Source organism: Argopecten irradians, chromosome 15, assembly GCF_041381155.1.
Source record: "Argopecten irradians isolate NY chromosome 15, Ai_NY, whole genome shotgun sequence".
In the NCBI taxonomy this organism is placed as follows: domain Eukaryota; kingdom Metazoa; phylum Mollusca; class Bivalvia; order Pectinida; family Pectinidae; genus Argopecten; species Argopecten irradians.
In genome coordinates, this window is record NC_091148.1 from 34,160,026 (window position 1) to 34,448,383 (window position 288,358).

General features: G+C 37.6%; 7 protein-coding genes and 1 pseudogene across 13 annotated transcripts; 4 read left to right on the forward strand and 4 right to left on the reverse strand.

The window, feature by feature from the left end:
- Positions 1-4,847: 4,847 nt before the first annotated feature.
- Positions 4,848-158,572, forward strand: LOC138309507 (potassium voltage-gated channel protein Shaw-like). 7 transcript variants are annotated; one of them, XM_069250722.1, is made up of 9 exons: positions 4,848-5,209; positions 56,996-57,089; positions 106,630-107,515; positions 133,928-134,840; positions 136,345-136,383; positions 140,798-140,824; positions 144,580-144,756; positions 148,019-148,171; positions 150,707-158,572. In XM_069250722.1, the coding sequence occupies exons 3-9, from the start codon at positions 106,994-106,996 to the stop codon at positions 150,862-150,864; spliced, it is 1,989 nt and encodes a 662-aa protein (XP_069106823.1). In that variant the 5' UTR covers positions 4,848-5,209; positions 56,996-57,089; positions 106,630-106,993; the 3' UTR covers positions 150,865-158,572. The 7 variants fall into 7 exon arrangements, with proteins under 7 accessions (XP_069106823.1, XP_069106828.1, XP_069106826.1 ...); XM_069250723.1 differs by lacking the exon at positions 4,848-5,209 and adding an exon at positions 47,302-47,734; XM_069250725.1 differs by lacking the exon at positions 140,798-140,824 and having other exon boundaries at positions 4,849-5,209.
- On the forward strand, positions 19,041-20,920 carry LOC138308803 (proline-rich protein 36-like). The gene is made up of 2 exons (XM_069249811.1): positions 19,041-19,196; positions 19,604-20,920. The coding sequence occupies exons 1-2, from the start codon at positions 19,041-19,043 to the stop codon at positions 20,918-20,920; spliced, it is 1,473 nt and encodes a 490-aa protein (XP_069105912.1).
- On the reverse strand, positions 60,930-61,355 carry LOC138308804 (uncharacterized). Its single transcript, XM_069249812.1, has one exon. It carries the CDS (start codon positions 61,353-61,355, stop codon positions 60,930-60,932), a length of 426 nt encoding a protein of 141 aa, XP_069105913.1.
- Positions 99,954-101,240, reverse strand: LOC138308805 (serine-rich adhesin for platelets-like). Its single transcript, XM_069249813.1, has one exon. It carries the CDS (start codon positions 101,238-101,240, stop codon positions 99,954-99,956), a length of 1,287 nt encoding a protein of 428 aa, XP_069105914.1.
- On the reverse strand, positions 101,284-102,539 carry LOC138308806 (serine-rich adhesin for platelets-like). The gene is made up of 2 exons (XM_069249814.1): positions 101,673-102,539; positions 101,284-101,544 (listed from the first exon to the last, which is right to left on the reverse strand). Exons 1-2 carry the CDS (start codon positions 102,537-102,539, stop codon positions 101,284-101,286), a joined length of 1,128 nt encoding a protein of 375 aa, XP_069105915.1.
- An 8,056-nt stretch (positions 158,573-166,628) lies between the features above and the next one.
- On the forward strand, positions 166,629-204,887 carry LOC138308840 (peroxisomal acyl-coenzyme A oxidase 1-like; annotated as a pseudogene).
- A 2,818-nt stretch (positions 204,888-207,705) lies between these two features.
- On the reverse strand, positions 207,706-232,505 carry LOC138308807 (mRNA turnover protein 4 homolog). The gene is made up of 7 exons (XM_069249815.1): positions 232,216-232,505; positions 230,034-230,092; positions 220,158-220,261; positions 219,817-219,966; positions 210,533-210,917; positions 208,845-208,968; positions 207,706-207,852 (listed from the first exon to the last, which is right to left on the reverse strand). Exons 1-7 carry the CDS (start codon positions 232,241-232,243, stop codon positions 207,767-207,769), a joined length of 936 nt encoding a protein of 311 aa, XP_069105916.1. The 5' UTR covers positions 232,244-232,505; the 3' UTR covers positions 207,706-207,766.
- A 221-nt stretch (positions 232,506-232,726) lies between these two features.
- Positions 232,727-242,801, forward strand: LOC138308818 (14-3-3 protein zeta/delta-like). The gene is made up of 5 exons (XM_069249828.1): positions 232,727-233,128; positions 235,156-235,306; positions 236,285-236,451; positions 237,189-237,284; positions 239,892-242,801. The coding sequence occupies exons 1-5, from the start codon at positions 232,796-232,798 to the stop codon at positions 239,940-239,942; spliced, it is 798 nt and encodes a 265-aa protein (XP_069105929.1). The 5' UTR covers positions 232,727-232,795; the 3' UTR covers positions 239,943-242,801.
- The last annotated feature ends 45,557 nt before the right edge of the window (positions 242,802-288,358 follow it).

Here is a 288,358-nt window from a genome sequence, read left to right on the forward strand (position 1 = left end):
TTACAGAGAGTTAATTAAAGGGATATAATATTGTTAGTTCGAGCATGAAATTAGTCATCAGGGCAATCGATCCCCCAAGTGGACATGCGTTAGGGCCTGTAAAGTACTATTTATTGATGGCGGAGGACGACAGCTGGCGAGTGTGATCTGTCAATGAGTATGAATACACGGTTAACAATACCACCGGATATGGATCTGTTTGTACAGAATACCAGCGGTTACTAAGAATTGATGACACTTTTTTGTTGACTTTGATAATATTTAGGCCATGATATAAAATAAACAATGACTGCGACATTGATTTGGAAATTGTAAACAAAGCAATGATTAATCATGTCACGGTAAATACCCCCAGTCGCAAGCAGTCACTGTATCGGCATATCGATATCTATTGAGAAGAAAAAAACCCTGAAAAAACAACATCAAAGCAACGGATGAGGCCAATTTACGAATGGCGTCTACGCTTTTTATTGACATAACTACAACACACGTGTCGCGTCTAATGTGACGTCATAGTTTTGATTTTTAAATCAAATTGAATGATGATCTGGACTTAAGGAATAATGAGTAGAATATCAATTAGTTTTGTTCTCATTTAATGCGATTTACGTCCTGTTTACAGCTACAGACGTCACGGGAAAGCGTTAGGAAGCGCGATAAAGCGTGATAAAGCGTGAAAGCGTGAGTTCCCGGAGAATACCAAAACCCTATGGTCCATGCTGGTCATTCAATTTTTGCGAACATGACGCTATTGATGACAAACACATTCCCAGAACATAAATGTATAATCGAATTCTTGATATTTTGAATCATATGGATATTATTCTTTAATTGATTTATATATAGTTGACTCATTGTTTGGCATTATCTTTTTTTCTTATGCCATGTTTAAATTGCCGACTTAATGGACACGCCCCGTTAAAGAGCTATAAAAAGCTCGTTTACCCGCTACGCGCGGACAGTTTACGTCAATAATTTATGAACGGGTAGCTATATAGTAGCCTCACAGTGGTAGCTTAATGTGATGTAATTGTACACGATACTCTGTGTCTAACGACATGTACACAATCCTAACTACACTCCAGTATTCATAGCGCCGATATTCACCGTAAGTGTGCGTTATAATGCATAATACCCATTTGGCGCGTTATGAAAAATGCATCCATTTTTTTTTAATTTCTATCTTCTATAATCGACAAAGCATATTCATTTTCATCGTTTCGGAAAGCAACTCGAAAATACATGTAGACCAAAAAAAGTAATTGTAATCCCCTACAGACAAATGTATTGAATCCAGTGGAGGATTTTGAACATACAAATAAGCTTTGGAGAGTCGTGAATGGGAAATTCCTCTGTCTTAATGGAAAATGTAGTCATTTTAGTTGTGTCTGTCCTAGATACCACTACACTGACCACAGTCCCCTATCACGTGTTGTCCACAGTAGAACACATACACGATACCAAACAACGTTTATAAAACTGATTTTATATATTTATAAGATATTCAAATGTTTCATCAGGACTTTCACGCTAATTAATATCGGACAAGGAAATATTAAATAAAAACAGCTGATAAAACTATTGTCTTTATTACACATTAAATTGTCTTTATCATAAAACACATTAGACAAGTTTCAGAGTCATACAACATCACATAAATTGTATAAACTTTATTTATCTAACATAGGTTGCAAAACGAGTTGTATAACTTATATAAATCGTTCGATGGACCGGATGAAATTGCGCTTGGAGTCTTAGAGTGGGTGGAAACCGGAGTATCCGGACAAAACCCACGTGATTGAGCAGGTGAACCCTTACCTTTTCTCGTCTGTGCAAGGGATCGAACCCCGGTCGGCTAGGGGAAAAGCGAGTGGCTTAACCACTAAACCCCACGATCACTCCATAGAGCTGTACATTTTTTCACTATAATTCTTCAACAATAAAATAACTCATCTATTTTTTGTAAATGAAAATGAATAAACACAAACATTCTATTTCTATCCCAATGTAGCTTCAACGCTTTAATATACATGTTACTATGAATAGTTGTAATGACGTCATCGGCGCGCGCTTTGTCATCGCTGAACTCCCGCCAACCTAAGTCAGCTGGCCGCTCATCTGTCGGGTGTGTATTAATAGACAAATCACTGCTAATCAAAATGAGTGAGATGTGAGATGAGGTCGAAGGTGAATAAGGAGGAAGTATATAGATGTGTAAGGTGGGGGTTTTCACGAAATACGTCTGAAGGGAGAAGTATTCAGTGGAGCAATCGATGATAAGTTAGGGGAGGGGCAATTCGTAATCAATTATAAAGATACGGGTTTATATTTTAAAGGGTAAAAAACGAGAACTAGTGAACAAAGTAGCGGCCTTTATCAATATCAAAGAGATTTCTTCTCGCTAAAGATAAAACTTTCTCCTACATCAAGACAAGCTAATTCGGACATTTGTATTGGATAAGATACGGTTCGCCGTGAATAATGAAGTATATAAAAAGTATCATCGATAAGTAGTATACTGTATGTGTCACGGGTATCACCGCTATGACGTCATCGGTATGGCGGGTTTGACCTATTGTCAAAAGCTCGCGGCAATTCTATGCTTTAGTACGCTCACCCACAAGTAACCTTGAACTCATTGTCTATAAATAAATTGGACAATTCTGCTTCATGAATAGGGAAGCGAATTAAAAAAAGGTTTTCTTTGATATGACAAATATGGTACGTGGTATAAGCCTAACTAAACCAGATTATGCTAACAAGGTACAATGCGTGCGTGAAGTCACATGTATGACTTGTAATTAAAACATTTGTTTTCTCCATAAAGTATGTTTAAATTAACCGTTTTAAGCAAAATATTTACATAGAATTTGACAACTTCTTATTTCAATCTAGAGCAGAATATAATCCTTATTCTATATTACAAATCATACTTTTTACTTATGTAACAGTTGTGATTCGCACGACCTCACGGAACGTCTGGTAGTGTTCTACTTATTTCAGCTGTCTCTAAACAGATCTAAAAAATCGTTAATATTTCCCTTTAGTTAAAGAATAACTTATATATGTTATAAGTTATATGTGTCATATTTTTCATACTCCCGACTCAAGATAAGCTTATCTCCATTAGTGTATTTCATCCTGACTTCCATTGGTGTATTCTGTCCTGACGTCCATTAGGATATTCCGTTCTCCTGACGTCCATAAAGGTGTATTCTGTCCTGACGTCCATTAGGATATTCCGTTCTCCTGACGTCCATAAGTGTATTCTGTCCTGACGTCCATTAGTGTATCCCGTCTTAACGTCCATTAGTGTATTCTGTCCTGACGTCCATTAGTGTATTCCTTCCTGACGTCCATTAATGTATTCCGTCCTGACGTCCACTTGTGTATTCCGTCCTGACGTCCATTAGTGTATTCACTCCTGACGTCCATTGGTGTATTCCGTCCTGGCGTCCATTAGTGTATTCCGTCCTCCTGACGTCCATTAGTGTTTTCCGTCCTGACGTCCATTAGTGTATTCCGTCCTCCTGACGTCCATTAGTGTATTCCGTCCTGACGTCCATTAGTGTATTCCGTCCTGACGTCCACTAGTGTATTCCGTCCTGACGTCCATTAGTGTATTCACTCATGACGTCCATTAGTATATTCTGTCCTGACGTCAACTAGTGTATTCTGTCCTGACGTCCATTAGTGTATTCTGTCCTGACGTCCATTAGTGTTTTCCGTCCTCCTGACGTCCATTAGTGTTTTCCGTCCTCCTGACGTCCATTAGTGACTTCACTCCTGACGTCCATTAGTGTATTCCGTCCTGACGTCCATTAGTGACTTCACTCCTGACGTCCATTAGTGTATTCTGTCCTGACGTCCATCAGTGTATTCCGTCCTCCTGACATCCATTAGTGTATTCCGTGCTGACGTCCATTAGTATATTCCGTCCTGACGTCCACTAGTGTATTCCGTCCTGACGTCCATTAGTGTATTCTGTCCTGACGTCCATTAGTGTTTTCCGTCCTCCTGACGTCCATTAGTGACTTCACTCCTGACGTCCATTAGTGTATTCCGTCCGGACGTCCATTAGTGACTTCACTCCTGACGTCCATTAGTGACTTCACTCCTGACGTCCATTAGTGTATTCTGTCCTGACGTCCATCAGTGTATGCCGTCCTCCTGACGTCCATTAGTGTATTCTTCCTGACGTCCATTAGTGTATTCCGTGCTGACGTCCATTAGTATATTCTGTCCTGACGTCCACTAGTGTATTCCGTCCTGACGTCCATTAGTGTATTCACTCATGACGTCCATTAGTGTATTCTGTCCTGACGTCCATCAGTGTATTCACTCATGACGTCCATTAGTGTATTCCGTCCTAACGTCCATTAGTGTATTCAGTCCTGACGTCCATCAGTGTATTCCGTCCTGACGTCCATCAGTGTCGTCCGTCCTGACGTCCATTAGTGTATTCCGTCCTCATGACGTCCACTAGTGTATTTCCTTCTGACGTCCATTAGTGTAGTTCGTACCTCCTTCAGTCCCACCGTTAGTAGTGCCTATATCTTGTCTAATCTGTACCAACAACATTCTCCTAGATTCTTCAGATAGATTACAAGATAGCTAGTCGTGTCCGTCCATCCATCACCGTCCGTCCGTCACGAACAGTGCACTCTCTCTCCACTCTACCCGGTCTGTTTAACAACGCGTTCGTCTGGTTTTCCAACACAGACTGAAGCTGCTCCGAGGTTTTGATCAATTGCTCTGTAACGCGTGTGATGAATTGTATATTAAATATATACTGTGTACAAACAATACAACGATGTCTAAAACTGTATACAGTGTTAGGAAGCACACAAATAGCACACTTCACACACGCACACCACAGCACTATACCAATCACTCGCTCATATTTCGGCCCCAGCACAGGCCACGCGCATCGAACAGATCGATCGACCGCTTCAACCATTCCTGAATCCCGCCGCTGCCACCAAACTGCGTGACGATGGACCCGTCCGTATGGCTGGTGATCACCCCTCTCTCAGCTTCAGCAGTAGACCGCCCCCGGATCGATATGCTGAGACTAACGTTGTAGGATTGGAGCTCCATATCTTCAGGGTAATGTCGAAAGTAGAGTTAAATGTACAGATGTGTGGAAAACTAGGACTATCTCGGCCATGGATTTAATACCAGATACACTGTCTTGTTTCCGATACAGGTAAGCATCATGCATTTTTACATACATTCTTATTTGTTCGTTTTTCATATCGTCTTTGGAATACCAAATATCTTTCGAGCATCAACCACTTTCCGCTCACTGAAAATGTGGATATATGCAAATAGAACGCCTCAAAGATGTGCCGTTGGCCGGTGTCGCCGGTGGTCGGTACTGTACTGACGGGGTAGTCTGTGGTACTGTGTGGTGGGTACCAGGGTAGGCCAGCTGGAGATGGTTCCCAGGGTGTGTCCGTAATGTCGGGAGTCGGGTACATACCGTAGAACAGAAGGCGGGCTCTCCCTGTCACCAAACGTGATAGCATTATCATACTGTCTATCGATCGGGCTACCACAGTCCAACACTACTCACAACGACGATAGCGACAACACAAGTCTCCCTCACTCGTACACTCCCCTGTCCCCGGGACACCCTACCCCACCCCTACCCGTCCTCCACAACCCCGGTACAACAATTCCCCGTCCGTAATGTGCTTTATTACAAAATGCCGTAAATGCAGGATGCGGCCATTCCAAAATGGTACCACCGTGTCCCTTTTTCGAGGACATATATTTAGGGGTATACGATATATACAGACTTTGTCGTTGTAATGGATGGTATAAGGATTATCTGCATATTTGATGTCTGTATCATCATGTTGCCTCAATCAAAAAGACATCGTATCCATGCATTTCATGTTTGTTACTATGACGTCTGGTTCAGAGACATGACGGTACTAATTAAAAGGACGGCGCGAACAGAAAAAAATATCTCCCGGCTAACAACTATATTTAGATATATATATAGTGGGTCACTTAAAGGGGTATATGTTTACTGGTCAGTGACCTCCTGCTGTCTCCCACGGGGTTCAAGCTGTGACGCACGACGGCTATGTTCAATATTCGGGTGTCGCCTTGCAGATCTGTAGCTCTCGATCCTAACGTTAGCGTTTGCATTACGTGCTTTCTGCTTGTTACGAAATGTCGTTACGTATAATAAAATAATATAATCTTGTTTTTTTCTCGGACCGGATATCAAATTCTAACTTCCGGCTTCTCACTGAATGAAACCTGAGACATGCCCTGCCAGATGTAGTCCCCGTTTAGATTAATATAAATTAACTAATTTTAAGCCTAAAAGATCTTCCTTATAATCCCATTGATGTTTTTTTGTGTTCGGAGGTGTGTTATCATGGAATATGATTGTCAACTTCAGTGTATATGGTCTAAGTAGCCATTTCTTTATGTAATCTTGGTAAAACAAGGCATAGTATGCCTGTATATCTCGATCGGTTTGAGCTTCAGCATTGTAAGTCAGATTACCCTGGTTCGATTTCCAGTATAGGTGGTCACTTGAACTTATATTAAACCCCCTTCCTGCTACAGTTTTAGAAGTTCCTTCCTACGTAGACACGGTCGTCATTGTCGACACAGTCATCGCTACATGGATAAACTAACTTCATTTGTCTCTAATAGTGCCTATCCACTTTGGAATCCTATTCCGTGGAAGAATCTCTGACTCTATGGTAGTACCATATTCTTGTTTCCCATAATGCAATAGTGTTTGCATGAACTGTGAAAAATGACGGCTTCCTGCGAATGTCGTTGCATTCTCCAAGATCGACATAATTTGTTTGTCACAGGAAAACCTAGAACTACCAGCGTGGTTCAAAAACAAACTGTTACAAACCTGTCATTTATCTGCCATTAATATTTATTTAATTATTCGTACTTTATTTAGAGGATATGTGACGGGTTTTCTTAGGAATTAACAGCTGACATGGCATGGTAAGGGATCTGTCTTGAGCAGTTTTGATTTTGCTTGATATATATTACATATTGCATATCGATGTTTTGCAAAATAGAATTGCCTGGTTATATCGGGATAAAACATCTTTAATAATAAGACTGGTCATGATACGGTGTGATTATAATTGATAATCAAATTAATCATTTTACGGTGTCATCTGACATGAGTTTAGTGTACACTGTCTGTTGTTACCTGGTGCTCTATAGCGTTATATGTGGAGCCACTTATTATTCTCTTTATTCCTCCATTTCAAAGATATAACCTACATGCAGTCGGTAATATACTACAACTGTTTAAAGAGTGTTTATTGTAGATTCGGTATTGTCAAACCTTGTCAATTAGGGCAATGGCTTTTATATACTGATATGATCTGAAGAAGTCTTACAGCCTCGTTATCAACAATGTTTGTGATCAACATCAATTGAAAACGCTTGGGAGACCCAGAGTTTATTTGCTTAACGCCATATCCTGCGTTCTATAAGTAGACATGGTTGTAATGTAAGAACGTGTCAAGTTTAGGATGTGGATGGAGACCGGAGTATCCGGAGGAATCACGCCGACCTACAGCCAGTACGTAGCAACTATACCGCGTACATCAGTTTTCGAGCATTCGACCCAGATGTGGAGTGGTAGTGGAAGTTTGATGGCACACATTAACCTGTCGGACACCGCTGTTTTCTCAATGGAAAATAATCTCTTCGTGATAAGTTTATACTAACCCTGTTGTATATTCAGACTACGAAATAGCCGCATAAGTAGTTCTCAAAATATGGACTTGTGTCTCACTTACTAATGCAAAACACACAGACTTCTGTCGCGCACTAAATGGTCTCGTGCACCGGAAGACTTTTTTCTTTTAAAATATGGACAAACAGAAGAATGAACTACTTTGTCAAGACAGTTTGTACAGATTTCACCCTGCGATAACACACACAGATGTAGAAAATGTATCAATGGGATATTCTTCATCAGTATTCCAATTCCATGGGAACTGTTTCCTCGAGGAGATTTTAGGAGATATTACTCTCCGCTGGATTCCGTCCTTATCAGATACAGACGTCAGTTAGGTCGCCATGTTTGTTTGTCTGCTAAAAGCCTTGCTTCCAGTATTTGTTGTTCTTTCAAATTCGCTTTCGGTCGGTATCTTTAAAACCTGATTTTAGTTACACGTATTTCTTACAGCTTCTTTTGGCCCAAGGAAATGGATTATACAGCTTGTTCTGTTATTTTCAGTCGTGAATATCAAATCCTATTTTTCGGTAATATTTTCTTATCTAGGATCCCTATATTTTAAAATTGGCATGCATGTACACATGTAGTAGATTGTATGAACATGGCGCATTAACAGGTTGCTGTCATTTTACTTTAGGTAATAATCAAACATTAACACAATACGTTACTGATCCTGGTTGTTTTGTTTTGATAATGTTAATTGTATCTGGTAAGAATATTCTCATACAATGCAAATGGTTATGTCCTTAGCACTCTGTTCTGGGTTGTCTGCCTGTGTTACCATGGTAACGTTTAAAATGGTAATAAGTTATTTCCTCAGATCGAAGCCGCCATGAAACTAACTTTCGGTCAAGGACTCGGGGCCGCCATTGTTGATGAAACACAAGAGAAGGTACTCTCAAGGCACTGGCTCGTCAATATCAGTTAACTATTTTTACAGACTCCAGTTTCAAGGATCATGGTCGTTGAAATGCTTTACAGATCGGTCAAGTCTACTTAACGATGTTCGTGTCAGTCAGGGTCTGTTTAATGTTTGACAGACTAGCGAGAGTACATTACAAACGGCAGAGGTATTGTATATCACTGTGAATACATTGAACATGACCAGACATAACATACTACACAACTCCAGGAATCCTATTCATATAAATATTGAACAGCCTCATAAACACACGCTTATTTCTAGAAATCCTCACTGCTGAAAAAATGGTTTCGAGGCTAATATACCGATAAAGATTGGGCTAGAGGCTTTTCTTCAGATTGGGAATGATCCGAGGTATTCATTTGATGAAGATAACATTAAGACTGGTGCAAGGCTGTTCTAAATTTGGTTCTCTATTCCGGTTTATTGTTCGATGTACTACTCTGTCGATCACGTTGCGTGTTTATTCTTTGTGCCTTCCCTATATTCTATCGATCATTATTTGTTCGTTTCGCCGTTCTGTTGATCAGGCGTCTTGGTTTTCCTGGCCGTGTTTACTCGCTTCGCTCCTAGCGTTGATTAATTTGGAGATTTGGGCCGAGGCTTGTGTAGGCTGTATTGATCAGACTAATTTCATCAATATGGTGCTCGTCGCTAGGTTCTGTGTTACAACGGTAAACTATGGAAGCCCAAACGTACACATCAAATCACGTCAACGTGATCACCTCCATGTTTAAACTGACCAGATACAAACATGAATGGTTTTATAGAAAATGTGATAGAAGGCTCTTTAAGGGAGAGGGACTGTCATTATTATATACTTAACGTTATTGTTAGGTACGTTTTGTCTATAGGAACTATGCGAGGAATAACGCCAGATTAGGTCCAGATTGTCAACAGGGACAGCGTGTGAAAGAACTCTGTATTAGATACAGATTGTCTATGGAAGTAATGTGTGAAAAACCACCGGGTTACTCTGTATTTGATACAGATTGTCTATGGAAGTAATGTGTGAAAAACCGCCGGATTAATTATGTATTGCCCATAAAACAATGTGTCAAAAATTAAAGACGGCTGTGTTAGGATTGCTAATCAGAACAAAATAAAAAATAATGTGGGTTTAGTTAGAGTCATAGTGTACACAGGAACAATGTAGGGACACCAGATAAAGCACATGTTAACTAATCCAACCCCCCAATGATTAAGGAATCGTTGAACGTCCGAGTAAACAATGACACGGATCACACTTCGTGTGTTTTAAGTCCGTGACAAGAATGACACGGATCACACTTCGTGTGTTTTAAGTCCGTCGTCGTAAGGCATGTGTGTTTTAGTCCGTGACAAGAATGACACGGATCACACTTCGTGTGTTTTAAGTCCGTGACAAGAATGACACGGATCACACTTCGTGTGTTTTACCAAGAATGACACGATCACACTTCGTGTGTTTTAAGTCCGTGACAAGAATGACACGGATCACACTTCGTGTGTTTTTTAAAGTCCGTGACAAGAATGACACGGATCACACTTCGTGTGTTTTAAGTCCGTGACAAGAATGACACGGATCACACTTCGTGTGTTTTAAGTCCGTGACAAGAATGACACGGATCACACTTCGTGTGTTTTAAGTCCGTGACAAGAATGACACGGATCACACTTCGTGTGTTTTAAGTCCGTGACAAGAATGACACGGATCACACTTCGTGTGTTTTAAGTCCGTGACAAGAATGACACGGATCCACACTTCGTTTTTATCGTGACAAGAGTCCGTGACAAGAATGACAGGATCACACTTCGTGTGTTTTAAGTCCGTGACAAGAATGACATTGATCACACTTCGTGTGTTTTAAGTCCGTGACAAGAATGACTCACACTTCGTGTGTTTTAAGTCGTACGTATGCAGATCACACTTCGTGTGTTTTAAGTCCGTGACAAGAATGACACGGATCACACTTCGTGTGTTTTAAGTCCGTGACAAGAATGACACGGATCACACTTCGTGTGTTTTAAGTCCGTGACAAGAATGACACGGATCACACTTCGTGTGTTTTAAGTCCGTGACAAGAATGACACGGATCACACTTCGTGTGTTTTAAGTCCGTGACAAGAATGACAGGGGACAACACACTTCATGTGACGCTTTAAACAAAACCATTTTCCATTAGTTGAGAGTGATTTGTCTCGTCCGACCGTTCCTTCCGACATTCCATGTACACGTGTCTATGATAAGACCAGTCTATACCACGTGGATGTGAAGTTTCCGTACAGGCCATTATCAGAGTTCCACCCAGAGAACCACTGCCTCCGTGGTTGTAATGGCGAGGAAATGGAACAGTTGATGTTATACCACTGGTTGGAAGGCGAGCTGATTTTTCGACATTTGAATGTATCGTGCTGTGACGGTTGTAAAGCTGGTCTTACTTTCGTATCTTGTTGAGGAGCGTTCCGTAAGATATGACGGGCTCAAACAGTTTACGTAGTATTACATGATATCAAAGCAGTTACAAGATAAATTGTTGTTAATACGTGGCTATACCGCTAATACAACTTCTAGGATGCGTCAATGTTCGACTCGAAGGCGGGCGTTCGATCCGAACTGTCGCCGCAGTTGGTGTTCAGCTAAGAAGGTGTGATGGGTCAAATCGAGGCTGATGAGATAACTGTATGTGTAATTTGGGATGCACGTGCTATATTCTTTACTGTGCTAATAGGTTAATGTTATAGGTTAACAATGACGTCAAATGACGATTATCATTGTTCAGCAAGCACGTACTTTGCCAGCTTAAACAATAGGAGGTATCCGATCGGATATGGACAGAAACGCTATTTATAGTAACACGTGTCCTTCTCATATAGTATTATTATAAGAACTTGTTTCATATTCGTAATGAATGCTGGGATTGCGATGTAAGACTTCTAGTTTTGCCCGTGTTTTGGAAGTCAAATGAAAAGCATCTTTAAGTATTTGATTAACTAAAGTTGTAAAGAAATTATATTTCAAGCTGTTTCAATTACCTAATTGTCTAAGGCGAGTGTATTGAGAGAAAACGTTTGCCGACTATTGACTTGGACAGTGTTATGGATACTGCTGTGATTCTAACCAGATTCTCGTCTTTACGATCGACCGTAAAATCAAAAAGGTCTGCCAGTTAATAGGATATTGGTGATGGATAGCAACACTAACAGGTCGGCAATACAGGCCAAGTAGGCCTCTTGTTAACGAACACCGCGGCGGCTCACTGAGAAATGAAAATGGTCTGTAGTTAAATGATGGTTTGGTGTTTAACGTAGATAATATCAGAGCCATGTTAGTCAGTCGTAAAGATCAGGGACCAGCGGACATGAATAGTAAAATGTTGTGGAAATGTGCAATCATGTGTGGTCGAGTTGCTTACCTTGGTGATGGATTATGTCCCTTTTAGTAATTCTATTTATAGAAATATGACTTCTGTGGTTCTACATGTAAGTAATGTGTCTAATAACGATTATGATGATAAATCATCGATATCTAATATTAAGTATATGTGCACGTAAAGTATGTTTATTGCAATAACTTGTCCTTCAATTCTGTATATCAAAAGTATATGTGTTATAAAAATAATCGTTTTAATATTTTTGGATGCAATTGGCATAATGAACCTCATTCACCTACTAAACAAAGTGATATGGATGGCTTACCTCCCCTGCCTTGGCTTACATTGAGAGTTACTTCCCTTCATATCGCCCCGGATGTGATTGTGATAGGTCACAATGGACAAGCGAAGCAGGGTTGTAACATATCAGCTTCTGTGGACGGTTATACTTAAGGAGTCAAACAGGTATTGCTTACTTCAGAAGACACGGATGGCTCCAGAAAAAAGCCGAAAGTTTCTGACAAATAACAGAAAATATCAGTGACATATTTGAGTAAGATATTCCATAGTTGAAATGTTGATATGAGTGTATATGATATGAGTTGGCATTATCTTGACAAGTCTTGACAGCTTTTGCTGGTATCTGGTGCATTTAATAGGAACGACGGCATCAGAAGTAACTAACGAACACCAAATCTGACAAACAGCGGTTACTTCCCCTGATAAGATGGTGCGTTTTTTTGTCCGGTAGGTGTTATAACAAGAATAGGAAATACCGGTATCATTGGAGCTTTTCTTGTATATTATATTTATATAGAAATGGATATTATTTGATTTGCATATTAAAATGTATTATATAACTGGATACAGGCCAGGTAATAAGGGAAAGTACAAGCTGGTAAAATTGTGTTCACTCGTATTTCCTGGAATTTCATGGTCATATTATCTGTATAATGTGGTAGTTATAGGTTTCGTTAAACATTCCTTAAAGACAAGAGAACCTGTGTAAGTGGGATATAAAGTACAATCACTGGCCACCATCTGGGACCATCTCACGTGGGTAGAGCTATTGGACTACTGACATCTGTTCGGCCCATAAACCCGGCTTACCAGATCAATGTGATGGCCCTTTAGTGAGTAACAGTCAGTAATACATCGACTTATGGATTTAAGGATCGTTACGCTCTTACTCTGGGTTTTTATGACGCTTTATTCTGCGTTTTTATGACGCTTTATTCCCTTGTTTTATGTATCTCATTGACCCTGATCCTTGTGTAAGTCTTGCTTCTTGACGTTCGTTTCCATATCGGTTCTGGCTGTTAGTGTCTCCCCGATCTCCTACAATATTTTTTTTACTTTAATCCTTTGAGGTTGCTGTAGCCTTGTACCCTGAGGTTTGTGTGCCATTGGCCCATATTATCATGTGACCGTGGATGTGTATCCTTGACCCATATTATCCTGTGACCTTGGATGTGTGCCCTTGACCCATATCCTCCTGTGACCTTGGATGTGTATTTGCCCCTATCCTCCTGTGATACCAGGGTGCCTTCATAATGTTGGAAAGAAAATGGATGCTGCTATTGTTTATAAAGTTTATCCTTGTAACCTTGGCTGTTACTAGGATGTTAAGCCTAGCCTACTTTAGATGTAGCAGACTTGACTCACTTTATCAATGATTAAATGGTGTCGACTGATGTCAGTAGAAAAAAATCACGAGTCAGAATAGAAATTTAATCCAATGCATAGTCAGGAATTTCCATATGTACATATTTTTGAATCTTGATTGAAGTTCTAGATGAAGATAAATATGTGTGTATAAGGAAGCTGTCTACGATGACTTAACGGATATTAAACGTGTGGCCAAACTGTTTCCGTGGCAAATACGTTGTCAATAAAAGGAGTGAAAATAACCGATAATTACGCGAGTAAGCTACTTTAATAGTCGTCCCGGGCGACAAAGATGAGACATAAACATGTTAGGTAACTATCGACTACATTGTACTTACAATGCTTCCTATATTTTATGGATTATCTTTGCATTCCACCGAGTGTGACCCCAAAGCTAATTTTCAATCATGTTATGTCCGCTCACATAGAGCAGTTATCGATTACTTGGCGCTCATGCGCGTGAACACATATCCATAGCCCCAGGAATAACTACTCGATAACGCAAATCCAATAATAATCGAAGTGATATTGTGGAGTAGGTATCGGTTATCTGCCAGTGATTATCGGGAGTGATGGCCGCGAGGCCGTGTGTGCTGCCAGAACAGGCTCAGAAGGCGTGTGCCAGACACACGTATTTCAATATCAGCACATGCTACTGCTCCAAACGCCCACAACTAGAACTGTAAATTCTGATCCGTGGAACTATTTAGCATCGAAATGTTGTCAATCAGCATTTAAATCCATGATTAGGCATATTTCTTATCCTGTAAGGAACGACATTGCATGGACCAAGCCACTATTTGAATCCAAGGTTTTCATATATATTAATGACATTTGGCTTATAGAACGTTAAGACCCATCTCATTTATATAGCCACAATCGCCATACTTGGTATTATTGTGATGTCATTATGATGTTGATTGTGTTCTAACTAGATTCTATATTCATTAAAAAGAACAACTCTTATTTTTAACTCCAGACCTTAAAGGTAGGTTTCGCCCAACCAAATAAATATTTTTTTTGTGAAATGCGATAAGCGGAAGAAAAGATGAAAAAACATATTAAAATATCTCAATTTAATTTCTTTATGTGTTTGAGATTGAACAAATGTGTCTTGAATACAAAATTGAAGGAAATCCTTGATTTATTACGGTGTCCGTCAGACAAAATAATATGCAAATGAAGCTGCGATGGATTGTGTTGTCGAAGTTTGGCGCATGCGCATTGTCACGCACTAAAAGTAAACAAAATGGCTGAACGAAAGTGTGTGCGATGAAAAAAATATATCTGAATCGGCAACAAAGTGGAGGAAATTATAATGGATTCGGTAGCACCCTAGGATATCTATAGGGAATTAAATTCAGAAATGGCATGTAGCAATAAAAGAAACAGAAGCCACATTTCAAGCGGAACTTGCCGGGATCTGTTGGGACTCGTGTAACGGCATTGCACGTGGTGAGTTAAATTTCAACACATATGCCAGCGCACAAACAGCCGCAGACTAACTACATGTATATTTGGTGTACAAAGTTAGCGAGCGTATGTAAGTAACATGGAGTGTTTTAGATTATATGATATGTATAAACAGTCCCTCGCACTTCGATTTGTTGTTGTTGTTTTTTTAACTAAACATGCCGTGGCAAGACTGTCACTTCTATCTGACATTTTGTTGCACGCTTCCGTATGTTGCTGCGGCCTCGTTTTGGAAAAAATACGTCATGTTCTATGTAAAGCTTGACTTCGCTCTATTTTTAGAGGAGTATTTTCCTGGTCAAGCTAGGCAACTGACCACCCATATTGTTCGCTGTATGCATTGAAAATGATCTGAAGATTATATCTATGTATAGGATAAATTTCAATTTCGTAGTCTTTATATTTCATTGGGCGAAACCTACCTTTAACTGTTAGGTGGCGGAATGCCCAGAACAGAATAGTACTGTACTTATAGAACTGAAAATGTTCGTTTTAGGAACAAAGCTCGATGCAATGAAAGTGTAGTCTTTTTATCCAAACACCAGAAATGTTCCCGAAATAGCGAATCTATCCGCCTGATATCGGCACCATACCCTTTGTACAAGAAATACTCTGTATAATGTATCAGTATGTTATACCAGAAATACTCTCCTTTTATCGGCATTAAACACCTAAGATCGAGACACTTGGCTGTTTAGTTGATTATACTAGATGTCCTTTTCAATATTAGTGTCCATGCTATGTTTGCGAGTGGAATCAATGTGATATCTATGTTTTAGGAGACTATGGTATGCTCGTCTTTTCTATTCTGGTAATGTTGAATCTATTTCCCCGTTGTTTACTATTGCCCCATCATTATCTCTGAAGGATGCTACCAAAGCCATCAAGCAGCACACCTACCCGCCACATCAAGCAGCACACCTACCCGCCACATCAAGCAGCACACCTACCCGCCACATCAAGCAGCACACCTACCCGCCACATCAATCTGGCAACCTCCTTACACTCCATTCATGTCAAGCACTAGGCAGAGGCAGAAACTCTCGGTAACGGTCCTCGGGCAAACACTCAGGTCAAATATATGATACAAGTAGGAAGAAGTGAAATGATAACATCCCAAAATGTGAACTCTTACGTACCATAAACGTGTACACTTACCATAAACGTGTACACTTAATACCAGAAAATTGAAATGCAATACCTCTGTCGAAAATATAACCCAATACCGAAACTAAATCCTTTATACGGAACCAGATCATACGTATCCATAGCTATATACTAGTTTAGATGTATGCTGCATTTCAAAGTTCAAATACATTTACCTGGACAGAAACTGCACAGATCGCTTAGTGCTGACATTATAGTCGATAAATAAATGTTGTAATAGGTCGCCTTGGGGTGGATGATGTTCATTGAGAAATCACTGAAAAATCTACAAACAACCCAGTCGTTATCGGGATCAGAAATTACATGTTGAATTATCGGTTATATAATTACGAGGAGCTCGTTATAACACTTTGATTTAACAGCAGGAGATCGATCTGACGGTGCATTAGTTAATAATACGGCCCGGGGTAGGGATCGACATCGAGTGTGACGCCGGGACGTATTGATTGGTGTTAGGTACACATGTATTGATTACGTTGGAGGGTACACACATATTGATTACGTTTGAAGGAAAAACTGATTCCGCCACACGAATGTACAGTTATGATTACGATGTATTTACAGTGATAATTACAGTGTATGTACGTGTGTTAGGTACACACATATTGATTACGTAGGAGGGTCACACATATTGACTATGTTGGGTGGTACAATATTGATTACATGCACGTTGGACGGTACACATATTGATTATGTTGGAGGGTACACATATTGATTACGTTGAAGGGTGCACACATATTGATTACGTTGAAGGGTGCACACATATTGATTTCGTTGGAGGGTACACATGTATTGATACGTTAGAGGGTACACATGTAATGATTACGTTGAAGGATACACATGTATTGATTGCGTTGGTGGATACACATGTATTGATTACGTTGAAGGATACACATGTATTGATTGCGTTGGTGGGTACACACGTATTGATTGCGTTGGTGGGTACACATGTATTGATTACGTTGAAGGATACACATGTATTGATTGCGTTGGTGGGTACACACGTATTGATTGCGTTGGTGGGTACACATGTATTGATTACGTTGAAGGATACACATGTATTGATTGCGTTGGTGGGTACACACGTATTGATTGCGTTGGTGGGTACACATGTATTGATTGCGTTGAAGGATACACATGTATTGATTGCGTTGGTGGGTACACACGTATTGATTGCGTTGGTGGGTACACATGTATTGATTGCGTTTGAGGATAAACATGATTCCGTGACATAAGTACACAGTAATGATTATATTTAATTATGACGCGTGAACTTGTCGATGGTGTTAGTTAGGTCAGGTCAACCCGAACTGTGATGGGTACAAATGCTTATACACAGAATGCACAAAGACCAATTTGCCATTACATATGATACAGAAATACATGGTTTTGTAACCTGATATCGATTATGTGGCTTCTAAGGTTTATTCACTGGTCGTTCCAGTTGAAGGATACAGTCATCAGTCATCGATAATTAATTACCTGTAATCGACAGGTACTCCGGATCTGACCTACTACCTACAGCAATTGTCAGCATGTCTTGCTCCGGTATCATGGTCAGAGGAAACTCAGACCACTAAGACATAGACATCTATATAACTTATCTGTCAGAAGGTCTTGTTCTGGTGTCAAGGTCAGAAGAAACTCAGACCACTAAGATATATAACTTATCTGTCAGAATGTCTTGTTCCGGTGTCAGGGTCAGAGGAAAGTCAGACCACTAAGACATAGACATCTATATCTGTCATAAAGCCTAGTGTCAGAGTAGGTGGGAAATCAGGCCATTTATACCAGACATCTATTTGTTTGGCATATTGTTGTCAAAGTTACAAGACGTCAGTAGACACCAATATGTCAAAAGTCTGGTGTCACGTCTGGAAAAAACGCTTAATTAATCCATCAGAAAGTCTTACGCTGGTACCAGGACCGAAGGAAAGTCGTGTGTACATTAATCCATCAGAAAGTCTTACGCTGGTACCAGGACCGAAGGAAAGTCGGACTACCTTCACCAGATATTCACCTGTTTCTTAAAGTGGGTCCACCTTAACCAGACATCTGTCTGTCAGAATGTAATTTCATATTGACTCTAAATGTAAACAAATTATAATGTAATTGGTAATTGAGCAGCGCTACCAATGACACGATCCGTGTAACAGAATTGGACTGGGTCGATAGATCAATCCAACTTCTAACTAATGTTCGGAGGTCCCGTGTTCGAACCCGGTCTGGCCACTTCTGTTACATCCATTCCATATTAAATGTCTCCCTGATATCGTTAGCTCACGTACTAATCACGGCACAGCTGGCCCTAAATTAGACTCTGTTAAAGACTATAAATTCTGAAGAGGTAAATGAGATTGGTAATTCCGTGAAGCTGATTTACTTATTTTGACTGGTCCTACTACCTTTCAGTTTCCCTCTCGAGACTGGCTTTCTGTTTTAGTGATGATCCTACGATTCTTGATACCTCAAATATCCCTGCCTTGCAGTGTATACAGGCTAAACTTATAAATCTTTTAAGATACCACAGTATCCCTGTAACATGTAAACCGATGCGCCTCAAAGCAATAAATGGAGTTTTCAATGTCCATCATACCTGTCGAGTCTGAACCCCATATAGACGTTTTTTAGCCGTGCATGTATACATTTATATTGCCTTGTTTTAAAGGCAGAAGACAAATGGTTTTAAGAAAGATCGAAATCAGATGAGATGGTCGGTGATAACGAAGATGAACAAGATAAGATGTTTTATCAGTCGGCCCTATCGGACCACACACCGATGTTAGACGGCGGTCTGACGTTGTTGGTACGCGTGCTCACCAGTATCGACCAGCCTCAGCACCTCACAGCACCACATTCAGGGCATGTAACGTTCCTTTTCATCGGAATTCTTTCTTTTAAAACCTGGGCATAACGCACCTAGCTATTTGAAAAGCATGTATCGCGGACTCTTATAACATATTTACGGTAGTACTAAAATCTGGACCGTAAAGGATAATTATATCCGGAAATCTGTAAAGTGAATTTCTTCTGAAAACAGAATATTCCAACAAAAAGTATGTACATGATATGGATATGTTTCTTTATTGTCTGTAATAAATTAAATCGGTAGATCCCCGTACATGTATGTAAACTGTACTTAATATTAAAGTGTCGGAAATGGACCAATGGTGCGTGTGGTTACAAGCTGACAGGTGATCAGGGGTCTGGGTTCGAACCCCGGTTAGGTTGAGTGTCTTGTCATTCTTTATACTGTAACTGACTTTTTGTTAGTATAAGCGGGCAGCCAAGCTCCATAACAGCGTCTGTATAATATACCTCTCAGTGGACCTTCATCCGTCCCCTCCGCCTCTCAGTGGACCTTCATCCGTCCCCTCCGCCTCTCAGTGGACCTTCATCCGTCCCCTCCGCCTCTCAGTGGACCTTCATCCGTCCCCTCCGCCTCTCAGTGGACCTTCATCCGTCCCCTCCGCCTCTCAGTGGACCTTCATCCGTCCCCTCCGCCTCTCAGTGGACATTCATCCGTCCCCTCCGCCTCTCAGTGGACCTTCATCCGTCCCCTCCGCCTCTCAGTGGGCCTTCATCCGTCCCCTCCGCCTCTCAGTGGACATTCATCCGTCCCCTACGCCTCTCAGTGGACCTTCATCCGTCCCCTCCGCCTCTCAGTGGACCTTCATCCGTCCCCTCCGCCTCTCAGTGGACCTTCATCCGTCCCCTCCGCCTCTCAGTGGACCTTCATCCGTCCCCTCCGCCTCTCAGTGGACCTTCATCCGTCCCCTCCGCCTCTCAGTGGACCTTCATCCGTCCCCTCCGCCTCTCAGTGGACCTTCATCCGTCCCCTACGCCTCTCAGTGGACCTTCATCCGTCCCCTCCGCCTCTCAGTGGACCTTCATCCGTCCCCTCCGCCTCTCAGTGGACCTTCATCCGTCCCCTCCGCCTCTCAGTGGACCTTCATCCGTCCCCTCCGCCTCTCAGCGGACCTTCATCCGTCCCCTCCGCCTCTCAGTGGACCTTCATCCGTCCCCTCCGCCTCTCAGTGGACCTTCATCCGTCCCCTCCGCCTCTCAGTGGACCTTCATCAGTCCCCTCCGCCTCTCAGTGGACCTTCATCCGTCCCCTCCGCCTCTCAGTGGACCTTCATCCGTCCCCTCCGCCTCTCAGTGGACCTTCATCCGTCCCCTCCGCCTCTCAGTGGACCTTCATCCGTCCCCTCTCAGTGGACGCCGTCCCGCCTCTCAGTGGACTTCATCCGTCCCCTACGCCTCTCAGTGGACCTTCATCCGTCCCCTCCGCCTCTCAGTGGACCTTCATCCGTCCCCTACGCCTCTCAGTGGACCTTCATCCGTCCCCTACGCCTCTCAGTGGACCTTCATCCGTCCCCTCCGCCTCTCAGTGGACCTTCATCCGTCCCCTCCGCCTCTCAGTGGACCTTCATCCGTCCCCTCCGCCTCTCAGTGGACCTTCATCCGTCCCCTCCGCCTCTCAGTGGACCTTCATCCGTCCCCTCCGCCTCTCAGTGGACATTCATCCGTCCCCTCCGCCTCTCAGTGGACATTCATCCGTCCCCTACGCCTCTCGGTGGACCTTAATTACTCCAACCAGCGGCCGCACTTTCTACCAATGGTATGATTAACCATTTCGCTCGACCACCACACGATGTGAGCTTTCATTCAAGCCTCTTCCTTCGATAACATTCACCAATGAGGCCTCATGCTTGACCCTCTGAAGTCACTTCCGCCCTATTGGATTATCCTAGGGGGGACCACGGAGGGATATTATTATCTAATTATCTTGATGTTTAGCTAGCGTTCAAAAACGTCTCCCACTTTTCCAACAGTTATATATGTTCCCTACCATTCAATTGTAATGCCCTCTTCCAAACGATTGTTCTTCCTTTAAAATGATTCTAGCGCTACCTTTCAAAAATTCGATTGGAACGCCTTCATTAGACCCAAACCCTGGCTTTTTCAACAACCAGAAAATCGAGAATGGCTCGACCATCTTTAAGCCGCTTGCACCCTATTGGATAGCCTACGGATGGAAACGTTCTGGAGCACTCCCACTTGTAAACGATTTGAGCGCCCCCTTCCGACCGATTGGAGCCCTCCGTCCAAGGGACTCAATCTTAAGGACTAACTCCCTCGTTTTTACTTACTTTGATACTCCCTTTCACTTTGATTACCCACCCACCCTGCTTCTCGCCTTCCCACCCGATATACACATAGCTGCATTATAAACAACACGTCATGAAAAATAGATATACGCTTAAGTGGCTATTGTAGTCTCGTGAGTCTGAGCGAGAACACGACAATCAATACAGGTACCCGTCAACAGCCTGTCTCCAGGGGACTCGGGGTAAACACGTGCTCCTAATTGAGGTACAGGTAAACACGTGGTTTTAATTGATTTATCCAACATTATCGATCCGTGTGCTGTCCGGCTACCGGCGTTGTTGGTACGGTGGCTGGAAACTCCTCCCAGGCTTTATAGATATAGGTAATCATCGCGGTACCGTGTAACTGCTTTTGTAGTTTTATTTGCTGTGGATGAAGGACGTGTTAATGATAAGCTAACATCAACATATGTCTATATACCTCTAGATTCTGACACTTTTGAGATGTATTCCGAGTTATGATTCCAACCTGACAATGACATCGTGTTTCGAGTTTTAAATAAACATTAGCTTGACAACTTAAATACAGAAAGAACAATAATGAAATATTTTCTAGGTGTCAGTCTGTTTACTTGCTACGGGGTTTCAAAATCACAATTGCTATACACTATTCAAAGAAATGGTCGACATTGACTTACTTTTGTCGGCGTACTAAGTGAGCTATATGCTGTCTCTATTCGAAGTTTCTTGTGAGAATCATCAGCAATCCCATCATCCTTTGTTTACATATCCCAGCAGTCAGTGCGTCGTAGTCACAATAACATCACTGTGTACATATTTGTGTAAAGTTTTATCACAATTAGGACTGGCTAACGATGTGGAATTCTCGTTTTAATTGATAACAAGCATAATATGACGAGCATGTGTACGCAGACAACTGCGTATTCCAATATTTTCTTACACTTCAATCATTTAAGAATTCTAAAAGGTTAATTCGGTGATTTGGTCTAACAATGACATTTTCGCCAATGCAATATAAATTGAAAATCTAGGCAAACTCAGCTAATTTGTATAAAGACAACATGAAAACTTCTTACACACTCTATGCTTCTTCTGATTAGAAAATGTGTATAAAATACAACATCACGGGCACATGCATTTGAGAATATATTCTTGCAGGTGTCTGTGTAATTATATGGGAACTAAGAAATACAATAACCTCTATTGTACTATCATAACCTTGTGTGGGTAACATGGGTCTCGTTGTCGAAGATGCCTCTTTCCGAGGACTATATTGGTATGTTTTACCTGTTTGTACACGCGTGATCATTTAGATTCTATAAGATGAGTCAACTAATGCATCAATTGCGTAACAAGATCATTCAAATAAAAATATTCCTCAAAAGACCAATTAGAATGCTTAAATGAAATATTTACTAACAATCTCAATACTGGAATACCAAACCAATATCTATTTTTGGTATTGTGTATTTTAGACCCGTTTCTTTATTCAGAACACTATAGATTACACTGTAGCTGTATTTTAAAACTGATGAGATTTAACAGTTCCACTGGAAAGCGCCGAAACATTATAACCACCACCCTAACCGTTTTATTGTTATAACACGTGTCCGAATAGATCATGTGGTCCTTACATCCGGTGAAAGGTGGAAGTCAGAATTACACTTCCAGCACGCGCCGTGAGTGTTATGTTGAACTAGCACTTCCCGAAACAGTCGATTCTAGCACCACCGAACACATTCCACACAATTACGACGACTTTTAATTGTAAACAGATTAGCCCGAGCATTGCTAAACTGGAGCAGATGTCGAGTGACTTTAATCATACGAGTTTTAAATATGTTCTAAATTTAGAATGAATGTGCATTAAATCGGAACAGACTATAATTACCGAGGGATTTCTCTACTGCCAGCTGTTGTCTGTAACGATGGACAGCTAACTATTAACACAAGATTTTACAGAACAATTTACTAGCATTAAACAAAGTTAACGGACCATGGACAGGGTTATCGAAGCATAGCCAAAGTTTAACAATTTGTTGGTAAAGCTTAACAAATCAAAGTCAAAGCTTGATGACCAGACGTAATCTCTGAATTGCTCGTTGATAGTCGATATTTAACAAACCATTGTCAAATTATCAAAGCTTTATAAACCTTTGTCAAATTTTAAAGTTTATTTTATCAGAGTCAAAATTAACTACATTTTAACTACTGTCAATGTTTAACTCACTATCAAGTCAAAGTTAATGTACCACTGTGAAAGATAACTAACAACTATCAAAATTTAATTCATCACTGTCAAATTTAACTAACGATTAAATGTCAAAAGTTCACACACATTACTCGATCTTAACTTCACCACTATCCTCAACTTGAGATGATACTCAATTTGATCGATAACATTGGGGTATGTGTATTGATGAGTGCAGTAATCACGAGTTTAAGCCTTTCTGTGTTTTACTTAGTAAAACATCTTCATTCATGTCTGTCTTCTGTGGTTTCGACACCTTAGCTATTTATAGTCTAACAAATTATTCTCCTCTATCGAGAGTGATATGTGTAACTTGTGCTAGCGGTATACGGTAGCAGGCTTTGGTAAAAACTAGGCGAGTTATATATAACATGATAGCCATTTATCTCTGTGTGTTCGTCCCTCCACCCGCCCGCTGATCGAAAGGAAGAGTTGGGACACAGTATGTCTAGGTTCACGGAGTAGAAAGATTTTATCGGGGCTGAAGAGGTTGTAGGAGAATATTGTCGAAAAGTCGTAAAGATAACGCCGGTGTAGACACTAAAAGCTATATGTGTGTTTAGGTACACTGTCTATAAAAGTTCTCCTCTACGGATTGTGTCATTTTCGTGGACGACCTATTTATCGTTGTTAACTTGGCAGGTTATGTTTTAAGGAAGTGCTGTCTAATACAGATATACAGCCGATAGGTGCTGCTTTCCTTGTATATTCTATTTCTATCATCTACCGCTGGGTCGCGTGTTTAAGTAATTCTTACTAATTTTAAATCTAGAATTTCTTTACATACACTACTCAATCGCAACATCTCCGAGAAATTTCCGACAATCTTCGGAAATATACTATACATTGTATTTCCGAAGATTTCCGGAAATTCTCCGATTGATACTCCATGGTGATCAGTATAATTCAGGATATTTGATCCAAGTTGGCGATCATGATGCAGGCCCTCTAGGCCTGTTGTTCGGTATTTTGTACCATCGTTACTTGCATTTGGCATCAATTTATTCACAAAATATTAAAAACTCAAATTTCAACCTCTATTACAAATACTGTGACTAGAAAGATAAGCATTGCTAGAATCTTCTAGCTGATTCATCAAAATCGATCTTAAATGACGTATGCATGTACTTTTGTAGAGTTTAAATCATATCGAACTATTTTTTCATTCCTAGAAGAATCCGTAGTTTTCCCGACAAGACATCCATATTTCTGTTGAATCTATATCTTGACCAAATTCGATGAATTAGGGTAAATTATAAACGGATGTTTTTAATGTATAACGTATAACCTAAGTAGGTTAAAGATAACACGATCATCATATTCAGTGTGTTTTACTGGCGAAACGAGCGTGCCTTATCTCTTCCTCTGTTTCTTACCTCCATCATTAGAGAGTTGATTGGGCGATCTGAAGGAAAAAGTTGCCTCACTTAACGATCAAAGTCGTAAAACAAGACGTGTTCTTACGAAATCGGCACGGGATTGGCCAGGAAGACGATTTTTACCTCGATCTCTCATATCACCAATCATTGTCGCTTGTTTGTTTTATTACTGTAATTGAGGTATCTGTGTCCTAGTTTTTCTTAACTTTCACCGATGTCTGCTGCGTACATTTTACGGACAGAGCAAACTTACTTCTTCAGTGACACATACTTACATTCGTGTTATATACATAACAGAGACTTTGGAGTCACCCAATAAATATTCTTCAAAACTCTCATGGGCAAATATTTCAACGACATCTCTGAAACAATTAAGAAGCTTATCAAAGCGTTTCATAGCTTCTAATACAAAGATATTCGGAATTGAAGGGATCTGTTTTGGGAAGTTTTAATTACTATTAATAACGAGGAATACATTCCGTACATCACATCAGTGTTCGGTTGAAGGAGGGGATCGGTTTGGGAAGTGACACTGTACACATGATGTGGTTTAGTCTCCCGGGTATCAAATAAATCATCGCCACTTGTCTGCAATATAAGCTCTAAATACACGTTTTGGTTGGCAAATTGACTGACTTTCGATCGGTACTATACTGGATCACGTGGTATATTTAACTAGTCTAGTGTTATAGTGCTATCTTGATGCACAATGCAGTGATGAAACAAACTGACGGAGACCGTCATGGCAGTGATTCCTGAAACAAACTGTCGGAGACCGTCATGGCAGTGATTCCTGAAACAAACTGTCGGAGACCGTCATGGCAGTGATTCCTGAAACAAACTGTCGGAGACCGTCATGGCAGTGATTCCTGAAACAAACTGTCGGAGACCGTCATGGCAGTGATTCCTGAAACAAACTGTCGGAGACCGTCATGGCAGTGATTCCTGAAACAAACTGTCGGAGACCGTCATTGCAGTAATTCCTGAAAAAAATTGTCGGAGACCGTCATTGCAGTGATGATGAAACAAACTGTCGGAGACCGTCATGGCAGTAATTCCTGAAACAAATTGTCGGAGACCGTCATTGCAGTGATGAAACAAATGTCGGAGACCGTCATTGCAGTGATTCCTGAAACAAACTTTCGGAGACCGTCATTGCAGTATTCCTGAAACAAATTGTCGGAGACCGTCATGAAACAAACTGTCGGAGACCGTCATGGCAGTATTTCCTGAAACAAATTGTCGGAGACCGTCATTGCAGTGATTCCTGAAACAAACTGTCGGAGACCGTCATTGCAGTGATTCCTGAAACAAACTGTCGGAGACCGTCATTGCAGTGATTCCTGAAACAAACTGTCGGAGACCGTCATTGCAGTGATTCCTGAAACAAACTGTCGGAGACCGTCATTGCAGTGATTCCTGAAACAAACTGTCGGAGACCGTCATTGCAGTGATTCCTGAAACAAACTGTCGGAGACCGTCATTGTAGTGTTTCCTGAAACAAATTGTCGGAGACCGTCATTGCAGTGATTCCTGAAACAAACTGTCGGAGACCGTCATTGCAGTATTTCCTGAAACAAATTGTCGGAGACCGTCATTGCAGTGATTCCTGAAACAAACTGTCGGAGACCGTCATTGCAGTGATTCCTGAAACAAACTGTCGGAGACCGTCATGGCAGTGATTCCTGAAACAAACTGTCGGAGACCGTCATTGCAGTGATTCCTGAAACAAACTGTCGGAGACCGTCATTGCAGTGTTTCCTGAAACAAATTGTCGAAGACCGACATTGCAGGCAGTGATTCCTGAAACAAACTGTCGGAGACCGTCATTGCAGTGATTCCTGAAACAAACTGTCGGAGACCGTCATTGCAGTGATTCCTGAAACAAACTGTCGGAGACCGTCATTGCAGTATTTCCTGAAACAAATTGTCGGAGACCGTCATTGCAGTGATTCCTGAAACAAACTGTCGGAGACCGTCATTGCAGTGATTCCTGAAACAAACTGTCGGAGACCGTCATTGCAGTATTTCAAGAAACAAACTGTCGGAGACCGTCATTGCAGTGATTCCTGAAACAAATTGTCTGAGACCGTCATGGCAGTGATTCCTGAAACAAACTGTCGGAGACCGTCATTGCAGTGATTCCTGAAACATATTGTCGGAGACCGTCATTGCAGTGTTTCCTGAAACAAACTGTCGGAGACCGTTATTGCAGTATTTCAAGAAACAAACTGTCGGAGACCGACATGGCAGTATTTCAAGAACAAACTGTCGGAGACCGTCATGGCAGTATTTCAAGAACAAACTGTCGGAGACCGCCACGGCAGTATTTCAAGAAACAAATTGTCGGAGACCGTCAAACTGTGCAGTGTTTCAAGAAACAAACTGTCGAAGACCGTCATTGCAGTGATTCCTGAAACAAAACCAAACTGTCGGAGACCGTCATTGCAGTGATTCCTGAAACAAACTGTCGGAGACCGTTATTGCAGTATTTCAAGAAACAAATTGTCGGAGACCGTCATTGCAGTGATTCCTGAAACAAACTGTCGGAGACCGTCATTGCAGTGTTTCCTGAAACAAACTGTCGGAGACCGTTATTGCAGTATTTCAAGAAACAAATTGTCGGAGACCGTCATTGCAGTGATTCCTGAAACAAACTGTCGGAGACCGTCATTACAGATTTTCAAGAAACAAATTGTCGGAGACCGTCATCGCAGTATTTTAAGAAACAAATTGTTGGAGACCGTCTTTGCTGTGTTTCAAGAAACAAACTGTCGAAAACCGATATTGCATTGTTTCCTAAAACAGACTGACAAAGACCGTCATGGCAGTTTTTCCTGAAACAAACTGTCGGAGACTGTTATTGCAGTGTTTCAAGAAACAAATTGTCGAAGACCGACATTGCAGTGTTACCTGAAACAAACTGTCGGAGACCGTCATTGCAGTGATTCCTGAAACAAACTGTCGGAGACCGTTATTGCAGTATTTCAAGAAACAAATTGTCGAGACCGTCATTGCAGTGATTCCTAAAACAGACTGACAAAGACCGACAGCAGTATTTCAAGAAACAAATGTCGAAGACCGACATTGCAGTGTTTCCTGAAACAAACTGTCGGAGACCGTCATGGCAGTATTTCAAGAAACAAATTGTCGAAGACCGACATTGCAGTGTTTCCTGAAACAGACTGACGAAGACCTACATTGCAGTATTTCCTTAAACAAACTGTCGAAGACCAACATTGCAGTGTTTTTACAGTATATTTAATTAACATTAATTCCGTCTCACCCTAATGTCACGTTGTTCCGCGTTGTCATGGCATTGCCCTCTGGTCAGTCTATATTGCACTATATGTAACATTCGAACCACGTGACTTTGTGGCTACTGATTTGATTGGAATCCTCACGGGTCCCTCGATCATAATATTTATGGTCAATTTTATGGCGAGTATCCGTCAACATAGAAAGGAAGAAATTTATTTTGATTTTTATTATTTTTTATTGCTTCTTTTTACAACATCAATCTAAAAAATTGATAACATTCTTGATAGTTTTCTCGAAATAGCCCCAAATCTGATTATCTCAAAATAATACACGATTTTAATCCGTTTTTCTCTAAAAACATTTCATGTCATGTCAGATTTGTGCATGTAGATGCATTAGAGTTGTATTGCATTATTCCTCTTACTTCCCGAATTTCGTTAAAGATCCAGGCGTCGGATTTAGTCTTAACAGTTCCTGTAACGACGAAACCGCATGGTTCCAAGGAAAATACATCTCATCAACAAATTATTTGATGTATTACAAAATCTGAAAAAAACCAGTCATAAATCCTACGTGTGTCGTGTACACATAATATGTTGACGTCATACATAAGTTTTACCAACTAATGTATAATACAAGTGAACTCACTGATGTAATCTGCCTCAAATGATGCTTTTGTGCTCCCAAAACCTCGTACAGAACTAATGAAAAAGTCATTTAGCTACTCTGGAGTGATTAACTGGAATTTATTACCCAGGCAAATTAAAGAATGTGCGCCACTTGCAAATTTTAAATACCGATTAAAAATGCATTTATTGCAAATGTATATTGAAATTGTTTAATTGTTGTAAACAACGCAATCGAGATCCTGTCCATGAATAGTATGTGGTGATGAATCTATTTTTACTTTGATTCATTTAACTTGATTTGTAGTCGTAGTTGATATACATATAAATGTAAATGTTTTCGTATGTTATTTTTTTTATTAATTACCTTAGTTTAGTTGATTTATTTCTATATATACATATATAATTTGTCATATTATTGTCTGTTGTATTGCATGCTTCTGTGTCGACCCCATGGGAGATGAGCCATTGGCTCAATGGGTCATCGACGTTTAAATAAAGTTATTATTATTAGGGATTTCCATTGAGGATGGAAATCCCTATTGTTATTGTTCTGTTTTTTCTTCTTATTATTATTATTCTTTATTTTTCTTTTTTATTCTTATTTCCACAAATCTTGTTCGCAGGATATCTCAGGAACGAAATAAGGTACGACGCTCAACTTTGGACACGTTATGAATGTACATAAGATCTTGAAATGTACGTTCGATTTTTTACAAAAATGTTCAAGGTCAAGGTCATAGACGTAAAAAACAATTTTTTGGAACGAAGTTTAAGCGCTCATAACTTCATTACCGTACGGTGTACATCGTTCACGTTTTGTTATTCAGATAGATCGTGACATTGCGCGTGCTTTTCCCATGCCATGTTATCAGAGATTATGTCAAGGTCAAGAGTTCGCTACGGGGTCAAACAAAGGTCAAAAACGAAATTCAACACAGAAAAGTTTTGAAAGTTGGATATGAAAGGGCATGCCCTCAGAAATATATAATGACAAGTTTTAAGGTCATGTGATCCAAAATGGCGGAGATATAGGCCTTTGAAAAAAGGCTATTTTGGCGTTTTCCCGCCAAAATTTTTTAAGGTTTCAGCGCCTTTAATACTTAACACACATGCTTGATTTTTTGTATAGACATAGCATGGACGAATGTCTACAGAACTTATGCTGTTTTATTGACCTTGACATTCATTCAAGGTCACAGGGTTCAAAAAGCTTTAAATCTTTAAACGACATCTTCGTAATAAATAAGAGGTGTAGAGCGCTGAAATTTGGAGACGTTATGTACGTACATGAGTTCTTAAAATGTACTCTCGATTTTGGAGGATAACGTTCAAGGTCAAGGTCACAGACGTAAAACACTGCTTTTTTCGAACGAACTTTAAACGCTCATAATCTCATAACCGTACGCTACACAACATGTACGTTTCATTCTCCATGTAGATCACGATAATTCACGTTTTTTTTTCATTACATGTTATCAGAAATTATGTCAAGGTCACGAGTTCACTAGGGGATTAAAAGAGGTCAAACAAAGGTCAAAAATGAACTTTACCATAGAAATGTTTCGAAGGGCGCATATGAAAGAGCATGTTCTCAGGCACATAAAATGACCAAATTCAAGGTCATATGATCCAAAATGGCGGAGATATAGGACATCAAAAATCGAAATTTTAGTTTATATTTGCCCCTGCCCGAGACGTTTCAGCGCCTTAATACCTGTATGTACGGTGTTGATTTTTCATACCGCTATTGTATGAACTTTTGTTTTGAAAACAAATGAGTTGCAAGGGGTTATATAGAAAAATGGCGGAAATATAGCTCTCCAAATATGGCAATTTGTGTCATTTCCTTATTTTTGTCCCGTAATTTCTGAGCTCGTAGCACCTTTATCATTTATTGTAAGGTGTTGATTGTTTGTAAATATAGACATTGGCACATTCTCTGTACAGAGTTTTAATTTCAAAGTCATGAATTTGAAAATGGCGGAAATATAGCCCTCTGAATATGGCATTTCGTTCACTTTTTAACGTAAATTTTACCGTAATTTTTGAAATTTCAAAGAGAAATGTTTTGAATAGGATGTGAAAGGGCATGCTCTAAGACACATAAAATGACCAATTTCAAGGTCATAAGATTCAAAATGGCGGAGATATTGGACATCAAAAATCGAAATTTTAGTTTATATTTGTCCCTGCGCGAGAAGTATCAGCGCCTTTAAACCTGTATGTATGTAGTAGGGTCATATTTTATGATTTATAATTTATGTAATAAATAAAAGTGGTATAAAAGTGTATTTGAAAGATGTTGCAAATATATAATTTGCAGTGAATAATAATATTAGTATGTATCTATGCCGTGCCGTGTTTTACTCGCGTGCGTAATATATCGTATATTTTCGCGAGCGCTGCGTTTGTCTATATGTGTATGTACGTATATGTTTGTGTACCCGTTAGTAGTGTTCACTGACGGACTTTTATGACGGACAGGACATGTGACTTTGACTACGGACATTGACGAAGTTGTTTGATTGGTCAGTGTGGTCAGTTTAACGTATTTGATATATATCTTTTTGTATTTCGGGATATTTGAATTTCGTCCCTGTGCTTGGTTGGACGTTTCGTTTGCCCGGTCGAGAAATTCATTAATTTTTTCGGTTGTTCTAGTATTTGTTCTTTATCTTGGTTAATACATTATTCTATTCTCCCAGTATGAAAATGGTTTGAATGTGATTATTATAATTTAGATATTTTTAAAATATGAAATATATACGGATAAACATGTATTGTATACATGTGATCCGATTATTGTAATTGTAAAGTGAGTAAAATGTCTAAGTTATATATTTCTGAAATGAAGTAAGAATTGTGTGTTCTTTTATATTGTAGTTCAATCTGTTGTGATTGCATGGTCGTACTCATGACGTACGGAGCTAGTATACTTTGTAGTGAATACATCAATTACATTGATACACCATACGTGTTGTAAGTGTGTGTTTTTACTTTCATATATCATATCTATTTTTGCAATAATACGTTATCGGTATTGTGTGAAATGTAAAGTTTGTCTTTGAAAGTTATTCGCGTGATTCGGTGATCAATGAATGATATATGATTTGAGAGTTGAATATTCTAATTGTGTTTTATTATATTTACAGAATGTTTTTAAAATGGAATAAACGTACATCATAAAGGAATCTGAACCCAGCGGGTTTGTCATTTATTGAACAAATTCCACCCGCTACATGTACAATGTTGATTTTTCATACCTATGTTGTATAAACTTTTGTCTTCAAAAGTTATGGATTTTAAAGGGGTTTTATAGAGAAATGGCGGAAATATAGCTCTTCAAATATGTCAATTTGTTCCATTTCCTTATTTTTTTCCGTAATTTGTGAGATCGTAGAGCCTTTATCATTTAATTTAGGATGTTGATTTTATGTGAATGTAGACATTGGTATATTGCCTGTTCAGGGTTATAATTTCAAAATTACGAATTAGAAAATGGCCAAAATATAGCCCTATGAATATGGCGTTTCGTTCACTTTTTTAACGTAAATTTTACCGTAATTTAAGAAATTTCAAGGGAAAGGTTTTGAATCGAATGTGAAAGGGCACGCTCTCAGACACATATATTGACCAATTTCAATGTCATATGATTCAAAATGGCGGAGGTATAGAACATCAATTGTCCTTTCAGCGATTTTGTACATTAGTTGAGATTACATGATGTCACCAAAGGGAGATAATCCTCTAATACTAAAACTCGTACGAGTTATTCCGCATTGGTCCAGGATCTTTATAAGAAATGGAGAATTTTTGCACTTTAAAAAAACCTGAAATTCTAATGTGTTTACCTATTCATTATCAAAATTGATATTTTGAACCTAAATCTCAATCGGAATTTCCAAATTCATATCACGGTTATCAAGGAATAATTACCTGTCAGAATACATTTTTGATTTTGAAATTCAGAATCAAACAATCCAATCAGCGGCCGGGTTAAAATTTTGTCCTGGGCTTAACCTTCTATACACACGGGCCGTTTCGAAGGTCTTTTTTCATTTAGTTTTGAATACTTTTCGAGATGTTTAAGTTCTACATGTACACGTATATATGAACAATGTACACGTGTTTGCGTAAATGCACGTACATGTGTAGCTACACCGCATACATGGGAGGCCGTCCTTACGTGACCCTAGCTGTTAATAGGACGTACATTTGAACAAACAAACAACAAAAGTAATGCACAAACCCAATAACTGAGAAGTTTAAAAACCTTTTATGTGTGTGGCAGAGCTGTCACCTGTGACACCGGATGTTCAAACACAACCGGTTCAATTTTGAGAAACTACCCGGCCGTTTTGAGATCACAGAACCTATAGAGGACCGTGTTAACGTTTGCTACTATTCAGGTTAAATGAAGTTATCAAAATTCTTTACAAATGTTACATCTACATGTATTGCCGACCCACACATTAACCATTAACTGATGTACCTTGAGTATATCCAATCAGCAGGCTCCTATATATTCACCTCTCTGTAATAGGAGCGAGACGGGCCCAGTTTGTTAATAACTACAAACTACACCCGGCTCACTACCTGTGTGTTTCAACCCAGGTTCGTAGGGTTTTGCTTGATTTTTGCCGGTGAAGGAAAAACGAGACAAATACTTTTAACACGTAACAATATTTATTTATAATGACATATTACACGATATTTTACGCAAGACGTAGGGCCCAACAACGACGAGACTAACACATATATTTTACAATATATCCCCGTCAACCCCTCCATGCCCCACTTACAACCCTACCACCCTATACCTTCCTTCTTCCTATTACCCACCTCTATTTAAATCCTATTAGGTTCAGGAACTCAATCCTTCAGTACACCGCAATGAAATGGATAGAACACCCATATATATACCCGACTATAACAATACATGCAACGATCGACCAATACGAAGACGGAACACAACACAGGCGCTCGATACAATGACATATTGTGCACAACAGCTCTACGTGTACAAGATACACCAAGTGGCCAAAGGGAGATAATCCATATCTAATACTAAAACTCTAATCGTACGTGTTATTCCGCATTGGTCCAAGATCTTCATAAGAAAAGGAGAATTTTTGCACTTTTAAAAAACCTGAAATTCTATATGTTTTTTACTATTCATTATCAAAATTGATATTTTGAACCTAAAATCTCAATCTGAATTTCCAAATTCATATCATGGTTATCTAGGAATAACTTACCTGTCGAAAACATTTTTAATTTTGAAATTCATAATTAGCCAGCCAATCACGACGGCCGGGGTTAAATTCTGTCCCTGGGCTTCATTCTTCGTTACACACGGGGCCGTTTCGGAGGTCTTTTTTTTCATTTTGGCTGGGTTATTACCTATACCCAACTTGAATACTTTAATTTCGAGCATGTTTTAAGTTCTGCGATGAAACAATGTACCACAATCGCCATGTTGCGTTAATACACGTACATGTACCCATGGTGTAGCTACACCGCGTTTGTTTGTTTGATATTGATTCGTTTTCTGATTGTTTTGTATGCAATTTACCAAATGCATTTGTCCATTATGGGTTGAGGACTGGGAGGAGGGGGAGACCGTCCTTACGTGAACCTAACTATTAATAGGATGTCATTTAATCAAGAAAGAAAGATATGCACAAACCCTATAACCTGACAGTTTAAAAAACCTTTATGTTGTGTGGCAGAGCTGTCACATGTGACACCGGCTTGTTTAAGCAAACCGGTGCTATGTTGGGGAAATACACGGCAGTTTTGACAACCACAGAACCAAACAAATTCACATCAAAACTCTTTACAAATTTTACATCTACATCTATTGCCTACCCACACATTAAACCATGTAACTAATAACCCTAAATATATCCAATCAGCAGGCTCCGATATATTCACCTCTCTATGAATTCTTGTGCCCACCAAAGGGGATTCCCCTAAATCTGGTTTTCGGTTTGGACCAGACTACTTTCGTAAAGAAACGCTTTCTTGATTAATATTGAGTTGAGATCGTCCGTTCGTTCAACCAATCGTCTGTTCGCTACATTACTTTACATCATGACATAGGTGGAAATCCGTGTTTTTGATCGCGAGTCCAAATCTAGTGTATAATACAAGTGAACTCACTGATGTAATACCTGGCCATTATCTACAGGTACAGATCAACATCTGAGCCAAATGTTCCATTGACGCATGCAAAATTACCTCATATTTCGATTTCAATGATTTTATATGTAACATTAATATTTCTAAATCTTATCTGGTAAAGTATGGCCTATTGCTTGTAAAACGAATTGAGGTTATCGGTTAGACTGGCCTTGTTCTTTGGAGTTTATCGGGAGGAGATAGTCCTTACAAGATGCGCGTGTGTTGGCGGGGAGATGCATGCTGGGCCGGTCTGTGTAGTGTCTGGTGGGTAAATATTATCTACACTAGGACCAGATAGGCAACGCTTGGTCAACTTACATCCCCAATAATGACACCAGTAATGAAGGACTTTATACCTCATCAGACCCTAAGTGACATCGCATTACATCCGTGAAAACTGTGAATAAAACGACACCAAAACGCTAATCAGTCACAATGTTCTGTGGAATGAACTATTTGAAATCTATTTTTGAACATCAGCTGACCAATCGTAGTATGATACGCTAAAACCAGTCGTGTTTTTCAGCTCAACTGGTAAATTGATGCTATAATTAGACTAGGTATTACTCCGCGGGTGATTTACAACCGCTTTTGAAGCCAGTGTGTGTTGTAATCGCAGGTTGTTCCTACTTGTCAACGGATAGCATCTGGCTTCTTAGGGTTATAACGATCATCGAAAGGGGTCAAACCCTGGGAAGACCCCCGTGTCAGCACTGAGCACATTAGACACTGCTTTGTTTACATGTGTATCGTGTATGCCTAAGCGAGGTAAAGAGGAAGATTAAGGAATAAAACATCGTGCCCACCAATTGGCGGGAAATAAAATTGCAGAAAATAAATGGACGTCGTGAATTGGCTGAGAGTAGCCAGAACGCAGAGGGTTACCTAAACTGGCCACCAGCCTCTAGAATATTGAAAACAAATCACTCAAATTTGGCTTGATAATTTTGTCTCTACTACATTTGTACATGACTGTTAAGTTTCAAATTAGGGGTAGATAATCTAGTAAAGAACTCTGCTGAGAAAGTCTTATCAACAACTTAGGGTCTGGTGGCCAGTCTAGGGGGAGATAATCTAGTAAAGAACTCTGCTGAGGAAGTCTTATCAACAACTTAGGGTCTGGTGACCAGTCTAGGGGGAGATAATCTAGTAAAGAACTCTGGTGAGAAAGTCTTATCAACAACTTAGGGTCTGATGACAAGTCTAGGGGGAGATAATCTAGTAAAGAACTCTGGTGAGAAAGTCTTATCAACAACTTAGGGTCTAGTGGCCAGTCTAGGGGGAGATAATCTAGTAAAGAACTCTGCTGAGAAAGTCTTATCAACAACTTAGGGTCTAGTGGCCAGTCTAGGGGAGATAATCTAGTAAAGAACTCTACTGAGAAAGTCTTATCAACAACTTTGGGTTTGGTGGCCAGTCTAGGGGGAGATAATCTAGTAAAGAACTCTGCTGAGAAAGTCTTATCAACAACTTAGGGTCTAGTGGCCAGTCTAGGGGAGATAATCTAGTAAAGAACTCTGCTGAGAAAAGTCTTATCAACAACTTAGGGTCTGGTTGCCAGTCTAGGGGGAGATAATCTAGTAAAGAACTCTGCTGAGAAAGTCTTATCAACAACTTAGGGTCTGGTGGCCAGTCTAGGGGGAGATAATCTAGTAAAGAACTCTGCTGAGAAAGTCTTATCAACAACTTAGGGTCTAGTGGCCAGTCTAGGGGAGATAATCTAGTAAAGAACTCTACTGAGAAAGTCTTATCAACAACTTTGGGTTTGGTGGCCAGTCTAGGGGGAGATAATCTAGTAAAGAACTCTGCTGAGAAAGTCTTATCAACAACTTAGGGTCTAGTGGCCAGTCTAGGGGAGATAATCTAGTAAAGAACTCTGCTGAGAAAGTCTTATCAACAACTTAGGGTCTGGTGGCCAGTCTAGGGGGAGATAATCTAATAAAGAACTCTGCTGAGAAAGTCTTATCAACAACTTAGGGTCTAGTGGCCAGTCTAGGGGAGATAATCTAGTAAAGAACTCTGCTGAGAAAGTCTTATCAACAACTTAGGGTCTGGTGGCCAGTCTAGGGGGAGATAATCTAGTAAAGAACTCTGCTGAGAAAGTCTTATCAACAACTTAGGGTCTGGTGGCCAGTCTAGGGGGAGATAATCTAGTAAAGAACTCTGCTGAGAAAGTCTTATCAACAACTTAGGGTCTAGTGGCCAGTCTAGGGGAGATAATCTAGTAAAGAACTCTGCTGAGAAAGTCTTATCAACAACTTTGGGTTTGGTGGCCAGTCTAGGGGGAGATAATCTAGTAAAGAACTCTGCTGAGAAAGTCTTATCAACAACTTAGGGTCTGATGACAAGTCTAGGGGGAGATAATCTAGTAAAGAACTCTGCTGAGAAAGTCTTATCAACAACTTAGGGTCTGATGACAAGTCTAGGGGGAGATAATCTAGTAAAGAACTCTGCTGAGAAAGTCTTATCAACAACTTAGGGTCTAGTGGCCAGTCTAGGGGGAGATAATCTAGTAAAGAACTCTGCTGAGAAAGTCTTATCAACAACTTTGGGTTTGGTGGCCAGTCTAGGGGGAGATAATCTAGTAAAGAACTCTGCTGAGAAAGTCTTATCAACAACTTAGGGTCTGGTGGCCAAGAGTATAGAATAGGGTGGGCACTAAATAAATAAAAATACAAGAGTATAGAATGGACAGGCGCCAATTGGCTGAAACGACAGAGCATCGAATAGATGGGCGCGGATTGGCTGAAAATACAAGAGAATGGAAAATAGGATGGGCGCTGGTTGGCTGAAATTGCTTCTCTCTTAGTGTGACGGCGTGACAAAATGTTTTCCGGGGAAATAAAGTGTACTTCAGAATGACCTTTATACTCTCGCGCATTAATATCTTCGGAGTAAAATGTCGTTATATCAACCCTATGTAGAGTATGTACCTGCCGTTGCAGTGTTTACGGAAGCCGCCCTAGTTTTCTTTCTTTTTGTTCCATTGAAAGTTGATTAGTTATGCTTGCTAACATAGTTTCCGTCTCAGTCCGATGTACTTATTCTATAAGAAGTCCGTTATTTTATGGTCCAATCTTACTGTTATGTTCGTCAAGGACACGTGTACCCAGCCGTTATATAACGCTCCATTCATTATTGTAAAACTTACAAACATCGACATTAAATCTTTGATTAGTTCAGGTTTATTTATCAGCCATACAAAAGCGGTATAAACGTAGAACTGGACGGTAAGGTGTTACGTAAAGGCTAGACAACACTACTAAACACTGTCCAATATTATTATATATATATATATCTGTGTAGACCCGTTCTATCGATAAATTTACGAATCATAGACAGAAGAGGAAGCAATTTATTTTGACGAACCTAAAACCCAGATAAAGATTGTTACTACCATACACAGTATGCTTCAGTGGGCTAGCACTACAAAATATCAATATCTCGGTATCACAAATTATCACACAGACACACACTGTACACGGGACCCTTTAATCTTTAATCTCTCGCTATATTTTGTCCTCTTTCCAACCTGTACGATCTAATCTGTTCTCCAATGATGTTGTTCCACCCATTAATATTTAAATATAAGCTTCTGACAAAAATATCGGCATTGTCTGAGATGATAATTTGGCAGTGGGGTAAAAACTGCGGATTTCCTTTATCGGATAAAGCTGTTCAAAAAAAAAATCCGATCCTTATTTTACAGTTTGTTGCTATATTCTGGAGCCAGGCCTTTTGATGAGTATATGTGTCATGACGTATTCCATTGGCAACGCTTACCCTAAATCTTTAGAACTACACTGGAATACAATACTCGGAGAATCTTCTCAAATCCCCAGCTGTTCTGACGGTATATATCTATGGGTTTCATCAGACTTTCGTGTTAGGGGAGTCATGCTAGTGGGCCCTGTATAATTGTGTAATCAACTTAATTATTCTATGGAAAACTTATCTCTACTTTATTAGAAATTAAATCTTGTAATTGCACTGTTGCTATTACGAGAGTGCGGAACCATGTACTTGTAATATACTTAGATTTTACCCTCGAGCGTGTTAAGTTTTTTATGTTTAAAAAACACCTATGACGCAATTAACGGATAAGGTTAATTAGCGGAAACTGGTTACATTTGTAATTCGTCCAGAACTGGCCCTATAAATAACCCGTTACGGTAGTGTTGGCGCGCGTCAGAGACAGGTTTAGTTAATAATACAGGAATAAAAAAATAGTGTTAGATATAGGGAAGAGCAACATGACATAGTTTAACAAAATAACAGAGTTTAACAACACGACAGAGTTTAACAACACGACAGAGTTTAGCAACATGACAGAGTTTAACAACACGACAGAGTTTAGCAACATGACAGAGTTTAACAACATGACAGAGTTTAACAATATGACAGAGTTTAACAACATGACAGAGTTTAACGCCATGACAGAGTTTAACACCATGACAGAGTTTAACACCATGACAGAGTTTAACACCATGACAGAGTTTAACACCATGACAGAGTTTAACACCATGACAGAGTTTAACACCATGACAGAGTTTAACAACATGACAGAGTTTAACAACATGACAGAGTTTAACACCATGACAGAGTTTAACACCATGACAGAGTTTAACAACATGACAGAGTTTAACAACATGACAGAGTTTAACAACATGACAGAGTTTAACAACATGACAGAGTTTAACAACACGACAGAGTTTAACAACAACATGACAGAGTTTAACAACATGACAGAGTTTAACAACATGACAGAGTTTAACAACATGACAGAGTTTAACAACATGACAGAGTTTAACAACATGACAGAGTTTAACAACATGACAGAGTTTAACAACATGACAGAGTTTAACAACATGACAGAGTTTAACAACATGACAGAGTTTAACAACAACATGACAGAGTTTAACAACATGACAGAGTTTAACAACATGACAGAGTTTAACAACATGACAGAGTTTAACAACATGACAGAGTTTAACACCATGACAGAGTTTAACAACATGACAGAGTTTAACAACATGACAGAGTTTAACAACATGACAGAGTTTAACACCATGACAGAGTTTAACAACATGACAGAGTTTAACACCATGACAGAGTTTAACAACATGACAGAGTTTAACAACATGACAGAGTTTAACACCATGACAGAGTTTAACACATGACAGAGTTTAACACCATGACAGAGTTTAACAACATGACAGAGTTTAACAACATGACAGAGTTTAACAACAACATGACAGAGTTTAACAACATGACAGAGTTTAACAACATGACAGAGTTTAACACCATGACAGAGTTTAACAACATGACAGAGTTTAACATACACCATGACAGAGTTTAACAACATGACAGAGTTTAACAACATGACAGAGTTTAACAACATGACAGAGTTTAACAACATGACAGAGTTTAACACCATGACAGAGTTTAACAACATACAGAGTTTAACACAATGACAGAGTTTAACAACATGACAGAGTTTAACAACATGACAGAGTTTTAACAACATGACAGAGTTTAACACATGACAGAGTTTAACACATGACAGAGTTTAACAACATGACAGAGTTTTAACACCATGACAGAGTTTAACAACATGACAGAGTTTTAACAACATGACAGAGTTTAACACATGACAGAGTTTAACAACATGACAGAGTTTAACACCATGACAGAGTTTAACAACATGACAGAGTTTAACAACACAGAGTTTAACAACATGACAGAGTTTAACAACATGACAGAGTTTAAACAACATGACAGAGTTTAACAACATGACAGAGTTTAAACAACATGACAGAGTTTAACACCATGACAGAGTTTAACACATGACAGAGACACATGACAGAGTTTAACAACATGACAGAGTTTAACAACATGACAGAGTTTAACAACATGACAGAGTTTTAACAACATGACAGAGTTTAACAACATGACAGAGTTTAACAACATGACAGAGTTTAACACATGACAGAGTTTAACACCATGACAGAGTTTAAACAACATGACAGAGTTTAACAACATGACAGAGTTTAACAACATGACAGAGTTTAACAACCATGACAGAGTTTAACAACATGACAGAGTTTAACAACATGACAGAGTTTAACAACATGACAGAGTTTAACACCATGACAGAGTTTAACACCATGACAGAGTTTAACAACATGACAGAGTTTAACAACATGACAGAGTTTAACAACATGACAGAGTTTAACAACATGACAGAGTTTAACAACATGACAGAGTTTAACAACATGACAGAGTTTAAACAACATGACAGAGTTTAAACAACATGACAGAGTTTAACAACATGACAGAGTTTAACAACATGACAGAGTTTAACAACATGACAGAGTTTAACAACATGACAGAGTTTAACAACATGACAGAGTTTAACAACATGACAGAGTTTAACAACATGACAGAGTTTAACACCATGACAGAGTTTAACACCATGACAGAGTTTAACACCATGACAGAGTTTAACAACATGACAGAGTTTAACAACATGACAGAGTTTTAACAACATGACAGAGTTTAACAACATGACAGAGTTTAACAACATGACAGAGTTTAACACCATGACAGAGTTTAACAACATGACAGAGTTTAAACAACATGACAGAGTTTAACAACATGACAGAGTTTAACAACATGACAGAGTTTAACAACATGACAGAGTTTAACACATGACAGAGTTTAACAACATGACAGAGTTTAACAACATGACAGAGTTTAACACCATGACAGAGTTTAACAACATGACAGAGTTTAACAACATGACAGAGTTTAACAACATGACAGAGTTTAACAACATGACAGAGTTTAACACCATGACAGAGTTTAACAACATGACAGAGTTTAACACCATGACAGAGTTTAACAACATGACAGAGTTTAACAACATGACAGAGTTTAACAACATGACAGAGTTTAACAACAACATGACAGAGTTTAACAACATGACAGAGTTTAACAACATGACAGAGTTTAACAACATGACAGAGTTTAACAACATGACAGAGTTTAACAACATGACAGAGTTTAACACCATGACAGAGTTTAACACCATGACAGAGTTTAACAACATGACAGAGTTTAACAACATGACAGAGTTTAACAACATGACAGAGTTTAACACCATGACAGAGTTTAACAACATGACAGAGTTTAACAACATGACAGAGTTTAACAACATGACAGAGTTTAACAACATGACAGAGTTTAACAACATGACAGAGTTTAACACCATGACAGAGTTTAACAACATGACAGAGTTTAACAACATGACAGAGTTTAACAACATGACAGAGTTTAAACAACATGACAGAGTTTAACACCATGACAGAGTTTAACACCATGACAGAGTTTAACAACATGACAGAGTTTAAACAACATGACAGAGTTTAACAACATGACAGAGTTTAACACCATGACAGAGTTTAACAACATGACAGAGTTTAACAACATGACAGAGTTTAAACATGACAGAGTTTAACAACATGACAGAGTTTAACACCATGACAGAGTTTAAACACATGACAGAGTTTAACACCATGACAGAGTTTAACAACATGACAGAGTTTAACAACATGACAGAGTTTAACACCATGACAGAGTTTAACAACATGACAGAGTTTAACAACATGACAGAGTTTAACAACATGACAGAGTTTAACAACATGACAGAGTTTAACAACATGACAGAGTTAACACATGACAGAGTTTAACACCAGATGACAGAGTTTAAACATGACAGAGTTTAACATGACAGAGTTTAACAACATGACAGAGTTTAACAACATGACAGAGTTTAACAACATACAGAGTTTAAAACAGACAGAGTTTTAAAAACACAACATGACAGAGTTTAACACCATGACAGAGTTAACAACATACAGAGTTTAACACATGAGACATGACAGAGTTTAACACCATGACAGAGTTTAACAACAACAGAGTTTAACACAATAGACAGAGACATGACAGAGTTTAACAACATGACAGAGTTTAACACCATGACAGAGTTTAACAACATGACAGAGTTTAACAATGACAGAGTTTAACAACATACAGAGACATGACAGAGTTTAACAACATGACAGAGTTAACAACATGACAGAGTTTAACCATATGACAGAGTTTAACACATGACAGAGTTTAACAGAGTTTAACCATACAGAGTTAACACCATGACAGAGTTTAACACATGACAGAGTTTAACACCATGACAGAGTTTAAAACATGACAGAGTTTAACACCATGACAGAGTTTAACAACATGACAGAGTTTAACAACATGACAGAGTTTAACAATGAATCCAGGATCATCAACCTCAAAAAGACCATCAAATGTTTTCTATGTACTATATTCAAATATTATTGTACATCGATGTTTCGTTAATAATAAAATTTGTAATCAAATACCAGCAATGCTTCTGATCAAAAGCCAGGCGATCTAGCTGAAGCCGTCTGGAAAGTAAACCGAAAACTTTGGCTTTCTTTGAGTTTCCTATTTTAACGTGTTTGATATAGTTGTTTTATTGCCCGTACCACCAAGTAAAAATTAATGGCGGTCCACAGACATCCTAGTGCACGTGTAGCATTGTAATCGAATCACGTGCCTGTGTAAAATGCGCCGTATGTAATGAAATCTCACTGTTTACACGATGCGCCAAAATTAATCTAGATTTGCTTCGTCTCGCTGTAGGTGATAAATTGCAACTTTCGACAAAATGAATTCAGCATAGAATAGTCTAGCCTTAATTTGCTGCATTCGTATGAAGCTGGTTTCTACTATACCTTCCTGAAACACATACAAATGTATATCATGGTAGACAATAAGGACAGTTTTAATTCTGAACACAATTATTTCGATCGTTCGCCCGCGAGGAAGCCGTTGGGTTCATGTACTCTGGTTGAACAGACTATAGAAGTCTATAAAGTATATTTATGACTGTCTGTCGTTGCAGTCGACTTGTTCACCCGTAGGCAATGTCCCAGTCATTGGATACAGTAGACTGGCCACCAGTCTCTAGAACATTTAAATATTGTCTACTACATGTCTCATTCGAGAGATTCGAACTACGAGGGGAGATAATCTAGAAAAGAATTCTACCGAGGAAGTCTTATCAACAACTTCGGGTCTGATTGACAGTCTATGGACATAGCAGTGCGCTCTACTAAGGTAGACTAGCTAAATGATATCATTATCACGTGAGAGGATTGAGATTCCTTTTGTGTATCCATGACAACATGTTTCAGTGATATAACACTATGATGTCATTATCACGTGAGAGGATTACTTTTCCTGTTGTGTATCCATAACAATATGTTTCAGTGATATAAAACTATAATGTCAATATCACGTGAGAGGATTGAGATTCCTGTTGTGTATCCATGACAAAATGTTTCAGTGATATAACACTATAATGTCATCACGTGACAGGATTACTTTTCCTGTTGTGTATCCATGACAATATGTTTCAGTGAGATAGCACTATAATGTCATTATCACGTGAGAGGACTACTTTTCCTGTTGTGTATCCATGACAATATGGACAGATAGTCCTGTTATCTTAGTATTGCGTCACGAAGAAACTAGATGGAGTTGGTTCTCAGCTAGTTTTACTCAAAAGAAAGGACTAAGTTTATCATATCTTTGTTGATGTTCGTCTCGTTGTCTATAAATGTGGTAGTATTTTAATATAAACGATATAGTTCTGTTGATTTTTATGCCCTCTTTACTTAGACAAAATACTATAAGATCAGTTTATTATGCTCACTTTCCTCTTTCTTTTACGAACGCGTATTGTAGTCTGCAACATAGATTTGTTTGCTCCAACATCTAAATACACAAACATACGGTGATGTCTATTTTGATTTGTTGTTGAAACTAATACCATATTTATATAAACGTTCCGGTGAGTGTTGACATTGGATGAGAAAACATGACGGGCTGTGTGTACCAACATATGGTTATCACGGTATAAACAAATTTGTTGTATAGTTCTTAGGCATATCAGGGGTCACTTGATACAACCAATCAATCGTATCACCCAATCAGGGGTCACTTAATACAACCAACCAATCGTATCACCCAATCAGGGGTCACTTAATACAACCAATCAATCGTATCACCCAATCAGGGGTCACTTAATACAACCAACCAATCGTATCACCCAATCAGGGGTCACTTAATACAACCAATCAATCGTATCACCCAATCAGGGGTCACTTAATACAACCAATCAATCGTATCACCCAATCAGGGGTCACTTAATACAACCAATCAATCGTATCACCCAATCAGGGGTCAATTAATACAACCAATCAATCGTATCACCCAATCAGCAGCAGTGTTTAACATTCTGTGCCACTGACGTAATATTTAAGCCAATGCAAATGCAGGTTACAAATGATGTTTAATTAAAGAGCTGCTGTGCTGATTTGTGGTCTGGATAAACTCCTCTCGCCTCTCAGCACAAAGTGATTACACTTATAAGACAAATTTCTTAAAACACCGGAAAGCAAATTCCAATAATAAAGTCTACAAATTTTCCAGATTGGTTTTACTAAATGTGAAGTTGAGCTTTTTTTCTTTATTTTCTGGATATAGCTACCATCCGACTAAGTACTTGTAAGTCATGCGGCTGAAAATTGCGTGTAATTGGTATATAACGATATACAGTTATGCTTGTTCTAGAACATGCAAAACACGTGTAAGGGACTTTATTACAATTTAACTACCCCGAAATTGTAGCGCACGTGCTGCATGTGTAAGTGATAAGGTTTATCGTATAGCACTATCTGGGCTGGCGGTGGTTGGGATCGCAACAGGTGCTTGCTGTTCTGCTCGTTCCAATCGTAAGATTGATGTACATGCCTGAACATGCATGTACGTGCATTGGTAGCGTACATGGATTGACGTGCACATGCGCTGACAACACAGGCTTATCAGCGTGCACCAGAGCGACAGAAATCATTTTTAACCAACACTTGAGGAGTATAATGGAAAATGTTGGCTTTGTCTGTGAGATACCGTCTCATGGCAATGCTCGCCAAGTGATCGCGCATCCCTCAAACGGGGAAGTGTGAAGGGGGAGATGAACTGAGAATGGGAAATGGGTTTGGTATTAGGGGTGGAGTTGGGGTGAGATAATATTCCTTATTGTTGGTATCATTTAAAGACATTGCAAACTCTTAGCATGATATTTTGCCCCTTTAAGATGTTTTAATTTTAACCCACGCCCTACAAACGGAACGATGGATATAGAAAGAGCATTTAGTATTTCGTCAAGACTAAGATGCTTGATTTAGATTATATAACGTATCTGCAAATTCTTGTCTGAGAGACTAGCCTTGTCGTTTGTATACTGCATATGGCCCATCAACCATTACAATTTACTAATGTTGAAGGCGTAAATGTACTATTGTCAATATGAAGGAATAGGAAACACTCGTATGCTGTAGATTTTACAACGTGTTGTAATATATCATTGGGTAGTTCACCGACAGATATATACCCATTGAGCAGTGCATGCGCGTGCTGTATTTCACTACGCCCTGAAACATACTACACGTGCTGTAGGTTTCATATTGTACTATTGAAACATGCTTGTGTTGTAGGTTTCATAATGTACTATTGAGCAGTTCACCAACAGAACTAATGAAACATGCGTGTGCTGTATTTCACTACGCACTGAAACATACTACACGTGCTGTAGGTTTCATATTGTACTATTGAAACATGCTTGTGTTGTAGGTTTCATAATGTACTATTGAGCAGTTCACCAACAGAACTAATGAAACATGCGTGTGCTGTATTTCACTACGCACTGAAACATACTACACGTGCTGTAGATTTCACTTTGAACCATTGAAACATGCGTGTGTTGTAGTTTCCATAATGTACTATAGAGCAGTTCACCAACAGAACTAGTGAAACATGCGCGTGCTGTATTTCACTACGCACTGAAACATACTACACGTGCTGTAGATTTCACTTTGTACCTTTGAAAAATGCTTGTGTTATAGTTTTCATAATGTACTATTGAGCATTTCACCAACAGAACTATTGAAACAAGCGCGTGCCGTATTTCACTACGCACTGAAACATACTACACGTGCTGTAGATTTCATTTTGTACCATTGAAACATGCGTGTGTTGTAGGTTTCATAATGTACTATTGAGCAGTCCACGAACAGAACTAGTGAAACAAACAGTCTGTACAGTGCTCAAAGGACTGGATTGATTATAGACTTTCAAAGTATATCACGTAATAGGTTGGACCTTGGCATGTGTAAACAAAACAACCCGGAGGAGATTTCCCGCCGAAGTACTATAATGCTTCAGCTGCCGAAAATACAGTTTTGTGACGTCATTTAATTGATCGAGTTATGGTTAACAATGACGTCGGTTAACTATTCGTCACGTTTGCAGTACTTCATCTGTTGCTTATGTTTAGATGTCGATTTTTGGGATGTTGTGGATTTTAATTTAACGTAACTATTGGGACTTTGAATCTTCTACATAACTCTACGGTAAGACATTACTGATTGTTTTCTGTATACATTAGATATATACTAGTAGATATATTCGTATTGATTGTTGATATTGTACAGATATACCAGTGGATGGTCGAGTATTGATTGGAGTAGGATTACTGGGATCTGCTGTAAACACGTCTCATGTACCCGATATAGCACCAGTGTTAAGTATAGCTAGATACATCGGTATTACTGTTTGTTTGTTTGATTAATTAACGTCCTGTTAACAGCTATGGTATTAGAACATTAGGAGGTCGGTTACATTATAAACGACAATTAGTGCACGTATTTGTCAAAGTTTGTGGTGTCTGATCTCAAACGGGAACATTGAAATGAAATATTATATACAGAGACGCATGACAGGTGGTCAAATCCAAGTTTTAAATTTCATAGAAGCTGAACATGACAGCCATATATACGTGGGCGGTGGTATATCTCTTCAATGTGGACGGACCATCAGTTAGAACGGACGGACTGTTTTCAAATCTCAAGTTTTCTGTGTTTACGGTTTCAAATGTGCATTATTTTAAAACGTGAGATGTAACTTGACAGCTTGTATCATATCATTTTGCATTAATCAAATGGAAGGGTATCCAGTAAGAACAGGCGTGTTTTGATGAGCTTCACTTTCCGTCTTTTGACACCATAACTCAATAATATACATAGATACATATTTTATCTAATAGAAGATGATAACGAATTTAAATGTTCATGACTGTAAATATATGCCATGTTTGAACGTCATTAGGGTATAAAACTCACATCTGTTTCCAATTTTTACATATTTTATAAATGTCAGCCATGTACGTCTAGGTATATGTAGATAACATTAACTGATATTACACTTTGTTATGTTCCTTTCATCTCGCCGAGCCAAACCCCAGTCAACATCTAATGAGTGTTGGTACGAAATGCTTCCAGTGATATTTGTTGAGAAAATACATCGTCAAGGCTGCTCATGTGTTTATTGATTTCTGTCGCTAATGAGAACTCGGATGTATATAGATGTTGTATAGCATATTAGTGTTCACACATGTGTTGTCACACACATGTGTTGTTACACACATGTGTTGTTACACACATATGTTGTTACACACATATGTTGTTACACATACATATGTTGTTACACACATATGTACACATATGTTGTTACACATACATATGTTTTTACACACATATGTTGTTACACACATACATTTGTAGGTTTTTAAACTTGTGTTTCACGCTGTTAAAAACTTTTATGTTCTTTGATATTGATATGTTCCTAAAAAAATACGCAGAAGACATTATTAGGCCTACATGCACGTCTTCAATACGGAATGAAAGTACACTATATATACCGGAAGTGACGTACTATGGCATAATGCATATTTAAATGCCGATGAGAGAAAAAAAACTATCACATATCTTCTATACTATAGCACACGAATTGTGATTACCTATGTAAACCAATGAGTTGGTTTGTTTAGTTTCACAACCTATTAGCTGTCAGGTTTTATGGCGGAGGAAGACCGAAGTACCTGGATGAAAAACTACCGACCATACATATAGGTCAGTACATGACAACTGCCCCACGTTTGATTCGAAGTCACTACTCAGAGTTGGGGGAGGGGGAGGGGGGTAATATGTCAGGACATCTTAACCAGTCGCCCACCACGGGCTCCAATGAATCAATGAAATTATACTTTTTGAAGATTGTAGTTAATCTATGAGTCAAAGAGACATTCTCTAGTTTGTATAAACAACATATTTATGCAGTTATGCTCTCGACTTTATGTGTTGTGGACTTTCAGTGTGTATCCATCCACATGAACATTCCGAGTATAATTTCTCATTTACCAGAGAGATGTCTTATCAGCGTAAACAAAACAATGCTGGCATTCTAAAAACAGAGTCGGTACGTTTCCGGAACATGAATATTTGCCTGCAGTGTTCGGTTACTACTAAAGTGAGAGAGAGATTGTTCCAAGGTCTTGACTAAACAGACCAGCCGGATTGATGTTCACCGGCAATGGTTATTCCGTTTCTAAAATTAGATTTCAAAGAGAGGAAGGAGTCCGTGATCTCTATCTTATTCTGTGTGTTGTCTTGGTTTTATATTTAGTTTGAATTCTCGTAGCAACACGAATGTTTAAATTTGATGTTATTAGTACAACAATTATCGTGTCTTAATAAATCATCAATGAAAGTTTTTTTTTGAAAGAAAATACCAGACTTGCCATAGTTTTTTATTTATGGTTAAAATAGTTAATTAAACGTCAACTATTCCCTGATTCCGGACAAAAACAAATGGGAAGGTGTTGCTTTTTGTCTATCTTTAGTCAAATGCCATTTTTGAAGAAACATGATTGACCTACATACCCAGTATGATACATTTTATTATATTTTTAGCGCATTCTACAAAGGAGATGTCCAAATGTACATTTAATGTAGACTGTTACCATAGTAGTCGATAACATGACTGTTGTCGCATAGTACTTGTTTTGGTCAATGTAACGCATTATACATGTACATACACGAGGCATTTCTCTGTTAAATATGTAAATGATGTGTGTCGTCACTTCCGGCTGGGAAGGCCAACACTTTCTATATATGGTATTTACATATCGTAGATACATGTTCCTATGACGGCTGTTGATAAAACAGATTGCCATGTATTGCTTCTTGGGCCAATTTCCCTAATTAGATCAGATGATACGTCACATTGTTTCTGTAACTATACTGGTATGAATTCTGTTTGTATTAGGCCGTCAAATCACTACACATATTAGTATCATTGCATGGTGTTTATTTTTTGTCCTTGTGTGATACGGACAGGTGTAGGGCGAAGTGACGGATGTTCTAATTTCAGTTTTTATGAGAAAGCCTTGTGAAGCCCCTGCCAACTAGACGTACATGTACTTGTCCAGAAGCCAAGAGAACAAGTATAGGTGTTCGTACAAGGTTTATTAGTACATGAAAGACACGATATATACGTGTTATTATCGGTGTCCAGTATAATTTTATATCCCATCACACAGTTACCGGGTTCAGAGGTATGTTTGATGTTCTATAGCATCCTTAATTAAGCCGCACTTTCGAACACACCTCTACTCACGGGAGGTAATTGGAGGAGCATGTAAGAACCATATTCATGTCTTGTAAAATGGCCGACTTCCCAAGAACTGTCAGTTTAGGTGTTAAATCAACAGTTATCAATGCACTTCTCGTCAACGGACTACAGGACCTGAACGTTTCACGTGCATTGATAATTGATAAGAAGATAAGTATATCATTAACATGTGGGAGATTTATTTTGATTTGCATCACACGTAATTATGAGGGATTTAGTCTGGCGAAACATGGATTGCATGCATTAAATGAAGTGACAACGATGAACTTTAAAGTGTTAAAATATGGCGGTATAAAAAGTATGTGAACAGTTCCACTTGTCACTCACATGGAAATATCGTCACAATTGCCATTTTAGAAGGTTGCTTTCCCATGGATTACGAAGAATATGAACATAATTCAATGGAACAAATAACCTTAACATTATATGAACTTGATGCGATTGCCTTTAACGGCAAAAGAATGAAGATGTATTCTTAAAAATGTATATTGTCTTATAGCAAAACTATTCACTTAGAAAAATTGAGGGAGGAGCAACTCGAGATTAATCAGTGACGCCTTCTATGTACTCGAGATTAATCTGTGGCGCCCTCTGTGTATTCGGGATTAATCAGTGGCGCCCTTTATGTACTCGAGATAAATAAGTGGTGTCCTCTTTACACTTGAGATTAATCCGTGGCGTCCTTTATGTACTCGAAATTAATCTGTGGCGCCCTCTTTACACTTGAGATTAATAAGTGACGCCCTCTATGTACTCGATATTAATAAGTGGCGCCCTCTATGTATTCGAGATTAATAAGTGGCGCCCTCTTTGTACACGAGATTAATCTGTGGCGCCCTCTATGTAGTATAATAATGTACACAAGATTAATCAGTGTCGCCCTCTATGTACACAAGATTAATCAGTGGCGCCCTCTGTGTACTTGAAATTAATCTGTGGCGCCTTCTCTGTACTCTAGGTTTATCTATGTACTTGAGATAAAGCAGTGGCTCCCTCTATGTACTCGAGATAAATCAGTGGAGCCCTCTATGTACTCAAGAATAATATGTGACGCCCTCAATATGCGAGAAATTTATCTGTGGCGCCTTCTTTGTACTTCAGATTAATCAGTGACATCCTCCATGTACTCGAGCTTAATCAGTGGCGTCCTCTATGTACACGATATTAATCAGTGGCGCCCTCTATGTACCCGAGATTAATCTGTGGCGCCCTCTATGTACTTGAGATTAATCTGTGGCGTCCTCTATGTACTCCAGATTAATCTGTGGCGCCCTCAATGTACTTGAGATTAATCTGTGGCGCAACTATGTACTTGAGATTGATCTGTGGCGCCCTCTATGTAATCGAGATTAATCAGTGGAGCCCTCTATGTACTTGAGATTAATCTGTGGCGCCCTCTATGTACTTGAGATTAATCTGTGGTGCCCTCTTTGAACTCGAGATTAATCAGTGGCGCCCTCTATGTACTTGAGATTAATCTGTGGCGCCCACTATGTACTTGAGATTTATCTGTGGCGCCCTCTATGTACTCGATAATAATCTGTGGCGCCCTCTGTGTACTCGAGAATAATTAGTGGCGCCCTCTATGTACTCGAGATTAATCAGTGGCGCCCTCTATGTACTCGAGATTAATCAGTGGCGCCCTCTATGTACTCGAGATTAATCTGTGGCGCCCTCTATGTACTCGAGATTAATCAGTGGCGCCCTCTATGTACTCGAGATTAATCTGTGGCGCCCTCTATGTACTCGAGATTAATCAGTTGCGCCCTCGAGGGGGCAATGGTTCCTTACACGGGAAATGAGGTATGCTATTGAACACGGATATAATCGGGAAAATGGTTATGTAATCAACACGTCACCCACTCTAAGCGCCATTTATCTGTAATTTCGTGAAGTAATGATATCGTTTAACTCTGTGTTGTAGAGGAGAAAAAGGAGACACAAGCTTGTCATAAATACACTAACGCCCAATAATTTTACCGCCTTCTGAAATATACCTCAAGTACGCATACATTCGACATGCGTATAGTTTGTTAACACCTATCTATGGGATTGTCAGGTTTCACGCTAATTTGCTTCTTGTGTAATCGGAAACTTTCTAATCACTGCCATACAAAACATTATTTTTTTGTTGTATAATTGTACCTCCGCGTGCGGTATTTAGTCCAACGCACGTGTTAACATAAATAAAAGGCAGTTACAGACAAAGGTTCAACAAGGATTATATAAACTTTCTTTATATTTTATATACAAACCGTTTAGTAACAAACGCAGGGTCAAGAGAAAGACATCCTCGCTACTCAAGGGGTTACTATCACTATCGTTAAATACATCGGCAGTGATAGTAACCCCTGGGGTATCGTGGATGATAGAATGATGATATTGTGGTTAGCCGGAAGTGAGTATTGTGAGATTATTAACATGGTAGCTATATAGGTAATAGGTACGACGTAGCTATTACTCTGAACTTGAACTCACGACCCGGAAGTACATGAACCTTTACCAATAACCATCCAGGTATCGTAAGGAGCTGGAGAATTGTAGAAGAATGTCCATAACTGACCACATCGGGCCATAGACCGTGAGGATGATTGGATAAAATCGTTTATATCTGCTGACTGACTAGATGGCAGTTTCAACATTATAGTTTTTTAATCTAAAATAATGTCTCAGAATTTGTTACGCAATGTAAGAGACTCACATAAATAAGATTGTTCCTTGGTTTAATAATTTTCGTTAAAATAAGTAAATTAATTTCCTTTCCTTAACATTCTGAGGCAGGTGATGGTGTGGTATACAGGTGAGGGGGACGTCTTAGCTGTTAAATAGTAACCGTCTAACAACCAAAGCCTTGTTTGTATTGTGTATATGAAACCTTCTAATGACATTAATTCGTCACGGACATCCTAGTTACCATAAATGTAGATATAATTTGATCCCTGACACTTGTTTCTTGTGACGCATGATCTTAGATCAGGTTTGGCTGCTCGCGCGCGCCGCGTATGATTTCTTCCTAAGTAGCAAATAAAACAAAAGTAAGTGTTTGGCCGTTCCCACGGAAACAAGTTAAGCAGATGGCACGTGCGACGATAAACCCGACCATAAACAGACCAGGTAGGAGCACGTGCGAGCACGTGGTGATAAAATGGTCACTTTTGATTCCTACGCATTGTTTAATGAGTTATAAACACACTGTTTACATATGCTTTACACGACCCTGTTATTGCTTGTGTCGAGGTAGGACACTAAACAGAAAAGGGCATGTGGTGTTTTATGACCAATGATAACAACATCACGTTCATATTGTATTTATTCTCATTATTTTGTAGCAAGGACATTGTGTACAGCGACTTTTTTTTGTCTTTTTTGCTTAAAAAATCTTTCAAATATAAGTGTCATTGAAAATTCTAGTGCTATTCACCAGTATTGGGTGTTATTAAAATGATACTGAAAACCACTTAATTACTAATATTCTACATTATACAAATTAAACGTACTCGTATCTAAGAACGCTTTAACTAAAATGGCTACTAGTTCCCTAGAGATGGTAACCGATATGACTCGACATGGATGTTTTATTTCGTGGATTGTCCGATTTAACAATAGAAGACATGACTTGAGCATCCCTAACATGTGAACAAAGATAACTTGGCCTTATCGACTGTTTGAGATGATGATACTAGACGCTGGACGTTCCGAGCTCCCAGTAACTCAGTAAATTGTACCTTACAGTAGTGACGTGGTAGAGAAAGTTCCCCATACCTTGTAAACTAAACCAACATTCGATGCCGGTATATATTGAATGTTGTATACGTCTTGGCTTCACGTACTCTAAGAATAGGACATGTTACAGATATACGTTTCTCTAGCGTTAGTCATTACTGTTAATAATGTGTACTGAGAAACCACGAGGGGTAACTACAGTGGGGAGGGGAAGGGGTACCTACAGTGGGGGAGGGGAAAGGGTACCTACAGTGGGGGAGGGGAGGGCGTGGGGTACATTGGGGGAGGGGAAAGGGTACCAATAGTGGGGGAGGGGGGCATATATACCAACAGTTTGGAGGGGTACATCTAGAAAGCGGGAATTGTAAATGTCATTTTGTTACAGGAATGTGAAAGTAAGTTTATAATATGTAAATGATGTATCTTTACACTGTTGGTAAACATGTAATGATAATATGAATTTACGATGACTAAAACGATGTGTATGCTGTCACCTCCATGACACACATTTGTAACAAGTGTACGAGATGTCTTCGAAATGAAAGTCGAAAATCGATGTCAATTTCGGTACCGCTGTTATACAATATTATTGTATAGCACTGGCATTGGGCCCCCCCCCCCCCCCCCCATCGTCTCGATTTGATACCGGCCCACTGCGGCGTACTCGGATGACCATTTGTCTGATGTATGTGACAGTGTACACATCTCACTAGTTACCGGTTTTGTAACAATATTAACTTCCCAACATGGAGAAAATGCTTGGAAACTGGAAAACATAGCTTACATATCATATTGTCTGAATCATCTTTCATCAGCATTGACCAAATACAGGTTTTTTTTTTAAAAGGAAAACTTTACAAATGGTTTCGAAATTGAATCCAGAATGGATTTCTCAGAGTTTATTATCCCTTAATCCACACTTAGTCCACAAGTCCACACCTTAATCATAATGCACGCGATGAGTACATGTTTCCCAACACGATGACGTCACACTGCCTTATGTAACGCGCCGGAGTGTAGTCTGTTTATACTAGCAGCCTTCCAGCCGGGGAGTGTTTAGTAAAACTGAACGAAACACTCTCTGTAGTCCAAGGCCCACATATCAAGCGGTCGGTAAATATTTGAGAAAGTTTGACACTCATTCTTAGAATTGTGAAATCGACAAATTAAAAGTGTGTAAGCCACCTGGGTATGTTTGGACGATAGATGAACGTGCAGACGCATTATCTGATCACATGTCAATCATCAGTGACGTTTTCAGAAAATCCTAAGTTAGCGGAAACGTTGAGCTGTATGTATATTGACACGTGAGCCCTAACAATGGGTACATTGTGATGGCAATCGACTGAGGAATGTAAAAAATAGAAATGGTTGTTGGTGCACTCGGTTTGTGTTTTGTGTTTGAAGTACAAAGTAATGTTACCGAAAGTCATTATTGTTTTTAGTACATCGTAGTTTTGATACACGTGTTGAACTCAAGGCAATAATGGGCGGAGTTACAACGATGATAAATCTCTACTATACTTTAATGTAGTAAAACAGCCCTGATTTCCTCGTTAATTACATTTACGCGGGCAACAACTTACATTTCGACGTTTCCTCATAGAATGAATGACAATAGTACTATTCTTGTATCAATTAAATAAAACAAGGGATGACCTTTTGCATCTTTATGTGAAATCGTTGCCTTGGTAACGGAATACATAAACTTTGACCCTTGACCTCAAGAAATGTCATGGGGATAACGTCGTGTTTTGGAAGACAACAACAATGCACTACTTATCCTTTATATGTCCGAAATCATCAGTATCCTTACGCCTGACCCATCACAGCCTATAATGTATGTAACATTACGCTATCCGGCTGAATCACAAACACATCAATCAAAAATAATTTGTGGATTACAGTTAGCAATTGGAGTTCGCGCATGTGCACCAGAAATGAAATGGGTAATTCTTGATAATTACGGCACCCCGTATATAAAATGCATTGTACCAATTCTGTAACATACCGCTACTAAGGCGACGTCAGATAGTATTGCCTTGTCTCTATGTATTGGTCCAGTGGTTCTAAAGAGGATTAGCTTTATCACTTGATTAGTGAAATTTCATTTCTAATTTGCTGTAAAATCCGTGATTATATCTTCACAAATAATAAGTAAGTAGGTAAAGAGTAGAGTTCTGAATCATCTGGTGAAATTTTGTAAATTTCTTGTTGTCTAATTTACATATTTCTATAGATTCATGTAAATTACTGATATTTTAGTGTTTATTGACATGTAAATTACTGATATTTTAGTGTTTACTGACATGTAAATTACTGATATTTTAGTGTTTACTGACGTTCTTCTTGTCTTATTGACATATTTCTATAGATTCATGTAAATTACATATATTTAATTATTGTTTTGTTATTTACAGATTCCCATTCGTGTGTGATCCAGTATTACGACGGTGACGTTAACAGAACAGAATGACGCTAAACGATTCTCAACGCTACCACCCACATATTTCGGTAAGTTTGATTTCTCAATAATATCACACGATTGACACACATCAATGTATTTTCTATCATCTCAAGAAAAATATAGAATTACAGACTTCGTAAGCATTAATCAGAGTGCTGTTTTTTTACTTTTTTTTATGGTCGTAACAGCGTTAATGCATTGTATGTACTTGCAGTCCCCATTGTACAATTGAAAGGGGTAACTTATTTTAACTAGTATTTCTGTCATATCTCTCATAATGTCATTTGTATTGTCATTGGTCGGCTGTTGTCACGTGTTAGGAAAGTCAATGGTTTCTTCTCCCAACCAAGCACTGTCGGGTCTCTACAATTGTTCTTTGGTCTACCAGGGTGGTACTAGTTGTAATGTTATGTATGGCTGTTATCTGCTTTATAACCGTAAACAGCTGTCATTTCCACTCTCGGTCTCCATAATCTGTCACTACTGAAGCCTTCTGTAGTCACTCTCGGTCTCCATAATCTGTCACTACTGAAGCCTTCTGTAGTCACTCTCGGTCTCCATAATCTGTCACTACTGAAGCCTTCTGTAGTCACTCTCGGTCTCCATAATCTGTCACTACTGAAGCCTTCTGTAGTCACTCTCGGTCTCCATAATCTGTCACTACTGAAGCCTTCTGTAGTCACTCTCGGTCTCCATAATCTGTCACTACTGAAGCCTTCTGTACTCACTCTCGGTCTCCATAATCTGTCACTACTGAAGCCTTCTGTATAGTCACTCTCGGTCTCCATAATCTGTCACTACTGAAGCCTTCTGTATAGTCACTCTCGGTCTCCATAATCTGTCACTACTGAAGCCTTCTGTAGTCACTCTCGGACTCCATAATCTGTCACTACTGAAGCCGTCTGTACTCACTCTCGGTCTCCATAATCTGTCACTACTGAAGCCTTCTGTAGTCACTCTCGGTCTCCATAATCTGTCACTACTGAAGCCTTCTGTAGTCACTCTCGGTCTCCATAATCTGTCACTACTGAAGCCTTCTGTAGTCACTCTCGGTCTCCATAATCTGTCACTACTGAAGCCTTCTGTAGTCACTCTCGGTCTCCATAATCTGTCACTACTGAAGCCTTCTGTAGTCACTCTCGGTCTCCATAATCTGTCACTACTGAAGCCTTCTGTAGTCACTCTCGGTCTCCATAATCTGTCACTACTGAAGCCTTCTGTAGTCACTCTCGGTCTCCATAATCTGTCACTACTGAAGCCTTCTGTATAGTCACTCTCGGTCTCCATAATCTGTCACTACTGAAGCCTTCTGTAGTCACTCTCGGACTCCATAATCTGTCACTACTGAAGCCTTCTGTAGTCACTCTCGGTCTCCATAATCTGTCACTACTGAAGCCTTCTGTAGTCACTCTCGGTCTCCATAATCTGTCACTACTGAAGCCTTCTGTAGTCACTCTCGGTCTCCATAATCTGTCACTACTGAAGCCTTCTGTATAGTCACTCTCGGTCTCCATAATCTGTCACTACTGAAGCCTTCTGTAGTCACTCTCGGTCTCCATAATCTGTCACTACTGAAGCCTTCTGTAGTCACTCTCGGACTCCATAATCTGTCACTACTGAAGCCTTCTGTAGTCACTCTCGGTCTCCATAATCTGTCAGTACTGAAGCCTTCTGTAGTCACTCTCGGTCTCCATAATCTGTCACTACTGAAGCCTTCTGTAGTCACTCTCGGTCTCCATAATCTGTCACTACTGAAGCCTTCTGTAGTCACTCTCGGTCTCCATAATCTGTCACTACTGAAGCCTCTTGTCACTCTCGTCTCCATAATCTGTCACTACTGAAGCCTTCTGTAGTCACTCTCGGTCTCCATAATCTGTCACTACTGAAGCCTTCTGTAGTCACTCTCGGTCTCCATAATCTGTCACTACTGAAGCCTTCTGTAGTCACTCTCGGTCTCCATAATCTGTCACTACTGAAGCCTTCTGTAGTCACTCTCGGTCTCCATAATCTGTCACTTGAGCTTCTGTATCTGTCCATACTGTCACTACTGAAGCCTTCTGTAGTCACTCTCGGTCTCCATAATCTGTCACTACTGAACCTCTGTAGTCACTCTCGGTCTCCATAATCTGTCACTACTGAAGCCTTCTGTAGTCACTCTCGGTCTCCATAATCTGTCACTACTGAAGCCTTCTGTAGTCACTCTCGGTCTCCATAATCTGTCACTACTGAAGCCTTCTGTAGTCACTCTCGGTCTCCATAATCTGTCACTACTGAAGCCTTCTGTAGTCACTCTCGGTCTCCATAATCTGTCACTACTGAAGCCTTCTGTAGTCACTCTCGGTCTCCATAATCTGTCACTACTGAAGCCTTCTGTAGTCACTCTCGGTCTCCATAATCTGTCACTACTGAAGCCTTCTGTAGTCACTCTCGGTCTCCATAATCTGTCACTACTGAAGCCTTCTGTAGTCACTCTCGGTCTCCATAATCTGTCACTACTGAAGCCTTCTGTAGTCACTCTCGGTCTCCATAATCTGTCACTACTGAAGCCTTCTGTAGTCACTCTCGGTCTCCATAATCTGTCACTACTGAAGCCTTCTGTAGTCACTCTCGGTCTCCATAATCTGTCACTACTGAAGCCTTCTGTAGTCACTCTCGGTCTCCATAATCTGTCACTACTGAAGCCTTCTGTAGTCACTCTCGGACTCCATAATCTGTCACTACTGAAGCCTTCTGTAGTCACTCTCGGTCTCCATAATCTGTCACTACTGAAGCCTTCTGTAGTCACTCTCGGTCTCCATAATCTGTCACTACTGAAGCCTTCTGTAGTCACTCTCGGTCTCCATAATCTGTCACTACTGAAGCCTTCTGTAGTCACTCTCGGTCTCCATAATCTGTCACTACTGCAACCCTCTGTAGTCACTCTCGGTCTCCATAATCTGTCACTACTGAAGCCCTCTGTAGTCACTCTCGGTCTCCATAATCTGTCACTACTGAAGCCCTCTGTAGTCACTCTCGGTCTCCATAATCTGTCACTACTGAAGCCTTCTGTAGTCACTCTCGGTCTCCATAATCTGTCACTACTGAAGCCTTCTGTAGTCACTCTCGGTCTCCATAATCTGTCACTACTGAAGCCTTCTGTAGTCACTCTCGGTCTCCATAATCTGTCACTACTGAAGCCTTCTGTAGTCACTCTCGGTCTCCATAATCTGTCAGTACTGAAGCCTTCTGTAGTCACTCTCGGTCTCCATAATCTGTCAGTACTGAAGCCTTCTGTAGTCACTCTCGGTCTCCATAATCTGTCACTACTGAAGCCTTCTGTAGTCACTCTCGGTCTCCATAATCTGTCACTACTGAAGCCTTCTGTAGTCACTCTCGGTCTCCATAATCTGTCACTACTGCAACCCTCTGTATAGTCACCTCCATAGTCTAGTTTGTTGTTAACGACAGACCTCTGTTGTCCCATGTCCCCTCCCGGCCTCCGTCGACCGTTGTTAACGACAGACCTCTGTTGTCCCATGTCCCCTCCCGGCCTCCGTCGACCGTTGTTTACGACAGACCTCTGTTCCCCACTGTCCTCTCCCGGCCTCCGTCGACCGTTGTTTACGACAGACCTCTGTTCCCCACTGTCCTCTCCCGGCCTCCGTCGACCGTTGTTTACGACAGACCTCTGTTCCCCACTGTCCCCTCCCGGCCTCTGTCGACCGTTGTTTACGACAGACCTCTCTTCCCCACTGTCCCCTCCCGGCCTCCGCCGACCGTTGCTGTTCCCCACTGTCCCCTCCCGGCCTCCGTCGACCGTTGTTTACGACAGACCTCTGTTCCCCACTGTCCTCTCCCGGCCTCCGTCGACCGTTGTTTACGACAGACCTCTGTTCCCCACTGTCCCCTCACGGCCTCCGTCGACCGTTGTTAACGACAGACCTCTGTTCCCCACTGTCCCCTTCCGGCCTCCGTCGACCGTTGTTTGCGACAGACCTCTGTTCCCCACTGTCCCCTCCCGGCCTCCGTCGACCGTTGTTTACGACAGACCTCTGTTCCCCACTGTCCCCTCCCGGCCTCCGTCGACCGTTGTTTACGACAGACCTCTGTTCCCCACTGTCCCCTCCCGGCCTCCGTCGACCGTTGTTTACGACAGACCTCTGTTCCCCACTGTCCCCTCCCGGCCTCCGTCGACCGTTGTTTACAACAGACCTCTGTTCCCCACTGTCCCTTCCCGGCCTCCGTCGACCGTTGTTTACGACAGACCTCTGTTCCCCACTGTCCTCTCCCGGCCTCCGTCGACCGTTGTTAACGACAGACCTCTGTTGTCCCATGTCCCCTCCCGGCCTTCTTCGACCGTTGTTAACGACAGACCTCTGTTGTCCCATGTCCCCTCCCGGCCTCCGTCGACCGTTGTTTACGACAGACTTCTGTTCCCCACTGTCCCCTCCCGGCCTCCGTCAACTGTTGTTTAAGACAGACCTCTGTTGTCCCATGTCCCCTCCCGGCCTCCGTCGACCGTTGTTTACGACAGACCCCTGTTGTCCCATGACCCCTCCCGGCCTCCGTCGCCCGTTGTTTACGACAGACCTCTGTTCCCCACTGTCCCTTCCCGGCCTCCGTCGACCGTTGTTTACGACAGACCTCTGTTCCCCACTGTCCTCTCCCGGCCTCCGTCAACTGTTGTTTAAGACAGACCTCTGTTGTCCCATGCCCCCTCTCGGCCTCCGTAGTCCGTTGTTTACGACAGACCTCTATATCTCCACAGTGTCTTGTTTGCCGTAGAAGACGTCCGTATGTACTGCTTGTTGTCTCCGAGGCGATAGTCCTGCAGTATTGATCTATTCTCCACTGTCTGATTTCTCTAACCGTTTTCAGCTTAGAATATGACGCCATTGTATCGGTGCCCATAGCAACAGCAGAAAATATAATTTGTTTGCTTATAGGTCACCGACGCCGGTATTAAATACCTTCTTATTTGTACACAATTCTATATTAAGGTTGTTTCCTCACAAGCTCGTCCTTTGACTATTCTATATTTACTAGGCATCATTTTACTATTGATTGATCGTGTCTGTATTGTTTCGTCTGTTCGATTCGAGTCTTTGGAATCGAGGTATAATTCCGTTTTTCTATCCATTGGTATTCTATATGTGAAATGTTCGAGTTGCACGGTAAAACATATTTCAAACGGATTTTTTTTATGAAAAACAATAATGTTCTCGATCGCAATGTCACAAATAATTCCTGATCATTGTCAACATCAACTGTGTCCTAGCAACCGTTATATTGGTGACGTTTGTTTTGGTCGTCCTAGATCTGGATTACTGGACATCATCCTGCCGAGCACTGACGTCCATCTCGTCACATATATATGGCTATATTTAGAGCTAAACTTATAAATAGTGTTACTGAAAATAGCAACACTAAGCTAAAAGGTATAAATAGACACGGACAAGTAATACTGTCACAACCAATCAGCATTCATTGGAACGAATGATTCGATATGAACGTGATGGGAACAGATATTAAAGCTATGGTCCAAACCGTTACGCAGATCCAAACCATTCTGGGGCAGAGAAGAGCTGGCAAATTCTGATTCATATTGATGCACTTTAAATTCCCATTTACTGATAGTGTATTGGCGAGTGAATCAGTGAAAACAAACGCACCCATGTAAGTGTATATAGTACCTATGTACACAAAGCGAGTCTGATAGTCCGTTTGCAAAGGATCGGTCGAACTAATGGGAGGTATGCCTGCCTGACTTCCGTCCTCGCTAACCATCAATAGAATAATCTATGTTTAAACTCCGAACTCTCCCTACTTCCGCACTTTCCTAGAGCTCAATTGGTTTACATGTATGATGATCAATGTTAAATTATCCTACTGGCATAGCTCGTGTCTGACAAGTCCGCTAACAACAAACTCTTTGGACCATGCACAGCATGGCAATTCGTTATACGGATTTCTTTGGGAAATTCAGGCGATTACATCCTGTCTAATCCAACAAAATGTCGACATAAAGAAATAATTTAGGACTTCGGTGAGAGGGCTTCTAAACAAGCTGAAAGAAAGTCGTAATAGCCGAAAGAATATTAAATACATAACCTGCGGAATCTGAATATCTTAAATAATACGAAGCAGAGCTACCGTTTAAATGACATCGTTTCCATATACTGTTCGAACATACACTGAATACGTTGGCAAACTTTGTATACAAGGCTTAACGAGGTGGGTTTCTGTGGAGAGGAGGCCTCGCTACTGTCGGTAACGAGTCCGCATTTTATACTGAGACGGGGCACGCGACTAGCTCAAGCGTCTGCAAGATCCGGATAATTAATGACCAACCGAACGTTTGATTGATGAAGCAGACGTCACAATCGTTATCACCGGGGGTTTTCACGCGCGTACGCGCATGTCCAGAGTTAATTGACACTGTTTGATAGGTAGATTTCTGTAAGACGAGAATGGGGAGTTGTAGCAGACAGGGACTGATAGATGGTCCCGCGGAAACTGGAGCGCGTGCAAACAAATTAGGCGGGAATTATCGCCAATCGTAAGACCGCAGTTACGGGTTAAATCGTAATGGATAGGTAGCAGTTTAACTGCTGGTGACGCAATAGGAGAGATTGAATGTTGGGAGACGTACACATATAATGGTTTGTGGTAAATGTTTGGGGACATACACATGTAATGGTTTGTGGTAAATGTTGGGAAACGCACACATGTAATGGTTTGTGGTAAATGTTGGGGGACATACACATGTAATGGTTTGTGGTAAATGTTGGGGGACATACATGTAATGGTTTGTGGTAAATGTTGGGGGACATACACGTGTAATGGTTTGTGGTAAATGTTGGGAAACGCACACATGTAATGGTTTGTGGTAAATGTTGGGGGACATGCACATGTAATGGTTTGTGGTAAATGTTGGGGGACATTCACGTGTAATGGTTTGTGGTAAATGTTGGGAGACATACACGTAATGGTTTGTGGTAAATGTTGGGAGGCATACACGTGTAATGGTTTGTGGTAAATGTTGGGAGACGTACACATGTAATGGTTTGTGGTAAATGTTGGGAGGCCTACACGTGATGGTTTGTGGTAAATGTTGGGAGACATACACGTGTAATGGTTTGTGGTAAACAGTAAGATGGCTTATTGTTCTAGAAAAGAGCTCATTGTGTTATAAGATTTTTTCACTGAATAAACGTTTTCCAGTTAAAAATATAATGACATTGGTGATTATGCATTATTCTGAAGTCGCATCACTTACCTAAAGGACACCGTACGCGTGCTTGGGTATTCTATTTTGTGTCAGTCATTTTGATTGGTGGTTCTATTTATCGAATATTGTGATTGGCTGGATACTCTAATTTAATTGTTTTATGACAATCATTTTGATTGGTGGTTCTATTTACAGTGATATATAACGGTCATTTTGATTGGTAATTCTATTTACAGTGATATATAACAGTCATTGTGATTAGTAAACGTTTGTTCGTCATGGTGTTTTTTTTCTCTGTGCTTTATCCCTCAATGATGTATGGTTATATTACAAATTTGTTACATGGGGCTTTTGCTAGTTTTTTTTCTCTCGGTACTCCGACTTCCAAAACCTGTCACGCACGAAGTAACCCAATCTATTTATAGTACATGAAACATAAACTTAAAGATACTCCACCGCCGAATGGGCTTAAACGATAAACATTATTCGATCAATAACCTAAGTTTAATCGTGTATATCTATGTCTAATTTAACACAAAAATACATATTGAATAATTTCTTTTGCTTTTTGTACATGCGCAATCAGTACTCAAGTCCATATAGGACGTAGTGCCATGGATTTTTCTCGGGACACAATTAATTACTTTTAATATATTTATCTTGAATTAAAATAAGAAGTTAAAACTTTCCAATGGTGTGAATGGTGTATAGTAAGTAAATTTTGTAAGTGAAGAAAAATATTAATTCTTCAGCTTTTTTTTAAAGAAAATCAATCAAAATTCGGTGATTGTTAGTGCCAATATCATATATCGGCTATCAAGCCTTTATTTTCCCCGTATCTACACTGTACCTATACTAGCTTCATCCCATCACTAAATCACATCATATGGTTAGGACAGCAGCTTGAGTTTCAAATACCACCCCGGGGGTAATGGGTCCTATTTTTAGCTCCTTTTGTTTACCTCCTCGTGCGATGCCGCCTCGGGTCACATGTCATACTAACTTCCGATATTAACGCGCGTGCGAGTCACGCGCCAACTCTACGACTTGTGGAGCTATCTATAGTAACCATCGTCGAACCATATGATACGAATTAGAGAATGGACATTTTAAGTACTTAGGAATGTGGGACCCAACATTGCTCTAGAGTGAGTTTGAGATGTTTTTTTTTCTTGCAATGGAGAAGTTTCCGGGTGCAACTTTGTTTCGGAGGAAGAACGGTAGGTTTTGATAACATCACAATATGTAATTCACATCTTTTTCTTTTTTTTTTTTTAATTCTGATCTGTTTCTTATGCTATTGGACAAATGTTTTAAAACTGTAGCTTTTATAAGTGAATACGTAAAACTTGATCACAGAAATCGAAAGACCAGTTAACCGAATTCAACCGAATTTGATGGATAGCGTTTCAAACTTATAAAGGGGTGAATGGTTTTATAAAACTATGGAAATGTTCGGTGAATAGGAGAGAGGATTATTAGTTATGAATGAAGAATAAGTATTTTAAAGTCACTTCCTCTCTAGAGATAAACGGATTTTGACTATTTGATTTCGTATACTCTTATTTGTGAAATAAATCATATATGTGTGAAGTATAGACAGAAGGTATTGAGCCACGAGCTGACGGAGGAGGATGCCAGAAGGGCTCTTGACAATTTATTTACAAAGGCCCAATTTACGACGAAATGTAAGATATAAAAAACTGAAACATCCCTCTGTAGGATTATAGTAAAATTTTAGAATTTGAACCAGATTTCGTTTTCACTATTTAATAGTGAAACCAAAGATGCAGATGAGACTCATCGACCTTGGTGAAGCATAGCCCCGTTAGAGCCAGTGGTAAACAGTACTATCACTATCACGACATCCAATCAAGTGGTTACTATCACTATCGTGATATCCATTCTAGGGGTTACTATCACTGTCGTTATATCAACCCCTAGACTATGTTATTGCAAAACTGATAGAAGAGTTTCATTGGCAATGGATGACATTTAACAAATGCTGAACGAGTATATATTGTAGAATGGTTTGTTTTTGGTTATTCACATGTGGCAGTACAGACCTTCTGTGCCTTTCGTACCTACGAAAAGTACTGAACGACCCCAGACTATTTAAACAAAACGTTGCCAGGTCTCCCGTCATTCCATCCGTAACAATCTTGCCATTTGGCCGCCACAGACAGATCGAGTTTTCTAAGAACGCCTCAGACGTCAGTAACTTAACTTTAAAAATCATATAAAAACGTTTACATATTGAACTTTCTCCACATGTTCGTAAACTTTTATTACGAAAATAAACACATAATGAGATCTTATTCTAATAGCAGGCAGTGTTTCGGTAGGAGATGAAAGGTATTGACGATGGAGTCGTTGGAGAAGCTGTGATTCACCACCTTGAGTAAGACACTGTGTATAAGATAGGGGTAATGGAGGTGTATTTTTTCTCCTTCACTTTCTAAAATGATTACAATCTTCATTGGGATATGGATGACGTAGATCAGAGGCGAACATTTTGATAAAGATGAAAGTAACGCAATCATTTTACCTATCTGCACTCTATAGACGCATATCTTTTATTTCACTTTAGCAACGTCATCCATTACCACTACCTCTGGTTCCCGAGTTCGAATCCCATGTGGGGCATTTGCCAGGTACTGACGGCTTGTCGTTGGTTTTCTCCGGGTACTCTGGCTTTCCTCCACCAACAAACCTGGCACGTCGTTACATGACACTGGCTGTTAATAGGACGTTAAACTAATAAAACCCATTGCAGGATATCTTGAATCTAACTTTGAGTGAACTACTTCTATAACATTCGTACACATTTTGTTTAGATTTTTGTGTGAGTTTTCACCTGGATTTAGGTCGGTTTGTTATTTACTGCCCTTCTTCGGAATGATGATTAACGAACGAGATGTTCCGAATGTGTGACGCATCAAGTGTCTTTAAATAAACTTTTGAGGGGGGCGGGTCAACCCTGCGTTAGCTTTTACTTGTACGTGTCTATAAATAAGTGGTGGAGGGGGTGTTTATGGGGGATGGTGTCGTGCTTTACAAACTTTACAAGAACATTGATGATTACAGCGTGTAATGCCATCGAACGCGCGTACAAATATCTTCAGGTAATGGTTAGCGATAATGAGGAATTAAGGGTATTGGGAAGGAGTCCAAAATGAATAGGAGAGAGGATGGACGCAAGAATAAAAGTAGTAGGATGGTTTGTATCCATTGGGGACGGTATGGGTATGGATATGTTTTACGAATGATTAACTTTGGACGGGTGGGTGTAAGCAGTGCCTAATGGAGGTGTATGTATGTGTTTGTGGTATAAGGTAATGGAATGTAAGTATTGAGGAGGGGAGGGGGGGGGGGGCTGCTCAAAGACTTCGTTATAGCGATCAGGGTTGTTTATGGGTAGACAGTCCGACAATAGCAAAGTCATAAAGTCAAGAAAAAACAGCATAAAAATCATAATTACTTTCGAGTTGATAGGAATTATCGGCCTCTCGTTTAATCACGCGAGATCTGAGGAAAGCTCTGTATCATTGTTTATGTTCAGTGAATCACGTCACTTGAAAACTTCTGGAGTCTGCCTCTGATCTCCCAAGTATGAACACTTACCCTACTGACTCCCCAGTAACCAGACAATAACTCACGGCTGATTTCGTGTGGTAAGTAAGATATATACCTACGTGATCCGCTCGGACGTTTAGACCTCGTCTGATGTTTTGATGATATTCTATATAATAATGTCAGTAGTATATATATTTATATACATATGTAGACGCTCTAATTGGGGTCACTATATCATCACGGTATCTTTGAATTAACCAGTGACATTGCCCGCTGGGGCAGTTTCAAAAGATGTTCCTACATACATGTATTACCACAAACCCACACCTCTGAGTCGCAAGTTCGAATCACATGCGGGTCAGTTTTCAGTTTCTTATCGCTGGTCGATCCTTTTCTCCTTGAACTCCGGTTTTCCTAAATCATCATAGTCTGACATGTGCTTAAATAACCCTGGCTGTTTATAGGGCGTTGAGCCAATCAAACCATACTATTTCTGTCTGATTTAGATTATGTCTTTATCGGCACAAATTTTCCACGCTGCAAGCAGTCGTCGACATTTTTAGGCTTCATGCAAGGGGTCACCCTATTCTTACAGTTTCTGATGATTTCAAGCTATCACGTCATGATTATAGAACATTGTGTAACAGTCATATACAGGCCTCAAACTCGCGACCAAGAGGTGTCAGACACGTGAACCACTTTGCCATCGCGGCCGTTGTCCATGAAGGAAATCGATATACACGATTAGGATTCAATGATTTTAGATTTCGTCGGAAATAATTGAGAAGTGTATATATTATGGAGGGCTGAAGTTGGTTGCGAGTTCCTAGTTCCTAGTTCCGTTTAATAAACGGAACTAGGAACCAGACCCGAGTTCCGTTTAACTTAAACGGAACTAGGAACCAGACCCGAGTTCCGTTTAACTTAAACGGAACTAGGAACCAGACCCGAGTTCCGTTTAACTTAAACGGAACTAGGAACCAGACCCGAGTTCCGTTTAACTTAAACGGAACTAGGAACCAGACCCGAGTTCCGTTTAAGCTTATACGGAACTAGGAACCAGACCCGAGTTCCGTTTAACAAACATACTGGCCAACGAGCGGAGTTCCGTTTATTAGGATTCCTATCTCTAACTGCATGTTCAATTACCTATTATATACAGGAATCGAACTTAGAGCTTCCATGAATAATATAGAACAGAATTAATATCTATAACACAGATTTCCTTAAACGGATCTGATACCTAGACCTCAGTTCCGTTTAACTTAAACGGAACTAGGAACCAGACCCGAGTTCCGTTTAAGCTTATACGGAACTAGGAACCAGACCCGAGTTCCGTTTAACAAACATACTGGCCAACGAGCGGAGTTCCGTTTATTAGGATTCCTATCTCTAACTGCATGTTCAATTACCTATTATATACAGGAATCGAACTTAGAGCTTCCATGAATAATATAGAACAGAATTAATATCTATAACACAGATTTCCTTAAACGGATCTGATACCTAGACCTCAGTTCCGTTTAACTTAAACGGAACTAGGAACCAGACCCGAGTTCCGTTTAAGCTTATACGGAACTAGGAACCAGACCCGAGTTCCGTTTAACAAACATACTGGCCAACGAGCGGAGTTCCGTTTATTAGGATTTCTACCTCTTATAAGATAATAAATTACATATGTTATAAAGGAATCTAGCTCTGAGCTTCAGGAACGAGATACAACTTATATAATTTATCTCTATAACACAGATTTTCTTAAACGGATCTGATACCTAGACCTCAGTTCCGTTTAACTTAAACGGAACTAGGAACCAGACCCGAGTTCCGTTTAACAAACATACTGGCCAACGAGCGGAGTTCCGTTTATTAGGATTCCTATCTCTAACTGCATGTTCAATTACATATTATATACAGGAATCGAACTTAGAGCTTCCATGGATAATACAGCACAGAATTAATTTCATTAACACAAATTCCCTTAAACGGATCTGACACCTAGACTCCAGAACTAGGAACCAGACCCGAGTTCCGTTTAAGCTTATACGGAACTAGGAACCAGACCCGAGTTCCGTTTAACAAACATACTGGCCAACGAGCCGAGTTCCGTTTATTAGGATTTCTACCTCTAATTGCATGTTCAATTACATATCATATACGGGAATCGCACTTAAAGCTTACATTCATAATACAGAACAGAATTAATATCTATAACACAGATTTCCTTAAACGGATCTGACACCTAGACTCCAGTTCCGTTTAACATAAACGGAACTAGGAACCAGACCCGAGTTCCGTTTAAGCTTATACGGAACTAGGAACCAGACCCGAGTTCCGTTTAACAAAAATACTGGTCAACGAGCCGAGTTCCGTTTATTAGGATTTCTACCTCTTATAAGATAATAAATTACATATGTTATAAAGGAATCTAGCTCTGAGCTTCAGGAACGATACAACTTATATAATTTATCTCTATAACACAGATTTTCTTAAACGGATCTGATACCTAGACCTCAGTTCCGTTTAACTTAAACGGAACTAGGAACCAGACGTTGGTTCTTTTTAAGCTCAAACAGAACTAGGAACCATATTCGACTTCCGTTTATTTGATCGAATCTAGGAACCAGACCCGAGGTCAGTTTAGAGCTGACGCTCGAAACCTGTTCTGTTCTGTTTAATAGTATACGGATCTAGGAACAAGATCCTAGTTCTGTTTAAGCCGATGTTGGCCTATACATTGCCTTTAAAGACTTTAATGAATATCTTGATGCTTAATAGGGCCCCGTATCGCAATACGGGTGCCTTATAGTAATCAGGTTGTCGATCTATCTGTCCGTCCGTCCGTCCGTCCGCCTGTCCTTTTTTAGTTTTTTTTTTTTTTTTTGTTACCAAGAAGTCTTAAATTGCAGATGTAGGTTACCTTAGTGCCCCTGTTCTGCATATTACATTTTAGGGCCAATCGACATGATGGCTGATAGAGAAACAACTTTGATTTTGGAAGTTGAAGATGTTTATCTCTATTTCTCAGAAAGCACCAAAGGGATCTGTCTGAAATTTCAGAGGTTGGTTTCCCCTAGGTTCCTAGTTGCGTATAATGCATTTTTGAACCGATCTATCAACAAGATAGCCCCAAATGGGCCATACAACTCAATGAAACAAAATCAACAAGATGGCCAAGAGGCAGCCATCTTGGATTTTAATATTTATAGTTTAAAAAGCAGAGAAAAATATTCCTCTTTCGTCAGACATACATCATTCTTTCGTAGGCGCCAAGGATCCTCTAAGATCTCTTGTACTATACTGTCATCAAACATTTCGAAATCAGAGCTTCAATTGTACATTTCATTGTCAAGATATTACTTTTCCTAATCGCAAAGCACCTTGAGCGGTTCCTTTTTTGACGTGTCAGTGTTCTAGCATTTTACTGTAATCGTCTTCGGAACCTTTAGGAACATATAATCACAGTAAAACTCATTATAGCGTAGAAACGGAGTCGACAAACCATGTCAGAGTCCCGTTTAAGATCATACAAATCTAGGGATTAGACCCGAGTTCCTTTTAGCCCAACGCATTCAAATTCCATATTCAGTTCACGTGCTTTTACTGACCAATGCGTTGAGTTTGTTTATTATGATTCCCACGTGTAATAAGATGTTTACTAGATATTTTCATTGGACAATTTGACGGGTGTTTATCTAACAAGGAAAAGTGGTCAATGACATTCATATCTTAACTTGAGTTATGAAGAAGAATTTTTCCTCATCTCGCACGCTTAGGTTAGCCCTGTTGCACCTCAGTTTTGGTCAAAGGTTCAAGCCCCTGGTTATGCAATACATGATAGACTGCCGTCCTCTTTGCCAGCTAAGCTTGAGTGTTGAACTCGGGAAACTTGGTCAGGGAACCAGGTAGTGTTCGGCTCCAAGGAGCACCACAAGATGGAGAGGCTGTTGCGTCTCTCCATCCAGAATGTCATATATAAACTTGAATACTTCTGCCCTGAACAGGACATTGAGATCATTGGCTTCTTTGAAGGTGCCATTGCTCGTCAATGTCTTGTTGGCTAGGAGTTTTTTTCTCTGTTTTGAAAACAGAGATTGGAGGCCATTACCTCACAGAGGTCAGCACCACCAAAGAAGAAGGCTAGAAATTCTGCTCCCACTGTTATATGCGACCGAAGTCAAAGCCTTATTTCAAGAGTAACATTGGGAAGGGTAGGAAGAGTACAAACCCTCATTGGGACAAGACGAAAAGTTCCTGATTCGTTTCTCCGTCCTTGATCGTTCCATACGAAAGGTCTGTTCTTGAGAATTCAGCCAGTCTGAGATTCAAGTCCTCCTCTCGTAAATTAGGGTTTGGGTAAAGCAACAATTCTCCATCTGTGGAGGTCTCGATATTCCTCGTTTTCATCTTCCTGTAGGAGATCGTCAGTCCACCTTCTTTCTAGAGTCAATGGAAGAATATCACACAGGACTCTTGAGCCTTTTCTGTAGTGAAGGAGCGGTTTGGCATTCCATACTTGCGGCATCCACACTTTGTGTAAAGGATGTATTTTTCCCACCTTCGGGGGATCCGGAGAAGGCAGTTTCCATCCGGGAGGAAGTAAGGACCATGCTTTTAAAGGGCGTGGTCGAGGGGTGCCTATTATGGACTACACACTCGGCTTCTATTCCAGAATATTTCTGATCCGCAAGAGGTTGGGAGCTTGGTGTCCCATCAACTGCTGTTGGTTGTAGTGTGATTTCTGCACTCTAGGGAAGATATGTTCACAACTATGTCGAAGAATTGCTAACGATACATCTAGTTCGGGAATCTGCGGATCGGAACACCCGATCCACAGGGTCTCTGCAGACTTTTTAGAGGATTCTGCATTCCAATGCGGTTTGAATGGCTACGGACAACTCTACAGTGGTCGCTTATCTGGAGAGACAGGGACATCAGCTTACCTCCTTTGTGCCCTCGCTGTCCGTATTTCCGTATTATTCCTATCTATAAGGAAATGCAGTTAACAATTTTAGTCAAGCATTTTCCAGGAAGGGCGGATAATCTCCAGGCAGCGCCAGCTGGTTATGACAGAACGGCATCTATATCCCTCGACCTTTTTGCCTCTTTTCTCAATAGTCAGTTGTCAACCTTTGTGTCTCCGTGCCAAACCAAATGGCTTGGGCCGTGGACGCAGGGTTCTACAGAAGTTTCCGGGGTATTTTTGCTCCCTCTTTCCGATAGCGCCACTGTTGCCGCGACAACCCTGGTTTTCGGAGCTCTTGTCGTTTCTGGTGGCTCGTCCTCTGGTTCTCCCACCAAAAGCAAATGTCTTTCGTTAGAATCGGCCCCAGACGTTACCTTCACGCATGGACATGATTTCAGGAGTCCTAGCTCAGACAGGCTTTTCTTCGGATATGTCAGCTCTCATCGCCCGATCAATTAGGTCTTTCTCCTCTGCCGTCTACCAGTGACGCTGGAAGATCTTCTTTGATTGGTGTATCGTCAGGAGGATTGATCCGGTCATGGCCTCTGCCCAGCTGATTGCGAGTTTCATTCTCCTTGTTGTTTAGGGAGCGCAATAATGTACTATTGCAGGCTATCGCACAGCTATTGCCAGTGGGTATGATCTTCATTTCTTTGTCTGTCTTGATTCGGGGGTTCAATCTGGACAGGCCTAACGTCAGTTCCACAGTGGAACCTAGAACTCGTGTTTAAGTCACAAATGGGGGCTTCGGCTTCTAATGTGCCTTTAGGATCGGTCTCCATAAAGTTTTTAACTTTAAAGACTGTCTTCCTGCTTGCTGTTGCCTCAGGCCACAGGAGAAGTGATATTCATGCATTGTCTTTTCGCTCTTCGCGTATTTCTAGCGACTTCTTTGGCTCTCCGCAATAGGTCCTTGTACCAGGACATGATGTCTTCTGCCGTTTGGCGTGGTCAGTCTACTTTCACCTCCGGTCTCTGTCCTTCCACTCTGATGGACTGTTTTCCTTGGGCCCAGTTGTGATGATTCAGTCTGTGACTGTTCTTCCTCAGTAGACATTATATACATATATGGTCTTTTAACATTATGCAAGCAGGTTTCACAATGGTGCACCTCTTTCCACGGGGAGGTATTTTCGTTTTTTCCTTTGTTCATTCAACCCTGTTTTATATTCTCTGCCTGGGGCCTGTCCCCTACATTTGCCATTTGACTGGGCTGCCTGGCTTCGGACTCTCCATTACGGTAAGACAAATTTGCGTACTAAAGTTATGGTAGCGTATTACTGAAAAGAAATTGAGGTTTTTCAATGTAAAACCAATTTACATGATGTAAAACTAACAATAACTTTATGGGGTTCCACCCTTCTGTCCTCATTCCCTTTCCTCCTCAGTCATTTGTCCTCGTGGCTACATAGAGGTTTTTAGAAAGGGACACCATTCTATATACTCTCGTCGAGTACGAAATAAAGTACGGTAGGGGGACGGGATTCTCAAATATAATGTTTTCAGGGCTATAAAAATTGGTGTATGTAGTGTATTTGAATTCTAAAGTTATGGTAAATATTAAATCATGAAAAGTGGCTTAACATTGAAAAACTCTAATTTCCGTATATAAGACTTCTTCTCTAAAACTTAGCACGATATATAACAAAAAATATTGCAAAGGTAGTATCTGTATGGGATGAGGATACAAAATTATACAAAGGGTGTGGCTTATCCCCTTGGGCCTGAGGGGCGGGGCCAAAAGGGGTCAATGTGTTTATTTCCATATAAACGACTTTTCTCTGAAATTAAGTATGGGATAGTGCTCATATTGCGACGGTAGCATCCTTAGTGGGAATTCAAAATTGTAAAAATACTGGGACTGACTCTCTACCGTACGGCGGCGTATTAGGGCCACTGCAAAATTTGATTTATCTTGTACGTACAAGTTATAATCTTGTACGTACAAGTTAATATCTTGTACGTACAACTTAGTATCTTGTACGTACAAGATACTGCAAGTTAGTATCTTGTACGTACAAGTTAATATCTTGTACGTTCACGTTAGTATCTTGTACGTACAACTTAGTATCTTGTACGTACAAGATAGTACAATGTTGAAACTCTCGGTATTAAAGAATGTGACTGGTTTACTGTCACAATCGCATCGCATGAAGCTATACGTATATTACGTACCCTTTGTTTAAGCCAAATGGAAAAAAAGAATACCTTGCGACATTTTGTGGAGTTGTGATGCTTTGATAAGTTTCCGAACATATACAGGGTGTCCCAAAAAACATGTCCCGACTTTGACGGATAATAAATTTTGCAATACTAAACTTATTTTGAAAATTCAAAATGATTTGGAAAGCAGGAGTATCCAAATTTAACTTAATTGGGTACAAATTTACAGATTACATCGCCATTATGTGTGATGACGTCATAATAGAAATGATGATATCATCGATTATGTCATATTTTGATGACTTTCTAGCACCATGAAGATTCATGCTGAAGTTATTAAAATCTACAATGCGATCGGAAAATCCCATACTTACATTAATGAAATTTTATGAAAATGTCACCCAGGTATGCTGTCCATCTGCAGGAAGCAGATTTACAGAATTGTGAGGTGGTGAGGAATTTCTGGGTCAGAAGTCATCTTGTCATCGAAAAGAAGGGCGGACACCTCGTGCCCATTCTTTAACTGAAAGTTATTGATTTTCTGAACAAAACGCAAAATTAGCGAAATATGACTTTCTCTCGATTTTCAATATAAGTCTTCACAAGAAGATATTCGTCCGGATTATTATATAGCGTTGTACAAGAGCAGATTACTACCTTTCTAATGGTAAATAGATCAAATTCCTCTGTCTACCAAAACCATTTTTATAAAGCGTCAAACTCGGGATATGTTTTTGGGACACCCTGTACATGTAAATGTTTATAACGGAGTAATAAATATGATCATCATTTGGACAATAGTTGATGTGTGTATATATGTCTAATAAACACAAAAAAAAACATATGAAATAATTTGTTTTGCCTTTGTTGTCTTTGCAATCAGTGCAATCAGTAACTCGTTCGAATTAGGGCATAATGCTTAGGATTTTTTTCGGAGGCAGTTAATTATTTTCAATACTAATATTCTGATGTAAAATAAATGCTCCAACATTTCCAATAATGGCACCAGTATGAAGTATTTAACTTTAATTACTGAAGAAAATTACGAATTTGTTTTTCTCCTCTTTTTAATAGATAAAACTTATCATTTATCGGAGATGTATCATATACATTTTATCACTAAAATATCTTATCTATAAAACAAGCGACTATACAGTTTCCTCGAAAGGAACTATACAGTGTCAGTTTCAAAATAATGCAAGTGAATATACAGTTTCAACTCATAATCCGGCAATTTCAAATTATGATTGTGAAAAAGATATTGTCCTCATTAATATATATTTATATTTTGAATATTGTCAAATAAGTTAATAAACCTGTGATCGTGCTTGAAGCAATGAAAAGTAGACAGACTATCTTTAATTACGAAAAATATCAGGCAGAGGACTCAATTCTGCGGTGATGAACAGCAGTTCAACTCAACTTGTATGTACAAGTACTAAGTTATACGTACAAGATACTATCTTGTACGTACAAGATACTAACTTGTAAGTACAAGATACTAAGTTGTACGTACAAGATACTAAGTTGTACGTACAAGAAAATAACTTGTACGTACAAGATAAATTAAATTATATAGTGGCCCTAATACGCCGCCGTACTACCGCTATTGCAAATCGTGGAGCCTGTTTTACTATTTCCAATTGTTTTTGTGACAATTACTTCATAAAACAGGTGCTTCCTTGTGATCTATTTTGTTGACTCATGGAAGGATATTCTTAACCAAGATCAATAGGTACAATATACATGTATATTTCAAAGGCAGTTTTGGTTTATGCTTGAAGTTCGATAAAATGCACATCAATTTAACAGAATATTAAAATATCAGAAAAATATAAATTTGAAATACTCTTTCACATAAAAATAAAAATAAAAATAAATGAAGAAACATAATCTGGAAATCTGAATATTTCGAGAAAACATTGTTAGATTTAAATTTTAAAATAAAATCCTTTTACCATGGGGATTAGATAAAGATATCTGTAAAAATCGTATGTACTGGGCTTAAACGGTCTGTTGCCTAGAATTTCCATTTAATTTCAACGGAATTCCGGTCTCATTCATTAACGCCGCACGTCGCGCTATTGCATAACTTAACTCGGTCCTTTGGACCAGTTGAGCTAAAATGAGTAAATGCTATGGCAAGCCAATTTAAAATTTATTGAAGGAGGAAGGTCCATCCAGAATTTAATCGCATTATATAAGATATCTCATATTATTATATTCGATATCGGGCCCTTCGGGTCAGGTGAGCTTTACAAATGTCTATGCAAGCGATGGGTTATACGGAACTCGGGTCTGGTTCCTAGTTCCGTATAAGCTTAAACGGAACTCGGGTCTGGTTCCTAGTTCCGTTTAAGTTAAACGGAACTGGAGTCTAGGTGTCAGATCCGTTTAAGGAAATCTGTGTTATAGATATTAATTCTGTTCTGTATTATGAATGTAAGCTTTAAGTGCGATTCCCGTATATGATATGTAATTGAACATGCAATTAGAGGTAGAAATCCTAATAAACGGAACTCGGCTCGTTGGCCAGTATGTTTGTTAAACGGAACTCGGGTCTGGTTCCTAGTTCCGTATAAGCTTAAACGGAACTCGGGTCTGGTTCCTAGTTCTGGAGTCTAGGTGTCAGATTCGTTTAAGGGAATTTGTGTTAATGAAATTAATTCTGTGCTGTATTGTTCATGGAAGCTCTAAGTTCGATTCCTGTATATAATATGTAATTGAACATGCAGTTAGAGATAGGAATCCTAATAAACGGAACTCCGCTCGTTGGCCAGTATGTTTGTTAAACGGAACTCGGGTCTGGTTCCTAGTTCCGTATAAGCTTAAACGGAACTCGGGTCTGGTTCCTAGTTCCGTTTAAGTTAAACGGAACTGAGGTCTAGGTATCAGATCCGTTTAAGGAAATCTGTGTTATAGATATTAATTCTGTTCTATATTATTCATGGAAGCTCTAAGTTCGATTCCTGTATATAATAGGTAATTGAACATGCAGTTAGAGATAGGAATCCTAATAAACGGAACTCCGCTCGTTGGCCAGTATGTTTGTTAAACGGAACTCGGGTCTGGTTCCTAGTTCCGTATAAGCTTAAACGGAACTCGGGTCTGGTTCCTAGTTCCGTTTAAGTTAAACGGAACTGGAGTCTAGGTATCAGATCCGTTTAAGGAAATCTGTGTTATAGATATTAATTCTGTTCTATATTATTCATGGAAGCTCTAAGTTCGATTCCTGTATATATTAGGTAATTGAACATGCAGTTAGAGATAGGAATCCTAATAAACGGAACTCCACTCGTTGGCCAGTATGTTTGTTAAACGGAACTCGGGTCTGGTTCCTAGTTCCGTATAAGCTTAAACGGAACTCGGGTCTGGTTCCTAGTTCCGTTTAAGTTAAACGGAACTGAGGTCTAGGTATCAGATCCGTTTAAGGAAATCTGTGTTATAGATATTAATTCTGTTCTATATTATTCATGGAAGCTCTAAGTTCGATTCCTGTATATAATAGGTAATTGAACATGCAGTTAGAGATAGGAATCCTAATAAACGGAACTCCGCTCGTTGGCCAGTATGTTTGTTAAACGGAACTCGGGTCTGGTTCCTAGTTCCGTATAAGCTTAAACGGAACTCGGGTCTGGTTCCTAGTTCCGTTTAAGTTAAACGGAACTCGGGTCTGGTTCCTAGTTCCGTTTAAGTTAAACGGAACTCGGGTCTGGTTCCTAGTTCCGTTTATTAAACGGAACTAGGAACTAGGAACTCGCAACCAACTTCAGCCCTCCATATATTATTAGCACGAAATTGGTAATCGCACGCAACATATTGTGAAACGTTGAAGCTAACGATAGACGTCAACTACTGCAAACAGCTCTATATTCAAGTGTAATTAGTGTTCGTGTATTTAGTTTAAATTTATATATGCATATATTGTACAACGAATATAAAATCAATTGGAAATAGGAAAATATATCACCATGTATTTTGCGGCCTATGAAAATTGCAAAATTGTTTCCGCACAGTTACATGATAGGTATGCGACTCCCAATATCCCAATAGTGAAATTAAATCGTTTAAATCGTCGCGACTGAAGGTAATCGGTGTGACAACGCAAACTAAACTACTGTAGGCTACAGTGTAGCTGCGAAAATACGTTTGTTTACATACACGAAGTGTGTCCGTGATCATCCTGTCACCTGTGTGTCACGTCCGATATATCTAATAAACTACTGTAGGCTACAGTGTAGCTGCGAAAATACGTTTGATCATCTTGTCACCTGTGTGTCACTTCCGATATTTAATAAACTACTGTAGGCTACAGTGTAGCTGTGAAAATACGTTTGTTTACATACATGGAGTGTGTCCATGATCATCTTGTCACCTGTGTGTCACGTCCGATATTTAATAAACTACTGTAGGCTACAGTGTAGCTGTGAAAATACGTTTGTTTACATACATGGAGTGTGTCCATGATCATCTTGTCACCTGTTTGTCACGTCCGATATCTAATAAACTACTGTAGGCTACAGTGTAGCTGTGAAAATACGTTTGTTTACATACATGGAGTGTGTCCATGATCATCTTGTCACCTGTTTGTCACGTCCGATATTTAATAAACTACTGTAGGCTACAGTGTAGCTGTGAAAATACGTTTGTTTACATACATGGAGTGTGTCCATGGTCATCTTGTCACCTGTGTGTCACGTCCGATATTTAATAAACTACTGTAGGCTACAGTGTAGCTGTGAAAATACGTTTGTTTACATACATGGAGTGTGTCCATGGTCATCTTGTCACCTGTGTGTCACGTCCGATATTTAATAAACTACTGTAGGCTACAGTGTAGCTGTGAAAATACGTTTGTTTACATACATGGAGTGTGTCCATGGTCATCTTGTCACCTGTGTGTCACGTCCGATATTTAATAAACTACTGTAGGCTACAGTGTAGCTGTGAAAATACGTTTGTTTACATACATGGAGTGTATCCATGATCATCTTGTCACCTGTTTGTCACGTCCGATATTTAATAAACTACTGTAGGCTACAGTGTAGCTGTGAAAATACGTTTGTTTACATACATGGAGTGTGTCCATGATCATCTTGTCACCTGTTTGTCACGTCCGATATCTAATAAACTACTGTAGGCTACAGTGTAGCTGTGAAAATACGTTTGTTTACATACATGGAGTGTGTCCATGATCATCTTGTCACCTGTTTGTCACACGTTCGATATTTAATAAACTACTGTAGGCTACAGTGTAGCTGTGAAAATACGTTTGATCATCTTGTCACCTGTGTGTCACTTCCGATATCTAATCCTGGCTCCATGCAGTCATATTTAACACTCCACTTCCTTTTACTGTCTGTATCTCTCTATTATTGTCTCTAATCTGATCCCAGACATATTACAAAGTTACATTACCGGAAAACTGAGGTTATTAACCTTCATTGTGACGTCACTGCGACTAAGTTCCCTTGATATCAGCCTTGAGGTATTATTGTATGTTGTCCCTTCGACAAATCTGTTGCCTTTAAGAATGCATTTTAAAGTTCTTACTGCGCGTTAATGTCTGATATATGTTATCGTGATAATCCGTGTTAATGTCTGATATATGTTACCGTGATAATCCGTGTTAATGTCTGATATATGTTACCGTGATAATCCGTGTTAATGTCTGATATATGTTACCGTGATAATCCGTGTTAATGTCTGATATATGTTACCGTGATAATCCGTGTTAATGTCTGATATATGTTACCGTGATAATCCGTGTTAATGTCTGATATATGTTACCGTGATAATCCGTGTTAATGTCTGATATATGTTACCGTGATAATCCGTGTTAATGTCTGATATATGTTACCGTGATAATCCGTGTTAATGTCTGATATATGTTATCGTGATAATCCGTGTTAATGTCTGATATATGTTACCGTGATAATCCGCGTTAATGTCTGATATATGTTACCGTGATAATCCGTGTTAATGTCTGATATATGTTACCGTGATAATCCGTGTTAATGTCTGATATATGTTACCGTGATAATCCGCGTTAATGTCTGATATATGTAACCGTGATAATCCGTGTTAATGTCTGATATATGTTACCGTGATAATCCGTGTTAATGTCTGATATATGTTACCGTGATAATCCGTGTTAATGTCTGATATATGTTACCGTGATAATCCGTGTTAATGTCTGATATATGTTACCGTGATAATCCGCGTTAATGTCTGATATATGTTACCGTGATAATCCGTGTTAATGTCTGATATATGTTACCGTGATAATCCGTGTTAATGTCTGATATATGTTACCGTGATAATCCGTGTTAATGTCTGATATATGTTACCGTGATAATCCGCGTTAATGTCTGATATATGTTACCGTGATAATCCGTGTTAATGTCTGATATATGTTACCGTGATAATCCGCGTTAATGTCTGATATATGTTACCGTGATAATCCGCGTTAATGTCTGATATATGTTACCGTGATAATCCGTGTTAATGTCTGATATATGTTACCGTGATAATCCGTGTTAATGTCTGATATATGTTACCGTGATAATCCGTGTTAATGTCTGATATATGTTACCGTGATAATCCGTGTTAATGTCTGATATATGTTACCGTGATAATCCGCGTTAATGTCTGATATATGTTACCGTGATAATCCGTGTTAATGTTTGATATATGTTACCGTGATAATCCGTGTTAATGTCTGATATATGTTACCGTGATAATCCGTGTTAATGTCTGATATATGTTACCGTGATAATCCGTGTTAATCCAATATCGTTCTAAACTACTTTTAATGTTTCTCAAATCATGAATTCATGAGCGCAGCCTATCCAGTAAATGTTCCTTTTAAAAAGTTTTCAAGAATAACTAGCAGAAGTAAACTGATAAAGTTTCCTTCATACTTAAAGATTCCGTGAGTAACGACTTGATAAAGAATTAAGTTCCCATTGTCTTGTAGCTAAAACTGACTTTTACTCTGAGTAATACCACAGGCGTTTGATAAAAATATAATAACCTACCACTACTATATTAACAAGGTGAGACACTCCGATACTTCAACTGTGGAACGGAATTGGAACTCTTCAAACGAGCATTTGCAAGAAGCAATCTGATTGGTCAATTAATTTGATTAACCAATCAGATTGCAACTTGCAAAACTGCTTGCTTGAAAGATCAACTTCCGTTCCATAGTTGATGCATCGTCCGCTACTTGGATACTTCGTGGCCTGTTTCATATTAAAAAAACCGCAACTTCGCGACAAAAACCTGGCATATATTGCAAAAAGAGGATTCTTAAGTAAGGTACGTTGATTGAACGAGCGGACACCCAATATTTTCGTCAAATTTGGTCTAATTTCAAAGTGAATTGGAGAGTACCCTCAACTTCCGGTTTATGGAGTGTCTTACCTTGTTCATATAGTAGGGGTAGGGCATTGTATTTTCCAAAAGCACATGCAGACGCCTGTGGTAAATGAATATGCAGACGCCTGTGGTAAATGAATACTGCTTACTTTTTAGTGGTCGATGCTATCTGAACCTTTGATCATATTTGGTCACTGTACAACAATGAATACTGTTTACTTTTTAGTGGCCGATGCTATTTGAACCTTTGATCATATTTGGTCACTGTACAACAAATACTGCTTACTTTTTAGTGATCGAGGCTATTTGAACTTTTAATCATATTTGGTCACTGTACAACAACAAATATTGCTTACTTTTTTAGTGATCGATGCTATTTGAACCTTTAATCATATTTGGTCACTGTACAACAACAAATATTGCTTACTTTTTTAGTGATCGATGCTATTTGAACCTTTAATCATATTTGGTCACTGTACAATAATGAATGTTGCTTACTTTTTAGTGACCGATGCTATTTGAACCTTTGATCATGTTTGGTCCACTGTACTGTAACACGATGTGTATGTACTACATATGTGTAGTTATGAACACAAAGTGTGCCAGTGTAGACTAACCCGTCCCGATCGATACCGCCTTCTACCAGATCACAAAACGACACGAGCTTCTACATGGTACCTTTGGCGACGGTAAAAATTAGCAGTGCTATCTCTACGGCAGTACGCTCTTTATATCTATTCAGTTTCTATTTGGTATTTCGAGATATACACAAGAAAACAACAGTAAATATGAGTACTGTATAATGCAAAAAATCCTTTGTGTAATGCCATTGCACGAGCGCCATGTGTGTATGCCAATTATATCTTGTATGATATTATTATATTTATGCAAATAAGTTGAAAACAAAAATACAATAAAATATTTTGAAAAATTTGAAGTTACATCAATATGTATATATGCAATTTGTTGAATCTGCTGATACCCACTCCTTATATATACATGTATTCAAATTAAAGTACATTATTATGTTATTTAAAAAAAAAGCACTTTTAACTTTTAAACAGATAAGTTATCTGTATAAATATCTTTTTGATGAAATACCACACATGTGTTGACAACTACACATGTGTTTGGCAACTACACATATGTTTGACCGCTACACATGTGTTTGACAACTACACACGTGTTTGACAAGTCCACATATGTTTGACAACTACACGTGTGTTTGACAACTACACACGTGTTTGACAACTACACATATGTTTGACAACTACACACGTGTTTGACAACTACACATGTGTTTGACAACTACACACATGTTTGACAACTACACACCTGTTTGACAACTACACATGCGTTTGACAACTACACTTATGTTTGACAACTACACATGTGTTTGGCAACCACACATATATTTGACAACTACATTCCTTGTCGTTCGGGTCTACGTGCAATGTGTGATGAATCAAGGTTTGTTCGACCTTGTAGAATCCATTATCCTTTTAGACAGGCATTCCAAATGTCTATATTTAGAATGAGGACGATTTGAGTTATATTGAGAATCTGACATTTAGCTTCCACTACGACGGTTGGCATTGAACTTTGAGTGTTCGTTCCACGCTTAATTGACCTGAATTGAGTTTTTTTGAACCAACCTCAGCCCTCATTATAGATATGTGAGGAGACTCGTAGCCCTACCCTCGTGGGTGTTACAACTCCTTACCTACCCTCGTGAGTGTTACAAATCCTTACCTACCTCGTGAGTGTTACAACTCCTTACTTACCCTCGTGGGTGTTATAACTCCTTACCTACCCTCGTGAGTGTTACAGCTCCTTATCTACCCTCTTGAGTGTTACAACTTCTTACCTACCCTCGTGGGTGTTATAAATCCTTACCTACCCTCGTGAGTGTTACCATTTCTTACCACCCTCGTGGGTGTTACAACTCCTACTTACCCTCGTGGGTGTTATAACTCCTTACCTACCCTCGTGAGTGTTACAGCTCCTTACCTACCCTTGTGAGTGTTACAACTCCTACTTACCCTCGTGGGTGTTATAACTCCTTACCTACCCTCGCGAGTGTTAAAACTCCTTACCTACCTCGTGAGTGTTACAACTCCTTACCTACCCTCGTGAGTGTTACAACTCCTTACCTACCTCGTGAGTGTTACAAATCCTTACCTACCTCGTGAGTGTTACAACTCCTTACCTACCCTCGTGGGTGCTATAACTCCTTACCTACCCTCGTGAGTGTTACAACTCCTTACCTACCCTCGTGAGTGTTACAAATCCTTACCTGCCTCGTGAGTGTTACAACTCCTTACCTACCTCGTGAGTGTTACAACTCCTTACCTCACCCCGTGAGTGTTACAATTCCTTACCTAGCCTCGTGAGTGTACATCTACCGTGAGTGTTACAACTTCTTACCTACCCTCGTGAGTGTTACAACTCCTTACCTACCTCGTGAGTGTTACAACTCCTTACCTACCCATGTGAGTGTTATTACTCCTTACCTACCTCTTGAGTGTTACAACTCCTTACCTACCCCTGTGAGTGTTACAAATCCTTACCTGCCTCGTGAGTGTTACAACTCCTTACCTACCTCGTGAGTGTTACAACTCCGTACCTACCCCCGTGAGTGTTACAACTTCTTACCTTCCCTCGTGAGTGTTACAACTCCTTAGCTACCCTCTTGAGTGTTACAACTTCTTACCTTCCCTCGTGAGTGTTACAACTCCTTAGCTACCCTCGTGGGTGTTACAACTCCTTACCTACCCTCGTGAGTGTTACAACTCCTTACCTACCCTCGTGAGTGTTACAACTCCTTACCTACCTCGTGAGTGTTACAACTCCTTACCTACCCTCGTGAGTGTTACAACTCCTTACCTACCCTCGTGAGTGTTACAACTCCTTACCTACCCTCGTGAGTGTTACAACTCCTTACCTACCCTCGTGAGTGTTACAACTCCTTACCTACCCTCTTGAGTGTTACAACTCCTTACATACCCTCGTGAGTGTTACAACTCCTTACCTACCCTCGTGAGTGTTACAACTCCTTACCTACCCTCTTGAGTGTTACAACTCCTTACATACCCTCGTGAGTGTTACAACTTCTTACATACCCTCGTGAGTGTTAAAAATCCTTACCTACCCTGGTGGGTGTTACAACTCCTTACCCTTCTGTTTGCTCACAAATAGCACGTGTATCACCATACTGACGACTCCATATTGTAAATGGTATTGGTCTCTAGTGACTGTGTTACAACGGGCCACTTATGTCATTATTCGTCTGCCGCTTATGGCATTGCTTATAATAACATCAAAAAGAACGCGAGCTTTCCCCACATAACCTGTCGACTGTTAGAATAGATTATCAATAACAGTTTCTAGTTGTAATATTTACATACGTAAAGTGCCGTGGGTTCCCGAGGGTGAATGTTTAGGATTCCCACGGGTAGCCATGTTGCGAGTTCCGAGGCAAATGCCATATTAGAGAGTTAAAAAGCACTAAACGAGCTGTTTCATTTTACAACCCATGGCTTAGACGGCCCTAAACGAGCTGTTACATTTTACACCCCGTGGCATGAATAGATCATGATATTTTACAATGTGTTTGATGCATAATAAAACGACCTTATTAAGTTATAAACTGTCGGTTTCCATTGGTAATCTGCCGTCGATAGTTTGTATCACTTACAACTGACATGGGTAAAATATCAACACCGCCATTATAACAAGACTGTAATATACACCGAAATATAAAAAGGGATTATAGATTTATGTCGAGAGACCTGGTGAAGGTCAAGGACAAAATAAATTATAGATTTATGTCGAGAGTCCTGGTGAAGGTCAAGGACAAAATAAATTATAGATTTATGTCGAGAGTCCTGGTGAAGGTCAAGGACAAAATAAATTATAGATTTATGTCGAGAGTCCTGGTGAAGGTCAAGGACAAATAATTATAGATTTATGTCGAGAGTCCTGGTGAAGGTAAGGACAAAATAATTATAGATTTATGTCGAGAGTCCTGGTGAAGGTCGGACAAAATAATTATAGATTTATGTCGAGAGCTGTGAGTCAGACAGATTTATGTCGAGAGTCCTGGTGAAGGTCAAGGACAAAATAGATTATAGATTTATGTCGAGAGTCCTGGTGAAGGTCAAGGACAAATTTATGTCGCGAGTCCTGGTGAAGGTCAAGGACAACAAAATGTATGAAAGATTTATGTCGAGAATCCGAACAAAGGTCAAGGACAATGGAAGCAGGAAGCTCGGAGAAGTAAGCACTCTCTGCCTCTTCGACAACATCTACAATTTAAATCTATTATATGTAATTGTAGGTCAGGCTCAAGAGATAATTTTACTTTTCAGCCCCACGAATATGAGGCCAACGACGGCTAGTAACCGATGTTGGTTTGTGGACTTCCTTTAGGCATTACTTTGGCATGTCTATTTCTCATTAACGTGGCACGTCTTTAAAATACTATAGCCGTCATATAATTTGAACAAAAAAAGGAAAGCAAATAATGGGAAATGATCATATAGTTAGCCATTACACGCTTGTGTAAACGAACAAGCTTCGAACTTTCCTGAAGGCAAATCATCTCTATAGCAATACGCTGTGGTTGAACCCTTAATCGACTGTTCAGTGGTTAACCCGCAAATCCACGAAGATCAATGAGAGTACCAAGAAAGACTAAGCTGGCCTATATAAATATCATATTTAATTGGATGGACATGTATATGCCTCTAGCCAGAAGGAGGTGATGTCTGGCGAGGCGAGATTGCCGCAGGTTTGCACAGTAAACAACATCGTGTCACCGCTAGAATTTATCGATTACTTTTGCAGAACAACAACAATCAAAACGAGGCGCGGATTATCAGATTTTTTGTGGCGTAGTGAAGAATTGCAAGGTCGCAGTTTCTGGGTTCTGCTCTAGTTGATGTCTCAGCACTACTGTATATGCTACCTATGTAAATGGTGTAAAGGACTATGTGATAGCCTAAGCATAACAATTCTCCCCATTCCCTCTGTTTCTAACGTACATGTTATATATTATGCATTTGCAATTAGAAATGCAAAAAAAGGAAAATAAAACTTATAAGTTAATTATGCAAGCGTTTGTAGGACACAGATTTCTCACAAGAGAAATTGACGATAATAATCACGATAATAATTATGTTTTAGGAAGTGTCCTTCCGCCCCCTCTGCTTTAATTTCTATCTGCCGTACATTGCCTTTCGCTTTCCCAAATGTGATTGGTGAGAGTCCTGCGGCCTATATAAAGACGACCTCGAAGACAGGTAACAGGGTTTCAGCTACAACGCTTGCTACTGCAGGAAGCCTCTTATTGACCACTGAGTTGTACTTAGTAAAATAATATCATGTTCAATAGTAGGCAATACTGACTAACATTTAACGATTGACTGCCCCGTGTAAGTGTAATGATGTATTGTGGGTAAAAATTGAATAGCCATTAATCTGAAAAATGCCAGAATCTCGGGGATATCCAACGACAGATTTGCTACTGTTCCTGGAAGGTCAAGGCAAGACTACAGAATTTTTCATCATTAATTCCTGACTGGTATTCTACCTTGATTATTGTATGCTATTTTAGTCTTATTTATATGTACCGATGTAATCACTTATTGACGGGCCAGTTTTCGCGGACTCCTTAGTGACCAATCGACCTCGAACCTGCAACCCGGAGGTGAAGGGCGAATGGAAGTAGAATGTCAGACGCTCCACCACGTGAACACCGTGGCCCTGATGTAGAATAGGCTAAAACATGTGCTAAGGTCCTCTATTCTTAGAGAGCCTCATTGTGGAGTACACCGAGTAATGATGTCAACCTTCGCCGAAATTACCCTCCATTGCTGTGAATTATTGATGCTCTAGTTCTGGCGATCGATCCGTTGGGTCCAGGGGACTTCTAGCCTTCTTCTGGCTCGCTCGTCACTTTGTTAGTCCGAACAGTCACTGGTTCCAGGCTTACCAAACTACATGTAATCAAACGCTAGTAACATGACAGGACCCGGTGTGACGGTAACATGACAGGAGTTGTCCCGAAAGTATTGAGCTACACTGTACCTTAACTCTGACAATACAAGTTAAAAAGTATGCATTTGAGATTGAAGAAAAATAATGAAGTATATTTTTTTTTTCAAAATTCGTTTCTAAGACAACTCCTTGCGTTTCTAAGGAAGCGCCATTTTTGTTTAATTCTGTTAGGATACGACACGGCATTAATATGTTACAGCGAGATAGCACTATACTGTATGTATAATATCCGGAATAGGGGTATGTATAATATCCGGATCAGGGGTAACACTGGTCACATTAGATGATGTCAAACGGGTGTGATGATGTGTTTAATATTGGGTTTTAGTATGGCATGTTGCACGATGTCTGTGTAGTATTACCGGGAAGGCTATGTTGTTGAATGTCTTTTTTTCAGTCTGCTTATTGAATTTTATGTTGTCGCTTATATCTGGTGTATTACTTGGCGAGGTATGTAAAATGTATTTGGAAGTACTGTAATGCCAGTATTAAGTCGGTATGTAGTCGACTAGGACGACCAGCTTGATGTCTGGATAAAAATGAATAGTTCAGTAGACATTAGCTATAATATCAGCGTGGGGCCGCGGTGGCCGAGTGGTTAAGATGTGTCCACATATTACCACAAGCCCTCCACCTCTGGGTCGCGAGTTCGAATCCCATGTGTGCCAGTTGCTAGGTACTGACCGCTGGTCGTTGTTTTTTTCCGGGTACTCCGGCTTTCCTCCACCAACAAACCTGACAGTCCCTACATGACTTAGGCTGTTAATAGGACGTTAAACTAATATACCCAAACCCTAATACCCATTTGATTTGGGATACCTTGGTCAGTGTCTTTAGCAAGTGAGTGAGGTTGTAACAAAACCACTGATGTTCTCAGCAGTATGGTACAGTGAAATATGTCAATATGCGTACAAGGATAGAATAGCCAGTCTTATAGTGAGTTATGTCAAGTCGATATTGAAAAGTTCTGTAAGTGGATGATTACAATACCACTGATGTTCTCAGCAGTATGGTACAGTGAAATATGTCGAATGTCGTACAAGGATAGAATAGCCATAGTGAGTTATGACAAGTCATATTGAAAAGTTCTGTAAGTGGATGATTACATACCACAGCAGTATGGTACAGTGAGATAACACTATAATCATGCCGTTCAAAGATAGAATAGCCAGCCTTATAGTGAGTTATGTCAAGTCGATATTGAAAAGTTCTGTAAGTGGATGGTTACAGTACACATCAAACTGAAATGCTCCTTCGTCACTTCAGACAGACATTTTTAATTATCCATCAGTTGACATTACTTTTGTCCTTTTGTATGAGATAAAACACTGAAACACAAGATCCGACTAAATACTATCAATCGATTTACGTCCAGTCGAGAGAAATCATTAGGACTGAGAATTGATTTATTTATGAATAGTTAATTCGACAACTACGAGATATAATTAATTTCAATGTAATTAAGCTTAACACTCGTAAACAAAAGTTTACGAATTTCAACGTAATTCAATTAATATGAAAATAATAGATTACAGTGTATTTCATTACATGTAACTGCAGTGAATGCAATTTTGCTTTCAGTAAATACACATTGTAAATATCTACACACAAAACGTTAGCAAAGTTTCTTTGGTGTGTGTACTAGTTAGACCAGAGTCGAGCTTCCTGATTTCTGTGTTCTGTTTCACGTGTTTATAGGTAATTCCTGATTTCTGTGCTCCAGCATTCCTCGGTGAATTAGGGAGTGGTTGAATTCAGTTTTAACACAGTGCTTTACTTTTTGTCGGTAACGCACTGAAATACTCAATGAATATCCGTACAGAAAGGCCATTAAACATCACGGAGGATGTTTCTTTTGCTTCATTATAACTTTCTTTTTGACCTTCTTTCATTGTCCTGTAGTATCATAACTCACTGTAATATATATGACAAAATTATTGATTTGTTAAGACATTTATTAAAAAAAAGCAAAACTATTATAGAACTAAGTCTTGGAGATATTCCAGAGATCAATGGCGTCATTCACCCATTGATTATGTCTTTGTAAAACTGAAATCATTTCAGGAGAAAATAACAGACATACGGATACTTTATTTGAAAATTTATTATGTATATTAAACTTCCAAACTACCTGTTATATTTGTTGTCGCACATAGAGCCTTCAGTTTTACTATGTCACCGACCTGAGGTGGACATGACAACAGTGATAGTAACCCATGGAATATCGAGAATGGTATTCCCAGACTACTTAACATTCTCTATTCATTGACATCCATCCGGCATACAAATGTAGGCTAAGCAATTCATGGAGTAGGTTGGTAACCCCGTGTTCTCGTTGGGTATTTGTAAATATGTATTGTTGAGACTTGCTACTTCAGCATAATTAGTAAGTATCTAACTCTATGTGTTATTATTTGGCTGAGATGATTATTTTGAAGTGTGACAGCGGTAACATATTGTACTAGATATTTTTTGTAATCTGTTCAGTTTATCTTAATGGTTACCCATCCTAATACCATTCGTACATAAGGTTAATGAAAACGCCGTCGCTGTTGTCTTTTGCGCTTCCTCTGATGCTCAAATGTATTGGTACTTAAGACACCAATACCCAGTCTAAGTGGACTGTCTGTAGGGTTAAGCTTATAGATTTATTACATCTATTGTAGCCTACGTTTTTACGGTTTGGCTGGTGGCCTTTTTCTGTGACAATTGTTTTGAAATGAATTCTATGTGGTTGTTGTGTCTTTTTGCAAGTTACCAATGCCATTGTTAAGGAATGTGCTACATGTACTCAGGCGACTTAGGTGTATTAATAACAAACTAGTTCTCGTATGCGATTTCTTAGGCGAATTTTCGCGATCCAAGTAAATTCGCGAAAGTTTATCTCTGCGAATTCATATCTACATCATTTATATTGATAGGAATTTTCAATTTTACAAATTATTTTTTCCAAACTTGTTTTGAAATGGAAACCGCGAATTGTAATAATCGCAAATGAAAGTAGGTTTGCTGTACTGACACACTAAAGCCCTTCATCTCTCGGATAGAGAGTTTCAACCCGCTTTCCATTGAGCCCTTAGGCCCATGTGCTTTCTCCGGTTACGTCTATTCTCCATCTCCTTCAATATCCCTGACCTTGAATATGACGTAAAAACACAGAGAGCATTACATGTTGCTGCAGCAGCCAATGTTTCAATGTCCCAGTATTAATGCAGTGTTGCGTGATTCCGTGTAGATGTTAATGACATTAAAACAACAAACACGCTGAATTAGCTCGGTTATTTCTTGGATGCAGTTTCTTTTGTTTGGCACTACAATGTAAAACAATAGTCTTTTGTGTTGTGTAAGACTGTGCACTATTTGGGAGACGGCCATGCTCTGTCTAAGGAGTCGAGTCACGCTGGTAATGAAACGTTCACTACATCACTATGGTGACTATGGCGACTCAAAAAGTTCGAATAAATGCTCAGTTAATATCTGAAGCTGATAAACGGACTGGTCTGTTCTGTGATTAATGAAGAAGACGCTTCATCCTAATTGTAACGGATCTCACGCGTCGGTCCTACCAAGGTTTGTTTCGACTGTAAACTGCAATGTAATTGCACCAGCCTGTAAAAGGTCATTCTACATAGAGATGGCCTAAGATAAAAAAAATACGTGTAACCTACATGTACAGTAATTATTATGGTGGCTGATTTGTGCCATTTTCGCTATTTCGCGTAACATACATGTACAGTAATTATTATGGTGGCTGATTTGTGCCATTTTCGCTATTTCGCGTAACCTACATGTACAGTAATTATTATGGTGGCTGATTTGTGCCATTTTCGCTATTTCGCGTTGGAAAAAACGGATATAGTGAAAATCCAACGTTACACGAATTAACTGCCATAAATTACAGTTTACAACAACAATACCACCAATATATACAGATTATTGAGTCAATATTGTTAAGTACCAGTTGTTATATAATTATCTATTTACAGTGTGTTAGACGTAAATATTGTTAAACGCCAGTCGTTATAGAATTATCTATTTACAGTGTGTTAGACGTAAATATTGTTAAACGCCAGTCGTTATAGAATTATCTGTGTACAGTGTGTTAGACGTAAATATTGTTAAACGCCAGTCGTTATAGAATTATCTATTTACAGTGTGTTAGACGTAAATATTGTTAAACGCCAGTCGTTATAGAATTATCTGTTTACAGTGTGTTAGACGTAAATATTGTTAAACGCCAGTCGTTATAGAATTATCTATTTACAGTGTGTTAGACGTAAATATTGTTAAACGCCAGTCGTTATAGAATTATCTGTGTACAGTGTGTTAGACGTAAATATTGTTAAACGCCAGTCGTTATAGAATTATCTATTTACAGTGTGTTAGACGTAAATATTGTTAAACGCCAGTCGTTATAGAATTATCTGTTTACAGTGTGTTAGACGTAAATATTGTTAAACGCCAGTCGTTATAGAATTATCTATTTACAGTGTGTTAGACGTAAATATTGTTAAACGCCAATCGTTATAGAATTATCTATTTACAGTGTGTTAGACGTAAATATTGTTAAGTACTAGTTGTTATAGAATTATCTGTTTACAGTGTGTTAGACGTAAATATTGTTAAACGCCAGTCGTTATAGAATTATCTATTTACAGTGTGTTAGACGTAAATATTGTTAAACGCCAGTCGTTATAGAATTATCTATTTACAGTGTGTTAGACGTAAATATTGTTAAACGCCAGTCGTTATAGAATTATCTGTTTACAGTGTGTTAGACGTAAATATTGTTAAACGCCAGTCGTCGTTATAGAATTATCTATTTACAGTGTGTTAGACGTAAATATTGTTAAAAGCCAGTCGTTATAGAATTATCTATTTACAGTGTGTTAGACGTAAATATTGTTAAACGCCAGTCGTTATAGAATTATCTGTTTACAGTGTGTTAGACGTAAATATGTATGTTAAGTACAGTTGTTATAGAATTATCTGTTTACAGTGTGTTAGACGTAAATATTGTTAAACGCCAGTCGTTATAAAATTATCTATTTACAGTGTGTTAGTAGACGTAAATATTGTTAAACGCCAGTCGTTATAGAATTATCTATTTACAGTGTGTTAGACGTAAATATTGTTAAGTACTAGTCGTTATAGAATTATCTGTTTACAGTGTGTTAGACGTAAATATTGTTAAACGCCAGTCGTTATAGAATTATCTATTTACAGTGTGTTAGACGTAAATATTGTAAAAGTCGCCAGTCGTAAATATTGTTAGTTTATAGAATTATCTATTTACAGTGTGTTAGACGTAAATATTGTTAAACGCCAGTCGTTATAGAATTATCTATTTACAGTGTGTTAGACGTAAATATTGTTAAACGCCAGTCGTTATAGAATTATCTATTTACAGTGTGTTAGACGTAAATATTGTTAAGTACGCCAGTCGTTATAGAATTATCTATTTACAGTGTGTTAGACGTAAATATTGTTAAACGCCAGTCGTTATAGAATTATCTATTTACAGTGTGTTAGACGTAAATATTGTTAAACGCCAGTCGTTATAGAATTATCTATTTACAGTGTGTTAGACGTAAATATTGTTAAGCCAGTGTTATAGAATTATCTGTTTACAGTGTGTTAGACGTAAATATTGTTAAACGCCAGTCGTTATAGAATTATCTATTTACAGTGTGTTAGACGTAAATATTGTTAAACGCCAGTCGTTATAAATTATCTATTTACAGTGTGTTAGACGTAAATATTGTTAAGTACGCCAGTCGTTATAGAATTATCTATTTACAGTGTGTTAGACGTAAATATTGTTAAACGCCAGTCGTTATAGAATTATCTGTTTACAGTGTGTTAGACGTAAATATTGTTAAACGCCAGTCGTTATAGAATTATCTATTTACAGTGTGTTAGACGTAAATATTGTTAAACGCCAGTCGTTATAGAATTATCTATTTACAGTGTGTTAGACGTAAATATTGTTAAACGCCAGTCGTTATAGAATTATCTATTTACAGTGTGTTAGACGTAAATATTGTTAAACGCCAGTCGTTATAGAATTATCTATTTACAGTGTGTTAGACGTAAATATTGTTAAACGCCAGTCGTTATAGAATTATCTATTTACAGTGTGTTAGACGTAAATATTGTTAAACGCCAGTCGTTATAGAATTATCTATTTACAGTGTGTTAGACGTAAATATTGTTAAACGCCAGTCGTTATAGAATTATCTGTTTACAGTGTGTTAGACGTAAATATTGTTAAACGCCAGTCGTTATAGAATTATCTATTTACAGTGTGTTAGACGTAAATATTGTTAAACGCCAGTCGTTATAGAATTATCTGTTTACAGTGTGTTAGACGTAAATATTGTTAAACGCCAGTCGTTATAGAATTATCTGTTTACAGTGTGTTAGACGTAAATATTGTTAAACGCCAGTCGTTATAAATTATCTTTACAGTGTGTTAGACGTAAATATTGTTAAACCAGTCGTTATAGAATTATCTTTTACAGTGTGTTAGACGTAAATATTGTTAAACGCCAGTCGTTATAAAATTATCTATTTACAGTGTGTAAGACGTAAATATTGTTAAACGCCAGTCGTTATAGAATTATCTATTTACAGTGTGTTAGACGTAAATATTGTTAAACGCCAGTCGTTATAGAATTATCTATTTACAGTGTGTTAGACGTAAATATTGTTAAACGCCAGTCGTTATAGAATTATCTATTTACAGTGTGTTAGACGTAAATATTGTTAAACGCCAGTCGTTATAGAATTATCTGTTTACAGTGTGTTAGACGTAAATATTGTTAAACGCCAGTCGTTATAGAATTATCTATTTACAGTGTGTTAGACGTAAATATTGTTAAACGCCAGTCGTTATAGAATTATCTGTTTACAGTGTGTTAGACGTAAATATTGTTAAACGCCAGTCGTTATAGAATTATCTGTTTACAGTGTGTTAGACGTAAATATTGTTAAACGCCAGTCGTTATAGAATTATCTATTTACAGTGTGTTAGACGTAAATATTGTTAAGTACTAGTTGTTATAGAATTATCTGTTTACAGTGTGTTAGACGTAAATATTGTTAAGTACTAGTTGTTATAGAATTATCTGTTTACAGTGTGTTAGACGTAAATATTGTTAAACGCCAGTCGTTATAGAATTATCTATTTACAGTGTGTTAGACGTAAATATTGTTAAGTACTAGTTGTTATAGAATTATCTATTTACAGTGTGTTAGACGTAAATATTGTTAAGTACTAGTTGTTATAGAATTATCTATTTACAGTGTGTTAGACGTAAATATTGTTAAACGCCAGTCGTTATAAAATTATCTATTTACAGTGTGTTAGACGTAAATATTGTTAAGTACCAGTCGTTATAGAATTATCTATTTACAGTGTGTTAGACGTAAATATTGTTAAACGCCAGTCGTTATAGAATTATCTATTTACAGTGTGTTAGACGTAAATATTGTTAAGTACTAGTTGTTATAGAATTATCTGTTTACAGTGTGTTAGACGTAAATATTGTTAAACGCCAGTCGTTATAGAATTATCTATTTACAGTGTGTTAGACGTAAATATTGTTAAACGCCAGTCGTTATAGAATTATCTATTTACAGTGTGTTAGACGTAAATATTGTTAAACGCCAGTCGTTATAGAATTATCTATTTACAGTGTGTGTTAGACGTAAAATATTGTTAAACGCCAGTCGTTATAGAATTATCTGTGTACAGTGTGTTAGACGTAAATATTGTTAAACGCCAGTCGTTATAGAATTATCTGTGTACAGTGTGTTAGACGTAAATATTGTTAAACGCCAGTCGTTATAGAATTATCTGTTTACAGTGTGTTAGACGTAAATATTGTTAAACGCCAGTCGTTATAGAATTATCTATTTACAGTGTGTTAGACGTAAATATTGTTAAGTACTAGTTGTTATAGAATTATCTGTTTACAGTGTGTTAGACGTAAATATTGTTAAACGCCAGTCGTTATAGAATTATCTATTTACAGTGTGTTAGACGTAAATATTGTTAAACGCCAGTCGTTATAGAATTATCTATTTACAGTGTGTTAGACGTAAATATTGTTAAACGCCAGTCGTTATAAAATTATCTATTTACAGTGTGTTAGACGTAAATATTGTTAAACGCCAGTCGTTATAGAATTATCTATTTACAGTGTGTTAGACGTAAATATTGTTAAACGCCAGTCGTTATAAAATTATCTATTTACAGTGTGTTAGACGTAAATATTGTTAAACGCCAGTCGTTATAGAATTATCTATTTACAGTGTGTTAGACGTAAATATTGTTAAGTACCAGTCGTTATAGAATTATCTGTGTACAGTGTGTTAGACGTAAATATTGTTAAACGCCAGTCGTTATAGAATTATCTATTTACAGTGTGTTAGACGTAAATATTGTTAAACGCCAGTCGTTATAGAATTATCTATTTACAGTGTGTTAGACGTAAATATTGTTAAACGCCAGTCGTTATAGAATTATCTATTTACAGTGTGTTAGACGTAAATATTGTTAAACGCCAGTCGTTATAGAATTATCTATTTACAGTGTGTTAGACGTAAATATTGTTAAACGCCAGTCGTTTATAAAATTATCTGTTTACAGTGTGATGGACGTAAATATCAAAAGTGCAGAGTAACGGGGTCATATTATATTGATGTCATCCGACAATTATCATCCCGTGTCTATCGTCAGATACATGGTGTCTGTCTAAAGGTCTTGATATCATCCGTATGATAAACATTCTTCATGTGGCAACACGGAGTTTGTGTCACTGGGACTAAGCTATAATAGAAATAGGTGTAATTTGTACTAACACAACACTGAAATCTGATCCGAGCTCCTCTTATAGTTCATCGAATTATGAACGAAAGAGATTAATGGTAAAATGACTGTTAGGATGTTAAACTAACGTCGACAGAAAACTATGACAGTAAAGACCGGTCTGTTTCTCAGCTGCGTTCTTTGTTAGTTTCGAACAACACATCTTTGAACACTTCTCAAGATTGTTGTTTGGAGACATTTCAGTCTGCATTATCTATTACGTATAATTAGGGTGATTGTTATAAAGCTGTATATACATGTATGGTATATATACATTGATAAATAAATAGTTCAATATATGAAAAAAAAATGTGCATCGATTAATATCTAAACACAAAAAGATCAGCTGTCATATTTTAGTCATATTATATGTATATTTTCCAAATATCTATACACTGTGTTCCATTTAAACTTATCCTCTCGGAAGTAAAAGTTGCCGAAGTAAACTTATCAAATGTTGAGAACAGAATGCTTTGTCGTTATGACACTAGACTGTTACAGACAAATAATGAATACTGACGTACTACTCGTAGTGATGTTCAGTAGTAGCTAGGCAACTCGTAACTCAACGTCATAAGTATTCTGTGGTCAGGTAAATCTTCACGGGCAAAATAGACAGATGTTCTCAACTTACCCCATGGAGATGATATTTCATGGAAATTTATTGAACGTATTATTTACCTGATGTTTATTGCAGTGTATCTATATATGAAGTGACAGTAACTATTCTCTGTACATTCGGAAGTTTGAAAACAAATGGGTAGTGTCGGACGGGACGCTTGTACAGCAGTGTGTTATCAGATAGAATAGAGTTTGTAGACTATTACATTATATTGTCTTCATCTCTTTCCCAGACACCGGTTAGATATTGCTTCTCGTCACTGCTGTTCGTGTATTGAAGATGATATGTTGTTTTCATTTGTTTGATGAAAAGATTAGTTGCTTAGCGACACAATTAATAAGAATACAATGTACAATGTCTTTCCATTTCCAAAGTTTGAGTAAATATTCCATAACAAATAATATATACAAGGAAGAGTCAACACTTTGATATCCTATAAGACACATGTAATATTTATATGACTAGTCATGCTCATAACCAAATAGTTTTGTTGGTCCTCATAAGGTCCGTTATGTAACTGTCTTTTAATATAAATGTATGACAGGCAACTTATGTAGTCAGTGATGGAATGCAAAACAATCTCATACTACTGGCGAATTGCACCAGTCCGGAGTTTTCATGGGTATCCGACTCTGTCGATTAGATACTATACGTGTAAAGTGCCCCTGCTGAGATTGTTATGACTGTCGTTAGTGTATCTACACAATTGCATGCCAACATGTATTTATTTTGATGGAGCTTACCCAAATATTTTCGCCCGTATCCTAATTGTTTGCCCAGCGTTGTTGACCGTCTATACATTATTGTACACGACAAACCAATGTGGAATTCCTGTGTGTCAATTAAGCCAGCTAGGTTCATTATAGTTCATTAGTCGCAGGTTTGCGCGTGCTTCACGCGCGTGATTTATATCATACACATGTATTTCATGTCTTTAACGTTTTTGGGGGAACCATGTAATTTATTAATAATGGTAAAACATGGTGAACGTAACATGTACAGTATAGGTTAGTACCACGTTACGGGACTAATGCATCGATAGAAGGCCGGGAACTGTTCATTAGGACGAAATGATTGGCTAACTGTTAAACACGTGGTCCGGGTTAGGTGATGACGGCGCTTGTCCAAACTCTCCAGAAGTCCGCTTTGTAATCTGGACATAGTCTAGTTTGGCAAGTGTCCTCTCGGCTAGTCTGTATCGCTCTTGACCAGTGTCCTCTCGGCCAGTTTGTATCGCTTGTTTGCTCTGTGCGGACATATACATACACAGGATTTACCTTTCTATTGTTTATTAAGTTCAAGGTAGGTTTCTGAATTGTATTTATACATATGGTCCTTTTCTTTGCTGGAAGGTATTGATTGTGACGTCATGTATTTACGAGCGTAACGTCATACTTTTTCTGAGAAAACGACGTTAATTGCACACACAAAATTATGACGTCACAATGGATACATGTACCCACCCACAGCGGAGCAACTCTGTAATATGCAAAGACGGAATAGGAAATCATGATAGAAGTTAAGGTTTATAAACTTAGAATGTTCTTTAACATGCGTAATTCTTTCCTATAACGAATTTTACGTTAAGTTCCATAAGTTAAGGAGACGTTATAGCCGGGACTAGGGCCTCGCGTGTGTTTTATGTCTTACCAGTATATGATTTTATATCTTGTTTAACTTCCTATTAACAGCAAAGATCATTGATGAACATGGACTTAGAAATGACAGAATGTCATTGTATGTTGAGATAAAACAAAAAATAAAAACAAAAAAAAACAACGTCCACCATCAGTGACTACCTCGCAATTGTCACATTGGAACTTTGACCTCGCAATCCAGAGGTGTAATTCTATTGTTAGCATATATTGACACGTTGACCAAGACACATTACGAATATACCACAGCCTCCCAAAACATAGATAATCCACAAACACACACACACCACTTTGTTTACATTTGAGACCATCCTAAATGGACATGCATATTAGAAGACGTACTCTGCCAACGTTAACGAATCAGCCATAGTGCCCCGTTACGTGTAATCAGCCATAGCGGCCCTTTACGTGTAATCAGCCATAGTGGTCCGTGACGTGTAATCAGCCATAGTGGTCCGTGACGTGTAATCAGCCATAGTGACCCGTGACGTGTAATCAGCCACTGTGACCCGTGACGTGTAATCAGCCATAGTGGTCCGTGACGTGTAATCAGCCATAGTGACCCGTGACGTGTAATCAGCCATAGTGACCCGTGACGTGTAATCAGCCATAGTGGTCCGTGACGTGTAATCAGCCATAGTGGTCCGTGACGTGTAATCAGCCATAGTGGTCCGTGACGTGTAATCAGCCACTGTGACCCGTGACGTGTAATCAGCCATAGTGGTCCGTGACGTGTAATCAGCCATAGTGACCCGTGACGTGTAATCAGCCATAGTGGTCCGTGACGTGTAATCAGCCATAGTGGCCCGTGACGTGTAATCAGCCATAGTGACCCGTGACGTGTAATCAGCCACTGTGACCCGTGACGTGTAATCAGCCACTGTGACCCGTGACGTGTAATCAGCCATAGTGGTCCGTGACGTGTAATCAGCCATAGTGGTCCGTGACGTGTAATCAGCCATAGTGGTCCGTGACGTGTAATCAGCCATAGTGGTCCGTGACGTGTAATCAGCCATAGTGACCCGTGACGTGTAATCAGCCATAGTGACCCGTGACGTGTAATCAGCCATAGTGGTCCGTGACGTGTAATCAGCCATAGTGACCCGTGACGTGTAATCAGCCATAGTGGTCCGTGACGTGTAATCAGCCACTGTGACCCGTGACGTGTAATCAGCCATAGTGACCCGTGACGTGTAATCAGCCATAGTGACCCGTGACGTGTAATCAGCCATAGTGGTCCGTGACGTGTAATCAGCCATAGTGGTCCGTGACGTGTAATCAGCCATAGTGGTCCGTGACGTGTAATCAGCCACTGTGACCCGTGACGTGTAATCAGCCATAGTGACCCGTGACGTGTAATCAGCCATAGTGGTCCGTGACGTGTAATCAGCCATAGTGGTCCGTGACGTGTAATCAGCCATAGTGGTCCGTGACGTGTAATCAGCCATAGTGGCCCGTGACGTGTAATCAGCCATAGTGGCCCGTGACGTGTAATCAGCCACTGTGACCCGTGACGTGTAATCAGCCATAGTGACCCGTGACGTGTAATCAGCCATAGTGGCCCGTGACGTGTAATCAGCCACTGTGACCTGTGACGTGTAATCAGCCATAGTGACCCGTGACGTGTAATCAGCCATAGTGGCCCGTGACGTGTAATCAGCCATAGTGACCCGTGACGTGTAATCAGCCATAGTGGCCCGTGACGTGTAATCAGCCACTGTGACCTGTGACGTGTTAATCAGCCATAGTGGTCCGTGACGTGTAATCAGCCATAGTGACCCGTGACGTGTAATCAGCCATAGTGGTCCGTGACGTGTAATCAGCCATAGTGGTCCGTGACGTGTAATCAGCCATAGTGGTCCGTGACGTGTAATCAGCCATAGTGACCCGTGACGTGTAATCAGCCATAGTGGCCCGTGACGTGTAATCAGCCATAGTGACCCGTGACGTGTAATCAGCCATAGTGGCCCGTGACGTGTAATCAGCCACTGTGACCTGTGACGTGTAATCAGCCATAGTGGTCCGTGACGTGTAATCAGCCATAGTGACCCGTGACGTGTAATCAGCCATAGTGGTCCGTGACGTGTAATCAGCCATAGTGGTCCGTGACGTGTAATCAGCACCGTGACCCGTGACGTGTAATCAGCCATAGTGGCCCGTGACGTGTAATCAGCCACTGTGACCTGTGACGTGTAATCAGCCATAGTGGTCCGTGACGTGTAATCAGCCATAGTGACCCGTGACGTGTAATCAGCCATAGTGGCCCGTGACGTGTAATCAGCCATAGTGACCCGTGACGTGTAATCAGCCATTGTGGTCCGTGACGTGTAATCAGCCATAGTGACCCGTGACGTGTAATCAGCCATAGTGGTCCGTGACGTGTAATCAGCCATAGTGGCCCGTGACGTGTAATCAGCCATAGTGGCCCGTGACGTGTAATCAGCCACTGTGACCTGTGACGTGTAATCAGCCATAGTGACCCGTGACGTGTAATCAGCCATAGTGGTCCGTGACGTGTAATCAGCCATAGTGGTCCGTGACGTGTAATCAGCCATAGTGGTCCGTGACGTGTAATCAGCCACCACTGTGACCCGTGACGTGTAATCAGCCATTGTGGTCCGTGACGTGTAATCAGCCATAGTGGCCCGTGACGTGTAATCAGCCAAAGTGGCCCGTGACGTGTAATCAGCCAAAGTGGTCCGTGACGTGTAATCAGCCATAGTGGCCCGTGACGTGTAATCAGCCATAGTGGCCCGTGACGTGTAATCAGCCATAGTGGTCCGTGACGTGTAATCAGCCATAGTGACCCGTGACGTGTAATCAGCCACTGTGACCCGTGACGTGTAATCAGCCACTGTGACCCGTGACGTGTAATCAGCCATAGTGACCCGTGACGTGTAATCAGCCATAGTGGTCCGTGACGTGTAATCAGCCACTGTGACCCGTGACGTGTAATCAGCCATAGTGGTCCGTGACGTGTAATCAGCCATAGTGGTCCATGACGTGTATTATTATGTGAACTGAGACATATAAACATGGTCTTACACTGTGCGTTTAGCGCCATTTTGACGTTGTTTGGTTTGTGTATTTATGCCATTGTCTGCCTGTGTGTTGGATATCGATTTATAAACAGCTTCTGAGTTCTGGTCGTTTGTCATCGAACGCTGATTTCTCGGGGAGTATTTTAAATGGAAACTCGTATAACGTTATTGATGTAAAAATGCAAAAACACAAATATTTCCAAGCTTGAAAGTCTTGCGTCTTAGAATATCAATTAATGATTAAATCTATTGGAATTCTGGTATAAATTACATAACATTCCTGTTATGACGATGTTATATACAGTATCTCTATAGAATGTCTGTGTATTATAGATTATCAAGGATTTCCCCGAGGTTTCTCTACGTGTCCTAACTTTCCAATTCAATCTAATAAAGTCCTCTCCGTGGTCTACTTTAAGGCTATGATCGTATGTACTACTGGTATTTTACTTCATGGGAACATGTTCTCCATCGATCCACTGTCTTCCAATTTTGTCTGTAGATATTCCATCCTATAGCGACGATACCGCATGGTGTTGGACCGTCAGTGCACACAGGTCACTCGGGAAGCTACACTGATTTCTGTTTTCATAGATAAAACTGCATGTTTATACATTAACAATGCAGACACTTCCGATGTTTCGCCATTGATAAAGGTTTGGCAGACTAAAACGCACGTGTTAATCACGCCCATGTAGATCACTACACTCCATATAGCGCATGTCCCACGGGCTTAGAGGAGGACCACAAAAACAAAACAATAATTTATTGTCTTATTAAGTTTTTATTTCTATTTAAAGATTTAAATTTATTTATTCAATCCAGTTTTCAGCAAATTATCGATTTTTGTTTATACAATGTTGGCATTGTTACCCCAAAAGTCCTGCCAGTAGATGTAAAATATCAAAAGCATTTGAAAAGGAAGGCACGCAGTCTGTCTGTAAACTGGCCACCTGACACAGCGTTAAAACGACATCTGAGGAGCATGCGAAACGTTAACGCACATCAATGTACGAAAACAGACGATCCGACAGACAAAACTGACATTCAACACAAAATGAACACGTGCTTATGGAAAATTTAAACATTACAACATGTGCAACGTAAAAAAACGAGGCCGTCTGCGAAATTGAAATAAAACGTTCTTACGTCAAATATACCTACTCATTGGCATATCAGTTAGCGCAAGGCTACACGTCAGACAGTCAAACTAAAGAGCTTTTGTTCTAATTTCAAGTTTTTAATCGAAACTATGGCTTAATGACCTCCGTCTCTAAGTCGCGCACGGAGAACGGCACGTACCTAGTCAAAATCAAACGCTCGAGCCACCATGGAGATTGCCAATGTCGTCTACGTGTTTGTTGAAGTGTGTATACTCCGGTGGCCTGCTCATGACGTCATCAGAAAGAAGAAACTGTTGAAATGAATTAGAATGACGGGTAAAAACTGTGAGATTTCCTCTACAGGATCAGATCTGGGGAACCCACAAATCTTGTTAGGACGAATCGGATTCGCTAGAGGATAACGCTGATTCGTACGAAACTATGCCTATATCAGATAAAACCAGCTCCTTCCAAGTCGCGAGACTCATTGAATTAAACTAACCTGGTAACATTAAGACAGCGTTAGTTTCAAGCATTATACCGACCTTGCTCATATCACTTTTAATCATGGACATAAAATCGTTACATTTCCCCATGAATTCTTTAATAAAATAATATTAGATTTGTATTTAAGTCCGCGTGATGAACAGCGTAGTTGTTATTTTGTTACAAACCGGTACATTAATTTGAGGAGAGTTATCAATAAATGTTTTGTGAAGGGAGAAGGCGAATCTCACATCTGTTTTTGTTCATTGATCTGTATCGTATTTCCCACGTTACCAAATGATTTCTGCTGTAAAACAATAATGGCCGGCCCTCTCTAAGGAACGCATAACAACCAGGGGAGCATTTTCACGGAAGCACGTAATTTTCGTTCGAGAGTACACAGTTAACTGGAAAATATGGATGAATCTGATGACAGTATGTGGTTACTAGAAGTCCAGTTACCAAATTAGTTTGTTTTTGTTTGGGTTTATGTCCATGCAATATTGTGGAATAAAAGGACAGTTTTTGATAATTGCAGCATATTGGAGCTCTCATCGAAAACGTATCTTGGAATCTCCGATACGTTAACCATATGGCCATAGCGAATTCGTCCCATCCTTATGCCAAATTTTCAAAATATACAAGGAGAGTAAAATATTTTATGTACCCATTCACTTTTTGTAAGACTGAATAAATTTGAACAAGTTTAGAGAACGAAGTTGTAAAGTCGTACGGGCTTGAAGATCTTAGCCCCACAGTGTAAACGTTAAAGCCGAGGGCTTTAGAGAACTTCAAGCTGGCAATACAATACATATCATGTAGTTTAGACGGACAGAAATGAACACAGGCCTACATGTACTTAATGCTGTCTGTGACCAACCTTAAGGGATTATCCTGCTTTAAGTAAAACAAATCTTGAACTAAACGCCGAACCCAGGGACACCTCGTGCACTACATTAGACATTATGCAGTTTACATATATTTATATCAATGGCGATAACTTCTCATTTGAGGTTTGTAACAGTTTATAAGTCTTCATTCACTCCACGCCCAGCCTACGTAGCACTCTACATAATATAGTGTCATCCAATGTAGATACCATTAGATCGGTACACTTAGAACAAAGCCGTTGAAGGTCAAATTTCACCGGATGATCAATTCGTGGAAAGACCAAGTTTGGCGCATTTTTTTACTAAATCTGTACGCGGAGTTGGCCACGTTGTCCTGGGCTTGACGGCGTGGGAACGCTTACATTTAACGCTAAATAAAGGTCGTCTTGTTAAACATGGCGGATGGTGATCACGGTCGGTGATTTTGGCTTTGATTGTCTGTCTGCTGTCAGTGATTCTATATATTTCACACAATTACGTAATCCATTCGCGTGTATGAATACATTTCAGGGGTTCACGACAGGGTTATCATTGCATCGCGATTCATTCATGTGTTTATAAAAAAAGCAATAGAGTGATGAGATGACTTTTAAACAAGATCATATATATCTTCCAGGGTTGCAATTCTGCACATACTTCACAAAATCAGACGAATAAATACGATATTCTATGTCGGTGCGCATCCACATTAATACTCCAACCATTCAGTTTACAGTGAGTGGCAAATCAATTGATTAAATGCAATAATTCATAAACCTACTGACGCAATGTGTTTCCCATTATAATGTTCGAATTTAGTAGATTATAATCGAGTTATTTAATATCAATGGAAATAAATCTCCCGTGGGGAGCCCCTGATGTGCGTGACGGAGCGGAACCCGTACCAGTACGATGCGACATGTGCAAGTCAAAAACAAGAGGAATTAAGTAATTACCCAATACATAATGAAATGGGAGTGAAACCCATGCTAAATTGGCATAGCAATGCATACACCTTTATAGATATTTGTATGTATATTTATTTCTGTCGACAAGTACCGCTACACGCAACACAGCTATTGATAATGTATATATTGTCGATGTGCAAAAGCGCCATGGAAAATGTCATACCATACAGCGGCACATTGAACACGTAATTGCAATATGAATTTATGTAGATAATAAGTCTGTGTGGCTGAGACGCTTGTAGAGTCGGAACAGTTTGTCGCTGTTTCGGGGCCTGATGGGACCTCGCTACACATCAGCGCTTACGGTACGCTTGTATCCAATGTGTGTGTTTCTGGGAGTGTCAAAACATTCCGGTGATTGTGTATCCGTATTGATTTTTATTTACTGTGTGAAATAACTGGGAAATGTGTTGGCTTCATTCGTGCTTAGCTTTCAATTGTTTTAAGTCATGCGTGTCCTTCCAACGATGGTACGAATTCGCCAATTTCTTTGTTGCCTTTTGATATGCATAATTTTTGTTGTCTTGCAATGCTTGAATAAAATCAGCGGCATTCGTAAAATATATTTATAATGTTTCCATAATGTATTGAATATTTGTTTCTTTTATTCCAGATCATGATATAATTCAAGAAGTCGTATGGATTTACAAAACCAAAATGGGAAAGCGGAAGAAAGCCGGATTTCCATGATTCGTTCTTTGTTTACACCGAACACACCCCAACTTTGTGATAACAGACTATATCATTATGATGTCAAGACTTCCAAACTGCGGCCATCAGTTCCGGTTTCCAAACACTTAAAACGCTTGTGACGTTTCTGTTAAATGCATTACACTGTGATATAGATTCAAACGCCAGTATGAACATGATTATTCCTTTCGGTTATACAAAAGGATAATTATTTGTGTTTTGATCATTTTGTGTGAGAAAATATTTGAGGAAATTTATTCGGAGGTTTTAACTGTAAAAGAATCAAAATGACTATGAACAATCTTGATGCCGATAACCGCGTCATTTTAAATGTGGGCGGTATTCGACACGAGACCTACAAAGCCACCCTTAAGAAAATTCCTGCCACCCGTTTGTCCAGGCTGACCGAAGCGCTGGCTAACTACGACCCCGTGTTGAACGAGTACTTCTTCGACCGACACCCGGGCGTGTTTGCTCAAATCCTGAACTACTACCGCTCGGGGAAACTGCACTATCCAACCGACGTGTGCGGTCCTCTATTTGAGGAGGAACTAGAATTCTGGGGCCTGGATTCTAACCAGGTGGAGCCCTGTTGTTGGATGACGTATACGTCACATCGAGACACTCAGGATGTGTTAGGGATCCTGGACAGGTTAGATCTGGACACAGATAAACCTACAGAAGAGGATATAATGAAGAAGTTTGGATGGGAGGAGGAATATCGAGCAGGGGAACTCAACTGTTGGCAGAGGATTCAGCCGAAAATCTGGGCACTCTTCGACGAACCTTACTCGTCTTCTTCAGCAAAGGTACTATTGTTATTAGATTTCAGCTCCAATATCTATATCTACAATTGTACATACCCCATATAAATAAGCTTCCCCGGGCTTCAGGTACAATCTGCCATCACTGACCATAGGCTTAGTGGTATAAGCACAAATGATGTATCATTCTCGAAGGGCTTTGCGGTAGTACCTGAACTAGGTATTAAAAAACATTTTGAAATTTCTTTTTTTTGTTTTGATGAATTGGGTTGTTTTGCTACAGATATCCCACTCGCTATGTTAAAGTTAAATGCACTTGTTAAATATAAACATTCGCTGAAGTAGTTGTAGCTTGGTAATTATTTCAATAAAAAAAATAAAATATCTTAAGCAACAATCTTAAGATCTCTCGTATATATATTCTCTATGCAATAAGACTCAACTGTCATCCTAACTGTCTAAACGGTCGCCTGGCCAAAAAGGTTATAGTATACTTTGTATCGTTGATTTGTTTGCTGATTCTAACAGAATAATCTAGGGTTGTTTTAGGGTTGATGACTATTTCGAGTGTTACTTATTTGTTCAACTAAATTTTATCGAGGCTTAATCGCAATTTTGAATTTTATTAAGTTTTTTGGTATCCAAAACTTCGATCCCTCTCGACGATTCTGATCATAGCAAGTTGCATATACTCAATGGACACAATGAGGTGATAATCGTAGTTTGAATTTTATCTCAACCAAGTATATGACTGTCTTCTAATCACTTACGGTCCGAGATAGATTAGGATAACGAGGTAAGATAACATTCGTGGTTCTATGAATCTTTTACGAAGTCACAAGTATTTCTTAATAGGAAGATTAAGTCTCTTTGTTAAGAAGTGAGCTCTATAAGCAGTAATACGAACTCGTTCATTTGTTTTCAGTGTAACAATTACCTCTATTCATTTACTTCTATTAGCATTATTAGCTGTATTACAAAAATGTTCTGAAAACTCAAGTGTGGACACAAGGTCTCCTTATTAGCAATCTTGATTTCTTTCCATGTAAAATAATATCTAGATCAGAGTCAGTCGTGTAAAGTGTACATTTCCCCCTTCTTCCTTTACGTCCAGTTTTCTTTTCACGACACCTTTCGATCATAACAGAATAATTTCTTTCTGTCAGTAACATTTTATGAAGTTAGAACATGTTTATAATATAAAAGTAAATGAATATTCCTAGCCGATTGTGATATTTGTAAGCTATTTATAAACCATATCTGATAAATATCTGCGAATAACACTTAAGAATTTCAGATTTAGATTATAGAAATAGGAACATAGATGAGAGAAGCATGTTTACTACATTGTCAGGGATACAATCAGTTTATACGTCAGACAATTTATAGTGATAAGGTTGCTACGGTTTCTGGCATTACAATGGTGAGGCGGATATCGTAGCATTAACAAAGTTTTCTTTCAGGTCTTGTCGCCAGCTTTGATGAATGTTACAATTATATGTACTATATAGACTTACATTTCCTTAATTTTCGGACCTCATGTTACTGTGTCTTATGACACGTGTCACTAGTTTATGTTAATTAATAATTAATTTTCACTCAGGAGTTTAATGTCATGTAAATTATCGGAATATATGTGATTACGTGTAATTCCCAGATTACTAGTTAACGAAACGTTCCAGAAGTTTTTAAAGAGTTGTAATATGTTATATCGTTCGTAAAATAACAGTCGTTTATGATTGATAGGATACTTGGATAGCCCTGTAGGAAGATGTGCTGAAATACGTTAGTTAAATTGTATTTTACATTTTGATAAAAGATTATACCATTTCTTCATTAATATTTTTATCAATATTGGGAAAGTAAAAAAAAACGTTTTTACACAATAATGGAATCAATTAAGTATTTTCTGTTTATTTTGTTCGTTGATTTGTTTTATTTTTATTTTCCCTTTTATTTTGATAAATTGTTCTTTATTATATCGCCTACATGTTAAATCTAAGTTAATTAACATATAATGTAATGATCGGCATAATAACAGCCATACATACGTAACATAACAGTGGACATTACACAAACATAAATATTACATAAAACCAACTCTTCTAGAACGGCACAATAATACATATATCTGTGCTAGATATAACTCACACCTCACAAAATATAAACAAAATCTTCCTTAACAGACCATCCCTGACTTCAAATCCACCAAGCTTCTGCCATTTTGGCTTCCTTATCCAATTCACGACATATCTGAAACACGCAGAGGGTATTCCGAACGTCCGTTGGGACTGGCTACCTCGCGTGTAATTGAATTTGATCCAGATCTAACTTAGATCACGAGTAGTAGTCACGGCTAGGGACTACCTAGGGCTGTATCCTCATTGTCCTCACCATCTCCTTTTATGGAAGTCTCTTCTGCCAACTCAATGTCAAGGTCACTAAAATGTTGTTTTTTACTTGTGGTTATTCCAAACTCTATTAAATCACACACGTTATCCTGGGTCTGACAGCATTATATGTTTCTATTCTTCGCATTCTGATAAATGTCATTTTTAACGACAGACTAGCTTTTTGTAACAGACAAACTAACAGTTACTGTACCCAAATTATTTCAATAATATACTCCTTTTATAAGGTAATTTTAGTAACAAGCAAGAAAATAACAATTCAATGTATGAAGCGTCTCATGACGTCATCATTTCGGTGGTAAACTTTTGATGACGTTGTAAGTTTTGTCAGAAAAATGTCTGAAGTGCATGTTAAACCATCCATTTTTGTATGTTTATCAAGCTCCCGATTTTGTTGTGAGTTGAATATCGTAAAGTTACTGGCCATACCCCACTGTCTCTATTCGTAACACCTCTAGGTATTACGTTTTCATCCGTTCGGGTTACAGTAAACCTAGTTGCCATCTTTATGACGTCACTTGTGGTAGAGTTTTATAAGATGAGAGGCATTATATTTTCAGTTTTATCTCATTCACCTTTTAGTGACGTCACATATCTAAAGCTTACACATGTTATATGTGTAAATACTTCACCCCAGAACCAATTCTGAAGTAGAGTTACCTCACCCTTAGTTCTATAGGAGACTTAGTAACATGGATTCGCATTGGTTGGGTGCCTGATTCTATAGGAGACTTAGTAACATGGATTCCCATTGGTTGGGTTCCTGAATGGATGTCTGGCGTGCTATCTGAATGTGTGCGTTAAACCATAAAGTGTCTGAATAAATGTTTTTCAATGTATGATTGCATGTCTGGAATATATAGTTTGAATAGGATTCCCTTACATCAAGTGTCTTATACATATTGACTTTTGTAGGTGTTCTGAATATCGTAAAGCGTGTTGGATATGGTGTCTGAATGAATGTCGTTTACATGGTGTGTGAATTGATACGTTCTGATATATGTTCATGAATCAGTGATATGTCAGGAGAAGGGATTCTCGCACATTGTTTCTGATTAGTTGCCTTATACTTTAACATTATGGAAGTTTCTGATGCAAAAGAAAACTTATTTTTTCTTTTATTTTTTTAGTTTGTTCCTTGTTTTTAACCTTTTTTATTGAAATCAAATGGAAACTTTTTTTTATCATTTAACTGTTTTTATAACTTTTTAGCTATTTTACCTCTTCTTACCATTGCTGATTGATTGGACACCAGATATCCCTGTAATGGTATAACGTAGTAAGATTGGGCGTCAGATATCCCTGTAATGGTATTGCGTAGTGAGGTACCCAGTTTCTCTCATCCAATAGGTGAACATATTCTACATCCCGACCCACTCAAACACTCACTTCACGCAACATCAAATGAAACCACTCATGGATGCCCACTTTAATAACTGATGCATGTACAGGCAAGGGAAATTCATCTTCCATTCGCCACATTTTCTGTGCATTACAACCTTAACAAAAAGGTTATATTGAACAGAAATCTCAGCATCATTATTACCTAAACCACACGGACAATGCACAACATTCACTTCAATAGGTATTCACATAACAAACGTTTCATAAAACTATCATTTTTAACTTTTAAAAACAAAACAATAAAAATGAAAATAAAATTGAAAGATCAAGTTGAATAATCCTACTAATACCGCAGTAACTAGTCATTTTGTTTGGTTTCTTTTTTTATTGCCCCAAATAATAGTAACTTAGTTTTAAATATTATGAAAAAATATACCTCCAGTTTAGATGGATCTTTCTGACCTTGCTAGTTCTGTTAGATCTTGGTATAAAATGTTAACACTAGCCAATACAACAGTCGCTTGGATAATCCATTATTCTATATTAATTAATGAATACCTCGTACGTCAGGTGTGATGGCCTCTCAGAATACATGTGCTTTACATGTGCTTTATCTATAACCGTGGTACGTGGTCGTGTTGCTTTACAGATTTGTGTTATAATGGCGACAGAGTGGTGACGTTTTGTGTTTTTAACGTGATCGTAAGTTTGTTACAGAAATGTTTAAAATTGAAGATGGGAAGGGGAATAACGGGGCGGGATATCCAAGGGATAGTGGAGTGTTCGGATATGATAAAGTGTCCTATACCTGGTGTTTGAGGATTCAAAAGTAGCTGTGCAAATAACTAGATTGGATATAATTAATGTTATTTTGTGCTAACCATAATGATTATTGCTATAGTGACTAGCTATTACTTTGTATTAGGGTTATCAATATACATCAAATGTTACCGAAAAGGTTACCGTAGGGGTATCGGTATAGGCAATAGATGGGAACAGTAAATTTTCGTAACTAGGTTGAGTGTTGAGATATTGTTGGACAAGGTCAAAGGTTATTAAAGATTCAAAGTAAATTCTTACACCAGAATAAATATTTCTTCAAGTAAATGATATGTTCTTCATTTTTTTATTAAAAAATATTTGTAGTTTTTTGTAAGCATAAAATACAGCGTGTGTTGCCATTAAAATGAAATTATGGTTTCTGAATAGAAATATTGTGATTTTTGGTAGTGATTATTGAAATTAGATCATATTTTGGGGGTTATATGGTACTAAAGTGTTATAAGCAATTTTTTTTTAAAGTTTTATCTTATTTACTATACATAGGTCACAAAAGACTCGAAAGTGTTATTCCTATCCCTATTCCTAGTTTTTGACCTACTATTTTTGCATATAACAAGGAATTATCTCCCTTGCGAGCAGGTATCTATTGTGACGTCATTGCTTTGTGAGCACAAATTAACATCGTTTTCTCCAATCTTTCCCAGGGTGCATTGCGGTCCTCACAATGTCATCGTTGACAGAGGTGAATGTGGGGACCACAATAAACCCTGGGAAAGATTGCGTTTTCTCTGGAAAAATTGACGTTTCGCTCACAAATAGGTGGCGTTACAATTAATACCTACCCCAAGGACAGAAACAACTCTGTAATATACAAATGCAGAATACGCTTTAAGTATACATCATCTGTTATTCTAGATCTAGGGTTTGTTCAGTAGAAGACTGAATTCTATCATGTCGTTATTATTATATATTTTGACAATATCACCCTAGCTTAGATTTATAGGTCCCAATAATACATACCTTGACATTTTTCATTGATGAAACATAAAATTGATTGATCAGCGAACACAGATCTCGTCTTGTCTACCCCATATGCTGCAATATATGACAATGTTACGTAACTTAACGCCTATTTAGGTAGTCTAACATTATTTCTGTGTCATTTTAGAGCTAATGCTTAAGCCTTTCCATCAAATAATATATTTACCTAATTAACTGCTTCTTCCTGTAACTCCTTAAATAATGCAAGAACGACAATTCTATTTAGCTTTGTATTGTTCCATTGAGCCTGTATCTTGTAATATTTCATTAAAAATCTTTTAACAAACAGAAATCTAAAATATCTCATGATACAATAACACGCCCTGGAAGCTGTTTGATCTGATATGTTTTTTTCAGTTCATTTTTGTTTTGTTATTTTATTTACTTTAAGTCGATTTTGTTTGCTAAAACACAAAGTCATATAACCTTACGTTGTCTCAAAATTCTTGATTATTTTATTTCATATTAAGTTTTAAATATTGAGTTCACAATTCTGTGTGAAAATGATAAATGATTTATATGATATTATCAATATATCTTTATTTAAATTGTAAAACTGTTTTGTTTATTTATGTTATGCGTTACGTGTCTTGGGTGAGCTGGTGGGCGTGGCTATGTGCATGGTCACCTAAAATAGGCGTGGCTATATGCTTGGTCACGTGATATAGACGTGCTTGTGGGCGTGGTTTATAATTAGCGGCCATGTAGATAATGTTCGCTGTCTATCTTGCTATTACATTCACTCGTGTAGAAGGTAAGTTAACCAATCTTAATTCAGCGTGTCTCGTCTGTAGTTTTCGATATTTTTCTCCACAAATGGTCATAACTTATTATATATTTATATATATATATATATTTGACCCACCTCTACAATGTCCGGTACCAATGCGTATGCTTCATGCAGCCTCACGAATGTCGATTCGCTTTTTCGCTTTGTTTTACATATGTTTTTATGTACTCTTAGAAACAAAAGACTAAGAGCTTTACGACACATCAGTGATGTGCGATGAACCCTTCAATATCCCGAAAGTCACTCATTTCTCGCAAATCTTCTGGAAATACTCGTCGCGGATGACGTTTTCATCAAGGTTTATGCTTTCCGCGTTAATATATCAAAACCTTAACAAATAAGTCATCATTTTTAAAATACCGGCGTTACACCGTCTAACAAAAAGATATGCGCAAGACATTTTCTGCAACTAGTATGACCCATCGCGATTTTAGTATATGTCAAATAACGTCGTTATAATTTGTCGTGTTGAGAGATAAACGTTGGTGAGGATGCGCGCGGTGCACGTGTAGCAGACATTGTTATGGATGGCTGACCACCCGTAGACTGTAGGCTAGGTAGAGTGTTGTTCTCCTCTTTAGTTGTTTGTGTTTTGTTTCTGATTTTTGTTTATTGCTTCCCGCAGCCTTTAGTTAGTAATCCCAAATCACCCTCCATAGTTATAAGTTTATTGTTGTATTAAAATAACAAACAAAAACCCCAAACAAATTGTTAGACTAGAACCGGTGAACTTAGACTAAACTTCAATATATATATTATATCCATGTTATAATGCATTCACACTGTAGACTAGAATTCGTGTTGTAAATTTATACAATGTTTGATCTATAACATAACAATAACCTTGACATGATATAAAGTTGATAACATGTGTAAGATTTAAGATGTTACTATAGCAATGTTGTATAGTCTTCTAATCTGTGTATATTGCCACCCTGTTTCTGAACACACACAAATTGTCTAAACTCTCAACACACATACTTCTAGTGCGATAGTTAGCAACTGTGATCTGTATTTTTATTCGTAATTTAGCGATTTGCCTCTAAATTTGTTAGATCGTTACGTCATTATTTTGTGTGAGAAAAAAAAGCGGAAAATGACTACGTTTCTCTCATAAATAAACAAATGACGAAGATACAAACTTAAACTTGCTCACAAAATCAAATAAACATTTGTCATGCACCAATTCGTCAACTTCTTCATACACGTCGCTTAGCTACTCGACAAAAATAAATGATTGGATTATTTGTCATACAAACAGGTTAATAATGAAAACGTGAGGATGTTTTACTATGCAGGTTACACAAACAGCATATTTTAGAATTTTGAAGTTATTCCATGATATGGTAAATACCTGGGAACTTTTCATTTCAGCGCAATCAAAAAAGTATCTTACTTGTACTTAAACATTGAAATGTTTACCATAATTTAGTAAACTATATGTAAAAAGAATTACAATGAATAGCTTAATCCTCCCTATCTAAAACTCCTTGATCATTTTATTAACAAACACGTGGTTTTATACTGTATGTGGTACTCCACATTTAGTGTAGTAAATATGCTGCCTTTGCGAGTCCATCTTGTCTTGTCCATTCTAGGTTCAGTAGATGAGAGTGTATTTAGCCGAAACAAAGAAGGTGGATTTGAGCAAGCAGTTTTGGGGATGCTTTTTTACATTCTGGATATCTCAATTCCAAACTGTTGAGTTTGTCACAGTAGTTGTTCTCATAGTTAAAAGGGTGCCTGCTACCAGTACCCAAACAGATATAGTACCAAGGGAGTTGGTAGGGTTAACGTAACAGCTACCAGTACCCAGACAGATATAGTATCTAGGGAGTTGGTAGGATTGACGTAACAGCTAGTACCCAGACAGATATAGTATCTAGAGAGTTGGTAGCATTAATATAACAGCTACCAGTATCCAGACAGATATAGTATCTAGGGAGTTGGTATGATTAATATAACAGCTACCAGTATCCAGACAGATATAGTATCTAGGGAGTTGGTAGGATTAACGTAACAGCTCTCAGTACCCAGACAGATATAGTATCTAGGGAGTTGGTAGGAATAACGTAACAGCTACCAGCACCCAGACAGATATAGTATCTAGGAAGTTGGTAGGATTGACGTAACAGCTAGTACCCAGACAGATATAGTATCTAGAGAATTGGTAGCATTAATATAACAGCTACCAGCATCCAGACAGATAAAGTATCTAGGGAGTTGGTAGGATTAACGTAGCAGCTCTCAGTACCCAGACAGATATAGTATCTAGGGAGTTGGTAGGAATAACGTAACAGCTACCAGCACCCAGACAGATATAGTATCTAAGGTGTTGGTAGGATTAACGTAACAGATACCAGTACCCAGACAGATAAAGTATATAGGGAGTTTGTAGGATTAACGTAACAGCTAAGGTCATTTGAGGACGACATTCCATGTATGGAACATGTTCATGTGTAAATGTTTGTTTTATGAGACTAATTTCTTGTTGTGCCTCCTTGTATAAAAGCGAAGTCTTGCCCTTTTTAAAGTGCTGTTTCACTGAAGCATGCCACCAAAGTCACCAAGCAACACACCCGTCCCAGTCATATTATACTAACAGCGGTGAACCAGTCGTCACACTCCCTTTATGCTGGGCGCTAAGCAGAAGTTGGAGCTACCACTTTTATAGACTTTGGTGTGTCTCGGCCAGGGGCCAGAATCCAGAGGTTTTTTTTTACTTAACATAGTTGCTCCATGACCTTGATCCAAATAGTACAATGGTGATTCCACTTTGATCTTGTAAGTGTTTGGTCAATATCAACTCATGCGTTTAAAAAAGAGTAACTCTTGGATTCGATCAAATTGACATCTCCAATACGTTCATAAATCAATTAATAAGTTATTCAAAATATGAAGTATTGTCATTTCATATAAAAGGTACAGTGAATATACAACTGTAATTAAGTTATGATGTTCGCTGCATACGTGGTTCTAAATGGAAATTGATTGTCCGTGTCACTATAATTGGGCCTATGAATTATCCATTCGGTCGATATATTGATATAATGTCCTGTAAGTAGTATGATGTCAATGATAGCGATAGGGAACAGGATATGTGCTGTAACAAAACCAGCCATAGAAGATAAGGTATGAACCATTTCTTCATATTCTACATCCTCGTAAAAAGATCATAAATATTGATAAAAGTGTTCAGTATCTCAAGGTAATGTATTTAATAAATCATACGTTATTAATTATAAATCCATTTAGGATTCATGTTTTGAAAAAGAATCTCTTATTATTAGGAAATGAAATGCATTGTGGAGAAACAGTTTGCAATTTGATAAAAACTTTGGTACTGTTTCAAAGAATAAATTCATGAGCAGTGATGGCTCATTATTTAAGCACCAATCCTTAGAGATACATGTAGATGCAATGTTCATCGGTTTTTTTCCAAACCAGAATACCTTCAAATCCCAAATGAAAACCGATACTTTCGATATCTATCATTTAAAACGATAATCTATATATACGTGCATTTAGTTATCATGACCAGCTATTAAACTAGTAAACAAACAACACAAAAACAAAAATAACAGTTAGGGTTATGAGTTAGGTTATACACAATGGTAGACTGTTAGTGGTACTTAAATTATGTTATGTTGTCAATATCGAAATCATTTCTTGAAAAAGAAACATTTTTACAATTTCTTTATTCGATAATTTCTATTTTTCCTCTCTCCCCAACATTGACTGTTGTGTATAAACGTTTATTTACAGTTGAGCGGTGTTAATTGTGTTGATTGTCTTAATTGTGTTAGTTGACGGTGTATTGTCATTTTGAATACCTTACTAGCTTTCCCCGTGAGAGTGCACGAAGCCTGAATCGGTTAATGTCAATGGCTGATGATTTCCTGATGTATTGGCTGGTGTTTACATCTTATTACTACATTTTATATTTTGTCTATTTGAATTACATATTGTATACATGTTTTAGATAGGTATTTAATAGAGTTTATTGTATAAGAATTACATATTGTAAACATGTTTTAGATAGGTATTTAACAGAGTTTATAATACAAGAAGTACGTTCACAGCCTATTTCCTTTTTAAATTGTTGTGTGATTGTAGTATCGTGTTCAAAGCTTACACAAGCACAATTTTGCACATCAATTTACTCGCATACATACTTGATTGGGGCCTATTCCACAGCTTTTATATACTTTTTACTCGAGAGGGGCCTACTACGTACACATCTGTTGGACAGCTTATACTTGAGAGGGGCCTACCTCACATGTCTTGTACATAAGTGTACACGTTATACTCTAGTGGGGCATAGTCTACATGTGCTTTCTATACGTTATACTCGACTGGGGCCTACTCCACATCACTTTCATGAACGTTATACTCGACTGGGGCTTACTCCACATCTCTTTCATGAACGTTATACTCGAGTGGGGCCTACTCCACATCTCTTTTACTTTATACTCGACTGGGGCCTAAGTCCACATCTCTTTCATGAACGTTATACTCGAGTGGGGCCTACTCCACATCTCTTTTACGTTATACTCGACTGGGGCCTACTCCACATCTCTTTCATGAACGTTATACTCGAGTGGGGCCTACTCCACATCTCTTTCATAAACGTTATACTCGAATGGGCCTACTCCACATCTCTTTCATGAACGTTATACTCGAGTGGGGTCTTCCATCATAAATCTTTAACGTCATAACCAAGTGAGACCTGCTCTAGATCTTACAATGCCAAAACCTCAAACTAGTTACGTTATACTATGGTAAAATAAAACGTAATTATATAATACTGCCAACAAAACGTATTTAACGCTCATTTTAATGAGGATACGATTCATGAAGGCTATAACAAGTATTCTCTTTGTAGATACGATTCATGAAGGCTATAACAAGTATTCTCTTTGTAGATACGATTCATGAAGGCTATAACAAGTATTCTCTTTGTAGATACGATTCATGAAGGCTATTACAAGTATTCTCTTTGTAGATACGATTCATGAAGGCTATAACAAGTATTCTCTTTGTAGATACGATTCATGAAGGCTATAACAAGTATTCTCTTTGTAGATACGATTCATGAAGGTTATAACAAGTATTCTCTTTGTAGATACGATTCATGAAGGCTACAACAAGTATTCTCTTTGTAGATACGATTCATGAAGGCTACAACAAGTATTCTCTTTGTAGATACGATTCATGAAGGCTACAACAAGTATTCTCTTTGTAGATACGATTCATGAAGGCTACAACAAGTATTCTCTTTGTAGATACGATTCATTAAGGCTATTACAAGTATTCTCTTTGTAGATACGATTCATGAAGGCTATAACAAGTATTCTCTTTGTAGATACGATTCATGAAGGTTATAACAAGTATTCTCTTTGTAGATACGATTCATGAAGGCTACAACAAGTATTCTCTTTGTAGATACGATTCATGAAGGCTACAACAAGTATTCTCTTTGTAGATACGATTCATGAAGGCTACAACAAGTATTCTCTTTGTAGATACGATTCATTAAGGCTATAACAAGTATTCTCTTTGTAGATACGATTCATGAAGGCTATAACAAGTATTCTCTTTGTAGATACGATTCATTAAGGCTATAACAAGTATTCTCTTTGTAGATACGATTCATGAAGGCTATAACAAGTATTCTCTTTGTAGATACGATTCATGAAGGCTATAACAAGTGTTCTCTTTGTAGATATTTAAACGTTTTATGCTCCTACACTACTACCGTATTAGATCGAATGTTTCTACGTGGCTTCCATAGCTGTTGTTTGTACCGTTAATATAGCATCTCTTCTGATCGGAAAATCAATATCATGATTCTGTGTGGCGACAGGGACAGTCTTAAAGAAACTAGAACCTACAAAACAACCAGGACCGTCTCCACCAGTAAATATATAGACAGAACCTACACAACCAGGACCGTCCCCATCAGTAAATATATAGACAGAACCTCCACAACCAGGACCTTCCCCACCAGTAAATATATAGACAGAACCTACACAACAACCAGGACCGTCCCCATCAGTAAATATATAGACAGAACCTACACAACAACCAGGACCGTCCCCACCAGTAAATATATAGACAGGACCTACACAACAACCAGGACCGTCCCCATCAGTAAATATATAGACAGAACCTACACAACAACCAGGACCGTCTCCACCAGTAAATATATAGACAGGACCTACAGAACAACCAGGACCGTTCCCACCAGTAAATATATAGACAGAACCTACATAACAACCAGGACCGTCCCTACCAGTAAATATATAGACAGAACCTACACAACAACCAGGACCGTCCCCACCAGTAAATATATAGACAGAACCTACACAACAACCAGGACCGTCCCCACCAGTAAATATATAGACAGGTCCTACACAACAACCAGGACCGTCCCCACCAGTAAATATATAGACAGGACCTACACAACAACCAGGACCGTCTCCATCAGTAAATATATAGACAGGACCTACACAACAACCAGGACCGTCCCCACCAGTAAATATATAGACAGGACCTACACAACAACCAGGACCGTCTCCACCAGTAAATATATAGACAGAACCTACACAACAACCAGGACCGTCTCCACCAGTAAATATATAGACAGGACCTACACAACAACCAGGACCGTCTCCACCAGTAAATATATAGACAGGACCTACACAACAACCAGGACCGTCCCCACCAGTAAATATATAGACAGGACCTACACAACAACCAGGACCGTCCCCACCAGTAAATATATAGACAGGACCTACACAACAACCAGGACCGTCCCCACCAGTAAATATATAGACAGGATCTACACGACAACCAGGACCGTCCCCACCAGTAAATATATAGACAGAACCTACACAACAACCAGGACCGTCCCCACCAGTAAATATATAGACAGAACCTACACAACAACCAGGACCGTCGCCACCAGTAAATATATAGACAGGACCTACACAACAACCAGGACCGTCTCCACCAGTAAATATATAGATAGAACCTACACAACAACCAGGACCGTCCCCACCAGTAAATATATAGACAGGACCTACACAACAACCAGGACCGTCCCCACCAGTAAATATATAGACAGAACCTACACAACAACCAGGACCGTCCCCACCAGTAAATATATAGACAGAACCTACACAACAACCAGGACCGTCGCCACCAGTAAATATATAGACAGGACCTACACAACAACCAGGACCGTCTCCACCAGTAAATATATAGATAGAACCTACACAACAACCAGGACCGTCCCCACCAGTAAATATATAGACAGGACCTACAGAACAACCAGGACCGTCCCCACCAGTAAATATATAGACAGGACCTACACAACAACCAGGACCGTCCCCACCAGTAAATATATAGACAGAACCTACACAACAACCAGGACCGTCTCCACCAGTAAATATATAGACAGAACATACACAACAACCAGGACCGTCCCCACCAGTACATATATAGACAGAAAACACAACAACCAGGACCGTCCCCACCAGTAAATGTATAGACAGGACCTACAGAACAACCAGGACCGTCCCCACCAGTAAATATATAGACAGGACCTACACAACAACCAGGACCGTCTCCACCAGTAAATATATAGACAGAACCTACACAACAACCAGGACCGTCCCCACCAGTAAATATATAGACAGAACCTACACAACAACCAGGACCGTCCCCACCAGTAAATATATAGACAGAACCTACACAACAACCAGGACCGTCCCCACCAGTAAATATATAGACAGGACCTACACAACAACCAGGACCGTCCCCACCAGTAAATATATAGACAGGACCTACACAACAACCAGGACCGTCCCCACCAGTAAATATATAGACAGGACCTACACAACAACCAGGACCGTCCCCACCAGTAAATATATAGACAGAACCTACACAACAACCAGGACCGTCTCCACCAGTAAATATATAGACAGAACCTACACAACAACCAGGACCGTCCCCACCAGTAAATATATAGACAGGACCTACACAACAACCAGGACCGTCCCCACCAGTAAATATATAGACAGGACCTACACAACAACCAGGACCGTCTCCACCAGTAAATATATAGACAGAACCTACACAACAACCAGGACCGTCTCCACCAGTAAATATATAGACAGAACCTACACAACAACCAGGACCGTCCCCACCAGTAAATATATAGACAGAACCTACACAACAACCAGGACCGTCTCCACCAGTAAATATATAGACAGAACCTACACAACAACCAGGACCGTCTCCACCAGTAAATATATAGACAGAACCTACACAACAACCAGGACCGTCCCCACCAGTAAAATATATAGACAGAACCTACACAACAACCAGGACCGTCCCCACCAGTAAATATATAGACAGAACCTACACAACAACCAGGACCGTCTCCACCAGTAAATATATAGACAGAACCTACACAACAACCAGGACCGTCCCCACCAGTAAAATATATAGACAGAACATACACAACAACCAGGACCGTCCCCACCAGTAAATATATAGACAGAACCTACACAACAACCAGGACCGTCCCCACCAGTAAATATATAGACAGGACCTACACAACAACCAGGACCGTCCCCACCAGTAAATATATAGACAGAACCTACACAACAACCAGGACCTTCCCCACAAGTAAATATATAGACAGGACCTACACAACAACCAGGACCGTCTCCACCAGTAAATATATAGACAGAATCTACACAACAACCAGGACCGTCCCCACCAGTAAATATATAGACAGAATCTACACAACAACCAGGACCGTCTCCACCAGTAAATATATAGACAGGACCTACAGAACAACCAGGACCGTCCCCACCAGTAAATATATAGACAGAACCTACACAACAACCAGGACCGTCCCCACCAGTAAATATATAGACAGAATCTACACAACAACCAGGACCGTCCCCACCAGTAAATATATAGACAGGACCTACACAACAACCAGGACCGTCCCCACCAGTAAATATATAGACAGGACCTACACAACAACCAGGACCGTCCCCACCAGTAAATATATAGACAGGACCTACACAACAACCAGGACCGTCCCCACCAGTAAATATATATAGACAGAACCTACACAACAACCAGGACCGTCCCCACCAGTAAATATATAGACAGAATCTACACAACAACCAGGACCGTCGCCACCAGTAAATATATAGACAGGACCTACACAACAACCAGGACCGTCCCCACCAGTAAATATATAGACAGAACCTACACAACAACCAGGACCGTCTCCACCAGTAAATATATAGACAGAATCTACACAACAACCAGGACCGTCCCCACCAGTAAATATATAGACAGGACCTACACAACAACCAGGACCGTCCACACCAGTAAATATATAGACAGAACCTACACAACAACCAGGACCTTCCCCATCAGTAAATATATAGACAGGACCTACACAACAACCAGGACCGTCCCCACCAGTAAATATATAGACAGAACCTACACAACAACCAGAACCGTCTCCACCAGTAAATATATAGACAGAACCTACACAACAACCAGAACCGTCTCCACCAGTAAATATATAGACAGAACCTACACAACAACCAGAACCGTCTCCACCAGTAAATATATAGACAGAATCTACACAACAACCAGGACCGTCTCCACCAGTAAATATATAGACAGGACCTACACAACAACCAGGACCGTCCCCACCAGTAAATATATAGACAGGATCTACACAAGAACCAGGACCGTCCCCACCAGTAAATAAATAGACAGAACCTACACAACAACCAGGACCGTCCCCACCAGTAAATATATAGACAGGACCTACACAACAACCAGGACCGTCCCCACCAGTAAATATATAGACAGGACCTACACAACAACCAGGACCGTCCCCACCAGTAAATATATAGACAGAACCTACACAACAACCAGGACCTTCCCCACAAGTAAATATATAGACAGAATCTACACAACAACCAGGACCGTCCCCACCAGTAAATATATAGACAGGACCTACACAACAACCAGGACCGTCCCCACCAGTAAATTTATAGACAGAACCTACACAACAACCAGGATTATTAAATATATCCCTACAATTACAACTCATAACAAAGACATAAAACTATAGATCGATGTAAGGTAGTTTATTTACCATGTCCAATGTTTAGAGATGCTCCACCGCTGACAAATGGTATTTTTTTTACTATCAAAAACATGAGCAGACGATTTAGTATTTTTTCAGTTACAAAAGTTACTTACTTTATACCATTACCACCTTTGAAAAGTTTGCGCTTCTTATTTTATTTTAAGGTTAAAATATGAAAATGATTGATTGCATCCCGAAAAAATTTCGTGGCACTATATCCTATATGGAATGAAGTACTGATTACGCATGCACCAAATGCAAAATGAAGTATTTTATATTATATTTTGTGTTAACTAAACATGTATATACGCGATTAATCACAAATTATTGTTCAAATGATGAATATCATTTATGCTCTGTCGATGGTGGAGCATCTTTAATATAGCTGCGGAACAAACAATTAGTACCATTGTTCCTTCGGTCATTGACCCTTTGGTGGCATACATAAGCAGATATCAGAACTAAATTTGAAGATTACGTAAATGACGCTCTTCATGTTTTGCATCAGTGTCATTTTTCCTTCTATTGACAAAAAGTCTTTGTTCCACAAAGGAACTCAAAAGTTTAATTGATGTTCATTTCAAACTCTTGAGCCTCATATTTCCATATCGATGGGAACACACTTCTCTAAACTCAAACTACTCCAAACTCTGTGATAAAATGCAAACACAGAATGACCAAATGTAACTGAACTTAAAGATAGCTACGTATATTCTTCATTAAAGCATATTCAGTATGTCTAAATGTAAATAGACTTTGAGAATACTTGAACGGTGTCTGTTCTTCGTAGCAGTATGAGTACAAACGCCTCACGCCTACAGGGAATGCTCGCTGACTGTGCTTCCCCGTACAAGACACACATTGAGGGAAACACATTCTGCTATCGATCGCCATTACACTATGGCTCACCAGTACACTTAATGTTAATTTTGCATCTGTTTACGACTCGTTGTTTTCTCGCCCTCAAAGCTGACCGCTCGAATTAGTCCAAGCAATGACCATCTATAGACCATGTGTACTCTAGATTGGTCATTGTTCTAGGTAGATAGGTCGGACTGTTTTGTGGTATTATTTGTCATTCGCTATGAATTAACATAGCAGAAGTGAATCAAGTTTGAAACGTACAGCTGATTTGTCCTTCTTAAAGTAATGCTCAGGGGTCAACTATTTTGGTGATTGCAAATCTTGATATTAAATAGACGGACAACGCAAACATATTGGTGATTGCAAACCTTGAGATTGAGTAGACGGACAGCACCAACATATTGGTGATTGCATACCTTGCGTTTGAGTAGACTGACAGCACCAACATATTGGTGATTGTAAATCTTGAGATTGAGTAGACGGACAACGCCAGCATATTGGTGATTGTAAACCTTGAGATTGAGTAGACGGACAGCACCAACATATTGGTGATTGCATACCTTGCGTTTGAGTAGACTGACAGCACCAACATATTGGTGATTGTAAATCTTGAGATTGAGTAGACGGACAACGCCAGCATATTGGTGATTGCAAACCTTGAGATTGAGTAGATGGACAACACCAGCATATTGGTGATTGCATACCTTGAGATTGAGTAGACGGACAGCACCAACATATTGGTGATTGCATACCTTGAGATTGAGTAGATGGACAACGCCAGCATATTGGTGATTGCAAACCTTGAGATTGAGTAGATGGACAACACCAGCATATTGGTGATTACATACCTTGCTTTTGAGTAGACGGACAGCACCAACATATTGGTGATTGTAAACCTTGAGATTGAGTAGACAGACAACACCAGCATATTGGTGATTGTAAACCTTGAGATTGAGTAGACGGACAGCACCAACATATTGGTGATTGTAAACCTTGAGATTGAGTAGACGGACAACGCCAACATATTGGTGATTGTAAACCTTGAGATTGAGTAGAAGGACAGCACCAACATATTGGTGATTGTAAACCTTGAGATTGAGTAGAAGGACAGCACCAACATATTGGTGATTGTAAACCTTGAGATTGAGTAGACGGACAACGCCAACATATTGGTGATTGTAAACCTTGAGATTGAGTAGACGGACAACGCCAACATATTGGTGATTGTAAACCTTGAGATTGAGTAGACGGACAGCACCAACATATTGGTGATTGTAAACCTTGAGATTGAGTAGACGGACAACGCCAACATATTGGTGATTGTAAACCTTGAGATTGAGTAGACGGACAGCACCAGCATATTGGTAATTGTAAACCTTGAGATTGAGTAGACGGACAACGCCAACATATTGGTGATTGTAAACCTTGAAATTGAGTAAACGGACAGCACCAGCATATTGGTGATTGTAAACCTTGAGATTGAGTAGACGGACATCGCTAGCATATTGGTGATTGTAAACCTTGAGTTTGAGTAGACGGACAAAGCCAGCATATTGGTGATTGTAAACCTTGAGATTGAGTAGACGGACAAGGCCTACATATTGGTGATTGTAAACCTTGAGATTGAGTAGACGGACAGCACCAACATATTGGTGATTGCATACCTTGCGTTTGAGTAGACTGACAGCACCAACATATTGGTGATTGTAAATCTTGAGATTGAGTAGACGGACAACGCCAGCATATTGGTGATTGCAAACCTTGAGATTGAGTAGATGGACAACACCAGCATATTGGTGATTGCATACCTTGAGATTGAGTAGACGGACAGCACCAACATATTGGTGATTGCATACCTTGAGATTGAGTAGATGGACAACGCCAGCATATTGGTGATTGCAAACCTTGAGATTGAGTAGATGGACAACACCAGCATATTGGTGATTACATACCTTGCTTTTGAGTAGACGGACAGCACCAACATATTGGTGATTGTAAACCTTGAGATTGAGTAGACAGACAACACCAGCATATTGGTGATTGTAAACCTTGAGATTGAGTAGACGGACAGCACCAACATATTGGTGATTGTAAACATTGAGATTGAGTAGACAGACAACACCAGCATATTGGTGATTGTAAACCTTGAGATTGAGTAGACGGACAGCACCAACATATTGGTGATTGTAAACATTGAGATTGAGTAGACGGACAACGCCAACATATTGGTGATTGTAAACCTTGAGATTGAGTAGAAGGACAGCACCAACATATTGGTGATTGTAAACCTTGAGATTGAGTAGACGGACAACGCCAACATATTGGTGATTGTAAACCTTGAAATTGAGTAGACGGACAACACCAGCATATTGGTAATTGTAAACCTTGAGATTGAGTAGACGGACAAAGCCAGCATATTGGTGATTGTATACCTTGAGATTGAGTAGACGGACAGCACCAACATATTGGTGATTGTAAACCTTGAGATTGAGTAGACGGACAACGCCAGCATATTGGGGATTGTATACCTTGAGATTGAGTAGACGGACAGCACCAACATATTGGTGATTGTAAACCTTGAGATTGAGTAGACGGACAACGCCAGCATATTGGGGATTGTAAACCTTGAGATTGAGTAGACGGACAACGCCAGCATATTGGTGATTGTAATCCTTGAGATTGAGTAGACGGACAGCACCAACATATTGGTGATTGTAAACCTTGAGATTGAGTAGACGGACAACGCCAGCATATTGGTGATTGTAAACCTTGAGATTGAGTAGACGGACAACGCCAGCATATTGGTGATTGTAATCCTTGAGATTGAGTAGACGGACAGCACCAACATATTGGTGATTGCATACCTTGAGATTGAGTAGACGGACAACGCTAGCATATTGGTGATTGTAAACCTTGAGATTGAGTAGACGGACAGCACCAGCATATTGGTGATTGTAAACCTTGAGATTGAGTAGACGGACAGCACCAACATACTGGTGATTGTAAACCTTGAGATTGAGTAGACGGACAGCACCAACATATTGGTGATTGTAAACCTTGAGATTGAGTAGACGGACAGAACCAACATATTGGTGATTGTAAACCTTGAGATTGAGTAGACGGACAACGCTAGCATATTGGTGATTGTATACCTTGAGATTGAGTAGACTGACAACGCCAATATATTGGTGATTGCAAACCTTGAGATAGAGTAGACGGACAGCACCAACATATTGGTGATTGCATACCTTGAGATTGAGTAGACGGACATCGCTAGCATATTGGTGATTGTAAACCTTGAGATTAAGTAGACGGACAACGCCAACATATTGGTGATTGTAAACCTTGATATTGAGTAGACGGACAGCACCAGCATATTGGTAATTGTAAACCTTGAGATTGAGTAGACGGACAACGCCAACATATTGGTGATTGTAAACCTTGAAATTGAGTAGACGGACAACACCAGCATATTGGTAATTGTAAACCTTGAGATTGAGTAGACGGACAAAGCCAGCATATTGGTGATTGTATACCTTGAGATTGAGTAGACGGACAGCACCAACATATTGGTGATTGTAAACCTTGAGATTGAGTAGACGGACAACGCCAGCATATTGGGGATTGTAAACCTTGAGATTGAGTAGACGGACAGCACCAACATATTGGTGATTGTAAACCTTGAGATTGAGTAGACGGACAGCACCAGCATATTGGTGATTGTAAACCTTGAGATTGAGTAGACGGACAGCACCAACATATTGGGGATTGTAAACCTTGAGATTGAGTAGACGGACAACGCTAGCATATTGGTGATTGTATACCTTGAGATTGAGTAGACTGACAACGCCAATATATTGGTGATTGCAAACCTTGAGATAGAGTAGACGGACAGCAACAACATATTGGTGATTGCATACCTTGAGATTGAGTAGACGGACATCGCTAGCATATTGGTGATTGTAAACCTTGAGATTGAGTAGACGAACAACGCTAGCATATTGGTGATTGTAATCCTTGAGATAGAGTAGACGGACAACGCACAAGTAGATTAGGTACAGTTATGATGGGAGATGAAGACATTCATTATTTCCATTCGATTTAAACTTTTTCCACTTTAACTCATAGTACTTGTAAGTGTGTGGTTAAAATCCCACAAAATAATATGACTTTAAAATGAAGGCAAAAGCAAAAAAGTAAGAAAGAACATTTGAGTTTAATACGACATTATAAGGCGGAGTACATGAACAAGGAGCAAATATATTGAGATACTATGTCGGCATGGGTGTTTAGAAGACGTTACGTAGACGTACGAATGTCATCCTTAAATGTTATGGAATGTTGCCTGAATACTACAACATTGTCACTTGCAGATATATAACACATATGATGTTTGTACAGGGTTTGCTTGACCATTGTAGTGAGAGCGAAAGTCATAATACAGACATATCATTCTCCACACATGGAGATGAGGTAATAATAAAATCTATCGACAGGAAATGATACAACTGGATTAAAGAAAAAGACAGCAGTTGGAATCGACAGAAGAGAGTGTTATCGAAAATATACAATTAAGTATTACACGGAGACTCTTTCACAATTCTTTATAAGTAAGAACAGGTTTTCTAGACAAGGAAGCCTTTTGCTTCAGTAGTCATACCAGGCATTAACTAAGGTCTGCTCTTAAGTGAAGATTCAGTATATAAAATAGCGTTATACAACTAATTCGGTCAAGAGCAGAAATCTTGGTCAAGATTAATCTAAGATTGCCCATGGGAACATTAAAATATGTAATGGAATCAACAAGGACTTCTTGCTAGATCTAGGTCGAGAAGAAAAACAAACATAAAATGCCGTTAACCGCCAGCCCATATCCTGTTTGTTGACAATCTTCATCTGAAGATATGTGATATCCTGGTGATTTCTAACTGATCTCTCAGGATGCCATCACCTCATCTCCCTACATTTGAATGATGTATCAGGATGCTATCCCCTTTTGTTTTGATTTCTCAATCTTTGAGCCTATATGCCATACGTTGCCTCTCATTTGTACTCCGTTATTGTATCAGCCCTATTTATTGTTCCCCTTGTTTCTCTTTTGTACACCACGTCGTTATTGTATCAGCCCTATTTATTGTTCCCTTGTTTTTCTTTTGTAATCCACGTCGTTATTGTATCAGTCCTATTTATTATTCCCCTTGTTTCTCTTTTGTAATCCACGTCGTTATTGTATATATGCCCTATTTATTGTTCCCCTTGTTTCTCTTTTGTAATCCACGTCGTTATTGTATATATGCCCTATTTATTGTTCCCCTTGTTTCTCTTTTGTAATCCACGTCGTTATTGTATATATGCCCTATTTATTGTTCCCCTTGTTTCTCTTTTGTAATCCACGTCGTTATTGTATATATGCCCTATTTATTGTTCCCCTTGTTTCTCTTTTGTAATCCACGTCGTTATTGTATCAGCCCTATTTATTGTTCCCCTTGTTTCTCTTTTGTAATCCACGTCGTTATTGTATATATGCCCTATTTATTGTTCCCCTTGTTTCTCTTTTGTAATCCACGTCGTTATTGTATATATGCCCTATTTATTGTTCCCCTTGTTTCTCTTTTGTAATCCACGTCGTTATTGTATATATGCCCTATTTATTGTTCCCCTTGTTTCTCTTTTGTAATCCACGTCGTTATTGTATATATGCCCTATTTATTGTTCCCCTTGTTTCTCTTTTGTAATCCACGTCGTTATTGTATATATGCCCTATTTATTGTTCCCCTTGTTTCTCTTTTGTACACCACGTCGTTATTGTATCAGCCCTATTTATTGTTCCCCTTGTTTCTCTTTTGTAATCCACGTCGTTATTGTATATATGCCCTATTTATTGTTCCCCTTGTTTCTCTTTTGTAATCCACCTCGTCGTTTTTGTACACCACGTCGTTATTGTATCAGCCCTATTTATTGTTCCCCTTGTTTCTCTTTTGTAATCCACGTCGTTATTGTATATATGCCCTATTTATTGTTCCCCTTGTTTCTCTTTTGTAATCCACGTCGTTATTGTATATATTCCCTATTTATTGTTCCCCTTGTTTCTTTTTTGTACACCACGTCGTTATTGTATCAGCCCTATTTGCTGTTCCCCTTGTTCTACTTCTTTTGATTAGCTAGCCTTGAATGTCTTTGTCAGTGGTTCCAAGATATGCTAACCTGTTTGCCTCACCCTGCATTGTTTTTATAATTCTCGATCTGCTTTGTCAGTACGCTCATTGTCCTTTTATCCCAGACTTTTCAGGTCAACTAACGCCTTCTTTCTCTCTTGTTCCTCCTTTTCCTCGTGTTCTCGGAAATTGATCCACTAGTCATTACTGCTCTTTCATTTTGGTTTCTCGGTACGCTTGCCCTAACTGTGATTTGTGCCCATCCTTACTCTAACATTCTGGTTTTCAATATTTAATCTATGTCGCATGCCATTGTATTGTGATTTCGGTCTGCTTACTATGGTAGTTTCTCTCACTTGATCTCCCTGTCCCTTCTCTGTTTGTTGAGAATCCTTACTCATGTGCATTCTGGTTTCTCGAACTGTAGATTATACCATCCTTGCATTCTGCTCCCTCGGTCAGACCGTCTCTCCCTCTTGATTGTGTTTGCTAGCCCCAAACACTTATTCTCCTGGAATCCTGCTCCCTTTGTCAGACCGTCTCCCCCCCCCCCCCCTTGATTTTGTATGCTAGCCCCTACACTTATTCTCCTGGTATTTTGTCTCCCGTCCCCCCCCCCCCCCCTTGATTTTGTATGCTAGCCCCTACACTTATTCTCCTGGTATTTTGCTCCCTTGATAACACCGTATCACCTCCCCCTTGATTTTGTATGTTAGCATGTACACTTATTCTCCTTGAATCCTACTCCCTCGGTCAGACCGTCTCACCCTCTTGATTTTGTATATTAGCCTCTACACTTATTCTCCTTGAATTCTACTCCCTCGGTCAGACCGTCTCACCCTCTTGATTTTGTATGTATTCTTATCTCTAGAAACATCAGCTCCTACCCGACAGTCCCTTACTATACATTCACTAGTTGAGCATCCCACATTCTAGCATGACACCGTATCTTACTGCCATTTTACTCGTCGACTGTTTAGTGTGGACTTCGATTGGTAGCCGCATCAAGACAGGGAATCAATACATCATGATCACTAAAACGGCCACACACCAGAGAAACACTTGACAGGCCAAGTGGAAGCTCGGAACGCACAGTATAAACAGGCACCGGAAATTAGGTAGAACAAATAAAATGTAAATGGTTATTACATAAAACCGGAGTGAAAATGGAATTCCGGATAAAGAGAGAGCGTACGGGTCGCCATGGAGCTGTATATTAATGTAGGATGTTAAATTTTATTTCGGATATCTAATTACACGTGTATTTACATTTAATGGAATATTGTCCTGATATCGGGGACGAGGAGCACAAACACGGTAATCAAATCTAAGCTAGTCTTGGAAGGCCACTTTAGATCAGAAGTGTAATAGGGGGTGGGGTGCGGTAATAGGGGAGGGGGTCAGAGGATAGGAGGCGGGGTCCGGAAATAGAAGAGGGGTCAGAGGATAGGGGCGGGGTCCGGGAATAGAGGGTGGGGTAAAGGGGTAGGGGATGAGGGGGAGTAGATCTGGGTTATAGGGGATGGGGGTCAGGGGATAGGGGTTAAGTTCTTGATCGTTGACAATTACATGTCACAAAAAGCAAAATCTTAGTATGGGCTTAAAATTGATTATTCAAAATCATAATAAGTAATAAAAGTTGGCATGATAGTAATAAAAAGTTATCTTTAAACTGCATCCTAAACCTCCGTATAGATGTCTTGTCCTTTTGCGGCTCAACAGGGATACTCACACTTATTCCTATGTCAACTTTATGACTAATTATGAATAGTTAAACAAAATGCCAAAAACATTATGTTGGACATGAAAGATCCCAGTCTTTAACATATAGTAAAATATCCGGACCATTCCAGCGAAACCACATACTATTACACACACCCGACTTCAGTTCAATTGACATATCGCTTGTCGTTATCTATCACATCATCAATAGTTAGTGGCATCCATTATAACGTCATTCCATGCAAGTTAAAAAAATCCGGCAGTGAAAAATCCAGTGTTATATAGGTGTTGCAATGTTGTTTTTTCTTTACTTCAAAATGTTTTGTAATTGAATGATACAATAGCTGTTGACATCATTTACATCATTACATATCCATTTATTGATTACTAATACCGTTATATGATAACAGACTAGTGACGTCATCATCCATTTACATCATTGAAATACTGTCAAATCAACAAGAAATGTCGGACGAACTTAAACTCTGTCACATTCCTGAGCTCAAACTCTGTCACATTCCTGTGCTCAAACTCTGTCAAATTCCTGAGCTCAAACTCTGTCACATTCCTGAGCTCAAACATATCAAACTACAAAAATACACATTGAATTTAAATCTGATCATTAAGCTTACGTAAAAATCAAGTGAACATATCGACTCTTTAACATTCGGGACTTTCCTACGGCGATATCGCCTTCTGTTTTACGGAAAGAGGCGATGATTCACGATCTTATGAGACACATTTGTTTACCTCATCATAGCACGCTGTATACCTTCTTGATTCTGACCTTATGCTTATTGTTATTTACATAATTACGTATTATTAATTACTGATGTACAATATCATACAATTGGAAATTCCTCAATATTTGAATATAATTTATAATTCATGTTAACTATTTCTATTTTAGAATGTATCTTTCTTTAAAAAAAGAAGAATTCACTGTGACGTCATAACTTTGTGATAAATACGACGTTTTCTCGTAAATCGATGACGTTTTCTTCCCACAGAGGAAGCAGCAATAATTATTTCCGCTCAAGGAGAAATAACTCTGATGTATGATAACATCTACTGTCTTTTGATTGGAAAAATAGATATCTTAATCGATTTTATTTTCAAGCCAGTAACTTTTTTCTTTCTATGTTGCAGGTGATTGCCGTTGTTTCTGTTTTCTTCATCGTCGTTTCTATTCTGTCCTTCTGTCTGAAAACACATCCGGAGATGCGAGTTCCGGTCTTGCGCAACGTAACCTCAAATATGTCAGATGGCAACGTGACATGGCGCCTGGAAAAACGAAAAACCGAGCCACACGAAGCATTCTTCTACATAGAGTGTGCGAGTAATGCTTGGTTCACGTTTGAAATTATCATTCGTCTAATCGTTGCTCCAAACAAATTGGATTTCCTCAAAGCACCGGTGAATATTATAGATATTATAGCCACGCTCTCTTTTTATCTTGACTTTCTATTAACAAGTCTAAAACAAGAAAGTGACATTTTGGAATTTTTTAGTATTATTCGTATTATGCGACTGTGTAAACTAACTCGGCACTCTGCAGGCCTGAAGATTCTCATTCACACATTCAAGGCCAGCGCCAAGGAGCTGATTTTGTTGATATTCTTTCTTGTGTTAGGTATTGTGATCTTTGCGGCTCTCATCTTCTACGCCGAGAGAATCCAGTATAACCCAGAAAATGATTTCACCAGCATCCCAGTGGGGCTTTGGTGGGCCATTGTTACCATGACTACAGTGGGATACGGGGACATGGTGCCTAAGACCTACGTGGGCATGTTCGTTGGTGCGTTGTGTGCCCTCATGGGTGTACTGACGATCGCCCTCCCAGTCCCTGTCATTGTCAGTAACTTTGCGCTCTTCTATTCCCACACGCAAGCGCGCTCTAAATTGCCCAAAAAGCGAAGAAGAGTTTTACCCGTGGAGGCGCCACGGCCCAAGGGTCCTAAGGCGGCGGGGATGCCCGGGGGGCAGGGACCGACCAACCGGCGCATGAACGCTATCAAACAGAACCACCCAGGTGCGCTGAATACAAAAATAAGCAGAATAGGTAAGTCTTAGTAGCTAAACAGTAACGAATAGGCCAGTTTTAAATTGGATGTATAATCTTTTCTTGTAGTGTTTAAGGTTTTGACATTACCGAAAGTATATTATCATAGTTTGCATTAGGTTTCATTATTGGAACATATATCATTGCCCCTCGTTGAATTCCTATCATTTTGTTTGCATATACAATTAGTTTGAATGACGTTCCTATTAACGACTTGTAGAGACTAGACCAGCGGTACACTAACCCCGTGTAGGAACAGGTGCGCGGATCACATCCTGTGTGTCTCCGTGGAGGTGTTGCTGTCTTTAACCGTTATCTTATATATTATTAGATCAGAAATGAAATCTTGCTGTGTTTGTTAATGTTAATTATAGGGTAGAACTCTTTCCACTGCAAATATATCTACACGGTAGCAAAATGTGTGGCAGCACCGACTATATACTGTATAGCAACTAAAGCACTGAAAACTATATAAACAATATAGCGCCATATTTGGTTACACTTTATTTATGTATATCTATTCATGTAAACAATATATTCTATTTATATCTATGTTATATGATTCTATAGCATTGTCAATGATTGCATGTAGAAATTTACACGAAATCTCTTTTTTCAGAAATCATAATTACTCATTATAATCATTATCCATTAGTTTCTAATCCATTCCATCCATTCAATAGTTTTCATTTCCAAGTAAACTTTTCACTCGTGATTATAAATTCATGTTGTAAACATTAAGTTAATGGTGATTCCGTTTGACGAGAATCTACAGCGCGTCAAAGCTCATCTCTCCAATAAGATTCGAAAATCACTTCAAACATTCATATGCTTGAGATTTACATTACTTCCGGTATACCGTGCGCATCCTCAGAACCCTTGTTGTTGATGTAGACATAGAGCCAATTTTTCTCTTTATTGCTACATGTTCCTATTTATTTAGCAGAGTCGGGCGAGCTTTCTGTGTTACGTTATTCTTAGGGGTACACCATCTAAAAATAGGAATAATTATTAAAATAAAATATTTCAATATTAAAATGAAATATTTCAATACTAAAATATATATTATTTAGAACGGACTTGCTAAACCTGTTTTAATGTAGCATCATGTTTTAGATTTCTCCTAATTTCGATAGTTTAATTTCTGCCCATATCTATCAGAAACGTTTATCTCATATAAATGTAGATCACGGTTATCAAAATAGAAACAGCGTTATGCTCTCCACCTTCTACCATACTAATTGGGGTTTGGAACCTCCTACCACATAATCTTTGTTATGACATAGCTACGATATCAAGTGTTTGTTAATTGGAGGTTTGGTCTGAATTATTTTACTTTGGATACAAAATTTAAATAGCAAAGCGAATGATGAAATTTAGGATATAATAGGTCTTACGGTCTTTTGCATGGGAAATTCACGATACAGAAAGCTCTGCTCTGGCGAAGTTTTGTTGCAAATACATGTTGTTGGATAATGTTCATCAATCTTATTTTTCCCTGAAGCCCAAGGGGGTGCTATCCAGGAAATGTTTCCTTTCCGTAGTAAGTGATCTTTATGTGTAGCGCATGCGCACTAGAGGTAGTCAAGGCAACATGCTATGTATGGGTACATGTGTATATTTATTAGGTGTGCTGGAGGCAGGTTGCCATGGAAACACCTTTTGTATTTACACACCCTCACTGCAGAATCCGTGCACTTCCCGACCCCCTATATCTGACCGTATTTATCTTGTTATACTAACGGGTATGACGAATTATCTGCTTCCGTTAGCGCATGTGCTATGTTGGTTTGAGCAGTAGTCAGAAAAAGTAGTGGTAGATCAACGTAGTAGATTCTATATAGTTACCGCGCATGTCCCCGTATACCAGCATTTTGTTTGTCCAATGAAAGAGCTGGCATGAGATGACGTCATTCTATCCGTTGTGTCGTCCTTTAGAAACAAACACTGTAGAATCCTCCATTCTATCACATGATCATACATTTTATATACGTCATATAACCGCATCATTCATCATGTCTTGTCTCATCAGTGTTTCATCATCACATCGCTTCATGACGTCACCATTACGTCACAATGCTCCTCACTAAGGCAGCTTGTAGAATGCATTTACTCGACACAAATACGATGACGTAGTTGCGGTGTTGCTTATGCAGACAATTGGTGGAAAATTGGTACATTGTATTGATGAAGTTGTAATTTGTGGTTGATATTGAAAGGCTTTTAATATCAATTTGTTGATTTTCAATATTGTTTTCAAAATGATCACATCATTTTGTTTTCCGAGTAACATAAAAAAAACTACCTAATGAAATCCTATTGAAAACCAAATACAATAAATTCATGACTTACATTGGTATTTTGAAAAAGTTATTATGTCTAAACTCTATGATTGTGATTGGTTATGTACTTTATATTTTAACTGAGACGAATGCTTGTGCTCCGTCATTTTTTTGTGCAGCCGGTAAGTTGTCTGCTCTGAAAATCTAAATTCCTACGTCATTATCTTACTTCTCCTACATAAACCTTCGAGTCACGCAACATTTTCGGTTAAAAGGGGCGATAACTCTGAACAATTGGGGGTCACACTAATGTAGTTTATTTCGGATTGTAAAAGCTAATAATAATATTGTACCTGTAACACGTGCGCACGAGATCAATAAGGCCAGATGGTTAGTTTTATGTTAATTATTTCGAGCAATCAAATACGTCATGACGATAATATTATGAGATAGCTCGATCGATGATGGGCGCTGTGCCTCATTCTGGCTTGTTACGTGGCCAATTCGTGATGATCAGGGATTTTAAGTGCCAAAAAATGGAAATATAAGTCCTTCGAATGTCCAGCTGAGCATGCGCAGTATCTGTTCTCCATGTTACTTGAACCTTCCCAGTGAGAACATGAACATCCTAATTTGTATACCACGAAATAAGTCTGTTATTGTAGTTATTGGTCGAAATAAGTCTGTTATAGTAGTTATTGGTCGAAATAAGTCTGTTATAGTAGTTATTGGTCGAGAGATTTTATATTTGAGGAGAGTTTTTTACTTGGAGTATCTTCTCTGTGACATTTACCAATGCGGTCAAAATTGAAAGTATGACAAAATTTAGTCTAATTAATCGGAATGATTAAAAAAAAGACTTCGAACATCACACCACGCGTCGTCACATAATACTGACCACAACCAATGATAAAGCTGCTGTGGTCCACAGTTACGCAGGAATACAGCTTCTTATCATTTTGTTAGGGCAAAATAAGGGGCAGTCGCACAGAATGCTAAAAACGATAAAATCTCAAATTTAGTCGCCTTTTAGCAAATTTAGTCGCCTTTTATGAGCATGCTTTAGAAACAAGAGGTATAATTCAAGTCTTACGCCGATCTACATTGGTAAGTTACGATATAGTAGTTATGATCTACAAAGGTAGATTAGAGGATAATGAACCCGGATCTGACATAAGTTCTGTTTAGATTCTGTAACTCTTTTAGAACACTTGGCTTTACACTTTTTGTTTGTTTTTTAGAGTCTGCGATCAGCTCCATGTTATTTTTTGTATATTTGATATACGAGTATATAAACAGACAATGGGATGTATAATAAAACGTCCATCACAACATTCCCATGAATATTGGAGAAGTCTGTTGGAATCGGTTCAAGAAGTCCATTTAGACAATGGATATAAAGCATCAATTATATACCACTACCGCTGTACGCATCTTCATTAACACGGCCTGATCACGTGATTGTCGCTCGTGCTCATTTACATAACATGATATACGACAACTTTCAATAATCAAATAGCAGCAATAGTGCTAAACCATATCAGACGGGATTAGAACGAGGCTCTGTGGTCACGTTAGCCTTTAGACTGAGGGTCCTAGCCAGCGACTCGAGGTTGTGTGTTCAGTCATTACGATGTATAAAACATGTCCTTCTGTTGTAAATGACATCTGGCTACTAATACTGTATCACTTGGGTCATATTTCTGTGTACTATATACCAGGGAAACTTGATCGACATCAATGGCATAGTAAATACTTAAAGATAGGATATACTACATAGTTTGAGGGAAGTTTCACATTTTGAAAAAGTAGTATTGTATAAAGGATATTTTATATAACAAGAGGAGTTATTTCTTAAATCCGTTTTTGATACTAAAATGGCCAGTTGGTGGGAAATGTCGAATGATTTGTCTTTCTTCGAGAAGTTTGGTTTGCTTTCAACTTTAAAACCCGACATATCCTTACAAGACAATATATGTAGTATACAATAAACGAGAAATATCAAAAATCATTGTTTCTTCTAAAATTTCTAGTTACCATGGTAACGTATTTTTTTAGCATGTTAGATTGCAATGGTAAAGGTTGTTTGTTTACAATAATTGAATTCTAGGTTACGTTGGTGGAGGGTATACATTTAGTCCACGCACTTTGTGGGTGATCCTGACACCATGGCACGTCGTCTGTGGTCTATAATTGTCTCATCTACATATATAAAATGTGTCCTTCTGATTCATTCACTTAGATTTACCTTAACTAATGCTTTCTTTAATGTATTTGCTTATTCAGAGTTATCTGCCCTTGCGGGTAGGTATTGAATGTGACGTCATGTGTTTGCGAGCGTAACGTCATACTTTCCAGAGAAAACGACGTGAATTGCTCTCACAAAATAATGACGTAGCAATTGCTACCTATCCACAAGGGAGCTAACTCTGTAATAGGTAAAGACGGAATATAATAGTTTGAGTTGATATTTTCTTTAACTTGCCGAAATGCGATGAAACTTCTTACACCCAAAACAGCTAGCATCAGAATGTTTAAGTATAGTTGGACGATTAAGAGTTTGGTTGATGTAGGGGGTGGGAGCATTGTGGAATTCAGCTTTAAAGGTACAATTTATGGACAATTCAAAAACTATGAATCAAGTCTGCTCTCAAGAGACAATTGCTTGGTCGAAGCAAAATAATGATACATTGTTAACATATATAAGACTAAATCAAAATTCAATGTCAATGCCATCATTTCAATTCTGCAGTCATGAGATCAAATGAAGATTTTTGTTTGAGTGAAAATATCACATTACTTGTATGAAATCGTCTTGATAAGAGTCGATATAGTGTTTATCGAGATGAATAAAAAAACCTAGTCAACAGATAAGCCTTCTAAATTTATATGTATTATGTTTTATTGAACAATGGATTCCTATATAATTGTCACGTGGTGTAAACAGTGCTGTCGCTGGACATGTTCATACTTCTTTGGTTTTGTCCTTGTAAGATATGTGGACTAGTCCAATGACTGAAGGAATTATTAACCAGTTCCACGTCCTTCGTGTATTTTTTTTTATTGTTTAACCAGTTCCACGTCACTTCATCCTTAATTGATGTTCTATCGAATTTCTGTGCTTTCAAATTGCTTCCTTTCTCTATAGAAAACTATTTGAGCGATATAGGCCTAGTGGACATTTTTTTATTAAGGTTCGTAAATGGTAAGTTTAATGACTTACTGAAATATATTATTAGAATGCTATATAAAATCGTTTCTAAATGTCATTGTAATTGATTGGAAATTAATGCTTTGTTTATACAATTACACACACGTATTAGCACAGTGTTCCTAAAGTCGAGGCTTGTGAGTATAAATGTGTTCAAATCTCAGCGTTATATGAAACATATTTCCATCTCAATGCTCGTTTACTCGGTTTTAATATGTAAATGTATAATTATCTTATAATTGATGTAATCATGTATATATATATAAGCTGTTAAACATGTCTATGTCACTTTTTGCACTTAAAGAAGAACATTTTTGTAATACTGAGTTTTAGATTAAGCATGTAGATGTTACATTACTTCAGGACACACGTTTTACATCTGCAGTGATTCGTGCGTTTTGCTATTATAGCTAGAAATGAACGTGTGCGTTCCGTTATTATTCATGATTCCGTCTTTTCTACAGGCCCGTATCATTACGGATACCTATTAGGTACAGTATGATGGGTAATCTCCTCCATTTTTATAATGCAGTAACATTCATCATGCGGCCAGTCATGACGGTGGCCCGAGATTTGGTGAGGCGGTGCTTGTAGTACCGCCACGCTATACGCTATAGAACTTCCCAAATATTGATTTAACCATATGAAATACATTTCTGAATTACAGTGAATCAATATCCAAGCCAAATGGCTGCACTGCCATCTTGGTATTTGAAATGGTGGTATTTATTTGACAAAGATGGTGTTTTCTTTATTTAAAGGGAATCTATGTAATTTTTACGACCAAATCTCGTTGCCATTTGGCCTCAGCCGTTTGGAATTAAACATTGATATCTATGCTGTATATATATATATATATAATCTCTATTCTGGTTTCATAGCATATTTACTTGGAATAATACTCTTTTGAACTTTGACCTTGGCATGTCACGAGGACGTCTTGAAACCATTTCAATCATGTAGTGAATGGAAATGATATTTTTGCATTTAATTCTTTGCTGACTAGTATCTTCCGGTTTTTCGACTTAAATTGATGTCTTTGCATTCAATTCTATGCTGATTTAGTAACTTCCGGTTTGTCAACTTGAAATGATGTTTTTGCATTTAATTCTTTACTGACTAGTAACTTCCGGTTTGGTGACCTTTTTTAAGGTCTCTGCTCTTACTTCTGATTTCATTCTTCTATGAAATAGCATCGTCCTTTTCAAAACACACTCTGTGTTGGGATCGTGCAGGTAATGGTACATATGATTTTTTTTCTATAACAATATCTTTATGAGATTATATCATTATACGGACTCTGAATACGCATATTTAGTAATTCATCGTATCAACTAATTAGGTTAGATGAAGGAGAAGCCATGGGTAGCTGAACGGCTTCACTGTAGGTGATAAGTAGATCAAAGTCATCTATTCGATAAAGTTATAAAGTAGGCCAATATTGTTTAAATTTATCACTGTACAGCTTATATATATTTTTGAATAGATTATGGACATTTATGTGACTATTGAGCGTCAGGTGTAAAGTAGATACTATTTTAGGACTATTAGCTTCAGGTGTGATATAGGTTAATGATATGTAGTAAAATATGGAGAAATTAAAAGCTTCAATCGACTATTAATTTAGTATGTATAAATATAGATATTGAATTAACGTTTTCTGATGAATACATTCTGTATTCTATTGTTAAATTAAGGAATATTGTTGAAAGTGTAATTAATTATGTGACAGTTTGATTTATTTTAGGTTACATTATGCGAGAAGAGCATTCTAAATGTTTCTGACCAGTATTTGTAACCTGCTGTTGTTGTATTTGTTAGTCGTCCTACAAATAGATAGCAACACGAGTCTTCTACAACAACTAGTGCTTTACTCGGATTACACTTTGTACTGCTGTGCCATGCGTCCATCAACTAGAACGTTTTGTTTTGCTATTTCTCTTTGCCATCAGATTGCGCATTTTGCTGTTTCACTCTTTGACCTAATGGTCTCTGTTAGTCGAGGTGTTCCTTTCCTACCTCGGATGTTCTCGACACTTTCACTCCTGGCCAGTTTCAGCCTTTAGAAGTGTCACCTTGCTTGTAAAAGCTCACATTGTTTTTTGTGGGTGTGTAGGTCACCCGAATTTCACTACTCACCGTGTTGTCAAATTAGTGTGAGGTAATGTCTTTATAAGTCTCTGTATTTAGTTAATATTCCTTATTGGTGATACTGTTTTTAAAAGTCAAACCATTTAATGCATTTGTTTTAATTGCTATGATAATTGAAAATGGATATATAAGTGATAATAACATATCTTTTTGTTGTTATTCGGCGGATTATCGCATTCTGTTTTAAATTGATTATTATTGATATTTTAACTTTACCTAATAATGTGTGAATGTTGATGGATTACAAAATGACAGACCATAGCCCACGGTGGCTCTCTATGTGTTTATCCGGTTCTGCCATCAGTTAATTTGATATCTAGACCACTGTATTACTATATTCAAGCAACATGATTATGAAACAATTTTACAATTAAGTTTATGAATGACTGATATTTTGCAACGCCCTCTTTATTTGGCTAACTCTAAGCTGGTTTAGACTTGTTTTCTGATCCTGAGGCTTGTATCCAGATTTGATAATTCATGATCACGTTATTAAGTCGCGAACTCTTTATTTGCATACTATACAGTTTTCTGCTCTTTCAGGATGGTATTAATTGTAAAATGTGTCGTTAGCATTATATAATGTTTTTTAAGAAAAAATGCAATACTTTTGTCACAATTGTAATAATCAAGGGCAGATAACTCAAATATTTCCAAAGATGGCATAGACAATATACAGTATATAAGTAAGTATGTCAATATGTATCCGCCGATAGTGTAAGTATTAGAAGGTCGAACTCACTATTTGACATTGACAATGGGATGCTTACATAAGTAGCATTAAATATGAATGTAAAAAAGAGGAGAATATCATCATCATCATTTCCATCATCATCCTTCAAAGCGTTCTAACACCACGTGACTGTTAATGCATTTTGCTGTTTTCTAAAACCTATATAGCGTATGTATCCTCACAATATTTGTACTATATATAGACATCTATTAACCACTGCTAGGTATAACTGGTATACGTCATAACAACCGCTGTCTTACTAGTCCCAGCGAGCATCCTGACCAGTCCGCGTTTTACATTACGCCTATCGTTAATTCTGACTCGTCCCTTTTAAATCAAAATAAAACAAAATTAAATTGATTGCGCATTCATTCAAGTTAAATTTTAGCCTATTTTGAGCATTAATACAAGTTAATTTTGAGCCTATTTTGGGCATTCATACAAGTTAAATTTTAGCCTATTTTGAGCATTCATACAAGTTAATTTTTAGCCTATTTTGATATTCATTCATCGTTCCCTGATGATAAAAACATAATACTACTGAACTTTCCTATTAACAGTGAATTACATCCTGTACATTATGTAATGTCCACAGAACGTTCTGACAATGTCGCCGCTCTTTATAACGCCCTTTAGACAGATTGCCCATATATATGTTCCGATCCATCTTTTATGTAACGGCCCCATGTGATACGTAAAGCCCGTGTAGCATTCTCGGCTCATTTCTTCAAAATGCGTTTACATTGTATATAGAAAACTTTTTATGTATAATTTTCAAAACACAATAAAAGAATATGTTCCTGTTAAAGTGACAATTTTTTTATGAAATGTTGTGGAATTTCATTCTTTCCCTACTGGCCTGTTTTGAAGAAAATATTAATTAGAGCTTTGCAGTAAAATTAATATAATTTCACTACTGCATTTATAATAATAATTTTCAATTTCAATGCAAAATAATTCTAATTTGAGGATGCATTGTAAAACGTTCCGGTGCCATGTGAATATCCTTAAAATTCATAACCTGCATGTTTCAATAAAATTTATTCTCAACAATTAGCAAAATTAAATATGAGCACAGGACAGAAACATATTTAATGGAAAATTAAAAAAAAAAGATGACAAAATAACTTTGGTCAAACGTGACAGAAAACAGCGACATTTAGTGTTCCCGGCATGCTCTTCGATATCACTTACTCGTAGAGTGACGACGCCCAGTGTCACATAATCTGGGTCTAATGCCTAGCTTGGCACACAGATTCCGATTGGTCAGGAACATGACTCGTTTGCGATTGGTCAGTTTGCCCCTGCATGGAGACCGTGCTTTGTGCGCTAACACTGTTGTTTTTTTGTTTTGTTGTTCAGGCCGCAATGGCGAAGAGAGTATCCCCATGTTGATGCTAAACCACACCTCGGATAGGGAGATGGACTCTCTGCCCCGCACTCGCCCTATTAACACTGTGGAAAAGTCTCCGCCACGGCTCGTGGAAATAAGTTCCAACCCGGGCACACCACTTAAAGTTACTGAAATTAAAGTTTCTGGTCAGTATATAAGTATTTTCTCTCACAAAACGAAAAACTCAAAAAAAAAACACTGCCCGTAATGTTATCAAACTTGCCACTAGGTGGCGCACTAGGGGGATACCCTTCAACCTTCAGGGGTGGAATGGAATCACCCAAAGCGTAGCATATTTCGGTCTTGGGAGATACCCTTCCACCTTTTGAGGCTGTGAATGGAATCGCCCTAATTAAGAGATAGTCTGTGGTACTGGGAGATACCCTTCCACCCTTTGAGGCAGTGAATGGAATCTCTCAAAGCGAGAGATATTCTCTTCAACACGTTTTTTTCTGTTGTACAAAACTGTGGGCTTCCTGCTTTTGTCTGGACATCCTTTTGTGAGTCGCGTTCCCTCCCTTTCGTAGATGAACTAGCTTTACTTGTTCTTATATTCATGCTACCTGTGCCTATCCGGAACAAACATTTCTGCGAGTCTTTAGTAATCCTCATTGTTGTATTCCCTTACTTTTAACCTTTTACGTTTTAGCTTGTGTTTCAGCTTCGCCCATGGCTTAGCAAGACGTACAAGCCAGAAGACTTCTTTTCATGCAAGTGCGTTTGGAACCTCTTTACCTCAAGAGTTCCGTTTATCAAAAACAAGTTATTTACCTTCATGTTATGTTACACTTAATGAATTTGTCTTCAGGCAGCATAAATTAATTTTCCAGCTTTCGACCAATCACATCAGAATGTGAATTTTAGAAGAGGATTTCAATATACTAATTATGTAATCTAGGAGAGTGCACTTGTATTAAGTTTACCCCAACATCTATAATTTAGCATCGCTTACTCTTGGTATATATCGCTCTTCAACGCTTAGTAGGTATTTCTTCGGAATGCATTTCATTAGCATTATTTTTACCGCTTCTTTATTTTTGTTTCGTAAACAATCAATTAACAGTTGTGAATGTTTTGTTATGAATAGATATAAGGATAAGATCGTGCACTTTTGATATTTGAGTGGTTGTTATACAAGATGAAATAAGATATAAGATTGTATAGTTAAGATATTTTATAAGGACACTAATGAGTTAAGCGATGATCTTCATTAATTCTATCCATGGTATACATTGAAAATCACGAAAGGTTCACCCATTTGAATAGACCTATTTAAAAAGAATACTGACATGGCATAAATAGAATAGGAATTAAAAAAATCATTTTAGAGTGATCTTGAAACCTATTAAGTAAATTCATAAAATTATTTTAATGCATTATCAGGCATTTATCATATTATAGAACGGAATATGATTTAATACTATATTTGCTGTAAGCTGATATATTGTTACCAATATATCAAGAATCTTATTATTGTTAGGCATGGAACACTGAATTAATATTAGATAGATTCATGATACTATTCAGATTTTTGTTTAATTTTACATTAAATCGGTACTATCCTTATTTCCACTAGATCTTATGTACTTCTATATCAAATCAACCATTAGACCATCTAACGTTACAGAAAAACGATGCTAGAAAATCTATGAATACTAAATTTGTTTTTGATGTGGCCGAGTGAAAGTAACGGACTTTATATATAGTGTCCCATGCATGTTTGTATTTGGTTTATATATCTGATACCTTGTGCATTGTGTTTTTCCTGCATTGAGTTCTTCTTATATAACCTTATATACTAGCATCTAAATATAGAAACGGAAGTGTATATATGCTTTATGAACGGTGTCAGGAAGTGACGTCATGTTTTGGTGGAAGTGACGTCATGTTTGGTGGATTGCTAATGCATTTTGGTGTGATTTTTTTTGTGCACATCCGTTGTATGTGGATGTTTATAGAAATCAATAATTTATTCAAAATCGATGACTGGTATTAATATCGTGTTATCTATCATGATTATGACTAGGTTTGATCATTATCAGACTACTGACACTGTTTGTATAACGCTGAATTTGTAATTCAACCATAATGTACAAATTCTGTACCGAAAAAGAAACCAGTATTACTTTCCTAAATACATTGTTTAGTAAACGAACAATAAGTCGCAACGATAACAATAAATTCGATTTTAGCTGCTTTATAAGTAACATGTTACAGATTTAAATATGATTCATCAACGGCCTATAAATATGGAACTAAAAATTTATCTCAATATGGTTGAATTGCAAATCATACGACATATATCAATGTTTCCTAGAATACAACTGTACAGATCAATGATCCGTTACCACCAGTTCTTTGACCTTACATATACCAAAAAACGTGGAATAATTTGAAGTAATTACCTTTCTTACTTCTTAAAAAACACCAGCAAATTGTTAAATGTGGGATTAAACGATAAAAAATATCGTTATCATGTAAAATCATTACACCATATAACATATAGCAATGGATGATTGTAACTGTGGTTACTCCGATTTTCCCTAGCTAGTGTGTTTGGGTTCAGGTTATTCCAGCGTTGGTGTATATAGCTAGCTACGGTCTAGCCTCTTAGATATGACATATATACCCCAAAGAAAATGCCTTGTGTCTGTTGTGTTCTAGGGAAATTTCTGTATGAAGCATAAAGAAATATTAAATTCAAAATTCCTTTAATACTAGGTGGAAGAGAATGTATACAGACTCGTAAGATCAGATGTGAAACGTAATTTTAGAAGTCTTCTACAGATAACTTTTGTTAAGTTTCAAGATGCTTCATTTAGAAATACCGTGGAATGTAGGGTTCTATGTAGGATGTTAAAAAATTGAAAATACTTATTTCTTTAAATAATTTTATTTAATAACAAATATGTGATGATTCCTGAACGTAAGTATGACATGCGCGTTCGAAACCACGAGATAACATCAGTATACCTTCAAAATCCGTTGACCATGTATTCATTCATTAACCGATTATTATGAAATAATTTTATTGAAACAAGTAAACTTTGTGACCAAACACAAAAATATATCTTGAACGCTTTTTCCAAACTTGAGTGCTTATCCATGGATTTCGAAATAGTTTCTGTAAAGATTAAAAATGCATTTGGTAAAGTAACATCGCAGTAGAAGAATGACAGTAAAATCGACTGTTATTATCTTCAGATAACAAAACATATGATTCACGGCCCTGGAACAAACCACCTGTCTCAGACAGACATACGCTACATATATTGCACTCTTTACGTTGATAGCACCATATAAAAGGTACACGAACCAAAATTTTATATAATATATATATATTTAACATGTACCTATATGACCCCCTCAAACAAACCCCTTCCTGATTGGCCTCTTTTTCGTTGACAGATACCGGAGGAGCAACGACTGCTTTGTCCAGTCTAATAATGGCACCCAGTGCCAATCTAAATGCAAATTCTAATGCTGTTACCAATAGCAACGCTTTACCAAATTCAGTTCCAACGACTTTACCGTCAATATCGCCTACTTCAGAGAAAAAAAGTGAGTATGATTCTGACGCCACACTTCAGCAGACTCTCCAGACCCTACTGTGAATAAGTGCTGTGGTACTATACTTCCTGGAAGTTTGGACCTTAAAACCGATTAGTGATTTTCAAAACATGACTTGCTATGTTAATTAAGAGGGTGAAATTTCAAGAAAGTGTGAGTTTGAATGTAAGCGATAGCATTGCTGTATCTTCAAAGTGAGTTCATTGGTTGACATTGGAGTTTTTATCCTTTGAACTCAAATATGAAGATAAGAGTCACTTAGCCATACGATGCTCTTTCGGCTCGTTCCATTACATCTTATCATGAAGAATTCCCTTTGTTTTGTTTCCTCCTTTGTTCTTGTATTGTTGAGTTATATTTCCGTGTGCATGTTGGTACCCTCCGTTGAGTTTATGGCTTAGAGACCTAAGGTATATAGAACCCGTATTTACCTCCACGGTCCGAAACACGTTTACTACCTTAAATATGTTATAGAAATATTTATTTAAATGATGATCGATGATAATAGCATATTTTAATGATACTCGAATGCAAACATTCATTAACTAGTCAGATTTATGAAATTATATGATAATTTTATATTTTTAAATGATAATTTTATAATTAAAAAACATACTGCTTTATCGAAAAATGCACGTAAATTTTGAAAAATAGCCAGGATTATAAAATGATATTTGATTACAAAATTCATGAACTGGACAGATTTTTAAAATTATACGATTATTACATAACTCAAAGAAAGAATACTGCTTAATCGTAAAATGGATGTCAAAAAATTAAAGTAATGAAAATCAACGTGAAGGTAACAGTTTAACGAATATAGGTAGTAGATTGTCAAAATAATAGGTTACATATATAAATGTGCGGTTTTTTATACATATATAAATTTTTCAGTTAAATATAGAAATCGTTCAATTGTATTGATCAACATATAAACCGTTGAATCTGTATCCAGGAATATAGTAATAGCAAGCTGTCTCCAAGAAAATCAGCTTACCTCTTTAACACCTTCTCTGGACCACTTGATCAGAACAATTATAGCTTCAAGAAAAAAAAATGGACAAGGTCAGACTCTTCAAAAACAACTTAAAAAGATTTTGATTGGTCCGTTTTGTAGGTCAAAGAGTCCCACATCCATGGTCAAGCTATGTAAGACCCTCGCCTGAAGTTTTCCAGGTCCCATGTACATGTTAAAATCCAGACTCTCGTTTGTGATGTGAAGTTTTCAGGTCCCATGTACATGTTCAAATCCAGGCTCTCGTTCGTTAGGTGAAGTTTTCAGGTCCCACATATGTGTTCAAATCCAGGTTCTCGTTTGCGAGGTGAAGTTTTCAGGTCCCACATACATGTTCAAATCCAGGCTTTCGTTTTTTAGATGAAATTTACAGGCTCCTTATACATGTTCAAATCCAGGTTCTCGTTTGCGAGGTGAAGTTTTCAGGTCCCACATACATGTTCAAATCCAGGCTTTCGTTTTTTAGAAGAAGGTTACAGGCTCCTTATACATGTTCAAATCCAGGCTCTCATTTTTTAAGTGAAGTTTGCAGGCCCCATATACTTGTTCAAATTCAGTCTCTCGTTTGTGAAGTGAAGTTTTCAGGTCCAATATATATGTTCAAATTCAGGCTCTCGTTTGTGAGGTGAAGTTTTCAGGTTCCATATAAATGTTCAAATCCAGGCTCTTGTTTGTTAGGTGATGTTTTCAGGTCCCATATATATATGTTCAAATTCAGGCTCTCGTGTTTAAGGTGAAGTTTGCAGGTCCCATATACAGGATCATAAGATCTACCCTCAAGCATGAGATCGAGCTTTTATGGTCTCTGTTATACGGTCAAAGTTTTCAGGTCCCGCATACAAGATCAGAAGATATACCCTAAAGTCGAGATCAAAATTTTATGGTCCCACGTATACGGTCAAAGTTGTTTTAGACTCTTAAGAATGACATTAAAGTCGGAAAGTCCGGACTAGGTCTGTCAGGTCGTGTCGTTCAGCCTATGTATCACCACCTCATAGTGCCTGCCAGGCCTTAGTACTGAATGTGATATTCTGTGACATTTATCCTCTCCCATCATACAAATCACTGCCAACTTTATGTAAGTTACATACGACTTTACTCTTGATGTAATTCATTAGGCTTTTTTCATATCACATTCTTGAATTCAGATTTCAACGTTTTCAAAATTCATTTGTGAATATACAATCACTCTAGCTGGAAAATTCCATAAAGGAATGCTTTCCCCTAAGTGATCAGAATATTGAAAACTATTTCATTATTAAAACGCGGTTAATTAACATTAGATTTGGGCCTAGTTTCATGTAAAGTCCTTAAATCTAAGGAATCCCTTAACTTACATTTCTCCATAGAAAAGCATTACAGATTTTAAGGAGGGCTCCTTAACTTAATATTTAAGTTTTGTAATGCTTTTCTATGAGGTAAAGGTAAGAAATGTTCATGACACTGGGCCCTGATATTTACCTGAAAGCTATACACTATTACTTTTGATTCATGATTGGTATATTTTCCAGATTTACCCAAATGTATACGAGGAGACGGCGCTGATGTGGGTAAGGCGCCCCCTGGCGGAACAACAGCAAACAATACAAGTATTGAACAACGATCAGCCAATCACTCTCCATCCTCTTCTCCTCCCACCTCTAACAACCTCGTGGCCGTAAACACGTAACCACTGCAGACCAGCACGAGTAGCGGCACCTGGGCGGAACAGTACGCATGCGTCAAAGCAAGTGGACAATTCATATCCAGAATAGTGATTATATCGACTGTAAACATTTAACAGTTGTAATTCCTACAAAGCGAATCCATAAAATGTTGGGTGCTTTTGAATTTACACGTAACTGTATAGACGCCCATGAACCTTAAGATATGCGTGCGCATGTCCCTCGCCAGTGTGCACGTGAGACTGACGTGACCCAACACACCTAAGACAATACATGTGATGAACGTACCACTGGTGTACACGGTGACAGAGATGGTTGAGTGTATTCCATGTAGTCGAAAGCACAGAGGGCTTCAGTGAACACAATAAGTATACAATGTTTCTGTAATGCATCTCAAGGTCACGAAGGACCTTGACTGTGCAGCAAGGGAGACATGAAAAAGATGAAAGAGTTTTAATTGAAATGATTTAAAACCCGTTATTCGTGATGGCAGACGGTTCAATGCAATGATGCACAATTGTGAGAGCAACGAGATTAAGAAATATCCACCGCGGATGGACCAGTGGAAATATATTACCGACCAAGCAACCCGTGGATTACGTCACCATGGAGATGACTGGCCGAATGGCCGGACGCGGCTGGATGTTTCTGAGATATGTAAAGCTCGGTCTGGTACACAACAGACTCTCCACTTCCGAGTGTTTTTGATTTCCTTTTCTATGACTACGTCATGCATTCACAGCTCGGTATAGCAGTGTTGTACAGGTTTGTCACCCGTTATTACGTCATCATTACGTCATCATTGCGTCATTATGAAGTCATTAAAAGTGTACCACATACATTGTTTTGCCAATATGCATACCGTATATCGTTCACGTCTTTAATATATATATCACATCTTTACTGCTCACCTCCGAACGACAACATGTTATGCCGTGTGTGTACATATAGCCCAATATAACTCTTTGACACGGCTTCTATAAACCAATCTATGGCGATGATCCTCTCTCTAAGAAACCTCGAGTCCTAAAATCAGACCGTTATCACTAAAACCAGTGCAAGGATCCAAAACCATCGACTGGGTTAAAAACTAACTCCAATCAATCAGCAATTATCTATGTGTAATTTCTACTTTTAAACACGTGATGCTGTTAGCCTTCTTAAATGACAAACCATTTACCGTGTGATACTTCAACTGTCAACCATTCCGTTGTCATGACAACGTCCCCGATATATCAGATATATATATATGTTACATTTTATCATAGGGATGCCTATATTATTGATTGACAATGTTACCATGCCAATGTCGTGGTAATACCAAGCTGTTATCATGTTTTAGGATATGTCCATATTCCTGACGTTATGTATATATATATTCTCACAGATCGGCACAGAACGAGAATCTTCCATTTCCTTTGTTTTACAACAACACTACGGGCTGTATCATAAATCAACGATATACGAAGTTAAATACAGGACCATTGACTGACCTAAACCGGAAATACTGTCTGCTGTGGACCATATTAGTTTGATGGTAAATGTTTTACTTATTGGGAACAATGTCATTACAAACGCGACCTATTCAGTGAACGTGCGCCATATATTGTGTCAGATACATCTTCTCTTATTTGCAAAATCAGTTCAGAAAAAATAGGAAACAAAATGCCATACGAAGAAAGCCTTTGTGTATTTTTGTACTTTGAGTTTGATAATGGTGATATTATGTTCCAAGAAAACATTAAATAATACTCAATCTACTATCTACCTGCTCAGTCCCGACACACTCAGATGTATGTGACGTCATTGGTGTGAGTTTGATACGTATAAGTTTATTGCGTTATAGCATGCATGAATGGTTTCTCTGAGTGTGTTACAATGTGTTGATAGAGGAGAAATCTAACCACTTAAAAGGTCTACTTTCACTTTCTACAGTTACAGTTGATATAACTCTGGACTCACAGTTTCAGTCGTACAACCATCCATCGTCTTTAACATAGTATATCATCTTATGTTTTGTTGTGTGGTGATTCCTATTGAAAGCTCTCCACAAAAGAAAGTATTGTGTAGATACATTTAAGTTTCATTTGTTCACTAAAATGCATTTTAAAGAATCGGAAAAATATTTAATTTATGTTCTTGCTAGTTTTCAGTTTAGATAAAAACTAACGTCATGGTTTGGAAGTGAGAACGACTTTTTACAATTACCGGAGATAAACTAATTGTATTATCATCTAATAGACAACGATTAGAAGTACCACATGGCCAGTAGTCCAAACGAAGAAATATTAAACCCATACTGTAACTGATCCACACATATCTATTTATTGGATTCGTTCTACGTACTTTACAATACTGATGTGAAATGTATAGCACGCAATCACATCCCAATGAAAATAAAATTTACAACGTATAACAATGAAATATTATTCTGAAATGTTCATCAAAACCACAAAAAGTCAAATTGAATTAATCGTAAATCCCCGTTCCTGATTGGTATTAATTAATTTTATCATTCATAATTAATATCGTGCCAATATTTTTGGCTAAGAATTACAAAGCAGTTTAAATGTTTTCTTTATTTAATAAAAAATTGTTTTGATGAGGTTTCAATCAAACACTGAATTCGAACTTACTTTCGGTGCAACCGAGAAAACAAAAAAATATCAAGCCAGCTATCGGACTTTCAACGTTTTTTACTCTAAATGAACACCTGTTTACTCTCGTGAGCGTTTATAAAACATTCATATTAAGGTAGAGTGAGACTTTTGAATACCTGACCCCAGAAATAGGGTTGGATACCGAGGGAAGACTTATTATCATCCTAGCCTGTAGCTGATTGTAGATCTGGGACTAGCTGGTATGTGTTTTATATGTTTTAGTCCTTATTGTATAACAAGGGAATCAGTTCCATGATTATGTTGAGCAATAGTTGTTTATATAATCATTGTTAAGGCCAGCTGATTGGCTCTATATAGTGTGAATAATCTTTGTTAAAGCCGCTGATTGGCTAAAAGTTTTATTAATACTTGCTTCAGACAGATGGTTGGTTAAATAAATAGTTTTAGCCAGCTAATCGGCTACATGCTTTAATTGAACTTTGTCTCCAGTCAGCTGATTGGTTGCACAGTTCATTGAACCTTTGTCCCAATCATCCGTTTGGCTATTTAGTTCAATTAAGCATTGTTTAAGTCAGGTGACATACGTTATTGTATTACTTCTGTTAAGTTTTCATGTTGATGGCACGACACACATTTGGTTGTAGGTGAGAGAATGTACCATTGAACCCATGAAAACCTTTATTGTTTACCCTTGTTGGACATATTTGATATTTTACCATTGCAACAGCTGTTATTTGTTCATGTATTCTTTAGTGGACACAGAGTGAACAGATGTACATAGGAGATGACAATGATATATATATATTAATGAGTTATGTCTTACAAAAGAAAATCGCGATACACAACAAGAACCATCGCCATTTAGCACGTGGTTATTGTTAAAATCCACATTGCTTCACAAGAATACAAATGCTTTTGTTTTTAAGAGTTCTTTATGTTAGAAGAAATATGTGATTGGGTTTTAAGCAGTAGTTACATGCTGTCTATATTTTATTATGTACGGTCCTCTGTAGTATAGACAGTCCTATAATTACTGTCAGTAAGTGGAGTGTTGTTAACGGATTTTGGAGAGAGAAAAAAAACACATTTTTTTTGTAAATTTGTTTTTAAAAAGATAAGGCAACGCACGAATTGTATAATCATTTGTGTTTTTGGCTTCTTCCTTTTTGACCAGATTGGTTTTTTCCCGTTATATTACCTCTATTCCAACATTGAAATAAAACCAACAAGTATCATTTTCTACCAAGGAAAAGCATATACAAACGAACTATCAAACATATTTATTCAATGGATAAAAACCAATAGAATGCACAAATTGTATCAAGTATGGGTACATATTACTGATGAATGTCAATTCTTTGCATTGTTGTTCCTCCGTCTTTGTTAATTGTTTAAAAAAACATTGAACAATCCAGCGGACTTCCTCCACTTACAAATACACGTGTTTTACACGCTTCAAGTAAAGTTTTTTTTCATTAAAATTAAGATGTTCTTTAAAGTGGGTTCATGTTTGTTGTCTGACATGTTGGTAATAGATTTCAGAATTTGATATGATAAGTTTAACATTAACTGTATACTAAAAATTGAGAACCCAAGAAGTTCACAAATATCGCTTGCTATGAGTGACTATGAGTTCTGGTAACGAACGATACGCCATTTGATTGTCGAGTAAATTACGCAAATCTATTTTATGTTTTTCTTGCAAAACAGTTTGCAATAGGCACCATTTCAGATAGCTGAATTCACATACACTTGTTCTTAATTCATAAACCATTGACGTACGGTTTAAAAACATCAGAGAAAACAAGCAGGAACCCATCGGTCAGAACGTCATTATAATCTGTCTTTTGTTTTCCTAAATAAAAACAGAAATCACGTAAATATGGTAAATATCAATTCTTCTGCAAGTGAAGGGAAAATAATATTGGATCGAATATATTGATGTTCAATCATTGCACAAGTATGACTCACCTCCACGCCGTAAAACATCGACATTTTTAATTTAGATATTATACTACACTTACGTTTTTGAAATGTTATTATTAATCTAATGTTTGTAAATAGATTCAGAATCATATGCGTTGGGATAAGTCTTGTATGTTATACAGAAAAGTGGCAGATTACGTCATCAGTGACGTTATTGTGATGTTAAGATGTCATCAGTGACGTCATTGTGACGTTAACATGTCATTGTGACGTCATTGTGACGTAAACATGTCATTATGACCAATAAAACTCCCTTCATCTCATGCTATATCCATATGAATGTAGCAATTTAAACAGTTAAAGAAGTCATCGCAATAATTAAAGACATACACAAACACACATATATTTTGTCACATAACTTGAAACGATTATTCAAGACTATTCTTTTAGATTGAAAATCGACTTTCACAGGTACTTCTTGATTATGTGGAAATGCTGTATTTTCCGTCTAACAAGTATCACTGAAGAGTGTATTTTGCACGTTGTGCATAAACATTAATAATAATTATAATGAATGTGTTAATGACATAATATGTATTAAGAACGGTAATAATGTTGACTTTAAACACAAGTAGATAGTCACGCAAGTGTATGCACGTTTACAGATGGGCATGCAGTTTCACGTCCATGATTTATGCGTGCAGCGAGGAAGCTCATATGCATACAAAACATGTGTAGTGAACAAACACGTGTGGAAATTGCGCGTGTTAAGTACTAAGTCACGAATTGCGCGTGAGGTGCTTTGTTTACTTGTGGCGCATTTCTCTGTCAAATTTACACTTGTTGTATCCCTTTATCCAAGGTATATCAGATATATATCAGTATAATAACAGTATAAAGTGTCACGCCCGGGACCTGATATAAAAATCGTGGTGAAAGGATACATTGAACGAAATTACGTACTAATATTGATAAGTCCACGAAGATATTGGAATATACACACGATAACTGTCTCATAAAGTCATAAAAAGTTTATCTTGGTATAAGCCCAATTTGAGTCTCGGGTCCCGGCTTTTTCTTATCTAAGGAAAGAATTGTTACTCGACCCATCATCAACATTTTTCAGTTCTGTTTAAGAAAATTAACTTGAATGGTATTATTCATTAATTATACAACCTTTGAATCTTTATCACAAAAGTCTTATTTTGAAATGTGATTTGTACGTTAAGATGTGTTTGATTTCGATATAATTATGGATATTAATATTGACCTTATGTCCATACCTCTTCGTCCATCATGCTTTGATTTCCTATTTTGATGTCTCGTTATACATTGGGAACTCAATGACCTTTGACCTTACAAAGCACCCGTCATATGTACAGAACCAATCACGCTCACTCTACAACGTAACAATAGTAGACAATCAGTCAGCATGCTTTTGGTTTGCTACGATATTAGATTTGTAACATTCTTTGTGTGGTAATCTCACGGATTCTTCGCTGTTTATTTTAATTGATAGAATGTTACATTCAACAATTTATTTGCCTTTTACTCAGTAACAACAATATATCAATCGATAAACCATTAAAATGACGTCACGATTTCAGGCCAAACATTAGTGTAACAACAGGTTTACAATAAAAAAAAATATCTTATTGTATGACATATACTATTTAGTTATTTGATATAAATACAAAAACTCGACACGTCGATCACGTTTACTGCCATGATAAAACATATACGCAAAAAAAAGACACTAACTTTTGGAACGGGTTTGAAAATAACGCCGCTAAAATAATTATCGCAAATCACAAAAATACTTTAAACATATCACAACGACAAAATACACTAGATATATGACAAATGAACACTGGATGCAGCACTTGCAAACTGTCCGAACATGTTTTGTTTGTTTTTTGTCATGATCGTTTAATGTCAGATTTATAATCATAAGCAATGACGTAAATAATCGTTAAAAATGACTATTTAACACTTGAAAAAGCTCGCATAACTTTGTTCTTTTCACCATTTAAGATTGAATTTGCAAAGCACCAGTTTCCATGATTTAAGTTATAAACGATTTGTTTCTATAGGAGACTGTAGGCTTAATTTATCACAAGGATGTAATGGTAGATTTGATAAAATAATTAAAAAATACAACTTTTAGAATTGATCTTGATCTTATACACCAAAATACAATGATAAAAAAATAACCACTTTTAGACTTGATCTTAACCACCAAATACACCAAAAAGGTCGTATACTTTACGGCACTGGAAGAAAAACTAATGGTTTATATAATTGTTTTTATCTATGTTAAAGTAGTAAACAAAATCCGTGAGATAAATATGGGAAATTTTAGTAAATCAAAATAATTAACATAATTTTATTATTTATGAATTGTAAGCGTAGACAATTCTCAGTAGATGAATACAGCAATTGGGGATGGTTTAAAAGTAGCTTTTTTCCACGTCTCAAATATACATGATTAAATTGTATATATGAAAATACGCTTCTTGAATGTAAACACCAAAACAAATAATGTGCAATGCCGGTCACGTCATGTGACATCACTAAACAGATACACATATTCTGTATTTGCTTATGAAAGAGTTATCTGCCCTTGCAGGTAGGTATTTATTGTGACGCCATGTGTTTGCGAGCGTAACGCCATACGTATCGGAGAAAAAGACGTGAAATGGAAATGCGCTCACAAAATAATGACGTAACAATCGATACCTACCAGTAAGGGAGCTAACTCTGTAATATGCAAAGACGGAATTGTTTTATACAAAACAAAGTCTTCATTTCTAATCACTGTAGTTAACAAATCATTTGGCTATTCTTTTCCTCGTTTGTTTTCTGTCCTGGCCATTCTTTTCCTCGTTTGTTTTCTGTCCTGATCCGTACATTATACTAAATGCCATCCACAACAATGATAACTTTAATCCACAGATTGACACCCGTTAATATGGAGGAGAGCGAAACACAACAGTGTGCTTTTCTTTATCGCTAGTATTTTTTACATGACCCCCATCCCACAACGTGTACCAATAAAATATCACTGATTTATGTATGTTGTTCTACCCATTCAATGTATCTTTGCTCATCAATTCAGAACTGTTTAAACTTTTGTGTAAAAAATAAATTAGTGAATATTACAACATGAATGTCTTATGTTTTTTTTTTTATCTTCTTGATACTTCATCTAACATTCTGTAATTTATGTATATCACAAAGATTATGGATACCGTGTACCCGGTTATTTTTGCGGACCAAATTTGATTTATTTATATATAAATTTTGTGCCAAGTCCCTGTGATATAACCGGTTCATTACGCGGATCTAAGTATTAGCAGTTTTAACTAAATAAATAAAAATAAAAAAAACCTCTTTTTAAATCTTTGCGATCTGTGTTTTGGGGTATACATGTATAGGATTCAGTCATTTCTCAATATTTCGCGACCATAGCAATGTCTCGCAAAATCAAGCAAGTGTCCACATTATATATCATCCTGCAAAAATAGCCGGCTATACGATATAAGCTACGCATCAATACCAGGATAACTATATAACAGCAGTGACATTTTGATTATTTGCGTTTAATGTGCATATGACTATGGTTACGACCTTCGCTTTCATAGGAATGTTTGTGCAAGACTGTTTTGCACATAAATGTAGTAACTGTAGTCGGATTGCGTTGACACAGATACTGCCGACGTTTCATTGTCTTTTAATGTGGAATGTGTATCAAAATGGACGTAACGTATTTGTAAAATTATAGTCATCAAATGTAAATAAAAAAAAAACTTTATGTGTGTATTAAATTATATATGATATCTTGATGCCATAAAACGTAGAATGTTATGTAATGATGTCTATATTTGTATTCAGCGTAACATTTATATATAACTAACTTTGAATGGTAAAAGGATTGAATTAAAATTGAATTAAATCTGATGAAAATCTTGTTCGATTATAAACGGATGACTTCCCTGAACACATATATAATCCATAACAATAATATCTTATGATAAACTCCGACCATAATATTGTTCTAAACAAGAGGTCCGTGGGGCTTGACGGTCATCTGACTATTGGTACAAAACAATATTATAGAAACGTACAGCAGTGGGGTCTATTGTGGGGTAAAATACAAAAGAATGCCCACATTTTCTTCGGTAACAATGGCTATCAGTTAATACGTTGTATACTAAGAACGCATCAGTATAAAATGCCTGCTTTTGATATATTTCATAACTACAACTAACTAGAAAGCACTTCATCCCATCGTGATATAAGCCTAATATCAGGTCTCTAGGTCTCCTACTTATTGATAGAATTTGTTTAAAAAATCAGACTTTTTGACCCATGTGACCTTGGATAAAGATTAAGGTCATTCATTTTAATAAATAATTAAACTTGGTAGCCCTTTCTTGGTAGCCCAATAGTACCCTAGACATTTCAGTTATTGAGAAGAATGATAATTTAAGTATGATCATATGTCATTATGATCCTTCAGTTCAGATGACTTTAAAAATCACTAAGGCAACAAGATAACATATACAGACAGACATTATTTATTTCCTCTTTACAAGATATTATGGCAGTCAATCAATACATGTTACATTTCAATTTACATACGTTATAAATAGAACATTAAGATACAGAAAAGTCAAGAATTGTGTTCAACATTTCCTGGATATTTACCATTAGGTTTTTCCCATTCATACTCCAGGAGCTGCACACAGGAACCATCTCCCAATAAAAAGTTATATTGGCATTTGTCATCTAAATTTGTAAAGACATTATAAGAGGGAAAATCTATCTCGTTCATTACTCCATCAATAATTAGGTCGCTAGTTTGAAACATTTTTGGACACTCGAGCAAAAAGTGAAGCACAATATCAATATGGAGTTTTCCTCATAGTTTACACAATATAGAATCAAGCTGAAAAGCAAATTAATACATCGAACGTTAAATAGTTTATCTCTATATAACAACTTCCTTCATAACAAAATAAACATGGATCTTCACCGATAATCTTATTTTCCTGTATGTTGTCCATGTACTAGCCCTAGGGTTGATCTTTGTGTAGCATTTTCCTGACTACACAGTGCATGTATTCCTAACAAAGCGCAGTAACTCTGATAGAACAGAGATTGTGCACTTGTCTGTTTTCATAAGCGATCGTTCAAAAAACTTTAAAACATTTTATGAATAATTAAATAAATAAATAAATAATAAATAAATATTTTTATAATTTCAACTTCACTTAGTTTTGTTAAAATTAACACAGTTTCAACAAAAATGCATATATATGGAAAAAAATATATAACAATAGAATATATAATTTTATTAGTTTGATTAAATCAACTTCCTATAAACAGCCAGAGTGACATGGGCATGTAAGGACGGCCTCCCATGTATGCAGTATGTTGCGTGAATGAAGTGCAATACCAAGCAACATACCCTCTCGGTCACATTATACTGACAAAGGGCGAGCCAGTCGCACCACTCCCTTTATGCTGAACGCTAAACAAAAAATGTAAATGTGCAGCCTTGTCTAAAAATAGACTGTGTAACTGACTGACAGCCGGGGAAAATTTTTATCATTTCATTCGATGATTTACAATGTTCATTTCATCAACAGGTTTATTTTTCAAACTTAGAATGTACTACGTTAGCAGATTGATACACGCCATTATGAAACATACATTTATTCGTACAAAATACAAAAGCACGAAGCATTCAACAAAAGTCTCTGCTTTCAGTGTTTTAAGGGAGACGCTCCACCGTCGACAGAGCATAACTTATGTATAATCGTGTTTATATGTGTCTAGCTAACACAAAAATACATATAAAATAATTTCCTCTATGCTAAATCAGTACTTAATTCCATAAAGGGGATAGTAGTGCTATGTTATGTTTTCGGGACGCAATTAATTATTTTTAATATTTTCATCTGGATTTAAAATAAGAAAATCAAACATTTTATTGGTGGTAATGGTGTAAAGTAAGTAACTTTTTTAACTGAAAACATTATTCGTCAGCAGTACTTAGATATTAATGAATATGATACAAGAAACAACAATTTAAACCAATACAAAAAATGAAAAGAGACATAGCTTATTGGATAATGTTAAAAAATGTCTTTAAAAATTACAAGAATTAGTCAGATTTCCTTCCCAGTAATCTATTATACCATTTGCATTATTTCAACATATTTTATCTAAATGTTTCCCTGTATTACTAAAACCAGTATATTTATTTATAATAACTATTTGTCAGCAAATTTATGAATCTTTTTTTATAAAAAAGGAAAATATTAATATGAGTCAGAAAATTATTAAATTCATATGCAAATTTAAGATTTGTGTGTTGATTTAAATGGGCGAAAAGATTGTTTCCAGCTTCAAAAAGAAAGGCAAGCAAACCATCAGCCTCCAATTGGGTACTTGACACAGGTATGATTATAATCTATAAATACAAAATCATTGTATGGTTACCGATAGTAACAAGCAAATGAAAACTAATAATAACTTAGTAACAAGAATACCACAATTTCCGATGACTAACCTTTTTCTGATACAGATTTTGGGAAACAGGAGTTCATATCAAAGTTAATTATGGAATGAAAATAATACAGTGGTGTGTATGATTTTGAGTTATTGTGAATCAAAAATAACTATTTGTGTTATTTTACTAGAATTTTACTAGCCATACACACGACAAGCTAAAGTAATATCGTCCATGTTTGTAGTCCCCATGAGGGATTTGTCGGTAACATTATTTAGGATCAATCATTTATCAGGTTTACAAGCTGGCCGTGATAGGTGTGGGGTGTCCGTCAACAAAACCTATAGTATTCCTTTCACCAAAGTTAATTTAAAGAAGTAGATTTTACCTCTAAATTCGATCCCTCGTCCAGTTTTCAAAGAGTGAATAGCTTAACCGTTTAGTGTTGTTGTTTTTTTTTTTTTTTTTTTTTTTTTTTGAGGGGGGGACCCTGCATAACCCGTGGTTATATCATCAAAAGGTCCAGTTTAAAGTTAATATTACAAAATATTATTTTATCTTGATTACAAATTATTACGCAATATTTTTGGAAAGCGAAATAGACCTCTTTAAAAAGGACTTACCTAGCCGATGTAGCTAGGACAAGATATAGATAGGGAAGATGAACATGATGGTTACATTATGAATGAAAGTAAGCGGTAATACGTCTTACCAACGGTCCAACGGTCTTGTTTATAGCAATCAGATATTTACCGTTTGTTTTACAAGATGGCAGACTGCATTTACCTATTCATTACGATACTATTGCACAGTTACATTTTAAAACTTTGTTTTTCGTTTTAATATTTAAATTGCAAATATTTTAGTGTTTCCAGTTATTATTAATTGTCATTTAATGTTTCTTATTATTATTGATTCATCATTTAATGTTTCTTATTATCATTTATTATTATCATTTATTATTATTTTAATGTTTCCAGTTATTATTTATTATTATTTAATGTTTCCTATTATTATTGTCTAATAATTCCTTTTGGGACAGAACACCACATCATGCTGACCGTAAATTTTGTGCCAAGTCCTAATGATATAACCAGTTCATTACGCGGATCTAAATATTCGTGGTTTTAACTGAATAAATAAAAATAAAAAAATAGCTCTTTTAAATGTTTGCGATTTGTGTTTTGGGGTATACATATATAAGATTCAGCTAATTCAAATATACCATCCTGCAAAAATAGCCGGCTTTACGTTATAAGCTACGCATCAATACCAGGATAACTATATCACAGCAGCGACATTTCGATTATTTTGATTTTTGCGTTTAATGTGCATATATATGACTATGGCTACGACCTTCGCTTTCATAGGAATGTTTGTGCAAGACTGTTTTGCACATAAACTACAATCGGTTTGTGTTGGCACAGATACTGCCGACGTTTCATTGTCTTTTAATGTGGAAAGTGTATCAAAATGGACGTATTTTTAAAATTATGGTCATCAGAAGTAAATTTAAACGTTTATGTGTGTAATAGATTATATATGATAACTTTATGGCCTTAAAACGTTAATGTTATGTAATGATGTCTATATTTGTATTCAGCGTAACATTTATATATAACGAACTTTGAATGGTAAAAGGATTGAATTAAATCTAATGAAAATCTAATGAAGTCAATTAGTTCTTTAAAACAAATATATATTTTTAGGTTGATGATTGGATACAAATTATGAGTATCCAAATATAAATTCAGTAAAATGTGAGGCTAAAGGAATTAATTTGAACTTGCACATAAACCTATTTTGCTCATGTAAAGCTGTTTGTTTTGTACATGGATATAAATAACGGCGTAACAATAAAATATACGCCCAAAATAAAAATTATTTCATAAAAACTAAATAGAATTTAAAAAAATATATGTAAGAATCCTAAACAATAAGATTAGTAGAAACAAATTGGTTCGAATCGTATGTTGACGGCTTGTAAAATGTTTGAACTTCAGGCGAATACATGGAGGTAGTGTCGGAGCCTAATACAGAGGATTTAACCAGGGCTTATATAGGCCTAGTCTGTTGTCCAATCATATTAATTTACTCAGTAAAATTGAAATGAGAATGAGTTAACCAGATTGGTAGTAGAATCAGGCGTCTCGGGAAAGTGAGCGTTTACCGACACCAACACCATATACTTCTTGCTTTATTGCTGATCCAAGATATTCCGTTATACACACAGCTTTCGCCCTCGTCTCTACGTCCAACAGGTCATGATCTTGTTGGATTATAAACGAATGACGTCACTGAACACATATATAATCCATAACAATAATATCTTATGATAAACTCCGACCATAATATTGTTCTAAACAAGAGGTCCGTTGGGCTTGACGGTCATCTGACTATTGGTACAAAACAATATAATAGAAACGTACAACAGTGGGGTGCTTATTAATTACCATTTAATTTTTATTATTATTATTAATTATCATTTAATGTTTCCTTTTATTATTTATTATTATTTAATGTTTCCTATTATTATTTATTATCATTTAATGTTTCCTATTATTATTTATTATTATTTAATGTTTCCTATTATTATTATTTTATCATTTAATGTTTCCTTTTTTTATTTATTATTATTTAATGTTTCCTATTATTATTTATTATCATTTAATGTTTCCTTTTATTATTTATTATTATTTAATGTTTCCTATTATTATTGTCTAATAATTCCTTTTTGGGACAGAACACCATATCATGCTGACCGTATAAACCCTATCGATAGTTCAAGTTCAAATTTTTATTTTTATATTAAAGTGCCATATGTCAAATGAAAATATGAGTCTTATATATATTTCTTATAACTAAATAGTATATAGAGTATGTTTTACAACACAAGATATTTAAATATTGGCTATGAGTAAACGTGCCTATAGGTGACATAATGCATTATCATATGACTGGTGCTTTTGCTGTATTTTGATTGGCCAATACATTTCTCAGAAGTATTCATCAACTGTGATATCAACCCCGAAATCGGCGGCAAAAAGCACGCGTGGTTACTGGACTCAGTCCAGATACCTCTCGCGAGTCCAGTAACCTGTGTCAAAAATAGATCGAGGAATGTGAGGTCATAATCACTGTTGACGTCAAGTCGTACCCAAATATAGCGTAACAGGAGATTCCTTCATTCAATGACGTCGGAATAATCTATTGTGGCGTCAATATTATTGTCGGCAACATATATGGCGGAAGGCAGCAAGTTTACTGCGATAAACGGTGACAACTGCAAACTTCAATTTATGGAAAACGTTCAAGAATGCCAGACGGGCTGCAGTTGATACAATATTCCAGTTCTACCAGTCCAAACCGTTAGCAAGAAGCATTTGGATAATTACCATATACTACATGTTATTGCTTTTGTAAACAGAAAGTTTGCAAATATCATCTTGTTTTTTGTAGTTTTAAAAGTCTTTTTGAAGAGCCGGCTTAATATCATGTAAGTGTCATATAATAAAAAAGTTATCGGCCTATTTTCAGGTGGATACGGTGAGTTATCAACCCGAGTAAGTTATATATCCCGAGGCCGGAGGCCGAGGGTTATATCATATTATTATATGACTTCTGCTTTTGCTGTCTTTTGATTGGCCGATACGCTTCTCAGAAGTATTCATCAACTGCGATATCAACCCCGAAATCGGCGCCGAAAAGCACGCGAGGTTACTGGACTCAGTCCAGATACCTCTCGCGAGTCCAGTAACCTGTGTCAAAAATAGATCGAGGAAAACTCCCTTGAGATGTGACGTCATAATCACTTTGACGTCGAGTCGTACCCAAATATAGCGTAACGGGAGTTTCCCTCATTCAATGACGTCGAGACAGTCTATTGTGACGTCATTATTATGGCGGAAGGCAGCAAGTTTACTGCGATCAACGGTTATCAACAGAAATGAACTGCAAACTTCAATTTATGGAAAACGTTCAAGAATGCCAGACGGGCTGCAGTTGTTACAATATTTCGGTTCTACCAGTCAGTGAGTCTACACCGTGAGCAAGGAGCATTTGGATTCTTACCATTAATACTACGTATACATGTAACTACTTTTGTAAACAGAAAGTTTGCAAATACCATCCTGTTTTTATAGTTAATTCTTTTTGAAGAGCCGGGTAAATATATGTAAGTTTCATATAATAAAACAGTTATCGACCTATTTTCAGGTGGATACGGTGAGTTATCAACCCTCGTAAATGATACAACCCTCGGCCTCCGGCCTCGGGATATATCACTTACTCGAGTTGATAACTCATCGTATCCACCTGAAAATAGGTCGATAATTGTATAATATAATTGGTCTATAGACCCTTCATCTTTTGTTCTAAGTTCAAAACCCACACGTGGAGCAGTCCACTGTTACTGGTGTAGGGCGATGCTTTTTCTGTGGAAACTACGGCTTCCCTCGGCATCCATAACATTGGATACCCTTCATTACCCAGGACGTTGAACAGTATATACCAACCAAACTTTTACTTTGGTCGGAATCTGGGACTAACCCTATTTCGGGTTAAAAGGTAGGACACTAATATCGGTGGGTATAAGAGCTGGTAATTCTGGTGAGTAAACAATCTTGTGTGTCACCAGGTTTTTTTACTGTGACGGACTATACCAGTATATACCATGGGTTGATTATAGACCAAGTGTTATGTTAAATGTCATTGTGCTAAATTTTGAACTTTTTGTCTAGATTACTTTAACCCAATAAATCAGGTAGACAAAATATGTCATCATAAGGTTGAATTGTGGACTTTTGATATCATAGGGCTAGATTCTGAACAGTTTATCAAAGGTTAGAGACAAAATAGTTTAGTGTTATTAACGTGCTACATAATGAACTGTCAGTGTTAATAAAACCGGGAGTACCTACAAAGTATACGTACGTGCGGGCTGTCATATGTAACGATATGCTGATATACCTATCTCCAGATATAATCTGGTCAATATATAAAGTTTGAGACGACCCCGAATCTTTATCTTTATTCAGACCATCCAACATGGCGGCGAGGGGAAGAGTGACAGTTAACCCAGACCTAGCCAAGGAGAGAGAAAATGCTACATTTGACGTGGAGAAGTTAACAAACTTTATAGATGGAGGTGTTCAAGCGACCAAAAGAAAGAGATACCTTCGTAAGTTTTGTATTTTATTTTAATGCGTTTCCCGTGACATGGATACAGCACTTATAACGTTGTAAAACTCACCTGGGGTCAAAATCGGTGACGGTTTGATAGTGCTTACCCATATAGGTTCGTATTTCATACATTAATAATTTGAAATAATGAAGTCAATCCATTTGAAAACATTTGAAATGAAAAAAAAATTATAATAAAAATATCTCCAATTCCGAAAAAGTTTTTACGCTATCAATTCAAAGTTTTTCGGCATCATACACTTAACATAATACTTTCCATGTAAAAATTCTTCAGATAATATTAGGGAAATACACTGATATCAATAGCAATGTTATATCACATGTATTATGTAATACAATTGAAATATATCATTATAACTTTCTGTTCAATCATCAATATTATATCACATGTATTATGTAATATAATTGTAATATATCATTATAACTTTCTGTTAAATCATCAATATTATATCACATGTATTATGTAATACAATTGTAATATATCATTATAACTTTCTGTTAAATCATCAATATTATATCACATGTATTAGGTAATATAATTGTAATATATCATTATAACTTTCTGTTAAATCATCAATATTATATCACATGTATTATGTAATACAATTGTAATATATCATTATAACTTTCTGTTAAATCATCAATAGTATATCACATGTATTATGTAATACAATCGTAATATATCATTATAACTTTCTGTTAAATCATCAATATTATATCACATGTATTAGGTAATATAATTGTAATATATCATTATAACTTTCTGTTAAATCATCAATATTATATCACATGTATTAGGTAATATAATTGTAATATATCATTATAACTGTCTGTTGAATTATCAATATTATATCACATGTATTAGGTAATATAATTGTAATATATCATTATAACTTTCTGTTAAATCATCAATATTATATCACATGTATTATGTAATATAATTGTAATATATCATTATAACTTTCTGTTAAATCATCAATATTATATCACATGTATTAGGTAATATAATTGTAATATATCATTATAACTTTCTGTTAAATCATCAATATTATATCACATGTATTATGTATTATAATTGTCTGTTGAATTATCAATATTATATCACATGTATTAGGTAATATAATTGTAATATATCATTATAACTTTCTGTTTAATCATCAATATTATACCACATGTATTATGTAATATAATTATAATATATCATCATAATTTTCTGTTAAATCATTATCTGTGTGAGTTTCTTGAGCTACCGGGGTATAGTATAAAATCTGAACGACCATTGATGAGTAATGCACATGTGTCTAAACGGAAAAGTATGTCTATAATCCTGAACTTTACGTAACAAGACATAATGAATATTTACAGTTACGATTGTATATCTATTTATTATTATAACGTAGTTATGTTACGTTATGATAACTGGTAGAACAACTTTATACTAGCGCGATTATTGTAGATATACAAGTGTATCTAGTGAATTTATGCTACATCATACACAGCATGGAGTAAGTACAAAATACATTGCCTTCAGACTAGAGACAGTAAATCAGGGCTGTTATCAGTGACTTTGTGTAGCGATATCAGATATATCCATGATAATTAATGCTGCTCGGTATATCAGTAGTATTGATAATATTTAATTCTATAGATTTTTTTATTAAATTAACAATCAGGTAGGTTTAAGTAATACATTTAATGGCATAATTAGTAATTATAAAACAAAATCCCATCCTAAAATCGGTCAAACTTCTATACGATACAAAGATACATTACGACCAACAAAGAAGTATTGGGAACATTGGAAGTTGATCATACGCTTACAGACCGAGGCACAGAACATTAACATATGTATTAACATCTGTATTAACATTTGTATTAAGTACTAAGTGGATTAGATTCACATCCTATCAACAGCTAAGGTGATATAACGACCGCCTACCTTGTATGTGTTACAGTGTGTCAATATCTGTGTGTGATATAACGACCGCCTACCTTGTATGTGTTACAGTGTGTCAATATCTGTGTGTGATATAACGACCGCCTACCTTGTATGTGTTACAGTGTGTCAATATCTGTGTGTGATATAACGACCGCCTACCTTGTATGTGTTACAGTGTGTCAATATCTGTGTGTGATATAACGACCGCCTACCTTGTATGTGTTACAGTGTGTCAATATCTGTGTGCAATTGTGATATAACGACCGCCTACCTTGTATGTGTTACAGTGTGTCAATATCTGTGTGTGATATAACGACCGCCTACCTTGTATGTGTTACAGTGTGTCAATATCTGTGTGTGATATAACGACCGCCTACCTTGTATGTGTTACAGTGTGTCAATATCTGTGTGTGATATAACGACCGCCTACCTTGTATGTGTTACAGTGTGTCAATATCTGTGTGTGATATAACGACCGCCTACCTTGTATGTGTTACAGTGTGTCAATATCTGTGTGTGATATAACGACCGCCTACCTTGTATGTGTTACAGTGTGTCAATATCTGTGTGTGATATAACGACCGAGTGTGTCAATAACGACCGCCTACCTTGTATGTGTTACAGTGTGTCAATATCTGTGTGTGTGTGTGATATAACGACCGCCTACCTTGTATGTGTTACAGTGTGTCAATATCTGTGTGTGATATAACGACCGCCTACCTTGTATGTGTTACAGTGTGTCAATATCTGTGTGTGATATAACGACCGCCTACCTTGTATGTGTTACAGTGTGTCAATATCTGTGTGTGATATAACGACCGCCTACCTTGTATGTGTTACAGTGTGTCAATATCTGTGTGTGATATAACGACCGCCTACCTTGTATGTGTTACAGTGTGTCAATATCTGTGTGTGATATAACGACCGCCTACCTTGTATGTGTTACAGTGTGTCAATATCTGTGTGTGATATAACGACCGCCTACCTTGTATGTGTTACAGTGTGTCAATATCTGTGTGTGATATAACGACCGCCTACCTTGTATGTGTTACAGTGTGTCAATATCTGTGTGTGATATAACGACCGCCTACCTTGTATGTGTTACAGTGTGTCAATATCTGTGTGTGATATAACGACCGCCTACCTTGTATGTGTTACAGTGTGTCAATATCTGTGTGTGATATAACGACCGCCTACCTTGTATGTGTTACAGTGTGTCAATATCTGTGTGTGATATAACGACCGACCGCCTACCTTGTATGTGTTACAGTGTGTCAATATCTGTGTGTGTGATATAACGACCGCCTACCTTGTATGTGTTACAGTGTGTCAATATCTGTGTGTGATATAACGACCGCCTACCTTGTATGTGTTACAGTGTGTCAATATCTGTGTGTGATATAACGACCGCCTACCTTGTATGTGTTACAGTGTGTCAATATCTGTGTGTGATATAACGACCGCCTACCTTGTATGTGTTACAGTGTGTCAATATCTGTGTGTGATATAACGACCGCCTACCTTGTATGTGTTACAGTGTGTCAATATCTGTGTGTGATATAACGACCGCCTACCTTGTATGTGTTACAGTGTGTCAATATCTGTGTGTGATATAACGACCGCCTACCTTGTATGTGTTACAGTGTGTCAATATCTGTGTGTGTGATATAACGACCGCCTACCTTGTATGTGTTACAGTGTGTCAATATCTGTGTGTGATATAACGACCGCCTACCTTGTATGTGTTACAGTGTGTCAATATCTGTGTGTGATATAACGACCGCCTACCTTGTATGTGTTACAGTGTGTCAATATCTGTGTGTGATATAACGACCGCCTACCTTGTATGTGTTACAGTGTGTCAATATCTGTGTGTGATATAACGACCGCCTACCTTGTATGTGTTACAGTGTGTCAATATATGTGTGTGATATAACGACCGCCTACCTTGTATGTGTTACAGTGTGTCAATATCTGTGTATGATATAACGACCGCCTACCTTGTATGTGTTACAGTGTGTCAATATCTGTGTGTTATTGGGAACTGTATATATTCTTGTTGTGTGTCTTGGTAACTGTACGTAATGACTACAAACGGCAATATCAAGCTTACGTTTTGATATGGTAGCATATGTAGAGGTTGGTTAAGGGATGTGTGTTATTTTTGTTTTGTTGGTTAAGGGGTTTGTGTTATTTTTGTTTTGTTGGTTAAGGGGTGTGTGTTTTTTTTGTTTTGTTGGTTAAGGGGTTTGTGTTATTTTTGTGTTTTGTTGGTTAAGGGGTTTGTGTTATTTTTGTTTTGTTGGTTAAGGGGTTTGTGTTATTTTTGTTTTGTTGGTTAAGGGGTTTGTGTTTTTTTTTGTTTTGTTGGTTAAGGGGTTTGTGTTATTATTGTTTTTGTGGTTAAGGGGTTTGTGTTTTTTTTTTTGTTTTTTTTTTTTTTTTGTGTTGGTTAAGGGTGTGTTTTTTTGTTGTTGTTAAGGGGTTTTGTGTTTTTGTTTTGTTGGTTAAGGGGTTTGTGTTATTTTTGTTTTTTGGTTAAGGGGTTTGTTTTTTTTTTTTTTTTTTGTTGGTTAAGGGGTGTGGTTTTGTTTTGTTGGTTAAGGGGTTTGTGTTATTTTTGTTTTGTTGGTTAAGGGGTTTGTGTTATTTTTGTTTTGTTGGTTTAAGGGGTTTGTGTTATTTTTGTTTTGTTGGTAAGGGGTTTGTGTTATTTTTGTTTTGGTGTTCAGGGGTTTGTGTTATTTTTGTTTTGTTAGTTGTTGTTATTTACGCAGACGTAATTAAAGGTACAAACATTAACCAGATCGGTTTTTCATTTTTAAAAGCCATTAACGTACTAATGCACTATCACTGATCCACGCGGCAAAATACCGAAATAACCACACATTGTTACATAGATAAACACAGAGAATCATTTGGTTGTTAGTGTATCTTCATCCCCTGTCGTGAAAATCGATGTTCTGACATAATTAATGTTATTGATAAACTTTTGTTTCGAAAATGTTGTGGGCCTTAACCTGTTTCTCTGATGATTACGGGTTTTTTAAATTTTAGAGGACCTCGCCATCAATGACCCTGAACTCCAGAACAGTAAGCCATGGGCCTGTATGACACGAGAGGAACAATACGAGACGGCCATGAGGAAAAACATATACATGGTCAAACGGATGGAGGAACTCAATATTACAGACGAGAGGGACAAAATGAACTATACATCGTAAGGTTTTCTCTCTCAAGGGTCGGGATTTCATTTCTATCAAATAATGATAAAGTTTACTTATTCATTTAAGGATTAACTTGAATAGATTTTTTATGTTATGGAGATATAACACAAAAATCTGAGTGTACTCTAAATAAACCGCGAAGCGGTTTATGATGAGAGTACACTCAGATTTTTGTGTTATATCTCCATAACATAAAAAATCTATTCAAATTAATCCTTATAATTCAATTTACTAAAGATAATCTCTTCAACATTTAAAATTCATTTTGGGACTCTTTTGTCTATGAAATTATTACGCCGTCATCTCAGCCAATCAGAAGCGACGTTACAAACGGCGACGCCATTTTTTCCTTTATGGGCTGATAAAGTAAATTGTTAAGCTAATGAAAATGCTCGTAACAAGCAAAATTGAATTATATGAATGTATTGTCAACATATATAATCCGAATAGGCACAGACTTTACCCTTTGTCACAAAGATTAGTAAATAAAGAAGGATGATAAATGTACTATGTACTGTTATCACTATAGTTACAAGACTTGAATGACATGTCTATTTTCCGACTCAGAAAAAGGTTTATATTTATTGCTCTGTTTCAATTGGCGCTAAGTCCATGTTTCCTATCATTGTGTTCTAGTGAAGCAAGAATTATTTTCAATAGGCGTGACACCTTAACCGTTCGATCATCTTGTTTATGCCAACTCTGTATTGTCTGTTGTTTTCCCCACTGTGTGGTTTGTAATATTACTACAGAACTGGTGCTAACCACGAAGCCAGTCCTATTGGTGTCCACATGAGCATGTTCCTGCCCACTCTCCGTAAACAGGGGACAGAGGACCAGAAGCGGCGCTACCTTCCTCTGGCCGAGAAACTGTCAATCATAGGGACGTACGCACAGACGGAACTCGGCCACGGTAGGTCTCTAGTACCGCTGAGGCCACGGTAGGTCTCTAGTGCCGCTAAAGTCACGATAGGTCTCTAGTACCGCTAAAGTCACGGTAGGTCTCTAGTAGCGCTTAGGCCACGGCAGGTCTTTAGTACCGCTAAAGTCACGTAGGTATCTAGTACCGCTAAAGTCACGGTCTCTAGTACCGTTAAAGCCATGGTAGTTATCTAGTACCGCTAAAGTCACTGTAGGTCTTTAGTACCGCAAAGGCCATGGTAGGTCTGTAGTACCGCTAAAGCCATGGTAGGTATCTAGTACCGCTAAAGTCACTGTAGGTCTTTAGTACCGCTAAGGCCACGGTAGGTCTCTGGTACCGCTAAAGCTGGACTTCATCATTTTCATTTAGATGTTTGACATTTCCTAACGGTACGTATGAAATTTATTGAAATCGTCTCCTTCGAATTATTTACATGTGGAAAAAAAATAGAACATGTAATTAGTGTATAATATCATTATAATCATTATGTAAGGATTGGGGCTATCTCATACTGCGCACGATCATTTTGGACCTGTATAATATCATTATAATCATTATGTAAGGATTGGGGCTATCTCATACTGCACACGATCATTTTGGACCTGTATAATATCATTATAATCATTATGTAAGGATTGGGGCTATCTCATACTGCGCACGATCATTTTGGACCTGTATAATATCATTATAATCATTATGTAAGGATTGGGGCTATCTCATGCTGCGCACGATCATTTTGGACCTGTATAATATCATTATAATCATTATGTAAGGATTGGGGCTATCTCATGCTGCGCACGATCATTTTGGACCTGTATAATATCATTATAATCATTATGTAAGGATTGGGGCTATCTCATACTGCGCACGATCATTTTGGACCTGTATAATATCATTATAATCATTATGTAAGGATTGGGGCTATCTCATACTGCGCACGATCATTTTGGACCTGTATAATATCATTATAATCATTATGTAAGGATTGGGGCTATCTCATGCTGCGCACGATCATTTTGGACCTGTATAATATCATTATAATCATTATGTAAGGATTGGGGCTATCTCATACTGCGCACGATCATTTTGGACCTGTATAATATCATTATAATCATTATGTAAGGATTGGGGCTATCTCATGCTGCGCACGATCATTTTGGACCTTTTGCCCCAAATCATTCGGTCATACTGTAACATTTACAAGATACTTAGTACAGGCCATTTTCTCGCCTGATTCTTCAGTAGAATTCAGGACCTACCTGGCTATGTATTCACTTGTACTTGGTCTATACAGGATTCCATCTGATTCTTCATACGTTTCAGGAATCTCGCCTGTCAACCATCTAAATTTTTCATGTACCAACTAAGAATTTTCTCTTACCATACATCACTTGAAAGGTTTTTTCATGCAGCAGCTTAGACAGCTCTGAAGGCAAAATATGTTTCTAGTATTTTTAGTTTTTGATCTACTAATGATAATTCTATATTATCCTTGTGTTTATAGAATAATGAAGTATAGTGACCATCTTATTTCGTATGACATTGTTTCTTTGATCTCTTGAAGTTAATACACTGTTGCATTTGACATTTTTTTGTTTGTTGTGTTTCATAAAGAAGTTATTATTATTATTCTTGAGGAATATCTATATTTATATTGCTTATCAAGAACAAAATGTCTGTATTTTTAATGATATTGTCTTTTTTCTGATGACACATTCACAGTTGATAAATGCTTATTTTTGTAACTATTTCTTTTGTAGGAACTTTCATCCGGGGTCTTGAGACTACCGCTACGTATGACCCAAAGACAAGAGAGTTCGTCCTCAATTCGCCGACACTAACATCGATGAAATACTGGCCTGGCCACTGTAAGTATAGAGCTTCTCAACATCTGTTACTAAAATAGTCCTTGTCCAATTTATACCCCGTTAATTAAGAACAAGAAATATTCCTTGTCCAATTTATACCCCGTTAATTAAGAACAAGAAATATTCCTTGTCCAATTTATACCCCGTTAATTAAGAACAAGAAATAGTCCTTGTCCAATTTATACCCCGTTAATTAAGAACAAGAAATATTCCTTGTCCAATTTATACCCCGTTAATTAAGAAAAAGAAATATTCCTTGTCCAATTTATACCCCGTTAATTAAGAACAAGAAATAGTCCTTGTCCAATTTATACCCCGTTAATTAAGAACAAGAAATAGTCCTTGTCTATTTATACCCCGTTATTTAAGAACAAGAAATAGTCCTTGTCTAATTTATACCCCGTTAATTAAGAACAAGAAATATTCCTTGTCCAATTTATACCCCGTTAATTAAGAACAAGAAATAGTCCTTGTCCAATTTATACCCCGTTAATTAAGAACAAGAAATATATTCCTTGTCCAATTTATACCCCGTTAATTAAGAACAAGAAATATTCCTTGTCCAATTTATACCCCGTTAATTAAGAACAAGAAATAGTCCTTGTCCAATTTATACCCCGTTAATTAAGAACAAGAAATATTCCTTGTCCAATTTATACCCCGTTAATTAAGAACAAGAAATAGTCCTTGTCCAATTTATACCCCGTTAATTAGGAACAAGAAATAGTCCTTGTCCAATTTATACCCCGTTAATTAAGAACAAGAAATAGTCCTTGTCTAATTTATACCCCGTCAATTAAGAACAAGAAATAGTCCTTGTCTAATTTATTCCCCGTAAATTAAGAACAAGAAATAGTCCTTGTCTAATTTATTCCCCGTAAATTAAGAACAGGAAATAGCTCTTGTCTAATGCATATCCCGTATGTTTTATACCAATAATCCATTTATATGATAAAAATTATCCAATAATATGGTGGTGTCATTATTACGAAATGCGCCGCCTCTGTGAAGAATGCATCTTCGTTGAAGGAAATTAAAAAAAATATTCAATAACCTGGAAATTGGTAAATTAAAATTTAAAAAAATGATTATAAATACTGTTTCAGTGGGTAAAACTGTCAATTTCTGCATCCTTATGGCACAACTTTACACCAACGGGAAATGTTACGGAATGCACACGTTCTTAGTACCCCTTAGGGACCTCAACACTCACCAGCGTCTTCCAGGTAAAGTACCCTTCAGGGGCCCCAATATCAACCTTCTTAGTACCTCTTAGGGACCTCGATACTCATCAGAGTCTTCCAGGTAAAGTACCCTTCAGGGGCCCCAATATCAACCTTCTTAGTACCTCTTAGGGACCTCAACACTCACCAGCGTCTTCCAGGTAAATTACCCTTCAGGGACCCCAATATCAACCTTCTTAGTACCCCTTAGGGACCTCAACACTCACCAGCGTCTTCCAGGTAAATTACCCTTCAGGGACCCCAATATCAACCTTCTTGGTACCCCTTAGGGACCTCGATACTCACCAGCGTCTTCCAGGTAAATTACCCTTCAGGGACCCCAATATCAACCTTCTTGGTACCCCTTAGGGACCTCGATACTCACCAGAATCTTCCAGGTAAAGTACTCTTTGGGGCCTCAATATCAACCTTTTTAGTACCCCATGGCGACCTTGATGCTCATCAGAGTCTTCCTTGTGAGGTATTCTTTAGTGGCTCGAACAAACACCATCCTAATACCTCACGAGTCCTCAACATCATCAGCGTCTTTCATGTAAGATGCCGCTACTATCATATAATCAGAGTCGGGGAGTTTGGGCAAAGTTTTTATATAGCAAATTATGAGAAAATTCAGATAAGCAATTTCCATTATTTCTACCTTGTTCAAATTTTAAGTTCGCAAACTTGCGATTTCTCGGCGGAAATAAATAAAATAAAAACCAACAACATCACTCTCGTTTATACTAGCGCGTAGTTGACCCCTAAAATATCATAAACCCTGAAAAATTAATTCTGGAAAAGCCTAGAAATAAATTATCATATTATATTATTATATTTGATTATTGAAAAACGTAAAATATGCGGTTAGTTTTTATAATATCCTCTTTATGACTGAGGCGCCGCGAAATGGCTTAAATTTACATCTCGTCTTTGAAATTGATTTCGATATAGAAATGGTTGTGAAGTTTTAGATAGCATTTCTCGGTATTGTATTTCAGGAATTGAGTTGGGTGATATTGGTCCTAAGTTTGGGTACAATTCTAATGATAACGGCTACCTCAGACTGAATAATGTTCGGATACCAAGAGAAAATATGCTGATGAGATACGCTAAGGTAAGTAAAAGACCGTCCTCGATACTTCAAGGGTTCCGATCACTTACGATCTCTACACCCCTGGACTATCTCATAGTAAACTTGAAGGCAGATCAGAGGCAAAAATCTGAATTAATCACAGGTCTGCAAGCATTTCCTTTGAAGAATATAGAGAACGACGCCCAACTTCAAAGCCACACAGTCAACCAAAGTGTACCGTTATACGGCTCTTTTGATGTGCATCAAAGAACTAAATTTCCTGTTCTGTTGCCTCCAGTTTTATTATGAGATAGTCCAGGGGTGTAGAGATCGTAAGTGATCGGAACCCCTGCATTATCGAGGACGGTATAAGACTTAATGTTCTGTGATACTTAGTACCAACAATTTATCATAGAGATTCTCGTACATGTTGATATTGTCTGTCAGGCTTTGCAGTGTAGTACTCATTACTATGCCTTTTAATAAGATTGATAATACCCGACATCTTACTGATGGTTTTAAATGCGAACTCTAGATGTAAATCTACGTGTAAATACTTTTTGGGTTGCGGTGGATGTCATTTCGGTCGCAGTGGCGGAGTGGTTAAGATATCCCGACATATTACCACAAACCCTCCACCTGGAGTCCGAATCCCATGTGGGGAATCCTTGATACTCCAGGTGTTACAATAACTGACGTTATATCCACCCTTAGACTATATTATAGTAAAACTTGAGGCAACAGAATAGAAAACAGGTGAGTACATCAAAGAATTGTGTTGATGTGTCCTTTGATGTACATCAAAAGAGCCTCATAACAATACACTGTGGTTGACTGGGTGACTTTGAAGTACATCAAAAGAGCCTCATAACAATACACTGTGGTTGACTGGGTGACTTTGAAGTACATCAAAAGAGCCTCATAACAATACACTGTGGTTGACTGTGTGACTTTGAAGTACATCAAAAGAGCCTCATAACAATACACTGTGGTTGACTGTGTGACTTTGAAGTACATCAAAAGAGCCTCATAACAATACACTGTGGTTGACTGTGTGACTTTGAAGTACATCAAAAGAGCCTCATAACAATACACTGTGGTTGACTGTGTGACTTTGAAGTACATCAAAAGAGCCTCATAACAATACACTGTGGTTGACTGTGTGACTTTGAAGTACATCAAAAGAGCCTCATAACAATACACTGTGGTTGACTGTGTGACTTTGAAGTACATCAAAAGAGCCTCATAACAATACACTGTGGTTGACTGTGTGACTTTGAAGTACATCAAAAGAGCCTCATAACAATACACTGTGGTTGACTGTGTGACTTTGAAGTACATCAAAAGAGCCTCATAACAATACACTGTGGTTGACTATGTGACTTTGAAGTACATCAAAAGAGCCTCATAACAATACACTGTGGTTGACTGTGTGACTTTGAAGTACATCAAAAGAGCCTCATAACAATACACTGTGGTTGACTGTGTGACTTTGAAGTACATCAAAAGAGCCTCATAACAATACACTGTGGTTGACTGTGTGACTTTGAAGTACATCAAAAGAGCCTCATAACAATACACTGTGGTTGACTGGGTGACTTTGAAGTACATCAAAACAGCCTCATAACAATACACTGTGGTTGACTATGTGACTTTGAAGTACATCAAAAGAGCCTCATAACAATACACTGTGGTTGACTGGGTGACTTTGAAGTACATCAAAACAGCCTCATAACAATACACTGTGGTTGACTATGTGACTTTGAAGTACATCAAAAGAGCCTCATAACAATACACTGTGGTTGACTGTGTGACTTTGAAGTACATCAAAAGAGCCTCATAACAATACACTGTGGTTGACTATGTGACTTTGATGTACATCAAAAGAGCCTCATAGCAATACACTGTGGTTGACTGTGTGACTTTGAAGTACATCAAAAGAGCCTCATAACAATACACTGTGGTTGACTGTGTGACTTTGAAGTACATCAAAAGAGCCTCATAACAATACACTGTGGTTGACTGTGTGACTTTGAAGTACATCAAAAGAGCCTCATAACAATACACTGTGGTTGACTATGTGACTTTGAAGTACATCAAAAGAGCCTCATAACAATACACTGTGGTTGACTGTGTGACTTTGAAGTACATCAAAACAGCCTCATAACAATACACTGTGGTTGACTGGGTGACTTTGAAGAAGTAGTACATCAAAAGAGCCTCATAACAATACACTGTGGTTGACTGTGTGACTTTGAAGTACATCAAAAGAGCCTCATAACAATACACTGTGGTTGACTGTGTGACTTTGAAGTACATCAAAAGAGCCTCATAACAATACACTGTGGTTGACTGTGTGACTTTGAAGTACATCAAAAGAGCCTCATAACAATACACTGTGGTTGACTGTGTGACTTTGAAGTACATCAAAAGAGCCTCATAACAATACACTGTGGTTGACTGTGTGACTTTGAAGTACATCAAAAGAGCCTCATAACAATACACTGTGGTTGACTGGGTGACTTTGAAGTACATCAAAAGAGCCTCATAACAATACACTGTGGTTGACTATGTGACTTTGAAGTACATCAAAACAGCCTCATAACAATACACTGTGGTTGACTGGGTGACTTTGAAGTACATCAAAACAAGCCTCATAACATATACACTGTGGTTGACTGTGTGACTTTGAAGTACATCATTCAAAAGAGCCTCATAACAATACACTGTGGTTGACTGTGTGACTTTGAAGTACATCAAAAGAGCCTCATAACAATACACTGTGGTTTCCACTGTGGTGACTTTGAAGTACATCAAACAGCCTCATAACAATACACTGACTTTGAAGTACATCAAACAGCCTCATAACAATACACTGTGGTTGACTGGGTGACTTTGAAGTACATCAAAAGAGCCTCATAACAATACACTGTGGTTGACTATGTGACTTTGAAGTACATCAAAAAAGAGCCTCATAAACAATACACTGTGGTTGACTGTGTGACTTTTGAAGTACATCAAAAAACTCATAACCATACACTGTCGGTTTGAACTGGGTGACTACATCAAAACAATACACTGTGGTTGACTGTGTGACTTTGAAGTCATCAAAAGAGCCTCATAAGCAATACACTGTGGTTGACTTGTTGTGACTTTGAAGTACATCAACAAGAACCTCATAACAATACACTGTTGGTTGACTGTGTGACTTTGAAGTACATCAAAAGAGCCTCATAACAATACACTGTGGTTGACTGGGTGACTTTGAAGTACATCAAAACAGCCTCATAACAATACACTGTGGTTGACTGGGTGACTTTGAAGTACATCAAAACAGCCTCATAACAATACACTGTGGTTGACTGGGTGACTTTGAAGTACATCAAAAGAGCCTCATAACAATACACTGTGGTTGACTATGTGACTTTGAAGTACATCAAAAGAGCCTCATAACAATACACTGTGGTTGACTGTGTGACTTTGAAGTACATCAAAAGAGCCTCATAACAATACACTGTGGTTGACTGTGTGACTTTGAAGTACATCAAAACAGCCTCATAACAATACACTGTGGTTGACTGGGTGACTTTGAAGTACATCAAAAGAGCCTCATAACAATACACTGTGGTTGACTGTGTGACTTTGGAAGTACATCATTAAAAAGAGCCTCATAAACAATACACTGTGGTTGACTGTGATGACTTTGAAGTACATCAAAACAGCCTCTTAACAATACACTGTGGTGTGGTTGACTGTGTGACATTTGAAGTACATCAAAAGAGCCTCATAACAATACACTGTGGTTGACTGGGTGACTTTGAAGTACATCAAAACAGCCTCATAACAATACACTGTGGTTGACTATGTGACTTTGAAGTACATCAAAAGAGCCTCATAACAATACACTGTGGTTGACTGTGTGACTTTGAAGTACATCAAAAGAGCCTCATAACAATACACTGTGGTTGACTGTGATGTGACTTTGAAGTACATCAAAACAGCCTCATCCAAAACAATACACTGTGGTTGACTGGACTGGGTGACTTTGAAGTACATCAAAACAGCCTCATAACAATACACTGTGGTTTGACTATGTGACTTTGAAGTACATCAAAACAGCCTCATAACAATACACTTACTGTGGTTGACATGTGTGACTTTGAAGTACATCAAAAGAGTGCTCATAACAATACACTGTTGGTTGACTGTGTGACTTTGAAGTACTGAAGTACATCAAAAGAGCCTCATAACAATACACTGTGGTTGACTGGTGACTATTTGAAGTACATCAAAAGAAGCCTCATATAACAAATACACTGTGGTTTGACTGTGTGACTTTGAAGGCAGTACATCAAAAGAGCCTCATAACAATACACTGTGTTTGACTTGTGACTTTGAAGTACACATCAAAAACAGCCTCATTAAACAATAACACTGTGGTTGTGGGTGACTTTGAAGTCCTCAAAAAGAGCCATAAATAACTTGAGACTACAACTCTGGTACATCAAAAGAGACTCATGGTGACTTTGAAGACTGGGTGTACATCACTGTGGTTGACTGTGAAGCCTCATAACACTATACACTGTGGTTGACAGGGTGACTTTGAAGTACATCAAAAAGAGCCTCATAAACAATACACTGAGTGGTTGACTGGGTGACTTTGAAGTACATCAAATGGTCATAACATAACACTGTGGTTGACTGGGTAACTTTGAAGTACATCAAAAGAGCCTCATAACAGATACACATGAGGTTGACTGGGTGACTTTGAAGTACATCAAAACAATCCTCATTATACCAATACACTGTGTTGACTGGGTTGACTGTTGTGAGGCTACATCAGAAATTAAGAGCCTATAACAAAACACTGGTGTTGACTATCCAGTTCTACTGTCTGTCCAGGGGAAGACCGGTATCAATCAAACAGCTCCTCATAACAAATTATAGTTTACATGGAGTATCGAGGACTGACTGTTAAGAGGACGTTTTGATAGTACATCAAAATTATAGATTACACATGGAGTAGTCGAGGACTGACTGTTATAAGAGACGGTTATCAATAGCCTCGTAACAAAATTATAGTTACACATGGAGTATCGAGGACTGACTGTTAAGAGGACGTTATCAATAGTAACAAATTATAGTTACACATGGAGTATCGAGGACTGACTGTTAAGAGGACGTTATCAATTAGTAACAAATTATAGTTACACATGGAGTATCGAGGACTGACTGTTTGAAGAGGACGTTATCAATAGTAACAAATTATAGTTACACATGGAGTATCGAGGGACTGACTGTTAAGAGAGTAACGTTATCAATTGTAACAAATTATAGTTACACATGGAGTATCGAGGACTGACTGTTAAGAGGACGTTATCAATAGTAACAAATTATAGTTACACATGGAGTATCGAGGACTGACTGTTAAGAGGACGTTATCAATAGTAACAAATTATAGTTACACATGGAGTATCGAGGACTGACTGTTAAGAGGACGTTATCAATAGTAACAAATTATAGTTACACATGGAGTATCGAGGACTGACTGTTAAGAGGACGTTATCAATAGTAACAAATTATAGTTACACATGGAGTATCGAGGACTGACTGTTAAGAGGACGTTATCAATAGTAACAAATTATAGTTACACATGGAGTATCGAGGACTGACTGTTAAGAGGACTTATACTGTTACATGGGATGGGATCGAGGACTGACTGTTAAGAGGGGAGGACGTTATCATGGTTACACATGGAGTATCGAGGGACTGACTGTTACACATGGAGTTCGAGGACTGACTGTTGACTGTTAAACAGAGTACGAGGGACTGACTGTTCAATACGTTATCAAACAAATTATAGTTACACATGGAGTATCGAGGGACTGAACTGTTAAGAGGAATAGTAACAAATTATAGTTACAACATTATCGAGGAACTGTTAAAGGACGTTATCAATAGTTACAACATTATAGTATCATGGTGTACGAGGACTGACTGTTAAGAGGACGTTAACAAAATTATTAGTTACACATGGAGTAAGCGAGGACTGACTGTTAAGAGGACGTTATCAAATAGTAACAAATTATAGTTACACATGGAGTATCGAGGGACTGACTGTTAAGTGAGGACGTTATCAATTGTAACAAATTATAGTTATACACATGGAGTATCGAGGACTGACTGTTAAGAGGACTTATCGTTGGACGTTATCAATAGTAACAAATTATAGTTACACATGGAGTATCGAGGACTGACTGTTAAGAGGACGTTATCAATAGTAACAAATTAATAGTTACACATGGAGTATCGAGGACTGACTGTTAGAGGACGTTAGAACCTTATCAATAGTAACAAATTATAGTTACACATGGAGTATCGAGGACTGACTGTTAAGAGGACGTTATCAATAGTAACAAATTATAGTTACACATGGAGTATCGAGGACTGACTGTTAAGAGGACGTTATCAATAGTAACAAATTATAGTTACACATGGAGTATCGAGGACTGACTGTTAAGAGGACGTTATCAATAGTAACAAATTATAGTTACACATGGAGTATCGAGGACTGACTGTTAAGAGGTCGTTATCAATAGTAACAAATTATAGTTACACATGGAGTATCGAGGACTGACTGTTAGAAGAGGACGTTATCAATAAGTAACAAATTATAGTTACACATTGGCAGTATCGAGGACTGACTGTTAAGAGGACGTTTATCAATAGTAACAAATTATAGTTACACATGGAGTATCCGAGGACTGACTGTTAAGAGGACGTTATCAATAGTAATCCAAATTATAAGTTACACATGGAGTATCGAGGACTGACTGTTAAGAGGACGTTATCAATAGTAACAAATTATAGTTACACATGGAGTATCGAGGACTGACTGTTAAGAGGACGACTGGTTAAGAGGACCGTTAACAATTAGTAACAAATTATAGTTACACATGGAGTATCGAGGAGACTGACTGTTAAGAGGACGTTATCAATAGTAACAAAATTATAGTTACACATGGAGTATCGAGGACTGACTGTTAAGGAGGACGTTATCAATAGTAACAAATTATAGTTTACACATGAGAGTATCGAGGACTTACTGTTAAGATGACTTTATCAATAGTAACAAGATTATAGTTACACATGGGAGTATCGAGTGGAACTGACTGTTAAGAGACGTTTATACAATAAGTAACAAATTATAGTTACACATGGAGTATCGAGGACTGACTGTTTAAGTAGGACGTTTATCAATAGTAACAAATTATAGTTTTAACACATGGAGTATCGTAGGGACTGGACTGTTAATGAGGACGTAACAAATTTATAGTTACACATGGAGTATCGAGGACTGACTGTTACGAGGACAATAGTAACAAATTATAGTTACACATGGAGTATCGAGGACTGACTGTTAAAGAGGACGTTATCAATAGTAACAAATTATAGTTACACATGGAGTATCGAGGACTGACTGTTAAGAGGACGTTATCAATAGTAACAAATTATAGTTACACATGGAGTATCGAGGACTGACTGTTAAGAGGACGTAACAAATTATAGTTACACATGGAGTATCGAGGACTGACTGATGTTAAGAGGAGTTAAGAGGACGTTATCGAGGACTGTTAGTAACAAATTATAGTTACACATGGAGTATCGAGGACTGTATCGTTAAGGAGGACGTTATCAATGTACAAATTATAGTTTACACATGGAGTATCGAGGACTGACTGTTAAGAGGAACGTTATCAATAGTAACAAATTATAGTTACACATGGAGTATCGAGGACTGACTGTTAAGAGGACGTAACAAATTATAGTTACACATGGAGTATCGAGGACTGACTGTTAAGAGGACGACGTAACAAATTATAGTTACACATGGAGTATCGAGGACTGACTGTTAAGAGGACGTAACAAATTATAGTTACACATGGAGTATCGAGGACTGACTGTTAAGAGGACGTTATCAATAGTAACAAATTATAGTTACACATGGAGTATCGAGTATCGAGGACTGACTGTTAAGAGGACGGACGTTATCAATAGTAACAAATTATAGTTACACATGGGAGTATCGAGGACTGACTGTTAAGAGACGATCAAATCAATAGTTACACATTGGAGTATCGAGTGACTGACCTGTTAAGAGGACATGGAAATTATATCGAGGAGTATCGAGGACTGACTGTTAAGAGGGACGTTATCACAAATTATAGTTACACATGGAGAGTATCGAGGACTTGACTGTTAAGAGGACGTCAATAGTAACAATTATAGTTACACATGGAGTATCGAGGACTGACTGTTAAGAGGGACGTTATCAATAGTAACAAATTATAGTTACACATGGAGTATCGAGGACTACATCAATAGTAACAAATTATAGTTACACAGTGGAGTATCGAGAGGACTGACTGTTAAAGAGGAACGTTAGTTCAATAGTAACAAACTGTTAAGAGGATTATAGTTACACATGGAGTATCGAAGAGGACGTTATCAATAGTAACAAATTATAGTTACACATGGAGTATCGAGGACTGACTGTTAAGAGGACGTAACAAATTATAGTTACACATGGAGTATCGAGGACTGACTGTTAAGAGGACGTTATCAATAGTAACAAATTATAGTTACACATGGAGTATCGAGGACTGACTGTTAAGAGGACGTTATCAATAGTAACAAATTATAGTTACACATGGAGTATCGAGGACTGACTGTTAAGAGGACGTTATCAATAGTAACAAATTATAGTTACACATGGAGTATCGAGGACTGACTGTTAAGAGGACGTTATCAATAGTAACAAATTTATAGTTACACATGGAGTATCGAGGACTGACTGTTAAGAGGACGTTATCAATAGTTACACATGGATTATAGTTACACATGGAGTATCGAGGACTGACTGTTAAGAGGAGGACTGACTGTTTAGAGGAGTTACGTAACAAATTATAGTTACACAGTATGGAGTATCGAGGACTGACTAGTTAAGAGGACACATGGAGTATCGAGGACGTAACAAATTTATAGTTACACATGGAGTATCGAGGACTGACTGTTAAGAGGACGTTATCAATAGTAACAAATTATAGTTACACATGGAGTATCGAGGACTGACTGTTAAGAGGACGTTATCAATAGTAACAAATTATAGTTACACATGGAGTATCGAGGACTGACTGTTAAGAGGACGTTATCAATAGTAACAAATTATAGTTACACATGGAGTATCGAGGACTGACTGTTAAGAGGACGTTATCAATAGTAACAAATTATAGTTACACATGGGAGTATCGAGGACTGACTGTTAAAGGACGGATAGTAACAAATTATAGTTACACATGGGTATCGAGGACTGACTGTTAAGAGGGACTGTAACTGTTAAGATGGACGTTATCAATAGTAACGAGAACTGAACAAATTATAGTAACACATTTACACATGGAGTATCGAGGACTGACTGTTAAGAGGACGTTATCAATAGTAACAAATTATAGTTACACATGGAGTATCGAGGACTGACTGTTAAGAGGACGTTATACAATAGTAACTGACTGTTAAATTCAATAGTAACGAAAATTTACACATGGAGTATCGAGGACTGACTGTTAAGAGGACGTTATCAATAGTAACAAATTATAGTTTACACATGGAGTATCGAGGACTGACTGTTAAGAGGGACGTTATCAATAGTAACAAATTATAGTTTACACATTATCACTGACTGTTACGTAACAAATTATAGTTACACATGTATCGAGGAGTATCGAGGACTGACTGTTAAGTTACACATGGAGTATCGAGGGACGTTAACAATAGTAACAAATTATAGTTACACATGGAGTATCGAGGACTGTTGTAACAAATTATAGTTTGGAGTATCGAGGACTGACTGTTAATAGGGACAATAGTAAACAAATTATAGTTACACATGGAGTATCGAGGACTGACTGTTAAGAGGACGACAATAGTAAACAAATTATAGTTCACATGGATAGTAACTGACAAATAACAAATTATAGTTACGAGGACACTGTTTAAGGAGTATCGAGGACTGACTGTTAAGAGGGTTATCAATAGTAACAAATTATAGTTACACATGGAGTATCGAGGACTGACTGTTTTAAGAGGACGTTATCAATAGTAACAAATTATAGTTACACATGGAGTATCGAGGACTGACTGTTAAGAGGACGTTATCAATAGTAACAAATTATAGTTACACATGGAGTATCGAGGACTGACTGTTGATAGGACGGTATCAATAGTAACAAATTATAGTTACACATGGAGTATCGAGGACTGACTGTTAAGAGGACGTCAATAGTAAACAAATTATAGTTTACACATGGAGTATCGAGGACTGACTGTTAAGAGGACGTTAACAAAGTAACAAATTATAGTTACACATGGAGTATCGACTGACTGGACTGACGTAACAAATTATAGTGTATGGAAGAGGACTGACTGTTATCAATAGTAACAAATTATAGTTACACATGGAGTATCGAGGACTGACTGTTAAGAGGTTATCACATAGTAACAAACTGTTATAGTTACACATGGAGTATCGATCGAGGACTGACTGTTAAGAGGACGTTATCGAATAGTAAGAGGACGTTTTCAATATTAACAAATTATAGTTACACATGGAGTATCGAGGACTGACTGTTACATGGAGGACTGTTAAGATAGGGACAATAGTAACAAATTATAGTTCGAGTACACATAAGAGGGAGTTATCGAAATACTGACATGAGTATCGAGACTGACTGTTAAGAGGACTGTTATCAATAGTAACAAATTATAGTTACACATGGAGTATCGAGGACTGACTGTTAATAGGACGGTATCAATAGTAACAAATTATAGTTACACATGGAGTATCGAGGACTGACTGTTAAGAGGACGTTATCAATAGTAACAAATTATAGTTACACATGGAGTATCGAGGACTGACTGTTAAGAGGACGTTATCAATAGTAACAAATTATAGTTACACATGGAGTATCGAGGACTGACTGTTAAGAGGACGTTATCAATAGTAACAAATTATAGTTACACATGGAGTATCGAGGACTGACTGTTAAGAGGACGTAACAAATTATAGTTACACATGGAGTATCGAGGACTGACTGTTAAGAGGACGTTATCAATAGTAACAAATTATAGTTACACATGGAGTATCGAGGACTGACTGTTGAGAGGAACGTTATCAATAGTAACAAATTATAGTTACCATGGAGTATCGAGGACTGACTGTTAAGAAGGACGGTAACAAATTATAGTAAACACATCGAGTATCGACTGGACTGACTGTTTAAGAGGACGATATCAATAGTAACAAATTATAGTTACACATGGAGTATCGAGGACTGACTGTTAAGAGGACGTTTATCAATAGTAACAAATTATAGTTCACACATGGATTATCGTGGACTGACAGTTTAAGAGGACGTTACGTAACAAATTATTACACATGGAGTATCATAAGAGGACTTATCAAGGACGTAGTAACAAAAATATAGTTACACATGGAGTATCGAGGACTGACTGTTTAAGAGGACGTTATCAATAGTAACAAATTATAGTTACACATGGAGTATCGAGGACCTGACTGTTAAGAGGAGTTTATCAATAGGACATGGAGTATCGAGGACTGACTGTTAAGAGGACGTAATAGAAACAAATTATAGTTACACATGGAGTATCGAGGACTGACTGTTAAGAGGACGTAACAAATTATAGTTACACATGGAGTATCGAGGACTGACTGTTAAGATAGTAACAAATTATAGTTACACATGGAGTATCGAGGACTGACTGTTAAGAGGACGTTATCAATAGTAACAAATTATAGTTACACATGGAGTATCGAGGACTGACTGTTAAGAGGACGTTATCAATAGTAACAAATTATAGTTACACATGGAGTATCGAGGACTGACTGTTAAGAGGACGTAACAAATTATAGTTACACATGGAGTATCAAGTAACAAATTATAGTTACACATGGAGTATCGAGGACTGACTGTTAAGAGGACGTTATCAATAGTAACAAATTATAGTTACACATGGAGTATCGAGGACTGACTGTTAAGAGGACGTTATCAATAGTAACAAATTATAGTTACACATGGAGTATCGAGGACTGACTGTTAAGAGGACGTAACAAATTATAGTTACACATGGAGTATCGAGGACTGACTGTTAAGAGGACGTTATCAATAGTAACAAATTATAGTTACACATGGAGTATCGAGGACTGACTGTTAAGAGGACGTAACAAATTATAGTTACACATGGAGTATCGAGGACTGACTGTTAAGAGGACGTTATCAATAGTAACAAATTATAGTTACACATGGAGTATCGAGGACTGACTGTTAAGAGGACGTAACAAATTATAGTTACACATGGAGTATCGAGGACTGACTGTTAAGAGGACGTTATCAATAGTAACAAATTATAGTTACACATGGAGTATCGAGGACTGACTGTTAAGAGGACGTTATCAATAGTAACAAATTATAGTTACACATGGAGTATCGAGGACTGACTGTTAAGAGGACGTAACAAATTATAGTTACACATGGAGTATCGAGGACTGACTGTTAAGAGGACGTTATCAATAGTAACAAATTATAGTTACACATGGAGTATCGAGGACTGACTGTTGATAGGACGTTATCACCCCCAATAGTAACAAATTATAGTTACACATGGAGTATCGAGGACTGACTGACCTGTTAATAGGACGGTATCAATAGTAACAAATTATAGTTACACATGGATTATCGAGGACTGACTGTTGATAGGACGGTATCAATAGTAAAAACAAATTATAGTTACACATGGAGTATCGAGGACTGACTGTTAAGAGGACGTTATCAATAGTAACAAATTATAGTTACACATGGAGTATCGAGGACTGACTGTTACTGACTGAGGACGTTATCAATAGTAACAAATTATAGTTACACATGGAGTATCGAGGACTGACTGTTAAGAGGACGACAATAGTAACAAATTATAGTTACACATGGAGTATCGAGGACTGACTGTTAAGAGGATCGTAACTAAATTTTGCGTTTACACATGGAGTATCGAGGACTGACTGTTTAGAGGACGTTATCAATAGTAACAAATTATAGTTACACATGGAGTATCGAGGACTGACTGTTAAGTAGGACGTTATCAATAGTAACAAATTATAGTTACACATGGAGTATCGAGGACTGACTGTTAAGAGGACGTTATCAATAGTAACAAATTATAGTTACACATGGAGTATCGAGGACTGACTGTTAAGAGGACGTTATCAATAGTAACAAATTATAGTTACACATGGAGTATCGAGGACTGACTGTTAAGAGGACGTTATCAATAGTAACAAATTATAGTTACACATGGAGTATCGAGGACTGACTGTTAAGAGGACGTTATCAAATATAGTACAAATTATCGAGGTTACACATGAGTGATCGAGGACTGACTGTTGTTAAGACTGAGGACGTTATCAATAGTAACAAATTATAGTTACACATGGAGTATCGAGGACTGACTAGAGGTCGTTAAGATAGTACACAAATTTAGTTATCACATGGAGTATCGAGGAACTCTGACTGTTAGTAACAAATTATAGTTACACATGGAGTATTCGAGGACTGACTGTTAAGAGGACGTTATCTCAATTGTTAACAAATTATAGTTACACATGGAGTATCGAGGACTGACTGTTGATAGGACGTTATCAATAGTAACAAATTATAGTTACACATGGAGTATCGAGGACTGACTGTTAAGAGGACGTTAAACTTATATAAATGAGTATCGTAGGACTGACTGTTAATATGACGTTAAACTAATTTTTTTGTCCTATTTTATACCAGGTACTGGAGGACGGAAGCTACGTCATAAACCTCCATACGCTAAAATATCGTACGGGACGATGACGTTGATTCGTGTGGGGATCGTGAATGCCGTAGTTCACGGTGTTTGTACCCAGGCGTGTGTCATAGCCACCCGGTACAGTGCAGTCCGGAAGACAAACAGAAATATCACCAGGGGTAAGGTCATCGCTCGATTCATCTCTATCCAGCTCCATTTATCTTTAAAATGCTGCTTTTAATGAAGCTTATTTACGGTTATTTTGAACAATTTAAAACGAATTGAAATAAGTTTTTTTTTTCAAAATTACATAGCCGTCTACCATGAAGGGCAGTTATCATGTCACTGACAAAAGACACTAGAAACGTTCCTGTCAGTTTTTTTTCTTTTTCTATTCTTAATGTATAACAATTATATATCCTTTATGTCATTCAACTAACATTTTTTTCCATTGATGCAGTTTTTTGTTGTCCTAAAATATGCTTGGCTAATACCCTTTCCCGTGATTTCCAGATTGGTCCAGAGGCCCTGATTATAGACTACCAGACCCAACAGCACAAACTCTTCCCTCAGATCGCCACAGCCTACGCGATGCACTTCGCAGGGCTCAACGTGTACAAGACTTATATGATGGTCAATGCGAGTGTTGAGCAAGGCACCCGTACCTCGACCTACTGGGGGACGTAAGTATCTTCGGCCAAACATTCGGTCGATTCCGTACATTTCAGCTTGCACGGGAATTTGCCGTGAGAAATGTAATAATAATATGTTTATAATATGCTGGAGACATCCATACCGCTGTTGTAATTAGTTTTTTTTTGAAAAAATAGCAGAATAAGAATAGCAAAAAAAATAAATATGAATATATACGAAAGTTTTTTTTAGAAGAAAAAAAGAGCCAAAGTAACACGAAAAACAGGAAATAATAGAACAATATAATAGATTCCATGTAGGCTCCCACACAGGTAGGGACGGAAAAGATATCTTTATTTCAATTGCATCACCTGTTATATCAATACAGATTAGATCAGGATTATAAGTCACCATTTAAAACAAGTACCAGGTAGCAATATTGGTACCACGAGTCCATGTAAAAGTCAAGAAAAAGTCCAACCTCATTTTGTTCCACAAGATTTTCTCCTTCATGAAAAGTAATTGCTATATATATATCAATTATTGCACATGTATTTGTTCAACTTATCACTGTCATCAGGTTTTCCTCAAAATGTGCATATCCCGTTTTAAAATGGTTGGAAAACATTTGATCATTCAGTTACCTGATGTTTTATGAAATTGTATGATTTTGCAAAAAAACACTCATGAGTACGGTAAGAGTACGCTAAGGTCGTTATATATAATGATGAAGTTTTGAATATTTCTGCAACATAAATTAAACGCTCTGAAAGTTATGATGAATCCTATTCCTCCCCAGCTCCAGGGTTTGTCGTCCGGCCTCAAGGCGTTCACAAGTTCTAGTTGTTGTACCGGGATACTAAACCATTAACCCGTCACATATAATGATATAGTTCTCTAAATTAATATCTATAATTTTTGTAAAGTCTGATACATAATGCAATATATGATGAATACCTTTCCTTCCTAGCTCCATGGTCTGTCGTCCGGCCTGAAAGCCTTCTCCAGCTCCAGTTGTTGTACAGGGATAGAGATATGTCGGCTGGCTTGTGGTGGACACGGGTACTCTCACGCCAGTGGTATACCTAAAATATATGTCAATATAATCCCGACTTGTACCTACGAGGGGGAGAATACAGTATTGTACCTCCAGACGGCCAGGTAAGACTGAGACGGATGTATGCTTCAGCGAAATAGTAATATAAATTAGGTTGTAACTTCACGTTATCGTCAGTGTACAAACACGAATACACGACTCACTCCCAATACCATATGTCTATGACCATATAGAAACTAGAATAGATGAATATAAGCTAGTTAGACCACGTGACCTTACACATCAGATGCACTATCATTGGAATTAAAGGCGAACACGAAGTTGTATGCTAAAAGCAATTATTTAAGTGTCCAATTAGTAAAAATCGATGGATCCCTCTCGATCCTTGTTTTTCTTTCTAAATATATTTTTATTCAGTAATCAGCAAATACAAATATATATATGCAGCAGTCTTTTTTTTCATTCTCTCATAATTTATGTAATTAATGTTTTGTATGAATATTACATATTGGTATCTCTCCTTTTCACTCATTTTTTTAGCATTAATTGGTTCCATCATGGACGATTATTCAACATGATAAAAAATCATTCAACAATCCACTTTTCTTTCATTTCCTACGTAATTTCTGTTATTTTCACCACACATATCATTATTGTACATACAACATTCTTAAATTTAACCCAAAAAATAAAATAAAATAAAACAATTGATCATATTTCACTGGCTATTTAGATGTAATTTTAAGGCCTCTATTAAATCAATGATTACAGGATTATTAATAATATTTGTACATGTCAGTAAATTATCTGCTTTAATTTTCAGGATTTTTTTTTTATCTCGCTCACTACAGAATCTCCTTTTGTTCTTCATTTCCAAATGTCTTTTGGTTCCTTGAAAAAAATAGCATGTATTTTATTTAGAAAGCATTATTGATATTCCTGTTGTAAATACACACATGAATTATTTGAATTTTATTCGGATTTTTATTTAAAGATATCTGATGAAATGTTTCACAAAAATCCAACGTGGAGAAAAGCTGCCAGGATTTGTATCCTACCTGGGAACCGACTTGTCCGTCAAGTCAAACCTGAAATCAGACGTGTCCCTGGACTCTCTTGTACAGGCATACGAACACCGCGCCGCCAGGTATGTATTCTATACGCTATCTTTAACATAAACGTAATTTTTGTGGGGAATGGGTCATCTTCGATACTCCAGGGGTTACGATCAATATCGCTATACTCCCCCATAGTCTTTGTCATAGCAAAGCTGAACACATTTCAGGAGAAAAATTCTAACTAGTCACTTGAATACTTTATTTGAAGATAAGACAGAGCTGAAGCCATCCCCAATGTTATACAGATTATTCGATACATTTGATGTAATTCAAACGACCAAAACACTTGTTTCACCAGTTGTCGTATAAGTAGCCTTCAGTTTTGTTCTGACTTATAGGCCAGGGGTGAATATAACGACAGTGATAGTAACCGCTGGAATACCGTGGATGGGGATGGGGTGTGATCAGTGGCTGTCCTGTGTCATTTCACATTTGACCACTCTGCATAAATGATATTTTACCCAATTCTTAATCATATTAAGTAAATAGTATCCTAGTTTTACCATTAACTTAGCGATTTGATCAGAAGATTGATATTAATGCATGTCCTTAACTTTGATCAGAAGATTGATATAAATGCATGTCCTTAACTTTGATCAGAAGATTGATATTAATGCATGTCCTTAACTTTGATCAGAAGATTGATATTAATGCATGTCCTTAACTTTGATCAGAAGATTGATATTAATGCATGTCCTTAACTTTGTGTTGGAACCGTAATGAGCGAGTATTTCTATTTCTATTTTTATTTAAAATAGGAAAGCCAACTTTGAACAAATTCGAATTTCGGTATTGATGAAGATATATTTTCTCTGGTCATAATTTACCGATCAAAACAAACGACTATAACAATCGATACGTATTTTTAATCCTAAATATCCTAAATATTCATACTTTAAATTACATGTTGCTTTAGGATGATAAGGGCGGCCGTCATGAATGTCCAACAACGTATCCAGGAGGGTATGGATCAGCAGAAAGCTTGGAATAAAACCACACAACAATTCGTCTGGGCGACTACGGTGAGTTAAAGGAATCAAACCACACAACAATTCGTCTGGGCGACTATGGTGAGTTAAAGGAATAAAACCACACCAACAATTCATCTTGGCGACTATGGTGAGTTAAAGGAATAAAACCACACAACAATTCGTCTGGGCGACAATGGTGAGTTAAAGGAATAAAACCACACCAAAAATTCATCTTGGCGACTATGGTGAGTTAAAGGAATAAAACCACACAACAATTCGTCTGGGCGACTACGGTGAGTTAAATGAATCAAACCACACAACAATTTCGTCTGGGCGACTATGGTCAGTTAAAGGAATCAAACCACACAACAATTCGTCTGGGTGTCAATGGTGAGTTAAAAGGAATAAAACAACACAACAATTCGTCTGGGCGTCAATGGTGAGTTAAAAGGAATAAAAAAACACAACAATTCGTCTGGGCGTCAATGGTGAGTTAAAGGAATCAAACCACACAACAATTCGTCTGGGCGTCAATGGTGAGTTAAAGGAATCAAACCACACAACAATTCGTCTGGGCGTCAATGGTGAGTTAAAGGAATCAAACCACACAACAATTCGTCTGGGCGACAATGGTGAGTTAAAGGAATCAAACCACACAACAATTCGTCTGGGCGTCAATGGTGAGTTAAAGGAATCAAACCACACAACAATTCGTCTGGGCGTCAATGGTGAGTTAAAGGAATCAAACCACACAACAATTCGTCTGGGCGTCAATGGTGAGTTAAAGGAATCAAACCACACAACAATTCGTCTGGGTGTCAATGGTGAGTTAAAGGAATAAAACCACACAACAATTCGTCTGGGTGTCAATGGTGAGTTAAAAGGAATAAAACCACACAACAATTCGTCTGGGCGACAATGGTGAGTTAAAGGAATAAAACCACACAACAATTCGTCTGGGCGACTACGGTGAGTTAAAAGGAATAAGACCACACAACACTTCGTCTGGGCGACAATGGTGAGTTAAAGGAATAAAACCACACAACAATTCGTCTGGGCGACTACAGTGAGTTAAAAGGAATAAAACCACACAACAATTCGTCTGGGCGTCAATGGTGAGTTAAAAGGAATAAAACCACACAACAATTCGTCTGGGCGTCAATGGTGAGTTAAAGGAATAAAACCACACAACAATTCGTCTGGGTGTCAATGGTGAGTTAAAAGGAATAAAACCACACAACAATTCGTCTGGGCGACAATGGTGAGTTAAAGGAATAAAACCACACAACAATTCGTCTGGGCGACTACGGTGAGTTAAAAGGAATAAGACCACACAACAACTTCGTCTGGGCGACAATGGTGAGTTAAAGGAATAAAACCACACAACAATTCGTCTGGGCGACTACAGTGAGTTAAAAGGAATAAAACCACACAACAATTCGTCTGGGCGACTACGGTGAGTTAAAAGGAATAAAACCACACAACACTTCGTCTGGGCGACTATGGTCAGTTAAAGGAATCAAACCACACAACAATTCGTCTGGGCGACTACGGTGAGTTAAAGGAATAAAACCACACAACAATTCGTCTGGGCGACTACGGTGAGTTAAAGGAATCAAACCACACAACAATTCGTCTGGGCGACTACGGTGAGTTAAAAGGAATAAGACCACACAACAATTCGTCTGGGCGACAATGGTGAGTTAATGGAATAAAACCACACAACAATTCGTCTGGGTGTCAATGGTGAGTTAAAAGGAATAAAACCACACAACAATTCGTCTGGGCGACTACGGTGAGTTAAAGGAATAAAACCACACAACAATTCGTCTGGGCGACAATGGTGAGTTAAAGGAATAAAACCACACAACAATTCGTCTGGGCGACTACGGTGAGTTAAAAGGAATCAAACCACACAACAATTCGTCTGGGCGACAATGGTGAGTTAAAGGAATCAAACCACACAACAATTCGTCTGGGCGTCAATGGTGAGTTAAAAGGAATCAAACCACACAACAATTCGTCTGGGCGACTATGGTGAGTTAAAGGAATAAAACCACACAACAATTCGTCTGGGCGACAATGGTGAGTTAAAGGAATAAAACCACACAACAATTCGTCTGGGCGACTATGGTGAGTTAAAGGAATAAAACCACACAACAATTCGTCTGGGCGTCAATGGTGAGTTAAAGGAATAAAACCACACAACAATTCGTCTGGGCGACAATGGTGAGTTAAAGGAATAAAACCACACAACAATTCGTCTGGGCGTCAATGGTGAGTTAAAGGAATAAAACCACACAACAATTCGTCTGGGCGACAATGGTGAGTTAAAAGGAATAAAACCACACAACAATTCGTCTGGGCGACTATGGTGAGTTAAAGGAATCAAACCACACAACAATTCGTCTGGGTGTCAATGGTGAGTTAAAGGAATCAAACCACACAACAATTCGTCTGGGCGACAATGGTGAGTTAAAGGAATAAAACCACACAACAATTCGTCTGGGCGTCAATGGTGAGTTAAAGGAATCAAACCACACAACACTTCGTCTGGGTGTCAATGGTGAGTTAAAAGGAATAAGACCACACAACAATTCGTCTGGGCGACTACGGTGAGTTAAAAGGAATAAACCACACAACAATTCGTCTGGGCGACAATGGTGAGTTAAAGGAATCAAACCACACAACAATTCGTCTGGGCGACAATGGTGAGTTAAAGGAATAAAACCACACAACAATTCGTCTGGGCGACAATGGTGAGTTAAAGGAATAAAACCACACAACAATTCGTCTGGGCGACTACGGTGAGTTAAAAGGAATAAGACCACACAACAATTCGTCTGGGCGACAATGGTGAGTTAAAGGAATAAAACCACACAACAATTCGTCTGGGCGACTACGGTGAGTTAAAGGAATAAGACCACACAACAATTCGTCTGGGCGACAATGGTGAGTTAAAGGAATAAGACCACACAACAATTCGTCTGGGCGACTATGGTGAGTTAAAGGAATAAAACCACACAACAATTCGTCTGGGTGTCAATGGTGAGTTAAAAGGAATCAAACCACACAACAATTCGTCTGGGCGTCAATGGTGAGTTAAAGGAATCAAACCACACAACAATTCGTCTGGGCGACTACGGTGAGTTAAAAGGAATCAAACCACCACAACAATTCGTCTGGGCGACAATGGTGAGTTAAAGGAATCAAACCACACAACAATTCGTCTGGGCGACTACGGTGAGTTAAAAGGAAAAGAAGACCACACAACAATTCGTCTGGGCGTCAATGGTGAGTTAAAGGAATAAAACCACACAACAATTCGTCTGGGCGACTACGGTGAGTTAAAGGAATCAAACCACACAACAATTCGTCTGGGCGACAATGGGTAAGTTAAAGGAATAGTTTCAAACCACACAACAATTCGTCTGGGCGACTACGGTGAGTTAAAGGAATCAAACCACACAACAATTCGTCTGGGCGACAATGGTGAGTTAAAGGAATCAAACCACACAACAATTCGTCTGGGTGTCAATGGTGAGTTAAAGGAATCAAACCACACAACAATTCGTCTGGGCGTCAATGGTGAGTTAAAGGAATAAAACCACACAACAATTCGTCTGGGCGTCAATGGTGAGTTAAAGGAATCAAACCACACAACAATTCGTCTGGGCGACTACGGTGAGTTAAAGGAATAAAACCACACAACAATTCGTCTGGGCGACAATGGTGAGTTAAAGGAATAAGACCACACAACAATTCGTCTGGGCGACTACGGTGAGTTAAAAGGAATAAGACCACACACAACAATTCGTCTGGGCGACAATGGTGAGTTAAAAGGAATAAAACCACACAACAATTCGTCTGGGCGACAATGGTGAGTTAAAAGGAATAAGACCACACAACAATTCGTCTGGGCGACTACGGTGAGTTAAAAGGAATAAGACCACACAACAATTCGTCTGGGCGACAATGGTGAGTTAAAAGGAATAAAACCACACAACAATTCGTCTGGGCGACAATGGTGAGTTAAAAGGAATAAGACCACACAACAATTCGTCTGGGCGACTACGGTGAGTTAAAAGGAATAAAACCACACAACAATTCGTCTGGGCGACAATGGTGAGTTAAAGGAATCAAACCACACAACAATTCGTCTGGGCGACTACGGTGAGTTAAAAGGAATAAGACCACACAACAATTCGTCTGGGCGACAATGGTGAGTTAAAGGAATAAAACCACACAACAATTCGTCTGGGCGACAATGGTGAGTTAAAAGGAATAAAACCACACAACAATTCGTCTGGGCGACAATGGTGAGTTAAAGGAATAAAACCACACAACAATTCGTCTGGGCGTCAATGGTGAGTTAAAGGAATCAAACCACACAACAATTCGTCTGGGCGACTACGGTGAGTTAAAAGGAATCAAACCACACAACAATTCGTCTGGGCGTCAATGGTGAGTTAAAGGAATCAAACCACACAACAATTCGTCTGGGCGACAATGGTGAGTTAAAGGAATAAAACCACACAACAATTCGTCTGGGCGTCAATGGTGAGTTAAAGGAATCAAACCACACAACAATTCGTCTGGGCGACAATGGTGAGTTAAAGGAATCAAACCACACAACAATTCGTCTGGGCGACTACGGTGAGTTAAAAGGAATCAAACCACACAACAATTCGTCTGGGCGACAATGGTGAGTTAAAGGAATCAAACCACACAACAATTCGTCTGGGCGACTACGGTGAGTTAAAAGGAATAAGACCACACAACAATTCGTCTGGGTGTCAATGGTGAGTTAAAGGAATCAAACCACACAACAATTCGTCTGGGCGACTACGGTGAGTTAAAAGGAATAAGACCACACAACAATTCGTCTGGGCGACAATGGTGAGTTAATGGAATAAAACCACACAACAATTCGTCTGGGCGTCAATGGTGAGTTAAAGGAATAAAACCACACAACAATTCGTCTGGGCGACTATGGTGAGTTAAAGGAATAAAACCACACAACAATTCGTCTGGGCGTCAATGGTGAGTTAAAGGAATCAAACCACACAACAATTCGTCTGGGCGACTACGGTGAGTTAAAGGAATCAAACCACACAACAATTCGTCTGGGTGTCAATGGTAAGTTAAAGGAATAAAACCACACAACAATTCGTCTCTGGTGTCAATGGTAAGTTAAAGGAATAAAACCACACAACAATTCGTCTGGGCGACTACGGTGAGTTAAAGGAATCAAACCACACAACAATTCGTCTGGGCGTCAATGGTGAGTTAAAGGAATCAAACCACACAACAATTCGTCTGGGCGACAATGGTGAGTTAAAGGAATAAAACCACACAACAATTCGTCTGGGCGACTACGGTGAGTTAAAGGAATCAAACCACACAACAATTCGTCTGGGCGACAATGGTGAGTTAAAGGAATAAAACCACACAACAATTCGTCTGGGCGACTACGGTGAGTTAAAGGAATAAAACCACACAACAATTCGTCTGGGCGACAATGGTGAGTTAAAGGAATAAAACCACACAACAATTCGTCTGGGCGTCAATGGTGAGTTAAAGGAATAAAACCACACAACAATTCGTCTGGGCGACTACGGTGAGTTAAAAGGAATAAGACCACACAACAATTCGTCTGGGTGTCAATGGTGAGTTAAAAGGAATCAAACCACACAACAATTCGTCTGGGCGACTACGGTGAGTTAAAAGGAATAAGACCACACAACAATTCGTCTGGGCGACAATGGTGAGTTAAATGGAATAAAACCACACAACAATTCGTCTGGGGTGTCAATGGTGAGTTAAAAGGAATAAAACCACACTACAATTCGTCTGGGCGTCAATGGTGAGTTAAAAGGAATAAAAACCACACAACAATTCGTCTGGGCGACAATGGTAAGTTAAAGGAATAAAACCACACAACAATTCGTCTGGGTGTCAATGGTGAGTTAAAAGGAATAAAAACCACACAACAATTCGTTTGGGCGACTATTGTGAGTTAAAGGAATCAAACCACACAACAATTCGTCTGGGCGAAAATGGTGAGTTAAAAGGAATAAAACCACACAACAATTCGTCTGGGCGACAATGGTGAGTTAAAGGAATAAAACCACACAACAATTCGTCTGGGTGTCAATGGTGAGTTAAAAGGAATAAAACCACACAACAATTCGTCTGGGCGACTATTGTGAGTTAAAGGAATCAAAACCACACAACAATTCGTGTGGGCGACTACGGTGAGTTAAAGGAATCAAACCACACAACAATTCGTCTGGGTGTCAATGGTGAGTTAAAGGAATCAAACCACACAACAATTCGTCTGGGCGACTATGGTGAGTTAAAGGAATCAAACCACACAACAATTCGTCTGGGCGACTATGGTGAGTTAAAGGAATCAAACCACACAACAATTCGTCTGGGCGACAATGGTGAGTTAAAGGAATCAAACCACACAACAATTCGTCTGGGTGTCAATGGTGAGTTAAAAGGAATAAAACCACACAACAATTCGTCTGGGCGACTATGGTGAGTTAAAAGGAATAAAACCACACAACAATTTGCCTGGGCGACAATGGTGAGTTAAAGGAATCAAACCACACACCAATTCGTCTGGGTGTCAATGGTGAGTTAAAGGAATCAAAACACACAACAATTTGTCTGGGCGACAATGGTGAGTTAAAGAAATCAAACCACACACCAATTCGTCTTGACGACTATGGTATCTTAAAGAAACCAAACTTCCCCATTTTCTTTCCTCAGGCATTTTTTAGTTCTGTAACAAAATGGCATGTCTTGACAATAGAAAAGGGCACGAGGGAAAAGTGAAAGGATAAAGAAAGCATTCAAATCTATGATCATGTGTTACAAATAGGATAATAAACTGAAATAAAACAAAGAAAAAGAAATAGAATAGAAATGTCACCACTTTATCGACCCTATCCCTGCAAATCACAAACAATCAGATTACCTCACGAAATATTGAAAGTCGCGTGCTGTCAAAGGGACGCTCAATCTTTGTGAGCACGTGGTGCAATGAACCTCTGACTCTTTTCATGAGTTATTGTGAATACCTTTGTTTAATCATCCATGATATTGAATTACAATTGTGCTGTCATGTCGATATTTGTTTATCTGTGTCTCGGGTTAGAAACAAATGTGGGGAAAGGGTCATGTAGTGCCCTTATGACGGCGGTGTTTTTCTTGTCATTTCATGCATCTCCTAAAACTTGCACATCTTTAAATGACAGTGGCTGTTGATAGAATACAAAACAAAATTATGTACACATGTACATGTAATGACAACAGTTCGATGAATTCGAAAATATGTCGAACTGCACAGATCCAAAATGGTACTATGGCTAACTTTATCTGAAAGCGATATATGTTTTTGACATTTTTGAACAGGCCCATTGCCATGCTTACGTAGTGAAGGCTTTCGCTACCAAAATAGCTGAGAGTAACCTTGACGACAAGACGAAGAGCGTGATGGTGGCTGTTTGTAAGCTGTACGCTGTTAATGGCATGGTGGAGAATCTTGGTGACTTCATCCAGGTTGGTGAAGATGAAAAAGTCGTATTTAATTCTGAATACCTATAGGTTTTCCTTCGTTAAAGAGTAGGAATAAAACATAATCATGATAGAGTTTGAATTCAATTTGGCAGAAAATCCTTTTAGTCCAAATATCATTTTCAGTTTTTTTTTCAGTTTTATCAGTTTTTTTCGTGTTTCTCTACACTTCATGGTTTACAATCATATATATGTTTCTTATAACGTGTATGACTGTTTTTCTTGAAGCATGAAAATGTAATACTTTTTTAAAGTCAAATCAACAATGTTAATCTGCTTCTTTTGAGTCAATGAGTGTAATTCCGATTTTTTCATATAAACATGGTTTGGAACAAAAATAGTCTCATTACAACATCAAACTGGTTGAGTAGATCCCTTTCCTTTATTATCATATTATATAAAATGTTGTTATTCCTCAGGACGGGTTTATGAGCACGAGTCAGGTGGACACCGTGACCCGGAAGTTGACGGATCTCATGGAGGAGATCCGCCCTAACGCCGTGGCTCTGGTAGACGCGTTCGATTACCCCGACAAGGCCCTAGACTCCTGTCTGGGCCGTTACGATGGTGACGTGTACAACGCGCTTTATGAATATTCAAAAGCGTCACCACTAAACGAGAAAGACGTGAGTAGATCCTGTGCTAGATACAAAATGATTTTTCTAATTCTTGCAATCAAATATAAACTATATATCAATGGCATAATAATGATATCAATGACTAATGAACTTAACATAACATGACGATATATTCAAATTATTTAATTATATATTTTGTATTAAGTATGACATATGATATGTATACTATGAGATAAACTGACCTATCCGTTTCTCATGTTTAAAAAAGACTAGCGATGAATACCTAAAAAATTACAATCCAGATGCCATTACATCACATCTAAATGCATAATATAATTATTAGCTTTGTCTTTTGTCTTTTTATAACAGGTGCTTGATTCATACACTAAATACATAAAGCCCCTACAGAGAAATGCAGACACGACATCTGTTCCGGCAAAGCTCTAAGGACACCTCTACAGTACCGCGTTAAGTTCTGACAACAGACAACGTGTCAAACCAGCATACATTTTATATGGTAACGAGGGAATCGGCATCTTAACGTATTTTGAAAACCTTCAATAGAATTGGCAATATGCAATATGCAAATGCTTCAAATGGCCAATAGCTGAAAACTGTGATATTTATTTAACGACATATTGCAGCATGCGATATTGATAAAACCTCTTTGGCGTCTCGTCATTTACCCATATATACCAATGCCAAGTCTCTTTAAAATGAAATAAAAAAAAATCGAGATGGAGTTTTATCGAAGTGGAGTAATTTACAGTGCATGGCACAGTTTTTATAATATATATCAAAGTGGTATATGATTTTTGGTTTTCCAAAGGCTGAAATACCGAAAAGTTTAAAAAACAAAAAACAAAAAAAACATGGAATATATGGAAAGTTTATGTAGCCCAGATAACCCATATTGATCTTGGTCTTTTTGCCTGTCTTCACTACAAAGTGAAGTGATATATCACGGTATTATTTTCGCGGGTGTTTATAAAATTAACCTCCGCGAAATTATTTCGTCGGGGTTACATAATTTACACGTGCTCCATTTTCATTATACCCTCATAACCTCTATAAAAATCTATTCCTTAAATAAATGCATGATAAATATTTATGATAACATCGAGCGTGTATTTCAGAAAACGTTTTAATGTTATTTACTCGGTTGATTCCAAATGTCTAGTCAAGAGAGTGTTTATTTGCCCTTGTATAATCTCCACTAAAAGAAGAAGTCCGCTAAAACTGACCATAATCGCAGGCTCAAAATTCTGAATGAAAGCGATCAGTAAAAATTTTGAGTCTGCGATCATGGTCAGTTTAAGCGGACTTCTTTTCTGGTGAGATATATTTATTTATGAAAAGGAGTTCGATGCTCTAAACAATCACCTCTTAATGTGTGTCAGATAATCCAGAATTACAAAAGCCTGTGTTCTGACATTATAATATCGCATAGAAGTCAATCTGATCTAAGTCGTAATCCATGGTTATATTTTTAAACCAGTTTCTCTATGTTACACCAGAATATTCGCTCGATAAACGTACCTGCCATTAACAGATTGTTTAATCAAATTGCGGTTAAGTGTAGATAACTTCTTTAAAATTGTTATTATTTATACCTAATCATATTTTCATCTTGTTGGACAATAAAATGTTTTGAAGTAATGCATTGTTGTGAAAGTTTATCACCGGTAAGCGATAGGGGATATAAGATCAAGTTTAAATGTATTTGGGGGGTTATCGTTAATTCGACAAAACTTATTTTACTAATTTGATCAAAATGTATTATGAAAGTAAGGGTTCCTTTATAACACAACAAATGGGTCACTCGTCAAAGGAAAAAAGAGGATATTACCTGGTACTTGAATACAGCTGTTGTAGCATTCAGGTCCAAATCATCTCCAAGGGATTCAACCCTTTTCCTAGAACACTCTCCGGATGGCGAGTCAGTATGGGTGACCAATCTTTCCGATGGTTGACTTCCAGTTGCCCTGAACATTAACAACCAGCGGGATGTTCATTCTGTATTTTTCCCGCCTCTCTCAGCGGGGTGTTCATTTTGAATGTGCAGTTCCTGTAATGTTTCATTTTGAATGTGCAGTTCCTGTAATGTCGTCACTCCAAAACATCCTGCAACATGACTGACTGGTGAATCCTCGACAGTCCACCAAGGCAAAAGTTCCAACCCTGCCAACCTTGCCTTCTGCTACCGTGTCTCCCAAGGTAGAGTTGGCTCCATCACTTCCAGTCCTCCTAGGATATGACAGCATTATGCCTCTGGAAAGACTTTTTTCTCATGGATGCGTGCGCATCCCCAGTGACCTATATAACCTATGGATGCGTGCGCATCGTTAGGGGGTTATCTGATGTTTTGTTTTTTTTTCTTAAACTCGACAGCGGGGCTCGATAATAGACATGGGTTGTTATTTCTTAACTCGACAGCGGGTTCTTGTCTCCTTCTTTCCAGCCTTGGTCATCATGTTCATTGTGATACTGAATTTATACAGATAGCCACGATACACTTCTCCAAGTTCTGCCTTGATGTAACATAAAGAGATCCGAGAGGTATCATGGTGCCAACCAAGAATAATCTATGTCTGACAAGGAAATATAAAGACAGCCACGATACAATTTCTGTCTTAATGTTTCTTAGAGTGATCCCAAATCGTGGTGCCCACCAAAGAATGATCTATGTCTGACAAGGAAATGTAAAGACAGCCACGATACAATTTCAGCCATAATCAGTTACTTAAAGTGATCCCAGAGATCGTGGTGCCCACCAAAGAATGATCTATGTCTGACAAGGAAATGTAAAGACAGCCACGATACAATTTCTGTCATAATGTTACTTAAAGTGATGCCAGATCGTGGTGCCCACCAAAGAATGATATGTCTGACAAGGAAATGTAAAGACAGCCACGATACAATTTCAGCCATAATCAGTTACTTAAAGTGATCCCAGATCGTGGTGCCCACCAAAGAATGATCTATGTCTGACAAGGAAATGTAAAGACAGCCATGATACAATTTCTGCCATAATGTTTCTTAAAAAACTTTTTCTCTATTTTGAAAAAGATCCCTTTAGCACTTTCGAGAAATAGCGGTAACAAGAATTGTTAATGGTCGGACGACGGACCACCACCGATTTGTATCAGATGGTGGGCTAAAAAAAGAATAGCATGTTTTTATGAATTTGGATAAATGTAATTTATATTGTAGATCTGGCAAGTTGATAGTGACATATCTACACATATGTAACACTGTAGAATTTTTTGGCTTGACACTAGATACTTGACAGGTGCTGACCAACAACAATCTTTCACAATGATTTAAATGTATCTATCTACAGGATAGAATTATGCAAGATTCAACAAAAAAATCCCAGAGGGATCTTGGCGGCCACCAAAGAGTGATCTATATCTCTGCTTTTCAAACCTCAACTACCAAAATCCAAGATGGCTGCTTGTCGGCCATCTTGTTGATTGATCAGTCACAAAATACAAAAGGCACAACAAGAGTCCTAGGGATACCTACAAATGAAATTTTAGACAGATCTTTTGAGTACTTTCTGTGAAAGAGTGGTAAGAAATTTCAAATATCAAAATCTAATATGCTGCCTGTCAGTCATCTTGTTGACCGATCACTCCTCGAATGCAATATGCACAACAAAGGTCCTAGGAAACCCTAACTATGAAATTTGAGAAAGATCCTGCATTATTTTCTGATAAATAGTGGTAACAAGAATTGTTAACGGATGGAAAGATGGACAGATGAGGCATCACAGATGATGGTGGGCTAATGGGAGTTATTATGTACATGTACCACGTGATACCTGATAACGTGTGTGCGGACTAGTATCTCCAGTGGTGATAGAACGTTATTATCTGTAATCATCCCACTGAAATGACATTAGCATGGGATATCATCTTTTGACGTCATTCTATCAGCAATAGAAACAATAGTCCTGCATAAACGTTATTGGGTATCACATTGTACGAGCTGAAGATAAGACATATATATACAGATTTTTTTTATCAACATCACTTATTATTTTGAGAATCAAACTTTTGGCGTCATAACAATATCCCAACACAATCTTGAGAACAGCATCCACTCTGAAATTACAGTATCTATATCTATAGAACTTTCTGATAAGGTGGACATAACAACAGTGATTATAACCCTCTGACTATTGAGGATGCAATACCTACAGAAGATCCCCATGTTTGTGTCAGTGTGATAGAATAATCTCCATCTTCAGCAACTACTGAAACTGTGTTTATTCTGTATTTGCATATTACATAGTTATCTGCCCTTGCTGGTAGGAATTGATTGTGACGTCATGCGTTTGCAAGCAGCGTAACGTCATATTTTTCGGAGAAAACCACAAGAATTGTGCTCACAAAATAATAAGGTAACAATCGATACCTACCCGCAAGGGAGCTAACTCTGTAATAGGTATAAGATAATACAGACCCAGACCTGGTTTACAGGACAGTTTACTACACATACAAAACATATACAAGTACACATTGTAGAAATGTTCATGTTTCTTCGTCACTGTCTAATACGTCGTCTCCTTCCATGTCTGCTTCAACTTCCTCCTCATCGTCATCCTTCTTCTTCTTGGCTGAAAACACACAATTTTATATAAACTTTATTACACTGTAATCAGCTTGCTCACTTTCCCAATCTAATATCACTTAAGACCTTAGTATCGTCATACAGAGATAACGTGGATCAATGTATCTATTTGTGTCCCCCTCACAGTTTTCATAGGTATATTGTATTTGTGTCCCCCTCACAGTTTTCATAGGTATATTGTATTTGTGTCCCCCTCACAGTTTTCATAGGTATATTGTATTTGTGTCCCCCTCACAGTTTTCATAGGTATATTGTATTTGTGTCCCCCTCACAGTTTTCATAGGTATATTGTATTTGTGTCCCCCTCACAGTTTTCATAGGTATATTGTATTTGCATATTACAGCCAGGGATAGCTCCCCTTATTATGAGTTATTAGTTTTTGTAAGGTGAGCATAACGTCATATTTTTGTTCAGAGAGAATGACATAATTTTCGCTAAAAACTAATGAGCTAGGTCATAAATAATATGTACTCGCAAGGGCAGGTAATTCTGTAATAAATACTATGACCCATGGCAGACGACGACGGATGAAACATGATGGTTTAAGCTGGAGGTATTGTGATCCTTAAAATAACAGTCCACTGATGCATGTTGGCATATATTAAACATCGGTTCACCGGTAATACTGTTCAATTATCTTTCTTCACATACATAATTCATTTTTTATTTCCCAGAGTTACTATGTTATTAGCTTTGTGGTAATATCAAGTTTGTAAAGTGGTTGGAAGTGTAAATATTTAACTATTCTTCAAGTAATTTATAATTATTGTGGATTTGAAATAATTATGAGAGATCAATCTTTTGATTACTTACATCTAAATTTACTTGATCTTGATAGAATCTTGAATTATCAGTTTATAACATATAACCAAGGAAAAATAATGAAAAGTGATACATGGAGATGAAAATTGAGTGCAGTTACATGGGAACCTTTTAGGATTCATTTCCAAGTTTGGGGTTGATATGATAATACTTACGTCTGACAGTGACTTTAGGAGGTACGATGGGTTCAGGTCGGTCTGCTAAAATTCTCCACTTATTTTTCTCCCACATGCCTTCTAATGTGATGTGGAACTCAGCCATCATGTGACCAAAGAGTTTCTGTTCAAAATCAAAAATACAATATATTGCAATATTCAGAAAAATTTGATCATAATTTCTTTACCAACTTATATAAGCTTTAATGGTTGTTTACAGCATGTTATGGCCAGTAGTGTTGGGAATCGGTTGAAATTTCACGGTCGATCATCAGTTTTATTTAACCAATCAATGATCAATTAAAATCGATTTTTTTTCCTTGATGTAAAAACAAGTCTCATATAAAAATTTCCTTCCAAGGCTTACAATCGTGAGGTCTCTCTGTGCTGTCATGTTTTCATGTCGCTTATTTTCTTCACAAATCATGCTCATCTGAATGTTTACATTACTACGTAGTGCTTATGCGCTCTTCAATTCGTTTAGACACTTCAAATTTGAAATGATATGAGTGACAACCATACACAAGGGAAAGATTTTTACAAGTTGGCTATGATTTTTTTTGCATGTTTTAGTGATCAGCTAACTTTGTACTTTCGTTTATCATGGTGCCGGAAAATCCGACAAACTTGATTACAGATTTCTTAATTAATTGATCAAACACCTCAAACCAACAATACTCGACGAACTTGATTAATCGGAACACCACTAATGTCCAGCCAATCTATATTATTTCAGCAATGATGTAAAATACCATACATGATATAAGAAAACAAATGCTCTATGTTGTCTACCAGTTTTGTTCCACTCTTAATAAGGTGATTAAATTTCATGCCAAAGCTACCAACTATTCATAGCAATTATTATCTTCAGTAACATGCAAAATTTCATTGCACGAGTAAATTCTGTATATCATATTAGAAATGGCTGTACGGCAGTCTGTTTCCAATATGTATAGTCTGTTTACAATATGTATGCTAAACAGATAGCAGAAAATTTAAGCATTTATTGTATAAATAAAATAAAATGTATGTAACAATCCAAATCCTCATAGATACATTTTCAATTAAATTTACTTAAAGATGCTCCATTGCTGACAAATGGTATTTTTCATTATCACAAACAAGAGCAGACAATTTAGTATTTTCCTTCAGTTACAAAAGTTATTTACTTCACACCATTATCACTATTGAAAAGTTTGAGCTTCTAATTTTACTTCAAGTTAAAAATATGAAAATAATTAATTGCATCCCAAAAAAATTCCATGGCACTATATTCTGTTTGAAATGAAGTACTGATTGTGCATGCATCAAAGGCGAAACAAATTATTTTATATCATTTTTTTTGTGCTAATTAGGAATATATCCATGATTAAACACCAATTATTGTTCAAATGATGAATATCATTTATACTCTGTCGGCGGTGGAGCATCTTTAATTTCCTACACAGTATAACTTGTCTATTCAACGAAATGTTAGCAAGACCAGCAAGTATGCCTGGTTTTGACAATATCCAGATTATGTAGGTTTTAATTGCTATAACTTAAGCAAGAATAAACAGATATCCAGATTAAGGTCCTGATTGACAAGTAGCACGGTGATAGTTTGAGATGTATAATGAAAGATGTTCTAAGTATGAGTGTTTTTTTTTGTTTTGTATCCATTCAATATGCACACAGTTTGTACTCACCAATATTCTAGCTTGTTCTGGAGTTAAAACATCGTCTTTATCACAGACCTTATATTCACGTAAGAGTGTCACTGTACCTGTCAAGGAAAGCCAAGAACCATTACAGCAATTCACACAAAATAACTGTCTATTAAATACTCTACTACCTATAAGATATTCACTCATAACAAATGAAAATAATAAATATACCCCGGTATACATTTTATCTAGTAGTTTTATCCAGTATATTGTACCATGTGTAATTACCCACGGTACAGACGGTGAACGCAACAGGACGTAATAAAACGGGATTGACGTAACAAAACGTAACAGTGTGTACGATGCCGTAACAAAACTTCTAGACGGTCCGTGGTGGAACGGGCAGCAAGCACGTTCCCGGGAATCTCATGGTGATTTCAAGTTTTACTTTACCCACATCACTTTGGAATAAGCTTCATATTTGTTAAGTTTATCAATAAACAATATCAGTACTATTACACCAAGAACTTTTCACTAAGCGCCTGGGCATAAATAAACAAGAGATTCCAGAGGGATCTTGGCACCCACCAAAGAATGATCTTTGTCTGACAATGAAAAGATGGATCTTTTCTCTGCTTTTCAAACTTTTTTCAAACATACTACATACAAAATTTGAGACAGATCGCATCAGTACTTTCTGAGAAATAGCAGTAACAAACTTCAACTATCAAAATCCAAGATGGCTCCTTGGTGGCCATCTTGTTGATTGATTGGTCCCAAAACAAGGGCCCTAGAGGAACCTACATATGAAATTTGAGATAGATCCCTTCAGCACTTTTTGAGAAATAGCGATAACAAACTTAAACTATCAAAATTCAAGATGGCTGCCTGGCGGCAATCTTCTTGACCGATCAGTCCAAAAATGCAATATGCACAACTAGGGTCCTAGGGGAACCAACATATGAAATTTGTGAGATCCCTTCATTTCTTTCTGAGAAATAGCGATATCAAACTTTAACTATCAAAATCCAAGATGGCTGCCTGGTGGCCATCTTGTTGACCGATTGATCCTTAAATGCAATATGTACAGCTAGCGTCCTAGGGGGACCTACATATGAAATTTGAGGCAGATCCCTTCAGTACTTTCTGAGAAATAGCGATAACAAACTTTAACTATATAGGTGTACTTGATACCTTGTATTTGCATACTATAGAGTTATCTGCCCTTGCAGGTAGGTGCTGATTGTTATAGATATATTTGTTTATGAGTGTAACATAACTGAAGGGCTCAAATATCTGGCTGTTTTAATTGCTTTTTGCAAGTAGATATATCAGAATAGCAAGTGAAAAAATATGTACTTGCATATTTTAGCAAGTGGTTTTTTTATCAGGGACAACTGTAACAAAAGGCCCAAGTGTTTTAACAGTCATCTGACAAGCTACCTTGGCTAAAATTGTAGAGAAAATTCATTAGATATAGTGTCATGGCAGCCATCTTCGATTTAGGATCAACCAGAGATGTAACCACACTTAGTGACTTTGTCTGGACCATGTCAGGATAACTTCATGTAAGTTTCAGCCGATTCCCAGCTGTAGAACTTGAGAAGTTCAAAATGTGTTTTCAAGATGGCGAATGTGGTGGCCATTTTGGATTTCGGATCGACCAAAAAAAACCAACACTTTGTGAGGACCACGTCAAGATCATTTCAGGCAAGTTTCAGCTAAATCTCACTGGTAGAACTGGAGAAGAAGTTCAAAATGTGAAAAGTTTACGCACGGTGGACGGTGCACGACGACGGACGAAAGATGATGACTACAGGTCATCCTAACCTTTTGGGTCAGATGTCCTAAAAATGACGGAATGATTGTGAAAAATTATTTTAATGGAAAATATGGTGAAACAGTGCTTACTTTATGTTGTTGATATACCTATACACAACACATCATCATATACCTATACACCACACATCATCATGCAAAACTAAATGATTTTATATATCCCCCTCTGTAGACTATATGTTGTTGATATACCTAAACACCACACATCATACAAAACTAAATGATTTTATATATACCCCTCTGTAGACTATATGTTGTTGATATACACCACACATCATCATATAAAACTAAATGATTTTATATCTACCCCTCTGTAGACTATATGTTGTTGATATACCTATACACCACACATCATCATACAAAACTAAATGATTTTATATCTACCCCTCTGTAGACTATATGTTGTTGATATACCTATACACCACACATCATCATACAAAACTAAATGATTTTATATTACCCCTCTGTAGACTATATGTTGTTGATATATACACACACATCATCATACAAAACTAAATGATTTTATATCTACCCCTCTGTAGACTATATGTTGTTGATATACCTATACACCACACATCATCATACAAAACTAAATGATTTTATATATACCCCTCTGTAGACTATATGTTGTTGATATATTAATTATATACACCACACATCATCATACAAAACTAAATGATTTTATATATACCCCTCTGTAGACTATATGTTGTTGATATACCTATACACCACACATCATCATACAAAACTAAATGATTTTATATCTACCCCTCTGTAGACTATATGTTGTTGATATACACACACCACAAACATCATACCCTCTGTAGACATAACACCACACATCATACAAAACTAAATGATTTTATATCTACCCCTCTGTAGACTATATGTTGTTGATATACCTATACACCACACATCATCATACAAAACTAAATGATTTTATATCTACCCCTCTGTAGACTATATGTTGTTGATATACACCACACATCATCATACAAAACTAAATGATTTTATATCTACCCCTCTGTAGACTATATGTTGTTGATATACCTATACACCACACATCATCATACAAAACTAAATGATTTTATATCTACCCCTCTGTAGACTATATGTTGTTGATATACCTATACACCACACATCATCATACAAAACTAAATGATTTTATATCTACCCCTCTGTAGACTATATGTTGTTGATATACACCACACATCATCATACAAAACTAAATGATTTTATATCTAAAATACCTATACACCACACATCATACAAAACTAAATGATTTTATATCTACCCCTCTGTAGACTATATGTTGTTGATATACCTATACACCACACATCATCATACAAAACTAAATGATTTTATATCTACCCCTCTGTAGACTATATGTTGTTGATATACCTATACACACACATCATCATACAAAACTAAATGATTTTTATATCTACCCCTCTGTAGACTATATGTTGTTGATATACACACACATCATCATACAAAACTAAATGATTTTATATCTACCCCTCTGTAGACTATATGTTGTTGATATACCTATACACCACACATCATCATACAAAACTAAATGATTTTATATATACCCCTCTGTAGACTATATATGTTGTTGATATACCTATACACCACACATCATCATACAAAACTAAATGATTTTATATATACCCCTCTGTAGACTATATGTTGTTGATATACCTATACACCACACATCATCATACAAAACTAAATGATTTTATATATACCCCTCTGTAGACTATATGTTGTTGATATACCTATACACCACACATCATCATACAAAACTAAATGATTTTATATATACCCCTCTGTAGACTATATGTTGTTGATACCTACTATACACCACACATCATCATACAAAACTAAATGATTTTATATCTACCCCTCTGTAGACTATATGTTGTTGATATACCTATACACACACACATCATACAAAACTAAATGATTTTATATCTACCCCTCTGTAGACTATATGTTGTTGATATACCTATACACCACACATCATCATACAAAACTAAATGATTTTATATCTACCCCTCTGTAGACTATATGTTGTTGATATACCTATACACCACACATCATCATACAAAACTAAATGATTTTATATCTACCCCTCTGTAGACTATATGTTGTTGATATACCTATACACCACACATCATCATACAAAACTAAATGATTTTATATCTACCCCTCTGTAGACTATATGTTGTTGATATACCTATACACACACAACATCATCATACAAAACTAAATGATTTTATATCTACCCCTCTGTAGACTATATGTTGTTGATATACACCACACATCATCATACAAAACTAAATGATTTTATATATACCCCTCTGTAGACTATATGTTGTTGATATACCTATACACCACACATCATCATACAAAACTAAATGATTTTATATCTACCCCTCTGTAGACTATATGTTGTTGATATACCTATACACCACACATCATACAAAACTAAATGATTTTATATCTACCCCTCTGTAGACTATATGTTGTTGATATACCTATACACCACACATCATACAAAACTAAATGATTTTATATCTACCCCTCTGTAGACTATATGTGTTGATATACCTATACACCACACATCATCATACAAAACTAAATGATTTTATATCTACCCCTCTGTAGACTATATGTTGTTGATATACCTATACACCACACATCATCATACAAAACTAAATGATTTTATATCTACCCCTCTGTAGACTATATGTTGTTGATATACCTATACACCACACATCATCATACAAAACTAAATGATTTTATATATACCCCTCTGTAGACTATATGTTGTTGATATACCTATACACCACACATCATACAAAACTAAATGATTTTATATATACCCCTCTGTAGACTATATGTTGTTGATATACCTATACACCACACATCATCATACAAAACTAAATGATTTTATATCTACCCCTCTGTAGACTATATGTTGTTGATATACCTATACACCACACATCATCATACAAAACTAAATGATTTTATATCTACCCCTCTGTAGACTATATGTTGTTGATATACCTATACACCACACATCATACAAAACTAAATGATTTTATATATACCCCTCTGTAGACTATATGTTGTTGATATACCTATACACCACACATCATCATACAAAACTAAATGATTTTATATATACCCCTCTGTAGACTATATGTTGTTGATATACCTATACACCACACATCATCATACAAAACTAAATGATTTTATATCTACCCCTCTGTAGACTATATGTTGTTGATATACCTATACACCACACATCATCATACAAAACTAAATGATTTTATATCTACCCCTCTGTAGACTATATGTTGTTGATATACCTATACACCACACATCATCATACAAAACTAAATGATTTTATATATACCCCTCTGTAGACTATATGTTGTTGATATACCTATACACCACACATCATCATACAAAACTAAATGATTTTATATATACCCCTCTGTAGACTATATGTTGTTGATATACCTATACACCACACATCATCATACAAAACTAAATGATTTTATATCTACCCCTCTGTAGACTATATGTTGTTGATATACCTATACACCACACATCATCATACAAAACTAAATGATTTTATATATACCCCTCTGTAGACTATATGTTGTTGATATACCTATACACCACACATCATCATACAAAACTAAATGATTTTATATATACCCCTCTGTAGACTATATGTTGTTGATATACCTATACACCACACATCATCATACAAAACTAAATGATTTTATATCTACCCCTCTGTAGACTATATGTTGTTGATATACCTATACACCACACATCATCATACAAAACTAAATGATTTTATATCTACCCCTCTGTAGACTATATGTTGTTGATATACCTATACACCACACATCATCATACAAAACTAAATGATTTTATATCTACCCCTCTGTAGACTATATGTTGTTGATATACCTATACACCACACATCATCATACAAAACTAAATGATTTTATATATACCCCTCTGTAGACTATATGTTGTTGATATACCTATACACCACACATCATCATACAAAACTAAATGATTTTATATCTACCCCTCTGTAGACTATATGTTGTTGATATACCTATACACCACACATCATCATACAAAACTAAATGATTTTATATATACCCCTCTGTAGACTATATGTTGTTGATATACCTATACACCACACATCATCATACAAAACTAAATGATTTTATATCTACCCCTCTGTAGACTATATGTTGTTGATATACCTATACACCACACATCATCATACAAAACTAAATGATTTTATATCTACCCCTCTGTAGACTATATGTTGTTGATATACCTATACACCACACATCATCATACAAAACTAAATGATTTTATATATACCCCTCTGTAGACTATATGTTGTTGATATACCTATACACCACACATCATCATACAAAACTAAATGATTTTATATCTACCCCTCTGTAGACTATATGTTGTTGATATACCTATACACCACACATCATCATACAAAACTAAATGATTTTATATATACCCCTCTGTAGACTATATGTTGTTGATATACCTATACACCACACATCATCACATACAAAACTAAATGATTTTATATCTACCCCTCTGTAGACTATATGTTGTTGATATACCTATACACCACACATCATCATACAAAACTAAATGATTTTATATATACCCCTCTGTAGACTATATGTTGTTGATATATACACCACACATCATCATACAAAACTAAATGATTTTATATCTACCCCTCTGTAGACTATATGTTGTTGATATACCTATACACCACACATCATCATACAAAACTAAATGATTTTATATATACCCCTCTGTAGACTATATGTTGTTGATATACCTATACACCACACATCATCATACAAAACTAAATGATTTTATATCTACCCCTCTGTAGACTATATGTTGTTGATATACCTATACACCACACATCATCATACAAAACTAAATGATTTTATATCTACCCCTCTGTAGACTATATGTTGTTGATATACCTATACACCACACATCATCATACAAAACTAAATGATTTTATATCTACCCCTCTGTAGACTATATGTTGTTGATATACCTATACACCACACATCATACAAAACTAAATGATTTTATATATACCCCTCTGTAGACTATATGTTGTTGATATACCTATACACCACACATCATCATACAAAACTAAATGATTTTATATCTACCCCTCTGTAGACTATATGTTGTTGATATACACCACACATCATCATACAAAACTAAATGATTTTATATCTACCCCTCTGTAGACTATATGTTGTTGATATACCTATACACCACACATCATCATACAAAACTAAATGATTTTATATATACCCCTCTGTAGACTATATGTTGTTGATATACACCACACATCATCATACAAAACTAAATGATTTTATATCTACCCCTCTGTAGACTATATGTTGTTGATATACTATACACCACACATCATACAAAACTAAATGAATTTTATATCTACCCCTCTGTAGACTATATGTTGTTGATATACCTATACACCACACATCATCATACAAAACTAAATGATTTTATATATCTACCCCTCTGTAGACTATATGTTTGTTGATATACACCACACATCATCATACAAAACTAAATGATTTTATATATACCCCTCTGTAGACTATATGTTTGTTGATATACCTATACACCACACATCATCATACAAAACTAAATGATTTTATATATACCCCTCTGTAGACTATATGTTGTTGATATACCTATACACCACACATCATCATACAAAACTAAATGATTTTATATATCTACCCCTCTGTAGACTATATGTTGTTGATATACTATACACCACACATCATCATACAAAACTAAATGATTTTATATCTACCCCTCTGTTTTATATGTTGTTTGATTTACACACTGAGAAAAGCGTGGAGAAAATGCTCTAGAACATCATCTGGGGACTGTTTGTGAACTGTCTTGAAACTTCATTAATCAAAAACTTCATCTTTTGGTTTGTTTGTGAGGGGCTTTGAGAACTTACTCTAGAACTTCATATTTGGGTTATTTGTGAGGAGCCTTAAGAACTTACTCTAAAACTTCATGTTTGGGTTTGTTTGTGAGGAGCTTTAAGAACATACTCTAAAACTTCATCTTTGGGTTTGTTTGTGAGGAGCCTTGAGAACTTCCTTTAAAACTTCATCTTTGGGTTTGTTTGTGAGAAGCCTTGAGAACTTACTCTAAAACTTCCTCTTTGGGTTTGTTCGTGAGGGGTCTTGAGAACTTACTCTAAAACTTCATCTTTGGGTTTGTTTGTGAGGAGCCTTAAGAACTTACTCTAAAACTTCATGTTTAGGTTTGTTTGTGAGGAGCCTTAAGAACATACTCTAAAACTTCCTCTTTGGGTTTGTTTGTGTAGATTGAGTCTTCAAAATTAAAACTTCATCTATGTGTTTTGGAAGAGTTTATGCCTTGTAAACTTACAGGTACTCTTAAACTTCATTTTTGAGTTTTTTTCTGAGAAAAGCGTGGAGAAAATGCTCTAGAACATCATCTGGGGACTGTTTGTGAACTGTCTTGAAACTTCATTAATCAAAAACTTCATCTTTTGGTTTGTTTGTGAGGGGCTTTGAGAACTTACTCTAGAACTTCATATTTGGGTTTGTTTGTGAGGAGCCTTAAGAACTTACTCTAAAACTTCATGTTTGGGTTTGTTTGTGAGGAGCTTTAAGAACATACTCTAAAACTTCATCTTTGGGTTGGTTTTGTGAGAAGCCTTGAGAACTTAATCTAGAACTTCATATTTGGGTTTGTTTGTGAGGAGCCTTGAGAACTTACTCTAAAACTTCATCTTTGGGTTTGTTTGTGAGAAGCCTTGAGAACTTACTCTAAAACTTCCTCTTTGGGTTTGTTCGTGAGGGGTCTTGAGAACTTACTCTAAAACTTCATCTTTGGGTTTGTTTGTGAGGAGCCTTAAGAACTTACTCTAAAACTTCATATTTAGGTTTGTTTGTGAGGAGCCTTAAGAACATACTCTAAAACTTCCTCTTTGGGTTTGTTTGTGAGGGGTCTTGAGAACTTACTCTAAAACATCGTCTCTTTGAGTTTGTTTGTGAGGAGCCTTGAGAACTTCCTCTAAAACTTCATCTTTGGGTTTGTTTGTGAGGAGCCTTGAGAACTTACTCTAAAACTTCCTCTTTGGGTTTGTTTGTGAGGAGCCTTGAGAACTCCTTTAAAACTTCATCTTTGGGTTTGTTTGTGAGAAGCCTTGAGAACTTACTCTAAAACTTCATCTTTGGGTTTGTTTGTGAGGGGCCCTGAGAACTTACTCTAAAACTTCATCTTTGGGTTTGTTTTGTGAGAAGCCTTCAGAATTTACTCTTAAATTTCATCTTTTGGTTTGTTTGTGAGGGGCTTTGAGAACTTACTCTAAAACTTCATCTTTAGGTTTATTTGTGAATAGCAGGCCTGTCTGACCATGGAGTTGACTGCTGAGTTTATGAATACCGTCTCTACATTCATCCTCTGGTGTCCTGCCAAGTGCAAGGGACATAACTTTGTTTTTACCAAAGAAAAACCTGCAAAACGGAAAATAAGAAAACATACAATACTCAAATCTTTGTAGTGATTAGTATGTTTCTGGGATTTTATTGTAAACTAAAGGTAAATCATTGATTTCTTTTTGGATTTATCAAATAGCAAATCCAGTAAACATGATAGGGCTTTACTGTGCTTTCTACGGTCTGTAAGAACCAGCTGATAAACTCACCTGCTGTTGTGCCAGTCATTGCGGACTTCCTTCAGTTGTACATTTCTCATGTTATGGACAGAAAATGTGAAGATCCTGGCATACTTATCAGCACAATTCCTTATCTGTGGAATTTAAATATCAAAATCAGATGAAACACAAAGAAACACATTATTCAAATTGAAGCCACCAAGCTGTATGAACAAGAGATTCAAGAGGGATCTTGGCATCCACCATAGAATGATCTATGCCAGTCAACGAAAAAAACTAAGAGGCCCAAGGCCTTAACGATCATCTGACTACCTTGGCAATAGCCGTATTGGAAATTAATAAGATATGGTGTCATGATAGCGATCTTTGGGATCAACCAGAGATGTAACAACACTTTGTCAAGATCATATCAGGGTCATTCCAGGCAAGTTTTAGCCATCACTGTAGCAGCTATCTTGGATTTCGGATCAACCCGAAAAATAATAACACTTCGTCGGGACCATGTCAGGATGCAAGTTTCGGCCAAATCGCATGGATCGAACTTTAGAAGAAGTTCAAAATATGTTTTCAAGATAGCAGCTGTGGAGACCATTTTGGATTTTGGATCAACCACACGAATTACACTTTGTTGGGATCAGGTCAGGATCATTTCATGCAAGTACCAGCTAAATCACACTGGAAGAACTTGAGTTGTTCAAAATTCAAGATATTAAATATTTAGTACCCATGGGTACTATGAAAGTAAGGCAAAGTTCATTCATTTCTTCACAACTGTGGTAGAGCCCTTTATCTCAGCATGCTACCGGATTAATATGAATACCTTGGGCCTTTCAGTAAGTTAGAAGAATTAAGTCATTCAAAGATTTTAGCCTATTTTACCCTCATGACCTTGAAAGTATATGTACTTCAAGGTCATTCTTTTTCACAACTTAATTAGACCTTTATCAAAGTATGCTGCAGACAAAATATGAATACATTGGGTCTTTCAGCTAGTTAAAAGAGGTAATTCAAAGATTTTAGCCTATTTGACCCCTGTGACCTTGCAAGTAGGTCAAGATCATTTTCACAACTTTCGTAGCCCTTTATTTCAGCATGCAACAGGCCAAATATGAGTACCCTGGACCTTTCGTTAGTTAGAAGAAGTCATACAAAAATTTTAGCCTATTTGACCCCTGTGACCTTGAAAGTAGGTCAACGTCATTCATTTTAACAAAGTTGGTAGCCCTTCATTCCAGCATGCTACAGGCCAAATATGAGTACCCTTGACCTATCGGTTAGTTAGAAGAAGTCGTTCAAAGATTTTAATCTATATGACCCTATGACCTTGAAAGTGGGTCAAGATCATTCATTTTCACAACTTTGGTAGCATTTTATCCAAGCATGCTACAGGCTAAATATTAGTACTCTGGGCCTATCAGATTGTTAGAAGAAGTTGTTCTAAGATTTCAGCCTATTTGACCCCAGTGACCTTGAATGTATGTCAAGGTCATTTATTTTCACAATTTTTGTAGCCCTTCATCTCAGCATAATACAGGCCAAATATGATTACTCTGGGCCTCAAAGATTCACGTGTCGATCTAACGTAAACAAGAATCTAATATTGGAATATTTTTTGTTATTTAACAATTAAAATCGATTTACAACTTCAAAAATAATTACTTGTTGTTCGTTTAAAGTGTAAATAATTTACGTATTTATCAAGTAAACCAAACAATATCTATTTGCCTGTTCACATACATATGTGTGGTAGGGCTGCAACGATACACCAGTAGTCCGATACGATACGTATCACGATACATGCCTATCGATTCGATTATTTTCGATACGATACTTCTGTTTTGTGCCATCTTGCGTTTTCAACAGTTTTTTTACATCTGGATTTTAAAATGTACAACTAAAGCATTAATAAATCATACCTAAAAGAGACATTTTTTATGTTTGATGTAAACAAACATAAATTTTTCCAATTATTACAAAAAAAGGTAAAAAAAAATAATTGATTACTTGATCATGAGTATAAGTATATGTAGCCATCTAACTGTAACAAAAAATAATAATACTAAGTTCATATGTCTACTTGAAATAATTCTAAAGCAATAATATACTTATTTAAATCAGAGATTTAATTAGTATATTCAAATATCTCTTTAAATTAATTGAACAGGATTCAAAACTATAAATAATTATCATTTTATTGTGAGCTTGTTCTCAAAACAACTAGCTATATACCTAAAATACTGATAAAAAATCTTTTGACCTACTAATTAAATTACTAATAAAATAAATTTTGACCTACTAATTAAATTATTACATTTAATTATGTTTAAGAGAAAAAAAAATCTGTGTTCATAAAATTTCAATACAAATTGTTTTTATACTAGTAAAATTTATTGACATTTGAGTAGTAGGCCATATAACATTAACAAGAGGCCCATGGGCCTTAACGGTCATCTGACTCATGGCACAAAACAACAAAGTCACAGTAAAAAGTATTGGTTAACGATTAATATAAACAATACAAGGAACTCCTTAGTTGAATATGTAAGTTTCTGAAAAAGGTAAATGTCATTTGTTGAACCAACTTGGTAGCCCTTCATCCAAATATGGTCGAAACCCATTCAAGGATTAATATAAGGAGGAGTCAGATTTTAAAGCCAAATTTCAGCAAAGCTCCCATTTTGGACCTCGGTCATACTATCCCCATGGGTCTTACCTCGGTCCTTTATAAAATATGATTGTCCTTACCTAAAGTTCCCCCTTCTGAATCAATTAAAACCACTATAGACCAATTTTCATTGAGATCGGAGACTGAAACCTTAAAACAGGAAGTTGGCCAGCGACCATCTTGGAATACCAAAATCTTTACGAAAATGTTTGCATGTTGTTCGGCATCAATTAAAACCCCTATAGACCAATTTTCATTGAGATCAGAGACTGAAACCTTAAAACAGGAAGTGGGCCAGCGGCCATCTTGGAATACCAAAATCTTTACGAAAATGTTTGCATGTTGTTCGGCATCAATTAAAACCCCTTTAGACCAATTTTCATCGAGATCGGAGACTGAAACCTTAAAACAGGAAGTGGGCCAGTGGCCATCTTGGAATACCAAAATCTTTACGAAAATGTTTGCATGTTGTTCGTCATCAATTAAAACCCCTATAGACCAATTTTTATTGAGATCGAGACTGAAACCTTAAAACAGGAAGTGAGCCAGCTAAAATTAAGAAAATTTGCCCTTTTGGGGCCCCACCCCTCAGTTCCTAGGGTTCAGACTAGACTCATTTATATAAAATATAATTGTGTTTCCCCAATGATGCTTCACACCAAATATGGATAAAATTCATCCAAGGATGGAGGAGGAGTAGGATTTTAAAGCTAAAATTAAGAAAATTTCCCCATTTAGGGCCCCACCTCTCAGCCCCTAGGGGTCGGACCAGGCTCATTTATATAAAATATGATTGTCCTTCCCTAATGAAGTTTCACACCAAATATGGATGAAATCCATCCAAGGATGAAGGAGGAGAAGGATTTTAAAGCTAAAATTAAGAAAATTTCCCCATTTAGGGCCCCACCTCTCAGCCCCTAGGGGTCGGACCAGGCTCATTTATATCAAATATGATTGTCCGTCCCCAATGATGTTTCACATCAAATATGGATGAAATCCATCCAAGGATGAAGGAGGAGTAGGATTTTAAAGCTAAAATTAAGAAAATTTGCCCATTTGAGGCCCCACCCCTCAGTCCCTAGGGGTTGGACCACGCTCATTTACATCAAATATGATTATCCTTCCCCAATAATGTTTTACACTAAATATAGATGAAATCCATCCAAGGATGAAGGAGGAGTAGGATTTTAAAGCTAAAATTAAGAAAATTTGCCCTTTGGGGGCCCCACCCCTCAGCCCCTAGGGGTTGGACCACGCTCATTTATATAAAATATGATTGTCCGTCCCAAATAATGTTTCACACCAAATATGGATGAAATCCATCCAAGGATGAAGGAGAAGTAGGATTTTAAAGCTAAAATTAAGAAAATTTGCCTTTTTGGGGCCCTACCCCTCAGCCCCTAGGGTCGGACCAGGCTCATTTATATAAAATATGATTGTCCATCCCAAATGATGTTTCACACCAAATATGGATGAAATCCATCCAAGGATGAAGGAGGAGTAGGTTTTTAAAGCTAAAATTAAGAAAATTTGCCCTTTTGGGGCCCCACCATTCAGCCCCTAGGAGTCGGACCAAGCTCATTTATATAAAATATGATTGTCTTTCATCAATAATGTTTCACACCAAATATGGATGAAATCCATCCAAGGATGAAGGAGGAGTAGGATTTTAAAGCTTAAAATAAGAAAATTCGCCCTTTTGGGGCCCCACCCCTCAGCCCCTAGGGGTCACACCTATCTCAAATATATAAAATATGAATGTCCTTACCTAATGATGTTTCACACTAAATATGGATGAAATCCATCCAAAGATGAAGGAGGAGTAGGATTTTAAAGCTAAAATAAGAAAATTTGCCCTTTTGGGGCCCCACCCCTCAGCCCCTAGGGGTCGGACCAGGCTCATTTATATAAAATATGATTGTCCTTCCCCAATGATGTTTCAAACCAAATATGGATGAAATCCCTCCAAGGATGAAGGAGGAGTAGGATTTTAAAGCTAAAATTAAGAAAATTTGCCCTTTTGGGGCCCTGCCCCTCTGACCCTAGGGGTCGGACCAGGCTCATTTATATAAAATATGATTGTCCTTCCCTAATGATGTTTCACACCAAATATGGATGAAATCAACCCAAGGATGAAGGAGGAGTAGGATTTTAAAGCTAAAATTAAGAAAATTTGCCCTTTTGAGGCCCTGCCCCTCTGACCCTAGGGGTCGGACCAAGCTCATTTATATAAAATATGATTGTCCTTCCCCAATGAAGTTTCACACCAAATATGATGATGAAATCCATCCAAGGATGAAGGAGGAGTAGGATTTTAAAGCTTAAAATAAGAAAATTTGCCCTTTTGGTGCCCCACCCCTCAGCCCCTAGGGGTCGGACCATGCTCATTTATATAAAATATGATTGTCCTTCCCTAATGATGCTTCAAACCAAATATGGATGAAATCCATCAAAGGATGAATGAGGAGTAGGCTTTTGTATAAATAGTCTTACGCACGACGCACGGCGCACGGCGGACGGCGGACGGCGCACGACGACGGACGAAACACGATGACAATAGGTCATCCTGACCTTCGGTCAGATGACCTAATAAAATTTAATTTAAATCCGAATTTTGTTATACCTATCCGACTCCTTTGTTACAATTACCAAATGCCAAAATGGCGGCCATTACGATTGCAAATTGTATGACTTCCATCAGCCAATGTAGGCCTATTTAACACTGAAAACGTGAGTAAACCATTAACAAATGTGAAAAGTGTTTGCTATTGATGTGATTCTTACTAGCTGTAGTCATTCCATTTATTGTAAGGGCTTTAAATATTGGTAGATTGTTTCCAAATCCGCCTCGACCAGCTGGTCGACTTCTGTAACAGACACACGTGAATAGTGACACTAGCTCACTACCAGGCTTAATAGGCTCAGGCTGTTAATCAAAACAGGTGGAGAGATGTTCAGAGAGTATTTTACACCTCTTTTAGGTGTGATCCCAGTGTCTGATATTCTTGATATGACTAAGATTTATTGCTTTAAGTGTGAGTCTAAAGATTGCATCGTATCGAACCGAAACCGCAAGGCTGTATCGTAAAATCGTATCGACATACAAATATCGCGATTCAATGTGTATCGCGATGAATCATTTCAGCCCTAATGTGTGGGGTCAAACGGAGGTGCAAAATGTCATCTCCGCCTATTAAAATACTCCGGTTATTTGCATATTTTCTTCTGGAAAATGACTTATTCAAATAAGCGGAATCCTCTGTATACTTATCAAATTTTAGGAGAATCCCTTTAACACTTTCTGAGAAATAGAAATTGATTTTATTTGTCATAACTGTTGATGTCAAAGAATATCTTAATATTTTGTTTTGTATTCAAGTCAGTATTTAAATAAAACAAGAGGCCCATGGGCCTTAACGGTACCCGAGTTCGGATACAGAATGAAACAAAGACATATAAACACTATATAAAATATATACAACAATATAAACAAAATATATTTCATCAGGCCCTTGAAGTCAGTCAGTGTTTTTATAAATTTGACTTTTGAATCTATGAAGATATTTGGTTCCATCAAATCTGTGAATTCAGATGAAAGAATTTTGAAATTTTAGCCATTTTTAACCCCTTTTGCGCCCCTCTGGCCCCTGGAGATCAGCTTGGACCAATTTTGATAAGATGTTAAAATGCTATCTCAGGCTAATAATTCTAACCCAGTCTGACTTATTTCCTATGAAAACTAAGCAAATAATGTTCATAAATGTGTTTTTCCTATATAAACTTATTAAATTACCCCCTCCCCAGGGGAAAATCTGAGAACCAAGGGCCATGAAATTCCCAATTCTTGTAAAGAGCCTTAAAACCTTTCAATCTTTGAAGAGTATCTGGTTCCATCAATTCTGTGAATTTAAAAGAAATTTTTTGAAATTTTAGCTAATTTGACCCCTATTGGCCCAGCCCCTAAGGCCCCTGGGGATCAGTCATGGAAAATGTATTAATAGGATTCAATGGCATTTTCATAGGGATAATTCTGGTAACATTTGACTTATTTCCTATTACAAATGACCAAATAATGCTCAAAAATGTGTTTTTCCTATACAGAGGATTCCGCTTATTTGCATAGGTCATTTTCCAGAAGAAAATATGCAAATAACCGGAGTATTCGAATAGGCGGAGATGACATTTTGCACCTCCGTTTGACCCCACACATATGTATGTGAATAGGCAAATAGATATCGTTTCGTTTACTTGATAAATACGTAAATTATTTACACTTAAAACGAACCACAAGTAATTATTTTCGAAGTTGTAAATCGATTTTAATTGTTTAATAACAAAAAATATTCCAATATTAGATTCTTGTTTATGTTAGATCGACACGTGAATATTTGAGAAACAGCTAAACGATCGATCAAATGCAATTATATTCTACTAAACAGGATTGGATTTGTGTCTACAATTCTAAACCTAAATAATAAACAAATTTACGTACATTTGCCTGGCAAAATGAACTTACGATCGTGATTAAACTTCAAAGTGCCGATCAACTAGTAGTGTTGCTTTTACACATGTGCATGTGAATTCGAAAATGGCGGCAGGTGATGAAGCCATGCGTTCACTCGACCTAAATGTCTTTTGAGAATTCTCCCTGTATTGTTGATCTATACGGCGAATAGCTTGATAACATTTCAGAAATTAATGCATATTCAAGTAGCAATGAAACAATTAACGTAGCAGGTATCTTTTGTATCCTAAGCTTACATACTGTACGAAACTTGCGGTAGTCATTGCACGCCGACTTTGCATGCTTTTATGTCTCGTTCAACGAGACGCTTGATACGCACATGTCTGTCGAAGTCAACAAGACTCTGGTTGAACGAGACTACTCATGAATGGCGATTGTTGTAAGGAAGCATGGTTTCTCCAACCGATCGCGAACTAAGGTACGTTACGGTAATAAATAAACATATTTCAAAGTGCAAATGCTTTAATTAGATGTTTGAGTCAGTGAATATACTAAAGTTATGATCAACCGCTGCTGATGTAAATCGTAACAGCGTCGAATACCTTTGCAGATTCATGCATAAAATAACAAGCCATACGATAACGTTAATCTGTCACCATGATGATTTCTAGTATCGGCGAATTTCGCTAAAAATATATTGCAAAATTGAAAAATATTCGATTTTATTTTGAGAATTTCCCAAATATTTTATTCAAATAACCGGAGGTCATGTAAAAGTCTATGCAAATACACGGAGTTGAAAAACAAAGATAAAGAAGGAACAAATCGGGACCGCAGAATTTTATGCAAATAACCGAAATATTCGAATAACCGTTATTCGATTATGTAGAGTCCTCTGTATAAACTATAGTTAACTGAACCCGCTCCCCAGGGATAAACCTGAGACCCCAGGGTCATATAAGACACAATTTTTGTAGAGGGCCTTGAGACCTGTCTATCCATGAAGAGTATTTGATTATACATACGATATCTGTAAGTGGAGAAGAAAATATTTCTTGAAATTTTAGTCAATTTTACCCCTTTTGGCCCCTCCCACAGCCCCCTGAGGGGTGGGGGGGTCATATAATTCACAATTTTGATTGGCCTTATGTCTTAGAAGGTTTGTGCAAATCGCATTGACATTGCTTCAGCAGTTTTGGAGATGAAGTCGAAAATGTAAATTGTTTACAGAGGACTCCACATAATCGAATAACGGTTATTCGAATATTTCGGTTATTTGCATAAAATTCTGCGGTCCCGATTTTTTCCTTCTTTATCTTTGTTTTTCAACTCCGTGTATTTGCATAGACTTTTACATGACCTCCGGTTATTTGAATAAAATATTTGGGAAATTCTAAAAATAAAATCGAATATTTTTCAATTTTGCAATTTATTTTTTGCGAAATTCGCCGATATATGTTTCAAGATACTTCGCTTTTAGTAGAAATCATCCTGGTAACAGATTAACGTTATAGTATGGCTTGTTATTTTATGCATGAATCTGCAAAGGTATTCGACGCTGTTATGATTTACATCAGCAGCGGTTGATCATAACTTTAGTATAATCACTGACTCAAACATCTAATTAAAGAATGTGCACTTTCAAATATTTTTATTTTTATTAACGTAACGTACCTTAGTTCGCGATCGGTTGGAGAAACCATGCTTCCTTACAACAATCGCCATTCATGAGTAGTCTCGTTCAACCAGAGTCTTGTTGACTACGACAGACATGTGCGTATCAAGCGTCTCGTGAACGAGAGACATAAAAGCATGCAAAGTCGGCATGCAATGACTACCGCAAGTTTCGAACAGTATGTAAGCTTAGGATACAAAAGATACTTGCTACGTTAATTGTTTCATTGCTACTTGAATATGCATTAATTTCTGAAATGTTATCAAGCTATTCGCCGTATAGATCAACAATACAGGGAGAATTCTCAAAAGACATTTAGGTCGAGTGAACGCATGGCTTCATCACCTGCCGCCATTTTCGAATTCATATGCACATGTGTAAAAGCAACACTACTTGATCGGCACTTTGAAGTTTAATCACGATCGTAAGTTCATTTTGCCAGGCAAATGTACGTAAATTTGTTTATTGTTTAAGTTTAGAATTGTAGTCACAAATCCAATCCTGTTTAGTGGAATCTAATTGCATTTGATATCGATCGTTTAGCAAATACTCACGTGTCGATCTAACGTAAACAAGAATCTAATATTGGAATATTTTTTGTTATTAAACAATTAAAATCGATTTACAACTTCGAAAATAATAACATGTGGTTCGTTTTAAGTGTAAATAATTAAGGTATTTATCAAGTAAACGAAACGATATCTATTTGCCTATTCACATACATATGTGTGGGGTCAAACGGAGGTGCAAAATGTCATCTCCGCCTATTCGAATACTCCGGTTATTTGCATATTTTCTTCTGGAAAATGACCTATGCAAATAAGCGGAATCCTCTGTATTTGCAAACGACGGACTATGACGGACGAAAGGCGATTAGAATAGGTGACCATGAGACTTTGTCTCAGGTGACCTAAAAATGCTAATACCCATTGCAGACAGTCTGTGCAAATCAACTTCAGTATCACAAAATGATAAACCTTTTATGTTAAGGTTTCTGATTGAAAATTTTCTAAATCCTCGTTTATTTATGTGTAGATAAGTAGGAAATAGTGAACATTTCTGATTTTTGTGTAGGCGATGGAGCCACATTGATAAACTCACCTCTTCAATAAGTTTCTGCTTTAGTTCTAGTCCCTTCTTCTTCGTCTGGGTCAGGGAAACTGATAACAGAAACAAAGTAAAATTTGATTGATATCAAAGTCAACAAGGCACTCAAAAGGTGCATAGTTTTATCCTAAGTTTAACAGATCACCCTCTGATCAAATGTGGTTTTTTTTTCGCAGCTAGTCATTTGGATCGGTAAACCCAAAGATTTTACTAGTCCGACTACTTAATCTACAGCTGTTTTGCTTTAACACTTCAGTCATGATCAGTTTACAATTCTTGGCCTAAATCACAGTCTGGATGCGTTTATGAATGCAAATTCTCACAAAAGATGGATGCGGTCTGAAATAACTGGATACACTATACAATCAAAATGTGTTGAAAAATGCAAATGATCACCCAGTCTTCAACTTTAAGCACCGATGCTAATGACTAGTAATTTTACAGTCGGACTAGTACCAATTTTAATGAACTAGTCCGATTGGACTAGTGGCTCCCCACCCTATTATGATCGGTAAAACAGACTGGCTAATGAAATTTAACCCTGATAAATGAAATATCATCAGTGTTACACCAAAATGCAACAAAATACATCACAACTACACACTCCACAATCACACACTCGAGCAAGTAAACTCAAGCAAATATTTAGGACCAACACTACAAAAAAACTAGAATGGGACATGCACATAAATAATATCACCGCAAATGCAAACAGATCACTAGGGTTTTTAAAGTGCAACTTAAAAATTAATTCACCACATATAAAAGAACACGCATACAAAGCACTAGACCGACCCAAACTGGAATACTGCTCTTCCATATGGGATCCCCACAACACAAACCAAATTCAACAGATAGAAAAAACACAACGCAGAGCAGCAAGATATGTTAACAACAAATATCACGACACAAGTTCATGCAGTTACAAACATGATACATCAAGTCAACTGGCCAACACTACAGACACGACGGCCACACACAAGATTAATACTTTTCTACAAAATAATACACAATATAGTTGCCATCGAATACCAGACCATACTCATACCAATAGACCACAGAACCAGACACTCCAATCCACACTCCTTCAGATAAATCTCTGCTACAAAGGACGCATACATATTCATTTTCACCACAAACAATTACACAATGGAATCTCCTCCCTGTAGCAGCAGTACAATGGCAATGCACCACACTCGAGGACTTCAATGCACACATTTCCAACGTAGCCCTTGAACAGGTTGGGCACAACCCTGCATATGGGTAACAGTTACCCATTTGAGTAACAGTTACCTGTTTGCAGTAATCAATAAGTTACCCAATTGAGTAATTATGTGAAAAGAAAACGCATAATGTTGTTTTAAAAATTATTATCAAAAAAGGGCGTCATAATTTTTAGAATGCCTTACAACTGATCAAAGACTCTATGCTTCTGTGGGTGAAATATCAAAATCTGTTGTCTAACTTTGTTGTAAGATGACAATTTAGGTGCTCTCCATTGACTTCAGTGTATAAGCTATCATGGAAATTCAGTGCAAATGTCATGGTTAAATGAGTTTTAAATGGTTTCTATTTTTAGCACCATAGTAAGCAATGGAGGTGGTTTATTTTGTGACTTTTACCGAAATTGAGACAATGAAGTTTGTCCCATTTTGATTAATAATGTACTATATTATGTTAGTAATGGTGCCATGTCAAAATTATTACGCCCTTTTTTGATAAAAAAGTTTAAAACAAATTCATGCATTTTTCTTACAAAATATTCCTCATTTGGGTAACTTATTGATTACTCAAACAGGTAACCGTTACTCAAATGGGTAACTGTTACCCATATGCAGGGTTGTGCCCAACCTGTTGAAGCCCTCACGCATTAGTTCTGCAAACACTTTTTATCTATATACTTAAATTTTTTTATCAAAATCACAAATTTAAACCCTTCACACCCTTGCACCCCTACAGATCATCGTGACATAATCGTCATATTTTGTCGGCGTTCATGTAAAAAGAAGAAGAAAAAATCTATTCTGAAGGAGATTAAATGCTCATTGCTGTTGATATGTCCCAAGTTCATGAGAGGTACAGTTAGTTTGCAAATGTTAATTAATGCTTCTTTGATGGAGATTAAATGGAGTGTTCTGATGGTCATTCACTTTTAACTGAAATAAATATTGCTTACTCTTTTTATCTCTTTTTGACTTCGGCATTCTGTCACTGATTGGATCCACGTGTTTATGATACCGGAAGTTGTGAAACGAAATAGGAATGCTGGGTATCAGTGAAATGTTTTTGATAAGAATCGAAAAAATCGTATTGTATCCATCAGTATCGTGTATGTCTCAGACATATTAATAAAATAAAATCAAATCAATTTGATCTTTGTATGGTTCTTAATATTCAAGCGTGTCGGCGCAGTTGCTAGGTAACAATGACGTCAAACGTCTTCCTTGGTTTCGAAGAATGAATCCCCGAAATTCTGGAAAGCAAGGGCAAATAACTCGCTTCCAGTTTGCTATCAACAAGAGAAAATATAGTTCCTGTGTTAAAAAATAAAATTATCAATTTAGACTGGATATAACATTCAAAACATTCATCATTCTTCGATTTTAGTGTATGTTAAGTTTAATTTCGTGTTTTGAACTCAGATTTGAAGGAAACCTATTTTTACACTGCGGATGAAAATAATGATGTCACCGAAGAACTGAATTACAGTCTTCCGCCTGTGAACAGAAGGAAGGGTCACTCAAATAACTGCAAAAATGTCTGCGTCTGAAGCAGAAAAACCTCATCAGGAGGAAATTGATGAAATCATTGCAAAAGCGAAGCTCGCGGAGCAGTCAGAACGGTATGATGATATGGCGACTATGATGAAGAAGCGAGTAGAATTAGATCGACCGCTTACGAACGAGGAGAGGAATCTACTTTCTGTCGCCTACAAAAATGTCGTGGGCGCTCGACGGTCCTCTTGGAGGGTTATCTCTAGTATCGAACAGAAAAAGCCATCTGATAATGGAGACAAGAAAAAGCCCATTGTGACGGAGTATAAAACTAAAATCACCAATGAACTAACAGAAATTTGCAATGAAGTACTGGTAAGTATTTCTATGATCGCGGACATGTTGTACACGCGGATGTATATATGTCGGTGACGACACGCCGTGTAGGAATATTTGTATGATTTATTTTTGGCGACTTGGCAAGAAATGCTGTTATTTACAAATAAATGTGAAATATCGTACAGATTATAGCTTATGCTAGCTTTCTTTGCATAATTATGAATATTTTTGAACTTAGAAAATTCGGTTTGAATCAATTATCTTGTATTTTAGCACTGACACCATTCAGCTGTTTATGCATTCCTCAGAAAAAATGGGTGTGTTCATATTCACCCTGGAGATAATTGCATTATTTTATAATACACGATTTGTTTGCGCTCTGTATTGTAAAACCATACCTATAAAAGGCAATTACATTTCATTTTACTTGTAAGTTTTGTATCTTAAGCAGTATCACTCAATATGTTAATCATAATAATGGAATCCTAATGTAGACACTGAAGGCCTGTTATGAGGTTATATTGGGAGACATGCAATATTGCCAATGCACTCATTCAGACAATAACGATTTATTCACTTCCTGTAACCGCCGTACACTGCATGAAATATGAGAACAGCTTAAACAGGTTGAGAATCACCTTGGAAAGTCCAGACAGTCTCCAATATGCGAGATGATGTTGAGCTCGTTTACAGAGATAAATTAAATTGACTTGAATGAGGGACATTTAGAGACATTGGGCAGATAATTTCGCTTGCTCTTAAATTGATTTTGCATCTAACCATGCAGTTACCTGTCCTCAAGGTAATTTATGTGTGCTGGCATGTTGCCTCTTCGACCCATTTCATTACGACATTAGTATCTTCAGGTTCCGACTTTCAATGTCTTCTGTTAGATAGTAAAAGACAACTTCTAACACAAGATTATAAGTACTTCCATCTGTGATGGTAATTTACAAAAAGTATACATGATATTTAAAAAGAAGCTAATTAAAGCATCAAATGCCATTCAAATTCAAACATCTTTGTGCATGTTGATGCATACATTCAGTAATGTACACATCATCCATAGTGCTATATATCGCGAGGTATGTAACGATACAGGGTTCATGATACAATATGTATCGCGATATTTCGAAACAATTCGAATGCTGTGGTGTCGTTGTAAATGTGTTGTTGGGTTCGTTGTATTTCTGGAAAATTTAGGCTTTTGCTTACACTCATTACAAAAGATGCGACTTTTATTCATTTTCCATGTCGTGAATTCTTTTTTTATTTTATTTTATTAGGAGAGGTGGGGGAGGAGTTGAGTTGCTTTATCACTACATTACGAAGGAATTTGTCTTTCAGGCTTTACTCTGGCTAGAAGTCTTTTATTTCTCATTACCATAATTGAACTTCATCTGAATAAACATCAAGCAAGCGTAAAAATCTAAGTTGAAAACTTCACACACTGCATTTTTGTTTTGAAAAAAGTGTGATAAAATAGCTAGGGTCGGAAGTAAAAACTGGGGTAGGTAGGGGTACCTGAAACATACGTATTTTAAAAAAAAAATAATTTTTTTTTGCCTAATAAATTGCACATGATGCATCGATGCACCACCAAGCAATGCAATACATCGATGCATCAGTGAATCGTTACACTTCTAATCATGCACACTCATAGAAAATGAGATGAAATATTTTGTCGAAGTAAGAGAAAACAGTGATACCTTTCACTTTTGCAGAAATGTTATTTATGTTCATTGAATTGAAGAGCAGTTTGGGTGTCTACTTCTAAAATGAGGTTGAAAATCTCCTTTGTACATTGTTTGATCTATGTAAAAGCGATTAAGTCTAGCTCACATTCTGAGACTGCACTCTCAACTTGTTCGGTGATTCTCAACATTTTTATATATTGTTATGTTTATTAATATGAAATAGTGCTGTAGTAATACTGTATAAGGAAGTAAATATATTTTATGTTTTGCCAATAGATTTTAGATGATGAGTAATTTAGGACACTCTGTACTTCAATATCCTTGTACAAAGCGACTCCAGGTTCAGGTACAACTATTCTTTTTCAGAAATTGCTTAAAGAAAAGCTTATACCTTTAGTCGATAGTGATGATCAATCACTTGATGGAAAGGAGAGTCTTGTCTTCTATCTGAAAATGAAGGGCGACTATTACCGGTACTTGGCAGAAGTTCATGAGGCAGGAAGCTCAGTGCCAAAGAGTAAGGAAATAATTTGATCTTTAATATGAAGATTTTATATATAATTTGATGTAGCTCAGAAAAAGCCATGGCAAACCTATACCATATTTTGTAAAATATGCTTGATCAGAAAAATTAATTGACATGTGATCAATACTACCCAATGTTGAATTCAAATTCGAAACCCTGAGATTGAGGTCTTGCTGTAATAAGTTTGGACGTTTTCAGGGCTCAAAATTAACACTCTAAAATGTTCCAACATTTGTTATTATCTATACAATAAATGAATATATTAAATGTCGGTGAATTTGGTTGCTTTTAATTTTACTTTCAAATTAAAATGGCAAAAGGGATCAATCTAGCTCTGATTTATTACTGTTCATGGGTAAATTTCCCCTCAAGGAATGAATTCCCCTCTGGCCTAAAATTCCTCTGAAGGTTTAAAAATTCTCTATTTGAAGCTAAAAAATGACTTTCTGTAACACAAATTCCCCTGTGACTTATTTTTCATTATTTTTTTATACTTCTGTTTGCAAATTTCTTCATATTATCATACATCTACTGCATATTTTATAATAAGCTCAAATTTTTCATTATTGAGCTTAAAATCTTAAAGTTAAAAATAAAATTTGTTGTTTTACAGTACTATTTCGTCAAAATGATTATAATTTTGGACCAAAATAAGAAGATTCAAATTCCCCTATATTTCGCCAAATTCCCCTATTTTGAAAAAGGGTAGTTTCCCCCCAAAACCTAGATTGATCCCTGGCAGTGGGCAAGCAAATTTCTGATTTGGTGAGTTGAAAATTTACCAACTTGCCAAAAATGGATAGTAGCTTAAAAAATTTCAAGTGACTTTTCATCGGGAATTTGTCAAAACTTGCAGTCATCCTTTCAAGAGTCCATGTTTAGTTTATTTTTTCACATTTTCACAAGTCGCAGATAACATTTACAAGTTTTGCAAAAATAACTTTTGCTATAATTCTCCTTTTTTTGCAGCATCAATTATAGACGAGTCAAGGAACGCCTATGAACAAGCTCACCAGAAAGCATGCTCATACATGCAGCCCACTCACCCTATCCGACTAGGACTGTCGCTGAATTACTCGGTGTTCTTTTATGAAATTGATAATTGCCCAGACCATGCGTGCAAAACAGCTAAGAAGGTAAGAATCTTAGTGTGTTTAGGTAACAATATTCAATTCAAATTAATTTACTCTTTGTATTTCTGTATTTCTAGGATTTATTTTGATAAGTCAATATATTTTGTAAATGGTGTTCTGGATTCTGAATTTCAAAAAGAGAGAAGATTGACAGCTGCTATTTAGCTGAAATCAGCTCTTTTCATCTTCAGAATCAGAAAATAGCTTGGTTATAAATTGCCTGAACCCAAAAAAGTTTAGCTATTTCTTTGATGCAAAACCATGTCAGAGACTATTAGGCTTTGTTTGTGGATATCACAGCACTAGTGAGGTTGTGTAAGTTTATAAAACAATTATATTTGGACTAACTTTTATCAATGTTTTTGTCTGAAAATATGTAGAAGATTATACTTTGAACTGTTGTGAAGGAAAACATGTTGCCATTTGCATAGTAGCTAGGGAAACATTTGTTTGGCACCAAGAATGTCACATTCAATACTAGACAATTAAACTCCAACAAGCTTGCATTGTCTTCTACTTTTTCAGCCTTTCTTCAGACCTGACCACCATTATTCTGTATAGCATATTGTGTCTTGTTCACAATAATGAAACTAACCAGAACTAACCAGCTCTAATATGAAGAGATATCACAAATGGCTCATAAAGATTACCTTGATTATTTAGAAGATCTTAATCCTCGCAAACATCAACTGATATTATTAACTATTGATTTAATGTGTGTTTTCCATTTGTTATTTCAGGCATTTGATGATGCTATTGCAGAATTAGACACATTAAGTGAGGAATCCTATAAAGATAGTACATTGATAATGCAGTTATTACGAGATAATCTCACAGTAAGTATTTATTATACATTTCTATGAAGACATTTTATTCATAATGCAGTTATTACAAGATAAATATATTGTTAATGCAGTTATTACGAGATAAATACATTGATAATGTGATTATTACGAGATAAAGACATTGATAAAGCAGTTATGAGATAAAAAAAAACCCATTGATAATGCAGTTATTACGAGATAAATACATTGATAATGCAGTTATAAGGAGATAAATACATTGATAATGCAATTATTACGAGATTAATACATTGATAATGCAGTTATTATGAGATTAATACATTGACGATGCAGTTATTTAAGGACTATTTCTTTTAAATTTAATGTTTCGATAAAATAAAACATAGTTTTTCAACGTTGTACAACATTGATGTAACAGCCAGCCTGGTCATTTGATGGAATCCCGGAACAGCTGGCTCCAATTTGGCGAAAATGTTGTCAAGTTCACAAAGTACACAAGCATAGTTCCACAATAATACTTCCTTTTTCATTCCATTGATGCAATATTTCTCAAATAATATGTTATTTTCTAAAATGTAGTTTTAAGATATTCATTAGATTCAAATTGTTAAATTGAAGAATTAAAAATACAGAAACAATATAAGCCAAATCTAATGCTTATTAACACTACTTACGAAAGTTGGTGTTCTGGTGTATGTATTCATGCGAGCCACGCGACTGCGTGTACACAAGTGTAAACAATTTCCCAGTTGGTAGGTTATGTATTAAAGAAAAAATGGAAATGGAAATATTACGAGATAAATACATTGATAATGCAGTTATTGCGAGAAAATCTCCCAGTAAGTATCTAATATTAAACCATGATATAGAATCATTGATAATACAGTTATTACGAGATAATCTCCCAGTAAGTATCTAATATTAAACCATGATATAGAATCATTGATAATACAGTTATTACAAGATAATCTCAAGGTAAATATCTAACATTAAACCATGATATAGAATCATTGATAATACAGTTATTACGAGATAATCTCAAGGTAAATATCTAATATTAAACCATGATATAGAATCATTGATAATACAGTTATTACGAGATAATCTCAAGGTAAATATCTAATATTAAACCATGATATAGAATCATTGATAATACAGTTATTACGAGATAATCTCAAGGTAAGTATCTAATATTAAACCATGATATAGAATCATTGATAATACAGTTATTACGAGATAATCTCAAGGTAAATATCTAATATTAAACCATGATATAGAATCATTGATAATACAGTTATTACGAGATAATCTCAAGGTAAGTATCTAACATTAAACCATGATATAGAATCATTGATAATACAGTTATTACGAGATAATCTCCCAGTAAGTATCTAATATTAAACCATGATATAGAATCATTGATAATACAGTTATTACGAGATAATCTCAAGGTAAATATCTAATATTAAACCATGATATAGAATCATTGATAATACAGTTATTACGAGATAATCTCAAGGTAAATATCTAATATTAAACCATGATATCTAATCATTGATAATACAGTTATTACGAGATAATCTCAAGGTAAGTATCTAATATTAAACCATGATATAGAATCATTGATAATACAGTTATTACGAGATAATCTCAAGGTAAGTATCTAATATTAAACCATGATATAGAATCATTGATAATACAGTTATTACGAGATAATCTCAAGGTAAATATCTAACATTAAACCATGATATAGAATCATTGATAATACAGTTATTACAAGATAATCTCAAGGTAAATATCTAATATTAAACCATGATATAGAATCATTGATAATACAGTTATTTCGAGATAATCTCAAGGTAATGACGTATTATAAAGATACTCCTCTATAGAGATTGTGCATTGATAGTGCAGTTGTTATGAGATAATTACATAGATAATGAAGTTATTACGAGATAATCTCAAGGTAATGACGTATTATAAAGATACTCCTCTATAGAGATTGTGCATTGATAGTGCAGTTGTTATGAGATAATTACATAGATAATGAAGTTATTACGAGATATATATCTCACAGTAAGTATCTATTATACATCTTGGATCTGGATTGATCAGCCAGAGTTGTAATGTATCAGAATTTGTTTTGCAGATAAATACCTTTTTTTTTTCTTCTGTAATACAAGGCAAGAAATTGCAAGTTGTACAATTTCCCGCTTCTCCCTTTCCCAATTCATTCTTTTTTTATACTAAATCTAAGCACTAGGCCAAGTGAACAGTTACTTCTGGCAGATAAATGAGATGTCATTTGGTTTGAGTTATGGCCCTTTGACCATGTTACTATTAAGGTTTTTTTTTTCTCCTGCTGTTCAACAACGAGAAATAAGATTTAAATATTAACAAGGGCGGTTTTACAGTATTCAAGCACTTCATTCTGTTCATTTCTGTACACATGGATGTGGATAGTAATGGAGGCATGATACTGGTGGCTTATCACCGTATAGTCCTTGATAAAGATCCTGGAGGTGATCAAATATTTGGACACTTCAAATTAATACCAACAACAACAAATTATGATACTACACCAATTGGTGTTGTAAATATTGGTTGAGAGTTTGTATTGATGTGATGTATTGTTTACAGTTATGGACATCGGACAATCAGCCAGACCAGCAGGAAGAATCGCTCAACTGATGGAATGGCTTTTGCCAAAGACTTGAGTGATTGGTCATCCCTGAGTGAACAGACAGTCGTTCATTAGTATAAATGAAAGACTAGATAAATATGTTATCTGGAGGAGGAAAAGGCTGTGCCAGGAATTCACATGCGGTCATCAATTTGTAGACGGGAAATGATGGCTAATATCAGTTTCATCAACTTTTTTGATTTGCATGTGACTACTTGTGGAAGAAACAAAAACAAAGAATAACTGCCTCGTTTTAATACCATGTTATTATTATTATGAAATACTGCTATTTCTGTTAGTTATACTATATAATAGAGCAGACAATGAGATCGGTGTGCTTATTCATAACCAGTGGGTGGCTCTCTCAACATAAAAGTGCATGTGCAGCCATATAATTCTTGGACCGTGTACCACGTACCCGTGCAAGTGGATGTAGTATATATGTGATCTGTATGTGTGGCGCTTGTTTCGTTATCATTGTTGCCATGCTACCACATGGATTGTCGTGACATCCCCCTTCTGCACTGTTATACAGTATTCGTGTATGTATTATTCCTTACATAAAACAAAATAGGAGGTGACATGTTCATTGGTGTTTTAGTTTTGTTTAAGAATCTTACATTTATGTTTTAGTTCATATTTTGATGATCAAATGAAATGAGCGAAAACAATTTTACAGCCAATCTTTCGACCAGATAGTGCTATTTACAGTTACATCATATCTCTTTCGAGAAATTAATACACTTCTTGATAATTTTTGGCTATAAATTCATGACAATTGGTGAATAATTTAGCTGTTCGTGTCTGATGTAAAAGTGTAAAAAGAGATAATTTATATGTAGATGGAATTTGTAGTGAGCAAATAAAGTAAAATGTTGGCTAAGCGCCAGTCTTTGTATGGCTGATGTAGAATTGGTTTAGTTTATCTGTAGTGTTAACAGCTTCTCCAGTTTATATTAGTTTTATCACATGTAACCCTATTTATATGTCTACCTGTTGCTGCAGCAATGTATTATAACCATAATGGGTGCATACAGTTTTGAAAAATCCTTCAATGTCGGTTCTGGTGAATATTTCATTTAGATGTTGCCCAGAAATAAGCTTGATGTTTAAATTAGTCATTTTACCCATGTCATTCTCAGCAGTTGGAAACTTTGTCCTGCATTTTCAAGATAACCATGTTCCTCATATTATGTGAGACCTTGTGATTTTACAATAATGTACCGAGAAATAATCTCGTCAGTGATTAGTCACCAGAGGGGAGATAATTCAAGATGGTATTGATGCTATCAAAGCTGTAGGCTCCTTTACACTATTTGTGAATCATTTTGTAAGCCGCAGGGCAGATCGCAAGTCCCCCGACAAACAATTGTATAAACATCTTGCCAACTGTTTAATCAAACCACCGGACATTTAATAAAAGGAAAAAACTTTGCAAAAATTTGAATGGATTCGTTTATATGTTATGTGTACGACCTGACGCCTCAATGTTTCATCAAGCTATAACAAATGTTTCGTACTTGTATGCGGTGTATGTTGTAGTAGCTCTTTGTAACACAAATTTCCCCTCTATCTGTGTCTCTGTATTTGGTCTCGTGGCTCTTTAACACTTTTTAAGATGTTTCCTCCAAAAATATTTATTTTCTGTCCCACATCAGTCATGAAATATAAGCATTAACTGCAATCTACAGTTGTGTTTGGTTCAGTTTGATTCTTTTCTTGCTTGCATCCAGGCTTTGGAAGACTGAGTTGAATAAATTATAATCATGGTACTTGGAAACTTGTCAAAGTGAATTCTTGATGTATATGTGTCATATCGTATGGTCAATTGTATACATGTAACTAAATTTCTTCCACACTATTTTGTTTACATGGTCAACAGCCTATCTTTATAGTACAAGGATAACTTAATCCAAACTATTTCGAAGTTCATGAACGTGACAGTTGATGTTGATGATAATCGTGGGGAACCTGTCGCAAGCAAACACTTGTAGGGTGCTCTATTTCTCCAAGTGTTCACCAAGGTGGCACAACTTGTGAATGACAAAGTCAGAACAAGTCCTCCATTACAAAAGATGCTATCTTGTGGCTGTGAACATCTCGAGTTGCCATGTCTACAATATTCCTCCATCAAATCTGGATACATGTGGCCTTACATATTGGTGTTCTTCTGTTGTGCTTTTCTCCTTTTAGATAGGTCAGACAAGGTTATACAGCTTCCAGTGTCATCACAGATATTCTTTCTTTTGAAAACATGTGGCCTATATTTAGCCGTTCTAGTGCTGTGATGTAAAAGTGTTATGGTTTTAGTTCTGTGTTTTAACATGTGCTTTTGAAAAATCCCAATATTTAGATGTTTCTCATATTACCTGTGCTGGTATATACATATATATTCGTGATATATATATGTACATATCCATATAGATCAGACCGTTTATATATATGTATGTGTGTGCGTGTATGTACCTCTCGGACCCACATGTCTGGGTTCGTGCGTGCCCAGATATAAACATTATTTACACCTTAATTTTTAATGTTTTCACTCTCGTTTCTAATTTTTCTCTTTGGCCTAGCTTTAATAATAAATAAAAAAACCTACAAAGTTAAAACAGAATTAAAATCAAACACTGCTGCTAAAAATTTGTACCAAATAGAATACGGAGTAAAAAATCTTGTCTCTTTTCGAAAATTATTAAATGGAAAAGGCCATACACATGTATGAACGTTGACTTGAATGTATGTGAGGTTTAAAAACACCCATCTCAGTCCTTCAACGGTTGATGTTCTTGGCTTTACACTCCCTGTTTATCTTCTCTTATCAACACTGATGATAACCCAGTGCATTGAAAATAAATGTTTTGTCGGAACATGACCTAGTTCTGGTTGTCTGTCAGTAGGGGTTGATGACATCAAAATAGCTGTGGTGATTCCATCATATCTCCAACAGCCTAGTGTCCAAGATTCATTACAGATATCTGTACATTAATTTTATGTTGACACCAATTTAAATGTCTGTATAGACCATGGATGTCTGAACATAATTCAAACATTTCAGTGAAAAATTCTAATGACGGTAAAGAATCTTAATCTTGATGTCCGAAAGAAATCCTATTATGCCACTATATAATCCAATTTCAGCACAGAATCCTTTGTCCTAGTATCCGGTATATTCCGGTACAGAATCCTAATATCATTACAGAATCCTCATGTCAGTACAGAATCCTTATGTCAGTAAACAATCCTAATGTCAGTACAGAATCCTTATGTCAGTACAGAATCCTAATGTCAGTACAGAATCCTAATGTCAGTACAGAATCCTTATGTCAGTAAATAAACAATCCTAATGTCAGTACAGAATCCTTATGTCAGTAGTACAGAATCCTTATGTCAGTAAACAATCCTAATGTCAGTACAGAATCCTTATGTCAGTACAGAATCCTAATGTCAGTACAGAATCCTAATGTCGGTACACAGAATCCTAATGTCAGTACAGAATCCTTATGTCAGTACAGAATCCTAATGTCAGTACAGAATCCTAAAGTCAGTACAGATTCCTTATGTCAGTACAGAATCCTTGTGTCAGTACAGAATCCTTGTGTCAGTACAGAATCCTTGTGTCAGTACAGAATCCTTATGTCAGTACAGAATCCTCATGTCAGTACAGAATCCTTATGTCAGTACAGAATCCTAATGTCAGTACAGAATCCTAATGTCAGTAAACAATCCTTATGTCAGTACAGAATCCTAATGTCTGTACAGAATCCTAAAGTCGGTACAGATTCCTTATGTCAGTACAGAATCCTTGTGTCAGTACAGAATCCTTGTGTCAGTACAGAATCCTTATGTCAGTACAGAATCCTAATGTCAGTACAGAATCCTTATGTCAGTACAGAATCCTAATGTCAGTACAGAATCCTAATGTCAGTACACAATCCTTATGTCAGTACAGAATCCTAATGTCAGTACAGAATCCTAATGTCAGTTCAGAATCCTAATGTCAGTACAGATTCCTCATGTCAGTACAGAATCCTTGTCATTACAGAATCCTAATGTCAGTACAGAATCCTTATGTCAGTACAGAATCCTAAAGTCAGTACAGATTCCTTATGTCAGTACAGAATCCTTATGTCAGTACAGAATCCTAATGTCAGTACAGAATCCTAATGTCAGTACACAATCCTTATGTCAGTACAGAATCCTAATGTCAGTACAGAATCCTAATGTCAGTACAGAATCCTAATGTCAGTACAGAATCCTAATGTCAGTATAGAATCCTAATGTCAGTACACAATCCTAATGTCAGTACAGAATCCTAATGTCAGTACAGAATCCTAATGTCAGTACAGAATCCTAATGTCAGTACAGAATCCTAATGTCAATAAACAATCCTAATGTCCGTACAGAATCCTAATGTCAGTACAAAATCCTTATGTCAGTAGAGAAACCATATGTCAGTACAGAATCCTAATGTCGGTACAGAATCCTTATGTCAGTTCAGAAGCCAAATGTCAGTACAGATTCCTAACATCAGTACAGAATCCTAATGTCAGTACAGAATCCTAATGTCAGTACAGAATCCTTATGTCAGTACAGAATCCTAATGTCAGTACAGAATCCTAATGTCAGTACAGAATCCTAATGTCAGTACAGAATCCTAATGTCAGTACAGAATCCTAATGTCAGTACAGAATCCTAATGTCAGTACAGAATCCTAATGTCAATACTGAATCCTAATGTCAGTACAGAATCCTAATGTCAGTACTGAATCCTAATGTCAGTACAGAATCCTTATGTCAGTACAGAATCCTAATGTCAGTACAGAATCCTAATGTCAGTACAGAATCCTAATGTCAGTACAGAATCCTAATGTCAGTACAGAATCCTTATGTCAGTACAGAATCCTAATGTCAGTACAGAATCCTAATGTCAGTACAGAATCCTAATGTCAGTACAGAATCCTAATGTCAGTACAGAATCCTTATGTCAGTACAGAATCCTATGTAGTAAGAATCCTATGTCAGTACAGAATCCTATGTCAGTAAGAATCCTAATGTCAGTACAGAATCCTAATGTCAGTACAGAATCCTTATGTCAGTACAGAATCCTAATGTCAGTACAGAATCCTAATGTCAGTACAGAATCCTAATGTCAATACAGAATCCTAATGTCAGTACAGAATCCTTATGTCAGTACAGAATCCTAATATCAGTACACAATCCTAATGTCTGTACACAATCCTTATTTCAGTACACAATCCTTATGTCAGTACACAATCCTTATGTCAGTACAGAATCCTAATGTCAGTACACAATCCTAATGTCTGTACACAATCCTATTGTCAGTACAGAATCCTAATGTCAGTACACAATCCTAATGTCAGTACAGAATCCTAATGTCAGTACAGAATCCTAATGTCAGTACAGAATCCTAATGTCAGTACAGAATCCTAATGTCAGTACAGAATCCTAATGTCAGTACAGAATCCTAATGTCAATACTGAATCCTAATGTCAGTACAGAATCCTAATGTCAATACTGAATCCTAATGTCTGTACACAATCCTTATGTCAGTACACAATCCTTATGTCAGTACAGATTTCTAATGTCAGTACACAATCCTAATGTCAGTACACAATTCTAATGTCAGTACAGAATCCTAATGTCAGTACAGAATCCTAATGTCAATACTGAATCCTAATGTCAGTACAGAATCCTAATGTCAATACTGAATCCTAATGTCTGTACACAATCCTTATGTCAGTACAGAATCCTAATGTCAATACTGAATCCTAATGTCAGTACACAATCCTCATGTCAGTACAGAGTCCTTATGTCAGTACAGAATCCTAATGTCAGTACAGAATCCTTATGTCAGTACAGAATCCTAGTACAGAATCCTGTCAGTACAGAATCCTAATGTCAGTACACAATCCTTATGTCAGTACAGAATCCTAATGTCAGTTCAGAATCCTAATGTCAGTTCAGAATCCTAATGTCAGTACAGAATCCTTATGTCAGTACAGAATCCTTATGTCAGTACAGAATCCTAATATCAGTACACAATCCTAATGTCTGTACACAATCCTAATGTCAGTACACAATCCTTATGTCAGTGCACAATCCTTATGTCAGTACAGAATCCTACTGTCTGTACAGAATCCTTGTGTCAGTACAGAATCCTAATGTCGGTACACAATTCTAATGTCATTAAAGAATTCTAATGTCAGTAGAAAATCCATATGTCAGTACACAATCCTTATGTCAGTACAAAATCCTTATTTCAGTACACAATCCTAATGTCAGTACAGAATCCTAATGTCAGTACACAATCCTAATGTCAGTACACAATCCTAATGTCAGTACAGAATCCTAATGTCAATACAGAATTCTTATGTCAGTACACAATCCTAATGTCAGTACACAATTCTAATGTCAGTACAGAATCCTAATGTCAGTACAGAATCCTAATGTCAGTACAGAATCCTAATGTCAGTACAGAATCCTAATGTCAGTACACAATCCTTATGTCGGTACAGAATCCTCATATCGGTACAGAATCCTAATGTCAGTACACAATCCAAATGTCGGTACAGAATCCAATGTCAGTACAGAATCCTAATATTAGTAAAGAATCCTAATGTCAGTACAGAATCCTAATGTCAGTACAGAATCATAATGTCAGTATAGAATCCTAATGTCAGTATAATGTCAGTATAGAATCCTAATGTCAGTACACAATCCTAATGTCAGTATAGAATCCTAATGTCAGTACACAATCCTAATGTCAGTACACAATCCTAATGTCAGTACAGAATCATAATGTCAGTGTAGAATCCTAATGTCAGTACACAATCCTAATGTCAGTATAGAATCCTAATGTCAGTATAATGTCAGTATAGAATCCTAATGTCAGTACAGAATCCTAATTTCAGTACAGAATCCTTATGTCGGTACAGAATCCTCATATCGGTACAGAATCCTAATGTCGGTACACAATCCAAATGTCAGTACACAATGCTAATGTCAGTACAGAATCATAATGTCAGTATAGAATCCTAATGTCAGTACACAATCCTAATGTCAGTATAGAATCCTAATGTCAGTATAATGTCAGTATAGAATCCTAATGTCAGTACAGAATCCTAATTTCAGTACAGAATCCTTATGTCGGTACAGAATCCTCATATCGGTACAGAATCCTAATGTCGGTACACAATCCAAATGTCAGTACAGAATCCTAATATTAGTACAGAATCCTAATATCAGTACAGAATCCTAATGTCAGTACAGAATCCTTATGTCAGTACAGAATCCTAATATCAGTACAGAATCCTAATGTCAGTACAGAATCCTTGTGTCAGTACACAATCCTTATGTCAGTAATGAATCCTAATGTCAGTACAAAGTCCTTATGTCGGTACAAAATCCTAATGTCATTACAGAATCCTTATTTCCAGTGCAGAATCCTAATGTCTGTACAGAATCCTTATGTCAAGTGCAGAATCCTAATGTCTGTACAGAATCCTTATGTCATTACAAAATCCTAATGTCGGTACAGAATACTCATGTCAGTACAGAATTCTAACGTCAGTACAGAATCCTTATGTCGGTACAGAATCCTACTGTCAATATAGATTCCCAATATCAGTTTGTTTGTTTGTTTGTTTGTACAGATTCCTAATATGAATACGGAATTCACATTCCGATAACAGGCATTTTACCTGTTAATATTAATTAAGTTTAGCTAGTGCATAAAAGTTATAATACGTCAAAAAAAAAAATTAATTACTACGTTAAAATTTTTATACGGAGATAACGACTATTAATATAGTCAGTCTCCTGTCTTGGAAAGATGTCCATGTTTGAAGTGAACAGTCGGGCAAGGATGGCTAAAGTCGGTAAAAATGGTGTGAATGTATCCAGTATAATTTCTAATGAAATAGAAATAGAAAATCTCTCGTGAAAATCTGTCTGCGTACGAAGAAATTAATTTTAAGTATATAGGAATCCTAAAACGTCCTCCCGGCTGACTATGTCGGTGGTTACATTTCCACGCAGCCTCGCTTTCAATGCTTCAACTTTTCTTCATTTCAATGGTCGACTGGGAAGTGTAAGCAGAACTTGACCGTCGTATTAATATGTGAGAAGTTTTGGAAGGCCAATGAACGCATTTAGACTAGTTTTCTTCGCCCGACTATTCACTTTAATCTGCCAACAATTTGAATTTGTTTAAAGGGACAATTCGCTCAGGCTAATTCCTTTAAATAACCAAGAAGCAAAATATGGCATAAATATATTGTTCTACATTTCTTATGAAACATATAAAATAAAATATTACCAAATTCTACGCCATTGTTTAGTATTTTAATTAATATCGTTGAAATATCAAATCGTTGATCAATACGATTAAGCAGGTAAAATATGGACGCTGTACCAATATCCAAGCCAAAGTCACCCACGTTAAACAAATAAACTTCATAACCACTGAGAAGGTGATAAAAAAGATTTTAGGCAAGACAATTCACCTAATAAGGTTAACCCACTACTGTCGGAGCGCTTTGCTCCACGGGCAAGGGACATGGTTCGGCATACAAGAAGTTCGTCCATAATGTGTAATGGCGGACAGCGAGCGAGGTTGAACATCTACACACATGTCACAACCATGGGCTTTTCAGACATATCACAGTAAAACCGACTGATCTAATTTCCATTAGAACTGATTTTTTTCCGATATATGTACACATTTTAATGTTCTTTTACACTAAATTGTCCCTTTAAGCCTAGATGGATACCGTTAGATTACAAGAAAACGTTCCAGTTCTTATGGTAACATAGGTAAAATGTTTTTATTTTTACCGTGTCAGCAGAAACATGTTTAATTCTAGAAGTAAAAGTATATAGGCTAGGTCTCAATTTTAACCTTTTGTTAATCTCCCGGATGCTTATGATCAGGCAAAAAAAATGTCTGCAAAATTTTTTTCGTAGAAAAGTGGGAATACAATTAGGGTCGAGGGTAAAGATATTTTGTTTTTTCCTAAATATTAAATTTTCAAGAGCATATAACTCAAACTAAGTCTATAACTAAGTCACATCTTATATTGTATTTCCAATATTTATGGATTTTTTTTCAAACCCACAATAAACACAAATTGAGTTGATTAACCCCTAACCCACACTTTTTACAGTTTAACTAAAATTGAAGATATATCTTAATTCTGACAAATCCCAGAAACTAGATGACATGATATGTTTCTGGAATTAGCTGCTGATGCACGTGTTTCAAAGGTCCCTGTCATTGGCAGTAAAGTAAACCACGTGATCAACAGGTAGTAGGCTGCGCCAGCAGGAAGCTGAAGGTGTTCGTGGTCGGACTTCACGACTGAGTGATCGTTTCTAAGGAAACCAGGTAAGTAATTACATGTTTGATAATTAATATATAAGCACATGAGGTCAAATGAATAGAAAGATGTGATAATGGTGCACAGACGGAGATTTATATACCCTTGCTGCCGTTTACTTTACATCCGTCAAAAACTGCATGTTGTGAACATGTGCTCGATGCACATGAGCATGATTATGAGAAAAATGAAAGTATAAATATGAGTACCATTTTTTTGTCTATCAATCGCACAGACGAGTTTCGTTGCTCATATGATAGGCAAGTTGCATTGATTCAGAATTGAGAAAATTCCAGATTGTGTTTTTGAAAAAAAAAAAAAAAGAAAATATATAACAAAATAAAAAATCATAGGTCAACACATCTTGGTATAAAGAGCGGATATTTAAGAAGTTTATTTACATTAATATGTTCAAATTGTCTGACTCAGAGACTTTAATTAAAGTCTCTGAGTCGGATAAGTTGAACATTTTTTAATATTAGTATGTAATGTTAAAGATGGTCCACCGCTGACAAACGTTATTTTTTTCACTATTGTGATAGAGTAACGACTCCATTATTCTTCATCAACTTTTTAGCCCACCATCATCAGATGGTGGGCTATTCAAATCGCTTTTTGTCCGTGGTCCGTGGTCCGTCCTTCCGTCCGTCCGTTCTTCCTTCCGTCCGTTAACATTTCTTGTTACCGCTATTTCTCGGAAAGGGCTGAAGGGATCTTTCTCAAATTTCACATGTAGGTTCCCCTAGGGCCCTAGTTGTGCATATTGCATTTTAGGACCGATCGGTCAACAAGATGGCCGCCAGGCCGCCATCTTGGATTTTGATAGTTAAAGTTTGTTACCGCTATTTCTCAGAAAGTACTGAAGGGATCTCTCTCAAATTTCACATGTAGGTTCCCCTAGGGCCCTAGTTGTGCATATTGCATTTTAGGACCGAACGGTTAACAAAATGGCCGCCAGGTCGCCATCTTGGATTTTGATTGTTAAAGTTTGTTACCGCTATTTCTCAGAAAGTACTGAAGGGATCTCTCTCAAATTTCACATGTAGGTTCCCCTAGGGCCCTAGTTGTGCATATTGCATTTTAGGACCGATCGGTCAACAAGATGGCCGCCAGGCCGCCATCTTGGATTTTGATAGTTAAAGTTTGTTACCGCTATTTCTCAGAAAGTACTGAAGGGATCTCTCTCAAATTTCACATGTAGGTTCCCCTAGGGCCCTAGTTGTGCATATTTCATTTTTGAACTGATCGGTTGACAAGATGGCCTTTAAGCTGCCATCTTGGATTTTGATAGTTAAAGTTTGTTACAGCTATTTCTCAGAAAGTACTGAAGGGATCTCTCCCAAATTTCACATGTAGGTTCCCCTAGGGCCCTTGTTGTGCATATTCCATTTTGGGAACGATCGGTCAACAAGATGGCCGCCAGGCCGCCATCTTGGATTTTGATAGTTGAAGTTTGTTACCGCTATTTCTCAGAAAGTACTGAAGGGATATGTCTCAAATTTCATGTGCAGGTTCCCTTAGGTCCCTAATTACATTTTGGGTCCGAACTGTCAACAAGATGGCCGACAGGCCACCATTTTGAACTTTGATAATTGAAGTTTGTTACCGCTATTTCTCAGAAAGTACTGAAGTGATCTGTCTCAAATTTTATATGTAGGTATTCCTAGGACCTGCATATTGCATATTGGGACTGATCGGTCAACAACATCTTTGATTTTGATTATTGAAGTTTGTCAGTGTTATATATCTCAGAAAGTACTGAAAGGATCTTTCTCAAATTTCATATATAGTAATATATAGTAAAAAGTTGAAAAGCAGAGAAAAGATCCGTCTTTCTATTGTCAGACATAGATCATTCTTTGGTGGGCGCCAAGATCCCTCTGGGATCTCTTGTTAATTGCGTAATTTCTAATAAACAAAACATATAAATTCCGGAATTCCGGTCAATTCTTACAAACTATAACAAGATACGGAATGCGGTGAAAGGAATGGTAGTTATCTCCCTTCGACTGTATGCACTTTGTATCCCAGTATTAATTATTACATATACACCACATCTGGGCCACAACTTCAAAATTTGCAAAGTGAAGAGGCAATACTAAGATGAAAACATATGATACTAAATTTAAGGCATTATGACTGGTGTATGCAATTACAAATTCACATTGAAATACATCATCAAATATGGCATTGTGGAAAAAGACATAATGTAGACAACTGCTACCCAAGTCTTAGCCAGGGAGAAGTGCAAATCTCATAAAAAAAGTACCATACATGATAAAAATTATGGAAGCATTGAAATCACATACATTCTCACATGTTTACAATTAAAGTAGGCTAGCCGAAATATTAATTCTACACATTTTCTCTACAGATTCATACATATTCAAAACATTCCATAATATTAACCATATAACACTATGACTGGCTCCACATGTACAATATATAGCACCATAATGTGTAGTATGTAATGCAGTCAACAAAGACTTGTAAACATATATAATTATATGCCTTATAGTAATATGTCACTTATTGCATACCATTCAACTGGATAAAGATGCAGTCACAGACATATGGCTTGGTAAACATTAAGGGTATTCTGTGCCTTTCTTTACACTTGTATCAGAAATGGGAAATATTAAATCACAAAGTGTGAATTTGAATAAAGTCACCACCAATTCAATCAATCATAGACCTTTTTTTTTTGTAAAAAACGAACTCTGTAATTCTGTGGTAACATGAAAATTTTAGAAACAGAGAACAATTCAAGGAAACTGATAATTCAACAACTTTGAACAGTATGAAACAACTTCGAACAATCATATTCCATTAAACTCATGATCAGTATCAAAAATCTGAACATGAACTCATATACATGGTACAAAAATATCTTCAATATGGTATTCAAAATAGCCATTATTCAAAATACACTGTAACTACATTTGTAGGTTGAAACTAGACTGAGTAACCAAGTTGATGCAAAAGTCATTACATCTAATGAAGCATTGGGGGTTGAGACTTAAGAAGGGCATTTCTGGCTTTAGTGTTCAAGTCACTGAATGGGATCCACATGGCATTCTGAGCAGGTTCCCCGGCAAATTGTACAAGATACTCAACAGAGTCACCATTCTTGCGTTGTCCGATAATTTTCTTGACTTTGTAATAAACGTCCTCAGATAAAGAACTTTCCTCAGAAGAGATAGAAATTTAATGTCTACAGTGTCACGATACCTAATCGGTTTTTGACGTTTCCTGACCGGACGATTGAGATTCGGAAGTGGTGGTGGAGGTGGCGCTTTAGGAACCACAACTGGAGTCTGTAGGATGGGTTCAGGTTGAAGATTTGAGGTTTGAGTTGATGAGTCTACAGACTGAGGTATGTCCTGGTGAGTGGTTATCGAGCCGAGTAAGAAAGGCTGTGGATTGGGTTCACGAACGTAGGCCATTTTCACTTGATCCACATGAACAGGAGTAGTAGGAACCTCCTTGGAAGTAGGATGACGAAGTAGCAAAGTATGTTGGGATGCAAGTTTGTACACAACATATGGTCCACTGTACATGTCATGCAGTTTTTTTCCTGGCCCAACATGATCGCGTAAACGGTATACATAGTCCCCTTCATGAACATCCAACGGAGATCCTTCTTTGCGACTGTTGGCTTTTGCAACCATTTTGCTCTTTGACTTAGCGACATTATCCTCAACTTCTGTCCGGATATTTGCTAGCTGGTCAAGCATTTGTGTCATGTAAGTATCAACATTTTCTGGAAGAGAGTTTATTGACACTGGTATCTCAGTCAGGGGGAACTGTGGGCGACACCCAAATACCACTTCATAAGGGGAATAACCCGTACTTGCGTTTATGGCAGAGTTCAAACTAAAAACACATCCTGAAAGATCATCATCCCATGTACGTGTATCCTTGGGAACTCGAGCTGAAATGCGTTCTGCTAAATTAGAATGAGTGCGTTCACAGGCGCCGAGGCAATGATGAGCGTATGGAGGTGTAAACTGTTGTTGGATTCCAAGTTGCTTATAGACCAAATCGGTGACATGAGCTGTAAATTCTGTGCCGCGATCGGTGATAAGAGTATTGCAAACGCCATACAGGGTGAAGATCTCGTAGAGACATGTAGCAATAGACATGGCATCCTTTCCGGCAAGTGGTTTAGCCACAAGGAATTTACTGTACAAATCCACAGCTGTCAATATGTATGTATTGCCTTTGTAGTATGTAGGCAGTGGACCAATTAATCACGGGTCTGAAACCAACACAAAGACCAAGTTTGGGATAGTAGATCCAGTTTATTATTGTTATGTAATGATTACCGCAATTACATCATAAATGATATTACATAATACATTAAAATTATTCTTCTGAATCTCCGCATGTAAAACTGGATCTATAGACTATAAACTACGTACTGGTACAAGAATATATAACAATTATGTAAGAAATAATTAACATTAAAACATTGGGAATGGGTAGCCAAGGGTGGGCCAAAAATTTTTTACGCTACAGCTAGCACGCCATTATGAATAAACGCCTTATCGCCACGCCTCGCTGCTATAGAGTGATCCTGTTGTCTAAGATGGACCCTGAGTCCTGAACTCCATTTACTACAACAGGATTTGATTGGTCAGTGTAGTGAATGACCACAACATTGATAGGCTCTTTACCACTGTCACTCAAGTGCCATACCCCCCTCCATCACCTGGGGGCAGGGGTGTCAATGTGGTAATAACCATCACCTCTAAGTGCAAAGGCACCTGATACAATCTCCCTTCCCCGGCATCCCCTAGGGAGCCAGGGGATAGAAGGTGGGTGGTACATTCACTACACTGATAGCTTATGTTACAAAATATACTTGGCTCCCATCCCCTATCTTAATAACATATTAAAAACATTAATACTTCCAACAAATCTGCCTCCCAAACTTGGAATGGGGCTGATGGGGTAGGGAATGCAGTGATGCCATTTTTATTATGACGCTGGGTGATCTTCCGGCGTTGACACTGGGGACAGGAACCACATAATCAGGTATGATGGTAGCCATACGTTTGAAAAAGTACTTCTCCTTCACTTTGTCAACTGTATCCTGAATTCTGCCGTGACCAGCCCTAGGAGAGTAATGATGAAGTTCAAGAATTGTCTTGTACAACGCCTCCGGGACAACCAGTTGGTAAGGGTTCATATGATGCGACCATTTAGACTTTGGCACACGCGAATGAAACAAAACTCCATCAACCATAATGTAGTCATTGGCCTCGAGAATAATCTGTCTAGACAGTTTTTGTGAGGTAGGAAGCACACCGTGTTCGAGATAGGCAACGAGTGGTTTGAGACCTAAATCGTTGTGTTGAAGCACGGAGAGATCCTCTCGTGTAAACTTTGCTTTGGAAAGCAATTCTGATGTATCATGAAAATCAGTATCCCTGGCATCAGAAGACCTATCATCAATATTAGAATCAGAAGTGTCAATAGTGTCCGCAGTATTGTCAGGGTTTCCCTCCGGAACAGTATCAGTACATGTAGTCACATTGTATTCTCCTTGTTCAGAATCAACCTCTGTGGTTATGTCAAACTGGGGTCTTTGAACATCAGAACTGTCAGTCAATTTCAGTACTAGTATTGAACACATTGGGAGTAGTGATATCACAGTCAATATCTGTAGTTTTACTATAGTTAGCTGTGTTACTGTCACTTTGAGTAGGAATACAGATGTCCGTTGTTTCTTTTGCAATACAATCTCTATCTGTAAGTTCAGTGTCACAATCACAATCCATACCTGTTTGTGTGTTGGCATGAGCAGAGGAAACATCATCAGCTGGTGTATTGTATTGTTTGCATGAAGGTTCATCCTGAAGCGATGTTTCCATATCAGGCTGCCTCAATGTTTTCACACGACGCTTGAGACGGTGACATAGACTAGGCTGATCATGTTCCTCCTCTGTGTCTGCATCATATTCAAAAGCTGGGTCTAAATCAACAGGTTTGTAAGAAACAACCACATTGTTAGTTTCAGCAGCCCTGGAATTGTGCAATAAATCTTGTAAGAGATAACCTGAAGGTAGTCGTATGGTCGGTAGAGTTTCTTCAACAGATGGGAAATATGGATCCTCCTCATCTGAACTAGCCTCTAAGACTGGAAGACTGGGAGATGGGTGACAACGAGATAGGGCATCTGGTACAACCATCTGCGATGCTGGTTTGTACTGGATCTCAACATCAAATTGCTGAATGATTGCAAGCCATCTCTCGTAAATAGCACCGCGAAGCTTGTTGTGTTGTAGTGGTCTAAGAGCTTGATGATCACATTCAATAATACAATGACTGCCTCGAATATATGATGCACAGTCTGTCACAGCAGTAACTACCCCTAAAAGTTCCAACTTTGTAGGTCCATAAGATTGCTGCCAACGATTTAGACCTTTAGATCCAAACCGTATGATATGTGGGGTCTTGTCATCTTCGTAAAGCTGGTAAAGCATGTAGCCAAGTCCTTTACTTGAAGTGTCCACAGAAATGTGAAAAGGAACGTCAAATCGTGGGAATGCGAGGACACTAGAATTCATCAACAACCCCTTGAGTTTTTGAAATGCTTCAGAATGTTCCTTACGCCAGATAAATTTTGCATTTTTCCAAGCGCACACCTCAACTCCTTTACATTTATGGGGATGGGATAATGTTTGATGGCCTCAACACGGTCTGCGGGTGGTCGAATACAATACTTAGAGATCTCATGACCTAGGAAGATTGCTTTGTTACATGCAAATTTACATTTTCGAGATCCGAGTCGAAGTCTAGCACTGCGAAACCTATTAAGTACCTCATTGATGTCTTTCAAATGTTGTCTCAGAGACTATAATGGCGTCGTCTAAGTAACATAGCACAGATTTGAACACTAGGCCCTTCAGAACTTTGTCCATTAGAAGCTGGAAGCTATTTGGCGCAGTTTTCATTCCCATGGGTAGTCTCAAAAATTTATATGTCCCAAAACATGTATTAAATGCAGTTAAATTACAGGACAAGCCAGAAATACCCATTTGAAAAAAACCTGAGCTCATATCAATGGAACTAATATAATTCGGTGTGACATGGCTAAATGACTCAACACTTGAACATCAGGTATATGAGAAACAAAATCTTGTGTTTGGCTATTCAGGTATCGAAAATCACAACAAAATCTGTATGAACTGAGGTGACTCTCTTTTGAACCTGGTTTCACATGAGATCCATCTGTACTTTTTCTCTTTGCCACTAACACTATAGGGCTTGTGATGGGGACATTATCACTTTCATGGACAGGGGCAATAACTCCTTGAGAAAGGAGTTCATCAAGTTGAGCTCTCAAATCTGGTATTTGGGAAGAAAATTGGGTTTGACATGGATTTCATGTTCCACTAAGGTTGAAAAACCTAAAGAAGGACTAGACTTTGTAACAAATACATCTTTGTTGTTATACAAGCATTGTTTCAATTGACTTGATTGTACCTCAGACAAAGAATTAGATGTATTAAAATCAAAGTTTGTACAAAATTCATCAAAATCCGACACATTTTCTGGAATACCTTTGTTAGCATCTTCTACCCTGGCATTGTTACACATTTTGACAGGTATAACACAGAAAGATTCATCCAACACAGCAAAGTCCGCAAACACCATACCTTTAGCGAGGTGAATAATGTCATTACCAGGGTTAAGAATTTTGATAGGAATTGTACGATTGGCTGGTATGGTGGTGACTGACCTAGCCAGGAGGAGACCTTTGTCTAAAAGGCTTTTATGAGCTTTAACAATACCCTGGACACCCATTAGAGATTTCTTTGGCAATTTACCCTGTATAATCACTTCAGTATTTGGTTCGACCTTGACAGGTTGCATACATTTGACCTTGACCTTATTCTTCATACTAGTTCTCAGCCTATGGTTACCTGAGGTAAAATCTAACACTAACCCTTTGCTAGACATGTAGTCAGTCCCTATAATAAAGGGATGTGATGTGTTTTCAAAGATATGAACCTTAAATGAATGGTTGCCATGAGGTGTTTGACCTTTGACCTTTCCAACACCAATCACCTTAACTTGTTGAGCATCAGCAACCTGTACAGATATATCACATTGCTGTAAAGGACCTTTACAAATCTGTGGTATCATATTATAAAATTTGGCACTCATGACTGATATACTAGAGCCTGAATCTAGGAGAGCAGCTACTTTCATACCTTTGAAATGTACAGGCATATGCAAAAAAATTTTTTCACAACATTTTGACTCTGAAAAATCAGAATCTGAGGTATTTGTGCTAGATTCTGTATCACTGTCAGTATTACAATCAGAATGATCAGTTTGTTTATTAGATTGTAAGTAAATTGTCTCTCGCCATGGTACAGGGGACATGCTTCTGTGACGTCGCACGGTATTTATTTGCTTCCCAAGGGGACGGGCTGTTGCTCTGGCCTTGGGAAATGCCGGTTTCCCTGGTTCTGATTAAATCGACAGTATGCTGCGCGATGTCCGTACTAGGAACAGAATGGACAGTTCATATGAGGGTCCGGGACCCCATCACCTGACCAAGCACATGCACGCTGAATGTGTCCATGTCCTCCACATGTGTAACAAGTGCGGGAGTTTATGTTGGTATTCTGTGGATACTGGCTTTGCTCCCTTTGAGGTGGCTCCTGGTGTTGTACATACATAATGGGTTGCTCCCTTGGGGGCACTGGCTCATGGCGTGGTCCATACAAGTGTTGTTCCCTTGGGCGTGGCTCATAGTGTTGTATGTGTGATTGTTCCCTTAAAACTGGTTGATATTGTGGTATGTGTCCCTGGTCCTGACAAACACAACAACTCTGGGAAATCATGTTAGTGCTTCTGGGAGTTTGCTCCCTGGGGGGCATCGAATATTGCTGTCCATCTGATCTTACCACTGTCCGAAAGCCATATGCCTCCCCTGCTTTGGCAACAGTGAGCACATCTGCAAATGTTTCACAGCGTCCAACTCGAACATGAAAAGCTAAAGCTGGGGGTAGCCCATTGATGAATTTGTTTATCAAGTCTCTCTCTGGTTTATGGAGTTTTCTCCCCTTTTGTAAGATGAGACTGTAAAAAATCTTCTAACGGTTGGTAGGGTGACAGGGTAATGGCGTCAAATGCTGCTGAATCCATTATGAGATGTGGGTCGAGGTGCGATTTGTTGATATAGGTCTCTTTAAAGTACGCCTGAATGGAAGTCCAGGACGTCCGAGTTGCCTAAGACAATTGGCCGAACCACACTAATGCTGGGCCTTGTAAATGTAAATGAAAAGCAGCAATGCATCGATCAAGGTCATGGTCGATTGCATGGAAAACAGTGTAGGAACGAAATTCATTCAAAAATTTCTCAGCATTCTCGTTGGAGTACCCGTGGAATTTGGCCAAGTCACCCAATTTCTTCCATTAAGAGCTATGAATCCTTCTTTCCTATGAAATTAGAAAAATCCAACAAAGGACATGCATTCTAAAAGGACACTATCTCTAACAGGACACCCTCTATATGAACACTCTAAAATGACACCCCTCTAAAATGACACCCGCTCTAAAAGAACATCCTCTCTAAAATGACACCCCTCTAAAATGACACCCGCTCTAACAGAACATCCTCTCTAAAAGGACATTCTCTCTAAATGGACACCCTCTCTAAAAGACAAAGGACATCCTTTCTAAATGGACACTATCTCACAGGACACTATCTCTTAAAGGACACTATCTCTAAAAGGACACCCTCTATATGAACACTCTAAAATGACACCCCTCTAAAATGACACCCGCTCTAAAAGAAATCCTCTCTAAAATGACACCCCTCTAAAACGACACCCGCTCTAAAAGAACATCCTCTCTAAAATGACACCCCTCTAAAATGACACCCGCTCTAAAAGAACATCCTCTCTAAAAGGACACTCTCTCTAAATGGACACCCTCTCTAAAAGACAAAGGACATCCTCTCTAAATGAACACTCTTAAAGGACACCCTCTCTAAATGTACATCCTCTCTAAATGTACACCCTCTCTTAAAGGACACCCACTCTAAATGTTCACCCTTTCTAAATGTACTCCCTCTCTAAATGTACACCCTCTGTAAAAATACACCCTGTCTAATTGTACACCCTCTCGAAATGTACACCCTCTCTTTAAGGACACCCTCTGTAAAAATACACCCTCTCTAAATGTACACCCTCTCTAAATGTACATCCTTTCCAAATGGACACCCTCTGTAAATGTACACCCTCTTTAAATGTATACCTTCTCTAAAAAGACACCCTCTCTAAACGTACATCCTCTCTAAATGTACACCCTCTCTAAATGTACACCCTCTTTAAATGTACACCCTATCTAAATGTATACCTTCTCTAAAAGGTCACCCTCTCTAAACGTACATCCTCTCTAAATGTACACCCTCTCTAAATATACACCCTCTCTAAATATTCACCCTCTCTAAAGAACCCTCTCTAAAATACACCTCTCTAAATGTACACCTCTCTAAATCACCCTCTCTAAAGTACACCTCTCTAATGACAAAATGACACCCTCTCTAAATGAAACCTAAGAACCTCTAAAATGTACACCCTCTCTAAATGTACACCCCCTCTCTCTAAATGTACACCCTCTCTAGAATGACACCCTCTCTAAATGTACCTTCTAAATGTACACCCTCTCTAAATGTACACCCTCTCTAAATGTACACCCTCTCTAAATGTACACCCTCTCTAAATGTACACCCTCTCTAAATGTACACCCTCTCTAAATGTACACCCTCTCTAAATGTACACCCTCTCTAAATGTACACCCTCTCTAAATGTACACCTTCTAAGTACCTTTAAATGTAACCCACTCTAAAAGTCACCCTCTCTAAACGTACATCCTCTCTAAATGTACACCCTCTCTAAATATACACCCTCTCTAAATATTCACCCTCTCTAAAAGGAAACCCTCTCTAAAAGTACACCTCTCTAAATGTACACCCTCTCTAAATGTTCACCCTCTATAAAGGTACACTCTCTCTGAATGTACACCCTTTCTAAATGGACACCCTCTCTAAATGTATACCCTCTCTAAATGTACACCCTCTCTAAATGGACACCCTCTCTAAAAGGACAAAGGACACCCACTCTAAATGTACACCCTCTCTAAATGTACACCCTCTCTATACACCCTCTCTAAAAGGACACCCTCTCTAAAAGGACAACCTCTTTTAAAGGACTCTATCTGTAAAAGTACATTTTTAAAGGGATACTATATAAGAATACTCTTAAAAAGGATACTTTAGAATGACCCCTCTTTCTAGAAGGGTGCTGTTACAAGAAGGACACTATTTCTTGATGAAAACTCTTTAGAAGGACGATTTCTCTGGGAGATAACTCTCTTTGACACTATTTCTTGATGAAAACTCTTTAGAAGGATGATTTATCTAGGAGATAACTCTCTTTGACACTATTTCTTGATGAAAACTCTTTAGAAGGATGATTTCCCTGGGAGATTACTCTCTCTATCTTTAAGGCCAAACTATCTAGTAGTGGTGTAACAATATATCAAAACAATGAGATATTGTGATGTTTTGCCTCACGATACGATATATTGATACAAAAAAAAAAGAAATAAACAAAAAACAAATGAACATTGTTATGTTACTTTTAATATGAATCATGCAAGGCATGGGAAGAGGGAAGCTCTACTTGTTTATTTTCTTTTCTATTCAATACATAGTTTACCAATAAAAGGACCTACTTTAAAGTAGACCTATAGTAGTATATGGAAGACCTATAGTAGTATATGGAAGACCTATAGTAGTATATGGAATTGTCTAGTATAATACAACTGTTCATTTAAACAGATCTCAAGGATTCAGATTTGGACATTGGTTTTCTGAATACATTCAGTGTCACAGATCTGGAGTGCCGCGTATGTGAATCATAAGATTTCGTTTGTAAATCCTATGATTTCTTATGTGAATCCTATGATTTCTTATGTGAATCCTATGATTTCGTATGTGAATCCTATGATTTCGTTTCATTTGTTAATTTGATGAAATCTCAAGGAATTTTACATCTATAATGAAATAATCATTCGTTATCGTCATGGATGGAACAGCCATTTGAACACCGTCTCCCGTGATTGCTGGCACGACAATTGTGACGTCACAATGATAATAAAGTCATAATAGGCACTTGAAGTTCATTGTCTATATGACTGCCAACTGCGCTTGGTAAAGTTACATAGTGGGACTGCAGTGAAAATGTAAATATTGCTATTTGAATTTTTTTTTTTTTTTAGATATGTTTAATTATTCCTGTTAATGCATTTGCATTAGTTAAATATAATTACTAAGGAGAGCAGTACCGGAGCAACGCACAAACCAGAACAGGTTAAACCGGAAGAACAAAAATTTTTCAGCCATCCTTGCATGCAGGTCATTGATCTCAGTATGTACTTTTGCTTATGTACATGTTACCTCAACAGAGCTTTGAAATAGCTTTGCTCTTATTACTTTTGTATTATGTTATCATTTTTTTTTATTATTTTACCAAACATTCTAGTCAAGAATAACTGTACCAATTTGCCAATCATTCATAATCACAATATAGTTTTATTTACAAGGATGTATTTTGTTGAATTTGTTAATTTAAAAATATTCATATCAAATTGTTAAGTTGTTTTGTAATGCATCATCTTCTTTGTCTTGTCTTTTTCTTCTTATTCTTCTTGAAGTAAGTGACCAATTGCTAGGAAGTGAAAAGCGTTGGTACTAACTCTATACATTTTAAATATTTATATACAATAAAAATAATAAACTCTCCTCTTTGTTCCTTCTGCAAAGGAATTTCTGAAACTTTAATGCATCTTTTTGTGAATGCCGTATTGTCTCAAACTTTTGGGAAGACTTTTCCTTGTGGGTTGAGACCAAGACAGGAATTGCTTTAGGACTTACCAATATCGGAATAATATTGGGTTTTCAAAGTCACAAATTTACAAATGTAAATTTTTTAGTTCTTTTAGCCAAATTTCATATATATATAAGCTCAAATATACTAATGATCCCCCATCTGTCATAAGTTTTAAAAGAGAACTTGAATATTATTTCAGGTTAGATGAGTATACCAATAAAAAAAATCTAACTCTAAATGTTTTCAATAAAAGGTGGGAACACTTAAAATTACTTATTTCATGACTATCATAGCACTTTAATTCGATGCAGCTCATGTGTGGAAGTGTGAGTGAATGTTGTACATTCAGATTTTATATTTTCTCCTTTATAACTCAACAATTTGTTTTTTTTTCATAAAGAAATATATAATTATAATATCTTTTATGAATGACTGTTTGTACATTTCCATCAATTCATATGTTTTCTTCACTGTTAAATTTGTGTATTGTTTCTAATGATGTTTTTGGAGAATAAAAAAAATTTGAAAGAGAAAAAAACTCTATACATTTTATACAAAAACCGATATATCATGATACATGGCGATGCGCTTTTCAAATACCGTGATATATATATTGAGATACACTTTTCAGTCACGATACACAGCCATTCTATATTGAAGTACACTATGGAATAGCATCCTCTCTAGAAGGACACGTCTCTAGAATGAGTATGAGTTCCCTACTGGTAGGGTGTTTGAATTGTACCTGCTATTGCATGATCGTAAAAGGTGACTAAATCCTTTAGGATCCTATCTTTCCTAACTGACTTAGTACTTCCTAGCATCTCCCTTGACACTACCTCACTTTTGGCCTTGAGTCGTTCGCCCCTGTGTAGAAGGCTCTGGGTTCTGTCTCCTGGCTGAAACACACTATAGTCTATAAAAGTGGTAGTTTCTGATCCTGCTTAGCGCTCAGCATACAGGGAGTGGACGACTGGTTTGCATGTTTCCTGTATAATGTTGAATGTCTTCGGTTGCATGCTTTGTGAGATAGTAAAAAGGGCAAAAAGTCCACTGATTAAAAGGAGATGCAACACGAATATACTGCAGCCTCCCAAAATATCCACTTATCGTCCATTATTAAGTTGTTCATAAGATATTAATCTCATAAACCAAACCTAAAACTGAATCTTCAGAATGACTTTCTCTTGAGGGTAATACTTGACTAGAAGGGTACTCTATAAATAACATCTATAACACTTTAAGACACTCTCTAAAATGGCAAATTTTCTGTAAAACACTTTCCAGAATGGTAAATTTACTTTAAGACACTCTCTAAAAGGGCAAATTTTCTGTAAAACACTTTCCAGAATGGTAAATTTACTATAAGACACTTCCCAGAAAGGTAATTTTTCTGTAAGACGCTCTCCAGAAAGGTAAATTTCTGTAAGACACTCTCCAGAAAGGTAAATTTTCTGTAAGACATTCTCCAGAATGGTAAATTTACTATAAGACACTTCCCAGAAAGGTAATTTTTCTGTAAGACACTCTCCAGAAAGGTAAATTTCTGTAAGACACTCTCCAGAAAGGTAATTTTTTTCTGTAAGACACTCTCCAGAAAGGTAAATTTCTGTAAGACACTCTCCTGAAAGGTAATTTTTTGCAAGACACTTAATTCTTTAGACTAAAGACTGTGACGCTCTCGTATAAGGATACTATGTCACAGTAATACAAGGACTCTCTTGCTCTGAGGCCTGAAGTCAGTTTCTTTAAGGATTTTTTAGGAAACTGGCATTTTATAAAAGGACATTTTTTCTAATAGGATATTTCCTATGGAAGGACACTTACTAAAAGCATTCTCTATCTTGAACGGTTAATTGGCTGTCTCTGAAACACCCTCTAGGACACTCTTTAAAAAGACAAAAAGCAGGAATACTCTTATGAAGGAAACTCTCTTTAGAAGGGCACACTTTCTAAAAGGATGTTTTCAATGGAAAGACGCTATAACTAAATCATTTTCTGTGGTATGATGCTCTCTGTGACCCATGTATTTTTTTAATATGAAGGGAGATAACTCTTATGTTCTTAGTAGACAATATGCATTTTTTCAAATTTTGATCGTACAAAATATTAATAGAGGACAACAATTATCTGCCAGATTCATGATATTTTTTATAGAATATATCAACAGAGTCTTGTTGTCTGTAGTTCAAGCATTTGTTTACCAATAAAAAAATAATTTAATAACATTCCATTTTTTTTATTAATTATGGGAGGATCCACTTACAAGAGTTACCTCCCCTTGATTGAAATACTTCAGGACATTACTTGTGGTCATCTGACAAAAACTAAAGTGATCTATCCTGTATTTTAAATCACAATTACAATTACGCAAGTCTTAATATCAAAATAGGGAGCTATCATACATTTATTATTATGCTTTTTCATTTAAGAATAGTTTATTTTCTGATATTAAAGACAATCGGAATTGTTCAACAGGCAACATGCCTATACATGCCCTCATTAAGCTTCATGCATTGTAGTTGATGCAACCATGAAAAATTGACTAATCATCTTCTAAAGCAGTCTAATATAAAATGATTATACAGCCATAGCTTATATTCTGATTTTACAATTCAAAATTAAGAATAAAAAATTATGCATTGGACTCACAATAAAGATAATAAATCATAAAGATTAAAAATAATTGAAATATATTCTAGCATGTTCAAGTAGATCTATTCTTTAGCCAACAGCATGATCATCTTGCTGTCCATTTTGTTTTTCCTGTAAAAAAATAATAAAAATACATGTACAGTGAAACCTCTCTATAAAGAACTTTCAAGGGCAAAAATAATATGGTCTTTAGCTAAATGGTTTTTGTACACAGGTCATATTGTGAGTTTATTCAATTAACAAGTGCAAGTCTCCATTTTTTTTTCATTTTTGAATATTGAAAATGATATTCTTCCAGATCCTAGAGTTTTTGATGAAAGATTGAAAAAATAGGTAGAATTGTAAAACCAACTAAAACACTAAAATTGTGAATTTAAACAGTGATATGGAAATGCAATGAATTAGAACAGAACAATTTACCACATGTCTATTAGATGTCTTCTTTTCCTTTTTCCTGAAATCAATTATTTATCATTTTCCATCATTTCAATAGCTGTTAAGTTCCACAATAGTTTGAGCATAATTCATCGGATTTGTTGCAAGCCATTGAACAATTTTCGTAGCAACGCATCAAATAAAGTAAATTTGGGGTTACCTGTATAGTTGTTAAACTCCATGAGGAGAAAATTTCAGTCTCTTCTGTTATTTGTATAAATCTGCGCGGAAAAATGTTTGCGCTTTTGTTATTTTGAACAGTAATTACACTTAACAATCAATCTCCAATAATTGGGATGCCGCTAGTCCGCAAATCTCACAGTCCGGATAGAAATATCAGGAATCAGGTTACTGTAATGTTTTGGCAGTCTGGCAAATTTGTACTCCATTAGATTAAGGCTCAGTGGAATACTCAGTTAAAGGTGTCCAGATTAGCTGGTTTTACTAGTTTTCAATTTTTCATAGAAAACAAGAAAACATACAAAAGTTTCTACATATGATTATACTGTATAACATATGTTGATGCATTGTGAATATAATTTGTATTTAGCTCTTAATTTTCTGGGATATTTTTCATTTCTATGATATTTATCAATTAGGTGATATTTATCACATGTTTGTCACATAAATAGCACCCTGGTGCGAATGTTTTTGCATGTTAACATGTATATATGACACTAAATAAAAGTTCTTGTATCTCGTATTTTTCCACCACATTCAATGTTTTTTTACAGTAGATATATGATCATTAAAGAACTCTTTTTTGCAATCATTGAGCCTAGGGTATTGTGGTCAATCTCAGTCGTCCATCACCCATCAAACTTGTTTTGGTCATTAGCTACAAGGACATGCATACATAATCCTCCTGGTCAGTAGCTTCTTCATCTGTCACTGACCAAAGGTCATTTAATACACTGACCAGAGCATTTTTCACTTTTGACACCTCGCCATTGTGATGGTGTGACTCTGCCATGGTCAGTTTTCGCCACTATTGGTCATCGTTGGTCAGTGTTGGTCAGTTCGAAGTGTGAGCCACTGGATTGCCCTCAAAGAACAACAAAGAAGAATATGCCATCAATGATAATTGTGTGTCTCGTGTCCTATTGTCCACTCATTGTCCAGCCAAGTCCAGCTTCAGCCATCTGTTTGTGTGATGACCACTCTGAGACAAGAGGATGACCCTAGCTTTGGTCACTATTTCGGACACTGGTCATTTTTTCAAAGAATTGTCAGCTTCCTTTTATATTCGAAAAAATAATTTTAATACACTAAATGAAAAAAATAGTTCAAATATAAATGTTCTCGTTCAACAAATATACTTTTTTACAAATACTGCATCCATTGTGTTTCATATATATTGTACGATCATTGGCAAAAAGCTCTTATTGAATTTCTGTGTTTTAGACTGAGAAAATTACCAAACTTTTCTTTGGTTATGTACTGGTCAGCATATCACTGTCGTTTTGCCTGCAGGGGCTAAAGAACTAACGTCCAGTTAAATAGTAGTCATGGTTACAATACAGTTGCTGTCCATATTCTATTTTTCTACAGACAAAGGGATGTGTTCAATAAAACAGTACAGTGTCTATTTTTGAGGAAAACACCTTTTAATCCTTTTAATGTTTTATATTCGACAGCTGCTTCCTAAGGAATCATCCGTACAATTTGGCCAGAAAAATGACCAGTGTGGATAGCCAAGTGTCCACTTCTATACTGACTGACCACCGGTCAAAGTCACGGCCTTAACAGATCGCGAAAAATTAAAGTCTAATTTATTAATCATTTGGAGTATTGAAAAGATTACTATTATCACCTAGTATAATGGGATGATACCGTTTGAATTTTAACGTGTGCATTGTATCTTGACAGTTCTTTTTATACTTGTTGTTCCGCCACATGCCCTTCATATTTTTAATGAGATCATCTGTGATAATGGAAGTCTGCTTGACCTTGCATGACATTGGATTAAAATAAATCTCAATTTCTACAAATCGAGCAAAAGGAACGATGGTACATTCTGTGTCAATAATATTAAATGAGACCAACATGACCTTGTTTTTACTTGATTTCTGTTAATCTATAAAGATTGTATAAGATGTGGCTCTATTGTTTGATGTTCATTCTGAAATTCTAAAATGTGATATTCCTTGTACAAGACAAAACATAATGGGGTGGGTATTACCAGTAGCCATCTGTCTTTTAATGTCGGACACATTTAAAGCCCCATGGACCTGTTACACAATCTTAGATCGGCTGTTACATGGTCAGACTTCATTAGAGAAACCTGGCGGGAGTTCACTGGGAAATTTCACAAAAATCAATAGAGAAATTGTCAAAGTAGGGTCAGTTAGGTTAAATGGAAACACAGACATTTCTTTTGTTGTCTTAACTTTTAAACATTGAACCATAGAGGGGGGATACCATGAAAAAAAAGCATTTAAAAGAAGTAGAATTATTTAAGAAATAATTGATTGATAGCTGATCATTGGTAGACTCAAAGAAATTGGAAGGTTGAATGGTGGTAGATTTATAGGAAATGGAAGGTCTAAAACTATCAAAAACAGGAGCAGATGATTCAGTATTTTTCTTCAGTTACAAAAGTTACTTACTTTTCACCATCACCACCATTGAAAAGTTTGAGCTTCTAATTTTACTTCAAGTTAAAAATATAAAAAATATTTAATTGCATCCCGAAAAAAATCTGTGGCACTATATCCTATATGGAATGAAGTACTGATTGCACATGCACCAAAAACCAAAAAAATTATTTGATATTATTTTTTGTGTCAATTAGACATACATATACACGATTAAAAACCAATTATTGTTCAAATGATGAGTATCATTTATGCTCTGTCGGTGGTGGAGCATCTTTAAAGGATATGGAATGTTGAATTGTGGTAAATTAAAAGGAAATGGAAGGTTGAATGGTGGTAGGTTTAAAGGCAATGGAAGGTTGAATGGTGGTAGGTTTAAAGGAAACGGAAGGTTGAATGGTGGTTGAATTGATTTTCTATACATGTACAGAATTTGAAGTACTTTCACAGATGCCTTAAGGATTTTTTTTCAGTGGTAATAATAACTTATGATTCCATCAAAAGGGAGTTTCGGAGGCCGCAGCGTTGACCGTCCGTGGTCAGAATAACCCGTAATCTCGCATACAGCATCCCATAATATGAAGGCGATGCTATTTTTAGATCTCACCCTAGCAAAATACATACAGTATTTTGAGTAGTTTTGTTAAATTCTGTCTCTGTAATCTTCAGTAGCATTATATATATTTTGATTTAATTTAGATAAACAATCACCCAATGTGCTTCTCCAGGATCATGATCATAATGTAACGATAAACGTAAATGAATGTTACATCATAATGATACACTTTTGTAAGTAACGTCGCAATTTTTTGTTTGAGTTTGTAAAGTAAAATCACGATAAACTTGTTTCAAGAATACCAATTTTCAAATCTAAAGCTGAATTGTAAAGGATTTTATCTTTGGCATAAACACACTGTATTTTCATGAAATTATAATCTAAACTGATATATATTTTCCAGCTCTGAATACATAAAAACGCTAATTTTTAACGCTAATTTTTAACGAAAAACATCGCATATGTTTTCATTTGAGAAAATTTTCATAACAACACTGCAGTATTTTATATTCACTTTCCGAGCAGTTTTTTCACAAATAACGTTGGCAAATTTAACGGCATTTTCGGTACTTTTTAACGGACAGTTTTTTCGACAGAAACCTACAGCGGACTAATTCATTCTAGCAGACCAACTTGTGAAATTTATATGAACATAAATTAGAGAAATTACTGATTCAGTTGATATAAATATTTCGGTTCTACAAGGAATATAAAGGTTAATCTGATGCCTTCGAACTTGATCGATGACGTTATCAAAGTCATATCGGTACAAATACACCGTGAGAAAGGGAAGGTGTTAAGATATTATTGTTTTTTTCATCAATTCTTTGCCCTCCTCTGTCATATTTGACTCAATACGAAAATATTTTGTCACTGTTACACCTACGTAACCAAGGTAACCTGTACTGTAAAACGATACGTTGGCCATCATTATCAATGAAGATAACCAATTTAATCACAATTTTAGTATTTATCACTCATTTTCATATTTTTTTTGCCAATGAAGTTTTTCGCAATGATTCACATACACTTAATAGCCACTGCAATGAAAACATTGGATTTATGATTGTGGTATTATAGGAAATAACATCTTGTTTTTGCAAATGTGATTGAAGCACGTGGTAACGAGCGTTGGCGTGTGACACACGATGACATCTGTTGTTTATAGAGAAACACCTATTTTGTCTCTCGTTATTGTTTTACAACATATCTCATTACCGTATCAAACTCCTGTTTTGTGTAAAAATAATTTGAATGTTTTTGTCTTAGACAGGTGTGGCGAACGTTTTTAGTTTGTTTTATATGATTTTTGTTGTGTTTTAATTCCTTTATGGTTCAGTCTCGGCCTATATTTTATAAACTTAATACAAATAATGAAAGTCAATTAGGGATATCGAGCTGAAAATATCAAAAGCTGTTAAAAGGTGTATCGGTAGAAAAAAAAGTTATAAAATACAAACTCAGCGAGCTTGTTCAAGTGATGGCATCTAGTGTAAATTACCAATAATTTCATTTTATACGTTCTTGCACATCACCGCTACCTGTGTTTAGATATGTTTTTGACACAATAACCAGTGATAATTAGAAGAATATCAGCTTTATTAGTGTGGTTAATTTTTTATTAGGTCATCAAGTAAGTCCCAAGTGACTTATTCTAATCGCCTTTTGTCCGTCGTCGTCTGCAGTGCGTCGTCCGTCGTATGGTGATAAACAATTTACTTTTTTGACTTCTTCCAAAACTACTGAACCAAATTTGTTGAAATTTTGCAGAAACCTTCCATAGCCAAAGGTCAACCAAAATTGTGAATTATATGGTCCCAGCCCCCAGGGGTCTGAGGGGTGGGACCAAAAGGGGTTAAATAGGTTAAAATTTCAAAAGTCTTCTTCTGAAATTACAGAAATGGCAGAATCAAATACTCTTCATAGATTGAAAGGTCTCAAGGCCCTCCAAAAAATTTGTGAATTATATGACCCTGGGGTCTCGGGTTTCCCCCTGGGGAGGGGGTTAAGTTTACAATAGTTTATATAGTGAAAACACATTTTGGAGCATTATTTGGTCATTTATAATAGAAAATTTGTTAAATCTTGTCAGAATTATTCATATGAAATGGCCATTAAATTCTATAAACAAATTTTCCATAACTGACCCCAAGGGGCCTTAGGGGCGGGACCAAAAAGGGTAAAATAGACTAAAGCTTTAAAAATCTTCTTCCGAAATTCTGGAACTGGTAGAATCAAACACTCTTCATAGACGGAGAGGTCTTAAGGTCCTTTACAAAAATTGTGAATTATATGACCCTGGGGTTTCATGTTTCCCCCTGGGGAGGGGGTCAAGTTAAAGGGACAATTCAGTCTAAGAGAACGTTAAAATTTGTACATGTATCGGAAAAAAACCAGTTCTAATGGTAATTAGATCAGTCGGTTTTACTGTGATATGCCTGAAAAGCCCACGGTGGCGACTTGTGTGTGAAATGTTCAAAATCGCTCGCTGTCCGCCATTACACACTGTGGTCAAACTTCTTGTATGCCGAACCCTGTCCCTTGCTCGTAGGGTAATGCAACTTTTGTCTACAACTGCTCAAATTGCTCTGACAGTAGTGTGTTTACCTTATTAGGTGCATTGTCTTGCCTAAAATCATTTTATCACCTTCTCAATGGTTATGTAGTTCATTTCTTTAACGGGCGTGACTTTGGCTCGGGTAAAGGTACAGCGTTCATATTGTACCTGCTTAATCGTATTGATCAACGATTTGTAATTACAACGATATAAATTAAAATACTTAACAATGTCGAGGAATTTATAAATGTTTTACGTTATATGTTTCATAAGAAATGTAGAACAATACATTTATGCTATATTTTGCTTCTTGGTTATGTAAAAGAATTAGCCTGAGTGAATTGTCTCTTTAACTATAGTTTATATAGGATAAACACATTTATGAATGTTATTTGCTTATTTTTCATAGGAAATTAGTCAATCTGGGTTAGAATTTTTAGCCTGAGATAGCTTTTTATCGTCATATCCATATTGTGCCTGGCCAACCCCCAGGGGTGTTAGGGGCGCGGGCCAAGAGGGGTCAAATAGGCTAAATCTTCAAAAATCTTCTTATGAATTCACAGATTTGATGGAAACAGATACTCTTCATGGATTGGAAGGTCATAAGGCCCTTTACAAAAATTGTGAATTTCATGCCCCTGGGATCTCAGACTTTCCCCGGGGGAGGGGGTCAAATTTACTGTAGTTTATATAGGAAAAACACATTTATGAACATTATTTGCTTAGTTTTAATAGGAGATGAGTCAAACTGGGTTAGAATTATTAGCCTGAAATAGCATTTTAACACCATATCCATATTGGTCCTGGCTGACCCCCAGGGACCAGAGGGGCGGGGCCAAAATGGGTCAAAATGGCTAAAATTTCAAAAATCTGCTTCTGAATTCACAGTTTTGATGGAACCATCTTCATAGATTAAAAAGTGAAATTTATAAAATCACTGACACTGACTGACTTCTAGTTTGGTCTTTTTGTTTAATGTTGGCAAAGTAAATTGGAATTTTAAGCAAAGGTTTGGTAACATAATATACTAACTATCAAAATGAAAAACAAAAAATAAAAATTCTTATTCGAAGGTTCAACTTTAAAGTTTATTCTGGAAGAAAGCTATTCCAAATGAATGGAAAGATAAGCTAAAGGGAGATAACGCACGTACGACTGTACTGTGCTGTAGAGGTATGTGGGAAGCTATTTTTCAACTAGAAAATACTGGTTCGATTTATCATGGATTATTTGAATTTATCAATAATAAAATCATAGAGAATGATGAAAAAATATACAAATGGAAATTATTTAATAATATCCTTCCAAATGGAATTTTGCTTAAAAGATGGAATACTATTGAGGATGATACATGTTTGATATGTAAAATTAAGGATGATTATAAACACTATTTTATTGAATGTCAATGTGTAGATGCTTTGTGGAATTTAATCCATTTATTTTTAGAAAAATATTACTACAATGTACAATTAAGGAAAATGATGTTCATTGTTATAGGTTATAAGATTGCTGATCAGAATTACAGCGAATTTAATGTTCTTTTGTCCTTAATTGGCTATACAATATACAAACATTATCATATTTCTAACAGAAGAGTTGACAATTGTTCTATTGTTTCCCTATTCAAACTATATCTCGATAGAAAGTTACTGTTACAACGATACAGAGATATGAAATTATTAAAGAATATGTCAATGTACTTAAATGAAGAACAAAATAATTAAAAAGATGATTAAAAGAATAAATGAATAAAATATTGTGCAATGATAAATAAACCTTGGGGCTCTGAGCGCTTCGCACTTAAAATGTAGATATAACAGTTTAATGCATAGATTTTAAATGTTTAAAGATGTGGTCGAGATAAAATCGTAGTTGATGATAAGAGATAGTTGTAAAGGAGAGAAGGTGGTCGAGGTGAAATGGTAGATGAGACGAGATGGTTGTAAAAGTGAGATTGCGGTTGAGACGAGATGGTGGTAGAAGTGAGATCGCGGTAGAAGTGAGATGAGACGAGAGCGCTTGAGACGAGATGGTGGAGTGATATGGCAGTAGAAGTGAGATAGCGGTTGAGACGAGATGATGGAGTGATATGGCGGATGAGACGAGATGACTAAATTGAGATGGTGAGATAATGGTTGATACATATACGAGATGTTAGTTGGGATGAGAGGAGAGAGATAAGTAGAGAGCATGCTGGGATGTATGTATAAGAATTATATTGAAACTGAATGTGTAAAATCCAAGAGTCAAAACGGAAAAATAATACTTGTTTTATATACGTCGAGACTATATGTGTGAGATTAGATACAGGTGTAATGAGCCAATATCTGAGCACAAAAAAAAATAAAAAAAGTTTATTCTGATTCTAAATACTTTTTACAGATTTGAACCAACTTTGCAATGCTCTTTCTTTAGCAGCACTCAGGTGACCGTCAAGGCCTCTTGGGCCTCTTGTTAAGGCTGTTTGTAACTTCATTGATGATTAAGTGGTTAGAACCACAGGTAGAAGGATCCAGTACTTGATCCAGAAAATTTTTTGAGCGGTGAAAATGGAAAGGACCACACTTTGTTTTCTAGAAATCCATTCCTATTATAGAGAAGGATTCCATTTTATCTGAGAAAGACCCCACTTATGGAACACCTTGTGCAAACGCTGCTATAAGGCAGTTGAAATATAATATGTTTGAAAGTTTGAGATTAAACAATTGATCCTTTGAGCTATTTGAAATGTTGGTTAACGGCCGATGTAATTTTTTATTTTCTGCAAACCCATTTTTAACCTCCGCAAACGTATTTGTGGGGGATATTAAATTGGTCTCCGTCTGTTCGACATTCTTTTACTGGCTATAACTCAAAAACTATTCATCACAGCTCCATGAAACTTTCTGTTATATATTACCGTAAAACACGGTTATAACGAACCTCTGCAAGGGGACCAGCAAAATCACTTCATTATAAGCATAGTTTGTTATACAAAGGAACCATTATGGGGAATTAAAGTCATTACGTTTGTTCGGAATTAAAGTCATTACGTTTGTTCGTTATAAACATGTTTTACTGTCAAGTAATAAGTAGATGGCAGTTCATAGACTGATGAATGCCAACTGCGCTTGGTAAGGTTACATAGTTAGTAGGGCTGCAGTAAAAGTGGAAATACACTGAGGTGCCCGCTAATGCAGGTGTGATCGCTAATGCAGGTTGATCGCTAATGCAGGTTGGCCCGCTAATGCAGGTGTGATCGCTAATGCAGGTTGATCGCTAATGCAGGTTGGATTATAAAAGCCATTTAATGTACAATACTGTAGCCGCATGTTCAGGGGATCATAATAATACACTATACCGTTGTTAAGGTGTCTCCACTCTCACCTACAAATCAGTGTTGTAATAAAAAGTTACCACTCAAACATTACATTAAGGTGTTATGTAACACGGACCATTAGTTAACTTCAAAATGAAGAGTTCCCTCGGGCAAAACAAACTCATATTAAATAGCTGGCTAAGTATAATTGTTTGATTGAAGGCGATAGTTGTATTTTGGAGCCATTATCATTTTATGCCCGTGGCCTATTGTTCCGCTGTTCATCTGAGCTCCATTGTTTGCTTGACCTTTGACCCTAGCTATTGTGTTGCTGTGACCGTTGGGAGTTGTGTGATTGCTGGTTATTGTCCGAAGATCAAATAAGCGACAATAACAGCTGTTTTACTGCTGAGGTTTATCTGTAAAAAATACACCAGTGTCGGACAGGTCAGTGTGACCTGGACTTGTACCCATATACACTTTGTACTCTTATGATTACTTGTTAACGCTCTGTGAATGTTAAAGATGATTTTTAAAGATGCTCCACCGCCGACAGAGAAAATAATATTCAACATTTGAACACTAATTGATGTTTAATCGTATACATATATGTCTAATTAACACAAAAAAAAATAACATGAAATAATTATTTTGCCTTTGGTGCATGCGCAATTAGTACTTCATTCCATATAGGTTAAACAGAACGTAGTGCGACAGATTTTTTTCGGGATGCAATTTTTTTTTTTTTATATTTATAACTTGAAGTAAAATTAAAAGCTCAAACTTTTAAATGGTGGTAATAGTGTAAAGTTAGTAACTTTAATAACTGAAAAAAATACTTAATCGTCTGATCCTGTTTTTGATAGTAAAAAATACCATTTGTCAGCGATGGAGCATCTTCAATATATTCCTGTTCGGGTTTTTGATGTGCTAATTAAGTGAAATTAGCATTTTTTTGTATATCTTATTTTCCACACATTGGCTGCATAGAACCATAAAGTGTTATACATCATTGAATAGTACATTACCTGAATTTCATTTTTCTAAATATAGTTTTCATTTTTGATCTTTATGGTAGTAAAGGTCAAAGGTCAAAGATCACCAAAATCAACTTTTTATTGAAGAAAACTTCACAATTTTGCTTTTCTGGATCATTTAACGGGCGGATCAACAAACAAACTGTAAATTTGAAGTTTCAATGTAAACTACAGATAATTCTGAAGATAATCCTATGAAATAGGCCATTAATTATGATCATCAAAATTTTGGCAAAGAGAATATCTGTGTGACCTTCGAAGAAAATAGCAGCTAAAATGACAATATTGGCAGCAAAATCATGTATTGATTAAGTTAATAGTTACTCATAACATAGTAAAACATTTAATTGATAAAGATATGAGTTACCTACGGTAATTAAAAAATCAAAATAGTATGAAATTAAATTAAATGCATATGTATATAATATTGATATTATTATATATGTGCATAGGCAAGAAACAAGGGAGGTAATTCATATTCTTGCACACTAGTCATTGTTTTGGAGGAAACATTTGCATTTACTCCCAATTTGTTATAAACTTGGAACATGAAAGATGGTGAAACATCTTTGTCGAAAGACATTTTTTCCATTCATTTTACTGAGATGACAATGTTTATTTTTACAAATCGATATACAATGTATATAGTATATATATTAATCAAAGTACTGAGATTACTTATGGTATTAATTGAGAAGCAGAAACAAAACACAGGGGCACGCAATTTATGACAGAAACGTTTACTAGTAATTTGATACGTATGTCATTTAAAAGTATTTGAGACCTTTTGATATGCACGTGTATATCATGACGTTTCAAGTGGCTTCCCGTATTATTTTTTGTGAAAAATTAATTATACATATATGTTATAAAATTCGGTTAGCTTTTTTATTATCATTATTGTTATATAAACACAGACTTTACCTAAGAAGCCAATGATATATTATATATAATATAAGAATCGGTTAGCTTGTAAGAATAATAATAAAAAGAAAAAACAGAACAAAAACAATAGGGATTTCCATCCTGAATGGAAATCCCTAATAATATCTAATTTATCTTGAAAACAATTTATATATCATCATCAGATTATGGGCTCTGATTCTGATACTAGAGTCAACATTTTAATGCAAACAAATTCAGTTTGTCAATCTATTACCAATAGTTCTATATTCAACGTATCCTCAGTCCCTTCAAAGCGGATCCAGAACACCTGTTCATCTGTGCACGAGATCTACATGTACATGTACACGTACGTGCAATAGAACTATGCCTATCACGACATACTCGTCTCAACTACTCGACTGAACATGTACTTTGTACGTGTAATGTACCTGCTACTAGTCCCGCTATTTCACACATTTTGAAGTAAGCAAGTTGAAATCTATCTGTTTTATAAATGTTTGATGATTGTACTGGTTTCAGCAACGTTTAAACCTAACATTAAGTGCTAATTGATGCTTCAAAAATTGATGAGCGTTTATCATGCATCGTTTCTATGGACGCTCAAGACTTAAAAAAGGGACAATACTCTAGATTGTTATATTATACATAAACAGAATTTGAAGTACTTTCACATATGCCTTACAAATTTTTTTCAGTGGTAATTATAACTGATTTCACCAAAAGGGAGTTTCCGAGGCTGCAGCGTTTACCGTCCGAGGCCAGAATAACCCGTAATCTCGCATTCAGCATCCAATAATATGAAGGCAATGTTATTTTTAGATCTCACCCTAGCAAAATACATACATCATTTTGAGTAGTTTCATTAAATTCTATCTCTGTAATCTTCAGCAACATTATATATATTTCGATTTAATTTAGATAAACATCACCCAATCTTCTCCTCCGGGATAATGACGTTACTATAAACGTAACTGAAACGTAACGTCATTATGTTACACTTTTGTAAGTAACATCACGATTTTTCATTTGAGTAGGTTAAGTAAAATCGCGATTATTATTATTACCGTATTTTCCCTATTAAGAGCGCCTCCTCTAATAAGGGCGCCCCCACGTTTTTTGCTGAAAAAATCAGCTAATTTCATACAATTTTGTGCCAGATTGTGACGCTAATAAAATACTGTTTCACATCAATCTGATGCTTAACAGATATCCGATCAGCTATAAATGTATTGCACTGGGCAACTTAGGACATCTTTGCCAAGTGTTTACACATAGAAACAGCGAGAATTCCATGTTCAAAACAAAACGTGTCGCTTGAATGCCCCACACACGTGTATGGATGAAGACTAACTGGCAACAACATTTTAGCGATGTCTATACAGGTTTTATGAATACTTACTGTATGTCTATGATAAAGGTTACTAAATAACAGGCATGTTATCATTTCTAAGCATTTAATTGTGTGCTCTTGTCAGTATTTCCCATCTGCCACAAAACGAAAGTAGCGATCGAAAGCACCGTCCGCCATTTTGTGTGCGCATGGTAAACAAACAGGCTAGCATAAAATGCCAAAATTCCGTGAAACATACATATTTAACCAATGTTTAATACTTCTGGTGCATACATTTCTTCATAATTATGTAATTTCAATACTTACTTGACTTCAAAACGTAATTTGGCTATAGTAAGTTTCAGAAAAATACGAAACTAAAAGCAAGATGACTATAGTCTGTTTCAGAAAAAAAACATCTAAAAATGGTCTCAAATAACGGCGCCCCCCTAGGCCATTTACCCGCGCCCGGCGCCCTCATTAGGGAAAATACGGTATTCTTATTTCTTCCACTTTCTTCTGCCGCATGGGTTTCCGCAGCTTTTCTCAGAAACTACTGGGCGGATTATCACGAAACTTTACATACATACTCATTAGGGTGTGGGATTGTGCATAAAGGTTTTTTTTTCCAAACCGGAAGTCCAAGATGGCCGCCAGGGCCCATTTCCTGTTTTCAGGTTTAGGTCTCCGATCTCAATGAAAATTGGTCTTTGGGGGTTTTAAGGGATGGCGAACATCATGAAAACATTGAGTGAAGATTTTTGGTATTCCAAGATGGCTGCTGGCCCACTTCCTGTTTTCAGGTTTTGGTCTCCGATCTCAAAGAAAATTGGTATGTAGAGGTTTTAAGGGGTGGCGAACATCATGAAAACATTTTCGTGAAGATTTTTGGTATTCCAAGATGGCTGCTGGCCCACTTCCTGTTTTCAGGTTTTGGTCTCCGATCTCAAAGAAAATTGGTATGTAGAGGTTTTAAGGGGTGGCGAACATCATGAAAACATTTTCGTGAAGATTTTTGGTATTCCAAGATGGCTGCTGGCCCACTAACTGTTTTCAGGTTTCTGTCTCTGATCTCAAAGAAAATTGGTATGTAGAGGTTTCAAGGGATGGCGAACAACATGCAAACATTTTCCTAAAGATTTTAGTATTCCAAGATGGCTGCTAGCCCACTTCCTGTTTTCAGGTTTCGGTCTTCTATCTCAATGAAAATTAGTTAATAGGGGTTTTAAGGGATGGCGAAGAACATGCAAACATTTCGTAGAGATTTTGGTATTCCAAGATGGCCACTGGCCCACTTCCTCTTTTCAAGTTTCGATCTCCGATCTCAATGAAAATTGGTCTATAGGATTATTTAGGGATGGCGAACAACATGCAAATGTTTTTGTAAAGATTTTGCTATTCCAAGATGTCCGCTGGCTCATTTCCTGTTCTTCAGGTGTCGATCTCCTATTTCAATGAAAATTAGTCTACAGGGGTTTCGAGGGATGGCGAGCAACATAAAAAACATTTTTGTGAAGATTTTTGGTATTCCAAGATGGCCACTGGGGTAACTTCCTGTTTTTAGCTCACCTGGCCCGAAGGGCCGGTGAGCTTATGTCATGGCACGGCGTCCGTCCGTCCGTCCGTCGTCCAACGTCCGTCCGTCCGTCCGTCCGTCCGTCCGTCCGTCAACATTTCCTTTAAATCGCTACTAGTCATAGAGTTCTGCATGGATTGTAACCAAATTTGGCCACAAACATCCTTGGGGGAAGGGAGAACAGAACTTGTATAAATTTTGGCTCTGTCCCCCCCGGGGCAGGAGGGGCGGGGCCCAATAGGGGAAATAGAGGTAAATCCTATAAATCGCTACTTGTCCTAGAGTTCTGCATGGTTTTTAACCAAATTTGACCACAAACATCCTTGGGGGAGGGGGAACAGAACTTGTATAAATTTTGGCTCTGGTCCCCCAGGGGCAGGAGGGGCGGGGCCCAATAGGGGTAATAGAGGTAAATCCTTTAAATCGCTACTTGTCCTAGAGTTCTGCATGGATTGTAACCAAAATTAGCCACAAACATCCTTGGGGGAAGGGGAACAGAACTTGTATAAATTTTGGCTCTGATCCCCCGGGGGCAGGAGGGGCGGAGCCCAATAGGGGAAATAGAGGTAAATCCTTTAAATCGCTACAAGTCATAGAGTTTAGATGAATGGAATGTAACCAAATTTGGCCACAAACATCCTTTGGGGAGGGGGAACAGAACTTGTATGAATTTTGGCTCTGACCCCCCAGGGGCAGGAGGGGCGGGGCCCAATAGGGGAAATAGAGGTAAATCCTTTAAATCGCTACTAGTCATAGAGTTCTACATGAATTGAACCAAATTCTGCCACAAACATCCTTGGGGGAAGGGGAACAGAACTTGTATAAATTTTGACTCTGGTCCCCTGGGGGCAGGAGGGGCGGGGCCCAATAGGGGAAATAGAGGTTAATCCTTTAAATCGCTACTAGTCATAGAGTTCTGAATGGAATGTAACCAAATTTGGCCACAAACATCCTTTAGGGAAGGGGAACAGAACTTGTATCAATTTTGGCTCTGATCCCCCGGGGCAGGACGGGCTGAGCCCAATAGGGGAAATAGAGGTAAATCCTTTAAATCGCTACAAGTCATAGAGTTCTGAATGGAATAAAACCAAATTTGGCCACAAACATCCTTGGGGGAAGGGGAACAGAACTTGTATAAATTTTGGCTCTGACCCCCCCGGGGGCAGGAGGGGCGGGGCCCAATAGGGGTAATAGAGGTAAATCCTTTAAATCGCTTCTTGTCATAGAGCTCTGAATGGAATGTAACCAAATTCTGCCACAAACATCCTTGGGGGAAGGGGAACAGAACTTGTATAAATTTTGACTCTGGTCCCTGGGGGCAGGAGGGGCGGGGCCCAATAGGGGAAATAGAGGTTAAATCCTTTAAATCGCTACTAGTCATAGAGTTCTGAATGGAATGTAACCAAATTTGGCCACAAACATCCTTTAGGGAAGGGGAACAGAACTTGTATCAATTTTGGCTCTGATCCCCCGGGGGCAGGACGGGCTGAGCCCAATAGGGGAAATAGAGGTAAATCCTTTAAATCGCTACAAGTCATAGAGTTCTGAATGGAATAAAACCAAATTTGGCCACAAACATCCTTGGGGGAAGGGGAACAGAACTTGTATAAATTTTGGCTCTGCCCCCCCGGGGGCAGGAGGGGCGGGGCCCAATAGGGGTAATAGAGGTAAATCCTTTAAATCGCTTCTTGTCATAGAGCTCTGAATGGAATGTAACCAAATTCTGCCACAAACATCCTTGGGGTAAGGGAAACAGAACTTGTGTAAATTTTGGCTCTGGTGCCCAGGGGGCAGGAGGGGCGGGGCCCAATAGGGGAAATAGAGGTAAATCCTTTAAATCGCTACTAGTCATAGAGCTCTGAATGGAATGTAACCAAATTTGGCCACAAACATCCTTTAGGGAAGGGGAGCAGAAATTGTATAAATTTTGGCTCTGGTCCCCCGGGAGCAGGAGGGGCGGGGCCCAATAGGGGAAATAGAGGTAAATCCTTTAAATCGCTACTAGTCATAGAGTTCTACATGAATTGTAACCAAATTCTGCCACAAACATCCTTGGGGAAGGGGAACAGAACTTGTATAAATTTTGACTCTGGTCCCCTGGGGGCAGGAGGGGCGGGGCCCAATAGGGGAAATAGAGGTAAATCCTTTAAATCGCTACAAGTCATAGAGTTCTGAATGGAATATAACCAAATTTGGCCACAAACATCCTTGGGGGAAGGGGAACAGAACTTGTATAAATTTTGGCTCTGACCCCCCGGGGCAGGAGGGGCGGGGCCCAATAGGGGTAATAGAGGTAAATCCTTTAAATCGCTTCTTGTCATAGAGCTCTGAATGGAATGTAACCAAATTCTGCCACAAACATCCTTGGGGTAAGGGAAACAGAACTTGTGTAAATTTTTGACTCTGGTGCCCAGGGGGCAGGAGGGGCGGGGCCCAATAGGGGAAATAGAGGTAAATCCTTTAAATCGCTACTAGTCATAGAGCTCTGAATGGAATGTAACCAAATTTGGCCACAAACATCCTTGGGGGAAGGGGAACAGAACTTGTATAAATTTTGGCTCTGGTCCCACGGGGGCAGGAGGGGCGGGGCCCAATAGGGGTAATAGAGGTAAATCCTTTAAATCGCTACTAGTCATAGAGTTCTGAATGGAATGTAACCAAATTTGGCCACAAACATCCTTGGGGAAGGGGAACAGAACTTGTATAAATTTTGGCTCTGGTCCCACGGGGGCAGGAGGGGCGGGGCCCAATAGGGGTAATAGAGGTAAATCCTTTAAATCGCTACTTGTCCTAGAGTTCTGCATGGAATTTTAACCAAATTTTACCACAAACATCCTTGGGGAAAGGGGAACAGAACTTGTATAAATTTTGGCTCTGGCCCCCCAGGGGCAGGAGGGGCGGGGCCCAATAGGGGTAATAGAGTTAAATCCTTTAAATCGCTACTTGTCCTAGAGTTCTGCATGGATTGTAACCAAAATTAGCCACAAACATCCTTGGGGGAAGGGGAACAGAACTTGTATAAATTTTGGCTCCGATCCCCCAGGGGCAGGAGGGGCGGAGCCTAATAGGGGAAATAGAGGTAAATCCTTTAAATCGCTACAAGTCATAGAGTTCTTGAATGGAATGTAACCAAATTTGGCCACTGGCCACAAACATCCTTGGGGGAAGGGGAACAGAACTTGTATAAATTTTGGCTCTGGACCCCCCGGGGCAGGAGGGGCGGGGCCCAATAGGGGAAATAGAGGTAAATCCTTTAAATCGCTACTAGTCATAGAGTTCTGAATGGAATGTAACCAAATTTGGCCACAAACATCCTTTGGGGGAAGGGGAACAGAACTTGTATAAATTTTGGCTCTGGTCCCCCGGGGGCAGGACGGGCGGGGCCCAATAGGGGAAATAGAGGTAAATCCTTTAAATCGCTACTAGTCATAGAGTTCTGAATGGAATGTAACCAAATTCTGCCACAAACATCCTTGGGGGAAGGGGAACAGAACTTGTATAAATTTTGGCTCTGTCCCCCCGGGGGCAGGAGGGGCGGGGCCCAATAGGGGTAATAGAGGTAAATCCTTTAAATCGCTCTTAGTCATAGAGCTCTGAATGGAATGTAACCAAATTCTGCCACAAACATCCTTGGGGTAAGGGAAACAGAACTTGTGTAAATTTTGACTCTGGTGCCCAGGGGGCAGGAGGGGCGGGGCCCAATAGGGGAAATAGAGGTAAATCCTTTAAATCGCTACTAGTCATAGAGCTCTGAATGGAATGTAACCAAATTTTGGCCACAAACATCCTTTAGGGAAGGGGAGCAGAAATTGTATAAATTTTGGCTCTGGTCCCCCGGGGAGCAGGAGGGGCGGGGCCCAATAGGGGAAATAGAGGTAAATCCTTTAAATCGCTACTAGTCATAGAGTTCTACATGGAATTGTAACCAAATTCTGCCACAAACATCCTTGGGGGAAGGGGAGCAGAAATTGTATAAATTTTGACTCTGGTCCCCCAGGGGAGCAGGAGGGGCGGGGCCCAATAGGGGAAATAGAGGTAAATCCTTTAAATCGCTACTAGTCATAGAGCTCTGACATGAATTGTAACCAAATTCTGCCACAAACATCCTTGGGGGAAGGGGAACAGAAATTGTAAATAAATTTTGACTCTGGTCCCCTGGGGGCAGGAGGGGCGGGGCCCAATAGGGGAAATAGAGGTAAATCCTTTAAATCGCTACAAGTCATAGAGTTCTGAATGGAATATAACCAAATTTTGCCACAAACATCCTTGGGGGAAGGGGACAGAAACTTGTATAAATTTTGGCTCTCCGACCCCCCGGGGGCAGGAGGGGCGGGGCCCAATAGGGGTAATAGAGGTAAATCCTTTAAATCGCTTCTTGTCATAGAGCTCTGAATGGAATGTAACCAAATTCTGCCACAAACATCCTTGGGGAAGGGAAACAGAACTTGTGTAAATTTTGGCTCTGGTCCCACGGGGGCAGGAGGGGCGGGGCCCAATAGGGGTAATAGAGGTAAATCCTTTAAATCGCTACTTGTCCTAGAGTTCTGAATGGAATGTAACCAAATTTGGCCACAAACATCCTTGGGGGAAGGGGAACAGAACTTGTATAAATTTTGGCTCTGGACCCCCGGGGCAGGAGGGGCGGGGCCCAATAGGGGTAATAGAGTTAAATCCTTTAAATCGCTACTTGTCATAGAGTTCTGCATGGAATGTAACCAAATTTGGCCACAAACATCCTTGGGGGAAGGGGAACAGAACTTGTGTAAATTTTGGCTCTGGTCCCCCGGGGGCAGGAGGGGCGGGGCCCAATAGGGGTAATAGAGGTAAATCCTTTAAATCGCTACTTGTCATAGAGCTCTGAATGGAAATGTAACCAAATTTGGCCACAAACATCCTTGGGGGAAGGGGAACAGAACTTGTATAAATTTTGATGGATTCACAACAACTGTCTACACAGGAAACATCCTTTACACCATCAACAACAACTTGTATAAATTTTGGCAACTGTGTCACCATAACTGTCTACACAGGACCCACCATAGGTAAATCACAGGTAAATCCTTTAGACGCTACTATCACATCACTGAACTGTCTATAACTCAAATTTCAAACATCCAAAACTGTCTATAGAAGGTATTACTGACACCATCACAAACAACTGTCCTTACTCAGGACATATCAAAATACAGCTCTTGTTCTCCCATAAACAAAATTATGTACTACATGGATATAATATATACCACTACAGTGTACACCATAACAACAAATGTCATACATGGAAAATAATACACTAACTGCTATGCTACACCATCACAACAATCTGTCTACACTGGGACATCTCACACAACAGCTCTGTTCACCATCACAAACTACTGTCTACCACAGCGTCAATCACTCACTTACCTGTGTAAACCATCAAAATCTGTCTACACAGGTCATCTCTACCAACTGCTCTTGTACACAAATCACAACAACTGTCTACACACTGGACATATCACAACAAGCTACAGTTCAACCTTCCACAAACCAACTGTCCTAACAGGAACATCTCACCAACAGTGCACACCATCGCCAACGCACTATCTACACAGTACCATTAACCATATACATTATGTACTCCCATCACAAAACTGTCTACACTGAGACATTCTCGACACATCTATGTACAACCATCACAAACAACTGACACCATCCCAACAACTGTCTACACAGGATATCTCACCAACAGCTGTTTACCCATCTCAACAAACTGTCTTACACGGGACATCTCTCCAACATATCTGTACACCATCACTTCAACTGTCTCACAGGACATCTTCAACCAACAGTGTACACAATCACAACAACTGTGCTACACTGGTTCATCTCAACATCAGCATCGTTTAACACCATCAAAAACAACTGTCATTACACACTGGACATAACTTAACACAACATGTGTATAACCCCATCACAACAAACTAGTATACTTCAGGACATCTCACCACACAATCTGTACAACCATACACAACAACTGTCTACACAGGGACATCATCACCAAATATCTGTACACCATCACAACTGACTGTCTACACAGGACATCTCACCAACACGCTCTGTACACCATCACAACAAAACTGTCTACACTGGACATCTCACCAACAGTATTACACATCACAACAACTGTATACACAGGACATTATATCAACATATCTGTACACCATCACTGACTGTATACACCATCCCAACATCATCTACACCAAAACAGGCTGGAAAATTATCTACAACATATCTGTAACACCATCACAACAACTGTCTACACAGGACATCTCACCAACAGCTCTTTACACCATCCCACAACAACTGTCTACACATGGTCATCTCACCAACAGCTCTCTTTACACCATCACAACAACTGTCTACACAGGACATCTCTCAACAGACTCTTTACACCATCACAACAACTGTCTACACAGAGACATCTCACACAACAGCATCTTTACACCTTCACTAACAAACTGTCTACACAGGACATCTCTCACCAACATATCTGTACACCACAACAACAACTGTCTTACACAGGACATCTCAACCATACATATCTGATACACCATCACAATAAAACAAATTCTACATCCACAGGGGACATTCACCAACTAGCTACTTTATTGTACACCATCTCAACATCATGTTCTACACTGGACATACTCACCAACTGTGTACAACCATTCACAAACAACTGTCTACCAGGACATACTCCACCAACACGTGTACACCATTACAACAAACTGTATACACCCACAACTCACTCACACTAATCTGCTCTTTATACATCCATCATCAACATACTGTCTACACAAGGACAATCTCACCAACATATCTGTACACCATCACAAATTACTGTTCTAACACGGGGACATATCAATCCAACATACACACGTTGACATCTCACCAACAGTGTACAGCTCTTTCACCATCACAACAACTGTCTACACAGGACATCTCACCAACAGTGTACACCATCACAACAACTGTTCTACACAGGACATATCACCAAACATTATCTGTACACCATCACATAACAACTGTCTACACAGAACATCTCGCCAACATATCTGTACACATCCAACAACAACTGTATCTACATACAGACATGTCTAACCAACATCTCTGAACACCATCCCATACAACTGTCTACACAGGATTATCTCACCAACAGCATCTTTACACCATCACAACAACTGTCTACCACAGGTCTCACACACATCTGACAACAGTCTACACAGGACAACCAACATTTCTGTACACCATCACAACAACTGTCTACACAGGACATCTCACCAACAGTGTACACCATCACAACAACTGTCTACACAGGACATCTCACCAACAGCATCTGTACACCATCACAACAACTGTCTACACAGGACATCTCACCAACATGTGACTGTACACCATCACAACCCAACTGTCTACACAGGACAATCTCACCAACATATCTGTACTCCATCAACAACAACTGTCTACACAGGACATCTCACCAACAGCTTCTTGTACACCATCACAACAACTGTCTACACAGGACATCTCACAACATATCTGTACACCATCACAACAACTGTCTACACAGGACATCTCACCAACATATCTGTACACCATCACAACAACTGTCTACACAGGACATCTCACCAACATATCTGTACACCATCACAACAACTGTCTACACAGGACATCTCACCAACAGATCTGTACACCATCACAACAACTGTCTACACAGGACATCTCACCAACAGCTCTGTACACCATCACAACAACTGTCTACACAGGACATCTCACCAACATATCTGTACACCATCACAACAACTGTCTACACAGGACATCTCACCAACAGCTCTTTACACCATCCATCACAACAACTGTCTACACAGGACATCTCACCAACATATCTGTACACCATCACAACAACTGTCTACACAGGACATCTCACCAACAGCTCTGTACACCATCACAACAACTGTCTACACAGGACATCTCACCAACAGCTATCTGTACACCATCACAACAACTGTCTACACAGGACATCTCACCAACAGCTCTTTGTACACCATCACAACAACTGTCTACACAGGACATCTCACCAACAGTCTGTACACCATCACAACAACTGTCTACACAGGACATCTCACCAACAGCTCTTTACACCATCACAACAACTGTCTACACAGGACATCTCACCAACAGCTCTGTACACCATCACAACAACTGTCTACACAGGACATCTCACCAACAGTGTACACCATCACAACAACTGTCTACACAGGACATCTCACCAACATATCTGTACACCATCACAACAACTGTCTACACAGGACATCTCACCAACAGTGTACACCATCACAACAACTGTCTACACAGGACATCTCACCAACAGTCTGTACACCATCACAACAACTGTCTACACAGGACATCTCACCAACAGTCTGTACACCATCACAACAACTGTCTACACAGGACATCTCACCAACAGCTCTGTACACCATCACAACAACTGTCTACACAGGACATCTCACCAACAGTGTACACCATCACAACAACTGTCTACACAGGACATCTCACCAACATCTGTACACCATCACAACAACTGTCTACACAGGACATCTCACCAACAGCTCTGTACACCATCACAACAACTGTCTACACAGGACATCTCACCAACATATCTGTACACCATCACAACAACTGTCTACACAGGACATCTCACCACAACAATCTGTACACCATCACAACAACTGTCTACACAGGACATCTCACCAACAGTCTGTACACCATCACAACAACTGTCTACACAGGACATCTCACCAACATATCTGTACACCATCACAACAACTGTCTACACAGGACATCTCACCAACAGTGTACACCATCACAACAACTGTCTACACAGGACATCTCACCAACAGCTCTGTACACCATCACAACAACTGTCTACACAGGACATCTCACCAACAGCTCTGTACACCATCACAACAACTGTCTACACAGGACATCTCACCAACAGCTCTGTACACCATCACAACAACTGTCTACACAGGACATCTCACCAACATATCTGTACACCATCACAACAACTGTCTACACAGGACATCTCACCAACATATCTGTACACCATCACAACAACTGT

Bases quoted from the DNA above. Each gene is read 5' to 3' on its own strand.
- LOC138308803 (XM_069249811.1), top strand. From the start codon at position 19,041: ATGGTCGGTGATAACGAAGATGAACAAGATAAGATGTTTTATCAGTCG. The intron at 19,197-19,603 runs GTAACGTTCCTT...ACTTTTTGTTAG, and splicing joins CAGCACCACATTCAGGGCAT to TATAAGCGGGCAGCCAAGCT.
- LOC138308804 (XM_069249812.1), bottom strand. From the start codon at position 61,355: ATGGGACAACAGAGGTCTGTCGTTAACAACGGTCGACGGAGGCCGGGA.
- LOC138308805 (XM_069249813.1), bottom strand. From the start codon at position 101,240: ATGGCTGATTACACGTCACGGGTCACTATGGCTGATTACACGTCACGG.
- LOC138308806 (XM_069249814.1), bottom strand. From the start codon at position 102,539: ATGGCTGATTACACGTCACGGACCACTATGGCTGATTACACGTCACGG. The intron at 101,545-101,672 runs GTGCTGATTACA...TACACGTCACAG, and splicing joins ATTACACGTCACGGGTCACG to GTCACAGTGGCTGATTACAC.
- LOC138309507 (XM_069250722.1), top strand. From the start codon at position 106,994: ATGACTATGAACAATCTTGATGCCGATAACCGCGTCATTTTAAATGTG. The intron at 136,384-140,797 runs GTAAGTGATCTT...TCTTTTCTACAG, and splicing joins GGAAATGTTTCCTTTCCGTA to GCCCGTATCATTACGGATAC. The intron at 144,757-148,018 runs GTCAGTATATAA...TTTCGTTGACAG, and splicing joins TACTGAAATTAAAGTTTCTG to ATACCGGAGGAGCAACGACT.
- LOC138308807 (XM_069249815.1), bottom strand. From the start codon at position 232,243: ATGCCGAAGTCAAAAAGAGATAAAAAGA. The intron at 210,918-219,816 runs GTAAGTTCTCAA...GAAATCACCATG, and splicing joins CCTAAAGATGAAGTTTTAGA to AGATTCCCGGGAACGTGCTT. The intron at 207,853-208,844 runs GTAAGTATTATC...GTGTGTTTTCAG, and splicing joins TCCTAAAGTCACTGTCAGAC to CCAAGAAGAAGAAGGATGAC.
- LOC138308818 (XM_069249828.1), top strand. From the start codon at position 232,796: ATGTCTGCGTCTGAAGCAGAAAAACCTCATCAGGAGGAAATTGATGAA. The intron at 233,129-235,155 runs GTAAGTATTTCT...ATTCTTTTTCAG, and splicing joins AAATTTGCAATGAAGTACTG to AAATTGCTTAAAGAAAAGCT. The intron at 235,307-236,284 runs GTAAGGAAATAA...CTTTTTTTGCAG, and splicing joins AGGAAGCTCAGTGCCAAAGA to CATCAATTATAGACGAGTCA.